At 25.8% G+C, this 273,795-nt stretch overlaps 14 protein-coding genes, 2 non-coding genes and 1 pseudogene across 25 annotated transcripts; 9 read left to right on the forward strand and 8 right to left on the reverse strand.

Moving 5' to 3' along the window:
* Nucleotides 1–1,422: 1,422 nt before the first annotated feature.
* On the forward strand, nt 1,423–7,365 carry LOC112594920 (legumain-like; the record flags this gene model as incomplete). The annotated part of the gene is given in 10 exon segments (XM_025339941.1): nt 1,423–1,520; nt 2,404–2,485; nt 3,441–3,526; nt 3,931–4,069; nt 4,610–4,679; nt 5,380–5,510; nt 6,057–6,257; nt 6,351–6,467; nt 6,779–6,964; nt 7,217–7,365. Coding segments are annotated over 10 exon segments (1,245 nt in total), but the record flags the coding sequence as incomplete, so codon positions are not given.
* A 12,563-nt stretch (nt 7,366–19,928) lies between these two features.
* LOC112594917 (mesoderm induction early response protein 1-like) lies at nt 19,929–27,772 on the forward strand. The gene is made up of 12 exons (XM_025339939.1): nt 19,929–20,335; nt 21,348–21,381; nt 21,457–21,623; nt 21,695–21,823; nt 21,890–21,923; nt 22,280–22,368; nt 23,014–23,089; nt 23,971–24,032; nt 24,104–24,316; nt 25,428–25,601; nt 26,732–26,841; nt 27,197–27,772. Exons 1-12 carry the CDS (start codon nt 20,321–20,323, stop codon nt 27,414–27,416), a joined length of 1,323 nt encoding a protein of 440 aa, XP_025195724.1. The 5' UTR covers nt 19,929–20,320; the 3' UTR covers nt 27,417–27,772.
* A 1,146-nt stretch (nt 27,773–28,918) lies between these two features.
* On the reverse strand, nt 28,919–38,661 carry LOC112594922 (uncharacterized protein C1orf194 homolog). Its single transcript, XM_025339943.1, has 5 exons — nt 38,576–38,661; nt 34,425–34,624; nt 32,018–32,228; nt 31,866–31,942; nt 28,919–28,971 (listed from the first exon to the last, which is right to left on the reverse strand). Exons 1-3 carry the CDS (start codon nt 38,597–38,599, stop codon nt 32,036–32,038), a joined length of 417 nt encoding a protein of 138 aa, XP_025195728.1. The 5' UTR covers nt 38,600–38,661; the 3' UTR covers nt 28,919–28,971; nt 31,866–31,942; nt 32,018–32,035.
* Nucleotides 38,662–49,679: 11,018 nt separating this feature from the next.
* On the forward strand, nt 49,680–56,807 carry LOC112594911 (glucose-6-phosphate 1-dehydrogenase). 3 transcript variants are annotated; one of them, XM_025339926.1, is made up of 11 exons: nt 49,680–50,093; nt 50,370–50,655; nt 54,440–54,558; nt 54,629–54,775; nt 54,866–55,083; nt 55,153–55,311; nt 55,387–55,606; nt 55,671–55,890; nt 56,149–56,354; nt 56,421–56,581; nt 56,654–56,750. In XM_025339926.1, exons 2-11 carry the CDS (start codon nt 50,604–50,606, stop codon nt 56,748–56,750), a joined length of 1,599 nt encoding a protein of 532 aa, XP_025195711.1. In that variant the 5' UTR covers nt 49,680–50,093; nt 50,370–50,603. The 3 variants fall into 3 exon arrangements, with proteins under 3 accessions (XP_025195711.1, XP_025195712.1, XP_025195713.1); XM_025339927.1 differs by lacking the exon at nt 49,680–50,093 and having other exon boundaries at nt 50,604–50,655; nt 56,654–56,807; XM_025339928.1 differs by lacking the exons at nt 49,680–50,093; nt 50,370–50,655 and adding an exon at nt 51,819–51,903 and having other exon boundaries at nt 56,654–56,807.
* A 698-nt stretch (nt 56,808–57,505) lies between these two features.
* On the reverse strand, nt 57,506–77,084 carry LOC112594912. The gene is made up of 6 exons (XM_025339929.1): nt 76,788–77,084; nt 64,832–64,956; nt 63,284–63,508; nt 61,896–62,031; nt 61,496–61,628; nt 57,506–57,716 (listed from the first exon to the last, which is right to left on the reverse strand). Exons 1-6 carry the CDS (start codon nt 77,082–77,084, stop codon nt 57,631–57,633), a joined length of 1,002 nt encoding a protein of 333 aa, XP_025195714.1. The 3' UTR covers nt 57,506–57,630.
* A 7,374-nt stretch (nt 77,085–84,458) lies between these two features.
* LOC112594919 lies at nt 84,459–87,954 on the forward strand (annotated as a pseudogene).
* A 9,283-nt stretch (nt 87,955–97,237) lies between these two features.
* Nucleotides 97,238–100,555, forward strand: LOC112594910. Its single transcript, XM_025339924.1, has 2 exons — nt 97,238–97,902; nt 100,110–100,555. The coding sequence occupies exons 1-2, from the start codon at nt 97,449–97,451 to the stop codon at nt 100,394–100,396; spliced, it is 741 nt and encodes a 246-aa protein (XP_025195709.1). The 5' UTR covers nt 97,238–97,448; the 3' UTR covers nt 100,397–100,555.
* Nucleotides 100,556–102,014: 1,459 nt separating this feature from the next.
* Nucleotides 102,015–106,917, forward strand: LOC112594908 (RISC-loading complex subunit tarbp2-like). 3 transcript variants are annotated; one of them, XM_025339920.1, is made up of 3 exons: nt 102,015–102,223; nt 103,783–103,924; nt 104,894–106,917. In XM_025339920.1, the coding sequence occupies exon 3, from the start codon at nt 105,042–105,044 to the stop codon at nt 106,875–106,877; it is 1,836 nt and encodes a 611-aa protein (XP_025195705.1). In that variant the 5' UTR covers nt 102,015–102,223; nt 103,783–103,924; nt 104,894–105,041; the 3' UTR covers nt 106,878–106,917. The 3 variants fall into 3 exon arrangements, with proteins under 3 accessions (XP_025195705.1, XP_025195706.1, XP_025195707.1); XM_025339921.1 differs by having other exon boundaries at nt 103,783–103,820; XM_025339922.1 differs by lacking the exons at nt 102,015–102,223; nt 103,783–103,924 and adding an exon at nt 104,369–104,715.
* A 4,334-nt stretch (nt 106,918–111,251) lies between these two features.
* Nucleotides 111,252–118,766, forward strand: LOC112594909. The gene is made up of 2 exons (XM_025339923.1): nt 111,252–111,804; nt 118,017–118,766. The coding sequence occupies exons 1-2, from the start codon at nt 111,336–111,338 to the stop codon at nt 118,310–118,312; spliced, it is 765 nt and encodes a 254-aa protein (XP_025195708.1). The 5' UTR covers nt 111,252–111,335; the 3' UTR covers nt 118,313–118,766.
* A 5,022-nt stretch (nt 118,767–123,788) lies between these two features.
* On the reverse strand, nt 123,789–182,109 carry LOC112594913. The gene is made up of 8 exons (XM_025339930.1): nt 181,554–182,109; nt 132,744–132,845; nt 132,103–132,206; nt 131,882–132,039; nt 129,434–129,664; nt 128,676–128,823; nt 126,613–126,757; nt 123,789–124,833 (listed from the first exon to the last, which is right to left on the reverse strand). Exons 1-8 carry the CDS (start codon nt 181,687–181,689, stop codon nt 124,577–124,579), a joined length of 1,281 nt encoding a protein of 426 aa, XP_025195715.1. The 5' UTR covers nt 181,690–182,109; the 3' UTR covers nt 123,789–124,576.
* Trnah-gug lies at nt 134,295–134,366 on the reverse strand. Its single transcript has one exon. It is a non-coding gene; the product is annotated as a tRNA-His (tRNA).
* On the reverse strand, nt 137,818–137,889 carry Trnah-gug. Its single transcript has one exon. It is a non-coding gene; the product is annotated as a tRNA-His (tRNA).
* A 4,785-nt stretch (nt 182,110–186,894) lies between the features above and the next one.
* On the reverse strand, nt 186,895–189,794 carry LOC112594923 (neuropeptide SIFamide). 2 transcript variants are annotated; one of them, XM_025339944.1, is made up of 3 exons: nt 189,704–189,794; nt 187,664–187,823; nt 186,895–187,132 (listed from the first exon to the last, which is right to left on the reverse strand). In XM_025339944.1, exons 2-3 carry the CDS (start codon nt 187,794–187,796, stop codon nt 187,038–187,040), a joined length of 228 nt encoding a protein of 75 aa, XP_025195729.1. In that variant the 5' UTR covers nt 187,797–187,823; nt 189,704–189,794; the 3' UTR covers nt 186,895–187,037. The 2 variants fall into 2 exon arrangements, with proteins under 2 accessions (XP_025195729.1, XP_025195730.1); XM_025339945.1 differs by having other exon boundaries at nt 187,664–187,837; nt 189,704–189,761.
* Nucleotides 189,795–198,642: 8,848 nt separating this feature from the next.
* Nucleotides 198,643–207,375, reverse strand: LOC112594914 (transmembrane channel-like protein 7). Of its 5 annotated transcripts, none has more exons than XM_025339931.1 (6): nt 206,832–207,375; nt 204,380–204,485; nt 204,142–204,311; nt 201,893–202,030; nt 201,729–201,829; nt 199,109–201,016 (listed from the first exon to the last, which is right to left on the reverse strand). In XM_025339931.1, the coding sequence occupies exons 3-6, from the start codon at nt 204,308–204,310 to the stop codon at nt 199,109–199,111; spliced, it is 2,316 nt and encodes a 771-aa protein (XP_025195716.1). In that variant the 5' UTR covers nt 204,311; nt 204,380–204,485; nt 206,832–207,375. The 5 variants fall into 5 exon arrangements, with proteins under 5 accessions (XP_025195721.1, XP_025195716.1, XP_025195718.1 ...); XM_025339933.1 differs by having other exon boundaries at nt 206,827–207,375; XM_025339934.1 differs by having other exon boundaries at nt 206,814–207,375.
* Nucleotides 207,376–212,233: 4,858 nt separating this feature from the next.
* Nucleotides 212,234–215,734, forward strand: LOC112594915 (tetratricopeptide repeat protein 19 homolog, mitochondrial). Its single transcript, XM_025339937.1, has 3 exons — nt 212,234–212,800; nt 214,269–214,531; nt 215,171–215,734. The coding sequence occupies exons 1-3, from the start codon at nt 212,519–212,521 to the stop codon at nt 215,673–215,675; spliced, it is 1,050 nt and encodes a 349-aa protein (XP_025195722.1). The 5' UTR covers nt 212,234–212,518; the 3' UTR covers nt 215,676–215,734.
* A 3,233-nt stretch (nt 215,735–218,967) lies between these two features.
* Nucleotides 218,968–222,543, reverse strand: LOC112594916. The gene is made up of 4 exons (XM_025339938.1): nt 222,245–222,543; nt 220,242–220,418; nt 220,125–220,161; nt 218,968–219,240 (listed from the first exon to the last, which is right to left on the reverse strand). The coding sequence occupies exons 1-4, from the start codon at nt 222,541–222,543 to the stop codon at nt 218,968–218,970; spliced, it is 786 nt and encodes a 261-aa protein (XP_025195723.1).
* A 7,673-nt stretch (nt 222,544–230,216) lies between these two features.
* LOC112594918 (glycine receptor subunit alpha-2) lies at nt 230,217–256,212 on the forward strand. Its single transcript, XM_025339940.1, has 12 exons — nt 230,217–230,302; nt 232,661–233,033; nt 245,430–245,518; nt 245,845–246,007; nt 246,070–246,152; nt 246,220–246,363; nt 246,443–246,525; nt 246,590–246,724; nt 247,660–247,760; nt 250,666–250,826; nt 252,685–252,793; nt 255,463–256,212. Exons 3-12 carry the CDS (start codon nt 245,445–245,447, stop codon nt 255,673–255,675), a joined length of 1,266 nt encoding a protein of 421 aa, XP_025195725.1. The 5' UTR covers nt 230,217–230,302; nt 232,661–233,033; nt 245,430–245,444; the 3' UTR covers nt 255,676–256,212.
* Nucleotides 256,213–273,795: the final 17,583 nt, after the last annotated feature.

The following is a 273,795-nucleotide window of genomic DNA, read 5'->3' on the forward strand; positions in this document are numbered from 1 at the left end:
AAAAAAAAAAATTAAGACACTTAATAATAAATTAAATTGCTGACTATCAGCGATCATATAAATTACATTACGTTTATATATTTATAATTTTAGCTATACATTACAGATTCACTAGGGTAATTTTTATTAAATTAGTTGACAGAATTCAGCTTCTTTGATGACATTCATTAGTTTACTGGACATATATTCAATATACGTAGATGCGAGTATTTCATACAATGCTTCCGTTAACTTTTTAATGCACATTTTATTCTCACTGTTGTAGTAACTGTTGTTAACTGAGAAATACGTGCCAGTAATAATGGGTATATGGGTATTCCACAAATTAGATATCAGTGACTTTTTCCTTAATAATAAATTTTATCATAATCTAATGGTGGAGGTGACAAATATTTGACAAATTGGTTTTTTTTTTCATGTAAGTCAAAAACTAAAAATCAAAAATACTTGATATTTTCACTAAACGTTTTTATTAAACAAATTATAATTCTCAGTATATTTTAAATATTTTTTAACTATTTAGAGACATTCGAAATTTAAAATTCTAAAAACTTTTTTTTTTTTTTTGATAAATGTCGATAAAAATATTTTTGCTTAGTTAAAAGGCTTGAAAATTTAATACAAGGTTTGTTTATATTTTTCATATACCTATTTAAAATTATTGAAAATATCTAGTCATAATATTTCTTTAAAAGCGTTTAAACTTGATACATATTAAAAAAAATGAAAATTTTTCATAACTATAATTAATTTAAAAAAAATTTAAACTTTTTGAAAACTATACCAGTTATAGAAAATGATAATATAAATATTTAATACAAATATTTAGTGATAACAGTTTTTAGTTTTTGAATTACATAAAAAAACAACGTCGATTTTGTTGAAAGTTAAATTTGTGTAAAAATACCCGTTTTACTTTAATTTTTTCCCGATAATTTTGGAAAAATACAAGAAATTTTTACTTTTCTATAGTTTATAATTGACTTGATTAAAAATACAAAATCACCTTCAAAGTTGAAACTCAGAGCATTTTATCGACTACTTATCATGTACACAGGCACAGAAAAAAAATACACATTGTAAAATCAATATATCCATTGCTCCGTTTGAAGTGTAAACATAACATGAAATATGCGTACTTATAGTGATGTTGGCTGATATGCCGCCTTTGCTCAGAATCATTTATCGTGTATAATGACAAATTATTAAATTAAAATTAAACTCATCTATCACTTTGACCCTCTCAACATTTATAATGTACAGCAAAGCGGTAATCACTCATCTACATTTATTTCATTGAGAATGGACTATTAGCTTAATTTAATTCTAATTTTAATTATTATTGAATTGTACATGTAGTTTTGTCTTTAAAGAAATTAGTGCATTTAAGTTAATTACTATTAAATAAATATCATTCTATAGGCGGACATATGCCATGCATACCAATTAATTAAAAATAACGGAATACCAAAAGAAAACATCATAACAATGATGGTAGATGACATTGCATATAATCCAAGGTAAAAATTAATTAATTTTGTAGACTTTATAGTTAATTCTAAATAGTTTAACGTAAAAATAATAAAACATCAATGGTCTAGTGCGTTTTACATTTGCATTGATTAAAATTCGTTAAAATTAAATTTATGCATAATTTTTTCATACGATCTACAATAGTTAATATTGTAATTACTAATTTGTAAGCGATAAACAATATGACTTAAATAGGTGCAATATTTGTTTTTAACATGAAAATAATATTGAAATAACAATATAAATATGCAAACGCAAATATTAATATTTAAAAATATCATAAAAACCAGATATTATAAACGTACCTGTATTTTTGAATGTAAATTTTATACTAATAGGCAATAATAAATATCATCATAATATATCATAACAACCTTAAGTAATTACTTGAAAAAACCAAAAATTTAATTCACATCTTGATATAGAATAATATAGAATAATAATTAATCTTCAAAAATTTCATTCATAAATAAAATTTAAAATAATTTAGTTTGATATTTTAACTCAAAGTTAAATAATAATTTAAATAGGTATCTAATAAAAATAACTGAATTATGGTTCCTTAAAACTTTTACGTATGCTACAAACATTTTGTTTAATTTTAAGTTATTATTTATAATTTATACCTTGAACCTATACACCTACCGATTTATGGTATAAAAATATTAAATACTTCATATTTTTATATTATTTAACATATTAGTTATTTATTTCCTTTTATAACAATTAATATTTTTAACTTAAAATTTTTTATATTTTATGTATATCGTATTTATAAAAAAAAGTTGTCCGTATGATTATATTATATCGTAAATATTATTTAAAGTTGTACCTAATTATTAATCTGTTTATGATACGTCTTTATGAAAGGAATCCTACACCTGGAAAAATCATTAACAAGCCAAATGGTACTGATGTTTACCAAGGAGTTGTAATCGACTACAAAGGAAAAGTAAGAAACTTTTGAATTTACTCATAAACACATTGTGATAATACTGATAATCGTACACATAAAATTTATTTCAATACTCCAATACATATACTTTACGATTCTATGGTTAAAACATTATTTTGTTCTATTCTTTTTAAAATTGTCTATAAATATAAAATGTACAATTGATGAAAATATGGAATAAAAACAGTTTTTGCAATTATATGTCTTTTCCAGGAAAATTGTTCAATATTATTGATTAAGTACATAAATAGTATTATGTATTAGATATACTAAATTATGGTTTTAAATTTTTACTACACTGTTGATATCCTGTTAGCTTTATTTTTCTTAATGATTCGTAAGTCATCAGTAGAGCAAGGAAATCATGCACTAAAATATCATAAAATATGCATTTAAAAATATGCACTAGTGCATCAAAAAAATTAAAATATGCAGTTAAATATGCCTTTAAAAAAATTAATACACTAAAATGTATAGCTCTAAAAATTATATTTTTTCCTTAAATATTTAATTTTTATAACTTAATATTATCTCTTTATAAGTTTTAACTAAATAAAATTTGATTTCACTTATTGTAATCTAATCTACAGATTCGCAACTATGATAAGATTAGTCTCTTTAATCTTTATGAGGATATAGAAACAGTTAAATATAATAATTTGTGTACTTAATCATGAAAAACATTCACTTAAGTATATGATTTTCGAAAAATCTTCAAAATATGCACTACAAAACTAAAAATATGTCCTTTTAAACCCAAAAATGTCAAAATATGCAAAAAATATGCATTAAAAACTTTGAGATACTTGAAAACAATTCAAGTAGTAACTACAAAATATACCTATAATATTTACTAGGGTAAATAAATAAATTGAAAATTCACAATATTTTCTTATATTTTATTTGAACTACTATTGATACTATTAATGTGATGTTTCTTTCATTTTACTAGGACGTAAACAAATCAAATTTTTTAAAAATTATCACTGGTAACAAAAAAGACATGCGATCCATTGGAACTGGTAAAGTCGTAGATGGGTATGTTAAAAATCACAATCAGATAGAATCGACATTTTTGTCGTTTTAAGAGTATAAATCTTTCAAAATTTTTTGTACCTATTACGTTTGGAATTAAATTTAGGAAAAGTGAAATTTTAGTAATTATCAAATTATAATACTTATGACAAAATATAACAGATCTTTTTCAAGTAAAACTATACTAAAAATACATGTAATTAAAAATATTTAATTTATTGCAAAAATCTTCAAGGGAAAATAAAAATAATAAAATGGTTTCAGCTTTTTCTATTTTATACGATTTAATAACAAATTTTAAGGTCAAGTTTCTTGTGTTGTTGCTAAGTATAATAATTAAGTACTCAAATATTTATAAACACATATTTTATACTAATCATATTTTTTAATTAATTGCTTGTGTAAAGAGGACCACGCGATAAGATTTTCATTAACTTTGTCGATCGCGGTGCGACTGGAATCTTAAGTTTCCCAGATGATTATTTATATGCCGATGAACTAAACGATGCATTTAATTCTATGAATGGAAATAGAACATATGAAAAGGTGAAACTTTGTTGTTGAGAGGACGCTGCAGATTTATAAAATATTTGTTAAAAATATTTCATATGACAAAATTCCTCTTAGTCGATTGTTTTAGTTAAAAATAATTAAATATTAATTTTAAAAATTTAAAAACTTTGATCAAGTAATATAATTTTAATTTTTTTTAGATCACTAATACAAAATCAATTATTGATGTATTAAAACTTGTTATTTTTTTATTGTTTAAAAAAAACTAAAAAATTTATTTTGCAAACGTGATATCAAAATATTAAAGTATTTTGAACAAACATTTTTTTTGTTTATGGAGAAAATATAATTTTTATCAATTACTTCTTAATTTTTCAGTTAATAGTACTTTTCACAAATATCATAAGTATATTAACTAATAATAACTGAAAAATTAAGTTTATTAAAATTGTCTATGTTAAATGCTTTAAAAAAACAAATGTAGCGTCCTCTTACTACAATATTTATAATATTAATCGTTAAGTTCAATATTAAAAAAAAAATATTTTCTAATTGTAAAATATCCGTGAATAGATGTTATTATATATTGAAGCAAATAAAGCTGGATCTATGTTTGATGGAATACTTAGTGAAAATAAAAAAAGTAAGTTTTAAACTAGAAGATATTCACAAGAGATAAATATTACTCAAATCTTTTTTGTATCTCCAAAATTTACCTTATTAAGCTTATATCATTTTATTATAAAAACGATTATTTTTACGTAAATATAAAATGAAAAATAATGATAATTCGTCGTATTGTAAAAGATTTTGAATTGAAAAAAAATCTCTCTCAACCTTTTTTATGCAAATATATTTTTTAAAGCATTATCTTAGTAAAATAGTTTGAACTAAAAATAGGGAAAATACAAAATTTAAATAGTAAATATAATATTCAATATTTAGACCGTGGGATTTTTTGTTATCGATGTATCATAATAACCAAGTTAATCAATATATACCAGATAATTAATGTAATACAAATTATGTATATAATATATTTATACACACACACACACATATATATATATATATATATATTTAATATTCATTAAATTTATATATCTACTACAATATTTCGAACTAATATCACTATTGTATCAAAATTGTCTATACAAGTAATACATTTATGCAATATATTTACTAACTTAATTCAAAATCACATTCAACTACAATATATAATTATGTAACTAGGTATAATTATATCTGTTATAAGCCGAGATTAAGATATTACAATAAGTACAATATCAAAATAAAAATTATAATACATTTAACTTATTTAAATATTTATATTTTAAAACTAGTCTTGGCAATGACCGCAGCGGGGCCTAGAGAAAATTCATACCGTTGTTACTGCAACAAATCCGAATCTGGTCCGTATGAGACATGTCTCGGAGATTTATTCAGTGTCACATGGATGGAAGACTTAGATGTGGTACGCATCCTCATCATAGATATATAATATATTTAAACTTAAATAAACTGCGCCACTAATCCAAGCAATGCACTTAATATACTCATTAAATTTGAGTGATACATGTATATTAAATTACATAGTAAGTTAGGTGTATATATGTAATTGTTTTATAACTATAAATGTATCACCTACTTGGATAGAGAGAATACTCAAATAATGTTAAGTGGCTATTTTGCATTCTGTAAATTGGACATCAATTACCAATAATTTGTCACAAATAGGAAGTATTTTTGAAAATTGTCAACGATTTTTTATACGATTGTAATTATTATAAACGCCACCAGCACTAACTGCTTAGAAAGCTGTATAATTTATGACACTTGTTAATCAAAATCATTTTTTATTGTGTTTTAGTTTTGTGAATAACATTATGAATACATTAAATTATTGATTTTTTTTGTGGTTTTTGAACAAATTTTATTTATTTAAAATTGTCATATGTAATATAGCATTTTCAATACAAAAATTTAATATATTTATTTAAATATTTCCATTTATACTTAGCCAACGTCCAGACAGTCAGCAAAAACACGGTCTATTTTCAACGACTATAGGGAAGTTAGAACCAATGTAACTAAAAGTAATGTCATGATATACGGAGATTTTAATAACGGAAGAGAGAAACTCTCCTCGTTTATCGGTTATCAAGTAAATTATGGCAACGTCTCATTGGGTGTGCAACAATCGAACGAAACCAATATAAAAGTAAAATACCATATTATTATTTGAATTAAAATCATTTTTATGTTATATCAAAAAAACTACAACACACACAATTCTTGATCTGTTATATTATAGACCACAGTATCCAGTCGAGAAATGTACGAAAGCAACATACAATATAAATTAGCGCACGATAAGTTGTCGCTTCCAGAAACACTCAAATTGTCGGCAGAATTGCATCAAAATAACAAGGTAATTTTAATAATGAATATTATAAATCTTCAACATATTAAGATTGTTTACAAATAATAATATAGGTATTCTGTGGGTCAATAAGCATTTGCTCACTATAAAATTATGAATGTTGTGAAATTTTGCAGAAATAAAATGGAAAAGTCACTTGGATATTGTAGAACTGATGAATTTTCACAATTAATTGTGACTTCTCGCAGAGACTTTCTACAAAATTTCAAAGTGTTCTTATTCTTGGCTATACCGCAAAGCGTTTATCAACTAGAAGGTGATTAATGTGTTTTTATACAAGTTTTCAAATTGTGTTTCAGATGAGAAACGTCATAGACTCTGTACTCAAAAACATTTACTCGGAGATAGTGAAGGAGAGGCCGAACATTAAGAGCGAAATCGGAGACTACGACAAACCCAATTATATAAAACTGAATTTATCCATGTTTCCATGCTACAGAAGCATTTTGAATCAAATCACCAAGACCTGCTTTTTTTTGCCTCGGGTGAGTGTGAATACACCATACAATTTTCTCTTATTAGTGAATTTACGTTGTGAAGTTTTGTACTGTTGAGACTAAAACGTGAAAAACTTAGGTATTTGACGTGAATATTTAAACATGTAATTTGAACAAGTTTTGATTAGTCAAATCTAACGTAACACGAATTTTACATTATTCTATTTGCACATACAATTGAAAATTAATAGTGTAACCATCAAATAATAAATAATATTTTTGTTTGATTATTGATCACAGAATCCCTACGTATTGGATAAGTTAACGATTTTCGCCAACATGTGTGTCGTCGACAATCAAATCAATCAGATGGTCGATAATATTATCAATAAATCGTGTTCAAACATACCGAAAAATATTATAAACGTACAATAAAATGTAGCATTATTATATTAAGAATTGTTTTATTATGTAGTGCATAATTTTAATGTTAATGTTTTAATAATTAATAGTATTCAATAAATATTAAAATATAATAACTAGTATCTATCCTTACGTTCTTGTTTCTATTTGAATCGAAATTGTAAGCATTTCCAAAACAATATTAAATCATTAATTATATAATATATAATATTAAATCATTAATTATATAATATATAATATTCTACAGTTATTATATATCTACTAGTATACCATATTTTATCATAGATTCATAGATAATAAGTTTTCTAACTATTAGTGTACCGTGTACGAGTATAATAACTAAATATTTATATTCTATATATTTAACATTATTTAATAACGAGAAATTGCTTGACACATAATAACTTTGTTTTGTACCTATTATAGCCTATATGGTTATATGTTATTGTTAAACATTGTTACTATAAATTAGTAGATAATTACCATGATCATAGATAATTAAAGATTTGAAAGTTTTTCAATTTAAAACTATTTGAAAGTAAATGTACTGATATATTATTTAAATTATTATTTTTAAAAATTGCATAGTTTACTTTATAGTTTTATATGCACTATAATTTTATTCATTGACTATCTTTCAAAAATAATGGTAATTTATTACAAATTAAAATGTACACTAAGTGATTTTTTTATCAAACAACTCTTATTATTTCAAAACCTATTAACGTTTTTGAAAATATTTTTTTAACATAATTTTTAATCAAAATAAAACAACTTTTCTTTGAAAAAAAATTATATTTATTAATATTTTTTTAAATCAATATAATTTCTTAGTTTTTACTCTTTTGAATGAGAACATACATTTTTAATTTAATATCACGAAATTGAATATTTTTTGAAGTATTTTGATTCATAAAAATCGAAGTTCTGACAAATAATTTATGAGTTATAATTTATAATTTATAACTTTAAAAGTATTTAAATATTCGGAAAACGGAGATTAGATAAACATTTTGTGGGATATCGCTGTATTATTCCACTCCACTCCCCTATCACTTTTATGATTTAAATTAAAATATAAATTATTATTATTTTGAATTTTAAATAAAATCTATAAATTCATTTGAAAAATCATTAAATTTGTAACCTTGTTGATAAATTAATAGTTGTACTAGCAGTAAAATATTTTGTTAATTTGAACACTCAATGATCGATGATCAGTTTTACATTTCACAAGTTTATTAAAAACTTAGTAGTTTATATATATATATATATATATATATATTATATATATATATATATATAATTTTATTAATATTATTTTTGGAGTTACAAGTCAAATAATTGTAAATCGCGTGTATTTTGCAGTTTTTTGGTTAAATCACTATAACTTGGTCAGTTTTGTACTTTAAAAGTTAGTTTAACTACCAAAATTCGTTAAAAAATTAGGCAAAAAATAATTGGTGGTTACTATTTAAAAAAAAAAAGTTGTACTGCCCTTGCGCATGTCTAATTAAGTTAAAAATATTCAAAGGCCATAAAAATGTGTATTTTTATGAGATAACAACCGACCAAAACACAGCAGTCAAATCTCAGAACTCTACGCAAATTTATTGAGCGTTCTCAGTTAGCATTTACACGCTGTATATTATATAAATGTGCTGTGACTATCAAGACTTCTCTCGACAGCACATACAAAATGCACGCAAATTAAAATAACACAAAACAACAATAGGTATAATAATAATAACTTATCAATCCCTGGTGATGGTCGATGCAAACGGCGGCGGTAACTCGTCGGCAGCTAAAACTGCTGTATTGGCCGTTACTGTTATTATCAGTCCGGCAATCGAAATAGATACGCAAGGACGGAAAGGACGGACGTCAGACAATGGCACGTATGATCGCCGAATATAGATACAGAACTCGATTATGATACATAGATATTAAATATATCTCTGGATCAACGTTGGCGGCTCGACACTTAACATAAATATATAATATAATGTATACATATCGTGGACTTAATAATAAATATAATATATGGACTGTAATGATAATCCAATGCCCGCGACATAATTTCGCACTTCACTCTTCAAAATATATTATGGAGTAGAACGGAAGTGAAGAAAAGAAACATGCATGGACCACATCGTAAGCTCCGATCGCACTGAGTTCAGGGGGATGTCAACCCAAATACGACGTCAGTGACCATGAAACGACGTGAACACTTCAAAATATAAATATAATAGAAGTTGTAATTATACCGATACACGTCGCACGGGTCAATGCGATTTCCGCAGGTTCGCACTAAAAACGGAGACGACGCAAAACGGACACGACCCCGACACTCACAATCTGACCGTGACGAACTGAATAGTGAATATAAATTATATAACGAGTGAATGCAGTGTCAACAAAAGCCGTGATTATAGAAGAAGGGGTCGCCGAAAATTTCATTATACCCTGCGATTACGCGGACCGGTTCGGACCGTGAAAAGACAGTGGCGTGAACAACGTTTTTAAAAATTTTTCAATATAACATATTAATAAAAAACTAAAAAACGCCTTTACTATGCATGTATAAATATAGCTAATGAATAGATCATAACATAATATAAAATTATAATATCAATGGGCTATAGTTCGGGAAAAAAATTACTTAAAAAATCAAATAATAATGTACAAAAATATTTTGTTGAATAAGCATATTTTATCTTAACTTAATAAAATAGTTAAAAATGCATGCTATTTTTAAATGTATAAGCAATCTTCTAACGATTAATTAAGTACATCTGAAATTTATAGAACCGAATAAACATTACTAAACACCTATAGGTAGTGAGTTATCGCAATATTATATTAGTACATAACAACATATCATCCAATTTATAATATGTGCAAGGCCTGATTTAATAAAATTAGATTCAAGTGCACAGTTTTTTTTTTGGGGGGGGGGGCCCAAGGCCAAAAAAAATGTTCTAAAAAAAAATCTAGGGGACGCATCAACGGCGTTGAAAGTGTATCTATAAATACTGGGCTCAAAAAAATCTATAAATAGTTATTAGGTATCAAATATTTCCAATGTTCAAACAATTTTCTAATATTATTATCTTAATATCTTAATAATTTGTGATGATAACTGATTAGCACTGGGATGTGGAATGACAAAAATAAGTAATAACCAAAATTCAACTGACAATTTAATGATAAAAATATACTAAACTCTGAACACTGACAGTTGGTATTACATTTACAAAATAAATTTTTGTGGAATTAATTTAAAAAAGACAATTTTCTACAATTTACAGAGCCCGCGAGCGCCCAGAAATTAGGAGCCAAGTGCAAGTGCTCTATCTGCACTTACATAAATCAAGGCCTGAATATGTGTAATATATTCCAACAAACTGATAAAATAGTACCTATAACATTTCAATGTAAGCCACAGAATGCTTCTAATAAATTAAAATAACTTGAGGAAAATGAAACGTATTAATTATTATGGAACAAAAATTGTAGTTTATGCGAACTATTTAAAATAAAATAATTATGCACAAAAACATATTTATGAGATTTCTACAATAATTGCGAAGTTCACTGTAATGTAGAAGAAAACAGCAGTTTCATAGCAGTTATGAGTTAATTTTTAGATTATGATTACCTCACCTCTGACGAAATCGTATGGACTTTGTTCGCGATTCAACATGGCTTAAATTCTATCGACATCATTATCGAAGATAATCGGCGATTGCCAATAAAGTCCGTGCCGTTATCTGGTGTCCGGCAAGCCGTCTACCGTGTTCGTCGTTAATGTAATATATAATATATATATTATATATATATAATGTAGTCTCCTTTGCTCCGTGCGCCCGGTAAGTTTGTGCTCTGTGTCGTTGTTTTATGTCGCAAACGGTCATTTTCACGAGACCCGTGTGCAAATCGCATTGTTGCGAACTTGCCCTGACCATATCGCGTTAACGTGTAAGATGTTTTCGGGTCTTTTTCCACCGTTTCGTCCAGTAAGTTAATGCGTCGCGCCTTTCTGCTCGCCGGTACCGTTATACCACGGCCCATGTTATGAGTGTCGATTATACACCACGTGTATTATTAGATTTTGATGCGACCGATTTTCCCAGAAATTTTCCCGTTTACGTATTGTTATACATGCAGTGGCAGATTTAGCGTTTTGGCGCCCCTAAGCTTAATCACTCTGCCCCCCCCCCCCCCCCCCACCCTAACATTGAATCAACAATATATTTTGGTCTAAACCTTTCTCTTCAAATTGTTTTCATTTTTTTATAAAGAAAAAAAATATAACATTAAATCTTTAAAATAAACACCTTCTAAAAATAAAATATATCATGTCTATTATTTCACATAAGTTACCAGTACAAATAAACAATGCTTGTACAGTCAAATAACGGTAATATGAAATAGGTAAAAATTGAACCGTCGTCACTCGTCAAATGCCAATATTCAAATGAATTTAAATTCTAAATATGAGAAATACAAGGTTTATTTTATTGGTCTTAGACATAATAATAATATTATCAATAGTCATTAAAACACGCGGTAGTATAACTAAATGCAGGTAACAGGCTGTAGAATGAGTTGCGGGTAGTGGTATAATGACAATTGCTACTGAGATCAGTATTAACATTTTTCGAAAATGTACAATGTACATACTACATATTAACATATTAATAAGAATTGTTATAATAATTGTAATATTCTTACAATAGACACGAATCGTAAAATGTATATTAATACATATATTATAATAACTTTTTTAAATTATTTTTATTTGTGTTTTTATTAAAAATATAAAAAAAAATATATTGAAATAAATGTACCTAATAAGTTAATAATAACCCTTAATTTTGAAAAAAAAGCCGTCCTCCAAAATAAGCCGCCCTAGAGCCTAGGCTATAGCCTTTTAGCCTAACCCTTAATCACGTATAAACTGTAATAAGTGTAGGTACTATTTAGTACGTTTGCGTTATACCCGTCTGCATTCCGGTGACAAACAGTTTGTATTTCTGACTTCTGTGCATTTTTGGACCGGTAACCCGTCTTTGTATGTAACTCCTGTACAAGTTGTCATGAAGCCGTGAGATAACGTCCGCCTGCTGCGGTACCATCGTGGAGGCAGATATCTGCATAATCAGGTGATATGCTATCACATAGCGTATGTAAGTAGGTACCATTATCATTTGTATATTTATTATTATTGTTGCATATTCAGCATTTATATTACATTTAATATTTATATATAATCAGCAGTATCATATTACGATCGGTGGGGACTGTCCATCGATTATTATTATGTAAAATTACAATGTACGATTATTACGATTTATGCTGTCAACAATAAAGGTTTATAAAACATGTTTATGTTGTTATTTATAATAATAATACTTAACAATTATTATTATTATTTGTATTACTGTCGATTCGGCTTGGAGTTATATTATGTTTTACATTATTATTTATTAATTTATTATTATATTGTGAACATAAACGATATTATTGAAAGTTTGCGTATTATTATTATTGTTATATTATTATTATTTATACATTGTAATTGTGGAGACGTCTATTCTTTGTTAATATTTGATTATTTATTATAACTTTAACATGTATATTATACTTCTTTGAAGTTATTATTCCGAGAAATCGGCGTAGTATTAGTCTACGCATACTATTTTATTATTACCTAGCCTGTAAGTGCGACTAGTGCGAGCCACTGGGGATAACTATTCAATAAGAGCCCTTTTGACGAACAAACTTAACGAATTAGTAGATATAGTCAGTATCAAGAATTGTTTGAAAGCTTATAGTTATCAACAAAAATAAAAAATATATAAATACAGTAGAAAACGTTTATAATGACACCGGTTGTAATGACATACTGGGTGTAATGACCTTAGATTGCAAGTCCCGGCAAAACTCCTATATTGTATGTACTAATTTGTATCGATTATAATGACATCTGTATAATGACTATACGGATGTTATGACGGTTATTTTTTATTTTATTGGAAAAAGGTTTTATCTATAATGACTTTATTAATTTAATCGAAGATCTTATAACAGAGTGTATGTAAAAACCGCGAAAAAAAATCACGAAAATAAAAATCGCGAAATATTTTAACAGCGAAAACACTAATAGCAAAAAGTAAGAAAACCTATATATACGTAGAATTAACTTTGAAAAACTAGAAAAAAAATAGAGAATGATTTTTATACGAATAAAATTCAAACTAAGATTACGGATTTTTTTAATACACAGTAAATTTCATTTTAAAATACATAATAATTAAATGTTAAAATATTATATTATTATTTTTTTTCTATATGAATTAAATTTACGATTTATATACATAAATATAATATAATAACACATTAAAAATGTTATTGTAATAAAATATTTTTTCCATTGCATGTATATAAAAGAGTTTTTAATTTAATTTTTGTAATTTTGGTTATAATGACAATCGGTTATTATGACCAATTTTGACTAGTCCCTTGAATGTCATTATAAACGGTTTCTACTATAAAACTAAATGTAAAAAGGTAACTAAAATACATACTTATTGTATAAATATGAAATTATAATAGGTATATTATACATAATAAGTATATAACCTTTGTTGTGGAAGTTTTAACTATAAAATAATAAAAACAAAACCGCAATCAGTAGATATACCTAAGATAATTTACGGGTCATCTCATTAAAACAGTTTGACTTCTATTACGAAAAATAATGATCACAACAATTACCAACTTATAAAGACGAGTAGAATAATTATATATTTATTTATGTTCATATCATAAAAGTATTGGCCTAAACATAGAAACTGCATAAATGCATTTAATCCTCCGAGGCTACGAAGTCAAAAATAGCGTGAACATGACTAGAAATTTAAACGACAAAATTTAATGAAATTTTACGTTTATTTAAATTCGTTTTTTTATTTTTCAGTCGAAACATATAATATACACACAAACTGCAATTTATAATTCAGGTAATACTTAAATTCCATAAAAGAACTTGTATGTCGAGAACACTGCTGAACTATAAAATATATACATCATGTATTCATTGTATTCATGTCATTATTATAATCTACGATATACACGAGTGTCCAGTACAAACAACCGTCGTTTGCACTCGTCCGAAAAACCTAAGTATAGTATAGTACGTATTTGCGTTGGTGTATAAAATAAGTACACAAATAACAAAATGTATAATAATGTGTACTTAATAATATGGGGATGGATTCTCAGAAACTCGCGCGGAACAAAAATCAATACACTCGGAATAATTTCACAGTGAGCGGAACGTAAAGTTCTAAAACGTATAATATTGTTACATTTTTGCAATGTAAACGCTATATGAGGAGTTTTTCTTTATTTTTCGTTCCAACGACTGGAGTAAAATATTATCAATTAGTATATTTTATTAATCGATTTTACGAATGAACGCGTCAGACCATAATATAATTATGACTTATGGCTATTTAAATTAAAATATATTAGGAAAAATTCTTCACTGATGTAAGCAACGCATGAGTCGTTATATTATGCATACATTTGAAATTATTACTCACTACTTGGTAAAATTAATTATTTTGATGTTTCATCACGTTTCGATTTTAAAGTTGTGAATTGCAATGTGCATTGGGCGTTACTTTTGTTTTCGAATTTACCTCCCAATCAACACAATTTAGTATTAGAATCAAATAGGTATACATTTAATACTCATTTGTCAATATTTAACTAAGTACTTCCAGTAAAATAATAAAGTATATTATTTAGCTACTATAGAAACCTATACATTTATGATAAATCGCGAATTTTTACTAAACAATTCCAAAGTTATGTCTTTTGAGCTCAATAATAATAATAATAATTAATAAAAAGTATGTAAAGTTGGTAATATATAATGTATAAAAGCTACAAATTAAATTAAAAATATGAAATAACTTCAATACATTTTGTAATAGATCACGTATCAAAATTATTAATGAATTTCGGTCAATTGTCGCCCGACTAATTGTCACCTGTTTGTTTTTAGCAATAACGAGCAAAATTGTCACCTGCATGCGGACATTTACCACCCAAAATTAATTTATATATATTTTATTAGAAGTTATTCACAGCCACTGTAAAAATTTAAAAGTGTTTGTAAAGATAAAAAATTAAATTATGCGTATAAAGTAAGTAAATAAATAAATATTTTACTATTGTATCATATTATTTGAATAATGGGTGATGAGGTTCTTAGTAAAAATTTGATAATTAGAGGTATTGTTTCTTATTGGTTCTTGGTTTAAAGATTCATCTAGAGAAGAAGTTAGAAAAATACCTATAAATTAAGTAAAACAAAGTTTTATTTTGTACAAAATTTCGTGTATTAAATAAAATTTAATTTTATATTTAACTATTTAAATACATACCAAGTATTAATGTTGACTTTACTGTGTATTACAAATATATATATATATATATATTTATTTTAATTTAAAAAGAGTTGGAAGAACACCGTATTCGCGTATTTTATCTCCCACGTCTTTTACGTGTATTTTGTATGTACTTGATTAAATTCTCGAGTACACAATATCGAAAACCCTCCGAAGATCGAAAGGAAAAAAAATATTTGTATCGAGTAGGTGATTAATGATTATATTCTCCAGCGCTTATAAGAATGAAATAATCCCTCAGGCCTAAAGATTAATTATTCAAGTTTTTAAATATCTTTAGCAACTTTACTCATAATTTTTCTTATTCTTTCAGTTTTATATTAAAACATTATTTATAGGTATGTATTGTACATTAAATTAAATATTTTCTATAAAATTAACTTTATTTTTGAGTACAAAAATTTTAAATTAATTATCATGGTTTAAACGTAATTTCCAGTACAAAAACGGGTCTTTATTGATACGTAAAACTATGGTAATCTAATGGATATATTTATAGCATAAATAGGTATATAATATTATGTAGGTACTCGTTTTATAGGTACCTACGCCTGCACTCATACGCAACAGATTAATACAAATGTCAACAGTTGGCTTTATGCTACAGGGCTGTTTAAAAAAATACGTATTTAAACTTTTAAGAGAAAACTTAAGATTTTAAATCATAAAAGAATAACAATAATTGTCATTATGCTTTATTAAATTTTGTTAAAATTTATTTAATTAAAATTTTTATAAAAAAATTTGTGACTTTTACCCAAATTAGATATTTTTAATTTCTGCGTGAAAAAATTATGTGAACAATTTTATAAAACTATCATGCTATTTAACTTACTTTGAAATTTTTTTTAATAATGTTGAAAATTTCAAATGCTAATAAATAACAAACATAGTCAAAATATTTTGAAAATTATATCATGTCCAGAAAATGTTAATATAAGTATTTTAAGAAATTTCTTAGTTGTAGGTACTTTAAAATTGAATATTACTACATGAAGTACATCAACACTTTTTCGTTTCTTCACATACACCCTGATAAGTAAGGCTGGAATTTATATGAAATATAAATCCAAAAATAATTACATATATATGTGTAATTAAAATGGTCAAAATATGTAGTATAAAATAAAAAATATGCAATAAGTAAAATTTAAAAATATGCTATAACGTGTTAAATTAAAATACAATTCTAAATAATTTTTGAATAATACGCAATTTATTATTTTTAATTTCTAATCAATTTAATTTAAAAAATATAATATGTGGTTAAAAATAAAACATATAAAATAAAAAAAGTTCAAAAATATTGTATTGAATAAAAATATAATTTATTTTTAATCAATTTAAAGTGAAAAAATGAAAAACCATATATTGTTTTAAATTTCCCAATTATAAAGTACAGTGATTTGGTCTTAACACTGACTCATACCTACTAAAAGAGGATTCCAAATCACAGATATTTTCACAACCACGCGAACGCAAGTACTGACACTGTGGTAAATTCGTAAATATATTTTGTCAAATAATTGTTGAACAAAAGTTTAATCAAAAAACTAACAAAGATCATTAAGGTATGGTTATCTAACCATAAAGTATATAAAAAGTTATAGTAAATTAATGCAAATATACAACAATTTTTGCCAATAAGACACATAGGCACTAAAATAAAAATGTATCATACAATGAAATTAACAAATTGAATATTATGCATTAAGTATTTTAATTGATTATTGCAATATTATAATATTATGTTTATCACTTACTTTTATTATTCGGAGTATGTAGGTGCTTACTTACTTGAGTATTTATCTAACAAAATATCTGATTATTAAATATAACATAAATATGTTATTTTACCATCAAGTATAATTTATTTTTGATTCATAATACGAACATTGAAAAATATAATGGAAAGTGGGTATTTTAATTTTTTTAAGGAGCTTATAGGCAATACTCATACATAATATTGTCGTAATGTTAGTAAGACGTGTATATTAAATTTATTACGCGATCTTTACTACGAAGGAGGGAGGGGAAAGGTTCCTTGAAATTTGAATCATTATTGCGAATAATTGCGACAGTCATTATTCAATTGTTGCGTGTATAATTTTTAAAATATCAATACTAATTACTAGGTACCTATGCTAGCTTGCATTTGAACATACACACTTCACTGTATTTCGTTTAAATATATTGGTACAATAGTATCTAATAAATATTAACCGTGTTTTTACTTTTTATTCAAACATACTATTTTATATAAAAAAAGACTTGACATTTTTATAAAATATCTATCTTTAATAGTACTTTCTAAACTTAATATTATTTTTTAAATATTATCGTTGGTTTTACATTATTCGATGTACTTATAAATTATAATGTATATTGTATATTATATTATATTCGTTATACATATTATATGTACCTATATGATAACATTTTTGTCTGTGAATAAAATGGCTTTAATTTAAAGTTTCTCAAAAGTTTTTTCATGATGATAATCTATAAATATTAAAAAAGCATGTATACAATTTCGTTTAACAGTCATTCAAAGTACACATTTTTACAAAATTGAATACTTAAATGAATAATTACATACGGCTTTAGTTATTTTCTGTAGATAGTAAAAAATACCTTTATTATCTGTAAATTTGAAACTTCATTATACTATTATGTATATTATTACATACTATAGCACAGACCTTTATTAGGTATTTTTTAAATTTATGCCATATTGCATGAACCAACTTAAAATCATTAAACATTTGGCTCAACAACAATAATAATAACAAAAATAATAATGGTCTATAAAACGTGATTTAGTGGCCTGTGATTGGTCTATTACATTTTATTAGTCATTAAATTATAATATATTTTTCATACAACTCGAAATTAATAGTTAATATTATTATTTTATAACTCGAATAAATAAAGACGGTGGAAAAAAGGTTAAAAGAACTTTGGTCTTTGATACCAAAATAGTAAATGGCGAAATAAATATTTCCAGTTTTTTGATTTAGTATAAAACTTAGGGTGGTAACTATTTTTTAATAACTGCTTGTTTTAGCTTATCGAAAATTTGAAATTTATTTTATATTTATGCATAACATTTTTTTTTACAATGGAGTATTGAAATCCCTTATTAATATTTAATTAATATTTAAAGTGCCTAGGTATAGAAGTTTTTATTGTTTATATAACTTACTGGTAAGACTTTCCAAAATAACTTCTAATAATAATATTTATTATTTTATAAAAAAAAAAATTCAATTCAATTTTTTATACGTAATACAAAATAAACTATTATTGTTACTTATAGAAATTGATAAGATAAATATTTCTTTTCCTTATGGAATATACACAATCTGTAAGTACATGATTTTTTTTTTATAATAAGCGTACAAACAAATATTGTAGTATAGTAATAATAGCTGATAAAAAAAAGTCACTATCAACAGTAACAATAATTTTTGTTTGATATAATTTAAATGTAAAAGTAAATTAAGAGTTATTCATTATTCTATATTTATTTTTTAATTGAAATAAAGCTTGATTTTTTTAAAGTTCATTAAAAAAAACTGTTATTAAATACTTGATTTTGAATTTATACGCTATTAAATAAATCATAAGTTGGGTAACTAAATATAACCTATATATTTAATAATTAATTATTAATGATTGTGTAAGTGTGTCACCAATACTAAAATCTATTCAACAAATTAAAAATATTTGCTCAATAACTTTAATTGAAAACCCGTTTTTTTAATTAGCAAGTATCAGAAATTTTGTTTCAGCAGTACATTTTTTCTCGGAAATTTTTATTCCACAATTCATCTTATTTTAACTCTACGAGTTGATTTTCTGAAAAATAGGCATTCGGATCTTGAATAAATTAAAAAGATAAAATCTATACAACCGTAGACATATATATATAATATTTCCATGTATACAACAGTTCACGGTCGTTAGTAGACATTTTAGGAACCACTGGTGGCGACAAATCGGTAGTGCCACTCCCACCCAGCCGGCCAAACGGCGGTGGCTGCGATGGTCGTACATGGCGCGGTAGAGGGAAAAGCGTAATCGACGACTACGACTACACTACAACAACAAAAACATCAACAAGGATAATGACGGCCGAATGACGTTATCACCCACTCATCGCCGCCGCCGCGTTATCATCGTAGCGTTTTGACCCGCCATTCGACGACGACGACGAACAGTCAAACTAACTACTCCGCAGTACGATATTCTCTCGTCCGGACGACAGCGCGCCAACCGCCACTCGCCAGTCGGCGTCCAACGTTACTCATAATATTGGTATCCTGTATTCCTGTATCCCGTGCACGAGCGCCAAGCACCCGCCACCGCCGCCGCAATGATGTCCTGCGACTACGGTTATTAGTTAGCTGCCGTCTGTTTGTTTGCCTACGCCCTACATCGGAGACGACGCCGCTGACGCAATTGTGTACCGACGGCCTGAACCGCGATCACCATGGCCGACGACGAGGTAAACGATAATTTAATATTATTATAACGAATAAATACGACAGCCGTGTGGCGATAATGGGATGACGATGATGATCGATATAGGTGGGAGAGCCGCGTTCGGCAGTTGTTTAGCCGCGTTACTCTGTTACCCAGCCGTGCGTTCACGAATTCCAGGGCGGATCGAATGGCACACCCGCCACTCGCTCCATTTATCACCACTCCTGTAGGTTAGAGTGTGTACTGTGGTTTGAGGATTACGGCTGCGACGACGCAGTTACGTAAAGCAGAAGAATTCATGAATATGATGTGTCTGTGCGCGTCGATTCTAATACCTATTAGTAGTATTCATATTTTATAACCAATGGTATTACACTCTACCTACCTCGCCCCTTTCTCACACCAACAATAGTATGAGTTAGGATTTTTAGTATGTCTCTCTGTAGTTGACTGGAATAAGAGTGAATAAAACCTCAATGTCAGATCGGTATCACTACTGGTGCCCTTTAGGCGTGCCAAGTAAAGATTTTTTTCAATTGATCCATTGTTGCCATATCACATCTGTTATTGATAAATTTTCTGCTTAATCATATAGTAATATTGGTGTTTATTTTCTGTCCGCTCCAATAATAGTTTCAATCTTTATGTCCAATATAGTTTTTGGTGTTTACCATAAATCTATATAGTTAAATATAGGTATTATATATCATTATAACTGTTTCATTGATATCATATTCATATGTTTTTATATTGTTAATGAGTTAATACGAAAAAAATAGTAGGTACATGTTTTTTTTAACTTAAATAACATTTAAAATAAGATCATTTAATCTATTAAAAAGTTCTGCATTATAAATATCATTGTCGAAAAACATTTATAACTTCTTGTTAAAGTGATTCATAAACTTCAGTTTAAATATTTGTAATGAATTCAACATGTATAAAACTCTTTAAACCTTTAATTATTTTAGTATTGTAGATTTTACACAATAACTTAATTTATATATCATATTAATAAATATTCCATTTTATAGGTTGTCGCTAAATCTGAAGAATCTCAATCAATAAGTAAATAATTGCATTATAAATAATTAAAATGATTTTAAATACCTACTATACATGTTCAAACCTATATTTTTGTAGATGATAATGATAAAATAGAAGATACTGAGCCACCACCTGTTGATGATTTGAGTAAAGACAAAGATTATGAACAAGTAGATGAAGCTGATGATGAAACAACAATGGAAGAAGAAGAAGCACTTCCAGAATTGGAGGATCCTTTAAGAGAAATAAGATTTTTAGAAGAAGTAATTTCCTTTTATTATTGTTATAGTTTATAATTATTAGAAAATTGTTATTATTATTAATAAATTTGTAGGAAAGTAACATGCCTATTCATGAACTTATGGTTATGTATGGATATTCAAAAAATACTTCCCCGGAAACCAGTACAAAAAAGAAAAAGAAGAAGAGTTCATCAAAGAAAAGTAAAGATAAAAAAAGAAAGGTAAATTTTTTATTTCCAATTAACTTGATGATTGTAATTTAATATAATATTATTATTTTATGTTAGAAGAAGCTTTCAACTTCATCTGATGGTGTTGCAGGTAAGATCAAAATATTGTTTTATAATGTAGTTTAATTATCATACTTATCAATTTATCTTGTGCAAATTTCCAATATTATTGATTTTGTCATATTATATTTTGGTTTTAAGTACTAGAATGGACCACAATCTTATAAGTGGTCAGTGTGTTTTATTTTCCTTTTATATTGTGCACAATAAATATTAAATCATGGAACCATATGCATTGAAAACATTAAAAATATACAAAGTTACAAAAAAAAAAAAATTTATGTTCAATTTTTGAGTCTTATAATAATAACACGTCATAAAATTTTTCACAAAAAAAATTTAAATAATTGCAAAATATCATTTACTAATAATCAATTTTATTTTTAGAGAAAAAATCTAAATCAAGTGATCGACAAAGATATGTAGAAGAAAATGCTGGTGATTCATCAAATAAAATGTCAGAAGAAAGATCTAAAGTAAATTTTTTACTGTTGAACTTAGTATGAATATCAAACTCATATTTTGCTAATTTTATCTAGTAGATAAAGGCTATTTTTTAATTATTTTAGCTTATAAACTAAATAATATTTTATGAAGTTCTATTTTTACTTTATAACTTCTTACATTAAGAGAAATATAAGTATGCAAAAACCAAAATGGTTATTTTTTACCATTTTTTGATTAATTTTAGAGCTTAAAAAGTAAATCTACTGTAATATGATGGAATTAATATTCTCTCGGGGTATAGTTATTTGCATCATAATGATTTCGAAAAAATTAATAATTTAAAGTTATTTTTTTATGAAATTAAATTATGATTTTTAATGAATATTAATCTAAATCTTTTCTGGTATCATGAAATGTAATTTTGATATAATTATTTTTGCATTAGGTAATTAAAATTATGGCATACTTTTATAGAGAAATAAAATAATATGAATGATAGTCTTTAGATACTTTATGTTTGCAGAAAATATGTTCTTTAAGCCATTTTGTAATACAATCAGATGATCATCCATGTTTAATAAAAATAGCTAATATTATTATATAATCTTAAGTATAAATTGTTCTTGATTTTTAAAATCAAAAAATTGTTACCCAATTGTAATTTTTGTTTTAGAAAAAATGGAAGTGTTAAGGACAATGAAGATTGTAATGATGCATCTCAGTTATTAAATTTATATATGGCAGAACTTGGTGAGTTAAATTATGATTTGTTCATAGATAATTAGTTTACATAGTACTTTGGAAGTATATATTTAAGTGTATACAATTTGTTATCTTATTAATCTACAATTATACTTATTAATTTATTGATAAAAAATTGTATAAAAGATTAAATATTAAAAATACATTATGCAGATGTACTGGGTGATGAAATTTATCAAACAACACTCATTATTTCAAAATCTATTAATATTAAAAAAAATATATTAGTTACTTAATTTACAGTTGAAACAAAATTAAATCAAAAAAATAAATATATTTTTAACCTTGTATGTTTTAAAGCTTTTACTTTTTTTGAATAACATACATTCGTATTTCTTTTTTAGTTATTTTTAGATACTTATACATAAAAATCAAAATTCAGACAATTAGTTTATTAGTTATAAGTATTTAAAGTTTTGGTAAGTAAAATTGTAAACTAAAATTTTGTAAGTGTTTTCATACCTCACCGCTCTACTCACTTGAACATAGAATAATTTTAACTTATAAATTACTTGTCCAAATTTTTATTTGTATGTATTAAAATATTCAGAAATATATTCTGCTTTATAATATGAATTATAATATGTATGTTGTCATTCATAAAAGTAAAAATATAAATGTTGTTTTATTTCAACTAGAATTTATGCATAAAAAAAATATTTCTAAAAAATTAATAAATAATAAATTTTATTTGATTAAATAATCATCCTGTAGTTAATATGATTAAATATAGTTCTTAAATTGCTAATAAATGCTTAAATTTGTAGTCTGTTATAATAAATATGAATTAATTTTTCAATTTTATTAACTAATAACTATTTTACTCCCATAAAAGATGATCATTTTTATAATTAAGTTAATTTTTTCAGATCAAGTGCAAAGTGAAGATGAAGATGAAGACTATAGACCTTATTGGGAACTTCATTGGAAGGTAAAATAAAATTAATATTACTTAATTAAGGAGCTTTTGTATATTAAAATAGTTATCTGTTATGTTACCAGAGTGTAAACGTTGGGTTAAATTTTCAAGCTATAGTAACAGATGGATTATCGACATATGGTGACGTATTACCTTATGAAAATAATGATGAACTGCTATGGGATCCAAATGTATTGGGTGAAGATTTAATTGAAGACTATTTGACCAAAATTCAGCAAATTACTAAGGCATTAAAGCCAAAATCTAAAGTTGTTGGTATTCGTGATAATGAAAAGGTAAACTATTTTTAGTTATAAATGCCCAAAAACATGTAAATTATAAAAACAAATATGAATGACTTAAACAACTGATATCATTATATGTTATGCATTTATTTGAATTTACTAAAAAGTTTAACATAATAATCTCATAACTGCAAGTATGAAATCAAGTCACTAAATTTATATTATTAAATTTTTTTGATAAGATATTACATTATTTTACACTGTTTGTTATAGTTGCACATTCATTGTAATTCAAAAATATCACTCAAAAGGCGCGCAGTTTAAGTTAACGAACTTAAATACTATATTTTATTTAATATTATGTATTAAAAGTACTTAAATTTCCTGTAATTTAAAATAATTTTTATTTTAATATTTTGAAAATCATCAAATTTACACGTTTCTTAACTTTATTTTGTAATTAATGGATTTAATTTCATTGATAGTTTAAATATCCATGAAAATATTTACTTATTAACTTAACATTTTTTACTCATGCTTAGGCATTTATAATGTAAAATATCTTTACTGCACCAAATATAATATATCTTAGCAAATTTACTTATTTTCCAAACTAGTCTAGTATAAATTGTAAATTACTTAATACAATTTTTTTTTTAAACTATATCAAATAAAAAATAATAATTTATTGAAAGAAAATATTTTTGACCAAGTTGATATCATTAAGATAATAGTGCTGTTAAAATTTATAAATTATATTTTAATTATTGTGATCATTTAGAATTCTAATTAAAAATATAAATAACCAGTTAATAATATATATTAAAAACAATTTTACAATACATATTAATTGTTTATTAATTATATTTTATTTGAAAAAAAATATTTTAATCTATATACATTTACTTTATTTTAAGATCGTGCTTTTAACTATCATTTCAATGTCAAAACTCAAAATATCCAGTTTTTTTTTTAGTATCAATCAAATGAGCAGGATGCAATATTTTTGTATATTTTTGTTTCAATGTTTTATTTTTATTCATAAGTATTATTCATACGAATTTGCATACATTTCAAGTTTTTAGTTTATATAAACCTATACTCATTAATAAGTTATAAAATTTGTGTTTTTTAAATAAATTAAATAATTTTTTATTTGCAGGCACTTTACTTGTTAGTTCAATGTGGTCATGATGTGGCTGAAGCTCTTAGAAGAATGTCATTAAATGTAATACCAATGGAGAAATCATTAAGTGTCTGGTCAGAAGATGAAACATTGAAGTTCGAGATGGGATTACTGATCAGCGGAAAAAATTTTCATGCCATACAAAAAGAGGTAAAATTTTTTTATTTTAATAAATAATTTAGGTATTTATGGAATGATTTATTGTTATAAGATAATTCATCGTGCATGTCTATTCTTTTTTTTTTTAATTTACTTATGGCCATTATTCTTGATATCTCTTGCACTATTAGAAAAGTGTCCTATGAAGATACAAATTTCAGTTGTTCTGTTAAAAACCTTTTATTTCTATTTTGCATTTAGTGAATAATTTTTCTAAAATTGTTTTATGTATTAAAATCAAAATTTGTGACCTAAAAATTTTCAAGTTATTTAATTTTCTATACTAAGAATAATAGGTTCTTGATAATACATTTTTAAGATATGGAAGATATTCTAATTAGGAAACTTAAGTGATTTTATTAATCTAACAATATTGATAATTTATGAAAATAAATGAAAGTATAGCAAATACTAGTTTCAATATTACATCTATTTTATTTTTTGTACAATTATTGTTGAAGCCATTATACCTTGTATAAGTAATGTATAACTGAAAAACTATTTATTAGAATTTTAAATTTGATACATCAATATTTTCTACATCAAAAGATTCACTAAATATTTGAAAAAAAAATGAGTTTTTATCTGCACAAAATACTCCTTAAGTAGTACAATAAATCTCAAAAATTAGAAAATGTAGCTTTAAGCATATTAACGAACTCTAAAAAATCAAAATTTTAATAAATTCATTTTTAAAGAAAGATTTTATGTGTAATCACACTTAGTGAATTACCGCATATATATAATATATTTACGAAGTTTTATTAATTTTTCCTACATTTTATTATTCATTGAATTCAAATTTTACATACTACATACAATTTATTTTTATAGTATTAATCTGGATTATAAATATTTAACTTACTATATAATATTATGTATTAAATGATTGAAAATTATTAAACCACGAGTAAATGCTTAGTTGGACATTTTTTAAATGTAATAGCTCTATAGTATATTTAAACTAAAATCCATAAATAGGTTATACAGATTTCACATTTTGAATAATAAGTATGGATTATCTATAAAGATTTTAAAATATTGAATAGTAATGTAAAATTATATAATATATACATTATACATGTACATTATTAAAAATTAATTATTAATTTTATTTGAAGGTTAAAACTAGATCAGTAGCAGAGTTGGTTCATTTTTACTATTTTTGGAAAAAGAGTGATAGACATGATCAATTCGAAAGAAAACAAGTTTCAATGCGTCCAGAAATTAAGTAAGATAATTAATATTATTATCACTAATTATTAAATTGTATTTAGTTATTAAAAGTAAATAATAAATTTAAAATTAAAATTAATTTTAAAAAAAATAAATAGTTTTTACCTTACTTTAAATAATTATCATTTGTGTATATAACAATATAGGTTATTCATTATGAATCAATCATGTAAAGCTTTTCATAATATTTTAATCAAACAATAAGTTTATGAATTTTAGAAAAATGTTGAATATTTTTCATGTATGAAATTGAATTAAATCAACAAAGGAAATCTTTAACTTTACCTACACTTCAATAATTTTATCATACAATTGATTTATTATTATTATTATTATTATTTAAATTACAGGCAATGGCAACATTGGGATTCCGAAGAAGATCAAGATAGTGATTTTGATACAAGTATGTTTACAGATAATAGCCACGATGATAGTGAAGATAGTTTGAACGCTGCTGAAAATAAAGCACAAATGAAATGTTTAATATATGCTGATCGCAAAAGACAAGTACGAAAAAAAGCTACAAATAATGCTTGTAGTAACACTAATACTAGTACTAACACTAACTAACATTCAGTGCACCCTCAGGTACACTTATAAGCCATTAAATATTATATTATAGCGATTATTTTGCTTCCCTTTTCCAGATTGAGAATTAATAAATCATCAAAAATTGTGTTATATCGTCAAATTTAATACAATGTAATAGTTCTCCATGGTAACATAATGCCTGACACTCGGAAACCGTTTGAGATATCCACAGATAATGCATAATTACCTGTTCAGTTACATTTGGAAATAGATACTTCAATAATAGTTATCCTCAAATATCAAACTAACTTAAGTTTTCACCACAATATTTTAATTTCAGCAATGATGACACAGGTTTGCATAAAATATAAAGTTGATCTTTGAGCATTATATAATTAACATATATATATATAATATCTTAAATATAAAATTAACATTTAAAGTATAAGTTAGAAATAAAGAAAAAGATAATTTAGGATAAGAAGTTAAAATAGTTAAGTGGTATTTAAAAATGTATTTTAACCCATATGCTGACCTAAATTAAAAAAAATTTAAAAAAACTATACATTCATATATATTTATAAAATTTCGGACAAAAAAAAAAAAAAGACTGAATTTAAATAGCTTATTTCTAAAATTTTATTTAAATATAAAAAATATTCCAAACAGCTATACATAAAAAAAATTAAAATTTCTTGCTTCATTCTTTTGTCTAAACTATTATATTACATAATTTATAAGTTAATTATTTTTTGAGTTCCTTAAAAGTCTATTACAAGAGTAAATAAATTTAAATATACATATGTTCTCAACCTTTTTTCACTAACTTTAATCTAGATATATAGCAGCACATTTAACTACTAGATTTTTGAAAAAAAAATCGAAGTATAAATTTTTATATTTACATTTTATTATAAATTAAATATAAATTTTTATAAATACATGTATTTCATTAATTACAAATGATGATTAAATCAAAAATAAACTGATCAAAACATTTTTAGTAACATACATTATAGCACTACATAATATACCGGTTGAGAACCAACTTACTTAATCTATACACATTAAGTAAATTAAGAATGTTTTATAATTTAAAGGATCTGATCTTTAATTTAAATATATTATTTATTTCTATACCTATAAAGTCCTTACTAGAAAAGTATGAACGTATGTCATTGAGATTTTAAAATAGTTTTACATAAATATTTTTGCTATGTAATAATAAATTAAATTTAACAAATATTTAATTTTCCTATTTGATTTAATTCTTATTAATATTATTGGCTTCGACATTCCTTATTTTAAACATAATTAATACTATGTACTTACTAATTAGTATATAGTTATATGTGTTTATTTTTATGTGCAAAATATTACTAAAAATGTAATATTTGTAAGTACATAGTATTTCTATTAAGTAACCATTTTAACCAATTAAAATAAATATTTAACAATCATAAAGTTAATTGTTTAAGAGCCATAGTATATAAATTAAAATTTTCCTATCTTAAATTTATATGCTTAACTCTAAATGTGATCTGAATAAAAATGTTTTGAAAATATTGTGTTTTAACATCTTTTTGTTTAACCTCTGTAAATTAAACATTCTTAAATTTAAAAAAAAAAAATGTTCAAAATATCTATGAAATTTATAATAACTTAACTATGTTTTGAGTGTAAATTTTAGTCATTAAAAAAATATATATATCCTTAAAAAATGTTATATAAAAATTATAATGCTATTATATATATATATAATATATTTGTTTATGCCATAAACCAAAATAAATTTTAAATACTTTTAAAATAGTAGGCATAAAATTAAAAATTTACAATATCTACTCAAATGATTTGTAATTTAGAAATTTCCAAGTAGGAGCTTTGAGTCTAAGTAATTTAATAAGTTTATATATATTTTTCTTTTTTGAAAATGCCATTACAACATTCAAATAATAAATGTGCCGATTAAATAGTTTAAAAAGTGGGTCTAAATGATATAGATATAAAAATCACAAGTTTTTAAGAACTATTATAAAATAAAGATCTTACATTTTATTTCTTTTTATGATGTAAGTACCTACACTTAATATATTCTTAAGTATGAGTTTTGTTCTCAATTCTTAAAAGAAATTTAAAAATGAATTAATCTAAAAAAATATTTACTGTGCAAAAAAAGAAATAAATATTTTCAGCATTATAGTGTTTAAAATTTTAAGATTTACTTGCATTTAATTGTTTTAATGGCAATGTAATTATATTGCTATTAAAATTAAATTATTGGTGTTATGTTACAAACTACTTATTCTGTGTGTTAGTTACATAATTTTTACAACTAACTTTTGTGTATAAATATCTATTATGAATATTATATAGTTACAGTTGTAATAATTGAGATAACTATTTACAGATATAAGTGAAAAATAAAATTTAGTTTAAAGTTTCTAGAAATTATTCTAAGTACGGTTTATATATGTTGCCTTTATTAATATATTTTAGTCATAAATTGTATTAAAACAGACTTTATAAGTATTTTTTTGTTTTTACCATTTTAAATATATGATATAATATATTTATATGTCTCACAAATTAAGAATAAATTAATGACACTTTTTTATTTCATGTTTCATTTTATAGTCATTACCTGGTAAATAATATTTAATACTCATTGGTCACATAATTAAATATTTGTATTGACAGAAATGAAAAGTTTTAAACTAAATAATATTAAATAGTATTTTAAATATCATAAATGTGATAACATTTTAGTTTAGCAAACAAAAATTTGATTACTAATTATTTTGAATATACTCAGTTTTCAAAAATATTTTAAACTATACAATTTCTTAATTGATTATTGTTAATGTTTTATGTAACTGTGTAAGATTTAAAAATTTACAAATAAACCAAGTTTTTCAAGAATATATAGATAAAAAATTAATATGCCTCTTAATATTTTTTACTCTTTTTGTTTTGACTGCAGTTAAATATATAAAATCTTAAAAGCAAAGTTAAATAATTTATCTTAATTTGTGACGACAATTTTATTATTTTCCTGTATGGCGTATAAATGTCAAAATCATTTGTATCTATTTTAGATATATACTATACATGTAAATAATAAATTATATTTGTAAGTTTTAATTATTTTAGGTGATTATAATAAGTGTTATACTCATTTAAGTTTTAAAATTCTGTTTATTGTGTATCATTTTATTCACTGACAATCTTGGTTGAGTAATAAATCAGGCCAATTATATAGTTTAGTATTTAAAACATCAATAGTAAAACTACATAATATTATGAATATTATGTTTTATGCGATTGCTAAATTGACGAGTTGTACCAACCAATATCATGTATGGATGTAATATGTACAAATGGATTTCAATTAAGCTAACTAACTGATGTAATTATAATAGATTTATAATGTATTTATAATCAAAAGTGTTGTTGTTTAACTTAAATTTTATGCATATGTTTCATGAATTAATTTTGTTCCCATCATAACATTTTTTAAATTAATTTAATGTAAAAACTACCTATCTAGTTATGTAAAATAAACATTAAATGCTTAGTACCTGCTATATGTTCCTTTTTTCTACTCATCAGTAATTGTTAATGTTTCACTGTACATACATTGATTAAATTGTTGAATTTTTATTATTGTTTTATGTTATACTTAATAAAATAAGAATTGTAAAATACTGAAAATTCAACCATATCATGTATGTACAAGTCTTTGCTGTACTTAGGATGGATAATCTTCAGTATAATAATCAAATACAATTTAAAATAGACTCATAAAAATATCAATCTTTTTTTTTTGTTTAATAACTTACACTTTTCTTTTTTCATACTAAGAAAAAGTAAAATATCAATCATCCCAGATATTTATAAATTACCTATCTCATCAGTTAATTATTATTTTTTTTAATGTTACATCTGATAAAATGTTTAAAAACAGTTTAGTTGAGTCAAATTATTTATTGAATATTTTATCTTCCTAAACTTGTCTTGCCGTCCTTATAACTAGATGGTTGATATTTTACAATGTCTAAGTTTATTTTTATCGCAGAGTAATATTGTATTTATTAAACTCTGCCTTTTAAGCTACTAAATTAATTATTCAATATCTATTTTATATATTTACATACATCATATTTAATGTTTATTTTTGTCTATTTTATTTAGAAATTACATTTATAAATATTTATAATATTATGATTATATTTTAACGCCATAGATAAAACCAATGAAGAATTGAATTATATTATTTTTAAATAATATTAATAATTTATCTATTAAATTGTTTTCAGTAACAAATTGTATATCGTTTTTTTTTTTAAAAAAAAAACTGATTTTATGTATTGGAGTATACTTTAATATATATTTGTACACTCCTAATTTAATATATTACTATTTACTTTAAACTATGTCGTTTGTAATTGATATTAAATTTCAAGTATAGAATTATATTATAATTACCAATAGTGTTATTTATTTTTTAATATGATTGATGTAAAATCTTTGAGTAAGTTGAAAAATTCCTTTCTATTGCTTATCTGAAAATGTCAATATTGATTGATTATTACTTATTAGATACTATGTGGTACCATTATTATAAATATTATACTAACCTAAAACCTTATTATATTTTAATAGTTGTAAAAAGTACCATCTTCTTTTCTTGAATATCCATGGTTAGTTTGTGAAATATGACTGCCAACTAGTCCTAGTTTAATACTATTGATGTCTTTTCGTTCACCAATAAGTCCACCCATTTTCAATGGATGATTTCTAAAAAGTTTTTCCACTTTATGCTCTGATCGAATACTATTCAACTGTTTCCTTTTACAAAAATTTTTTCTTTATTAGTTGTATAATATTATCAAGCATATTTATGAACTTTCAACTTTATTAAAACCATAGACTTACAGAATTTTAAATATTCAATTAGATTTTGACAAATAACTTAAAATCAGTTAGTTTTATAAAGTTCACTATAAAAACAAGAAGAAAATGTTTTGAAATAATAATAATAATAATACATGTTGGTTAGGTTAAGAACTTATTGAAAACTATTTGATGTGTTTTTTATTACTTTTTATTATTATTTAATAACAAATTGTATTCATATTTATTTATTTCATAGTTGTAATATACCAAAAAAGTAAGTACTTATGTATACTATGTTCATAATATATAAAAATAGATACTAAACTACTTATCTAACTTAAAGATTTTTCAAAGAAACATATTTTTATGAGTATTAACTAGTTACATGGATATTATTCGGCTATGAAAAATATTAACTGATACCAGTACATTAACTTATCAAAGAAATACACAGTTTTTTTTGATGAGAGCTTATAATATAATTTTTCTATATACTAATACGTACAAATATAATATTATATGCTTAAAATTCTGATAAAGGTTTAATTATCTTATAAGATACCTAATTGTAGATTAACACATAAAAAACTAAACCTAACATATTAAACAAGGTCTTTCTGTGTTATTGCAGTTCAGTATCTTAATATAAATAAACTTTCATACAATTCTTAAACATATAAGTACATATAATATATTTTTATTTATAATTATATTATTTACTCTTGTAAAAACTATGTACAGTAAAACCTGTCTTGTGCGAACCCTTGATAAGATGGATTCCTGTTCTGTGCGGAAATTTTTTATGGTCCTGGCAGATTTCTATAGTTTAACATAGGATTAAACCCTTGATAAAACGGAACCTGTTTTACGTGAAACGAAAAGCTATATTTTGGTCTCATAAATCATATATACCTTTAGGCTTTAACAAACGGAAAAACACATCATAAAATTAACAAAAATATTTTTGATGCCTACATTTATTTTGCTACTGAACAATTATTAAGGTCAGCGATTAATACGTATCGATAGATAACTAAATTTTATCTTGATTTTATAAATTAGCGCTTATTATTTACTAAAAATTAAAATTTATTGTAGCTTATGATATTTATTAATTTTTAATATTAACCGGAAAATGTTACAACTTTAATCGTGCAGTATATCGTAACTCTATACTACGGAATTTTCCGTTTTATTCAGTTATAAGGAAACATGCCTAAAACGGAAATTTTCATTGGTCCTGTGCAATTCCGCACAAGACAGGTTTTACTGTACCTTTGTGTCTAATGAATATAAATTGAATTTATATATTTCTAAATTTTTTATATATTTATTTTGAGCATACCTATATTGTCTATATCTTTCCTGGAAACAATAAATGATTTTAGTTGAAAGTTTAATATTAATATTTAAACTGTGTGGAATGATTTTGTAAATTATCATATACCTGCCACAGCATAACAATATATACCTATTAAATAATAGCTGCTTATTTGTTCACCCAGGCCTGAGTATTTGAGTCAATTTACTGAATGAGTCAATTAAATAAAAGGTTTAAGAATAAAAAGATATATACTTAAATATGACATATGTATTGTAATAAAAATATCAAATTTTGCTAGTTTTATTATTTTTATAAGTATATTTTAAACACATCTTGTCATACTTAAAAAAAAACCAATATGGAAATAGATAACAATATAAATAGAAAATGTATTATTTTTTTTCAAAAATAAAGTAATGACTTCAAATCATAATATATATATATATATCCATTAATTTCGATAATTTTTGATGCAAAGAATTGAGAGAACAATATCAATTATCAAAATCGGGAAAATGGACTAAAATATTCCCTTAAAAATTAGTACACTTAACCCCATTACCTAATGACTAATGAGTTTAACTATGATTAAAACTGGTAATTACTACATATATTATATAATTATTAAAACTAGGAATTTAGATACAATTTTCTATAACATAATAAAACTTTCATGTATCAAAAAGTAAAAATGTTTATTAGTTTTTTCTTAAAAATTTTTCAAACTTTAGTATACCTAGTGCTAAAATGCGCTCAGTGGATTATTATTATACATTTACATTTAATATTATATAATATATAATTATATTCGATAATTTTCTCACTTCAAACACATTATAAAAGTTTCTTTTTGCATGCACACTTCGTTTTTCTTAGGGAACGTTAGCCCCGAGTGACTGTAAACAGACAACAAGGCTGTGTCCAAGCTGTCGTTGACCACGTCCACTTGGGGTATCCACTGCACACATCGGTGTTCACTGGCTACAGTGTGTTTCTTGTGCAATTCTGTCCGGGTCCTTTTTATCTAAAATTATATATTTATAATTAATAATAAATACATATGTAGAAATACATTGACACGTTTAACACTTACAATTTATTAGTAGAAATTGAATTATTTATTCACATACTCGATTAATGTAATTTTTTTCTGTTTCATAAAATATGTTTATGCGTGCTCAATGTGCCACTCTAATACGTGTTATGGCTTTATCTATTATGGGTAAGTCAAAGGTACCTAATTATAATTCTATAGGTTTTGAAATGTATAACAGATTAAAGAAGAAATATTCCAAAAATAGCTGTTATAAATATAGTGATAATCTGAAAATCAATGATAATAACTTTATAGAACTTATAGGTGCATGAGCATCAATTTTAATCGACAATCAAGTGTACATTGGAATTGTAAAAAAAATAAAAATAAGCAATAAATCAGTAGGTTAATAGTTTAGGAAATTAATAACTATTGAATCGCACCTTTTTTCTCACGTTGTAACTTACAATAATTACATAAAAATATTAAAAGATCTATTATGGCGCAATTTTTCAAAGCTTGAATTTATAAAGGTATACATAGGTAAGTGAATGTTTTAAACGAATTTCAATCACATGAATTTCTCATAGCCTTTTTTTTGCCAAATTTATATAGCATCTACGTAAAACTAATTAAAACCTCTCTTTTTCGGCATTTCATTTACATACCAATTCAATAATACAAATGAAGTATTTTTTTTCATGTTCCACTACTACCATGGTAGAAATACTCAAATTTTGGTCCAAAAGTAAAATATGCAGCGACATTTACTGTTAACACTCTTGACCAAAATTTGTTTGAAAAAATAAAAACTTAATACTAACTTAAAGAAAAGATTTATCAAACAGACGAATAATTTATTACTTTATGTAATTAGTTAGAAATTAATTCTTCATTTAACCACGGACCTGTGACCACTGACCAAAATAGAATCGACAACCAATAAAACGTATAGACCTAACCAGTAACCTAGTTCTCTCTTTATAATACGTATGGTGTATTCAACAATATGAAAACTCTACGACAATAGTGCTAGTTAAAATATCAAATAAATACTTTAATATATGTAGAAAAATATCTAGTTTGAAAGAAAATGGAAATTAGCATTTTTTTAAAGAAAAATATGGATTCATCTAAAAAGCGCTGCTCAAAATCGTTCAATAATGTGGGTAAGATAATATAATTATAATTTGATCGTACATTTATTTTAAGTTTAAATTGAATAAACCATTGTTTTTCACTACTTTTATTTATTTAATATTTGTACTCGGATCTTGACACGCGTATTTCTAGTACCTACATAAGACCAGTATAATAAAAACCATAAATGCATAGTGAAACACATAAAATATCAAATTAATCTAAATATGTCCGACTTACTATGTTTATCAATAACGAAACGATAAATTTTAAAATGTTTTTATTTAATATGTAATGTTAAACGATTCTTAGCGGTAATACCTAAATAATAAACAGATAGGTATTTACACATTTATATATGCTTTTATGAACGAAAAGATGAATATTGTTTACAATAATATTGATAATTGATGAATACCTATTAATAATTTTCACCAAAGGTTTATTTTATTATTTCCATTATACGAAAAAATATCCAACATTTTTAAACTATTTTTTTGGTTATTTATAGATATGAAAAATTTTTAATTTTTATAATTTTTTTTTTTTATAAATATTTATACAAAATTAATCATTATTTAGAAATACTTGAAAATGTATTACTAGGTACCAAAAAATGTATTATTATATCTGTATAAAAGTATTAAAAAATCATAGGAACACATTTATTTTATATGCCTTTGAGGTTAGAATTTTGACGTAATTCGTCAGAATCGCAAAAAAATTTCAAACTATTTATCGTTAAAAATGTATAAAAAACCTTTGTTCTTATATCTAAGTTTTTAAAATTTATTACAAAATTCTTCTAAGTATTTCAAAATAGAACTATAAAATCTAAAAAATCTTTATAGATGATTATTTTTCATAAACATTTTAAGTTCCAATTTGGATAACATTACTTAGTTGAACGATAAAAACGATATGTTAGGTAATTATTTTATTATAATTTAAAATAATTCGTGGGAATTTATATTTTTATAAATTATATTTTACTAAATAATATTTTTGATTTATTTTATAATAGGTAATATCAATTTTTATTTTTAACGGTATTTATAGAAAGATGTTTTTAAATTTTGAGTTATAATCCTCATTTGATATAATATGGTATAAATATCTATATACTATTTATTAAATCCTAATAATACAATAAATACAATATTTTCAGAAAATATATATTAACCAACTATAGTACCTACTAAAAGTAAAATAATTGATTTTTATAGCTATATCAAAAAAACATTATCTCTTTATATTTTTCCGTATAAAGTATTAAAATGGTATACTCGTATATTGAATTCATATTAAACATAACAATAATGAGAACCCACTTGGCACCTATAATATATAGCAGAATGGTAGATACTCACTATTTTAAAATTATTATAATTATTTTATATTTTACGCTTATAATAATGTACGAAAAATTAAAAATACTTACATTTTTTAGTATTTTTAGTTAAACTGTAACTTACTGTATTCTTAATTATTTTATTTTATTATTTTTTTTTTTTTTTTTTGATGAATATTTTCTATTAAAAATATCCAAAAATGTCACAGTGTACTGTTTGTTTTCTCTTTCTGGCTCACGCGTAACAGACAAAACGCATTTATGCAGAATCATTTTTTTGATGTTTTTAATTCATTTTAGAATAAAATCATACATAACAAAAATTATAGAAAATAATATTTTTATGAGTATGCATAACGATTTCTTTAAATATTATCTTAAAATAATTTTAAACATCAATTAAATTTATAATTTTTTTTTTTTTTTTAAGTTGAATCGTATAAGTCAAATATTAATAAAATATAAGACCGATATGTTCAACTATCAAAAATATTATCCTCTATAATTTTTGTAATATATGTATTTACTCTATGATTATTTAAAACATAAGAAAAAAAATGATTTTGCGTAAATGCATTTTGTCTATATTATGTTATGCGTGAACCAGAGAAAGAAAACAAACGTGCACTGACATCCTCTGAAAGGGATTGTGTAGTGTAAAATGTTTTAAGGAGTAACATTTAGGCAATTCATATGACACGTACATTTGGACTGTGTTATTGGTGAGTTGTAAATGAAAATTAGTGTGTGTACCCATTATCGCTTTTGGTAGAATATAATTTTACATGCGCACCCCCATGTCAATACGTTGTAGAAAAATAAGTATATTTCTATTTGCATATCTATAAAAACTACTGAAACTAGAAATAAATTAAACATACTTCCCGAAGTTCGATTGTAATCTCGAAAAATGGTTGAATTCATAAATTTCTAGAATAGCTTTTTAAGAATTACTTTTTTCTATTTAAAATCTGATGTTCCGAACATAAATGCCAATGCAATTATTTCACAGATTTTTTAAGATAATATATTAATTTTAAGGTTCATTAAAATTTAAAATCGACTTCTAAAATAGCCTGGATATATTTTCGAAAAATTTATACACAGGTACATTATAAATTAAAATCAAGCATTGCAAAGTACGAGTACCTATGAGACGTATGTGTAATTTACCTGCACTGCTTATCCGTCAAAATGGTATGAAAAATACGTACGATCCCCTTAAAGAATAAACTAAACTTTCACATACTTAATATTGGTCTAAAGAAAATTATTATTTTGAGTAAACACAATTTGTTTTTACTCGATCATAAGACGTTTACTTTTGTCATTTAACAATGTGAAAAAAAGCGTGAAAAAGCGTATTCCCATGAAATTTTTAATAATGCGACACTGCAGATAAATCACAGTAATAAAAGTAATATTATTTACAAGCGGGTTGCACGTACCGGTTGCAGCTGCTCCTCATCCATCGCTCAAGCGGAAAATCTACGTAATTATACATAATAAACTGTGCGATGCTTATTTTCATTATTATTATTATTATTGGAGACCTGCGCACGTGCGTATAATCGCGATGACAATACCTAATAATATATATACATACATTTTTACATTACCGACCTATATTATACAAACAGCAATGACGACAGCGATATAATATTATTATAATGTCGCGAGCAGTGGCTTTTGTGTTTCGGCAAAGGAATGATTGAACGTTTTTGGTGGCAGCTTGTTGCCAAGGTGACACTATTTATTTTATTATACCTATTACAAATTGTGCCATGTATTTTAGCTATTTGGTCGTTTTTGTTCATAATATGTCCTTATATACATTAATTTATATTTTATACATATAGAAGTACATTATTGGTACGTACAGAGTGATTCAACAAGCATACCAATCTACACATTTTCACTTAAATATACTCGTAATATTCATGAAAATAACATTTTTTTTTGAATTTTATGAGACCATAAATCAAACAGGTATTTTTTCCTATTCAAAGAATCTATAAGATTTTTCTTCATCAGTACGACTATTTGCTATGTTAAAACAAACTTATTTTATCCAAACGAAATCAGTCTTTTTAATTATAAATTATAAAACATAATTTTATTTAAACAAAGTTATATAAATCGAAATTCAAACGAGTGGTTTTTGAGTTATCGAATTTTAAAAATAATAGTCCCTTGGTTATAATATTATATGTTTGAATATATAGAGTGGCCTGGGTGGGCTATGATGATTTAAAAATTCTAGTAATTTTAACTAACATAATAGCATTTTATGTTTATAAATATTTTAAATTATCTGAGTATAGAAAGTTACTAAACTAACTATTAAATCGTATTTATGTTTTAAATGAAAAACCATTAATAACATATCCTTATTAAGTTAAATAATTCAGAAACTACTAGTTCAAGTTTTGATTTAGATGCATCAACATTTACAATAAAAGAGAGCTGTTCACATTTAAAAAATGAAGTTTATATCGCTACAAGACTTCCCTTAAATAGTATATAAAACATTTTAGGATTCTGAACACATAAATTATGAACGCATAAGTATGAATACAGTTAGCATGTACTAGCTACATTAAAAACTTAATAAAATTTTAATATGAATAAATGCATTACTAAAGGATAAAAAAAGGAATGAGCATCTTTAGTGAATAACCCTGTACAACACAAACATGTTGAAATGATTCATATTTATGCACACATAAAAATATAGATACATGTATTGTGACGATAGTTTAGCGGCGCGTGATTTGTGTAATATCTATATATATATTATTTAGTAGTGCAGTATTAAAAGGTATACAGCGCGGGGTATTAAATAAAATCCTGCCTTGAAAAGAATTTAAGTTAAAGTATTATGATTCTTTGTACAGAAACTTAGTTTATTGTATTCGAATATAATTAAAAAAAAAAAAAAAAATACAAATGAAGTATTCTGTATATCATGTTTATTTTTCATATTTTATATTCCTGTAAAAAAAAAAAAAAAAAATGTTTGACACGAATAACAATTATAAAATTTATGACGAAAAAATGTTGTATCGTGAAAATAATTTATCAGTAAAAAATGTTATTATTATTATACTCAATATCTAATTAAATTTAAAAAAATCGGACATTAACTCATTTCAATGCTGTAAAAATATTTGTAGATTAAAATTTAAATATAATTAGGTTTTTTCATAATACTTCGTATTGTACAGCTAAATTAATATATGATTCTTATATGAATCATAGCATAATATAAGCAATGATGGCTATCTTTATATAAAGAAATCCGTGGTCTTTCACTCTCAATCTTGTTAGACCATTTTTGTCTTTTTCATAATTTTTTTTTAGTTTTTCTATGTCAATTGTTGACTTTGGTAGTTTAGTATATACTATGTTATTACAGTATTAACATTCAAAATTATATTATTATAATTATAGTCACACGTGACATGCAGGCTCCTTAATTTCTGTTAAAAATATTTTTGTTGTGATTCAACCATCGGATTTTTATACAATTGAATAGCTTATTGTTAAAGTTTATATATTATCTAAATACAAATTTTTAACGGTAAAAATTAATTTTATACGTGTTGACGTGTTGTATACTTGAAATATGGGTACTTAAAATAAATTCCACAAAGAAGAATAAGCACATTTTGCTATCAAAGAACAATATCATTGATTAAAGCCACGATAATACATTATTATTTCTCTTTAGATACAGTGTTTTAAAGTTCACCGTTACAATTTACTCGACATAATTGTAAACAATTAAGATATAAATATATTTATATAAAAGAGTGCCGCACCTACAAATTTGTTACCTCATTAAGGGGAGAAGAATTGCTTCCCCCTTGACCCCTTTTTTTAAAGGAATTCCAAACACTATTTCTATGAAGTTTAATAAAGGCAACAAAACGATGTATTGCTAATGATCATTATAGTACTATGTGTGGTAATTTGGTTTCTTATTCTCGCACACTTATGCACATATTTAAAATTTTATAAATCGCTTATAAATCTATAATAATAATTGTTTTATTTATATCATTATAAATTAATGAATTGCATTTTATTTCACTGTTAAATTAAAGAATTTTCATTCCATCATACGTATTAATGATATTATTTTTATGTTAAAAATGGATTAAAACAATTTGTTTACTTTGGATAATACGAAGAAGCGTAATTCACTATTGAATATATTTAAATGTATTAATATTTTTACATTTTTAAATCAAATTTTTGATAAAATTGTATATTTATTATATTTGTTTAAAAAATGTTTGTAGTGCTAAAAAAGGCAATACTCGAGTAGTTCAAACCTTTTTTTTAAATCCATAACATCAAACTAAATTAATTAATACATTGGAATAAAATTTGATCTTATTAACATGAAAATGAAAAATAGATAACTTCAAATTGATTTTACCAGAGGCCTTCGAGTTTAAAATAATATGGAGTAGCGATGAAAGTGTATAAAGTACAGAATATTATTATAAGTGCACATATTATTTTTTAAATAAATATCTACATACATACATACATACAATGCTTCTGGTAGGTCCAGTATTCACAGCCTTGCAGAAGTTCTATCATGGACTGTATATTCTTATTATTAGGGGTTGGCTATAGACAGTTATTTATACAGACAGGATGTCGATTGTATTATAAAATTATTAGTTTTTCTGTTTTCAAATAGATACTTTGCTTCTGTGCTATGCTGCTGTGTGTTAATGATAAATTATTAAAGATATTGTGGAAATTCTCTGCCTATATTCTAAACCTTGGTCAATTTTATGTATTGGGGGTTCTAGATTTTTATATATTTTTTTATTAGTTTAATAAATAGCAGTTAAAGTATACTGTATACATATTATTCTGTTTTAAAATAGAAAACTTGAGATTCAAAATTGTATTTATATATTTATACATTATTCATGTAGTCATGTTTTAATTCGTTTTTCTTTAATTATTTCCTAAAAAATAAATGTAATTTAAAAATTAAAATTGCTAAATATTATATAATATCTTAAATGTGTTTTCCACACATGAGATCTACACTTTTTCTCACCGATACAAATCTTTACATATTGACTCATGATTTTAATTTTATTAAATGATCACATTAAAAATGATATTAATGATTTATAAATATTTTATATATATATTTTTTTTTTATTTATAAATGATTTTATTAATGATATGGAACAACAAACGCAAAATAACGAAATAAAACAAAAAATAAATAAATAATCATAAGGTAAATAAATATAAAACAAAAATGTAAATAATCCAGACGTTTAGTCAAAAAAATTTATTATATATTTGATGAGCTATAAGTCCCTACGACCTAAGCCTAGTTATAACGAATTAAAAACTGTTTTTGAAATTATTGTACATACTATAACAAGTATAACATATAATAACATAAAAATAAATAAATTTAATTAGCTGATAGTGTTTTTGGTCTAAAACTAGTAATTTCAAAAACCTTTAAATTTCTTAAATGGTACAATAGAATTGGAAAGTATCCATAAATTATTATTAAAACATTAAATATTATAAATGTATAAAATCATATAGAATTTAATGAAAATATCACTGTTGTAAATTAACGAAATATTCTTAAAATTCTCGAAAAATTTGTAAATTATTTTTTGTTTAAAATGTATAAAATATAATATATACTTTATACTTTATGATTGAAGTTCAAAAGTATAATACTGCAAGATTTTTCATAAGTTTTCCTCACTGAAATTGAAAAAAAAAAATAATTAGTCTCATTAATCTCTTAAAAGTATTTTACAATTAATTTTTGATGAATTGGATATTTATTTTTTTTAAAGTGATTACTGTTGTAATTCTAAAAATATTAATCGTTTAGACACTTGAAACTTATTATAGTTTTCTATACGCAATGATAGTTTAAAAATACATAAACTAATTGTATTTAGATTTTATTTAGAGTTGTGTTTTTATTGAATAATCGAAATTTACAAAAGTTTTTGAGGTAACTGAAAAAAACACGTTAAATATTAATAAACAAACGATTATTTTCAAACAAATCTACACTGTTTTCAGGTTTAGAAATCAATTATTAAAATTATTTTTTTAAATCAATAATATTGATGTCACATAATACGTAAAAATTTTTTAAAAACACATGCTCTTCGTGATCATTCGATTTCAACATAACCAAAAATTATTTTTTTATATAATATTATGTAGTTAATTATAGTTACCTAATTATTATTAATCTGTACAGCAGATTAATATGATATGATTTCGATTAAATATTTTAATCATAATTTATTTTTCCTAACTATTTATTTAACAAAATAATAATTATTAGACCATGGCCTACCTTCGGAACAGATATCCACCGATTACCTATACATAAGCACAATAATAATTGTCCTTGACGCCGCTTGATTTTTGAGGGTTTTATAATGGTTACACGGGTGACTTATATTTTATAACCGCACTTTTTCAAATGAAACAATAATAATTCATATAACAATATACCTATTCTAATAATAAATATTACATTATGAAAGTTAATTTTTCTACAGTGCAAGTATCTAATCTATTACAATACCCTTTCACTTTTTCTTAATAAAATACGTTTACACGTTGTTACAACGAAACGGAAGGTCGACAAATATAATTGGCCATGACTAACGAGGTCCTGCAGGTTTCAACTTCCTACAGTTCAGTCTTAATAAGTAATGAATAATGACCGTCACGCAAGTAATGCATGAGTATGTAGGTTTAATTTAGGTGCTAGATAAATGTTAATGATGATGAACTTATACAGGCATTTTAGTCGAACTATAGATATAAAATATATAATATAGTGTAAGTAGTAAAATAATTTGAAGAATAAAAAAAAGAAAAACATATAGGTTTAATTTTGTAACACACAACATTATAATATTTTGTGTGTTATTGACTGGATATTTCACTAAACATGCTCACCTCCACTTTTTCCTATAGTAATGAATTTATTTAAATTCTGAGTTCTGAAAATGTTTATATAAACATAAGAACCAGTTTCAGATTCTGTATATCATTCGAAGAAGTACATAATATATATACAATTAAGTAATTAATTTACAATTTAAAAAGAACTTAGCAACCATTTTATTATGGAATTTAATTTTTATATTAGTACGAATTTATTTTCAACAGAATCGTTATGAGTTTATTTATTTAGTCACTGCAGTATTAAAATACGAATTTGATACTTAATATCAACAATCGTAACTAATATACCTACTAGTAATAGTGGTAACCAACAGATAGGCGGACATGACGATATAAGATGTTCTAAATTCATTTATTTTATAGATGTCTAAATTTTATTAAAATCATTGATTTACATTAAAAAAAAAAAAATCAAATAATTATTAATATTAGAAATTAGCTTTACTATTTCATTATTAAATTAAAAATAAAATTTCTGGTTTTCAAAAAAAAAAAATTTAAAAAGGTTATAATTTTTTAATTATTTTTATACTCTACGTATACGTTTTTGATTTTTTTTCAAAAATAACCGTTCATTTTGTCTTTTTTTTTACTGAGGGTTGTTTAAGTATCTACGGGTATTCACAATAAATGAAGTATTTTGTTTTACACTGTTTGGAAAAAATTAATTAATTCTAAGGTTTGTTCTTTTATTCCATTTATTCCAAAATATCAAATTATTAATGTTATTTAAAAATGTAGTAAGATGACTGCTATCGGATAGTCTCTACTACACAATTTAAAACTCGACTGTTGGCTAGCCAATAATATAATTAAATGATCCTCTCAACGTTTCTGTGATCTATTAACCTAAGCAAATTCGCCGAGTGCTAAATAAATGACGAGTCAGTAATCTGTAAACCGTTACAGAACAATAAAAACGTCTCGTTTACTTTATTTATGCTATATTTATTTTACTGCTAACTTGTAATAATGCATTAAATTTGTTGCAATAATAATAGGTACATGTATTGTTATATTACACAGCAGCCTTCACATGGTTCAGCCACTTTTGTTATTGATTATATAAAGACTAAACATTTTAATCTCACGCATTTCAGCTAATCGGTCCCCCATATGATTCTGACAATGTTAATGTAGTATAGTATTTAATAAAGAATAATAAATATACATTTATACTAAAATGCTCAATAGAGAATGAAATACATTTTGTAGAATAGTATAATTTTAATATAATAAATAATAAATGATACCTATTATATATCTACATCATTATCAATTATTATATAGAATTACTTAGATAAATTGATTTTATTAGCTAAGTTACAAGTACACACAAATAACGTGAACATTTTACCTGCATCTCCTCTCTATCACTGCATGTTTGTGTGTGTAGTTTAAACGTATTTTATTTTAAATGTTTTAATTTCATAATTAGGTAACGGATTTAAGAATCTATAAATTTATACCATTATGTATATACATATGTATTAGTATATTACACTAGCGATGACCTTGCATAGTGTCAATGACAGTGACCTTAAAACGATTCTATTATATACCTATACTCAAAGTTTGTGTTTAATTAGTGGAAACTCATTAACATAAAATAAATTTATTAAAAAGGTGGCTAATCGAAAATTATTTATATAAGTAATGATAATCGATTGTTTTGTAGATACCTAGTAGAAATAAAATTTTTTTAATAAATGGTGTTTGACATATGTTTTCAAATACCGTTTGCCAGAATTGATTGAAATATTAAACTATTATAAATGTAGAGTTTTTTTTATATAATTAGATAATGTTTTTAAGTAATCATTTTTCAATCTAACTCAAATTATTTGATTAGATTGGGTTACAATAATAATACATTTATATGTTAATTAAAATGCACTTCTGAAACAATTAATGGATATTATCTACCTATGTAAAGTACTCGTATATTATTTAGTTGATAAATTAAATAAAATTTAAAAATATCTTTTTTGATAAATTTATTATTTGAATTATTATTCATGTGAATAATAGCCATGCTGAAACTAGTTTTTATTAAAAAATAAAGTCACCAATTCAAGGTAAAATATACTTTATTTGCTTGGCACTAATTTCTCTCTACATACTTATATTACAAATTAGGCCTTGGATAACTTTTTGTAAAAATATTCAATAACTATATAGCTAGAGTAGAAATACGAGTACTAGAAAATACAATTTTTTCAATAATTATACTCGGAATATTGCTATAAGGATTATAACTATGATTTACTTGTTTTTATTATGTTTTATGTTAATATTGTTATTTGCATAAAATATGTTTGTTTTTAACAAAATCAGTAGTAATTTTATATTTTAAATTTAAATTTACCTCATGAGTGTATTTTTTGTTTTATGAAAAAAAATGTAGATTCATCTATTATTATACCTAAATAATTTTATAACAAAAAATTACATTAATATTAGTATTATATATAGTAATATAAATACCAGTTATAAATAACTAATAATATGTATAAATAATATATACGTACTTCATTGGATAACTATTATTTTTAATTTATATAATTATTAATTTTAATGATCTCCTGAAAAGATGAAAATAAGCTATATATGCATCATTATTAAAACAAAATAAATACGCTATTATATATTTTTATAATACCTACTATATAATTAAATTGTGAAAGAACTGTTAGTACTCTTTAGTCTATACACACGTGTTTTATTATATGCTCGTGTTGCATGCATTTTTAACTTTTTAAGCCCCGGAAAGAGTCTTAACTACGAAGGTAAATTATATTATACAGTATAATATACTATTATGCATTCCCTTGAAATTTGTTATGGCGGCTATGGAAAGATTATCATGTTACAATTTTATTTACATTCATACTTTTATAACCATTCATATCTTTACACTTTGTTCCTCCTTTGTTGGATTTTATTCTATATAGTCACGACTATCATATAAATTTACCTTCTAATAGTTGTATTATAACCTCCAGGGAACTAGTAGAAAGCAGGGGATTCTTATAATCTACTCAAGTTCCATTTATTTTCTAGATTATTTTAACTAAATATTATTATAACTGAATTTTATAAATTTTTTAAAACGTCTGATATTTTAATATTTATGTATACTTCTGAAGGAGCATAATTATTATACAAAATATAATTAACTATATTCTATGTATAGAATATAGTTAATATTAATATATTATTTATATTTCTTTTTATATTTCTTTTTACATTATTGGGATACAAGAGACGACAAGAAATTTTTATCGAGTCCAGATAATTATAAATGTAATAAATAATAATAATAAAATAAACAAGGTCTAGAAAATAAAAACTGTCATCGTTATCAAGTATTTCTATTATAAGTAGGACATAGGTACGAATAGAACGCGTATAATCATATATTATGTTATCGTATAACAAATAATATAATATTCATAAATTACTTATATATATATATATACTAGCTGTATATATGTTTAATATATAACCACATTACACTATAGGTACCAGAGTACGAATCTGTACGGCCGGCGGCCGTGTCGTGCACTAGAGGAAAATGTTTTTAAAATTGATTAAGAAAAATAGTGAATTTATAAAAGCGAATGCGAATTTAGTCCTTGACCAAATATATAACAATATTATATTATCATTATAATATACTATTTGAAATACATATTCATAGATGAAAATCGTGGGGGTACCAAAGCAACTTATTGCAAACTGAATTGTATGTTACCACAACTCCTTGAATGCTATAATATACATATATACCTATCATAATATAATAATGTTTTGACTCTTGAATGATTTATTTTCGATTTTCGAATAGTTTAATATAAGGTCTGCAAATATTTATATTTATGTTGTTATTATTATGCTGAGAAGTGAGAATAATTATTTTAGAACGAAAACACTAACTATTTCAAAAAGTATGGTTAATCTTGTAGGTAAATATCAACTTTTTCATACTTTTTTCTTTTGTAAAATGTAATACCTACATTTTATTACGTAATTCCTTTAATTAATATTTTCCTTATTTTTTCATTCTAATATTGTTTGCTAGTTAATCCATCCACAAACTTTGGAATTTTAATTTACGAATTATATTTTAGATTCTGACAAAGGTGAAGAGATTAAAATTAAAAATGTCTGGGATAATTTTTTAAAAGATAACGATTTCTCATTAAAAACAATTTTCTTATTTTGCTGTAATTAAAAAAAAAAAATATGATCGTATTTATTATATAATATTATGTTACTTCCCTATTATTCAATAATTTATAAATTCGCCTAAACGATCGGTTAATTTCTCGCCCAAATGATACAGCTTTACTCAGGTAAATTTTGGGTTATTCGCCCAAATGAATGACACCCTTGAACACGCCCTCGAATCTACGGTAATTCGGTATTGACCTTAAAGTTAATAACAACAATGATATAAGTATTGCCATATTTTTATAACAACTATATCATTATAATAGTATAATAAGTACAGTGTTTTTGTCAAAAACTAATTGAACTTATACCTACCGCATTACTAATGTAAAATAAATTGCTAAAGTAGCGATATATATGTAGGTATTATTAAATAGTAATAAATAGGCTGACAGATCGCCATCGCTCAAATTCGTTTTTGACCTACCTATGCGTTCAAATTTAACACATTCATTACAGTAATTTCCTCAATTACGGAATACACTCCACGTCAACTTTACTACAGAGCGGTTTCCTACTTTTCACCTTTTTTAATTTTATAACTGACACTCTGAAGCGGAATGTTTTCTAAAAATCTACAAAACAATAAATTAGGTATTTACCCATAACATTTAAATAGTAAAAAGTTTAAAGTTTTGACGAGCCTGTGCTCAGTAAATTTCGTAGTTTGTACTTAGGTAATAATACTATGTGTTCACCGTTTTACAGGCCTATAAAAAATGTAGGTTATAGTCCCGTATACACCTAGTAGGTATCTATATTACGTGTACAGTAAGACAGTAAGACGATACGGTTTAAAATATAAATAGTTATAATGTTTAGACTCTAGGGGATTAGGAACGACGTTTCGATCTTTTTTTCTTTTTGATATTTTGATCATTAAATTTCGTTCACTACAATAGACGCGATACAACGCACTCAGCGTCCCCGTCTCTCTCTCTCTCTCTTCATCTCGAAATAAGCTTTCCGACTTTTCGAGCTGGCCAAATAGCAGATTCATAGGGACGATAGTCATTCGTAAATCAAAAAAAAAAAGATGTCAAAAATCTTTTGCCCAGCGGACAGATGGCGTAGCGCAAAATGAACATGCACGTGCGGCTTTTGGCGCCGAAAGCCGTTATCACTGCGGTTCGCCCGCAGAGTAAATAACATTATCGTGCTGAGATAACAGCGCCGTCGGGTCGTTTCGGCTCGAAAAGAGGTTATGTCCGTCTGCCGACGACCGTGCACCTCGTTTGTCCGTACGGTTTGCAGCCGATAACCGACATACATCCATCTCGGTCAGTACGTGATTGTTATTACTATTATTTTTTACAGTTTCTCATCAATAATGGCAATGCCGATAACGCGCGAGCTCTCGACGTTAGCCTTTTCTCCGCCGCCGCCGCCAAAAGATAACACAGAGGACACGACGCCGACGTCATAAGTCCTAATCGCTGCCGAGACGTTATTTATCAATATACATCTCGCTGACCAGCGGATGCGAAGGAAAGCTACGCAACAACACGACTTGACGTTAAAGTACTGTTTACACGCGACGTCGACGACATTTTAACGTCGTAAACCACTGCAACCACCATCGAGTCTCGTGACCGGCGGCGGCGACGACGACAACGGTTGAACTTGACCGGTGGCCGCCGACGGTAAAAGTGAACGTTTTTCGGCGAACGACTACGACTGTGGTGGTGACGACGACGACGAAGGTGGTGGTGGCGGTAAAAGTAGGTCAGAGGATATTAGTACGAGTTCCGCGCGAGCCGGTGGTGGGCATTAATCACTCGTAGTCCGCCCGCGGTCGATGGTATACGTTGATCGCGCGCACACGCCGTCGTCGTACGTTTTCGTCCGTTCGCATTTTCCCATTTCGTTCACCGCTCTCCCGCCACTTGTCCGCCGGCCGGCCCGCGCTACCACGACCGAAATAAAATAATAATATTATAATATCGCGTGCGTGTCTTTTTCTTCCCCGTACGTTATATAACGTTTTGGTTAATGTTATAGTCGCACGGTTTTACGTCTTCGCCGCATTCGATTGTTGTCGTGCCTGCCTGCCTGCCAATAATTGTCGTCGCGGTCGTTTCTCCGCAGACCGGCTCAGCTCAGACGCGCACACGCTCGCGGCAAGAACGGTCGCCGACAACCACCTGTTGTTGTACAGTACTCAGTCGTGCGCCGAGTCGCATATACGTCGCTCCTGCCACAGCGGTTTGACGTCGTTCCAGCGGTCTTCGGCCGATGTTTTCTAAGAAAAGTGGACACTACGATCTCGTCGAACAGTCCAAAATGAGTGAGTGTACAACGCGGTATTGTCCGTCGGCCGGCTTACGCGTCTCGGCGTGAACAACTCGGTTGCAGTTTTAATTTTCTTCCCTCCCTCGTCCCTTACGTCCTGATCTCCGCCCTAAAATCATTTCCCGACTTGCTTGATTACCTACCCTTACCTAACCTGTTCAATAATAAATCATTCATAACAACTATAAATTCTTCCTACGAGCGCTGTACAATTTTTTGTATGATATATTATGATTTGATGCTTTGGTAATATTGCACTGTTGTTGGAGCTTTTGTTAAAATTCTAGTATTGATTTCATATTATGCCTAATGAGATTTATTTAAATTTACAATTCAGTTATTTAACAATTTATGTTTAAATTATCAATCGAAATAATTGTGTTAAAGTTCTTTTACAAGTTTCAAAATCCCAAATTTTCCCTCTAATATTTTTAATAGTGATTAAAGGTACTTAATTATACTACTTAATTGTTGGTTGTGGAATAACGCCTTAAGGCATTATTTATTTTTTTGATTTCAATTAGTTTTAATTTGACCAGCACCGGGATATGGGTAACAAAATTGAGCCAAAGCGAATGTATAATTATTGTATATTTTTATTGACTTTTTATTTATTTATTTTTTTTTAACTAATTGAATGGAATATTATGTTTTATTTATTTATTATAAAATCGAAGGAGTAATGCTATTTTTAGTAGAAAAGCACAAATAAATTATATGAAAAAAAAAAATTGATATAAAGTACATATTTTTTAGTGCATACCTATTTAAATTAAATAAAAAGTAAATATCATAAAATAATAATTTTAACTTTAATTGTTTTCTTATTAAATAATTGTTATTATTTTTAAATTTCCAATTATAATCTAGTAGTTTAATTGGTTTAAATGTTATCTCAAGAGTTTAAATCATGAAAATTTATTATGTCACTGTAAAAGTAATATATTAAGTACTTATATAAATCAACAAGCTCTAAACGTTTAGTTTGACATAGTATGATAATCATGACATTTACGACAGCAAATTACTATAAATGTTATCTATTCGTTGTATGAAATTATTCTTTTTCTTTTAAATATTTCAGTCATTTATTATGTTAAAAAAAATTATAAATATCTACCTAGTTTAATTTTTGTTCATATTTGTCAATTTATAATTTTGTCATCAGGTACCTAGTGATAAGAAATAAATAGATTGTTTGAATTACATTTAATTGGAAAATTAAGTGTCTCAACTCATAAAGGTAATGTTATTGATTCATTTTAATAACAATTTTATGATCAATTTCTAAGTATCAGTATGTAATTGAAAGCTTTTAATTGATAATATTATTATTTCAATTCATACCTATTAACTTTTCAAATTAATGTATTATAAAAAATATTTTATACGTTTTATTTATTAATACAAAAAAAATAATAAATTATAAAACACTATATTGTTGATGGAAGGTAAATGTACTTTTACCTACAAAAAAATTAATTATTTCTTTTCATCATTGAATAATATAAAATATTGCATTAGCTATATTAAATTTATAAAGAATATTTATCAATGTAGGTAATATTTTTTAAAATTATTTACCAAATTGTTTCAATCTTACTAAAAATTATTTGTTAAAAATTTTATTTCATTTGTTGATTGTCGTTGAATTGTTTTTTGAATACACAAAGTATTTTTACATTTTTATCAATTTTATTTTTATAATTTGTTTATAAGTACTAAACTATATAAAAATGTACCTAAAAGCACTGAATAAAATTTATTTTAACTTATAAATGCAAGTAGTCAACATAATACAAAATCAGACAACCTTCAAAATGCATGATTGCATGAGTATATTATTTTGTTTTGGATGCACCGTCTTCATTTAAAATTATAAAAACGTATAGTTATAGTTTTATAATACTTATTTTTATTTCAATTTTTTCAATTATCTATAGAAATAATATACATACATCTATATATATATATTTAATTGTTTGCATGTATATAATTTTATTGATTGGTGGTTTTCATTTTGTAATTATTATCATAGTGTTATTAGGTAGTTACATTGTAATAATATTCATTATTATAATCTATTTGAATGCTATACAGTATATCTACACACTCGTTAGAAATTTAAATGTTATTTTGTAGATATTGGAAAATAAAATAAGATTACATTTTTAATAACCTTTAGCTTATGGTATTACTCACTTTTTATTAATATACTGCTTATGCTACTACAAATTTTTTGAATCTTAAGAATCAATTATTTTATTAATACAATATTACATGATACATTTTATATTGTATTAATTATAGTTATTTAAAGAGTTCCTCAAAAGTTCTTGTATAGTTGTGTAGGATTCTATATTAGAATCACTTTATTCAAATATCACACATCAATAGTTGTCACTTACTCGTTTTTAAGGGGTTTTGTGTAGGCAATTTAAAGTACCTTATTTGTTATAAAATTTAAATTGTTTCAGTGCAAAAGTTCTCCTTTATATTTTTTGATGAAAATTTGGGTTTTACTTAGAACAGTATTTTTCTGAATTATTTTGCATGCTGAACTGTTTGTTTTTATCATTAATTTATAGATACGAGGTGTCTTTTAAAGGTTCATATTAAAACATTCAATTTTTTTGATAATGGTTGGTAATATAATAGATAGGTACATCAATATTTTCTTCTCTTTATTATCTGTTGTATTGTAATTTGGAGCTCATTAATCAATATGCGTTATCTTTATAATGTATATCTTTGGTTATTTAAATTTATTTTTCTCTGATTAAAGTTAAATATGGCTCTTGTTAGTACCTACTTAACTATTATTAACATTATGATACAAATTACATATACATAATATAATATTTACTTAAACTTTATAATTATAATAATAACTATTAGTACAGTTTAGTTATTTTTATCTAAAAAAGTAATGACAAGTAGAGATTTAAAAAATATTTGTGTTTCATTAATTTTGTATCTGTTATCATTCAATACTTATGTTGATTATATAAATATTAAATAAATAATCCCACATTTTTGTATAAAATTAATTTTTTTAGAAATTTGGAATATTTAATTTAGTTAAACCATATAGACACGAAAAAAATATTTGTTTTGTATTAGAGTTATAAATTTATATATAATGTATGTTACCTTGATTACATGCTGTTCTTCATTATTAATTTTTAAATGTTTGTTTTGTTGAAATTATTTACCATTTTGATATGAAAAATAAAATTTACTATTTTTTATTATATATCTAGTTTAGTAGAACATTTTTAACAACATACTACATATTATTATGTATTCTCTTTTAAATAAAAATCTTAATTTTAATCAACTAATATTGTTACTCAAACCAACACAATATTAATAACTGTTGAGAATTGTTAAATTGTTTGTAATCTATGTGTTGATGTGTTAAAAATATTAATAAATATGGATGAGTAATACATTTAAGGTTAGAAAAGTATTAAAATATACATTTGTATAAATATATTAAAAACTTATTAATAATTAAAATTGAAATAGTAATACTGCTACAAAATATTAATATTAACAAATTTGTAGCTTTTGCTCGTTGATTAATTACTATATTAATATATAATTAATTTTTTTGTGTGTTTATTACAGTAATAAACATTATAATAACAATTATATTTATTAAAATAACACATTTTTTTTTAACAGTTATCATTAATTTTAGAATTTGAAAGTAAATTATTTAGTTTGTGCCTTTTTTTTAATAAGTATAATTTTGAATTTTTTTCCCCCATCAGGCAATTTAGAAGAAGCTCTTCGTCTGATAAGGACATCCTTAAACTCTCCTCAAATGGATGTTGAAGGGGCCCATTATGATCAGAACATCACTCATCTGATTGTTGTGATGGGTGCTTCGGTAAATTATTTATCTAGATTTATATGGATTTTCTAACTATTATAATATCAATCTCAAATTAATTTTTAAGGGTGATTTAGCAAAAAAGAAGATTTACCCAACTCTTTGGATGTTGTTCCGCGATAAGTTGATTCCAGATGAGACATTCATCTATGGATACTCTAGATCAAAATTAACCATGGAACAATTGATAAGCAACGTTTCACCATATTTAAAAGTAGGATAAAATAACATTCCTTCTTATTGCTGTTTATAAAATAACTTATTTAAGATTTGATTGATTTATTTGAATTTTTTTGTTTTGTAGTGTAACGAAAATGAAAAAGAACGGCTCGCTGAGTTTTGGTCTTATAATTTCTACATTGCTGGGTCGTATGACAGTTCTGCAGACTACCGCTCTCTGAATGTGAAACTTTCCAAACATGAGATTGCTGGAATCTCTAATAGATTGTTTTATTTGGCTATACCTCCCTCATTATTTGAAGTGACTACCTCTCATATCCATGAAACATGCATGGATCACAAGTATGTGAATCGATCAATTTTTCTAGAACCCTACTATAATTGAACATAATTTATATGATTTAATTTCAGAGGATGGACTCGTGTTATCATTGAAAAGCCTTTTGGTCGCGATGCTGCTAGTTCATTGAAACTTAGTGACCATTTGGCCAAGTTGTTTAGTGAAGATCAAGTGTACCGTATTGATCATTATTTGGGAAAAGAGATGGTTCAAAATCTCATGACACTTAGGTAAAGCAAATGCCAAGAAAACATTTATAATATTTGTTCAATGTACGTGTATAGTTAATTTTATGAATTTCTCAGGTTTGGAAATAGAATATTAAACACTGGATGGAACAGAGACAACATTGCACAGGTACAAATCACTTTCAAAGAACCATTCGGTACTGAAGGTCGTGGTGGATATTTTGACAGTTTTGGTATAATCCGTGACGTTATGCAAAATCATTTACTCCAAATTCTCAGCTTGGTAGCTATGGAGAAGCCAGCTACCATACATCCTGACGATGTTCGAAATGAAAAAGTTAGATATCTTAAAATTATGGTAGTTATACATTATTTGTCTTATAATATGTATTATATATTAGGTCAAAGTTCTTAAATGTATTCCAAAAGTGCAAATGTCTGATGTGGTTTTGGGACAATATGTTGGTAATTCGGAAGCTGAAGAAGAACATAAGAAATTTGGGTACTCTGATGATAAGACTGTACCAAGTGGATCAAAAACAGCCACGTTTGCATCAGCTGTGTTAAAAATCAACAACGAACGTTGGGATGGTGTACCTTTTATACTGAAATGTGGAAAAGGTATATGTTTTTCAAATTAGTTTCTTAATTGCTTCTTATTTTATAGTTCTTGAATGTTTTGACTAGTTTGTATTATTGTTGAATTATTCTGTCGCCTATTTAATAGTTTTCAAGGAAACCTGATGTTATTCGGGCAACATTATATTTCATTGGTTCATCTTTGGAGAGTTGATTGAATGTGACATGTTCTATTGATCTGGATTGTTTACCACCTGATGTCTTCAATATATTTGTAATTTTTGTACTGTTTTTATATAGCGTTGAACGAACGCAAGGCTGAAATCCGAATTCAATATCATGATGTGCCTGGTGACATTTTTGGAGGAGTCCTGAAGAGAAACGAACTTGTCATTCGCGTCCAACCAGATGAAGCTGTGTACATTAAGATGATGACCAAACGTCCCGGTATCGGATTTGAAATGGAAGAAACTGAATTGGACTTAACCTATAATAATCGTTATAAGGCAAGTTAATTATTATTCTTCCAATAAATGTTTATTATGTTATTTAATGCTTATTTTATTTATTAGAATGTCAAGTTACCAGATGCTTATGAACGATTAATATTAGATGTGTTTTGTGGTTCTCAAATGCACTTTGTGCGTGCTGATGAGCTTTCTGAAGCTTGGCGAATATTTACTCCACTTCTCCATGAAATTGAATCGACTCAACCTGAACCAACACCTTACGAGTATGTTGAATATCTATTTCAACTATAATCTGTAGAGTTTAGTTTAATATGAGATTTTTATTTATTAAATAGGTATGGTACTCGTGGACCTACTAAAGCTGATGATCTTTCTCTTGCAAACAACTTCAAGTATTATGGATCTTACAAATGGGTGAAACCTCATTCTTAGTTCATTTTTAAATATTGTTTTACATTTGGAACAATATAATTTATATTATACATTTAATTGCCGAACATAATATGTACTTATATAATTGCCTATAAAAATAATTTATTTAAAGATCTGCCATTTAAATTATTTTAAAACATTCCAGTTACTCACTTGAAATAACCCTTTCTAAATTAGCATTTGAATTTCCTTTTTTTTTTTTTACCACTTTTCCATTTTTGTATTGGTTTTTTTTTGTGTTATCATTTGTTTTGTTTTTGTTTGTTCATCAAAAAATAACTTATAATTTAATTTTAATTCTACTTGATTATTTTAATCAATCATAGTTGAGTAAACTTTATCGTTTTTATGTTATAATTTTAAATTTTAGCAATAATATGATTTAAATTAACAAAAATGCTCATTTTAAATTACTGACCTCAGGAGTATTGTTCAACAATATATTATCTTGAAACTCTTATAACATCTAATCAGTATTATTTGTATTTACAAATACAAGTATAATTTATGGGCTTCTTAGGATTAATATTTCAATACAATTGTATTGTATATTTTTCAATCCTTTTTTCTAAAATATCCCTTATTGTTACAATCGAAATAATATTGTTTTTTAGGTTTATTGCAATCACAGGGTAAATATCCATTATTAAAGTAATACAGTTTTGATTAGATATAATAATGTAATTATAATAAATTGAATGTTTACAGTTGAATATTATCTATATTTAAAATTAAAATAATAAAATTGTCTTGATTTTCTTATTAATGGCTGGTGTATGTTAATAATTTAAAATAATAAAAAAAAAAGCCATTGGAATTATAGTGTAAATGATTTCTAATATTTAAGTACCTACAATTATCTTTGTGTATGTCTTGCATCTCAATCGTATTCGCCACCCACAGTTATGCTGATATCCTGACCGATGGTTTGCGTTTCATGGTACCAAATATTTGTATCCAATACAACTATAAGAATATTGAACAATCATAATAATATTGCATACAATATTTATAAATCAATTTTAAAACATTATCATGAATATGAATGTAAAAAGCTAATCTAGATCTAAAATATTTTAAATTTTTAGTTTTTATATCTAATGATGATAATAAATAATATTAGATAAAGGAATTGCGGCACATGTATTTTTTTATACATATTAGACCAATAAGCGCTGGTGAATTACACATACTTACTTTGCAACATTCAATTTTAATTTTTAACTTGTAAATTCTTTGTCAAGATATTTAGTCTATTTATGAAGTCGATTTAAATATTAAGATATTATTTTAAAAACTATGTGAAACAATTGCATTACATTTGTACTTCAATATAGCAAAATCAGATTTTAAATATATAAAATTATTCTTAAATAGCGCACCTACTTTGTTTAGAAACATGAATTTAACTATTTTATTTTTAACTGTTGGAATCTGAATACATATTTAATTTACTACCGCTTTTAATCGTTTTTATACTTGTGCAAACAAAAATGTATTTCGTTTTCCTCGACTTATTGCGTGTGCGTGTACGAAAGTCGTATTCTACAAAGAACGTTTAAGGATTACACACGCTAATGTTCTCATTTTCTACTCAGTAGACAGTACTCTTCCCCATTAACACACTTAAAAATAAATATACGCGTTACATGTATTGCCTAGGTATCACTTTTTTCCTTAAAATATGATGGAACTTCAGCCCCCTGACATGTTTAGACATGTTTTATTTGTCAAATCGATGATCCATTTAATTTACACAGTATGATACGGCGAAGTGTATTTATTCAAATGCTGTGCAGGAACATTAGCTAGGTACAATCGGAAAAACAAAACGAGCCATACGTGCAGTGCTAGCAATTAACCTATAGTCATGACTGCTAATAATTATTGACTTGCGATTAGCTTAATTATTTAGCTATTTCCATGTCAATTCTTATCAATCCTATCCAGTAGTGAGTAGGTACCCGTGTTTCGATGAAGGCTAGGTATATAGCTAATGCCATTAATTTATTTTCAACGACTGAATTCCGACAACATGACATGTAATGATCATAATATCTTACAAGTACTATTATACTATCACTGTGCTCCGTGTAGTAGTTTTCAGAATTTTCTTATTCATCAACTTGTGTACCTAATAATATTGTTTAGGTTAAACAATTTCGCTGTTCATCAACAACTATCAAACCAAACGGTAAAGTATATGAATATTTACGACTATAGGTACCTACTATAATCTATAGTAACGCATGTTAACCAGAAAGTTTATTATTTGGTGATTGAGTAATATAGTGTATTAGTGTGTTAGGTACTCTACAATAATTAGTATATCGTGTTATTTGCCATATTATTATGATGTTTTCGTTCAAAATCTCTCATAATTACGATAAATTATGTTGGTGTTTACCTATGCTACCGGAAGTTGGAAAGTGCATAGGTACAAATATAAAAGTGCGTTTGTATTTCTTAAATATCAACAATAGTTATTATCGGTCTTGGTTATAAATTTGAGAAAATTAATTTCCTCGGTCTAGTACCTTATACAGTTATACTTGATTCAATGTTCATTTCTGATTGTGCGGTGATCAGTCAATACGACAATAAATATTAGGCGTTTCGTATTAAGTATATTATATAAGCGTATGATAGTAAAAATATATTTTTTTATAATATAACATGGAGTCAACAGAAACATAATTTATTTAATAGTTAATGTTAAGGAAGTAGCAGCTACTTGTTAAAATCTTTAACATTCAAAGTATAAAACAATTGAAATATTTTGTTTTTTTAAAGTAATTACCTATTTTAGTGCTTTTTTAATTGGTTTTTAAGTAAATGAAAACATAAAAATGTTTAACTATTATGTATACCTATTACCTACTGCTACCTACGGTAGATATTTACTTTAAGTAAATGTCAACTAAATTGAGTTATGTATTTATGTATTATAAGTATAAAAATAATGTTCTATAATATTATAATTTATTCAAGTTTAGATATTTAGTATTTTAACTACCTACTCTGTATTTGTTGGTTGTCATAAAGAATGCTATAGGTATGTGAATTGAATATAGATACTAAAATACCATGAAATAAGCGTTGAAAATTATGCGAAATAAATACATAATCATTTTTATAGCTTAGGAAGTAAAATTTTTTAAATTTAATGTATATCTATCTACTTATTTAATATTTACAAACAAATGTAGTAATATATTTTATATTGTATCGTAACTATATATTATGAAAAAATAAATTTTTTTGTTCAAATACCATATAAGTTTTTGGTATAATACAATTAATTTGTTATTCCTATTTCAAACATAAATTTTAAAGTTAATAGCATGAAATTGAGCGATTAAATAAAATGTCTTAATTACACAATATAAAATTATATGTTTAGAAGTTTAGATTGTAAAACGATAACCCTTATCTTTAATCAAATTTATAAAACAAAAGTTTTGGATTCTGAATATCTGAATGCAAAGTCATTAAATCTATAGCCATGCTTATGAATACCTAATAATAATAATAATCATAATAAAAAATGTTACGAACAACAGAAAGTTGTTGAGTTTGACAATTCTCAAAAACATTATTATTCAATCAAGCCAAAGTTTACAAAATGATCGAACAAGAAACGTGGATGTTTTTATTTTTTTAATGAACTAATACGCCATAGATGAGCCCATAACCGAGACAAATACTAAAGTAAATAGCTGCCTATTTATGTATATTGAATAATATAAGCTGTCCTGAATTTCGTACTTACTGCTCAGAATCTCAGATACAATACGAGTAAGTTTATTTTTCTAGTTACCTACATATACTATAGGTATGATAACTGATGAGCATTGCGACCCGTTCGAATAAAACCGCATCTTGTAATGCTCTATAAAACTTCGAATTGTCCTGTTATAAACTCATATTCAAGTAGCCAAATATGTCTATCCGACTATCTACCTAAATATAGGCATCTATCGTATCGTTGAACCGCCTCACATAGTCGTACATGATTTCTAAGCCTCAACGGGGTTAGATTAGTAGTGTTGCAAAATCATTTATAATAATAGACAATAGTAAGTATATGATTGTGAGGTATAACCCAAGTGTTAATTAACAAGGTAAATCAATAAGGAAACTTCTTTTTAACTAGGTTAAGAAAATATTATTTTTCATATTAACTCTAAACTCGATTGAAGTTAAATACGTTGATATTTAACTACAATAATATTACCATACATACATTCATAGCTTAACAACTTTAATGATGTTATCTTAACTAACTCAAGTTAAATTTTACCATTGACTTCATACCATATAGCTAGTTGCAAAGTTATTTATTTTTATAAAGTCCTCACAACTTCATATTTTATATGAATTATTTAATAATAGCCATGAAAAATTCTATCATATACTAATACATTATAATATTATTTATAATATGCCCCACTAATGTATATTTATTCCCATCAAATTTTTATATAGTTTTAAAAGTTTGGTGTGAAACTGTTCGTATAAAATATGTGTATATATAATATATTACATTTCATATATTATATGAATCGATTTTTATTGGTAAGTGCTATAATGAGCTCACTTCACCCAAAATGTTCGTCCAAGCTATACCTACCCATTACCCATAATAATAAATCAGCCATCAGTTGTACTTTCTGCACACCGATAATTATAATGAATAAAAATATTAATTTTAGATAAAAAATACACGCGTAGTAAGCACTCACTTGTCGAACCAGGTTCCATGAACACTTCGAACATTCGTTTGCATTTGAAAAAACATTCGGCCGGCGTACGTAACGTCCATTTTTTATATCCGCTGATTTGCGTCTGCCACGACGGAAATGCTACTTTGTCGATCTGTGAGTTGAAAATCCATTCCATTTTCACCGCAATTGTGTTTTCCAATTTATGAAAAAAATAAAAATCGTTAATTTTTTTTTATTTTGTAAAGATTTTGAATGGAACAACAAATGTAATGGTTTTACAATGACGTGTTTTTTTTTTGTCGCAAAATACAAAAATCAAACTAGAAAAAAATTGAAATTTTTATGTAAAATAAATGATTAATTATTGTTCCACGTTCCACGAACGTACAATTTATAAGTATATTAAATTGTTACTTACGTGCATTGGTGCTCCGTGACCAGGTGTGCCCATAAAAATCCATAGGGTTTGCTTCCTGTCTGATAGTTTTGGTAAGAAATTCGGTAAAGTTATATGTTCCTTTAGACGATTTATCGATTTACGTTCACAATTGCTCCTGAAATCATATCGAAATGTATAAGTGATTTGGGGCTTTTGTTATAATATAATATTGATATATATATATATTATACAATGTATCTGAACTATCTATAACTACTACAATTATGCTATTTTAGTGAAGTATAAGTTATGAATTAAACATTTCAGTAAAATTTTAGAAGGGAGAGATCATATTTATTTAAAAATCTTAAATTAGATTAGATAAATAAATTTACATAACCAGACTTTTTATAAATTATTTCAACGTTTTCGTTCTTTTATCATAAACAAGTACCTATTACTTGCATTTATATATTATGTACAATAAACTTAGATAAAGCATAAACTATAGTTTAAACAAATCACTTATAGGTACGTATTATTTCCATGAAAATTGAAAACATTTTATTTTCATTTTTTAATTTAATAGTGAAGTATTAATATGTTTATATTTTATCAATATAGTATTATACTTATTATAGTCAATACATCAATTTAACTTTTAAAAAATGTTGCTCAATAAACTTATTGCTGCTAATATTTCGAATTTTAATGTTTTTACTTGCTTGCTACCACAGGCAACTTTATTACATTTAAAAATATAAAAACTATTTTTTTTTCAATTATGAATTTAATTATATTCAAATAATACGATATGTAAGAGATAGATTTAAAAGTTAAAAGTTATATAGAATGTATAAGATTGGAGTCAGTGTGTGATAGACACTCGTTTCGCCACACTAACCTAATCATAATAGGAAACTACACGTTATGTAACTTATTAAAATCTAATATGTAGAAGAAATGTATGAAAATAATTTAGGTACCTATTACTGTTAATCGTTATTCAAACTTAAATTCCTCTTACTTGACCATATGTAATTTTATTATTATTATATAGTTTTATAAGTATAATAAAAATAGTTAAATTTAAAACACTATTTTAATAAAGAATTGGATAAGAATCATTCCAAATAGGTAGTACTTACATATTATATTGATACCCCTTTTCTCAAAAAAAGGTAAAAATGTGGGAAATATAATATTTCATAAGTAGTAAAATATAATTATAAATCACAGCTGCAATTTTTTTTTTTTAGTACTTCAAGTCTTAAACACATTTAATGCAATTTCTAATCTTTAAAAGGATAAAAGTAAAATAATTTGCATAATCCTGCAAGTTTTTTTATATAAATATAGTTCAGTTATCTAATACTTATATTAGTATAGTAATTAGTAGTATACCTACTACCCGATACCCAACGTACCATCCGATATACCACGGGGTATATCCGGGCGTCATCTTGGCCCGTTCGTCGTCCATGTTCAGAGCTTCTTCAAGCGTTTTGAATTCGGTTTTGTACGGGAAAAATTGGCACGGCGTTAGAAGTTTGGAATCGGACAAATTTTTGAAAAATCGAAACCCAAAATTAGTCGACCGCTCGACATTGGAGTCTTCGACAACCACTACTGGTCGTCCAGTATACGCGTAGCTATGAAAAAAAAAAATATAATTTTTATAGTCTCATTGTTAAAAACACGATATTTCGACATAATATTTTAAATTCACAAAACAATTATCGATTTTGGGTCAATATTTGCTCATTTCTCAATTATTAAGGTTTAAGATTCGTATTATATTGATATGTTAAGTATCACCGCCATAATTGATAATCATTCATAAAAAATTTATAATAATAAACCAGTTTTAAATTAGCGATTATTTATCACTTATACTAATATAAATATCATGAAACGACTTTAATGTTTAAAATATACATTTTTTGTTGGTATCTATTAATGAAATAACGTTGAATATTGTTGAAATAAACAATTCTGATTGGTGACGGTGTGTATGCATCTATTATTTAATATATTTTATAATTTATTTTATATTACTATTAATTATTAACTTTTCTATTAGTTATATGGCAGGCTGAATATTTTGGTAAAAACATGGTGTAAATTACGTTATTATTATGTATAAATTATTTTATTATAATATCATTGTTATTAATTTATAAGTATATGCTCTATAATGCATGTAAGAATAAGCTCGTGGTATAATTGTATAATGAATAGCTAAAAATATCTCAATACTACAAAAATCTCACTGTATATAAATAAATTAATTCAATTAAATAAATAATTTCAAAAAGTTTCAAAGTAACTAAAATTGTTTGAAAAATCGTTATTTATCGTTTACATTTCAAATTTTATCAATGAAATTTTTAATTTTTAAATTTAAAATCATTATACAATTGTTTGTATGTATTTTGAAATTTTGAAATTGATATAAGAAAAACTTATTTAAGTATTTATATAAGTTAATAAGTTGTAAAAAACCTTATATTATTAATAGTTGTATTACATTTTTAAACTTTTTTACCGAGAAAAATTATCTAATAACATTTAGATAGATTTTTTATTATATGTATAAATGTCAAATATAGCTTGTAAAAAGAATAAATATATAAAACGTATGTAAATATTTACAAACTTCAGTGTACCCTAACATAATGAAAATTATAATTTAAAAATAATTTAAATATTATACATTTCTATCTAAGAATAATATTTTTTAATTTCAAAAAAATAAAAAGTTATAAGAAAAATAATATTCTATAAATAGATCAAAAAAAAGGAAAAAATATTTTTTAAATAATATGATATTTAAAAAGCCTAATTGACACATCTATTAAACAATATTTTAATAGTTGACTGTAGATGAATTTAGTAATTAACTTGAATTTAAAATAAATTTAAAATACAATTTTTAAAACACAAAACATTAAATATTGAATAATTTAACTTACTGCTTTTCAAAATTTTCCGCTGATAGATTGAATACCTTCTCAATAGCGTCTAATTCTTGGCAGTAGGAACAATCAATTGGCGGTCGTAGTACATCTTCAAAGAAGTCCGGTAACGTCAATGCACACTAGATAGTTAAAATATAGGAACATAATAATATACCATTTTTTGATTATTACACTATTTTTAGTAGATATTCACATAACTTTTAATATACAGATTAATACTTAATGATATTTTTTAATTTAATAATATTAAATTAAATTTTATATTTTTCATTATGGGGATACCAAAAGCACAATTATTGTTGTCAACATTTTTTTTTTTTTTTTTATTTAAATGTTATTACTTCTTATATAATCAGTGTTTAAATAAATAACAAAAATAAACTAATGTAGTTATAAAAATAAAATGATAAATCACTGAGACTGAGAGAAAAATTGTCCCGTTTTATGAACTTAGATATGACTCAAAATTAGTATAAATTAGGTCATTTAACTATATGGTTTATTTTTAGTGAACACATATAATTAATATTAGGTAGGTATACATATGAAAGTAGGATTTCTAGAAATTTCTAATTGATTAATATCAGAATTTTCAAATATGTATATATTTTTTGGTAGGTATTACTTATTTTAAACGGACAATATAAAAAATATATTTCATTCAGTATTTCATATATTATGAAATATTTTACAAGAATTTTTAGACGTAAATTAATTTAATTTATTTTACAAATTAAGTTTATGATACAAGATTATCCAAATTGCAAATAAAATATTTATTAGTCAAAAATATTATCTGATTTTAAATTATCTACTGTACATAATTTTAGAAAATAATTTAATTGTGCTTTTATATTTAATGCTTTAATTTTTCAATAATTTACAAACCATAATGATTTACTATTATAATTATAATTGTTATTGTCAGTTTTTGAATTGAATGCTTAATTATTGCAGTAAATGTAAATTTATTACTAAATCAATATAACCAGCACTCAACTATTATATATATATATATATTTTTTTAAATATTATAAAAAACATTGTGTATAGTAAAATATTTTAAAGTCCAATTTGGTTTTTGTAATGCGATACATTCTGGTTCTTCCTATAATTTATGTAGAACTAGAGACTAGAGAGTCAGAATAAATTTTAATACTTTCATATTATATCAATATGATGACACAAAACCGAATAAAATATTTCATATGATAATATTTATAAATTATATTATGATAACTAGTATTAAGAACTTTGAGTTATTTTCAGGTTGACATAACATATAATAATCTGATGTCCTTTCATGCGGTTTATGGCACTTTCTTCTGCTACAGTGATTTTAATGAAACCTACAAAACATAATTCACTGCTATAATACCAATAATAATACCAAACATCGCTAAAGTGGTTTTTATCATGTGTACTGCCTGACTGAACAAATAATAAATAAGATTATAGACGATTAATGGCTATAACGACAAAATACTACACATATACAAATTATACTACTTTTTTTTTTTTATCATAAAACGTTATTCAATGAAGTATATGTAATATGTTTATTGTTTACATATAGTATAGATGGGTTGTACACTTATACATATACTGATTTGAAAAAGTTTTTTGAAAAATTATACACTTTTAAAGTCTATCCCAATCGAATGAAGTTAGTTATAAAACATATAGTAATATCCGTTACAAATGTTAATTTAAGTCATAATATTAATTGTATAATATAGTTAAGAATTAAATTTTGAGTACTTTAATATAATATATGAAACATAGATTGAAATTGAATGCGATTATTAGTATTTAGAGGGGGAGAAGAGTTTATTAATTTAAATCTTCATACACAATAAAAAAATCGTGTCACTTCATTTGAAGAAATAAAAATATAATAACGATTTGATTATAGATAATGTTACAAAATTCATACATTTATTTTTGTTTAATATATATCTATAATAAACTAATTATTTTGTAATTACTAATTTGTTTTAAATTTAAATATCTCAGATCTTCTTAAGTTTTTTGTATTGGAATTAAGAAACTTAAACGTAAAACCTTATTTAATTGTTATGAGCATTTAAAATTAAAATTATAATAAAATAAAATAATTAAGTCTAAAATAAAAATCTTATCAAATTATAACAATAAGTTAATTTATCAATAAGATAATTAAAAAATATTAGTCAAAGTGACATGAAACTTTTCACCACGTTTTATATTTTATCATTTTCTACTCATAGTAGAATTTTAATGATATATTTAAACTAACTTTAATATACTATAGGTACATTTGATTTTCAAATTTATTTTTTTCGGTGAATTGTAATAATTATGAATATGTGGTGCCTTATTTTTCATAAGTTCACATATGCAAATATGTTATTTGATAAGCGTTTGAAGTTTAAATTGACCGTTTATTACTTAAAATGCGTTTTCAGTATGATAAATCATATAAATTATTGAACTAAATACTTTGTATATTACACAAGTGATTTCTTAAGTCTTAATTTCTTATGCCTCGTTTTTGAAATAATGGCTGCAAATGCCATTCACGCAAGTAGTTCATGGAAAATGTGGATTATAAAAGAACTGAATGACTTACAGTTTATTTTTTATTCGTTTTTTTTTATAAGTAAAATTTGAATAATTTTTTTAAGCGAGCCAAATCCTACTACAAGTCTTTGATTAAAGTTTTAAATAAAATAAACATAAATTAATTTTCAAATCTCAATTCAAATATTCCAAAGTTATTTTTGATCTCCACCCTCTAACGTGTGCTTAATATATCTTTTTCATGTATTGTGGCTTAATATTTTAAACCGATAAAAAAATAGAAAACTATATTTTTCACAAACGATTTTACGATCATGGAAAAATTTGATATACCTAAAAATTAAAAATGCTTATTTTAAAACTAAATTAGCACCCATATAGCAATTATTATAAAAAGGATTAGCTATACAAACATACACATAACCGTACGTAAAATTTCTGTGATAGGTATTTGTAGGGTTAAACACTTTTTGACCAATTAAAAATATAATCTTGCCTATTATTTACGGAGAACGCGCTATGGTCATTACACTAAAAATTAGGTTAGAAACGTGTGAAATGACCATTTACTGTGGTGGTCATATACAATTTAATTTGTTTAATTAAAATTACGAGTGTGGGCCAGCTGTAGAAGTTCAATTATTATCGTATTAATGGTAATACCGAGCTGTGAACTTTTGAAGATACGCATATTGTTTTGACGAAAGAAGGAATAAAATAACAGTATAATAATAATAATAATACAAGAAAATTCATGGACGGGTGGTCAGACTTAACATGCGCATTATAATGTCTATTTTTTTTTAATAATATCTTAGGTATGTAGTATGTACTTAAAATGGTCGAATAAACTTGACTAGAATTAGGTGTAAAAAAGAAAATGTTGAGTATGAACAAAGAATAAACCATCGATATATGTGCAGTAATAGATATTTTATTATCTAGATAATATATTTAAAAATTGCGTTCGTTGATCAATCAAAAAGCCACGTGTTTAAATAAAACCAATATTTCATTACGTTAATATATTTAGACGTATTTTGGGTCATAGTAAAAGAAAACGTATATAGAATATTATAGACGGCTTACACAATTTGACGTGTGAAAACTATCCCGTAAGACCTAACATTTGTTACGAATACATACAATTTTTAATTATCTCAGTTACATAATTTAGTATTCAAAAATAGGGTAATTCGTTTTTAACACTTTTTATTTCAAACATTATTCACTTATTTTAAAATATTTTTTTTTATTATTATTTAATGTCTCGTTAAAAAAAAAAAATCATATTTACAGTTTATCTTCGTTATCGGTTTTTAAATTATTTACTTATTTGAATGAAAAAATATATTTTTAATTTCATTTTGCAAAGCACATAATATTTTTTTAAATACATTTTTTTATGGTAAAATTTTATAGATTGGAACAAATACCACGCGTAATCACTCTGTATATATTTCACTTGTGTGATAAATATGCCATGAAATAAACATTACAATAAAATCCTCCTTCTATGATATGATCACGCATTTTAGTAATTGTCATTTTATTTTATTAATTTATTAATTTATGTACTCCACAAAATGTATTTTTTTTTCTAATTATTCTATATTCTTTGAAATTCAATAAAAATCAAAGAAATCATATAGATTCTTGAAAAAATAATTATCTTAAACAAGTAAATAAACTATTATTAATAATAATTGTTGACTGCGCCCGAGCACCAGACAATATTTATTTTAAATCTAAACTAACATGGTAACATGATTAAAGGTATTATTATATCGATTTTAATTACTAGTACTTATAATCAATGGTATTATGTAATAATTATGAATTTTATAAGTAACTCTGATTTTGACTATCCATGTAATATTTAAATGTCAAGTGTTTATAAATGTCATGGAACCTACTCAGTAGTCTTAACGACAATAATTATAAAAGGACAATTTAAAATAACACACATAATATGATTTGATTTAGGTGTTTATTTTGTAATTTTATTTATATAGGTACCGATTAATGATTATTAATGTACGTTTATTACAAATCATCATTCATGATAGTCGTATACATTTTTTTTTCATCTTTAATACTTTTTTTTTAATTCTCATTAATGATACTTAATTTTCAATTTTGGAAATTATGACTTCAATGTAAGTGTTTCTTGGAGTTGAGATTTATTGCTCTGTTAGATACGGATCCGTTTTTTAATGTTACTCTATGTAACTAAGAATCTAGAGATTGATGCAGTTGTTGATTATTTCATGGTTTATTATTTTATAGGGCACATTTAAACTAAATTACATACTCAGTTTATAAAAATATATTTTTGCATTGCAAGTTAAGACTTAAGGTTAACGTGATTTCGTTTTATTATCAGATACCTACTTAGGAGATTCCTATAGTATTTACCTACGTAGACTAAATGACTTGAATTTCTTTTTTTTTAATATTTCTTTTCATAGTATGTTTAAATTATGTATGTGGTATGAGAAAGGTGGCTTAGTAAATAATTATCACTGTATACAATTTCGAGAAAACTGTCGTCCCTAAACTGTGGTTATTCACCACTATTATAATCCTTGCTAATTATTTTATTCCTTTGGCATTATTAGTATCATATTATACATTAACCAAACACTATTATTTATAAATTATTTAGTCGTACTGGAATTAAAAAAAAATTGATATTATAAACACGACGAATATACAATATATATGTGTGTGTGTGTGTGTGTGTGTTTATATACGTATGTATGTAAATATTATACCTAATACATAATTAATAAATCTTTTCAAGTAACAATATTTAATGCCTAAAACAAAAGTATTGTTTTAAACTTATATGTTTATATGATAGGTAAAATTAAAATAATTTTTAGTTCTTAATATTTTATTTACATTATATACAAAATTGAAGATATCAGTCTATCAAAAATATTTTTAACGACATGTATAAACGTAGTAATTATTGGTAGTTACTAATTATCAGTCATCACTAACTAAATCAATAATCTGCAAAGTAATTATTCAGCTTATATATAATCATACGAAATTATGAAATTAATAAATTAATTTAACCATAACTATGACTTAAACATTTATAAATTTTACATCACTGTAGAAAGAGGTATTGCTAATATTCATAACAATCATAATCATTAAAATAATTTAACAGTAGGTCAGTAAACAGTTTATAAAATAATAAAACATCTTTTTTAATATTCTAATTAATAAAAAAAAAGAGTATTTATTTTTAATGTATTATGTAACATTGATAATAAATACTCTAGTACATTAATTATTAATCCTATTATTTCAGTTAATATATTATTATTAAATTTAATATTTATGACGTAAACAAACCGTTTTCATTTTCTATAAAAATATTGCAATTTTTTAATTTTTTTTTTAGATTATACTTGCTTGTTTACAGTATAAAAAACGTCTTAACATATAAATTTTATTTTATAAATAATTATTATTACGATTCGTTAGAGAGTAAAAAAACAGTTTATTCAGAGGAACGGTGTCTATAAACATAAAAGTTTCTACTCTAAGTATTTGGTATAACTGCCAAGTTCTTGTAGATACCTACAACCAACCAAATTCAACTCTAGGTTATGAAGTTGGTGACTTGGTGTATCAATTAATCCAAAGTCTAAGTAATTTAAAATCTTTCCACTTTCATATTTCATACGACTCTCAAGAATTTGTATTTTAAGAACGGGCCGTAAGTTATTTGGTTCCTAGACCATAGTGTATATTTCATACAGGTACTAGACAATTATTTAAAGAAAATAATAATTCTGTACATGCTCAATTCATAATTAATCCTGAGCTGTATTTGAACATAACACTATAGATTTGTACTCCTACTATTAATTGAACTAACAATTAAAAGCTAATTATCACTTTATCAGACATAATATCAGTCAGCATACCGCCAGGCCGCCTGACATAGGTAACTGACTTATTTAAAATAAAATATATAAAACTATCCTTCTTTCGACATAGAGAATAAATCTCTGTGGGTATTTCAAAATCCATTATTTCATATTTGAATAAATTGAACATATAAATACAATTTTTAATGAAAAGCCATTAAATCACTTTAAACTTAGTTGAATTATTTTTCAAACGTATTAATATTAAACTCAATTGAAATAAATGCAACGGGACCAATTTTGATTAAAACCAAGAGAATTTTATTTTAGTATTTAAGACTATCAAAAACAAAATTTATTTTTGACCTATCTATACGTATATCATTAATTATTTGAATTATTATAAATTGCATATTAAAAAATGTCGATAATTTTAAGTAATTAGTTTAGTAAACTTAACTTTCAAAACTTGTAAAGTATGCCAAATATTAAAAGATTAAAAATATTTTGTTATAAAACACATGATAATATATTAATATATATTTAGTTTAACTATGTTTTGAATGATTATTGATAAAACGGCAATAGGTACCTTTTAATACGATAGTCTTAATAACATAGGCTCAATACTATGCATTAATTAATATTTAGTGTTGGTGACCTAAATTTGCGCAAAACACTAATCTATAGATCTTAACATATTATTGTCTTTCTTCCTGTCTTATTTTTTCTCTTATATTCCTTAATATAACGGTATGTTATTTTATAGTTTTTATTCGAAAATATTTGTTATATAAATCCGTAACTTTGATATTTCAACAGAACTACAAACAAGGCCATGGTTCATGAGGAAAAAACTTAATAGAACGATATGACTTGTACGGAAGTCAGGATATTTCTATTAACACGAATAACACGACACTAGATTCCAACGCGTTGTACTTATGATTATGACAAACGGTGGGAAAATAACTGAAACTGGTTACAGACGTAGCAACTATAATGCCGGACAGTTGACATTATAATATTATATGCGTAGGTGCCATTATTTTCACCGGTTCACACAGTATCGTATCATTCGTACCGCACATAAAAATACAATAATCAATTGATTACGATGGCCCAAAGAAGCGTTTTTCCATCGTTTACTTCGGTTAAGGATTTCATTATTTTAGTACTCATCTATTTAGTTTTATAACTATTAAAAATAAATATAAACATTCATTAAAGGTAGGTGCAATCATAGGCGTCTGCAGAAATTTGTCGATATGGTGGGTCAGTGATACTTATTGATTTCAATATAATATTAGTGCTACATTGCTGTTAACTATTTAAGTATAATAGTATGCTTATATATTATATAGTATATTACACATTTTGTTTTCTAGAACTACGTTGGAGATGAATCATTTAATTGTTCGATACAGAATACATTTTAAATGTATGTTTCTAAATGAAGTCATATATCATTCATTATGGGAATTCCAATAGTCGTTACTCAGATAATTATTTTGATAAATTATTTACTCAATTTTCGATACTAGTTTATTTTATACAATTGCAAGTAGGTACCAATTACCCAGTAGTTATTGTAAAATAATCTATAGAGATGTAATAGTCTGCAGACAAATTCGGAAAAGTTTGAAATAAAAAAAATCCACACTCGCGAACACCATTGGCTATATAATTGTTTAAATAATTATAAAAATCATCCATAAATATAATATTATACTTAATTAAAATTATGAAAATTAATAATGTTTTCAGGGTCATTGTCAGTGTCAATTTTTAAAGCGAAAAACACTCATTTTAATCAGTGAAACTCTTCTAAAAGTGTAGTTGGCTTGTAAATAGATAAAAATCTGATAAAAATCTCGAAAACATCTAGTTATTGTAGTGAATAATCGGAATACCAGAAAACAGAATATGATAAATAAAAAAAAAAAATGTGAATTTCTATACATATATATATCAGTAATTTTTAAAATATTGCTTCGATATTTTTATTATGCATACAATTTTAATGCATATAGTAAATAATTTAAAAATTGCTCTCGGAAATATTTATTTGCTAATCTCACAGCATTGAAATTAAGAACACTTCCAAAGATAAAACATTTTTGTTTTTAAATTAATTTCCTACATATAATATTAGACAGTATTTGTATAATAATTGCGCTATTCCCGAGAATCACTTTATTAAATTGAATGTTTATATTTAAACCTATTTACCTATATGGTTATATTTATTTTAGAAATTATAACATTTTATAGTAAAATTATACAAACAAAAATTAATTTCTTATAAAATTGATTTGAAAGACGCAAAATATTAATACCTAATAAAAGCATATAGAAAAGCCACTGGAATTCAATAATTATAACGATATCGAACTGAGGGGCATTTAAACATAATTGTCAAATCAAATTATTTGAATTACTCGACTATCAGGAAACAAACAATCATAAATAAATATAGAATAGGACAATAGCATATTATTTTGATAAACAATCAAAAAAAAATTTATAATTATTTACTATCTAAAATATTCAATAGTACATAGTCTTCTCAAAAACCCAACAAAATAAAGAAGCTTTTAACAAACATAACACTGGGGGCATATTAAACTTGTATTAACTATATCTTATAATATAAGCCTTGATTAAACAATCTTAATTTAAACCAATAACAAAATATTAATTTAATATTATCGTTTAATAATCTTTGTCATCGAAACCTATACATATGTTGAAAAATATATTTCAGTATAATAATATCAAAATATGCTGTTGTATTTTTTATCGAATGACCAAAATCTTGCAGGAACTTATCATTATCATACATATTAAATATTTTATTCAGTATTGAGTGATCTGTTAAATATAATACATTCATTGTTTTTAAAATTTATTTTTTTAAAGCTATTTTATTGTATACTTGTTATTTAAGTCATTATAAAAAAAATTTCAATTTTTATCGAATTTTGTACAATATAATTTAGTTAATTATATAATGAGCTTGAATTATATTCTCGTTGATCAATATGTTAATTCTATTTACAGAAATCGATGGAGAGAAAATATTTAGAACAAAATGAAATAATATACTGGTGTAAAATTGTAATGCATGCTGTAGCTATAATAGGCATCAGGAATCGGCAAAAGCGTTATAGACAACAGATCTGTTTGATATTTTTATGGGTAGTGGAAATAGTTCTTATAATAAATTTCTCTCAAAATAGGATAAAAAAATAAAAATGTAAAAATAAAAATAAAAATAAAAGAGGAAACATTATTTATTCTGAGCTATCCTATAACACAGTTTTCATACACGGTTCGGCGATCTTCATACTTGCATGACCTATGAGTATTATAGTATAATATAATGTAGGATAGGTACTCGGTTAAATATAATTTCTACAACAAATGAAAAAAATGTGGTACACATCGTTAATGTATATAAATACACATATCTATTTATAATATATTTATATATACATATACTTTTAATAATGCATGATGAGATATAAAAAGTACTTATACGCGCACCCGTATATTATATTTTATATATACGCTTATAATATAGAACGTTAAAAATTACTACTTGTTTTTTTGCAGTACGAATATTTCTGCCTTACCCAATGTGGTTTGTTATAAGTTATTATAATTTCTGTTTAGCGAACTTTTTATAATTAAAAATGAAAAAGTTGTTTTGTGCATTGATTTGCTATTCATTTGTCATGGTGGTTACCGTTTTATAAAACAACAGTCCTATTCAAAGAAATAACTTAAGTTCACATGAAGGACTGCACATAAATTGCTTTTGTGCGCGCGTTTATGAAATATAGAAACTTGACTAAGTTATCTATTCAACAATGTATTTTTATATTTTTAAATCATTGAAATTTAAAACGTTATAAATTGATGTACAAATTGTATAAGAAATAATTTTTTTTAAACATAAGATTTTATAGGATTAAGCACATACATGTTTAATAATTATACAAGTTATCTAGACAAAAAATATTGAAATACTGTTTGATATCAAAATAATAGAACCACAATGGTTATAATATAATAATATTGTTATTATTTTTTTTATAGTCTAAAGACTATATTATTATAAAATTTTATCGTTATGTTTTAACGTAAGAAATAATTGGTACCCTGACAAAATATCGCAACAAAAATGTCGCGAAAGACGTGAAACCAATAAATTGTAAAGAAATAATACCACCGTAAATTATTATTGTATCTGTTAAATCTAATATCAATAATTCCAATATTAAGACAGTCAGTTGGGCTGATCGAGTAAAGAAAGTAATAGTAGATTATCATAATCGAGAGCTTGAAGATCATCTTCAAGGTATTTCATTTAATATATATAATACATATTTTATTATTTTTTTTTTTAATACTTTTATCAATTTTATTAAATTATACATATTTTTATCAATTTTACTATAATATATTTATATAACAATATTATATATACATTGAAATTTGAATTATATAAAATTATTTATATCTGTTATAAAATATCAATCAATAATTAATATTATTTATTTCTAACTAAATTATTGCTATATTTTATATCATACGATATTTCAGTTGCGATATTTTAGTGGTGATATTTTGTCAGTGATTTAAAATACCTAATTGAAGGTTTCTGTGTTCTAATTTAAAACATCAAGAACAATATAAAATTAAAAACAGACAAAACAAATATCTATCTTTGAAATAGCTTATTGTTTTAATGGTTAACTACAGTATAAATTATTTACTATAAGAGAACTTGATCATTTTTGAAAAAAATCCATGCATTTTCCTGTTTTAAGCAAAAGTCGATTAAAAATTCAATAGAATAATATGAAAAAATATCATTCTCATAAATCATTGAAATTTGGTATACCAAGAAAACTGCCAAAACTGTTCATATTATTATTCAAAATCTAATTCTATATGGCTAAATTTGTAATCAAATTTTACAATTTTAAATTATTACTGGGACTCTGGGAACCTTGAGTCTCTAATATCGATAATTATACAAATTGTAATTTATAAATGCTTACATAATATGCCACAATTTTGACTGTATAATTTACGTGTTACACATTTGATAGTATCACTTTTTTTGTCGTAAAAACAGTTAACGTATTAAGAATTAGGCATGGGTAGCAAAGCACCTATGTTGATTATACCCACTAAATTATGTAAATATTGTTTCGAACCAAACGATTAAAACCTAATAATCGCGCAACTAACGGAGAAATAATTAAACTATCGTAAAAAAACTTTGTACGTATAACTAACTAATAACTATGTAAGGAATGCAAATAATATCGGAATAAATATTTTTTTTAATATTTGTGTTTTTTATTTTTATCATAGAGGGAGTAGTTGTGTAATTTATTTCTATTTTTACAATTTTTTTAATCGACGGGGTACACCTATTTATTTATTATTATTACACCACACAGATCATTGACGCCTACCTGTTGATCGGCAGCCGACTGAAACATCGCTAATAGCCAGTGTTGGCAAACGATGGCCACGTGTTGCAAGTCGACAGCCGCCACGGCACAGGCGACCATCACCATGGACAGGACTGTCATCGCGGTACGCGATTGTCCACCGTGCGACGATGCAACCGCCGCCGACGCTACAATCCTCCGACGACAACCCGAAGTTGACTTCCTCCTATCCGCTGTGTCCGATATCCCGTCCGCTACCATTTCGACGTCACGTTTACCGGACTTTGAAGCGACTGCCGCCGTTGACGTTTCTTTCATCGCTCCCTTCCAAGTCGGCGGCTAAACGATGATTGCCGTAAGTCGTGGGCGCGATAGACGCATCCCTTACCGCTCGTTTACCACCCTTCCGACAGATTTTCCCGATAGTGGACGACAGTGGCCGACGGACGAGTGCGACTAAAATTCCGACTAACAACGCATACACACAACACCACATGTAGAGTCAGAAAGATACTAAAAAAAAAAAAATAAGTTATAAGAAAAATACATTCAGTTATCAAACGATATTTAACGTAATGTAATAAGAATAATATAAGAGAAAATAGTTAATTGTTCAATATATAAACATTAGGCACAGTGTACGAAAAAACTAAATTTAAAGTTGTTAATAGGTTATATACAATTCTTACATACATCGGCTATAAACAATTATTATTAAAATTATTTTAATATTGCACTAAAAGATAAAATATCTTTAAAATAGGCATCATAAATAAAACTAAAATTCGAATAAAAATTTTCTATTTATTAAATTTATATTTTAATAAAATAAAAAAAAATAATAAAATACAATATACAATGTATGTATTAATTCAAAAAAAAAAAAAAAAAAATGCATGTATTTTAACATTAATGATTTATAGTTAGAAAATTATATTTTTTATTCTATATAATTAAAAATATACTAACATGTATACGTAGTTACAATGTATATTAATAATTACTATCAAGCTAATTATTAGCTTGATATTAAGTTCTAATAGATTGTTTCTCAAAAAAGTATTCCATTAAAAATACTAAAAATATTTATAAAAATTTTAAAACCATTATTGTTTTTTAAAATATTTCTTAATTTTAAGGTTATTACTATTTACTTATAACTAGTTCAAACTGTCCAAATTTAAACTGTTTGTGTAGTTAAAGGATCATAAACAACACCCCCAAGTACAAGTAGAAACAAAGTCATACATATATAAACTGGATTTTGTCTAAATTAAAAATGTATGTAAATTCTAATTTTTCAATTTTCAATTTTAAAATATTTGTTTCAGATAGAGTTTGAAATTAAATTTTTTACCAACAACAAGAAAAAAGGCACAATTTACATTATATCAATTTAACCCAGTTAATAATCCAAGTTCAGTATAAACTATAAATAAAAAAAAAAGGTCGTTTGGGTGCATGGGTGCAGTTCATGTATGCATGTATGTGCTACACGTTGCAATCGACTGGCATCGTGCTGCACGCGCTATTAATTTTATTTATTGTATTTACGCTGTAGCACAAATCACAATGCATAACGCAAGAAAAGTTGCCACCAAACGTTAACGCCTAATACGAAAAAAAAATCATATTTTTCGTTAATTCTGAAACAAAAATTTTCCCGATATTTTAAAAATTTAAAAAACTATACTAAAATGTTTTTTATTCTTAATCCTTAGTCCTTACTACATATGTTGTTACTATTTCAATTAAAATACAATTGAATACATAACAAAAACGTAAAAAGTATAGACGCTTAAAATAGTTAGTTAATCAGTTAGTAAAAGTTTCGTATATGCACTAGCTATCGACTATATCGTACCATACTTGACAAACGACTGATCATGGTCTAGGCGTAAGACAAATAAGAAATATTAAAATTTTTTTGGAAATTTCAGATAGATTTTAATTTTATTTACTATAAGTATTGTCATAGTCCAGTTCACAGTAAGGGAAGTACGCGAAATTTTTAGATTTACATTATTAAAGTTTGTATGCGCAACATCATCGACATATTAACATGTTTTCGGCTTCATTTTATAGCTTTTTATTTTTATTAATATTAATAACATACGAGTTAATATGATTTCTAATATGAAAAATAAAACACATACAAAATGTATATATGTGTACTTTATTTAAAAAAAATCTATATATTTATTTATTTTAGTGTATATTCTATATTGTATAAACGTATCATGATTTTGAGCCCAAATAACATGTTTTAACCACTCATTAATAGCAACAAAAAAAAAAAAATCAACAACAAAGATAATGACATTTTTAGAAAAAGATAGCATATACTTTAGATCCCATCATATACTTTGATAATGACATTTCTTTTTAATAATTCTCTTTAAAACCTAAACAGCAGGATATAGAAGACACGCAGTTTTTATACTAATATTATAATGATATATCTATGGGTTATACGACATACGTTATGGGATATTGACTACTAAAATAATTATATACCTACCTTATATATAATAGTTGTTAATAATAGATATTTTTACTTACACGTAGTATAGGTACTTATTAGTTATTAGTTATTAGTCTATATGAGAACTATAAAATATAATTCATTTACATTTTTGACGACCAACAATGTAATATTTTGTGACATCTACATGACTATATAGTGTGAGAAATTTTGAGAGTGATAATATAATATAGTAAATATTTGAGCTAAACTATAATGTTCGTCTACCGTGTATTCTTTTAAAATTGGCTGTTGAATGATAAACTGACTCCATATAATCATATATTATTTTATAATAATGTATTGTCATTAATGTGGCTAGTTCTCTGTAGAATCATTCTACTTAGAACTAGCCATATTATTATATTTATATTCAAAACTACTTTCCTTATTTTATTTTATACTTTTACATTTAAACTTTCTCTCGTTATAATTATACCAACCCGAAATGTTTTATTTTTTATAATCATAACTCACATTTCACATGTCCCAAAACGGTTCAATCTAATATTGTAGAGTACAATACACATATATAATTAATACATCTGCTAAGTTATCTACTTGTATCAAACGTATGTAAACAAGATTAAAAAAAAAAGTGTTTGTATAATTATGGTTTACAAGAAACGGAATACGTTTTAAATGTTGGTATTTTATAATTATTAGTCTAATTATTATTTAAATTTAAATAATTACTGGTTAAGCCGTTATAAATCGGTGGATTTTCAAAATCAACGTTAAGAATTTGAAAATGTTATAGGTAGGTACTTTTTGATATGAAATATGTTATAAAATTGTTATAAAAAATTAAATTACAGAATAATTTACATATAAAATTATTAATTTTAATCTAGTTCGCGTATAATCTTTAATAGTTAAATGTTTATCATATTAAATGAATTAAATGATAAATTTCACAATAATATTCTGAAACAATGAATTTATTAATATGTGTAAAGTTTTATACAATTTGGATATCTTTATATAATGTAATGATTTACAACTACACTAAATAATTTTAAAAATAATATAAAAGTTAGGTAATCAAATTTAACAATATATTTATTACATTATTAACAAAATTAACGATAAAATATGTATAAATGAACATTTAAATAAGAAGACGTATCTATTATTATATAATATATAATATATAGTGCATATAATATACATATATATTACATATTTTGTGTGTTAAGTGACATTAAAATTTATAACCTAGTCATTTTGACAATAACATAGTCATGCTTGTTGAATAAAAATCAAAATATTAAAGACTTTTGTGATGTTTAACTTAGCTATATAAAACTGTTTAAGCTTGAAAATTTTATATATAAAATTACAAAAGAGTTATTCTTATAAAAATTGCAATAACAAAAGAACGATTTTTGAAATTCAATTTTGTATTTTGTCAATTTCATCAAATTAATTTGAAAGTAAAAATGAATAAATGTTTCAATTTTTATAACTACGCTTAAAAATTTAACACAAGGTTTCTCATTAGTTACGAGTTTACGAATTTATGAGTAAGGCTCGGAATTTCTAGGAGTTACATATATTTTTATATTCTCTCAATTTATAATAGACTAAACTAGAAATCCAAACTTTACGATGGTAAGTTTAAGAATCAAAAAATTAAAATGTATATTTTGAATATATCGTTAATTTTATGGAAGAAGTGCATATTGCATTGATTTTTTTACACACTTAAGCATATTTAATATTATCTAAAAAAATTGATTTTATTTTTAAACTTTGTATTTTAAATATTATTGAATATGAAACTCAATATTATTTTACGTAGGTATTTTTTTTTCATTGTCACAGTCGAATATTAATTTAACGATAACGGTGCTATATGTACATTTAATCTACCTCGCATGAATATGCCGAAATATTATCTTATATTCGATAAACTATCAACTTAACTTATCGTAAATATATTTACTGTTTATTCGTTAGTACATTTATTGTGCACAATAGACATTTTACAGTATTTTTTAAAATATTTCTCCAATTTAAAATATGTTAGAACACCAACCAGTTTTTCGTCATATTTATTAAATACAAACTATAAATTTATTTTTCCACTTTTTATGTGTATTCTTAACAAAATTAAATTGTTTTTATTCAGTATTCTGAAAATTTTTTTTTGCATATAAACAAGTTATCTGTGCATATTTTGCCTATTTTAGTTCCTATAACTTCTGATCCATATAATTATAAATATATACTAAACTCGTATTAATTATCTCATATTAAAATTAAAATTAAAAAAAAAAAATTTTTTAGTTATTTTGTTGTGATTCAAAAATATTACTCATGTCGATTTGAAAACGCGTAACGTAAAATATTTTATTTTATACAAACAATGGCATTTTAAAAATATTTAAATTTTTTTTAAGCTATTACCTATTTATATTTTATACAAGGAATTTATCAATATCGTTCTATAATAATTCATTGTTCACTCAAAAATTAATAATAATTTACAACATATAATATTATATGAATATAAATAAGTACTATTATGATATAATAACAGTAAGAATATCTCATGAAATAAATTTATAGTTATCACAATTATATAGGCTGATTAAAGATTGTTTTTACTGTGAATCTGGTATATTTGGTATATTCAATGGTTTAAAATTGAATTAAACATGATTTAACACATCCATTACACGACTGTGATTTTTTCAATTAAGTGACACTACATTAGACATATACTATTGTACAAATTACAACATAAGTAGTTACCTTTTTCCCCTTTTTAAAATTTTTATGTAGGCAGGTTACCTCTTTTAATTTTTTATATCAATAAATGTTATCTATATGCACATTGTTTAATGCACTCCCTAATTTAACTTAGTAATTATATTTATACATTATTATATTAGTATATTATCCCATAGTAAAACGCATTCATTAAAAAACTTATGATTCGATCTACACTTATACCTACCATTAAAAGTACATGCTTATACTAACTTACCACTATTGTAATTTTATCATCTTTTTGTACACATTCACTAACTTCGTTATTGGTCTTCTATCAATTCTTATAAACTTAACTTTAAGATACTTTCTGAACAATAATTTTATTTATGATACATTCCCGCACTGTAGTGGCACTAGTGTAGTGGATTAAAAACCGATTCTTACATTACTTGTGGTTGGATCTACAAAAATGTTTTAAGCCCACCTATAGGTATAAATCACATATAAATAACAAATATTTAATTTATTTATATCTTAATTTTTTATACCGTATGGATTGCAAGAGAATATATTTCAATATTTATGTATTCTAAATTCTGTAAGTGTAGTACGCTATTTTGGCATGCGTGAAGCCATTGATGGTGACTACTCAATATTAAAAATAAGTTTATTAGACTCTTTAAGAATATTACTATACTTAATTAATAGCGTACTTTAAATGTTGTGTACAAAACAAAAGAATTAAAGTTTCTTATTGTAATAGTATATTACGAGTTCACTAATTAAAGGAAAATCAATTTACAAGTACTTAAGCTTATTTAAATTCTTTCATAGTAGTTTGTTTGCAGACACTTATTTTTTTAAATATATCTATAATTTATAATAAATAATATCTTTTACAATCAAAAGTATAAAGAAACAATAATAACTAGAATTCAAACTATAGAAAAGTTATGTATTGTCCGATTTTCAATGTTATTCAAAATAAACAAAAAACATGAATTATGATTGACTCAATACGGCTCTCTTTCGACTAATTCTCATTTAATAACCATTAGTCCTAATATAAATGTTGTAATGACAAAATGAATTAGATGTAACTAGCTGTAAAATATGATAGAAAATAGGAACTTATCAAAAATTGGTGTTGTATAACTATTAATAAAAATATATAAGCTGTACTTACGCTATGCATGCGCATGATAAATAGACGTAATATACTGAAAGCCCTCTCCCAAAATAAAAAACCAAAAAAAGTCGGATTCAATATGTTTTCCACATAATTTTAAATCGTTAAGACAATATTTTTTTTAAAGAATTAAAATATTTTTTTGAATAAATGAATGAAAACACAATGTGTTTACAATATCATTTTAAATTTATTATTTCAAAACGGAATATATTTTGGAGTTTTTCTATGAATGTAAATTTTGGATTTTGGATGAGTAGTTTTTAAGAACTTAAAGTTTAACTGAACGGAATGGAGTGGCATTGGATATCCTCAGCAAAATGTTGGTCCCTCCACTGCGCTCATCTAAACTCTTAATACTTCAAAACAATAATTTATAATTAACCAAGTACTCGTCCAAAATTTGATTTTTAAATATTGTAATTCTCAGTGTATAATATTCTGCTCCGGGATAAGAGATTAAAATTAGTAAAAATCCAAAGAAATGATGACGACGAATAAATCTATATATAATACGTATATATTATGTATTTAAAAGAAATTTTTCTCATTTTAACGACCCTGGTTATTGTGATTGTTTTCGAAAAAAACGTTACTAGTTTTTGAAAAAGCTAGCAAACAGATAAAATGGATGGGTTCTCGATGAAAGTGAGTCGTTCCGAGACGCCATTATAATAACATTATACTTAGCTAGCACGCGCGCATACGTATTTCCGGTGCGTTTATAGTAAATGACGAATAGAATAATATGATATACGCATAATAATAACAATAATAATAAGAAAATATTATAATAATGCACGCATTGCGGACGCACGGGCGATACACGGTCTGATAACTCGAAACGCAATTAGAGGGCGCGCGCGGACGGCTCGCGCGGCGGTCGAAGGGAGCGGTCGTCAGCCGCTGGAAAACGGTTTCACCTGTTTACTATGTCAGTTGGTCAACTCGCGAGGTGGATCGTCCGACCGCGGAAGGGACGCACGGCGGCGGAGGCGCCCGACTGTCCCGCCCCGACGACCTCCCTTCCCGCTCCCCCTCCCCCCCCCACGATCGCCATCGCGGCCGCTGCACGACCAGCACCCGAAAACCGTCAATATTTCACGGCGGTGCTCGTCGGCCGTACAGGTATATACGCGCGGCGGACGATGGGAGGCAAGACCTACGCAAGCGCCGCGTACGCGATCCGCGTCGTCACGCCAGGCACGTGCCTATTTAAGGTCCCGGCCACCTGGCCGGAACCATCACATCCACACCGGCGACGGTCTAGTCCGTACACGGCGCACGAGCAACAGTATAGCTGCACAGGACCGCATCGAACCGCAATACACCACACGTAACACGCAATAACACCGTCAACATGTCTCCGTCCGTCGCGCTGCCGTCCGTTTGCGTAGCCCTGGCCGTTATCGGTCTCGCGGCTTCCGTGCCCGTCGAACAACAACATCACCGTCAACAGCAACCGCAACATCAGCGACAAGAGGACGGCGCGGCGGCGTCCGGCGGATTCGGCACGGTCTTGTGGTCGGTGCTGGACGACTGTTTCGGCGACGGCGATGCGACCGAACCGGCCACCGTGTGCCTCAAGTCCAAAGCCCTGACGCCCTGGACCGAGCCTCGGCAAGCCCGCGATCACCGTCGCGGACGGCGGCGACGCTCACGCCCGGGCCGGCAAGTCGCGCGAGCCGTCGCCCGCAGGCCGAACGACGCCGACCGCGCAGCCCTGGACGCTGCCCCGGACGCGGACGCCAAGAACGCCCTGCTGGACGACATGCTCGCCAGCCGCATGGACAGGCTCATGTCCACCAGGACCATCGTGCTGGACGGTGCTGGCCAAGAAGGTGAGCGAATTCGACGCGCGTATTACGTCATCGCCCATGCGATGTTGTTAAATCGTTATGATATGGCTTTGTGATCACTCCGAACTTGGATGTGCCCCGCTCGTGGTCGATAATAATTCTGTTTATAAGAAACGACGGGTGGGCCAATTAATGGTTAGACAATCGTTTTCGAAAATTCCACCAGACTCGTGTGTTTATGGAAAAAAATCCGTCCCAAAAAGCAATGCTGAGGCCTGAGACACAAGACGCAATCCCGTTTTTACGTGTTACCATTATATTTATGAAAAGTTAATTAAAAGTTAATTTTCGAAAATATTTGTGATAATTTAATTTGATAGGTCATTGCAAAACAACAATGATTTCGAAAATTACGAGTATATTATTTTTTTGAATACATAGATTTTTTTGTTTCATACCTCGAAGCAGAATATTTTTTGGAATGTTTCAATTTCTAATACATAAATATCAAATTATTATATAATACAACACCCAACAAGTTTTTAATACATCATAAGTATTTAAAATTTTAATTAGAGTAGTACATGGCTACCCCACAAAATGTTGGTTCACTACTATGTCCATATTTTCAATAATATACAGCCATTCAAAAAAATAAAAACCGTTACAAATAAAAACGATAAAACATTTTAAAAATATGATAATTTTTAAATGTTGCTCTTTTGCATTGACTATGTAAATATAATATCATCATAAAAATTAAAATTTTTCGAAATAATGAGTGTGAAGACATACATAGATCATCTTGTATTATATATAACATAACATCTGCGAAAAATCGTTTGTCGAAGCTAATCAGAGGCGAACTAGAAGCCTTTATACTAATATGTTATATAAATATATACTTACCGAATTCGAGTTCAAAACGGGCAGTATTTATATATTATTTACGTATATTGTGAATTGTGAAAATTCGCTGCAGCTCACACGGACGTAAGTACGTTTTTCAACGAACATCGTTTGGCACGTCCGTGTTAGTAGATACTATCGCACCGAACCTGCTATGTGTATAATTTTATTATTACATATTGTATCAATAAAGATTTATACTGAACATACGTGATATGCACCATGGACTCTGCAATTTTTTTTTTAATTCGAATTGATCGCTTGTTAAATTTGAGTGACGAGCATAGTATTAATATTTACGTATTAATATAATATTATTACTCGTTTTCGACGAATCCTAAAATTTTTATTTAATATTAAAGTACAAAATATCCTGATAGCGATCCGTTATAAAACAGTCGTATCGAAATGTAATATAATATTATGTACGTCGTTTTCTCACTCCGAGACGTAATATTATCGCCAAAGCTATACATTAATATAGTCGATATTTTATGTTTAAAATCCATCCCATCCTTAAATTGGGCACGATCAATGCTGTTGATCGTTTTAAGGTAGTAGTATTGTATTGGTTTTAATAATTTTATGACATTAGTTCATAATAATTATTTATTTCCTATACGATATTATTTTAAGTGCCGCACACTGTTCGTAAACTAAATGTATGAAAGCGATTTGTTCGTTTCTCGTAACAGTTCACAAATTAAATCACATCATCCCATTACGACTTATATAATATTATATAGGTACCTACATATTGATTATGTAACAATCCGGGTTGTGCTAGAATATTAAGTTTAAGAGCTGTGACCCAAGATTTTTAGGGGTGGTGGACAGTGTATGAAAATAACTACGAATATAAATAGTAGTATATAATACGGTTAGATTAATCATAAATTGTCTATTTGATTCTAGTTTACTGAGTTATTTTTAGAAGTAATATTAGGATGGTGGGTCTGGTACGAACAAAATATTGTTGATTTCATCGAGGTAAAAAGTTCACCACGCTGCCGAATCGTTACACGGTGTACGAGTATACCAATAATTTATGTCCGGTGCTTGTAAAACAAACAAAAAAATTCGATCTTGAAAAATAAAAATTGATCAGATTCCGTTGAAATTTATTTTTTAAAGTAGGTAGTCATTAATGGTGTCTTTAGACATTCTTAAAAGTGGTAGGTTTATAGGATGACTCGATTTTTTCCCTTAACCACTTGCTCAAAGATAGTCAAAATTAAAGATTTTTCAGAACATTTGAGTCATAAAAATATGCAAATTTTTTATATTTCAATTCCTATTATCATATTATTACGATGAACAGATTAGATGAATTACACTTTTCGCGATGCATGTAATATAAGAAACAACATGAAATACAAATCCGGGGGTCGGTATAGCGATGATAGCACCCTACAGACGGTCATTTTATCTTTCCTAATCAATTGATTTGTCGTGTCCATAACAGGTCGCAAGAAAAAGGACAAGGCCATGCAACAGGCAATGATGATGGCCGGTATGATGGCTGCGGCAGTCATGGGTCCAATGGCTTTCAAAATGTTGGCGCTGATTGCCGGAAAAGCGCTATTGCTGAGCAAACTCGCACTTGTGCTGTCTGGCATCATAGCACTCAAGAAGCTACTGCAGCCGCAACAGGGTGGACATGAAACCGAATCGGTGTCCCACCATTATGGCCGAAGCTTACAGCAACTTGAAGCTCATGATATAGCGTACTCGAACCAAAAGCCGCAGTAAACGATATCTCGTCATGACACGCGCACTATCGTGATTTGCGACACGTTATATTTTTATATTATGTGTGTAATAATGTGCTACTATTAATTTATTATTTATTCTTTATTTTATAAACCAAGCAACGTTGTTTATACGAGTTGAAACCGGCCATGGACAAAAATAATTGTATTCGTTCAAGTTTGGCACTCATCTTTTGAAAAATATTTTAATTATTATTTTAATATTATTACTAATGTACCATAGAAATATGGATCTGATAAATGAAAAAAAAATCAAAATGTCTATGAATTTGAATTTGAAATGTTTAATTATTTTGTCTTTAATTTGACATATCTAATCATTTATTTTCGCCTTTAAACGGTTAAAAAAAAAATATATCCTCTAGTGATTTGGTCATTTTACAATATTTTATTGCTAATAACATTAATATGTACAATTATTATTTGTTGTTATTATTATTTCTTGAAGACGAGTTTCACTATCACACGTCTAGTAACGTATTAATAATAGTTGGCTTTCGCCAAACCTAATCTTATAATATTATAAATTATAATACATAATAATGGCAAGTGCCGTAGTCTATAATAGGATGATCATGTTATTTATACATAAAAAACAACTTTGGCTCAACTCTAAAAAAATTGTCAATGTTTTTAGTAGTTTTTATATTTTTAATAATAATTTGAAAATTAATTTAATATGATTGCCTATTAAATACAGTAAATGTCACTATTGTTATGATGGGAGTTCATAATATTACGCTGTATGATACACCGATAAAACACACGTTTCTTTTTTATCACTAACAACTGTTCATTGTCACTTCATGCTTGTTAGACAAAAATATTTGGTCATAACTTGTAAGTTATAGCTATTTATAGATTTCAATAATAACTATGCAGGTCTTGCTTTTATACACACATCTATACAAGCAAAATAATAAAGTAACAACGATATTAAAATGGTACAAAAAACGTCCCGTTCGAAGTTGGTTGGGACAAAAACGGAACGCTTTATGATACTGATTAAAATAAAAATTCAGCTCATGATCCTTGCGTATAAATATTTACTCGCATTTTGTCGGGCACGAATCGTCTCAATCAATGGCGGTCATGGTCAAAGCGCATTCTGTGATGTATATTAAAATTTGACAGTTGGCTAAACATCAAGTTATATATATTCACAATAATATGAGAACACTTAAAGAAACAATTTATATTATAGCCTGTGTATATTGATTGTAACAATTAGTATTTACAATTAATGACACCTAGTTATATGTTAAGTGTAACCTACTACACAAACTTAGAAAAATATTCGGGGTATAAAAATTCACAAATTAATCATATTTTTTATACTTTCTGAATAATAAAATAAAATATATAAGGTAAAATATTACTTAGTTAAAATGTTGCTATTACTATCAGTATGTAATAGGAGTCATATTAAAAAAAAATATATATAAATATTTTCTTAAATTATTTGTATATTTAATTAAATTAATTGTGTTTATCATATTATTATATTTCATGCTCATAGCCTGACAAAAATATTTCAATATTGACAATATTGTATCGTTAATTTATTTTAATACCTATTTGTTTTATTATTTATGAATTTATTATGTTTAAAATTTTAAAATACCAATGAATTATTACATAATATCCAAAAATATTTTGTGATTACCTACCTAAACTGCTAAATTTCAAGCAAACAAATTTGATTAATTTTTTAACTGGATTGGGTAGTAGTTTTTTATGGAGACTATTTTCGTAATTCAATGTATCAGTATTACATAATATATAATATATATAATATTATATATTATATATTATATATAAAACTACAATTATTAGCAAAAGTGGTAGGCTTTTTTTTTTAATCATTTTAAGATACCTATATTATATAGTCATAATTACATCTAATGGTGTTTCGATTTTAATTTCGTTACGGAATCATCACGAAAAATTGTTGACGTTTATTTCGTAAAAACTTATAATTACGTAATATTGATTGGTATACTTACTTATAATATGTTTGTAACACGTTTCATATCAAGATTACAATAAACAATCGTTCAGGTTTGGTATGATCTTAAAATGTATAGGTACGTATAAATAACATTATAAGTATCAATATTATTATTTGTCGCAGCCAGTACGTTCATAAACCTTTTTATAAACAGATCATATAATTAAAATAACTATTATATACACATATGTATACTATACAGTATACAGTAATTTATATATATGTATTATATTATGTATATAGCTTATTATCTAGTGCTATATAAACTTGTCATATTACACGGATCGAAAATGAAAAATTAACTATTAAGTACCTAGGTACGTCCTACATATATTATTTTATTATTCTCTAATCTTTTGATACTTTTAGTCTATAAACAACTATAAATTATTTTATATCTTCTTATTCTACAAAGTGTAATGACAGTGATGATGATGGCGATGAACTATATATATAGATACTTACTTATATAGTTTATAGTGTTTATACTCAACAGGCTATAGGCAATGACATCAAATTTAATACACATAGTACATAACCATAAATTAATAAAATACACTTTAAACGATTTCAATTTGTAAACAACGTTTCGAACAATAGTATTTGTAGAATATTAGATGGATTTAAAGTTTTGATCATAAATTTACTGTAATGATAAAATTAATTCAAATACTACAATGAAATCATGCGTTTAGTTTTTAATATTAATATGTAAACTAAAAATATGTGTACAAACTATACATACATGTAAAAATATAATTTCCAGTTGAATTTTATTCCATCATTTGAATAATACAATCTAATAATATGTCTAAGCTGCAAAACGCGTGTCACACAAAATTAATGTTAATAAGATTTCATTTCACAAAAAATTAACCATCACGATGATATGCAAAACGGAATATTTAAGTTTAATGAAACGAATAACATTACTACGTTCAATTTGTAGATATAAAAACTGATACCATGGTAGATATGGGTCACGACTTCAGGCTTGCATTTTCAAATCGTACAAAAATCGTATGCCCTTTTCAGCACTAACCTACATTATAGTGTACCTAGGTACTAGTTAAAAAAAAAACTTTATTATTACCTACTGGTCCGGCTGAATGTCGTTTTCTTTTATAACAATAATTGTCTACTACGAATTTTAGACGTTTGCATAAATACTAGATAGTGTAGATAAATATTATTACCCTCATTAAATTCTGAGCTTATATTGTTGGTTCTTTTCGTAGATGATTATCATTGGAGGGAGAGAGGTTTAATCCTATCAAATTTTTTTCAGGTTTTCAAAATAATATTTTCAAGTTACTAAAATTTGTATAATACTGTAAACATAAAATTTTTTAATTTTAAGACAGAATCAATAATGATTATAACCGATTATCTAACCTGGATTAGATCGCTTGAAATTTTCTTATAGAAAAGTTATCATATATCGGTATTTGTTAACGCGTAATTTGTATTTTTAACTAATTTTAATTTAATTAAGTTTAACTTTGTTATAATCGTACTTGTTTCATTTTATTTTATCTAATTTATTTATTATTAATTTTATTTTACGTCCAACTTAAATTTAGAACTAAGTAGGGCTAATAAAACCAGGTATACTAACAGACTATTAAAATAAACTGAAGAGGCTAAGTCTACCAATTAAAACATTTTCACAGAAAAACGATCCTAAAATATTAATTGTTCTATGTTTTAAAATAAAATTATGGTAATAATAAAATAAATCATAGATACATTAAGAATTATTGATATTTATAATTACATAAATGTTTTACTTTATTAACAAGTTTGTTGGGTGTAAAGGTGTTTTGGTATATGCTATCAAATATTTAAACTCCCCACTAATATTTACAGTATCTCTATTCACGATTTCCTAGATTCCTAATGTTTGTGTTGGTGAATTTTATTAATGATTATTGGTTTAAGTATAAACTATAAATTAATTGAAATTTATTACACTACAGAATTTCTCAAAAAATTCTAAAAAGGAGACATGTTTATAATAGAATATAGAAAATGTTATGGAGAAATCTAAAAGTATTTATTGATCTTGAGAAATACAAAATAAATTGTTAAACATATAAAACCAGTACATACAATGAATATACTTTACATGTGTATTTTAATATAAAGATTATACTGTATTTATGAAAAGCCTGGTCTGCTATTAAATAATCCAGATGTTTTTTCGCTTTCAGTAACATAATACATTTAAGTAGTAAAATATTGAAACGCAGGTTCAATTCGGGAATTTCTACAACGTAATTATTACTATCTAACGTGTTTTTGAGAAAATATCATATTTTTAGCAACTTACTATACATTTCATTTAAACGGTTATGCGTATTCATACAGCGAATATTTTAAGTATTTAACCATGGAACTATATAATTGTACACGTTTATAAATAATTAAAAAAAAAAGAATTATTCGAATTATTTTTGGCAATGGTATAATCTACTAATTTTTTTTTTTTTTTGTTCGTTCTCAATTAGAGCATTAACAGCATTGGTCATTATCTTGTAATTATACATTGTAGATACATTATTTTAAATTTTATTCTGTTCTTATACCAAAAATTAAAAAAAAAGTATTACGAACTAAGTACGGTCAATGATTTTTATCATAAGTACATCTTGCTTCGCTCATCATTCAGTGGTAGCCGGTGTATTAAATACATACATTATTAAAAATTTGAAAGCAGTGATAATTTTTCTTTTGAATACCGATTTTGAGAAGAAAATATCTTTTCTTTTTTTTATTTATTTTAAACGAAATATACAACTATATAATTAAGCACAACAAGTAATAATGATGATGAGGAGGTTTACGTATACATAACACGAGAAAATATCTTTATAAAAAATAATTTTAATTTTAAAATCCTTAAGTTATGCAGTTGTTCTAAAAAATCTAACATCACAATTGAAGTATTTCAATAATTTTTATACGATTAAGTATATTAATCACAACCAATTTTGAATCAATTAAATAACTTAGAGAAAACAAATTTAAATGATCACCTTAATTTTTGAGAAAAAAAAAAAGAAAACACGCAAATTTTGAGATAAAATCCAATGCGTTCAAATGTGTATTATTGCAATTTGAAATGGTTAGAAATATATTTAAACTATAATCACTATAATTTTGTAGAACTTCGGAAACTAAAGTCGCAGTCTTTTAAATTTAGTTAAAAATAATAATTTAAATAAATAACCTATCTGGTCATACGAAATCACCATCTATAATAAAGTACTGCCAAACAATCAAACACCAGAACTATTCAAGTGTTCCAAATCATCAGCTGCCTCTGAATGATCGCTAAAGCCCCTATTGATATGTTACAAATATCACTTTGCATACTGACTTTCAAATACCTATCATATGGCAAACAATTAACACATACTACATACGCCTACAATCAAATATAGAACACCATTCAACTTCATTCCAATACTCTTCCGAACAATCCAGCCAGACGCCTGAAATGCGAATACCCTAGAAATCTTTTCGATGTTTACCAAAATTAACGTGTATTTCTTCCTAAATTACTACTTATGTTCAGGAGTTTCTATTATTATATTATTGGGTATTCTACTCAATACTTTTTTTCAGCGTTTCACATCGTATTACCACTTATTTGCTTATTGTACCTTGTATAAATTGTAAATTTCCAATAAAATAAACGATTTTTTTTTCAACAGTAATTACTGTGGATGTCTAAACGAATAAAAAAAAACTGAAACATAATATTTTATGTGTTGAATTTGTCCAAAACATTGATATTATATTTACCATAACACTGCAATCACCTGTAAGCATCATGCAATTCATGTCATTATATATGATACGAATAAATAAACTTTCGTATATTTTATTTGTATAATATTACGATATAAATCGTATTATTTAACTGATTTTGGTAAACAAAACAAGTATGTAAACACAAATTGATAGAGGAAAGTATATTTTAAAAGTCTAATTGTTAGTTCCATATATCATATATGATGGTTATATTAGACCGAATTTACCCTTACGGCCCTACTACAATAACAAATGCGATTAATGATTTTTATTTATTTTTTAGATTAATAAGTTATAAGTAATAACTAATAAGATAATACATTTTCGGTTACTATACGTATTATAATTATATACTATCGTGTTACGCTGTCGTAACTATATAATATAGTATATAGACATATAGTACGTACGTACCAATCGTACTATAATAAAATAATACAACTTTTGACATGACTACGTGTATTGATAGTTGTATAGATATACCATTAATTATAAATAATATGGTCACTCACAACGACTAATATGCTAAGTATAAATCATAGGCTGGTAAATAATTATAATCCAAAGATTCTGAAATTATCAACAAGATCACACATTGTTAATAAAATATTGATGTTATGTTATGTTACAGAAAAAAATACTTTCAGAAAAAACATTATGGTATTTTTAGGAACAGATTGTAGAACTGTGAAACTAATGTTAGCACTTTACTTTTTACTTTTAAGTTTACGTTCGAAATGGTCACCACGCACATACTGCTGCCAAAGACTTTTGAACTTAAAAAGTCGAGACCAATGTTTCCTTAATTCAACAAAAAAAATATATTAAAAATATAGTAAAAATAATAGTAATATATTAAAAATATAGTAAAAATAATAATAATGTAGTAAAAATATTACTATCACTAGTCATATAATATTTATGATTAACTATAATAATATTCATTACTTGTTCAAGATTAGAAAAATGTAACATAAAACATGTAAATAATAAATATTTATAGGAATGAATAATCCATTTTTTCATATTTTGCTCATTGTTTAGAAACGAGTGAAAGTTTAAGTTTGGATAATCATGGTTTTTTTTTTTTATCTTAATTAAAGTAAATTTACTTACAACTTGAAATTATGTTTATAAAAAGTAAAATCTGTAAAATTTAACAACTAATGCAAAATAGATATTATAGCCAAGAGATACCTCACATAAATCTATAATATTTGGACTATGATAAATGACAATAGTCGTGGTGCAAAGTTTGTCCGGTTATGACATATTATGGGTAGTTATGTGAAATTTCCATCTTATGAAATAGAAAAAAAAGGTGAGAAATAAATCATGTTATTTATACTCAATATTATTAAGAAAACCGTTAAGTGATATAATTATTTTTATATTACTAAAATCAAAATAATTCTAGCGTATCTGCATAAGAATAATAAAACCGAAATAAATACCATGTAATGTCCAAGATTAGTTTGTTATTTATAGCATATTAAAATGTATTAATTTTAAATTATAATCGCGGTCATAAGTTTTATTTCATGAAAAACATGAATTTCATTAAAATATGCGTTTATTATAGTTTCCAAAATAAATTATTTTGATACTTTTTAATTTAAGTCATATTAGAAATAAAAAAAATTTTTGTCTATGAGAGGTCACAAACATATCAGAGAAATTCTACTATTCTTCTGCTGCCTTATACTTTCCGGTTGATCACAAAAAAATATAATAAAAAATTTAAAAAAATCAATAAATTATTGTCGATAAATAATTTTTCACTCTATTGAAAATCTTGAAAATTCAATTCAAGGTTCCTTTTAAGTTGTTGTGAATGCATTTAAAAAAAAAATTGAGCAATACGAGCATTTACCTTTTCTTTTTATGAAAACTAAATTATGAAAATTTAATACAAGATTTCTCCAAAGTTTGTTTACTCTACTAAAACAAAAGTTTATTGAAAATTCAAATTAATTTTTATGAGCGTTTAGAGTACTTATACATATAAACATAAACATGACACATAAACGAACAATTTTTGTTGGGTTGAAATGCTTGAAAATTGTTTACAAGTTTCTTTGACAGTTTTAATAATAACAGTTTAAAAAGTATTATATGTAGGTACAATTTTTTTTTTTTTGTATAGGCATTTAAAATTCAAATTTTGACAAAATCTATCAACATCAAAAAAATTATAAATTATTTTGTAGTTAAAAATTTATGAAATGTTCAATTTAGCTAAGAAATGAAATTCTAACTTCTAATACAACGTTCTTTTAAGTATATACAATTTTTTTTTATAAACATTTAACTATAAACATATGATGATCTTAACGTTGACTATACAAACATTTCTTAACTAAAGTGCTCTACAACGAAACGTCCAATTTTGTTATGCTGCTATTCTATGTAATTTTAAGTGTATGGGAAACTGAATGTTTAAGAATAATATATTTATACTATTTAATTTATCTATGGTCCGGTAGTAAAATACGAATTCTTAAATATATCAATCAATATTTAAAATTCTGTTTGATTAAATTCAAAACATATTTATTATAACATGGTGGGAATCATTGAACGATTAATAAAAAAAAAAGAAATGTATATATTAAAGTCTAATATAGTAAATTAATACTGTAATGATGATTTATTGATAAAAACACAATTTTTTTATTCAAACAATTATTCCTCTATAATAGATTTGTGTTTATACGTTTTTAAATATTTTGGTTCCAATAAAAATAAGTTTGTAGGATCTTATTTTACTAAATTATCAAGAATTTCGACTCGATAAATATTTTTTTATAAATATTTACAGAAAAAACTAAAAAATCAAAAATGTCTCATGTTTATAAATAACTCAATAAGAATCAATTTTTTGAAGATTAAACTACGTATAAGAAATAATAATAATTTAAATATTTAGTGAAAGTTTTGAATTTCTGCGATTATTAACAAATTAAAACAGAATAAAGAAATCAATTTAGTCAAAAACTAGTTTGACGTAAAAATTCTCGGTTTTCTTTATTTATTTTTTGTTTTTACCAATTATTAAGAAAAATACTGGAATACTTTACTTTTGACCCTCAACCCTCCCCCTAAAGTACCAACTGGTTCCAAATAGCTACCAGAAAACACACATTAAGTTGAAAATAAAAATATATTCACTATTCTGCTCGGCATCTAAAATGCATATGAATATTAATACGATTTACTATATCTACCTCTACAGGAATATCGATTGACAAATGTTATATTTGTCAAATATAATAACAGTTATATATTTTTAAACGATACCTACATATCATAAAATATTATTATACTATATTTTTTATACATTTTAACTGTCAAAAGAAAAATAGGGAAACATTTAATGAATTCTTCGTTATAGTGTATGGCGAACCGTGCTGGAACAAAATACAATATTATGCAGTTGTTGATAATAACTCGACTATTATAACATCATATAAATCCTCGTCCGTTCACGTATATGTATGCCTATGTGAAAACCAGAAAACGTATCGGATGGTCACGGTTAAACGCGTGCAATATTCCCGCTGCGGAGCGAACAGGGACAGTATAGATATTAGATACACGTCTGCATCAGCCGCCGGTGAATCCGTTGAAACTCATCCATTATTTTCACGGTACTCTGACCAAACGATAGACAAGTGTGTATATAAGTTCTCGGTGTCCGATTAGAACCATCACATCTACACTGACGACTGTCGAGTCCGCACGTGACCAAATAATATTTTTACTATTTGTACGTTTTATTTGTATACCTATATATTATAAATACCACAACCGCGGTATTCGTAAAAAATCGTCGCGCACGGTCTTCGTCCAACGAAAGACAGTAAATTTGTTTTATTTTTATTATTATTATCATAATACTTACAGTGTTTTATTCGAGAAAAAAAAAACCAAAAACAATGTTTTCTCTTGTCACGATTTCGTTTACTTGCGTCTCGCTGGCCGCTTTCGTTTCCGCCGCTTCCGTGCCTGCGGCGCAACAACCACCGCAACAACAACGGCAAGAGGACGGATTCGGCGTGGTCCTGTGGTCGGTGCTGGACGACTGTTTCTTCGGCGACGACGATACGACCACACCGGCCACCGTGTGCCTCAAGTCCAAAGCCCTGACGGCCTTGGACCGAGCCCTCAGCAAGCCCGCCGTGACCCTAGCGGACGGCGTGACGCTCGCCGCCCGGGCCGGCAAGTCGCTGCAGGCCGTCGACCCGCAGGCCGAACGGGCCGACCGCGCCGCCTTGGACGCTGCCCCGGACGCGGACGCCAAGAACGCCCTGCTGGACGACATGCTCGCCAACCGCATGGACAGTCTCATGTCCACCAGGACCATCGTGCTGGACGGAGCCGGCCAAGAAGGTGAGCGAACGCGATTTAAGCTAAAAACGTCGAAACGTACATCGCGCGAAAAAAATATTTAAGTCGTTCGAGACGGGTTTCCCGCATTTTTGCAACGGTGTCGCGTTTAGAGTCGAATTTAATATTTTTACCTTGTTGATAACGCGTAAAACCAACGTTTAATTAGCCGTCAGTGATATAGGAACAGGTACATAATATACTAAACGTACGGAACACGACGACACGGTGATAGTGTGGAAACCCGTCTTAGAATCACCATTTCACTATCACCACGTTCTATTTAAACTTAAGGTATAGCTGTACAGGTGGTTAACACATGACGTTACCAGTTAGGTACCATAATAAATAAAATATGCCTAGTTGAAAATGGCGAATTGTATCGTGTTTTAATTATAAACAATATACCTGCGAGTTGAATTATTTGAGGGATAACGAGAAAATTCTGAACACCGGTCACACGGTGCTATAGTGAATAGTATATTTAAGCGAGTAGGGCTATAGGCTATAGCACACGGCGTTTTCCGTTGCATTTCGTACACCACGTTTCCCGCGATCGTCAAAATACATCGATTTCGATTAGAATGGCTGTGAATTACAGGGGTCCTAGGGGATGTTAAACGCCCCTCCGATTTGTTGAAAGTTCTAGAAACACACACATGTGTGTGTGTATATAAATCGACTAAGTCAAAATAGTCGTTCGTCCGACGGTTTAGCCAAATTGATAAAATACTTGAATTTCGATTTACCACATTTCATGCGGTTCCGTCTAGAAATCGAGTCACTTACATGCGTACAGGCGATAATATATCCGCATGGTACAGTCTTACACGGCGACAATGCATTATTATTATTATTATTATTATTATTATTTGGTACATATTATTGACATATTAGCGCGCACTATTAACATGGACGTGCGTTATTAAATAACTATTATCGTATGGCAAGTACGTGTTCAGATGGATAAAATATAGCCGTTCCATTCTAACCTAACCATTTATTAGTCTGTGCTGTCATACTCGCGGTTTTATTAACGCACGAGTACGTCAATACCGAGATCGACGGACCGCGACTCATCATCATACCTATATAAATACTGTGTGTAATATCAGATATGTCAATATGTGTGTACCTCCAGAGCGCGTATTTTTTCCAACGCTTGTATTCACATATTAATAAAATTAATCATTATCGAAGGGTTATGCGCGCAATTCAATCTTTTCAGACACACATTAAATAGTAAACTGCAGTGATAGGGGTTCATTGTGGCACAATAATCTCATGAGAAGAGGCAGTGATCTTTGGGAGGGAGGGAACGTGTCTTATAAAATACTAAACTTAATATTTTACAAATATAACAGTGAGATACAAAATGCTTGACAAATTAACTATTCTTTTTCAATATTGTTATTAGTTTATTGTTTTATCGAAGAACCGATATAAATACGTACTCAATGTCACAACTTAATTTTTTTTATATAGTTAACATTGAAGAAAAAATAAAAAATATTTCAATTTTGTTTTCAATTCTATTTTTCCAAAATAAAACTTCGTTTAAAAAATAACTACAATTTAAAGCACTAAATAATGTTTTGTTTTGTTAATTTTTAGCATTATTTCATTGAATAATAATCTTATGTTGCTTTAATCAATATATCATGTATTCAATTTTCATTACTTTTAAAAAATAATGTATCTATCTACATTTAATTTAAATTTACAGTATTTTATGTCCACTAGATGTTTATTATTTGTAAGGAAATGTTTAAAAAAAATAGATAAAACCCCACAATATTCGATAAGTATATTATTAAAGCATTAATTAAAAACTGCGAGGATAACAGGGTAAATTATATTTACTTTGCATCACCTATATACTTACTTACGGGCTACGTTTCACTGTAATATGCGGTCTTTTGACCGAGACCATGACCATGGCCATTGGCCGTGGATTTCGATAGACAGCTAGTGCGTTAGATAGCTAGATTTCAGTTTTCGTTAATCATTTATGACGCATAATTAAAAATGTACATAATATTATTATTATACGAAAGTCGTCTCTGTACGTTCTTTCTTTGTTCGTTTTAACTTGTGGAAAACAGGAATCTTAATGAGGTCCTACAATGCTTATAATATATCATCGTAATACATGTTTTCCTTACAACGCAATAATAACGGAGGGTTCGTTTTAATTTATCGTAATATAGGTCGCAAAAAGAAGGACAAAGCCATGCAACAAGCTATGATGATGGCCGGTATGACGGCTGCCGCTGTAATGGGACCGATGGCATTAAAAATCATCGCTTTAATCGCAGTCAAGGCGCTGTTGCTAAGCAAAATCGCATTGGTACTATCCGGTATTATGGTGCTCAAGAAACTTATGCAGCCACAACAGGGAGGTGGTCACGAAACTGAGTCGCCATCTCATCACGGCCGGAGCATGCAACTCGACGACGCTGCTCACCACATGGCGTATTCAAACCAAAAGCAATAACACTAGCCACCCTCACGTGGTTTAATTTATTATTTATTTATTTCATGTACTTATAACTGATGATACTAATATTATACTTTTTACTATTATTAATTATTCATCGTGTACTATTTTGTCTAAATGACTATTAAACTAAATGGTATTGTTTTTTTCGATTTATTTTTAAGCATTTATGAATTTTTTTCTTATTTCCTTCTTATACCGCAACAATAATAAATCATTTTTAAAGTCAATGGACAATATTCACTTATTATTTATGTTTATTTCCACCTTTTAACATTATGAAAGGTTATTAGTTGTAGGTAGGTATCACTTTTCAAGGGCTCTTTTCCATTATCAACAAATTGATAATTTATGTTGACTGGTAGGATAAATTTACTCCTTGTTACGTGATTTGTCGGATCAGTAGTGTTTCAACGAGGAATGATGCAAGTGATATATAACCCCTAAAATATTTTTTCTAAAAACATCAAAAATGTATGTTGAATAAAATACGATCGGAGACACTTACTGTTTTAAATGTAAATAAAATAAATCGTTTAATAATACTATCGGATCGTTATTTGCAGTCTCGTAGGCTCATGATAGTTAAAAACACACCACATCCGTACAATAGCATTAAATATAATTTCCATTTTTGTGGTCTCCATACATATACGCTCCATCGTAGATATTTTAAAAGATTTGGCGCTTTGGGTCATAATATTTTTTACTATTTCAGGAGCGGTCTTCTACAAAAATAAATCAACACTAAGTTTATAAAAACAAGCAATAATAATAACTTTACTAAATTTGCATTAAAATTAACCAACTATAATTAATTATACATTTGTTCAAGATTCAATATAATATGCTAACCGTTACATTGCGATATTTCAAGACCGAGCACAGCGACCTTTGTACGCGTTAAGCTCGTCGGCATATTATGTTAACAGCTGTGTGTAAAATAGGAAAGTAATATTCTCACGCGTGTGTGCGTTTTCGCTATTGGCCGTGTGTGTCGTTTTGTTTAATGCTCGTGAGCTAGGGCTCTGACCTTTAGGTTGTTACACTTTCGCGCGAGACTTTTTTCGCAACCGTCATATACTTTTATATGAGACGTCGCACGTGTATACGTTAGGTATTATGGCTATTTGCCGTACCAGCCGTTTTGTGAAGTTGATAATCGACGATCGTGAACACTTGTCCTAACGCGTCAAATCGTTGAACTGCCTGCGATTTCGTTGTGTTATCGTGTGGGACGTCACTGTCGATCTTGCACACTTTAATATTATTATTTCCTTTTATTACGAAAAATTACGAAATTAGTAAATACATACATTTTGAGATAAAGAAACTGGCACTCGGCACCCGGTCTTATCATTATTATCAGCCCCGCCCAATGACTGAGTGTAACTAGTCTCCAGTGGTTACACTGCACGAAACCCAGTCGGCGGAGCGGTAGACCATAAGATAACATTATGGGCAATCCGGACGATATCAGTGATACGTGATATCAGTGATAACAATCACGTAAAGTAATCATTACTTATTTGTATATTAGTTAACTTCTTATTCATTATTTTTATATTTGTGGCGCCTCTCTTTTGTTTATTATTATTATAATTTGTATTGTATTTTTTACGTTTCTTTATTATATATATATATATATATATATATATTTGTAGCATAACGGTGCGTAAATACTGATTGTACGTATCACAATATTGGTCACTCGATCTCTGTTTTGAAGTAAATTATACCTCTGTGTTATTTAATTTGCCATCCTAGGCCAACTGCCTCATGTAGAGGCTGCCTGATGGTAAAAGTGTACAATATTTATTGAAGGTAACACTTTGTACTTTTATCTATAATACCTATTCTAATACTAAGAGTGAATTGACCTGTTATCAAACTTAAAATTAATAATATTATTAGTGTTAATACAAACTTTATTCTTAATATCTTAATATAAAAGTGAGATATTTAAGCATTTTAAAATTCTAATTATTTACGTACTCATACCTTGTATATAAACTGAAACATTGTAAAAAATGGATAATATTCTTAAATTTATGTTTGATAACAAGTCGATTTACTCTAAGTGACTAATTGTATAACAACATCATAAGGTTGGTTTTGCTGAACTCAAATTTTCTATATTGAGCATGTGTCAGTGAGAGAAAATAAATAATGCACAGACATCTGAGACATCCTTTTTAAGAAATGTTCAACAAATAAATATAAACTTTTACATATATAATATGTATATAACTGTGGAATATATTTTAATTATTATATTAAGGAATTTGTTATTTACAATGTCAATAAAAAAATACTAAAATTCTTTGAAAAATATTTAAACAAAATCTTCTATGGAATAATTAATAATTGATTATGAAAACTAGTAATTTTACGCCGTGTAAGTTATTGCTTTATCGTAATAATTATTGTTTTAAACTGTTAATTTTTATTATTCTACAAATTTCGTTTAAATTATCTAGAACGTATTTTATAGAAATAATCGACTTTTTAACAACCATAACACACGAAGTCATTATGGCGAATACGCTTTCACACGTCTGTATCACGCAATAACATGAAATTAAAATACAGCATTAACATTTTAATGAAATACCGCCAGGAACCCCATTCCTAAATATGTCAATGGCTACATATCGCTGAAAGATTTACCTTAATTAGATGCTCTTTACATTTTTGCTTAAATAGAAGCAAAGTAGTACCAAAGAACAAACTTACGGTACAGTAGTATCGATATGCGGTGCAAATAATTTGGTGAAAGATTTAGTGATCGTTAAAATATGATCGAAATATCATGTGATCGAATCGTTTTATAGTTGAAAAACGATCGAATATTTTATTAATATGGTCGAAATGTTTTGTGGCTAAGTAGGGTTTTCGGTCGAAGAAGAGAGTTTACCACCGCCCAAAAAAATATTAGATAAACTAATCTGGAATCTATAATGACTATAACGGGCGGTGGTAAACTCTCCCGATTTTTAAACATCGGGAGAGTTTACAATCGCCCATTTTTTTAGATGTAGCCCGTATGTAGGATTATCGTAGTAGGTACTTTACTATGTTTATCGACAATTCAGTATCGGTTCTAGTCATTTGGTTCAGTATACGTATAGTGTTTTTTTTTTACGTTAGTTTAATAAAGTTTTTATATTTTATTATGAATATTGATATTTTTCCTAGCACTTATGAAGAAATATTATTAAATATAAATAATTTCATATATAAAGAGATATGGTACATAAAATTGATGGAAACATGTATTTTGTTAAATTTGTATTAATAAGTGTGGTGCAAAATTCAAACTTTTGAAACAAATAAAAAAAAAAAAAAACACGAACTAAATAAAAATTTAATGTTTTTTCCAGATCAACACTGTCATTCTCCCGAATCTATAGGCTTGAAAGTAAGAAAAATAAAATTAAAATAATTGCAAGTTCAAGTGAAGATCAACCATTACAGATTTATCAGAAATCTATTAACGAGTGTTCAACAATTGTAGCCTTGCAAGTGAATAAAAATGCAATTCTACAATTAGTAAAACGTCAAAAACGCTATATTGAAACCTACAAAAAACAAACATTTATTAATGAAATAAGTCTAGCCCTAACGATGTGCCAAATACTAAAAGATGAATTATTTTTAATTTAAAAAAATGAAAACTTACTATTATTACGACATATGAAAATTGTAAATATCATCAAGTACCTATATAATTCTACAATATACGCTTAAAAAAAGTGCAACAAAGACTTAGATCTTAGCTGATCTAGCTGGTTATGATTTATTAGAGTACTCGGAAGAATAGCTCAAAATTTTAAATTTTAATTACTCATATAATTTTATAAATATACTTATCTAATTATTTTAATATTTTACTACATTTTTATTTTACTTAATAATAAATTAGTTAATTTTTTTTTTAAAACAACATTTTTTATTTGTATGGTTTTTTAATTTTTTTATTATTATATTATTTTTGGCTCAAAATTTATGTTTATCTACTGCAATATATTTCAATTACATAACATTCCGATCACTAGACTTTCGCCCACTATATTTTCAACCAGACCAACCCAACCCACTATATGCACGAATATTATTAAATATTTGTAAACTATGGTTTGTAGTATACGATAATATCGACAACGAATGACTACACACTTATTCAGTAGTAATGTGTAAAATCCACATCACTAGTAATCACAATAATAATATTTTATATTATATTTCACATTTACCTGCAGCCGGTCGGACAGATCACGTTATCATAATAATCAAACGCAACCGTTATATTATAGGTAATATAATATATACTCTTGTTTCTACAGTAACATTACGTGCATAGGTTTTGTCCAAAAAACGATTGATTGTGTATTTCATTGCATACGTTTTTATCTACAATTTATTCTTAAACAATAATAATCTTAAAACGTACATTTATTATCGTCTATTTCATTTACCAATATTTTGTTTCAGTATCATCAATGGTTATGCGTAAAAATGCAGCTAAATCATATCTGCAAAGTTAATTGACTTTAATGAGAATATCGCCGAAGGCGGTAATTTGCGACACATAGACTTCGCTTTACTAAACGTTAACGATAAGTTTCTCTTTCGCCTACTTATGAATCCCACGCCTGTCGGAAAAAATTGCACCGTTTACGACAGTACAATATCGTATGACATGAGACCCGCTCGCAGCAACAGTTGTTCGAGAAATATAATCCAGGAACCACTGCAGCACACGGATGCGATAACCGAAACCAATAGATTGCAATCCATCAATAGATATTTACCAGCTGTTTCCCGGCTTCACGACATTATGGCTAAGTACGGTAAATCAGTGAACTACAATATGGTTTCTACGGCGGGTGTATTTCCGAACAAGATCTTTACGTTTAATGCCATATGTGGGGAAATCGTAACCTACGGATGCGGTTCGTCAAGTGATGAAGCAATAAACGACGCAGCAAACAATTTTTTGGACAAGCTGGCTTCTATCGCTGAACTAGATAACTATTTTCTGAACTCAACAAAGTCATCATGTCTAGAGAGTAATGTTACATTTATTCAATCCAACAATTACATCGGTAAACTACAAGAGTTATGTATAACTCTTGCTTGGAATTTGCCAAAATATGAATACTTTCTAGATATTGACAATGAACACAAGAAAAATTTTTATACCGTAGTATGTTCCGCTGGGCCCTTTAAATCCACAGGCGTAAGGAGATCCAAGCAAACCGCAAAAAATCATGCTGCTTATTTGACGATAAATCAAATTAATTCAAGTCAATATAAAACCAATAAGACTAACACGTCGAATGCTAGAAGCGAAAAAACGATGGATTCCGTATACAGATTTTCAAAAAGTGAAGACGAAAATGATGCAAAGAACATAACTATGGACCATATCTACCATGTTAACAGCATCAATATCAGTATGCCTATCAACTATATTGGCAAACTACAAGAGATGTGCGTCGCTCGTGGTTGGGAGCTGCCTAAATATGAATATCACCAAGAATATGACAATAAAAACAAAAATTGTTTGTTTTATGCGACGTGTTCTATTGGACCCTATAGATCCATTGGCGCTGGAATAACAAAGAAAATCGCAAAAAACCAAACCGCTCAAATTGTGTTTAATCAAATTAATATGGATCAAGATAAAACCAATGGAACTAGCACGTCGAATGCCAGTAGCGAGAAATCGATAGATTCCGTGCACGATTTGAGAATAAATAAAGTCATAAATGATACCGCGAATATGACTTTGGACCAAAACTACTATATCAACAGCAACGAAACCAAAATGCCTATCAACTACATTGGTAAATTACAAGAGATATGCGTAGCGTGTGGTAGGGAGCTACCTAAGTATGAATATCACCAAGAATATGACAATATAAACAAAAAGTATTTGTATTCTGTTATATGTTCCGTTGGGCCCTATAAATCTACTGGCTTAGCTGATGCCAAGCAAGTTGCAAAAAAACAAGCCGCTCAATTAGTGCTTAATCAAATTAATATGAATCAACAGAAAACCTCTACGCCTAGTAGAAATTTCACTCATGAAACAGCTGATAACTCTATGGGAGACATGATAACACCGACAAATATCGATTTGTGTAATATTTTCAAACTAACAAATCTATACTCTAACCAATTATTATCATCTAAAAATGAATGTGTACAAAAACTGAAGAAATGTAATTCATTGGATGAACTTAATATGAGTGCTTTTGATTTTTTGACAAAACTTGCAAATGAAGAAGTCTTTGGTACCACATACATCCAGTATCAAAAAGATAGTTATGAAGTTTATATGTCTTTGGAAATAACAACACTTACACCTACACCTGTTTTGGTGTGCTTAAGTACTGGAAAAACAGAGGAAGAAGCTCAAAATGCAGCTGCCAAATGTGCATTAAAATACATCAAACGTATCTTAATTTAATAAAATACATTGTATACTATTATTGCCGTTTATTTAATAATTTTTGTTGACTATTATATAATATATACTATAATAATATTTAGCTAATTTATTTTTATTGATAACTACCGAAATATAGTTTTTAAACATAATAATTAATAAGTAATTACTTTCGAAAAGGTTTCAAATTAATTTATAGTCAATATTTATGGACACCTTACTAAAATATACTCAATCCACAAAGAAATGTTATATTACTCTAATAATAAATGATAAGTTATAGGTATAAAAGTTTTTCGTTTGTCGTGAAATATCAACAAGTAAAACCAAGGTATCCAAAGTCTACTGAATAAACCAAATAAACTACTGTCTACAATACATTTTTATATATACCTATTATAGTAATATGTTTGTTTAATTTTCATACAAACATGATAGTATTTAAATTACTATCACTAAAATATAAATTTATAAGTTATAATTTAAGAAAATATTCATTCATCAAATGAAAATACCGGGTTTAGTTTGTTTAATATTAAACATTTATATCAACCACTTTAGATATTTGTTGAGTTCATAATAATTTAATACCTGCTTAGCAATTAAAATATACTTGTTTTATTTTCTTAAAAATGTAATCAATATTATTTCGACTTTCTAGTATAAACAAGTTAGTACAAAAAAAGTATATTGAATTGAAAAAAGTTACTAAGTTACCAATTAGTTATAATTTTTAAATATTTTACTAGACACTGCCAATTAAAAAGTATCATAGAGAAATATAAAAACAATTATTAAATAATTTCATACAAATAAAATTTATCTCAACCTCAATATAAGTTAAATAATTAATTAATTTAAAAACAACATATAATAATTATCATTTAGAGAGTATACCTGTAATCCGTGTATTAGGTTAGTTTCTTTTTTCTCACCTTGGTACAATACAGTGATATTATGTTATAATTAGCTATTATCTGTAATTTTATCCGAAAATCAATAAATTTTGAAAGAAGTTCATAGGCACCTATACTGGTGGGAAGACAGGGTGCTTACCCCCTTGAAATTTGAATAAATAATATTAACTAATAATTTAATTTATTAATAAATGTATTTTATTTTCTATTTTTTTTTTCTAAATTTATTAAAATATATTTTAATTAACTATAATATATAGACACAAATATTAATTATAAAAATAATAGCATATTTATAATTATATATTGAAATTACATTACACTTTTTTAAGCTAAAATTTGAGATTTTTTTTTATTCCCCCCTTCTTTTTTAAAATGTCACACAAATTTCAAAAATATATTTAACTTACAAAAGAAATTAATTCAATAAGTTTTTAAAATTATAACTGACAATCACTTAATGTATATAATCGTGATAATGGATTCATAAACTAAATCATGTTCAAAATAAAATATCAAGTCTTAAACCATATTGTTTACTATAAGACACCATAATAGCATAACTCAATACCTGGCCATAAAATGTTATTACTCACAATACTGTTAATTACATTGAAAAATATATAAAAAAAAAGTCATTTTAATAATATGTATTAAAAGTGTAAACTCCTAATAAAAATTTTATAATTATACTCAATTTTTAACATTTTCAAATTTAATTTACAAAATAATATAGTATAATATTATTGGATTTTGAACTTAAGTTTTATCTCATAAAGATATAAAATAATTGTTATTTATATCTACTAAATAAATATAAATATATTGAAAAATGAATTGCTGAGAATATTAATTGCTCAACCTATTTATTTTTTTTTTTTTTAATATAGGTAAAAAACGTAATTATAATACATTTTGTATTACATTTTTAAAACTTGGGTATCAATATTAAAATTATACGAATTTTTATCGACAAAATATTTACTTATATTCGCAATTTTTATGAAATTTGTTAAAATTATAACTTCAAATGCTTAAAATATTTTTTGCAAATTCATGTTAAACTTTTTTTTATTTCTATTAATAAAGTTTTTAAATATTTTGATCGATTAAAAAAATTTCTATTGACATTAAAAAAACTTAAACATTATGCATTTCAATCGTTTAAACAGTCAAAATATTTTGAAAATTAAACCATATACATACATAAAATTATAGTATAAATACTTGGTGAAAATTTTAAGTTTCTAGAAATAGTTTCTACTTCTAAGATATTTTATTTTGTTGTTATTCAAAAAATATTAATTATAGGTACTTAAAACATTTTACTATTAGATACTTGAACTATTAATTTTTATAGGCAAATAAATGTTAAAATATTTAAACTAATTTTAAGTTATTTATAGGCATTGGAAATTTTGAAATAGTAACAATGACAAATAATTTTAGTTTTTTTTAAATTAATGTTGCTAAAGGATTTAAAGCTCTTTTAAAAACTTGAAAATTTAATAAAAATCCTTCTAAAATTACCTTTAAAAATTTAAAAATATTAAAAATACGGCATGAATTTTGTATAAATGTTAGAAGTTAAAATGTTGTCAAAACCACGAAAATATGCAAATCATTTTACAACTAACAATGTATAGAATTTTTTAATTTTCACAGCTTAGGAAGGCTTGAATATTTAATATAAGAATTCTCAAAACGTTTTTTTACGGAACTCTAAAAATTAAATTTTATTTGAATGACTAAAAATTATATTACTTATTCTTAATTTAAACTATAATCGAAAGTCTCAAGATATACTTTTAAATTTGATCTTGTACAATCACTTAATCTTAATAAAACCTAATTTTATCTTAATTAATTATAATGAGCTCCAATCGTATCCGTTTTTTTAAATTCGATAATTTGTCGACTTATTACTTTCAAATTTAAAATAATTGGCTTTACCTTTGCCCCGGGCTCTTGTCGATGTTACTTGTTAAAGATACTTACGCCGTGAGATATATATGAAGAACTTAATCACGATGAGATCCACTTCTGTTTATTCTTTAAACACTTAAAAATGAAATAGACATATTGCTTGGGTGTTAATTATGAAAATTGTAAGAAAAACTCAATACATCATTATTGTTATTTTAAAGCACGCTTGCCCGGATTGTAAATAGATGAATTATCGTGTAAAGGGTGATACCGAATGCTGGTTATAGGAACTCATTTCTGAGCAAAATAATGTGATATTGGATATATGCATTTATTATTGTTAAAATACTTTAAACGAAATCGCCTAACGAAATTACAAGTAATTATGTATTTACATACGGGAAACGTTAAAACGTATAGTGATAAAAAAATAAAAAAAGTGATTGGTTTAAATTTTAAATTATAATTTAAAGCCTATTATATAAATATATTGATATGTTTTCGTATTATACGAAACTATAAACATAGTATCTGATTTAGGTATACTTATTAAATTTAACATAATAATATATCAAACTTTTTTTAATGAGAAATTGCGAGTGTACCTACATGCAGGTAAAATAGATCAGGTTGATTAGAACGTACTAAAATGTCAAGTCCTAAAATAGCTGAATCAATTGAATATACATTTATAGCGTTGTGCAACCTTGCACAGTGCAAGAAGACGGATAACACGCGCCCTACCGTATATTACTATTCTAGTGTTAGCGACGAGAGAGCATTCGAAATATGATCGTTTTTCGGTGCGGAACTGCAGGACAACATACATATAAAAACTAAACGCATAATGGGTGGCGAGCGGTCGATGAGGCTCGTTTTTGATCCTCCGGACGCGACTTACTCGCATCAAATATATCCCGAGACGCTGCAAGTGTATAGGTACGCCTGTCAGAAGTGCGTGTGGGTACTAGTATTTCTCTCGCGAAAACGTATCGGTCGGTCGCGCGTGAAATATATACCTACCAAAAATTTCAAAAATAAAACGCAACGCGTTATTGCCGCGTACAACAACAGTAGGCATAACGGAGCTTACCGGCGGCACGCGACATCCGCGGAAACAGATTTTATAGAAAGAAAAATGCAATTAAAAAAAAAAAAAAAAAAAAAAAAACATTAAAACGCGGACCGAGATAATGATATTAATAATGATTCGCCGGCAAAACGAGCGTATAACGCGTCAAACGGATCGCACTGGAACGGCGTGCGCACGTTTTTCGCGTACAATATTAACAATGATAATTATATAATAATATTAGAGAGTATGATAATATATTATCATGATGAAGTTAATAGCGAAACATGGTACCTATGCGGGCCGAGTGCGCTGGGAAAACGACCGTCGTCTCCGCCGCCGCCGCCGAATAAGTCTCGGCCGCCTCGGGTGAAACTATCGTCTGTCCGCCATTATTTTCACGGTGTCCTGGTCCCGACCGCGGCCGCCTCGTATATATAGCGCCCGGCGACCACGTCCGTACCATCACATCCGCACCGACGACGGCCGCAACGAGACAACCGCCGCCGTGCCACGCTTACGTCAACACTGCACCGACCGCCGCTCAAACACTAAAACATTGTCATGTCGTCCACTCGCTACGTGTTCGCTCTGCCGTTCGTTTGCGTCGCCTGGGCCGTTATAGCCACCGCTTCCGTGCCGCCGCCGCCACAACAGCAACGGCAAGAGGACGGCGGCGCTAGCTCGACGGGATACGGCGCGGTCCTGTGGTCGGTGCTGGACGACTGTTTCTTCGACGACGGCGACACGGCCGCACCGGCCACGGTGTGCCTCAAGTCCAAAGCGCTGACGGCACTGGACCGGGCCCTCGGCAAGACCGCCGTGACCCTCGCGGACGGCGTGACGCTCGCCGCCCGGGCCGGCAAGTCGCTGCAGACCGTCGACCCGCAGGCCGAACGGGCCGACCGCGCCGCCCTGGACGCGGCCCCGGACGCGGACGCCAAGAACGCCCTGCTGGACGACATGCTCGCCAGCCGCATGGACAGGCTCATGTCCACCAGGACCATCGTGCTGGACGGAGCCGGCCAAGAAGGTGAGCGTCATCGTTTGATATATATATATATATATATAGATTAACTCGGTAATGGTTACCACCTACATCGTATCGCTGCGATATTACTGCTGGTTGACCCAAACCGATTATTTAGCGATTCTCTTGGCCACAGCGATCGCGGCGCTTCCTCTTGTTTCGACAATTATACATTTTACGCGTCCTCCATGTCGATAGGGTATTTTGGCTGTACATTTTTCGGCAAACGGCTCTTTTAAGACTTGAGACGCGCCAAAAAGATGTGTTTAATAGTTTTTTTTTTTTTCTTAAAAATATGACTTTATTTTGGGATATTTCAATCTATACAGGTGTACATTAAGACGTAATAATTATGGTAAAAATTAAAAAAACTAAGAACTAATGGTAGGAAATCTCACATTAGAGACACCTATAGTATATATATATATAGACATTAACATTTACAATTTATACAATTTTTAAATCTCGGCACCAGTTCCACTTGAGTCGTCTGGTCGGATTTCCGGGTAGAGTTGGTATGGCAAAGTCCCCGATGAGCTGATTGTGGTTGGATTATTAATAGTTTTTATAATTACAATTTATAAAATGTGTAATTGAAAAGGTCGCACGGCTTCATAATTACACTGTAGCAGCACAATATGCAACTATTTGATTCTTATTGTAGTAGACTATACTGTTCTCGGCACTTAAAGCTCTTAGCTCGTTATACAAAAACTGTTGTTTATAAAATATTAAGCTTTGGATTCAATAATGCGATATAAAACCAAAAATATTATTTTTTTTATTTATCGTGTGTATTTATACAGTCTTTTTATTTCACATAAATCGCCATGCGATACGCTCGGGTATAGTTGGATTAAAACCGAAAAAAATGCATCCCGTTCGAAGTTTATCGGGACAATGGGACGTGATTCGAAAAAGATGAGACTTTATTGTTTTAAACGGAACATATGCTCATCCTATAGCGAAGTAGGTATACAAAATTACCCTTTATACCGCAATTTAATAATAGCATGATCTTACGTGCCGCAGTGTTAATGTATAAATATTGAAAATTTCACAAACCATTAAAAATCTGAACGATAAAGGTACCCATTCGCACACCTTTTTACAAAACCGTACTAAATATTATAAATTGTTAAAGTTTCACGCCATTTTTTAAATTGTCCCAAAATAAATTTCAAAATAACGAGTGAAATAATTGACAAATTAAAATTATTCATAAATCACTTTAAAATATTAAAATTAAAAAAAAAATCTAAAGTTAAAACTTGTACGTTTGTATAACAAAGAGAACTGCTTAGTATTCAACGTCTCAAAAATGGAAAATATTCGGTAATTTTCATTTTTTCAAGACTCGAAAAAGGATTAACCATCTTAAACGCTTATCATAACGTATTCTATTCTTAAAAATTGTGAATATATTTGGATTGCACTAAGTCATAAGCTAATAACTCATTATTAAGTCATAATACATTAAGTTCTAAATTTTGATAAATAACTTTTAATGAATATGAACAAATATTTGTTATACTACTTGATTATAACTTTCTAGTCTTACTGCCTTAGTATTGCCTACATGTATTAATTAAAACAAAAATACGTGAATCGTGAAAAGTATAATATAATTGTTTAAAATAAAAATGATAACACATGCATGATACTTACTTTATTGTTAAATAATTGAAATTGGTAAAATAAAAAAATTAAAATTGCCCGAGTAAATTATTATTACCGAGAATATTCTTGTGAACAAATTCTCCTTTAGAATCACTAGTCCAATCATAGAAAAATAACCTCTCAACAATAATCTCAGTCGTTGTATTGTGTATGTGATTTCAAACCATGATAACGATTGTTGGTTATTTACCTTTTCGCTCTGTATCGCACGCTCGTAGTATAGAACGTCACCTAAGGACGCGGAGCGTTTGCTGGGTCACGGTATATGAAGTTGTTCAGATAGTAATCAGTGACTAAAGAAAGTTTCTAAACAATTTTGATTTGGTTGAATTTTAAAAACACTTCCACAAATAATTATTTTTGGATTAAATTAAAAATAAAAAGTTTTAAGTATGCATAAACACATGGTTTCATTATTATACGTTATTTGTAAGTAGGTAAATTGCTAATCACTTTGAATTAAACATTATTTTAGATAACTGTAAACACTTAATAAGATAAATTTTATTTAGATGCTTCTAATATATTATTCAATATACTATGTTGAGTCAAATTTAAATTCGTAATCTAAATCTGACGTCATTCCATCAATTTGAGTGTAAAACTATTTAAAAATTTACAGAAACATACCTTTTAACTGAGTAGTATTGAGTTTAAACTTGAAGTATAATTGAAAGTTTTGATTTTAGAATTACAGGTGAATAAGCGATATGTAACCAGCTGTTTTATAATATGAAAACTTAGATCTCCCACAGAGATATTAATCGCTAAAATATTTAAGCATACAATTATCGTGTTTTGAACAATTTAAAAAACATGTATGACAGACACGACGTGTTGTTCTGTCTTACAGAGTTACAAACGAACAACATAACAAATGTGTGCACCAAAGTAACTTGAACGAAATGTAACACATTCAGGTCATGTCAAATTTTTTTTTTGAGATTTGCACTGGAAATTTTCCAATTGAATACTTAATTCTTAAAGTTTACTATATCTGTTTTACCTGGGAACGCGGATTAGATTTTCCATGTATTTCGATTAAAAACACTATTATTTAATATCGGTGCCACATTCCTACCGATTGTGCTCCATGAAATATTAGTGTAGTCCTTTTAATAATTTTCCTTCTCAATTTTACAGGCTTATGACTGACAATAAATTTCAAATGTTGGCAAGTTAAAAATTATTTCACATAAAAACAATACACTATTTAAAAATATTAATGCATGATATAATAAATATTCGTCATAATTTTTTTCAATAAATATATATTTCCTAAAATGTATTAAATAACTTGATAAAATTGATAGTTTACAAATAAGAAACCTAATAAGACCCCGTTTTTGTGCTACAAAATTATAATTCGTAGTTTTTATTTGTAAACAATATCAATTTTGTTAGTTATTTTGTACATGTCTTAATATATGAAACAATTTTTAACCTAGCAAACAATTTAATATTTCTGTCAGTCTTGAACTTGTAAAATTGTAAAGAAAAATTGTTAATAATACAACATCAATATTTCATAAAACCCGATCATGTTGCATTTTTTAGGTAAACAAGTAAAACGAATGTAACCGTATAACATTCTTTAACACACGACGCATAGCATAATACATTACTATGGATTCCATAAATAATATAAAATATAACATGGTAGGTATATATAATACATATTATTATGGACTTTCTCAAATAATTTTCTGGTAAAGTTTATAATAATATGTTGTGATTGAACATAAGTTATAACTGCAGCTCTATACTTATTACTTACATAACGTTGCCATGACGTGGTCTTGATTGTGTGAATTTCGACGAAAAATCTGATGTACTACTTCTCGATTTTCCAAAAATTTCTCCAAATTTCCCTGTATATAATATTTTTATTAAATTATAACCACTTAAAAATGTTCAATTGCTATTACTCAAAAGTCATTTCTAAGTACTTGCATGTGCTGTTGCCTGTTCGAATGGCTATAGTTTTTACTAACTTTGTTGAAATTGATTTCTGAAAATAGAAACATAATAAAAGTGTTTAATAAATACTAACAATTTGTGTATAATTTAAAAGAAAAAATATAATTTTGTAGGTAGTAAAGAATAATAATATAATTTTAAACATTTAAATTATAAATATCTTAATTCCAATAAAGCATAGTGTTACTTAGTAAAATTTAAATAGTGGATTATATAGGTATTTTCCATTAATTAGATTTTATTTTACGGTATTTATGTGGCAATAGGCAGCTGAACGCGTATTGAAAATTGTTATTTATTATAAATATTATAAACTGATTCTTTTCGCAAAAGATAATATACGAGAAAAATCTTATTCACAAATAATTTTAGGAAAATATACGCCTCAATACGGTAAAAATTAATTATTATCATCTTTGAATCAGAATATTTCTTATGTATGTGGTCTACGAATCCACGATGATTAATCTCTTCATGGACTACGACGATCTCACATTATTTTTGATACAAAATACGGGTATAGCGTATTCTTAAGTCTTAAAGGGCTTTACTTTTACACACTAGACGAATAGTTCACGCGCGGACGCGATTTTAAATTGCCGCTAACGTTCGTTTAAAATTAAACAGCTTGTATTAAATTAGACTATACACACTATGTAAAGCAAGCGAATAATATCCGGCATCGTCCGCGATCGATCGCACATGCTTAATTTTGGGCGAACATTTGCGGCGATTTAAAATCGCATCCGCTCGCGAACTATTTTCTCAGCGTGTAAGGGCCTTCTTCATGCTCACACTCGTAAATCTTAGAAAAACGATTTTAAATACAGACAAAAGCACGGGCTACAATACCAAGAGTCTTAACAGCTATTAATAGTGAATAATAATAATAATATTTGGTTCGCCGTTTTGACTATTTTATTATTATTTATCATTAATTAGCCAGAAAATTAAACGCATCATAAATGCCATTACGACGAAAATAATATTATAATTAACTTAATTTTTTGATTTCACTCGCTATTACTGGGAATCTAATACCTACACCGATAATATATTCATTATTCATTGAATTATCGTTATTAATATAATTAGAACCTTATGGATAAAGAACGCCACTCTCGTGTAAAATACCTCCGTTTTTTGATATGCTTGCAAATTTTTGTTCACCATTTTCAATTTTGTATATAATTACATTAAACATTAAAGTGAATGGGACCTATTATTAAACTTAAGCGAGATAGTACGACCTAATTATCTCGGTAAAACAGTAATAACACTAATAACTAATAAGTAATAACAATTTATAAAATGTATTAAAATTAAAATGTAGGAGTATATAATTGGAGCTGCTGAGAGAAATTTGATATTATGTTTTATGTTTTTATGATTTCATTAAATGTTAGTTTTTTTTTTACTTTTAACTTTCAAGTAATGTAAAAAACATAATATTTAATAATATGTTTATTTATATTTTTTATATTATCTAGTAGAAAGATTTATCTGTAAAATGTATTTGAAAAACTTTAAAAAAATATAAAATAAATCTTTAAAGGTGTCGGACCGATGCATTTTTATTACAAAAACTTAGCTCATAAAAATACTAATACTTCATGAAATAGCCAGGTTTCGATAACTTTTATGCAAGTCGAGCGGGACTCAGATTTTAAACTCTATTCAAAGAAGTTCTAGTAAACATTTTCAGACTAAACCTACTTATATCATACATTTTCAAGTACTTTTGAATTATAATTTTCTTGAGTTAATTTAAAAATCAAAATTTCGTGAGACATACATACAATTTTTTTTTTCAAAAAATTATTAAAATAAAAAAAAAAAAATGATAAAAATCCTACAATTTTACTAGGCACGACCGTTTGCTTGTAAAATCATTGTTGAAACGGTTTGATTTTATTTTTCTATGCGGCTTAATGTATGACCACCGCTTTACATGCGAAATATAAAAAACTCAATCACAAAGAACTTTAACATAAAATACAAAATATTTTTCAAATGCCTACTGCAGCTCATTTCTAACATTAACATAATTAAATTTAATTGTCTTAGCAAATTATATGATGACACTTCTTACCCTTAAGACTATATAATATACCTTTCATATATTTTTAAATCAAAATAGGAATTTTTTATTCTTCATTTTTAACAATTTAGAATTTTAAAGTCATATTTTTCATTATTGAGAGTAGGTGTTTCAGGGTATTTATTTCATTTATTTGGTTTTTTTTTTTTACTGTAATCGAGATAACGGATGACGACGACAAATTAAACGAGAATAATAATCTTCTACACCGAAAGTTCATTAGAAGACACGAAATTGTATTCGTATTAGACACGAAATTTATTAAGAAAATATTATAAGTAATAAATGAATATTTTACATTATACTGAATATTTTTATGTTTAAAAATCATTATTTGGGCCTACTTTTTTAGTCCATTTACCATTGCCAGCCTTACGTTGTACCATCGATATCAATATATCGTCAGTAATATTATAATTCGACATGACCTAATGATTCGTGTGTTTCCCGGCAGGTCGCAAGAAGAAGGACAAGGCCATGAAACAGGCCATGATGATGGCCGGCATGATGATGGCCGGCGTCATGGGCCCTATGGCGCTGAAGATCATCGCCCTGATGGCCGGCAAGGCGCTGTTGCTGAGTAAAATCGCCCTGCTCCTGTCCGGTATTATGGTGCTCAAAAAACTTATGATGCAGCAGCAGATGAGCGGCGGACACGAGCACGTCGTCGAGGCGGCGCCGTCCGGTCACGGCCATTACCGCCGCAGCATCGACGCGCACCTCGCCGCGTATTCGGGCCAAATCCAATAACCGATAATTTTGTAGCACAAAGCACGTCGACAACATCGAAATTTGGGCTACGCCTGTGAGAGGGGGGGTACTAGATACTTCCAAAAAAAACATTATGACAATATATCAATAATAATCATTATTGTATGCGTGGTCGCCACGACTAATTAATTTATTATTTATTTATTTATTTATTTATTTATTTATTTATTTATATATATATTTATGGACAAATCAAGCCTTCCATGTATTCATCGTTTCGAATATCGTCGTATGCAAAATATTAAGTTTAACTCTTAAACCATCAATGTAACAATAAATTGACTATGCAATATGTACTTATTATTATTAAATATTAATATTATTATACGTAATATTATATCGTACCCGTGAGAACGATAAGTGTTCGTAATTTCTTTTAATATCTTTAGAAAACTGTTGATTACTTTTAATATTTTTTAAATGTAATTTATACTTACGTGATTATTAAATTAAAAAAGTACCTATAGGTACATTAATCTTAATTTCAATGTGTATAGTGATTTCTTATTGTTGTTAAACTAATTACCTAACCTCGTTTATTATTTTACACAAAAAATAAGTAAGTTGTATTAAATAACTTACATATATTGGTACCTATAATTTTGTAAGAAAGGTTTAAAGTCTTTATAGAATACGTTTATTTTACTGTGTTCAATAAAATATGATTTCATTCAAATGATAATGAAGCTTCAATTTTTATCAATGATGCAGTTATTCATAACCTGATTTTTGAAACTTTTTAATATATAAAGATTAATTTCTGTTATTAAAATTTTGAACGAGTAGTTTATGAATAACTTAATTTATGTACAAAGGATAATCGGTTCATAATAAGTTTGATAGATATGCGGCCATGTGGGCATATAATATAGTAATTTGAAAACTATATTAATTATATAAATCTAACAATATATTTTATAATTTATAATTCATAAAATGCTCCAAGTGTTAATAATAATATATACTATTGTATATTAAATTTCTGTTGCATATAAAATATTTTTAAAATTATTATCCTAAATAAAACATTTTAATAACTGTAAAATTGCTAATCCCAATTTTAAACTTAGGATATCAAAAAAAAAAAAAAAATTATTCACTAAAAATGTATAGTAAAAAAAATGGAATTTAAAAAAACAATATTTTATGTCACTAAAGAACACTATTTAAGTGATACAAAAAGTCTCAAGAATTAATAAAATGTGGTCTTGAAATATACTTAAAAATTTTAAAAATTATAATTTGAATAACTTAATAACAAAATAAAAAATAGGGGGTGAACAAGCTTAGTGAATTACACTGCAAACGGTATAATTGAATTTTAGCTAAAAACAAAAACAAAAAAAACGATATAATATTTTGAGAAAAAAAATACATTTTTAAACATATCTATATTAGGTACCTATATAATTGGAAATTAGATATTAAACATATTATATTACTTCAAACTTCAAATAGCTTACTGTTTCTGATCGCACATATTATGTTCTTTTCATAACGAAAAGAAAAAACTTGGATGAAAAATAAATTGACAAAATCAGAAAAGTTGTATTCTCGCTGATCGGTAATTACTAGTGATCGTTATTTCACGTGTACACGTTTTCACCGTATTCATATGAAAAAAATAAAGGTTCGGGCTATCTTGTTGTATGCGCTCTACCGTTTGATTGCACTCTACCGTTTTTACCATTCTAATTGTAAGTAATATAAGTAATTATTATTTTTATTACACCATATATATATATATATATATACATACACAGATGATAGGTACAAGCATTAATTTTATATACAAATAAGTATGTCCAAAAACTATTGTTCTTTCTAAATATATATACGTAGGTAATTAATATTATACATATGAAATATTAAATAGTATCTTACCTTATACTTTGAGTGGTTTGACACCCTTCAACAATTTCCTTTCTTTTCCGCGTTATTTTTTTATGTAATACTTCATTTTACTACTACATTTATCGCACAATATAGTTTCTACATTTACCAAAAGATTTTTAGAAATTAAAAAATTAGTAGCTGATTCTTCGTTTCGAATTGTGGTACAAAATTCTTTTGCAAGCATATTGAAAAGTTAAAATAAAAACCGTGTAAACCCAAGAACTGTCGGCCAATGACTAAATACACGATCAAAAATTATATCATGCAGTAAAAGAGAGTGATAATCTTTATTAGCATTAAGTCACGATAGTAAAAATAAATTGGGTAGTAGATCGCATACGACAAGCGTGCCGTAATTGCAGGTAGATCGCGATCTACGGTAGAACGCATACGACAAGATAGCCAAGGTTCGATTTATAAGACCCGTTGCTTAAAATTTTCAGTAAATTTATAATATTATTTACGTAAATCCGTGAATTACTATATCACATGTATCCGTGAATTTATGTATTCGCGTATGGTTATTGGCTTCTGATAATTTAATAATCAATAATGCCATTGAATAATAGTCGTAATAATAATATGAAAATATAATATATATTTTAAAATAATTTATTCGAGTATAATATAACGTACTCATTGTTTTTCATTTTATGTAGAGATATTAGGTCGGTGAACAGAAAACACCGCGAAACCAAACTTCAAAACGAAAAAAAAAATCAGTATTTAATTGATCAGTATAAAAGGAGAAAAATATTCCAATATACATTATTTGTAAAATCAATAGCGTATAACTATAAGAAATAAAATATAAAGTAATGCTTGACTGTGATGTTTCTACATCGTAATATAGACTTTTGTATTAACATCATACGATATTCAAATTCCGGCTATTAGTTTGGTCGCACAAACATCTACGAATGACGTAGGCCAACTTGGTGGTACCACCGTGTGTGAAAACCCCGAATTTAATTATTAATATCTTGTGGTGGCGCTGTTCTGGTGGCTTCGCATGAAAGAGGCCTTATAAGGTCAACCGATAATGATAAATTCCTAGAATGCAATCTTCATTATCTGATTATCTATTACCTACTTGACCAATCGGTAATAATTAATGGTAAAATAAGATTTTCAATTTATTTTAATCAACAATTTTTTTCCTATTCGCTATATTTAAAGTTTTTGGAATTATAAACAACACACTCTATAATATCATATTGTGTAGTTAATAACTAATAAGTAAAATATTCACGTTGTATGTAATACAACAGACGCTGAATACACGTTTTTATATAATAAAACATTATTACTTATGTAGTAGCTAGTAGAACAGTTAGTTGTTGATTTACACTTCGCGTATTAACACTATTATACATATTATCATATTATATATGTCTGATTTATTATTATATACTTTAAGCTTCTGTAAATCTGTGTACTTGAAAAAAAAACCCGAATAATCAAACTAGAATTTATTGTTATATAAATATTAAATATATTAACATTATAGACCGTATCGTGAACAATGCCATACGCTAGCTTTTTAAGGTGTTTCGGTATAGGCAATTTTAATGACATATTGGGACTTTGTTCTTTGAAAAATAGCTATTATCTGTGCTAGTGAAGCATAATATTCAAATATGATTACACAATAGTAAATAATAAATATAAGTATTCACATGAATTATATAAAACGAGACATCATCCAGTGATGGAACTCAACATGATTATAATTTTAAAGACTTATTTGAGTAAGTTTCTTTCTGCACCATTGACGTTTCAAACAGCATATTGGATTTTCGAGATGATATTTGGAAAATTATAGATTTTTAATGTGTTGATAACTTTGACTGGAATCACTGGAACCTGGAGTAACGTTTGGTAATTAATTATCGAACTGTTTTTATAATTAAACGGAGATGACTTACGGGCTAGATTTCATCTCGTTTTTTAAGATAAAATATGTGGTGATAAGTAGTAACTAGCCAATACTATGAAAATTATTAATGACTAATTATAAGTTATCTTTATCGATTTTATCACTTATTACAGACTATTCAATATTTGATACGCCATAATATATCACAATAAGTATTATGTTAATAACTATACTTTCACACTTTTAGTCGTTTCAGTGTAGAATTCATAACTGAACTATAAAATAAAAATGTATAACATTAAATTTAAACATAAAATTCAAAGTAATCATACTTAAACATTAATATTATATGAATTATGAATTTTTATACATGATTTTGTTGGCATATAAATCATAATAATATGTAGTATTCGGTAGACAAAAGTAATTTGATGCTCATATTTAACTATTTGTTTATAAAATATTAATATATATATATTTTCAAATCTTAAAGTGTTACTATGTAAAAAAGGGCAAACATTAAATAAATTGTTACAAGTTATTAGTAATTTAGAAGTACTAAATTTTTAATGAAACCGTGTTTTTATATTTGATTAGTTAATCTAATTCTAATATTATACAGATTAGAAAATTAATCGTGTTTATTATATTGTTTACATTACAAAAAGAATGATTTTATCATTTGAAAAAATCATGACCGCCTTACAACTATTATTATATTACACATTAACGTTAGACATAAACGTATATATTTCTATAAATCATAATGCATAGTTATTTTGTTTTAATATTAATAATAAAACTAAAATTATCACAGTTATTAAAAAATGAAAATACACTTAGTTCAGATAGCAATAAATAAAATATCATAGAAAAAAATTCACACTTTCGGGGAATAATCATTTATCCAAGTAATATATATGTTAAATATTATATTATGCACCTTATTATGAAGGCCTACTCTAGTTTAATAATAAATCATTATAGTTTCATTACTAATTAAGATAAATTATAAACAATGCGAGACGTTATTCATAGTATTAAAACAAAAGTTTAATGAATAATGATGGTTAATGAATGTGTTAACAAAAATTTTCATCTACAAGTTTATAAGAACACAATTTATTTTATGAGCAAATCATATAATAAATAATTATAAAGCAAAATAAACATTATTTAAATGATTAAAAACTAAATACCAAAACAACGACCGTTTGTGCCGATTATTTATTAAGTCTATTCTAAATAATATTTTAAGCTCATGATGATTATATTCATAATCAAGGCTATTGGCTAGGATAAAATAGCATTTTGCACTTTTTTTTAGTTATGATCTGAAAGGCATGGCATTCAAAGTGTATAATCAGGTTTATAAATCAGAGTTTATAAAATTGTAAATTTTATTTCATATTTTTTTGACTTTTTTAATTTTAAAGGCATTTTTTATGTTTTCATTAAAGCTCAGTTAATTTTTTTGTTTTATTTTATATTTACATACATAAAAACTTTTTTTTATTTTATTTGGTGGATTCAGGATTTATTTTTTAAATTTTACGGCCTAATTAAAATATATTCTTAATTTATATTTATATTTGAAAAACTTAAATTAATTAATTAATTTTTGTATACAATAGAACATAAATATAGTGTAGTAAATATATAATTTTTTTATTTTGGGAGAGTGAGTTTTTTATTTAAAAAAATATTAGATGTTGTTTTATTAGGTTATCGTTATTTTTTTTATTTTTATTAAAAAGCCTTTTTCATCATCAACATAACCGTTCAAATATAACTAATTAGAAGAGTAAAGTTTAATAATATAATAAGTTGTATAATTATTATGTAACTATATAATATATAATGGTTTTTCAAAACACCATGTTATGAATTTATTTCGAAAACGTATTATTTTACGATTGTTTGATGATATCGGAAGCATTCTGAGAAATTTTCAATGATAATGGGCTGAGGTGCAATAATTTATAGTTAGTAAGTCTGCGGTTGAAGTATGTTGTGTTTAAACGGAAGATTGATGACGGACATGCTACGTCATATTTCTATTAGGATATATACAATTTAAAATATTTTATGAATATTTAAAGAAAGAACATAATCTAGTTTTCTCGGAGTAGAGGAGATTCTTAAAAATTCCACAAATTCTCACCCACACAAGCTTACTGGGCGGGGCGGGAAATAAATAAATAATAAAAAAAAAAAAAAATGTAAGTACACAAAAATGTTGTTGTCCTTTGAATAGGCTTCAAACGGTTATTGTTTTGAGCGCGGTAATAGAGGCGATGTTGTATATAATATTATGTTTAGTATAAATATCATATGACTTATAATAATAATAATAATAATTATAGATAAAATAAAATATATAATATAAATCACGAAAAAAAGAAAAGAAAAGTTAATAAGGTTAGAGCGGTTAGTTGTGTGTGACGGCGGGCGGACGGGCTGGTTCTTCAGACGTCCATCATCGCGCCGCGCGCGATGGCCACCAACAGCAAGGCCACCGTGGCCACGGCGTAGTGCGACATCAGAGTGCGGCCGGCGTTGGTCTCCAGCAGCGTGTACTTGAGCTCCTCGCGGATTTCCTCGGTGTCCACGCCCATGTGGTTGGTGCCGTCGGCGTTCCGGGCGCCGCCCTTGGGCCTCACGTCCAGCGAGTTGGAGTTGGTCTGGTTCCGTTCGTCCGCGGTCGTGTCGATTTCCAATTTCACTGCGAAAAGGACGGACGACGTATTATTTGATCGTGAAATCGTAAACACAATTATTATTAGCATGTAACGTATTTCGGCTGTAGACGATAACATAATGCACTGAACCGTAAACGGCACGGACCATATTATATTATTATAAACTAATATAAAATATTTAAAATATTTTCGAAATATTTGACATGGTTTTATTGGACTTAATTTTACAAACAATTTATTTGGCTGGTGACGTTCTCTATTCTACTACCACGGTGCTTTCTGTGTGGACCGTGTAGTCATCAGAATTTTATTTTTGTTCACTCTATTTACTTATATGGTTTGGCCATGACGATTTCTCAAGTCACAAATACCATACATTATTAAATCTCGTGGTGAACTTGTTAAGTATTTTCAACTTGTTGATATAAATGATATAATAATATAATAAAACACATTATTACCGAATACTTGACATATTACACGGAATACGATGATAGTAAATAACACCTTTATGCGACCAATTCGACTTTAAAAATTCAACGCTTATTATAAAACCAAAAGAGAATAACATATTGGAGAAAATAAGATTTTCATTTTTAAATATATTTTTTATTATACGTCATTCAAAGTTACAAAAGTCTCTTTTTTTTAATATAATATTTTATTGTGTACATATTTTGAAAAACAAACATGTAATTAACTCTATAATATATTTTAAATTAATTTTAAAAATTGTGTTTATTACAAAAACAGGTTCAGGTTAGATCTATAAAATCTTGATGAATTTATATAGTGAATAATATAAATGTACTATTACAATATTTTAACGATTAAAAATATAAGTAATATAATTAAACACAATGTTTTTTTACAAAAATTGAATCAACCGATTGTAAATTGTAATATTAATAGTAAAATAAATTATTTTAATAAAAATATGAAAAATATATATATATCATCAAATATACTTAATAATTTAAGCTAACTGACAGAATCAGTTTAGTTTTTGCTCAGAATTGTTTTACAATGATTTATCGACGAATTCAAATTTAACACATACATTGAACAGTGATGAGGAATACTAGACACTTACTATACATCAAAGCGATTTTCTACTTTTCCTCCTTTTTTTTATCTTATAATTATGTGCTATAAAATGTTTTGTTTATTAACAATCCTTTTTTATTATTATTTGCTGTAATCGTACCTAATTGGAGTGACGTTTTTAGTTGTTAAAGACATCAGTAAACGCGTTAATTTTAAGGGGCGATGTATAGGCAATTTTATCGTTCAATGCTTACATGTCTTGTATTAAAAGTATAGTCTACTCAGTGAAAAAACTAAATTAAAATATTAAAAATTTAAATATGAACTGATACTTATAACGGTTCTGATATTACACAGTAGGTAGTCATAAATGTTGTTAATATTTAATTTTTATCATTTAAATTTAAAATATTGAAAGCAAGATTTTTTTTCATTTTCTGATTATTATATTTATAACCATCGAAGAAATTAATTATTTATCTTATTTATTTCAATTATTCCAGCAGAATTAGAAAATTATAATATTTTAATTTTCTTAATATCATCTGATATTAAGTATAAATTGATAATCAAATAAATTCATGGTACACCAAGGATGCGAATAAATGTTAAATACCTATTAATTGTTATTATTTAATGTTTCTTTTTATTATCAAAACGTTTTAAATTTTATACATGATACTTAATAATAAAATATTTACTCGACTTTTCTGCTATGGATTACGGGCTAATGAACATAAATATGTTATTTTTACCTTTTTCTCGGGCCATTTCACTCTTGTAATCGACTTTAATGAAAGTGGTCATAGATACTTCAAACACCTTATTTGGGTCTGGTGGAATACCACTAATTTCTCGCTTCTTTCTTCCGAAGCCCACTTTACCGTTGCTGCAATCCACCTAAAACCAATGTTTTATATAAAATAAATGCTGGGCAAAATAGGTCATAAAAGCATATTCTTATAAATAATAAAAATAATTTTATATTTTTTACGAATAAAATAATATTGTATTAATTATAATATTATTAAGACTTATGAGTTATATGAGTTTATAATTTAAATATAATATATATATATATATATGATCGATTTGACCGACGAGTAACAGACGAAGACTGAATATAAGTTTTTACAAAATTGTCATAACTTAAAATAAATTAAAAATACAATTTACGTTTTCCTAAACAAATGGGCTAAGCAATTTAATATTAAAAATATAAAGTCTTTAGATTAAATAAAATATAAAACCATGCGTATTTCTCAACCATTTTAAACGGTTTTTGAATCAATTTATGTTAATTTTTCCTTTAGTCTTTTAATTAAATATTTTGTAGTATCAAAAATAAATTAGAAAAACTCGTTTTACTTCTTTACAGACGCAATTGAGTATAACGAATCATTCGTCTACTGAATTGTCCGAGACAAAAAAAAATATTCCAGTATTTTAAAGATAGTTTGTAAGTTTAAGATTTATTTTGATGGTAGAAAACAGAATCAGTAAGTATAAAATAATACAAGTATCTTTAGATTTGTCAAAATGTATTAAAACAGTGTATTATTATTTTACATTTTATTTGATTGTAAAATAATGAGATAAAATAATAGAAGAACATGTTCTAATTTAGAGTAGACTCCTAATATATTTTTAAATACTAACGAGATAAAATATTATGCGAATTGATAAATTACATTTGTTGTAACTTTATTTGTGTACCTTACTAAAGTCTAATGACATAAGTACATGCGTTTTACTGTTTATTCGCACTTCGTAGATCGTGATTTGTTTTTAATGAGATATCTGTTTAACAAACTGTAATGTCATTAGTGTTCTAATGAAATATTTACAAGTAATGTAAATTACAATTTTTATTTATTTTGAATATAACATTTTATTCAATTAATGTCTGTGTAGTTAGTACTTAAATATTATCATTAAATGTATTTACCTACGACGCAGTACGCATTTATTAATGTAATACCATTGAGTATATACTCAATGGTAATACGGAAGCTCGAGTGGGTAGCGCCAGTCAGATAAATTCGGAAATATTACAAAACTAAGAAAACATTTATATTTTTTACTTACTGTTTTTATCATTAATTCATCGAGTAGAAATAGAATTCATCTCTTTAATATTTAGCTCTAAATGTAAATAATTAGTAAAATATATAGTTGTAAATATTTCTTGATTTTTTCAGGAATGTAATTCTCATATCTATAAATATTTTTATTCATATTTTGACTAAATAAGAAAGAAAATTAAATTAAATTTAAAATTGTATCTCATAAAAAATATCTTTTGGTTTTTTTTAATTTATTTATTTAACATTAGTTTTAATACTATTATTATTTATTAGTAAATTATCGTTAGAAATTGAAACCTACCGATTTTTAACCAAATGTTCGTTAAAATTTATGAGTATACTATAATGTACAGTAAAAAAACCGTTTATATTTTTACATTTTTTAAATGTCTGTTGGCTCATAAAACTGTGTTAAACGATTAAATTAAATTTTGTTTAATAATACAAGTATGGACGACAAAAACACAATTATCTTTTTAAAATGATATTTATTTAACGTCTGAACAACATACTGGTGTATGATGTATAGGAGTTAAATGTGGTGTGCACTTCATTATTTTTATATAAACATATAGACACAATATTAAAGTCATCGTCGTTTGTCTGTTGTGTTCATTAAAACAAGATGCGTCATATAATGTAATTATTTAATTTATATATGTATAAATGTTGTATATTATAATAGTATGTATACACAATATACATTAATAAAGTGTAATGAAGGTACTAACCCCTCTGCACTTGTCTAAACAGACGTTAACGGTTCCTTTGAACTGCACGTATGTTGACTCGGGGAACTTGAACGCCCTGAATTTAGCGGTCAAGAAATCGCCGTCCACCGTATTAAAATTTTCAAACAAATATGGATCCACTGAACAGCTATGAGTAAAAAAAAATGTATTTATATATTAGTATATAATTTAAAAATATGCAGATCGATCGAAGACGCTGTATTCAACTCTTACAATATCATATATTATAAATATTACGAGTACACAAAATAACATATTTTTATTTTTTATAAATATTTGGTATAATTATTACATTTACTGGACTTGATATATTTTGTAACTTGTATCGGTGGTATATTTTAATATCACATCTTTAAAATTTCAAATTTTTAAGTACCAACAAATAATTTAAATTTGATATTTTTACTTTAGTATAGTGAAACAAATAATTAGAACGCACAAAATAGAAATTTATTGTTTAAATGAATTATTATGTCTTGTAAATCAGGGTTGATAAAATATGAAATAAATAATTTAGCTTAGGATCTATTCGAAAATGAAAAATAAAAAAACGATTTTCTATCTAAACGATTACTTTAAATTGTTTAACTTGTATTTATTTTTCAAAACTACAATTATAATCACAATTTTCCGTAAGTGTGTTTCCATACTAAAAATTTAGAGGTTTAACTGATTTTAAAATTTGCCATTATTTGTAGTTTCATACTGACGTATTTTCCAAATTGATGTCTACTTACCCATTGAATATGATAGTTTCTTCTTGCGCTTTGGTGTCCGTCACTTGCATGTAACTTACCAACAATCCATAAATTGGGGCACTATCTTTGTCCAGATATATTTCCATTTGCAACGGAGTACCCGGGTTAACGTTGAGTTCACCGTTCACGATACTACCGCCCTGGCGTACGCCCACCTTAAGCATGGGAATCGGCGCGTTTTCCGTCAACGAAGTAGTTATCTCCAAGTCCCTGTAATGCAGTTGGCCATAAAATATATTATATACGATACCCGGTAAATTAATCGTAATGAATAATGAATATCGATTGCCGGTTATTATTAAAACCGATATACATCGAAATAGCACTGTATTTTATGTTTAATTTTTCCCGGCGAAATTGCAGGTTATACAACCAGTATAATATACATTATACACACAAATATTTATATGTATTATTTAAGTCTATAATATAATAATGGCTATGCGCCTATGTATCTATACATTATATACTCTTAGAAAATTATAGTAATAATTGTTCGAATTTCCGTAACAGCAAACATAAAACAATTTAAGAACCATATTTTCAATAAAATATCTAATTTTTATATGAATTAAATTTGACAACTTATCAAAAGACTTAAAAATATATTTTAATTTGCTTTCGAACTTTAATGATAATAACATTGATTCATGTAATTAAAAATTTTGAATTCATAATAATATTATAGTAATTATTATTACAATAAAATACTAAAATATGGGATTATATAATAGCGTATAATATTAGATTATTGGTATAAATAATCTGTTTTATTCAAATAACTTCAGATTTTAATGAAATATTCAGATTTTCAGTAATAAGTTCCAAATCATATTTTAGAAGGTTATTATCATACTTATATTTTATAAAGTTTTCAATTTTTTTATGGTATAGTTACATCTATTTTAAAATAAAAAATTGTAAATTAAATTGACAATTTATTAATTACTTCTCTCTCACCGTCATCCCATAGAAATATTAATGGATAATTACTGTGGTTATATTATAATTTAAACTTTTATAATTTATTTTGTTTAATAATACATAATATTAATACACTCGATGAAATCGAAAACGAGTTGCTGTAGACAACTGTGCTACCATTTAATATTGCAAGAGGAGAATAAAGATCAAACAGGTATGGTCGGAATTGCAGCTTATATAGGTATAGTAATAGTTATTATACCTATTGGCAATTAGAGTATTACCTACATAATTTACTTTGATTTTTACCGCATATCAAATACGATACATACAATAATAAAATAAATAAATATATATTATTTTTATATTATTAACGATCCACAATGTCCAGTGGTGGGCATATATGTATGGGGAGTATAGATACTTCCAAATAACCATATAAAAATCTTTGGTTATATATCAAACATTCACGATATTTTTTAAAACACCGTGGGTCAATAAAGTAGGTATCTATTCTTGTATACTCCTAAAAATGATACTGCTACTTTTATAGCTAATCTTTTTTTTTATTTTCATGTGATTAAATATTATCTTTAGTCATTAGTCAATCATTACAAATTTATTAGTAGGTATAAGGATAGTTTTCATAACTTTTTAAAATAACTTACTCGCCTAGCTCCCTAGTCTATAGGTAACCACATTATACGCTTCGAGAATAATATAATAACATGCTCGATTGACTATACTCTATAGTCTATACAATATATTAACGTAATAATAGATATGAACAAATAAATTACACACGTCAGCGGGCACGTGCGATCGTATATAGTAAATCATCGAAGTCTATCGTTTAAATTGTATTGCTTTGTAATTCATTAGTTATTAATTTTATTGTCGATTTAGAAACTTTATTTAGTTGTATCTCAGACAACTGAATATTTTGAAAATATTTTTGAAACTGGCTACATCTATACTGAAAACAGATAACAATAAGTTATAAGCAATATATTAGTATACCAACAGCTACTCTTATTATATTATATTCATTAAATTTCAGGTCGGGTGAGATCAAGTCTCGGGTAACGTAATCGTAAACTAACTGTACCGAAAAAAGGGAAAAATAAACAATATTGTGATATAAAATTTGAAGACTATTACTATAGATCTTTATCTAGTTAATTTTTAATAAAATAATTCTTTGTAAAGTAACAATCATATTGATAATAAATATTAGTAAAAGTAAATCAAGATAGGTAAAAAATGGTCAATACCGAAGAGTGAAGATTGTCTATGTTTTGCATCAAAGCCGCGAACTATAACGATTGTATCTACATTTATTATTAATTATTATACGTTCCATCTAATAATTAATATTTTAAAAATTAATCAAAGTATTAATATACATAAGTATAATCTATGGTATTTTTTAATTTGTCAATAATTTAAAGATTTCAATTGAATCCTGAACTTGTACGCATGCACACACAACAATAAACTTACTCTGGCTCTTGAAATCCGGCTGGTAGCACGTTTCTCTTGGCCACTGTGTGATTTTTATTTCCGGAAAACCAACACTTTACATTTATGAAAGATTTGTATTCATAGTTGTTGCTACCGTCTTTCTCTATGACTATCTGATGATAGTACGTAACTGTACCCTGAAAAGTCAAGTTTTCCGTGTAGAATATTTAAAAAATTTAAGAAATGTTCCTATCTCTTACAGTTCCTTGATTGGTCACTTTCGTTAGTCCGCATTTGAACACATCTCGTAGAGACAATTTAAACTGAATGAGGTTTTTTTCGAAAACTGGTTGGCAAGCAAGCTCTGATTATGATAAAAAAATAATTGGAAAATAAAGTTTAAAAAATTGTATAAAAAGTATTTATTATATACACTGTATTTTAATGGCTTGTCACAAAAGGTAGACCAAATTTTCATTTTTTTTTTTTTTTTGCTTATTCTTAAAGAACGTTAATTTTGTATTAAAAAATACTATCGTAATATGAATCTATAATAATGAGTTGCTGTATAATGTACAGTGTGCAATGTGCATTAACCGCGCATGTTCCATCAACATATTTATATACATGAGCGATCTATACTGTCCACAAAAAAAAAAAAAAAAAAATGCAACTCATCAACAAGATTTAAATAATATATATTAAAATGTATAATTAATAATACATTTATCATCTTTTTGAAGATTAAATAAAAATGATAATAATTATTGTTATTATTATTATTATAATTATAACTTTTTTTTTATTAGCTTTATTAAATATTGTACATTGTATTAAGACTAAAGTACCTAACATTAATTCAACTTTTATTATTTTTAATAGGTTAAAAATATTATATTACCTGGATAAAATTTCATTTGGTTCAAATAAATGCTTTTAATATCATCAGTTTTCTTAACATCGACGGTCATGTATTCATCGTCACAATTCACTTTATATTGAACTGAAACAAAAAAATTAATTATTTTTAATAAAATGTTTTCATTAGTTTTGAAAAATAAAAAAAAAAATTCATCAAAGTATACTATAAAACATATTTAAATATTATAGAAAATAATTTAATACATTTTCATACATATTATTAAATATCGATTATAAATGTATCATTTAACTTAACATTGCAAATTATAACTATATTAATATAATTACTAAACTGCAAATGTATTTTAAAATACCTGTTTAAAATTACAAAATTCATAATGTATAATAGTTTTATTGTTAATAAGTTAATGGTAATTTTTTATAGTAAAAATAGACTATATACATTTAATAACATACCAAATTTGAATAAGTAAACATGTAGTAAATTTCAATATTATAATGAAGTGACCTACTGTTTTACTTGATAGTGTAAGCATTATCAGTTAACAGTGTTTCTAATGAGTTTTTGCAATTTTTAAATTTTAAATATTACAATTTAAAATTTTTTATAACTCATTTAGATAAAACAGATACTTAATAAATAAAAATGTTTTTACGTTAAAATTTTTATAGTAGGCCAAATTAGAATTATATTAAATTTTAAATATTACCAAAATTAATTTGCTAAACACAAATTTGCCAAGTTGGACGAATTAATGTTTGTAAGATGGAAACAATATGCAGTTGTGACGTACTTCTATAATATTTAGATGAGTAATTTAAAAATTGTGTATTATTCAACTATTTCAACTACGTATATATTCAGGAGTCAATTTGATTATACTCAAATTGTTATTTTATTTTTTTGAGTCAATATTATAATAATAATATAAATTTAAATTTAAAATATATTAAATGATAAAATTTAAAAATGTGTGTGTAACAACAAATGTTTTATTTCAATATAGAAGTCTTATTGAGTTCTATTATAAATTATAATATTTTAATCTATAATAACAAATTAACTTGATTCATAAAATTATTATTTATTTATAATATAAATTGAGATAATTAAATTCATCACGCACGATTTGGACGATATTTATACTTGTAGTTTTATTTTTATTATGATAATAAGTTTTTTTTTAGTAATTATTTATATACATATATTTTTTTTCCGAGCAAGTCTTAGGTAATCGTTGAAAAATAGCAATCAAAACGTTTTACATCTTATCTACGTGCTAATTGAATACAGTACCTATATAAAAAAAAAAAAATCAATTAAAGCTGTTATCGACTGTAGAAATAATTTAATATACACAATTATAAGAATGTACGAGTATTATAATAGTTTTGTGGCAGTTAACTATTTTATACGTGTACGTGAAAAACGAGCAGCGTGACTGTCGGAAAAACCGTAATGCTGCAACAATGGTATTTTGGTAGTAACGAAGCCGATGTGGCGGTGTATAATACGAGTTCAATAATAATTTCCATTTATTTTTCCGGGATTTTCTGCAAAAAGATTCTGTGCCGTGACCAGGATTCGAACCTGGGTTATTGCGGCCACAACGCAAGGTCCTAACCACTAGACGATCACGGCCGGGTGGAAATATGTCCCGTAATCGGGATATTTAAGGAGCGCGCTGTCGGCGGCATGGTGATCATTACAGTAAAATAATTTTAACGGAACGCACAAATGTACAATCATACTAGGCATATAACAACTAATAAATATTATAAGTAAATAGATATTGTTATACAGGAAGTAATGTAAATTATTAATTGTTTTAATCGACATAGAAAATATCATCATACGTTAAAAGGACATTAAAATAATCGTGATCTTCATAAATAACAGTTATAAGAAGAAATGAAAAGATAAATAGATAAACGAATAGAAAAGTTGAAGTAACAAGGCAAAGCTTTTTGAAAAAAAAAAAAAAGAAAAATTTAACTGGAATTAAACACTACCTAATTACCAATATAAAAAATTTAATAATATTGTGTCAATTTTGATTTTTATTATTATTCATTACTCATATAGGTACCTTATTACCTCTCATAAGTAGATATTACAGTTATTACTTATTAAATTATTACTTCTTACTAAGTGGAATTAATCTGCTCTTACCTATAATATCAGTAAAAATAAATAAAAACTGATAATTAATGAAGGACGATAAATTAATTATAATATCTATTTATTGGTTAGTACCAGGTATTTAAGTATCTATATTCAATAATAAATTGTTTAAATATATTTTTTTTGTGCTTGAACGTGCATTTTGTGAATAGTTATAAAATATTATAATATACTACCTACCCTAGTATAATTTATCTTATATTTATTTAATCATTAATCATAATGTATACGTACGTACTATTAATATTTACTATAAATAAAATATAGGTACGCTTACCACGAATTAGTATTTTGTCGTTTTAAGATAAATGATAAATCAATATAACACAGACAAATATTATTGTTAATAATATAAATTATGAACTATAATCTTTTTCAACTTTTAAGCTTTCGAGGAAAATTAAATTTTAATAAATTTTTATCTGAATAGGTATTTTTTTAGTAATTTGTGCTAACTTACATTCAATTTAAGACTAAATAATATAATATATCATACTCATATAACATAATATTGTATAACTGTAAGCCTATCTGTGTATACAATATTATCGTGAATTATGATTGACGGACATACACATATTATCATTAAGGGATATAGTTACAATTTGATTGATAAACTTGAAAAAGTCGATTTGAGTAAGCTTATAAGTTTTAAAAACTCACAAAAATAGATATACCTTGCAAATTTAAAATTTCTTTGATCACTTTATTGGTAACTGCAGGCTACGCCTACCTATATGGAAATAACATAGTTGATTTTATATTGTTATGCATATTATAGTATATTTAGTATATAAATATTTATTACGCTGATTTTACGAAGAAGTTAGTATAGCTTCTTATTGCTGTTTGATCACAATACAATATATTACTATATGTATATAATATATGGTAATAGTATACAGAAATAAAAAAATTATAATTCATAATAGTCGTAAGAAACCGGTATTTATCATTTATATTTATATTAAACAAGCATATATATTGTATAAGTTAAACAAATTATGCATATTTTTATAGGGTTAGGCCTAAGAATTTCAATAGATTTTGTACATTTTCAAAATTTAAATATTGCGTAGATATTATGCTTATGTACCTAGGTACAACTTAGTGATTAAAAGATTAGAATCCAATCTTCAACGATTTATCTTTGGGAATACAATCACGTATCATATTTGTCAAATAATGAGAGAATCCGTCAAATGCAATTCAATGACCGTTTTAAATAGGCCTTAACGTTGTCAAATTTATAATTATAAATTGTTCAAAATAATAAGATCAAATGAAATGATTTTTTGTTCAAAAATATCTTACAGTTTTAAAAGTGAATATAAATCATTTTTATTTTACTCAATAATTAATCTCATAAGTCATAATACATCAAAAATAAAATAATAATTTAAAAAATAAAACTCGTCATAAAATTTTAAAATAAATATAAATGAAAATGATATTATCATAAACCTGTCATTTAATAATATCATATAGGTACCTACAATATACATACATTAACGCATTTTTATCATTATTTTTTAATAGATTTATTTTTTTTTTTTTATATAAATTATTACAAACGAGTAGTAATAAATGAGGTCTATGAACTCTCAGCGCTTTTTATGCAAGCATGCACTTAAAAATGACAAAATGTGCAATTTAATATACACAGGGCGATATGCAAATTAATGCCTTGAAAACTATGTACATTATAAATGGTACAATTTAGTATACATCTTTTTAAGTGAAAAATATATATGATCTTAAATATAGGTTTACGTATATTAAAATATGATAGTCTTACCTAATAACGGCTGTTGGTAAGAACAATGCAAATTATGTACTCACTTTAACGTATATATGAATATGATAATAGTGTATTACCTATGTTATTGATCCTTGTAATGCATAAAAATATAACATGATAATAATTATAATATTTATAACAATTTATTTATATTTTATAAAAAACGCTATCTCAATTCATTGTTAAGTGAATATCATTTTTTTTTTTATATATACATAACAATTATAGCATTCCTATTTACGACACAAAGTAGGATACCGGTTACTAATTAAAAATTAACAAGGCGTATTATCTCTATTATAGGAACTCTGAACTTTTTTACAAACTCTCTTAACATATTTTAGATTCTGTAAGTGGAGCATGGAATGTTAAGGTTTTGTAATGGGTTTTTTAAGCCGCTATTTTTCAGACGGGTAGTCAGGTTTTTTTACTACCTAGTAAATCTAGCTAATCTGGATAAGATTTAAAAGCTACTGAAAATAATTGAGAAATAAATTATGGAACTAACAAAAGCAATTTCTTTAATAGTATTTTTCTAGAGACTTCAATTCTCACTGATTGTTATTATTGATATATAAATATGTATGAACTCAAAAATCAGGTATAAAGTAATATTTTACTGAGCAAAATATAAAAATTGAACTTATTTTTTAACCATGTTCAGTTTTTTCTGAAAATTTTAGTGAATTTTAATTACAATCATATGTTTAGCTCTATTATTATCACGATGGTATTGTATAGATAGGTATATGTCATATGGTATATAGTCTTTCTATAATGTACAGTATTGAAATTGTAATGAGGAAATCAAAAATAAATAATTGTAGTGTGACAAAAAAAACACACATACTTACGTATATGTGTCTACTTTTTTTAGAATTTAGAGTAATAAATAGCGATTTATAGTCAATAAAAAAATGTATTGTACGTCAGCACAATTCCACAACCATGTCTTCGGCGAAGAATGGAATACGTGAACCAATATACGTTTCCCACTGCTCAGTTACGATGATAATGTTTTATTGTTATTGTTGTTCCCACCATGAGATCTTGTGGTCCATGGTTTTTCCTTGTCGGTTTTTCGCGATTTTCTGCAAAAAGATTTTGTGCCGTGACCAGGATTCGAACCTGGGTTATTGCGGCCACAACGCAAGGTCCTAACCACTAGACGATCACGGCTCGATGGAAAACCTAAGGAAAAACTGAATAGATAATGTATGTTGTCGACTATACAATTTCCATATACATAATATACAGTACCTACGGTCGATGTCGCTGGTCAGAAGATTTCCACTAGATGCGCGCTTAGTGTCGTTGTACCGATTTCCCGTGACCTTCATAGTATTACGATATGTATAATATATAGTTAGTAGGTGTCTATACTAATATAGTATTATATTAAAGTATATTTTTATTGATGAATTAATTAGTTCCTTAAATTCTTATAAATTTCATTATTTTCCCTTAGTAATTGCAACCCATGATTCGTTTGACCGATACGGAATCTAATTCTGCAGTAGATTGAGGATACCCGATTTCAAAGAGCATTTGTATACATTTTTTTAGTATTTAAAAAATATGATTGCCCAACTAGTTTAGTAGCAGAAATCTCTGGTTAGTAATCCAGATTTTAATTATTTTATGATTAGTTGTATGTGCTCATATGATTAAATAATACCTACAAGTGTACAACTCGACATGTTAAAAATAAATAATTAAAACAGACTTGTTTTGTAAGAGTATTTCAATACGATATGTACATACACCTATATATTCCTATATAAGTACCTACTAACTACCTATTAAAAGGATATTCATGATAACATGGCATTTGATTCTTGTCTTATAATAACGAAGCATGCTTGTTGATGTTATTTTAATTGTGTTTATTTCGCTTGGAACTCGTTCTAACACGAATGATTTGTTTAAGATTGCTATCGAAGCTAAGAAAAAGATATTTGGTTCATTCCTGGGTGATGTACCAATGTGTTCGATTATCCGTAGCGTTAGTCACACACGAGAATGTCTAATTTTTAATTAAACGCAAATGGATGCCAATTGATTAAAATATTCTAGCTCATGCAGTAACATTGCTATTTCTGTAAGTGACTTTAAATTTATTTATTTATTAAATATCTATAAATAATTGTATTGGAATCATCACTTGATAGTGTTTTAATTTTGATCCAATTGATGGTCTCACTCCATTATATTAAAATTATTATTGTAATTATTGTATTAAATAGATGTTTACATATCTACCATTATTTTCTTAAACTCTTTACATTATAATATGTTTTATGATCAAAAATATTATTTATTTATTTTAAATTTTATACTTAGATTTCTAATTCAACTGTAACCTATACACGCCAGATTTCATCCATATACTTGCAAATTAATTAAATATTTTCTTATACTACACAATTTTTTAATATTCAAAAAATTTTGGTATATAATATTAGAATTTTAAAGCTTGAAAAACCAATTAATTTTTTTTTACAAATGTCTTACACATATACAGTTATTTTAAGTAAAAATTATGTATCTATATTCTATCATATAAAATTAAAGACAATTTATTCATTCTAAATACTTTAGATTTAATTTAGTAATAGTCATAGATAAGCGTAATGTACAGCTATTTTTTCTTCTGTATCGAATAGTTAATTAGGTTTTATAAAATGCTCTTATACGAAATCATGAATAACAATATCAAATTAAACAATAATAATAATAAAGTAGTTATGGACAGGATATAGTGAATAATGTTAATGGGTACTCTTCTCGTTTCGCTCAACTAGAATCAAGCCAGTAGATTTACCTATTATGTTATATTAATGATAAATAATTGAATTGAAAAAAAAAACAATTCTTACTGGTTTACCTGAAAATTGTAAATATTTTGTTAAAAAAATAGTTGTGTTTTTCTATATTTTTTTTTTTTTTGTAATTTACTTAAGTTATTTTTAAATTTCTTTCTATGTACAATTTTCAATCATATGAAAATTACAAAGTAAATATATGAAAGTTATACGAATAATAATATGATTAACTATATGTATTGTCTAGTACCAGATGCAGATTTTCCAAAAAAAAAAAAAAAATGTGAAAACAAAATATACAGCTAGTTTACATAATTTATTGGTAAATATAATATGTGTCGGTTTTAATATTGTTAAATACAAAAAAAAATTAAAAATATTGGTTTAGAATAAATATTTTTAATAGGAACTAAATTATTAAATACTTGAGTATTCCACGATATAATGTTTTATGGCACATTTTTAAATATAGTTAAATAGGTATCAAAATTAATTACCTATAATAAATAACAGCAATAATTATTCATGTTATAGTATAATACATCCGTATATAATATTTTTACATATTATTAATTATCGATCGTACCTACGTATTTATAAATAGACAATTTTTAAGACCCTAAATAAAAAATACCTACAATTCCATAATATTTATGAAAGTATCAATACGGGGTTAAGTATCGAATTTACTATAATATTTTTTTTTTTTTCAATAAAAGAAAAAGTACCAAATACGTGATCCTCTAAATTTCCATGACCAATTTACTCACCGTCATCCATTTACCTACAACAGCGTATTATAATAATTTATAATATTGAATAATACAGTTGAACGACCCAAAATCGTCAACGACGGGTTTTATGAATGAATAACAAGTCTGGATGACTAAAACCGTGGATAATTTTGGGTAAGAAGAACAGTATATTAATAAATAATAACACTTATACATAGAACGAACTACTTATGTATAATAAGCCGTTTTTGGGGATCTATGTGATCCGTTTTACTATTATTATACAACTATTTAGACAATATCAACACAATATTATAATATGTAAATAAAGAAAAAACTTATGATTGAGGGATTGTGAATATCCGGATATCCGGAGTCAATATAACAATTGATATTAAAATATAATGTCTTTTTCTATATTATAAAAATAAAAAAAAAAAATAATGATAATAATAATGCATTATTTTATCATGGTCATTGTTTTTATAAACGTGTTGTGATTTTAAAACATCGATGAGCCTGTAGAGTAAAACGTATAATAGTTATTAGTTACCTTTTACTTATTAATTTATAAGGTACATTCCTACATACTTAACGGGTAGAGAATAAATTCAAAAAACCTTTTAAACCTTAAGACAGAGTCTTAATCATAGTGCCAAGAACTTGAATTGGAAGTTTCGTGAAATTATTTCAAATATAAAGCAATGATACATATTTTTCATGATATTTATGAAAAATATGATTTTATAAAAGATTAAGTGTATGTGTTTAATGGATTAAATAATAATTTTTTGTGTGTAATATGTATAATATGTTTGGTTATATCTAGCTAAAAAAAAAACCAAATTTTTAAAATATAAAATATAATATACTAAATACTACTATAAGATGTCTCTAGATTTTTTCGAATATACCCTAAGGTACCACGAATTAAAAAAGGTGGGGAACATCTGCCTATAGTTTCAAATTTTTATTATTGGTGAAAGCATTTTCGATACAAGTTGTTAAGTACAATTTATATTTAATACCATTTTTTGCTGTTTGTAAGTTAAATTGATATGATTAAATAAAGGAGAAATGAAAGACAGAAGTTTTAAATAAAAATTGATAAGTATACGATTATTTTGCACCATCATAATATCAAATGCACATTATATATTATTATTGTTTATTTTATACATATTATATATACGATAAATATTGAATAATTTTAGATAAATATGACTTCTTTCTATATTCATTGAATAATTATAGTAATAATAATAACAGTGACCATACGCCAATGCGTAAAGTTCAGATTCTTTATGAGAAACTACAAGCAAAACTAGGTAGACAACCTATGTATTATTTTGATTATACATGGAATCTCTCTACCTAGTATTAAATATTAACTGGATTTTAAGATATGCTGAAATACGAGTTGAAAATGAAAATTGTTTTTCTATAGTTATAGGTTAGTCGCTAGCATTAATAACATGTATATGTATCGAAAATATTACTAAATTGTAATTATTTTAAACGTATAACCTATTGCTTTAGAGCGTTATTTAGTAAGTAAGTAGAGTGTGTAACTTATAATGTTGATAACAAACGAAGTACAAATGTTTGACACTAGTTTCATTCCAAAATTTCAAAGTGAGGGACCGGGAAAATAAACTTTAATTTGGCTTCCATTAATGCTCCAGTCCGTCGTAATTATTAACTTTTTTACTTATACACTTGTTAGTTATTATCTATGTAGAGGTATTAGACTTTATTCGTTCAAAAATATTTTTTGGTATAAAAGAGATATATCATAGATAAAAGTTGAAGATACTATTATTCAAATAAAAAAATATAAATAATATTAATTAAACTCTTGTCAAATTGTGTTTTTCACATTTAATAATACCTAGTCACATATAAATTCACTAGTAAATTGTCTATATTGAATTTCTTAAAACTGATGTTATCAAATCCTTTAACAGCTTTAAAGCAATTGTTTTTATAATATTCGATCTAAATTGCAAATCTTAAGAAAAGACCATTATAATCATTATATTAAAATGAACATTCTCAAAACTATAATTTGTTCACGCATTTATTCAAACTAATTAATGTAAGCAAGAGTGCGAAAAACTTTACGGTTAAGTAAATACAAGCACGCCAATAATTTGTTAAAGATCATTAATATGTGCGTAATCTTGTAGATACTTACATTTAAAATTCCACCATTATAGCGGTTCTAAACATTATAAGTTAAAGAAACTTTAATACCTAAACTAGTATTATTTTGAACTCTGTACTATTTATACCATACCATTTACTTGATAAAATGTTAGATGTTTAAAGTGAAGGTACACCTCCACTGACTATTTAATTACATTTGAATAAAAAAAATAGGAAGGTTTGAGTTTTGATGGTAAACATTTTATTATGTTTATTTATATTTTAATAATAATTCAATAATACTAGAAAAATTATTGTTTTTTTCCATAACAATTCAAAATAGATAAACTGTAAAATACACTTAATTATAAATTGTAATAATTACGAATTTAAAATTCAGTAAGTAATAATATTGCAAAATCATACTTCACAATAAATTATAAATTAGGAAAATATTGTTACCTGTAGGTACAATAATATTATGTATACACTTTAAGATAAATAAATACATAAATATCATTTATGATTTATTAACTAGACACGAAACAATTAATACATTCATTTTTAAATAGCTTTGTTCTAAGTACTTGTCCTTAAAAAATATTTATTTTGATGGCGTTTTTTATAATTAACCATTATTGTAGTATTATTTTATTTTAGTGTTACATTACCATTGATGTTATTATATTGTTACACATTTGTGCACTCTCTTTATCTCGTGCGTGTGTACAAGTGTGTGATTCCGGACGAGTATTTTAAATTAATATAAGCAATAAAAATACATATTAATTAGTACTATTTAGGCGTATTCTAATTTACTAAATAATGTAAATATAAAAGCATATAATATTATCGTATATATATATATATATATATATGCTGATTGCTGGTAACGACAACCATCTTGAATTAAAAATTGATATTAATAATTACTAATTACGTTTCTGATAAAATAATAGAATAAAGTAAGTTATTATCAGTTGAAAGAAAATATGAAGGAAGTTATTAAACAATTGCAATTAAAAAAACAAAATGTATTAACATTTACCAACATTATAGTGTGATTTTACAAACTAAAAAATAATAATTTAGTGCATTGTTCAACCAATTACAAAATAATATTATTCTACGATCTCTAAAATTGAAAGCTAATGACATACCTATATAATATATATAGACTTATTTTAAATAATATTTATTTAATTTAATGCTATATTGTCTTGTACGACGCATATTAATAATGTTAATATATGATATGTATTTTAAAAACTAAAAATATATCTTTAAGCTCATAACTAATTTTTATTATCGAATACGTCTACGTTTAATAATTTTTTTTTTATATTGATTTAAGTAATAATAGAAACAGAAAATTCAAATTCTCATGCTGTAGTTACTTTAAATACCAGCATATTAAACAACGTCTCATACATAATATTATTGTGATGACATTATGAACTTAACGGTCATTTGATTTTCGGTTATACGAATGAATACTGATTTCCAAGTAAACAATAGTCAATAGGTACATTAAGAGTGAAGTAAATAAGCTTATATTTACGTACATACGTATTGTGAAATCTCATTAACCATTTCTTCGACCATGTTATAATTTACTGTGTGCCACTTTTGTAAATGCTATATTTTTTCAGTTTTAATTTTCCTACTTGTAATACATGGATGCTTTGTGTTTAATTGAAATAATTTTATAATCATATTATGTTCTATATTCCATTTATAAAAACTTTGTTTCATTATACATATATTACGTTTTTGTATCTATTCTTATTTTTTATTTTAACTTACATATTTAATAAATGATTTGATACTCAATTTATTTATTTATTTATTTATTTATTGTGAATAGAATATTATCCTTTGTTACTTATTACAATATTGAATATTGATTATAGTTAAATCTAAATATATTAAATACCAACAATTATTCAATGGCTGATAAGACTTGTATTCGCTTCAAGTATATATATAAGCTTATATCATAAAAATATACGAACCTGACAAATTCTTTTGAACATCGATCATTTTTACCATAAATAAAAATAATTAATAACTATTTGCATTTTAAACGTGAAAACGTCTATTATAATAATGGTCAACAAAATGGGTGTATATTTTGGTAATATTACCGAAATCTAGGTAATTAATAATTGTAATGATTATTGTTCAAATGTTTCGATATTATTATTTTTATAATCACTTAAAATTATATCATGATTTATAATTTTAAAAGTATGTGTACACTGTAAACAATAAACGTTTGAATTCTGTAGGTCATAACACTCTATGTGAAATTGAAACTTCTTTATGCGGTGCTTTGTTGGTAACATTAAAAAAAAAATTCGCATTACAATGCGCTGCGTGAGAAACATCATTGTGCGAATAATGTATGGCAAAGAGGGTTTTAAAAATGTCGGACACATCATGATTTATAGGGATTAATAATACACAACGATTATTATCATTATTTTTTTCATCTTATAACGTGTACAATTTTTATTCGTTTTTAATTCTACACATATAGGACCCTTTATACCTAATTATAATTCTACTAGACTGACGACACATGATTTGCAAAAATATTTTATCGTGATGCGTATTTCCATGAAGGGTTTTCTTCTTATTTTTTTTCATACTTATTGTATTGTATACTTTTTACTTTTCTCGTTTTCGGCGTAAGTACTAGCAAAAGAAAAAAAAATACGGAGAGGGAAGGCTGTCATTTCAGACAGTGTTCGCCCCCGAGCGTATGCATATATGTGTGTGTGTGTGCATATGATGTGTAGGTCGACGTGTCGTCATCATTTACATACTCACAGAGAACATACAGTCGAAAAACCCGACTCAAATAAAAGAATCGTTTTAAAAGAATGAAAAAAAAAAGAGTAAAATAAATAATGGTCTGACGGCGACGAACGAAGACGTAATACAATATAATATTATGTATACATATATAATAATTCCATTTATGTTGGTTCACGTCGGCGGGACATACAGTGGACGCAATTGTGTGACTCACTTTACACGCCTTCACTCCGTATAAGGTCGAGACTTTGGAACCCTTCTATTAGGTACGCGTCAAATAATAAGTGAACACACACACACATACACATATTTATACGCGTAATAGGTATTCAGTCGTGTGTGTGTGTGTGTGTTGTATTAAATAAATAGGTACATTAGCTGCAACAGGGTGAAATGAACAAGTGTGAGTGCTTATAAGCATTTCCATTTTGTCTTCATATAATATATATATATATGTATAGTGTATAATAAATAATATGTAACAATTGTAAGAGTACCTCGCACACACGGTATTTTTATTTTTTATTTTTGACAATACGAAACGTGCGTAACTTACGCACGCACGCACGCTTTATATTACCAGCCGTTGAGCCTATAATATAATAATAATATGTGTTTATATATTTAGTTTTATCGTTCCAAATTTTTTTTTTCTTTTATTGTGTATATATATATATATATAGAATTGCAGGTAAATATGCAAATATACAATATAATTTCAAAACTAAAAAACAATTATAGCCTATTACTAATAAGCAAATCGATCAAAAACTCAGACTATTTTTTTAATTTCATAATATTCGGGTGCTTGGGCTACGATATAAGCCACAAAATTAGGGGTGACCGTGATTATACCCACGTTAAAAGTTATTTTAACGCATTTAGTGAGCGTTTTGTAATATATAGATTGGTTATTAAAGAGTTTTGCGGAGAATTTATTATGTCTTACAAATTTTTTTTCAGTTATTGCTCGCGATGTGTAATTTACAAGATGATTCAACTAGTATACTCACATCCATTTTCCTTTAATAATGAGTTTATTCAAATTCTCATTTTAGCATTTTCAAATATACTTAATAAGGACTATATTTTCAAATACTAAAATTGTGTTCATACTATTTAAACGGCAATACCAATTTCTTTTTTAAAATGAGAATCACCCTTTTCTCAGTATATTTATAGACCGGCGACATAAAACCATTGATGCATATGATGCAAATCAAAAATTAAATGATTCGTTTTTGAGTTATTTAAACTTGTGTATTAAAGATTATAACTATGATAATGATCATATGAGGGATATGATGACTTAGAAATTGTATTAATTAATACTAATTCGTCAACATATTTTTATAATTTGTGAAAATTGTTTTAATAATAATTAATACTATACCTATCTAATAATATATTACATCTGTTTATATTTTTACAAAACCATTTTTAAAAACTATTATTTTTAGTTTATACATCTTAATAACTCATAAAATATTTGTTTGAAATTTGATTTAGATTGGTGGTACATCAAAAATTTAAAGATATATGTATATATGTAATATGTATATTGTATATATTGAACAATTCATAGTAGGTATAGAATATTTAAAAAAAAGAAATACTACAAGACACTTCCAAAACAGTATAAAATTGTAAGTAATTGACAATAATATAGTCTTTTGGTATACTTAAAAATTTCATAAACTAAATTTTGAATTAATTAATTATCAAAGAAAAAGAATGTAGATTAAAATACTAAATGAATTATTCTATATATAAAATATGTATAGATATACAGTGTATCGTCGGATATAGTATTTGTGCTTCATTCTCAAAAACAAATCGTTTGCTACGCATTAATGTTAAACGTCAAATACCAGCATATAATAATATAGTATATGATATACAGTTGCGTGCCTAATATACCAACATGTATTATTGTATTTAACTGAAAATAATACAAAGAAATATAACCTGTACCTATACTGTAATTATATTATTTTACCATTTGTATTTAATAGTTAAGGTAGTTATGATACATAATATAGTAAGAAGTATTATTATTACCATTAATAACGAATCGTATAACTCTATGTGTGCAACGTACTCACAGGTGTACACTGTACATACTCCAGTAAATAAAACAAAATAGTAGTAACATCATTTATACAACCAAAGTCTCCTTAACACGATATCAAATATTGTATGTATAACAACAGGTATCTTTACTTATAGATTGAAAAAAATTCTACCGGTGTCGGGTATAAAAGCTAGGACTGGTTTCCACTTGGCTCTGTAGTACGCATAATACAGCGTAAGTAAAATTGCGCGCGCGTGTAGATCGTTTTTCAAATATTTCACATAACATGTTTCATAAATATAATATTATTGTTATTATGACATAAAATCATAGTCTCAACGCACGCATATATGAATCCTACATATTATTTTGAACGTATTTCCTTTTTTACGACATAAATTTTACGTGAGATCGCGTATAGAGACTTACAATAAATAATAAATAGTAGCTGCAGTGCATACATTATACTTAATAATATTATAATAATTTATATAGGTACTATATAAGCGAGATTTTTTCTATCATTTTTGGAGTTGTACCAAATAAAAATGCTTCAAATGTAGGAAATGGTTCTCTAAATTGCTAAGTGGATATAATTTAAAGAAAACGTTGATGTACCTAATTCAAAATTTGAACGAGTAATTTTTCAATTAATAAAATGTTTAATACTAAAAATAATAATCCTACAAAATGGTTTTATAAAAATGTAAAATAGGTTGATGTAATATTAGATCTAGTATTTAATATACTTAGACCGTTTTTTTCATAAATTTTAAATATTGACATATTAATATAAATTACTAATATTTTTAAATCATCATAGCCCTGATTATTTAAACCCATAATCATGAACCAATATTATTAGTACATATACAAAGTTAATTAGCTCAAAAACTAGTCGTTCGAATTTTGATTTTGATACTCAACATTTTAAGAAAAATAATTTTCTAAAAAAGAAGTTATCATTTGAAAAAAACAGAAGTTTGTATTTCCACTTCAAGTAGTATAAAGAAATTAAAAAAAATTAAATATATAATCTTTCAGAATATTATTTCAAAATTTTTGAAAATTATATATTGAATACATAATTGTAATTTTTATTATTGAAGAAAAAAAGGGAGTGAGCATGTTCAGATGTTTAAATAAGTACCTATTATATTACATATTTATAATTTGGTCTACATTTTCAATATCGTGTTTTAAGTCATCACAAATTATAACAATAGATTAAAATAATATTTTCATTGCGACATATAGTATTAGTAACAATAGCGTACCTGCAGGGGCGGACTGGCCAAGGAGGCAAAGAGGTAATCACCTCTCATGCCCTTGATAGTGTCAATTAATAAAAATTATACATATTTAAGTATAAAATGTAATATTAAAATATATAGTAAGACCCCATTTATTTTCAAATGAATGAAAATTAATTATGCACTATTAACTAAAATTATTAATTAATTAAAATGTGTGATAGTAATAGGTCCAGTTGATTAACTTCCTGGACCCCTCGATACCCAGTCCTCCCCTGTGTACCTGAATGTTATACATGCATTCGGCTTTACTCATATAAGGGTAATGACGTTTTGGTTCTATGACATTTACAATAACTTAATTTTCCTTGTAGTTGATATAGCCGGAAAACCAGGATAATAATATTAATTTCACTGAATTGGCTCACAAGAATTTTTTCCCATAAATAGACAGTTTGTTATATAAGAATAACGAAGGTTACTCTTGACTAATTTTTTATCGCTATTGAAAAAATAAGAATAATTAATACATATAAAGAAGTATGACTTAAAATGAAATTTCTTGATAAATAAATAAATGTATCTAATATGTAGTTAGATGAGTAATTCATTGGTTTTTTTTTAATGATATAATATAAAAAAAATACCTTATGAGACGACATAATAACAACTATATACAAGTCAACACAATAAAGAATTTAGATACGTTAAAATAATTTTCCTACCTATGTTTCATCGTCGGTAATCAGTTTTATTATTTAAAAATAAATAAAAAAATGATTTAATATTATACATCAATCAAACAAATATAAATTGTAAGATCCATTGTTTAAAACAATTGGTTAATTTAGAAATTATTGACGGATATAATACATTATACCAAATTATTACGGTTTTTTCTATTTTCGTCAAGGCAAATCGAGCAATATTAATGTATTTTTGATTGTTTTACGCTTTATTGATGACAACCGGGAAATAAATATATGGTTTATAGCTTATTAAAAAATATGAATAAAATGTTTGCAAAAATAATTTTAATAGTACAATAATAATGGCAAGTACTATTATATAGACAGAAGTAATTAGATGGAAATTTAAATTTAATTATTTCACATATTAATGTCTTATTTTTTTCTATTCAAGACTGAAACAAATCGTGGAAAAATATTTATGATACGGCATAAAAAATAGCATTGAATAATGCACATCTTCTCTAAAAACGTTACTATTATTGTTTGAGACATTGGAACTGATATTCTCTTTTTTCGCTTTTTTTTTTAGTTTTCACCAACAACGTTTACAAACCCGTTCGGCCTGGGAATATTGAAAAAGAAATAAAACAAAAAACTAGAAATAGGGTGTGAAGCGAACGCTAGTTGAAAACAACGTACCACCAGACAGCAGACTAACTGCATAAGGAGAAAGTTTTTTCTGTTTTCGATTACTAGCTATTGTTTTTGCATTGTGCTACGCTTGAATTTATTATAATCTACTTTGTTGAGTTAATTATCGTCTAAACTAACGCACTCGTCTTCAGAAGTATTTTTATGTATCAAAAAACGAATTTCGAAGGAGTAGTCAATTTACAACTTTATATAATTATTAAAAATTTAGATAGTCAGAGTAATGGGCCAAAATTTTTTAGGTTACCCTTCTATTTAATTACTTAACGTATGAACATTTTGAATATCTACCTACTTTTAAGCTTTAACTATTCGTTAAAAATTCAATTTAATCAAAGCATGAAAGTTAAAATGTATTTTGTTATTCTCAAAAGGATTTTATGGGTAAACACTGAACAGTCACAGTTTTTTTTATTTTTGAAATACGTTATATTCAAATTTTAAATAAATGGCACAAAAATTATATATGGATTATTACAGTAACCAGAATATTTATTTTAATCAGGAAGAGATAAGTGTTAATAAATAGTACCTACTTCAGTATTGTTGTTAATTTTATTCTTTACTAAATATTTAAAAAATAAAATTAAGTAACTATTATTTAGCAAGTATTTAATGCGGAGTGGTGTAATTATTTTTATTTCATAAATATTGAGACAAATAACAGTAGTAAATTGAATTTCTTGTGATACTATTTTTTCTTAAATGTCTAATTTTTTAGATAGGTAAGTACTTATTTGTATATCGGTCTTCATTAACTAGACCCAGTTACAGAAGGCAATTACCTTATTTTCAATAGTTTTATTAGTCAAAATTAAAATTTTAAAAAAATACTATCGTTTAAAGCCGGATCCGAAAAAATTAATAAGGTTCTAATTCTCTAGTCCGAAGTATAAAAACAGAGGCGGCGATTGACACAATGCACAAGGCGTGCCGGCGAAGTCGCGTCATCCGTTCCAAAACCTCAACCTGTAACGATATTATTATTATTATTATTATTATTACCCACAAAACGTCATTAATATACATATTACGTAGGTACACCGCATCACGAACGTGCGGCGAATTGAAGTTAAGCCGCAAAAATATACTGACTTTTGATTACAGTGATCAAGTGCGTTTAACAACTGGCACGTAGGTATATATTATTAGGTATGTTATAATGGGCTGGTGATTTGTCTACCGCCAACGAATAAACACGTTAGGTTAATTTCATCGTGTAGTATGGTCCCCTTAATAACTATTTGTTTCTATTTGAAATGTGATTTTGAAAGAATATTATCTATTATCATTTTTGATTGGGGAACTGAACATAACTGCACAATAAATTATCAAAGATCGTGATATTTTTTTATTTTTTTATTTTGCTCATTTGAAAACGCGTAAAACACAAATCTCTCGTAAAAATTGTTTTATTTTCACGTTTATCGACCAACGGAATTCGGAGATTTCTAATTTCATAACGGTAATTTTGTAAATATTTTTAAAATTCGGCTATAACTACCTACTTATTATTTCTTTGGAAGCATATTATTATGATAAGTTATCCGCGGATATGGACAAAAATAAACTGCACCACGATGATTTACATCATTTTAACACAACATTGTTATCTTACTATTCCTTAATCTTTTTTTCCTGATTTAAAATAAATGTTCTAATATAATTTTAAAAAAAGAAATCAAAAAACTATATAATAACATATAGATGTATGTAGGATACGCACAACGGAGGTATAAGATTTTATCTTATCGAAATAACATTCGAGTTGATAGATGTAGTGTAATGGCCCTTCGATCATTATCATAATTTAAATAAAACCGGTAAAGACTTTATTCTTATCATATACAGGATAATGGTGGAGTTTTTTTTTTATATTAAACTACTTAAAAATGTTCGCTTGAATGTTCGCTAGGTCTAAATATAGGTGACGCGTCGGTTTTTTTCCTACGAATTGTTCCGTTATATTATGTAAACGAGGCGTGCACAATTGGATTATTAATTTGTCAACATTTTTGATCCGTCATCAACACAAATATATTATACGCTGAGTGTAGTACCTATATTGGACAAAACGACACGGACCGTTTTATACCAGAATCACAGTTTCTGATTAAGAATAGCGATACGGATATTGACATCATGATGGTGGCAAATTTTAAAATATGAGAAAACATTAATCATAGTATTACTTGTATTTATACATTGACTGCACAAATAAACAACACTACCTACTGCAGTATCATATTGTTTATTTGTCTGTTTACGACTATTCACAATGATAATGATAATCCTGAAGAGGTTACTGCACCCACTGGTTGTATTGGGTTTGGTTAATTATTTTTATATTGAGGAGGATTCCGGTGTTGTGTACTTCGACAAATACTTATTGGTAGGTATTAGTGGTTTATTGAATACTGCGAGTAAAGGTGATCTTTGAGTACCTATTCAATAAGTTAAGGTATTAATATATTATGTAAATTATATTATTCTGAAAGCTTGGGTACTAATGTCCGAGTGTTTGAAGGTATTATTATAATCATGTTATACATACTTTAACTAAGAATATTTTATTAAAATTAAATAATATATGTCTATTAAAATTAAAATTTATTGTTTATCATAGTTTTTTTTTATAAATATATAAATACTATTGTATGGATATTGCATTTTTTGTACACAGTACTTTAAAATATTTAGTTATGGATACAACCACTTTGAGTTACGAGTTTATTAATTTTTTATTATTATTATTATTATTAACATAAGAACAAATATTCTCATATGAGCTTTGGTAGGTATTGTTTACAATAAACATATGGCATAATATTAAACTATGGTTATGTTCAATACATACATATTTAAAAAATAAATAAAAGTGTTTACAAAATTGAATATTGTGTTTAAAATCAATGAAATTAATAGCTCATTGTTTAAAAATGTTAAAAAGTCTTTTATGCCAAAATACGCAACATTTTTTTTGACATCATTTTAAGGTTTTGCATTATAAATACTTTAAATAGCAATGAGCATTTTATTACTTATTTTAATAGTAAATAATTTTCAATATTTTATATGACGAAGATTTAACTATCATTACATTAAACAAATTTTGAATTTCATATGAATACTTCGCTTACAAATTTTAACATTCTAACACCAACAAATAATAGGAATTTATTTTTCTTTAAACTTTCTTTTTACTAGAAATCAACATTATTTCTTTGCAAAATATTAATTACATATAAATTAATTTTTGTAGGAGCTCACCTCATTCCTCATAAGAATAAGATGATAATAAAAATGGTATTTAAATTTGAAAATAGTTATAAATTTTATATATAAATATAGTATATACAGAATACGGCATAAGTCGGCTCCCCAATTAACACAACAAATTAAATATGTATATTGTTTATAGATTTATTAGATATTATAGATTTTATTTATATTATTAAATAATTACAAAAAATCACTGGTTATGCTCGAACTGATGACCATCTTTTTCGATGCAACTGCGGAAACGAGAGCACACAGAACGGCATGTGCCGACTTATACCGCACTCTGTATATTTTCAATTTGAAAATTGGCTCTGTACCATGGGAGCTTAGCATCACTGGTTTAGGATTAAATATATACGAGTACATTTTCTTCCATATTGGAGCCCAAGTCAATTTCATTAGAGTAGTAATCGTAGGTGATAAAACGTATACGTATATCGTATAATTATAAGTATACCTACGTTCAAGTTTATTATTTATTTTACACAAAATAGGTGTTAAGATTTAAACATAAAGTGACTATTAAGTATCAACTAGGTAGTTACCTATTTATAATTGTTTCACAACAATGTGATATTTATTTGTGTGAAAATAATACATTGTGACTTAACCACTTAAAAACGTATATGTGGTAGACACTTTTACAAAAACACTGATTTAAAGCGCTGTGAAATATAAATTGTGTTTGTTATAATCTTATGTTTATATAACTATAATTATAGTTTTTTTTCAAGTCATGGAGGGAGAACAGTAAAATGTCGTCTTGATTTTATAATTTATAATAAGATACCGTGGGTAAAAGTTGAAATATATAGTAAATATAATTCTAGGCATTACCTAGCTGTAAGTATTTTTTATTTTTTTTTGCATAACAAAATTTGTATTTAAATAAAACTCTAGTTTTATTTTATCAAAAAAATATTTTTCAATAAATAACTACTAACCCGTAAATAATAAAAATAAATTAACCTAAACGGCGTAACCGCAATAATGGAAGACGACCTTATTACTTCACTTCAGAGATTGTTTGTTAATTAATCTCATATACCTGTGTAGACAACTTATACTAATTGCAACAAAATCATCGACATCGTCTTCCACTTAATACAGAACTGTTTTAAATAAGTATAATACATATACCTTATAAATATCTCAAAACCAACCAGCTAAACATCTAACACGATCTGACGCCCTAATTTCTAACCTATAACCAACTAAACTAATCCTAAAATTTGATTACTTCCGCACCAAAAATAAACTTATGTTAAGAGAACAGCTTAACATTCCAAAATATATATTTAGCAGCTCCAATTTTGTAATCCATTACAGTGATTACTCAATGACGAGGTATACTATTCGACACTTACTATACAATAGAGTGTTACCTACTTGCTTATAAGCTATATATTTATAATCATAATTCATTTAAAAATTAAAATATCATAATAACTAACTGTAAAACACAGTTATAATGTCCTTAAATTTTCGTACATTTTGGTATGTTATTCATTAGTAAAACAGTGATAACAGATCGGCTTTTCTTATGTTTGATTTAGATTTTAAATATAATATTATTATTTATAATATATTCTTATAAATGTATATCATGATATTACAAAAACCGCTTAGTCCTAGTGATGATTCGGCGCCAAAGCACACATTTACAAAACATAAAATAAATTTTAACATTTTATATGATACCATAAAGCGATGCAACTGTGTTTTAAAATTAAATGCAACTTATTACAGTGAAAAAGTTCCTGCATGGAGTCAAGTAAGGCTAATTTATCATCCAACTCGCCAAAATAACACATCGACATTGGATATCTCTAACCTACCCAATACGTGTTTTTTCCGTTGCACTTTGCTTCCAGTATATATTAATAATATACAAACAACATTATTCAGTCACCGGTTTTTGGCATAGCGTGCTCTCGTAGTTCACACACCCGTCTTTAGTGCTGTAATAAATTATTATAAGAATCCGGTATGCCCACCTACGACCAAAAATCGCATGTTGGAGTCAAATGTAAAAATATGCATGTAGTTGAGCACGATATTAAAAAAATAATATTGTACTATTATAGAAATAATAATAATAATATAAAACCTATAAAAAGACAAACGGTTATATGAGCTGCACGGTCCAATGGACATTGGTCCTTTGACAAAATAAGAACTATAAAATTACTGTACTCTAGGAGACTGACATCGCGTTATACTATATAAAAAATATGTGTATTGAGAGAGAAAAAGAGTGAGTGAGAGAGTATAATATTATTATTGTGTACAAAATAGTCCACAACACGTCTGTTTCTATAAGACGAAGCGAAACTAAACGTTTTGGTACAATATATTATATTTATCGACTGAAGAAAAACAGTAAAAAACGGAATGGCTTAAAATTCGATGATAGATTTACACTATGCGTCACTTTAGAATACAATAATTACATTAAAATACTCTTAAATTATTCTACAAAATATATCCATCAATTATTTAATTATATTGTTGCCTAAATAAAGTTTAAAAACTATATATAATAACGTCATATAATCCATGTCGTTGAAATACCTCCCGGTGTGTATACAAGTGAAGATATTTATGTCAATTATATTTGAGAGAGAGGGCATTAATTAATGGATACATAACTAATAAGATAAATAATTCAAATAATTATTTATTAAATAGATTCAAAGCGGAGAGTTTTTTAAAAGTCTTTCATTAAATTTTGGAGTAGAACATCTACTTAAAACTTTAATATTGAGAGTGATTTCTGCAAACAAATGTTGTTGATATAATGCTAAAGTTTTCCAGTAAACAACTAAATAGGTAATCAAAAAAGACATATTATATCAATAATATAATAAATACAATGTTTTCGAAAAATTAAATCAACCTACTCACTAATAGCAAAATAAATTACTTTAATTGCTATATGAAAAAATAAAATATGTTTGGTATTATCATAAAATATATTTAGTGATAATACTTATAAGCAGACAGAACGTATTTGTTTAAAATCGTTTTTCGTATATAATTATGTATCATTATCTTCAAATTTAATAGATCATGCAGTGACCCACTCGACACTTACTATACGAGTACCTACAACAGAGTGGTATCCGCTTGCCCACCTTTTTTGTGTTATATTGTATAGATTAGCGAGTTTACATCGCATCATATTTGGTCTGCGGCACTTTTTTATTAGTTAACAACTTACACCGTGATTTTTTGGAAGTGATAAAATTGAAACAATTCCACTTAATAATGTAGAGGGTTTAAACCTGTTATTAAATATCGGTATGAGCATGCATTGTGTCTCGGTTCACAGTGGAAATTAATGAGTGATGACTATTATTATACCAACCACTTTTGATGAGAACTACAGTTCAACATAAAAATATTCGTACCACCCCAAAGGCCAGAAGCATAATGAAATGCGAAATTTTGATAAAATGTCTAAGTCGAAACCTAAACCTAAACAGATGACAATCACATTATCATTAAATAAAAAAAAATATCTTTCGTGTTTTATATCATATGAATATTTTACCTACACTAAACAAGCATGTTTACCACAAATGATACCTATATTATTAACAATATTTGTTTGTTTATTGTTTATAGTGCAAGGCATATTTCTTTAAACATTTATTAAATAAAGCAGTTAAAAGTTTACTGTATATGATTAAAAAGTCAGTCTATAATGGTAAAAATACACTATATTAAATAGTTGCTCTAGCTTAGGGTGTATTGTATATATTATATTTATATTTTATTTAGTATATACCTATTATACTTGTTTTAAGTCTAAATTCGTGTTTATTTTATGTTTTGATCAACTGTTTGAAAATTAATCATAAATTATGATTCATAATATATGAAAGTAAGTATGTAGGTACACTCAGTAACGTCGTTTACTCTACGTAAAAGTATTGTGAATGCAGTACCTAATTTAGGTATATGGTACTGTGAAAACAAATAATAATCTGTAGGATATAAGTATACAAGTTATAGATATTTGAACATAAATACATGAAATTTGTCCCGCAATTTAGTTTAAAAAATTCATTGTTAACTAGTTTGTACCTCCTAACTCAAATGTTTTTATCCAATACTATTTAAAACTGACATCAACGCCATTATACCTACTTATACTGTTATTATATTGTATGGTATTTTTAAGAGTTATTACAAATTATTAATTGGTGTTTTGAGTATAATATTATAACAGAAATTTTATTTAACTTCAGTGTATGTATAAAGTAGATAAAAATACATATACATTTATTTGTTAACGGTTCTTATTATCAATTCATGCGTAATAAAACGTGACATGCATGTATAGGCAGTGTCATGATGAATGACGTTTGCTTAGTGCATAGTCCTAAAAATTTATTTTAAATTTAAAAATTAAAATTTGTGTAAATAAAATATGTATATTTAATATTATCAGAGTATTATTTTTATATTAAATTTTTGATTACTTATGTCTTATAACAACAATTTTAAATTAGCATAAAGTTTTAAATTATAAATTATGTTATAGGAGTACAGTGGGTGGGAGTGTGGGACATTTCTTAGATACTTTATTTAAGGTTTGAAATATACTTACCATACCATTATGTATAGGTAGGTACCTACGTTAAAAAACTATATATTTTATTAAGATATAACCATATATTATGTACATAATTTCCAAATTTTGTCAAAAAAATTAAATTTTACCGAAACTTCAGGAATTAAAATATCATAAGTAATAAACTGCATTTAAAATATAAGACTGTTAAGGTGATATTTTGAAGCATATTTTCTTCGAAAAGTGTTTTAATCGTGTAACTCATTGTTCCTTTAATCCTATAATCTATCAAATAGTTTTTCAAATATGATTTTTTTTTTTCAAAAATTGTTTAAAACTGAAAATTTTAATTATTTTTGTAAATATTAGTTTATAGTAATAAAATTGACAGACGCGGCTATGAATTCAACTCACATTATAAAAAATATCTTTTTAAACAGTAACCAATTCGGTACCAATTGAATAAAAGCTCTGGAACTAATTTGGTATACCAGCTCGTATAATAATATAATATACTGGTACTTGCCTACCTACGTACATGTAACCTATAGTTATAAAATGATATATTATGTAGGTACTCTATACAGCTGTGTAGGCGCGCGTGCACCTATGTATAATGCGGAGGACGAAACCAGCAATTTTAATATTATAATAAATATGGCGAATAACTGTTATGATAAAATACAGTCGTGTGTGGTTTGCATAATATAATATAACCTATGACAAAATATAATAACAATAATAAAAGCCCACGGATATCTTATAAGTTTTAACATAATATTATTGACGCTCGTATAGATACGGATATTTTTATCGATTGACCTTCAAGTGGTTCTTTAGAATTTAGATGGATATACGGTAATGTGTCAGTCCATATTATTAGACTTTTTAATACAGTTGATCTCCATCTTTTTAAATACGTAATAAGTATAAATTATATGAAGAAAAGCCAACCGATGACAAAGAATATATCTCTATAACTAATAACTATCGACTATATATTATATGTAATCAATAATGTAGTTGTGGGCAAAGAAAAGAAAATACTTAATAACCTTGAATTTTTTTCGGGAAAAGGTATTATTTGCCTCCCCCCCTCCCACCAAAAAAAAAAATATGCCAATATTAAAAATTTTGAAATTTTCTAAAATTTTTAAGGGGTTGATCTCCTATATCATATGAAAAAAGGAAACGCTTTAGAGTTGATTTTTGAGCAAAACAATTTTAATATTTACGAATAACATGTGCACCAGCGATACAAGTTTAAAAAATTGAAGTTATAAAAAGCTCTATCCCGAATGGTTGGAAATAATTAACTTTGTCCAGTACGAACTTTTGGTTATGAACCAATGATGATAAATATAGATAGGTGAAGAATATTTTGTAGTTTATCGATTGGTTTGGCAATCACCACCGCCCACCGAATGCGTGATGAAGTAAGAACGATTTGCGTATACTGTGATATGTATAATATCAAAACTGTAAACCTATAATAAAATAATATATTATTATATGAATTTATGTACGTTCTCATATTATATTATGATAGATCTAGGTAGCATATAGGTACATTATACCTGTAGCATAAGTACTAAGTACCAACGTCGACTTTAGGTACCTACTACACGTAACCCATCATGCTTGTATAAAATAATAACCACGCGTAGGTGGTAACCGCGTAGGTAGCACACTTTTACGTTACATTATCATTATTATTGTACAGACCGGTAAATAACACGCGCACGAGTTACACGCGCGTAGGTACCTATATATCTATATGTTATAATAGATGCTGCTTGAAACGACGACGTGTATAAGTCCACCTATATACATTATATTATACTATGAGAACTCGCGGTTTTCCATAACACGATATTATAACTGTTAAATGCGGTAGGTTATTTGAATTTTTTTTTTTTTGTGATAAAAAATTGAGAAAAAATGTACCAGTCATATTGTTTATTATAATATTATATACATATATATGTATACAACGTGCATTGTAATATGCATTATATACATATATATATATATAACGCCTGTAAATAATAATATTATACTGTTTATGTATATATATAACTTCACGTCTTCGTGTATGCTCAATATATAATAATAAGTGTATGATATATTATAAGTGTTTATTATATATTATAAGCATTTAGTTATACGACGTCTATACGTATAATATATTGTGAGTAACTACCGTGTAACTTACGATACGACACGGCTACCGATAATATATTATGTACAATTTACATGATGTACATCATATATTTATAAACAAGTACCTACGCGCGTCTAAGTGTGATGTATATTATATATTATGTTGAATTCGGATTCAATAATAAAAGTCATGATGATTTCAAATAAACTCACCCTTCACCCTCCATTTTTTCTTTGGTAATAATATTATTCAAATTACGATCTTTGGAATTTATAAATATATTTAAAAAGTCAATATTTTAAAATACCTGCTTAGATTTTTACACCATTTAAGGAGTTTTCCGTGACATAATAGAATCATTTAAGCCCCAATACTAATGGGTAGCCAGTAGTCACTAACCATTTACATAAACCCGATGTTTTAATTTTGTCTCTAATTTCTTTCTTAGACACGTGTTTACAATAAAATGTTGCCTTTGTATTCTATTCCATAATATCTAATAATGCTTGTAATACTTAAATGGAAAATAAACTACGATCAGACATTTTTTTTTTAAACTGATTAAGAAATCTACAAAATATCATTACATAATAATATAGTATGAATAACTTGTGAAAAAGACCATTTTTAAAGACGACCGGCGTTTAACACAACTAATCGATTCAATTCTTACAGATGCATAATGAATTATATAATAATAAATGTATACGTTATATGTATGTAACACTGAAGCGCTCTATCTGTAACCATTTAAATTTATAATAATTATATATTAAATATATCATTACAGTTTTAGAAATATGAACATTTTTCTAAATTAAATATAATTGAATTCTATCCGTGAACGTATATCTAGACATCATAATATATTATTATATATTATAACGAGTCTCGTCGATATTATTATTATTTTTATTATATATGTCCATTGACCCGGCCAAACCAACGCTCGTTGCCAATACGCAACTTGGAGGAAAAATAATGAAACGTTAATATTATATATATTTACATTATATAAATATTATAAGCATAAACGCGACCTGTTGTCGCCAGTGGACGAGAACGAGTAGAAAATAATAATAGCAAAACATTTAAAGCTGCCGATTATTGTATATTATAGAACGTACAGTTATTGTTGCATGCAACCTATACTCGTATAAATTATATACGTATAATAGTATAATATAGGAAATATCTATATATTATAATTTGCGGATGTCAGATCTATCATATTCTTGTATGTAAATTATTATACACTTATACAAATATAATAAAGACAATGTACTAATATTGCATAATAATTTATATTTAAGTAGGAATTCAACATATATTATAAAGGGATAAAGGGTGTTGGTAAGGTATAGACACTGCCTAGGGCTAATTTTTAGTCTCGAATTATAAGTTTCTCAGAATGTGAATAAATAATGGAATTTTTTTCCCTAGGTACTAAAATTTAATCATGAAGATGTCAGCGCATACTATTTTTTTCTTGTTCTGCGTTATGTAATAGGTATGGAAATGTAGTAAAGCTTCGTTCAGTAGAATTCATCTTGTCTTGTTGCTATTATAAGTATTAATATAAAAAATGAATTAACCTATTATCAGACTTAAAGTTAAGTACAATAATGTCATATCTGTACTGTAAAAAAAATATGTAACCATAACATAAAAACATAAATAAATAAATAAATAATATCCAGAACTTAAGGTTTAATAATAGTCAAATCGTTCTAATATTAAAGCTAACAACACAAGCTTGATTTTATTGAATGCAAAATTTCTGCATATGATGCATGTGTAACGACGAAAAAGAGAACTTAAAACATCCGAAATCATCTTAACAACTTATTTCGTAATATTAATTCATGTATTGTTATAAAATAAAAAACTGTTTGTGGATATTGACGATAATGTTGTATTATGTTCTAAACAACATACGATTTTCGATGAATATTTTTTACAGCATAATTTTTTTTTTATAAGACATCTACACCGACGTCCGACAAAAAACTATGCAAACATCGCGCCGTAGATATACTCGACTCATCGTAACTATATAGATACCCAATATCCACCTATATGCATTCCAATTTCCAAAGACAAATTTGATATTATAATATCATCAGTCTCCCGCAGTCACGTCCACTAGAATAATTATTTCATTTCATTTACGATTTGACAGCATCACATAATAACATGCATATAATATACCCATATACCTGTGTGTGTGTGTATGTGTGTGTGAATGTGTGTATTATAAAATATGTTATACACATCCTATTAATTGTTATGCAGCTAAGGTCGTCAGCGAATACTGATCTTTCGTATACAATACATAATAAAACATCTAAATACCAAGAAAGGTATATATACGTGGCGTACGCGTATTATGAACTTCCAATTCCTTGGCGTATTTTATACAAATATATAATATAGTAACCAACCGACAGTGTGTAATATTAATATACGTTACATAATAAAAAACAATAGTAATATTATATACATATATATATAGTTTTCACGGATGAAATAATTTTTCTCCGTCGTCGAGTACATCATGTCCCCCGTCGGTAGCCCACCCAAGCGCGATTCCTGTATGCAATGCATGCGCGTTTACAACTGTAGAGTATAGAGCAAAAATAATAATAATAATAATAATACGCTTCTATTATAATATTATATTTATAATAATACAACATCCAATGGGAAAATTATGAGTAAATAGTGGACAGAATCATATATTAATATATAGTGTGGCATTAACATTATAAATATAAAGTGATCGTTGCAGATGTTATCACCCCCCCAGATATTTTATTAAAGAGGTAATAGTATCTTTTTGACAAAAAATTTATATTTTAACATAGAAAAATAAAAAATAACGCATTTTCTTTTACTTACAACAATATTTTTTCCTTAATCTATGGTAATAATATCGTTCAATACAATTTTTGTATTGAGTACGAACTTATTTTTTCTTACTATAGATTATTATTTATTAATGCTTTAATTATCAACCTGCTTCCCACGTATTTAAACCAGAAATTACGATTATAAATTATATCTAATACCATATACGATTATTGTATAATATGATCAAAGGATAATATTATTATACTGTTCAGCAGTTACATGGATAATCATTGTCTACCTAATGATAACATAATATCATTGAGTCAATAATCGCATACATAGACATATAATATTACATAACAGAATTAAGAATAGATACAATTTACCAGTATAAATACATATTCTCTCTCTGATACAATTTCACTTTTAGGCTGTGTTAAAAACTTTGAGTTTATTTTTTGTCTCCATATTCTCAAAGAAGTTATAGGATTTACTTTATGTATCATGTTTATATGTTTAGTTGTCAAAAAATAATTATAAAACTATTAAAAATATGATTTGATTGAATATTTAAAAAGTTATAGATATTACGATTCAAGATTTATTCTAACGAATAATGGATATTAATATATTATCAAAAATATGTATAATCAAAATAAATAATATCCTCTGAGAGGAATATTCAAAGTTCCAAACAGACACAGCGCGTGGCGATGACAATAAACAAGCAATTTATAAAAATATTCAACATTATTTTAAAATTAACTTTTACCTTTACTTAAGATTTACGATGTTCAAAATCGATTTTCTGAAAATAAAAAGAGGAGAATATGTGCTATTGCTGTTTTTTTTCCATTAAAATATTATTTGAATTACGTATACAAGTATACATGTTTTGAATTCTCATATCGTGTTAAGATTATATTATATTATAATAATATATCATTATACTTTATACATTTTAAATATATACTTTCCAAATGTAAGACATGTTATGATGATTGATATTATAAATCGAGGCTTAAAATTAAATTAATTATATTATACAGCATCGGGGCCATCGCTATTTTATCATCTGGTATCCATTACTATATAGATAATATTACACCTATCCATCTTGATAACTGTGCCTACTAATCAAACCCGAATAAAATACGTAAAAGTAAGTTTCTGAGAATATATAACATTTCATATTATGACCTTTAATTAATACGAACGAGTTTTAAGACAATAAAACAATTACATTGTGCATCAATTTATGATTTATTACACCATAGGTTTTTTTATAATTTATAACATAGATAGCATGATTTATTATCTCTGTTAAATTTTCGTTTAAGTAGTGACGAATGCGTAATGTGAATATTGCTTGACCAATGATTTTGATTTTTAAATTTGTGATCTAATCAAATATATAATTTGTTTTTATATGATATATTATTTTCTAACGCCCTCACACCCCCCCCCCCCCCCCCCCCCCCCAACAATAGTAATTTTAATATTGTTTTTGAATTACGTTTACGTACCTAGGTATTATTAATAACACGTCCCATAAACATATTCCAACATATCAATCTGAGTAATATATTATATTATACCTATCTACTATTAATATTTTAACACCGGTTGAAATTTTCTTTACGAGCCGCGTACAAGACAAACGACAAGTTAAAACCCGCCCCTTTCATTAACCACCATCGTTTACATGAATGAAAAAAATATTATCATAAACTAACAGCCAAAGTATCTAACGTGTCTACGATAATAATGAATTAAACATAAAACACACACTTATATATTATAATAGAGAGTGAGGATCAAGCTTAAAAGGACATAACTTAGGAAATTTAAAAAAATAAATAAATATTGTAAGCAAGTATTTTATATTCAGTTATATTGTAAACTACAATTAAAATAATCTTTGACAAAGTGATAACTAATGACAATAGCATAATATAGTACTATTAAAAAAGGCTTGTTAAAACTATATTTTTACTCCAAAAGAATATATTTACAGAAATTTAAAATAAATCAATTAAGTAATTACTGTCTGTTGTATACGAAAACGATAGAAACTAAAAAAATTTCAATGAAACTAGAAATTTTTAAATAAAATAAAAATACGTAGGAAATGTCTAATCAAACATTTTAAATCTCAGAAAAGCATTCATACATATGCATTATATTATATTAAACAATATAAAACTTTGACAAAAGATATTTTATTTTACCTTTCTACATCAATCGCAAATTCAATAAAATATATATCAATAAAAAAAACTATAATCTATTATTATATTCCCGACGTGCATGCCACACGCGTGAACCTATATAATAAGTTCTACATATTTTTCCAAGTTATAAATGCTTAACAGTTAAGTCAACACAATATAAATTATAATTAATTGATACCTTAAAAAAAAGTTATTGTATAGGTTTAAGACTACTCAATAAAAATACTCATCAGTGTTAATTAATTATACATTTATATGCGCCGATTAAGCAATAAAATACTGTAAGTATACCTATAATATAATAATTATTATATGTGATAAGCTTTATCTTTAAGTCATAACAAAAATCTTCGAATTAAAATTGACAAAGAAATATATTCTGACATAGTAATCACTCGGTTGATAAGGTTTATCTCACTTAAATATACTATGAATTTTGTTTTCTCATTTTTAAATTTCAAAAGAATAGGTATTATATAAAGCTACTATAACTTTACTGTACCAGCCACCAGGTATTATTATTATTGTGCAATACAATTAATGAATCATACTGTTAAATGTTAAATAGTGATATTAATCACAATAAAAAAAGAAATTAAGATAGCTGAAGTATGTAATATAATATTCAATATTAATTGGTAATATTACACATGTAAAGTGTTTAAATCTTTTCGCAAACATAATGAAAGTGGATATATAAATATACAAATATAATTCTATATTTTTGATTTACTCTTGACAAAAACTAACAGCTTTATGATAAATTCAATTTTTTATTAAAAGTCTTGAATAATAAGTGTAATATTATTAATGTATCACTGAAAATAAAAAATAAATAATAACAATATAATATTATTGAACGCATAATATACGAATAACACTAAGTCAATAATTTTATCTATGACTATCCGGAAAAATAACATATAAAACCTTTAATTGCAATAATTAAAAGATTGCAGGATGTTAATAATTTTCAATTGAAAATAATATAGTCTTCATATGCTTATTATGTACACAAATTATACTATGTTAAGATACGAGACGTTTCAAGATTTAAATACACGAAGAAATTTGAATAAGGTAACCTTCGAATTATGTCTTTAAATTTCAAGGCCAATTGGTAAATTGCCATCAACCACCTACTCTATATATAATGTATAATAACAATATCAATAAGTGAATGTACTTTACACTATACTTAGAAGTATAAATCATGATAGTATAAATAAAAAAATGGATAAAATAAATGCTATCGAACATTAATTGTAATACTCTTAATTCAAAATCGATTATTGTGTACACTATCATTTATACGTGCATATGTTTTAATGAATATTTATGTAATAAAAAATAAATAAATATATATATAATTATTTAACATTTTAAAAGGTCATTATTAGTCAAACAATTAAACTTTGATTTTCCTTTAGAATAAGTACCATATTTGGAAATGGTGAAATAGGATGTCTCCTATTTAAAGGTAGAGTTTTTTTGTTAAATTGTAAATGTAGGTACTTCACTGTTGCCCAAGACAAATATAATTTATTGCACAAAATACAATATATAGAAATAATAATATTTATTGAAGTAATATTTACATATGGCATTCGTGGATTCATATTTTGAACAAACAGTGTTAATTATTTACCCACGCAAAATTAAAAATATTATCAAATATAATACATTATAATACGTATAATATAACCTAACCTCTACGCTAATAACAATACCACGTATATCTGTCAATTTTACAAATAATTTGTGATTATTCGTTAAAATATAATCTTTTTAAGCATCTTTGATTTTATACAATATTCAAATCGTAACTTCATTCATAGTAAAAATGTGTTTACTAAAGTTTGTAAAATTTCTAGTCGTCATTACATCAATATACATTTTAAATATGACGCGTAGTGTATGATATTTTAAAAGTAAATATTTCTGAATTGGAACAAATTTGTCGATTAAGCTTTCCAAGTAGGGATATTTTGTATACTTGAAATGTGTACACAGTGAATATAACAATGAGTAATTTAAATATGTACATGATTTATTCATTCTGATGATAATATTGTCTCCAAAGGCTAAATACAATTATTGTAACAAACCACAATCTATGATGTCGAAATTCAAAAAAAAAATATTGCATGCATTCGTTTCCCTTTTGTTTCTTAATAAATATTGTAATCGTGAACTATAAGATATAAATCTTAGAAACTGTGAATGTTTGATTTGTTACAATGAAAAATACTAAGTTCAGTCCTAACAATAATATATTATGTATATATATATATATATATATTGATTATTATTATAGTCATAATTTACCATTTATCAACAATCTTGTTATGTAATGAATAATGACTAATGAGTATAAGATATATAAGTACAATTTAAAATCAAAAACCGTATAAATAGTTTATGTTTATTACTGAAAGAAATTTATCTACATTTTGTGATTAATTGACAAATTCTGAAAATTCTATTTTTTCAATAAAAAAAAACTGAACTAGACCTTGAATATTTTTATACCTACTCATAGAGATAAACTAATAATAGCTATATAACATAATAAGAATAATAACACACAACTGTCACCTTAATATAATAATATCATATAATATTATTATTCCTAAGTAAACGTACCTATATACCCTTTTCTTGCGTTTTCGATCCGGTCAAGTCTATCGTAATTTTCAAGGCCTTCATAATAAATATACTTAACTCGTAGTGTATATCTATAGAGAGTGAAAAACTGATGAACAAAATAATTGTGAAGAGACCAAACATTGGACTCACGTTTCGCTTCGCTTATCTCGGCGCAGGATACATGTGTGACCTGTGTTATTTATTACTATATTTTAATACATTTGAACTATTATATTTGAAAAAATAAAGATTCTAAATGTATTTTCAGGTTTATTTATCAGACTTCATAGCAAGTTTTTTTATTAGCCCACTCATAAAGTGATAAGCAGATTTAATAATTAAATATTTTGAACACGTTTTATTGTATATTTCCGTTGAAAAAATTAAACTGTTTAAAGATAGTCATAAATCATACAAAGATTCAAATTTATGCTTTATTTACCTATTAATAAGCATCACGTCACCACAATTAAAAAAAAAAAAACTAAAGCTAAAAACAAGTGTTAGACTTACAATTTTCGAATCAGGTACATAATTAATAATTACTTATATTAAGTTTTCCAACTTAAAAATAAATTCCATCAACTAAAAATAATTTAAGAATATTTTAAAATTTAATTTAATTTTTGAACTAAGACAAAATAACCAGGATCAATTTTGTTCAAAATAGATACAATCGAAAAAAAATCATAAAACACCCAATATCCAGACAAAATATAGACCTATTTTTTTTACTATTATTTTTTCTGAGCACTTTTTTAAAAAAAAAACTTAAAGCAGACATATTAATAAACATCAATAATTATGATATTCGTTAAGTCAATAAATTGTTAATGTACACACATATATGACTCAAAATCCAAAAAAAGGACATTCCGCACCGTGTGGTTTTCGATTAAATAAAAGTCGAAAATATACATATAGTATTTAAATAGATAATATCGCTATATGTGTTCTATATAAAATAAATTAGATAGGCGTATAGTAATAATAACCACAATAATTGGTTAATTCGATAGAAAAATCGATAGTAGATTCCGTCCCGTGTCATTTTCATGATGCGTAGTAAGTTTATAATTATGTCGCTTACAATTTATTACCCTACAATAGTGTAAGTATCTGTGATCTGTCAACATATATAATATGTATACCCATGTCCCATATATCTGCTAGCTAATACGATTATATTATATACATTTAGAAGTGGTCACGAGAAAACGACGAATCCTTTCACTTACGGCCAGCGGAGTGAGAGCTGAACGCGAAGAAACAAGGTCAAATTAGGTTCTATAGTGCAGCTGGTATATGTACTAATTGTACTACATAATACATTATTATATTAATTTTATTACGAATAATTTTTGATAATTATAACAGTGTTTGTTGTTGTTATTAATTATTCAATCGAATAATGAATATGCAGCTGTGGATCGCGAGACAATGTGGAGCTGGGATGCGATATTATATATATCGTGCATAGCCCTTAACTCCATAACCTTCAAACCTTTATACACAACATAATATAAGTACCTATCAGTAGTGTATTTATGAGTTTTTGTTCAGTGTGAAGATAAGAAAATTTCTCTCTTTTTCGATATAATATACTTTTAAAACGAGCCAAAAGTTGTCTACTCTAGAACTTTCATCTATTGAACAAACAAACGAAATAGTACAGACAAATATATTTAAAAAAAAACTATGCAATTCTACTAAAAAAAAAAAAATACTCAATAATAAATACAAATTCGAATAATCAATAAACAAGAATCTAATAATATAATTAGGTACCTACATTTCTCATCATTGAAAAAATTATCAAAACGTGAAAAATAATAAATAAAATAAAATAAACCCATGTATAACCGCTAACCGACGCCACCAGAACTATACAACAGCGGGAACCATAACATCTATACGTATTAAGATATAATAAACAGATACAGAGTTTTTTTTAAGATTTGGATGCTGTCAATGCTATAGCTACAGAAACTGGCATACATTTTAAAAATGTGTAACTTTTATAACCACATTCAAATTTTCTAAAAAATATTTATAACTAAGCTTAAATCTTTACGTATTTTAAAAATTTAAGATTTATTTATATCATGTAATCCTAACATACTGTTTTAATATATTATTCTTATTTTTTCCACCCTTACAAAGTCATCTATTTGACGGTGAACTATAAATATAAATGTATTTAAATTGATAACTTATATAGTATATACATATGTTTAATAGTTTCAAAATACTTGTTTAAAAATCTTGATGTATAAAATAAAATATATGTTAAATATTGAAGGAATAGTTTTTTTTTGTACTAAAACTATATATATTTTTTTTTAATTTTAATAAAAGATAAGCGAAACTGTAAGTGTGTATAGGGGTACACAGCGAAATTTTTAGTCTACGTCCACTACTCACGTCATACTATTATGAGTGCAAAAGAAGTTGAGTTTCGGACACAAACCAGTCGACGAGAAACTTGTTGTATTATATGACCATAGGATTTCAATGGATTATTTCATAATTATTTATTATTAACGGTAATAATTTTTTTTTTCATGAAACTATAAATTATGCTAAGGTACATAATGCGTGTACCTATACAATTTACTGTCTCAAGATAAGCAATAATATATGTGAGCCGAGAATATATTTTGTTACACATATAGAAAAACATATCACATACATTGCAATTTCTTACCTTCATCAAAATTATAGTTTTGAATAACATTATTTTTTAAACCTCCCATAAAATTGGTTTTATGTAGGTACATTTTACTTTTGTATATACCTACCTACACTGTATTAAAAATTGTTTTATACACTTTTTTAAATTGAAAATACTTCTACTCATTCCTTATTTAATTTTATTTAATATGTTTCTATAAACATATAATACCACTCATTTATCCATTTAAATATATTAATATTTAATGGAATTTTAATGTGGGAAGATTAAAGATACTGTAGCCTTTCTTCCCACGTGTTCCGCAATCTGCAGGTGAAATTATATCAGAGATAACACTTATTTTGTTAAACATAAGTTTTCATCTATGAACGTGCACTCCCAATGCCATTTAATATATTAATATATTATATTGCTCACATACATATTAAAAAGGTACGAATTATTAAATGATCTATCGATTTAACCAAATTATTCTTACATCTTCTTAATATTAAAATAGCTAGATAAATATATCAAGATACTCGACCACCGCCTGTTGTTGTTTCTATTTAATTTTGTTTAAATTTCCATTCTAATATCCAGGTATACGCAATTGTTCAGGAAAGCATACACAAAGGACAGCACGTTATATAGTGTTAACAACCATCATTGTTTTGTAGGTACTCTGTACAAGGATAACATCATTGATGTCTGTGGATATATATTCAACAGTAATAATAATAATAATAGCAGCGGGCGGCGTTCGATATTGTATTAGGTATATTGTATACACGTATAAATAATAGTACATCATACATTGTAATAGAATATTATACAATATCTTAAAATTCCAAACACGTCAGGTTGATTTTATTCAGTGCAGGGGTACCCACAAATCCCACGTTTAATCATCAAGATGCGCTTTTCTATAATGTACCAAGTACCTATCGACCGAATTGTATACAATTATGTAAAACGTTCAATCGGAGCTAATGACAATTGGATAATGTTTCACGAGACGTTTAACATTGTATATAATAATATACTATAATATATTATTATTATTATTATTATTATTATTATTATTATTATCTTATTCGTATATTATTTTAACGGGTCAACCTTCGAAAGTGTTCTCGCAGTTTACAGCACTTGGGTAGGTAATATAATATGTCCACCTGTGCCTATATATAACGCAAAAGAATCATATTATTATTATTATTATTATTATTAGACTTAATTTATATGTACAATTATATGACGTCCAATTAAAATCTATGTGTATAATATGAACAAGTCAGAACAACATTTTTTGGGTTTTCTTTTATCATATCACACACCGATGGAATCACACAACTATCACATTTTCTTGAAATACATATTTTAATATATTTTCCAACAATTATTTTAATTTATATTACATAGATACCTATAGAAAAATAAATTTTCTTTGTTTGACTTAACCTAGGTATACTGGACAATATTCAATAAAAATTACATGAATGAATTCCATGAGACTCGAAGAGTGTTTATATAGCTTATTTGCTCAAACTCTAAAGGCCCCGACATAAATTTAGTTTTGCTCCATAAAATCGATTATTTTTTTGTATATTTTTGATTTATTTATATCATATAAAAAAATATGCTTGAGTGTACGCATAACAGATTTTATATTTTACAATGATTATTACCATTTAGTTAAATGATTATCATTGCGGTTACAGAATATAGTATTACATTTATAACTAGTAAAATATAACATATAATCATTTTTAGAAATATATTTAAATAAATCTTAATATAAATCTTAAAATAAAATACTTATGAACACAATCACAATGATTACTTTTATGATTTTTTGCTTTCTTAATACTGGACATTATACCAATCTTAGCGTTATTAGATTTATAGCAACTTTTAAGCATTAATTAAATTTGTTTTCAGTGTTAACATCAAAAATATGTTATTAGAAATATAAAGTTATAAGATTATTCATTGTTGATGTGTTTATAATATATATTTCAATTTAAGTAAAACAATAAACGATAATTTAATTAAATTTAAAATAATTTTTACCAAGTGAAGTCGAGTCGTACAAGTATATATAGTATACCTACTTATATAATAAGTAACCTACTTATATTATAAATGTATTTAAGAACAATTTAAAATACGTTTAGATACCTACTCGTCTATGATATGTTTTCACTTTTCGAAACTAGAATTTGTCTAGGTTAGGTTTTTCTTATGGCACATAAATATTCTAACAATATGACGATTACATATAATATAAATAAAGTCGTTGAGTACCCATAAAATTTAGCATAAAAATACAGTTGATTTTTTTAAAATATTTTGTATTTTTTAACATGCAAAATCAGGAAATAAATATTTTAAATGATTTTTAAACTGTACTTTTTACTGAACTACGCACAATAAACACGCTATTATTGTTACTCGGTCCCGTCATAAATAAAATGTGAACGCGTTCCTATAATATAATAATGTTTACTATATATATATACCACAAAATATGTAGCGTTGTGCATCCGACTATAATGACGGTAATAAAACCATAAATACGCGAATGTATCTAGCTAGACTTTTTTTTTTACAAAGAGATGGGATGAGCCTTACATAAAAAAATAAAATAATAATATATCATAATATTATATACGATATAGACAGAGTAATCAGAAACACGCTGAACATACGCACAGGACAGGTGGCGTCGAATTGAATTTTTGTTCAGACCCAACACCCAACACCCTATGAAGCGAATACCCATTACTTTTATTTATATACCTATTACAGATATTATATGGAATTTATAATGCGTTAAGTCGTCATTTTAATGTTTTCAGTTCACGTCGGTTAATGTACAATATTAAATAAAATATTAAAGAGAATACTCATTTTAACAAAAATTATATTCTATTGACTTTTTGGTAAATTTAAACAGTAATTAATAATACAATAGTATTATAAATTACTTTTATTTTATTCGTAGTCCTTAGTTTATTAGTTTATCTTTCTATCGAATTATAGGCTTCTAAATCTTTATCTATGAATTATTAATTCCTTTGTTTAAATATCCACTTTTTAAAATTTGCGATTCACAAAACATGTCGAATACTTAACATATATTATCAATATTTATCATATTTGTTCTCCCTCAATATTTGTATATGGATTCGTACATTATTTAGAATGTATTATGTTCACGATCGCCAGAATTTCGACATGTTATTATAACTATAATTATATTCTAGTAACAAAACTCCGTTTCGTATTTAATTATTTTTGAAAAAAAAATCCATTCGAATGTCAGAATATTACCCGCACGTAAATTATTCAAAATTGCGGAAGTCGACGATGTAGATACGGGTAGCATACGAAAAGGTGCGTAATACGCAGTCAATGTTCGTTGTTTTTTTAATTTCATTTTCGAAAACCGTATGGATTGTAATGCTATCGCGATAATTATCGACATGCTTATTTTAAAATATACTACTTCATACGTACCTATACCGATCATCTACTAACAAATTCGTTCCGTACGGAAAATTTCTCTATCCATTTATAACACAAATGTAATTTATAACGTTAGATTCGTAAATGTAGGTTTTAATCTCGAATTCAGTTGTTTTAAAAAACAAGAAAATCGGAAAAAAAGTCTAATTTTCATCATTATTACTTAATAAGTACCTACCATAAATTATAATTAATTATCTTATTGAAGTGATCATACAAAGACAAACAACTAATTACAATAACTGCAACTGTGTCGCTTTCATTGGTTCGTGTCAGTGTATAGTGTATCACACGAAAAAAATGTGTAGATAAATTTTAAAATAATATACAAACGATTTTCATGTATTTTCTAACCTTAGATTTTTTTGAATCATAATATTTACATTAAATTATCGTACTATATTACTATAATAATAATACAATAATATGAAATAAATATTAGGTATTTTATAGTTCAATTCGCATAAAAATAAATACCATTAAAATAAATTATGATTTTATGAATACTATGAATCATAGTTTATTAAACGACATCAACTGTTTTAAACGAATGGACGTGATTATAAACAATATCATATAATTTAAGGATTTATAATAAATCATAGCACTTACACTCACGAGATCAAATTATTATAAATAGAGGCTAATAAGGAATTTAATTATTGTGCTGTTCTACACATCACATCATTGCACGCACAGGTGTCATGTACACGTCGACTAGGTTGCCGCGATAACTCTCTTCGCAATTGGACACCCCTGCTTAGAGACGTGATTATAAGTATATTTAATGTCACGCAAAACAATTTATAAAAATACTATATGTATTATGTATAAAAAAAATATACAATAATTATGTTATAAAAGATTGAGAATTACAATTTTGTACCTAAGATCGTAAAATAAATACTATAAACACAGGTATTGAAAATCTGATGTTATTTTCTACAAACATAACAAACAAATAAATAAAAATACAAACAAATATTATCCTCTTTCGATTTTGTTATAAATGTTTATGTCTATAAGATCGCAAATCACATATGGTAATTAATAACCAATTAAAACGTCTTTATAATTTTTTTATGTAATAACCAATAAAATAAATTATCATTGCATGCTACATGCAAGTATAATAGCATCACTTTAACTATTAATATAGGCACATTTAAGTATAAATTGTTTTAATTTTTCTTAAATTTTCTTAAAAACTGCTTGTATTATACATATTATATTAAACGCCTACGAAATTTAAGTAAAACACGCTGCTAATTTCAAGAATTTGATAATGCTAATTGTATAATCCTAAATACACCCCACAAATACTACAAATTATTAAAGACGAATTTGTATGATAAACGAAAAACAATGTGTAATTACATCATTTGAGATTAGTAAAGTCATCACACCGCACAAAGTATCATAATAATGTGTGCAACGATAGTCTAATAACATTATATATATATGTAATATATATCTTGTTATCTTGTACACGTGATTCGAATACTTCGCGCCGGGGGCGGATGTGTTCCTTGGCCCCACTGAATAGACCCAATGCCATTATAAAGTAATAATATTATTAGGCACTCATATATTATATTATAGTTATATGATATATTATATTATTTACGTTTTTCTGTGGACATTGTTTCCAACACAATCACGTAGTTGGTCGATGTACATGATATTATATTATAATAGTGTATAGCGAGAGGCGGTTTCGATATACATATAAGTATTAAATACCTATATCGAGAAAAGACAACCGTTAAAGTTCTTCTACTTGGGCCCTGTACACTCGTATCATGTGCGATGTGAGACGATTACCTATAGTGATACAAACAGAACTTGGAATAGTGCTGAACCCTCATCAAAAAGTTTGTTTCAGGGAAAATATTATCATAGAATAATTAAATAATATTTTAACACTTTAAAACTAACTCGTTATAAAAAAAACCCTGTCTGTAACAACCAGAGGTTTCCAATCAGAGGTAGGTACATGAATTTAAAAAAAAAAATAATTAGAAATATTATTAGTATATTAAACATTACTTATAATATTTTTTCAATTAGTAAACGTGAAATTTTTTGAAATTTGTTAGTGGAATTACATACTAGATCTGCAATTTTTAAAGATTGTATAAACCACTACGTTCGATTAGCACATCATAAAAATCGATTTACCACTATCGCATTTACAATTTAAATTTATAATTACTTTTTCTACTACATACAGAAATATAAATACAATTTATAATTTTTCTCTCGAAATTTTAAGCCAAGATTAAAGTTAATTAATGTGGTTCAATTTTAATTCTAAAAAATTATTTAAATTTAACAAAACATCAATTTAAATTTAATTCTAAAGATAAAATGCATAACACTTTTCAATTTAATTTTGTTTATACATTTAAGTCTGTAATAATATATTAAAAATTTTAGAAAAAACTTACTCCTACCTATTATATAAGAATACCATTAAACTAAAAATTATATTAAAAGAAGACGCATTTCGTACGATATACATTGTCCCTGTTATAGTTTTGGTAAAATAAAATTGGTTTCAAGAATTGAAATTTGGTTATTATTTTATACTATTTCTCAATCAAGGTAAAATTATGAAACATAGATAAATAATATATTCATATAATTTAACTTTGAAGTTAATAATTATAATTTGTTTAATGCATTTATTATTTTTAAATGCAGTTACCAAAACAAGAGCTCACTTCACATATATTTAATGTGCTATTCTCAGTATATTTCTCACTTAAAAAGCTCACGTACAACAAAACTATAAATTTACGTTTAGCAGAACCAATTTAATGTTGTCGGCTTTAACGTGGTAAACAATGAATTGATCTGCATCAAACTCAAAATTAAGACAATTATTTGTGTCTATACATTAGCTTTTTACGATATTTTAATTTTATTGTTATTTATTAGTATTGTTTAATCGCGATATTTAACATAATATATTCATGATTCATATAAAAATGTAAGTGTCGTAAAAAAGTCAACGTAAGTACAAACACAGACTGCGATGTTCTTAACTTCGAATTTGATAGCATAAGTCGATGCGTTGTATAATATTAATAAAATTATAACAACAAATTATTAACTGTTCGTTATTTTATTGAATGCAAATTTGCTTTATAGGTATATCCACACTGGTAACAGAGACAAAAAACAATAACCCTGCGCGATGTTTTCTTGCATAATTATAACTCCACGTCATAAGTTAAATATTATTGTTTATCGTTCACACCGCTAAGCTTTTAGTCAATGACAAAAGTAAACCCATAAACCCTACTACATGTTTTAATTTGCACCAACGTTATATAGATATTAATAGCAGCTACCATAATAATAATTATAATTTATAATGTTACGTTGTATTGAAATAATATTTTATTACAAAGGAAATTGCATAGCTGGTCAGAGAGACATCGGGCCAGCGCGAAGGCAGTCATTGTTTACGATGCGCATCGTTGCTGAGTAGAGGGTGTTAATTTCATGCGCGATTCAAACCATGCGCGTTTTTGCAGGCACACTACGTATATAATATTATACAGGTGTATTATTATTTATTATTGTACAACCGATCAGACTTTCAATTGGAAACACACGCACACAACGTGTATAGGTCATTACCTCCGGTTTGACGGTAAGCGTGTCGTCCGTTCCGATATCAATACTGTATAATACTATAATCGTATACCACCAGCCGTCGAGTGTCATCGTAATTTTTCCACGGGGAAAATTTGTCGTTATGTGAAAAATACGTCTACATCATACAGGTCAATGGTTCTGAAACTGTTTAACCAGTCATACGTATGTATTACGGATCAGTCACGTACGTGCCTCTTAAAACTAATAAAAATAAACCTAATCAAAGTTTTGATAAATTTTTAACAACAATAATTTACATTTAACTGTATTTAGTTAAAATATAAAATAATATTAGATCCATCGAAAATATCTTTGACATATGTATTTTAACCGTTTAAATGGGAAGAATAAAAGACGATTTTAAAGTGTTTAACGCGTTTATTTGTGGACCATTTGGAAATTAAATACATTTTACACAGCATTAACTATTCCATGCACCTTAATTATTATTCTCAATCCTTCAACTTTATGTAACTTCAGATACGTGAAGAAAATGTACAATTATAATATTGCTGTATGAATACGAACAACAACTGCACCGTTTTCAATGTTTTTTTTTTTTTTTTTAGTCGACGTCATTATATAATTAAAATTATATTTGCATCGTAATTGGTTAAAGTCATTAGTGAAACCACTCTATTATCATGATAGTAAAATCTAATATAACTATTTCTCGGTTTCGGATGACGGATTCTATTGCCCAACATGTTCATGCCACAGAATAAGAACCGAACTGTAACACATTTCTTTGCGCGACTACAGTAGTAATTCTCCTTAACAATTATTATTGTATTATATAGAAATATCACTAAAAGTAAATTACTGTATTACTCTGTCACCGTTTTCTGCGTAAATCGTGTGGTTACACGTTACCAGATATTTTACCCATAACATTCAACTATACTAGCCACTAGGTGGTTATTAAATGTGGTTATTAAAATAATTATTAGCGAAATCGATTTTCGCAAGCAATATATTATTTCATTTGATGAGTGAATAACAAGAATATTCTGCAGAACACGGACCACGAGGTCAAAGTACCTTAAATATAGAAAAACATATTGTATTAAAAATTTTAATAAAATTATTTTATAGCTACCTATATAATAATATAACTTTGTACAAGTATCAAAGTCGAACACTTACCAATTAATACATTTTATATATATGTATATATAATGTAGATCGACTATATAGAATTATTATTGTTACCTATATTGAAAAAAAACATTATTTACTATTTTTGAATTTTTTTATTTTTACTTGACCGACACGCGACTTTAGTACCGGTACAGAATTATTATTGTTGCAGCTTAATTATTTTTTTGATTTAGTTGTTCAAAAATTATTTAACTAAATTTATAATACACTGTTTTTCAATATACCTATATAATCTAGTCTTTTATATAAACTTACTGTAGTATTACAGCTTTTAATAGAGTATAAATTATTTTGATGGAAACAAATATCGATGGAAAAGGGAAAGGTATACTTTTGGTGGAAACGAATATTGGTAAAAAAAAGATACACTTTTTGTAGAAGCGGATACCGCCCACGATGACGTTGACATACTTTTTTTTGTTTCATAAAATCTTATCAACGCGTTCATGTTATATAATAAAAATAACCGTGTCTAAAATAAAGTTACACGGATCGGATTCGTATAATAGCCCTGATTATTTATAGCAACTTTTGTGTTCAATCGCCATTAAGATGCGCGACAAGATTTATTTATTTTTATGTATAGCTTTTCATTATTTACATCTACGATGCTCATTAAAATAATGCTGTCGTAAAACCCACCTATGATATTTTATTGTTTACATGTTTAAACGGTGTGGAAGTCGATCATTATTGTATGGCACACCACGATAGTTTGCTGTCATACAGCTAGCATATACGATAACGTGTATTATACGTACATTTTACAACACATTTTTCGATTCGTATGAATCGTTTAGTATAGAAAAACGCTATCAAATACAGTTCGTTTTGTACGGAGAATAACGCTGTCATTATCGTGGGTTATGAATCATGCATATATTTTTATTGACATATTTTCCTAAATATCACTTGATGAAGTAGCAAGGATATTGCTTGAGTGGAAACAGCTGACAATTTGTTATATAAAAGAAATTTAACCCTATAATAAGCAGTAAAATATAGATTTTTTTTAATTTGCATAATTTGAATTAGTTATTTACGAATACAAAATTTATGAAACTTTTATCTTGCATTTTTTTTTTACATAATTTAAATTTTTTTACCTACTAAGGTTGTTTTTGAAATTTTTTTATGATTTCCGTCAATTAAAACTGCTTAAACACATTTATATATATTTTAATTTTTAGTAAAACTTGATTTTTATACCTTTCAAACTTTAATTATTAAATTAATTTTACAGGATTTATAGTTTATATTAAATTCGTAACCTTATTCGTAAGTTTGGAATACTGATGACGTGCGTGTATAAGTGTGTTACATTTTAGACTTATTCAGCAACTTTCATACAAATTATGTCCTACATAAACCGTTCAAAGAACAATCAAAGCTTTTTTTTTTTTACTTTCCTTAAATTTAACGGAGAGTTACAGTCCCCTGCAATGAATGAAATACCTAAAATGTCTACATAATACGATTTTAAAATATTATAACTGGACCGTAAGCCCGTAAAAGCCTATTAAAATAAGTGTACGGATTTAGTCTATTGAAATAAAATATTTGTAAGTATAATATGGTAATACATTCATAATATGCTTTCTAATACCTGCAATATTCTTATAATTCTACGGTATTATAATATTAAAATAATAAAAAATGTTTAGTGATCTTAAGTCACCTCTAATCCGCTTTCTCGAGCTCCTCATCCATAAAAGGCTACAAAGTATTAAGCGTATCACGAGTCATAACTCATAACCCATTTTGGGCAACGGAAAAAATCGTTAGAATAAAGTCTGCAGATGATATAATAATAATAATAATAACAATAGTAATAATAATAACAATAATAATAATAGTAGTGGTGTATACAGTCAACGGGCGAACGGATGCCGATCAGACGGCATGTGAACGGTGACATTAACGATGGTAAAAAATGAAATTGTTCATAATAATATATCATAAAGGTATAATATATATAATATTACCACATATATTTCCATTGAAAATCCACTTGATTGCGTGTGTAAGAAACAATATACTTAAATATTAAATATTGTTTAACAATATTATTTATTTTATTTATCAGTCATCACATCGAATTATTATAAAAAAATGAAATTTTTTATCAATAAATTCAAATTCAAACTTATATTTTTTTACATATCGAGTTATATTCTTATTTATATTCCATTACGAATTTTAGCATGTATATAAAACATATACACTTGTATCGCACTGTTTTACTTTTCTTAATTTTCACGGCGATTAATGACCGTTATAACAAAATGATTTTGAATTGTTAATTTAAATTTCTACAATTATTCATCTCCATAAAATCATACCTACTCCATAGGATTGAAGAAATCCAATTAAAATCTATACATTACTATCGCCATAGTATTGTGGATTAAAAATTAATCGATTTCATACTTTCTGGTAAAAATATGATATCGGTTTTTAAAAATGTTTAATACATTGTACATAATATACGTATATTATCATGTCATATACGCTTAGTACACCCACGAACGTGCACGTGAGATACGTCGTGTTCAAAAAAATAAAATAATACATCTTTTAATATTTTAAGGTCGATATAAATTTCAATTTCGAGATATGTCATAGTTACAATAATTTTTTAGGTTGGCTCTCCCCCCCCCCCCCCCCCGTGACACTTCCGCGGGATGACGTAATTACACGGACGATACAATAATATCGTCACAAACAACCCATAAATGGTACAGGCAATGCAGCGATCACTGCTAACGCAGAAATACTCACGTTTAGGATCGGCGGACGACTCGACGGACCGAACGGCGTTCGGAAGCTGCAGCGCGGCCGCGGCCAACAGCAGCAGTGCGGTGGTCGGCGACCGGACCGACGGCGGTCGGCCGAGTGACACCACGGCGGGACGCATCTGGGACGACGGCGGCGGGTTTTCAGCTGCGGCGATCAACCCTCGGGACGGCGGTGTGTTGTATCGGCGATGGCTTGGGCTATACTCGTATTGTTATATGCTGCACGCGCGCGCTCGGGAGTGGTCACGACGGGACGAGCTTCTGCTGTGGGTGCGCCGGGATGGCGTGCAGCGATCGCATAGTCGTCACCGTCGGGCGTGTGAATACGATGGTACTATGTTCGTTTTGTATGTTGTAATAGCAAAGCGGACGAGACAGAGAGATCGAGGGGAGGGAAAGACAGCCCGTCGCCGGCACAACCGATACGCGTATTTGTTTATTTATTTTATGATAATATATATGTCGTTACCGTCTGGCCAAGCAGGAGGGACACACAGCGAACGCACCCGAAACCGGAACAACGTGTACTGGCGCGCGCGCGCTCTCGACCGTATGCCGAGGACGACGTCGGCGGCGGCGGCGGCGGCGATTCCGTTCACTCCCACCCTGTGGTGTTTTTCGCTCGCTCTATCTCGCTCAAATCTCCATCACTCCATCACCTACAGTTCCCTCGCTCGTTGGGCCGGTTTCCCACCACACCGCCGGAACACACGCGCGTTGCGTCCGTAAAATAATAATAATATTATGATTTCGTTTTTTTAATAAAAATACATTTTTTCTTTGTAAAAATGTAAAGATCTATACGTCAAGACGACTGAACACACACATTATTATTCTAAAAACGATACAACGAGTAAAATAATTATGATAAGTTCATCTGACTTTAAAGAATGTGTTGTTTGGTAAAAAGAATGACCATTTGGATTCTGAGCGGAACGATGTGTGATTTTTTTATTATGTATATAATGTATATTGCCTATGTGCATGGTATACAAATACATATGTTTTTTTAAACTTGTTATAAAGCTATGATCTTTAACTCCAAGAGAAATTTATAGTAGCAAAATTGTACCAAGTTGGTAAAGTACAGGTAAAAAACCCTCAGTTTTCTTAAAAAAAATAATAGAAAAACTTGAAAATGTGGAAAAATGATAATAATTAGGTACCAGTACTTAACAAAATTCATTTTGTTTTTTATTTATTTTAATTTAAAAATTAATAACCGTAATAAGTAACCCGTAGACATTTGAAATGCTAACGAAATATACTATAATTGTTTAGTTATTTTACTTACGCGTGATACATTAAACATTTTTGTGAGGAAAAAACTTGAAAATTTAACGTTCCTCACAAGTATTGTTCTTACAGCGATTAAAAAATATCTAAAATAGCATGCGCACAATTCTTTTATACGTGTTTAAAGTCAATTTGTTTTGTAATTAAAAATGAATAAAATTTTCAATTTTAATACCTAAAGCTTAAATATTTAATACAAGGTTTCTCATAAAACTCTAAAAAACAAAAAAGTATGGTTTTTTTATATTTATTTCAAGTTCAAATTTTTTAGAAATCAGATGCGTATTTAAACGAAAAATAACAATTTTAGCTTTAATGTATTGTAATTTAAAAAGTATTATTAGTTTGGATTTGAGATTATTTATATACAAAAAACTATGAAATTATTGTACTGCCAAATTTTCTTATTTAAATATTTTAAATAATTAGGCCCTGGCAGCTGGGCGACATTAGTAAAGGAAGAACGATTTTATGATATCAGCTGAGTAATGTATAAAAGGACAATATAAGATATATTGTAGACTGTAGTTAACATCATAGGATTGTATCATAGGATGCAAAAGCAAAAGTATGGGATAACGATATCGAGCTTAAATTATTAATTTTATTAATCCCATTAAACACGTGATAATACCAATCCATCAATCGTCTTTAAGTTTTCATTGACACGTCATATTATTATTAAAGATTCAAATACTATATAGCAGTAAAAGCTAGTTTACAAATAGGTAACGTTAATTTTGTCTTTTTAATTCAATTACTTTATAGTTTTTTGACATGTACATTATTCTAAATATGTATTCAAAGCCTCCGTTAGTAAATTAATAACTAATATGAGCTTGAGATATTTTACGATTTTTAGGATCAGAAATTCATATATTTTTTTAGTTAGTACCTATAACTGTAGTTTTGAACAGCAAAAAGTCGATGCTCCTTTGGGAAATACGTCAAATACGCGCATGCCACCTAATTTTGAATAATATAAAATGTTTACAACAAAAATCTATCAAATTCTTTTAAATCTACTAAATAAAAATAAACAAATGGGATAAAAATATATATGCTTTGAATGATTTTGTACAAATAAAACATGACGAAATAACAAGAACGCCTTGTAGGGTCATACGGAAAACGATGAATCAAAATCGCCTTATACAGAACACCGGCCTTTCTAAGATAGTAGTCTAATGTGACTATGATTTATCTAACACCTATCTGAGTCTCCGATAACTAATATAATATTCAACATCCCGTATATTGTATCATTTATACTTTTATGGTTTCACCACTAACCATTGGACCAAGGTATATGCCAACATAGTATACTGTGTATTAAAATATATAATAATATAACTATATGAATTATATGTCAAAAACCAATATCATGCAATGGATAATAATATAATATATTAATATATTATTTTATATTGGTCAGTATTATGTTTTACATATTATGCCATTAAGCTTAAAATTATTTTCATCAAAATAATATAATATGATCATTATGATCATTATGAAAATTTCATAATTATACCTATACATAGATAATTGGATAGATTAATAGTTAGACTTAAGTAATACACATTAATATATTATCATAATTTTTATAAAATTTATGATATACGTGTGCATCTCACAAGTACAAGAAAAAAATGTTAAAAAATGTGTGCATATTATTACATAAAATATTTTATTATATATATATTACTATTATTACAAAATATGTAGCAATTTCCAATACGGCCATGCAGGTAAAGGTTAATTTTTTATTATTATAGCTCGATATTATAACTCAGTGTACTTATATTTAAAGTTAAGTTTATCCAAAAGATTTTTATTATTAAATTAATATAAAATATTTCAATGTTTTTCAACAGTTTTTTTTTTTTTTACTGACTTACCTCATTATCACAAAATCAAATGTTTATTCACTTATGCTGTTGAATAATTTTATGTTCACAACTCACAACAAGTATCATTAAAAAAATGAGAAGAAATATATCAATTAAAATACAAATTAATATACTTTAAAGTATTAGTACATGATAAATGATGATACAAGTAAAACATTTTATACTAATAAGTTATAAAATTATTAATGACACCAGATATTTTGGTATTTACTTTAAACTTATAATAAAATGTTTTTATAAATTTTTCATTTTATATTATACATTTATACCTATAAAATATTTTTTTTGTATTATTATGATGAATTTATTTTCTTTAGTTACAACCACGGTAGATTATATATTTATAATCTACCGTGGTTAGTGGTTACAACTTACAACTTTACAACGGCCAAGTATGACTATCGGTCATATATTGTGGAGTTATCTAGCTATAAACAAAATTAATAACGAGAAATTAATCTAATCGGCAATCTTCAATCGTTTCTAGGAAAATATTGCCTCTGTTCAACGACCATATCATATTACTAAATATAGGCTGTATGAAATAAAAACGTCGATGAAGAAAATATTTATAAAATTATTAATTAATTCATTAATGTACCAAAAAGTATAAAATAGAACAGATATGCCCTAAAAGCAAAAATACCTTAAAATATACATTTATATGCAAAATTAAATTACAAAAATAGCTTAATCTTAGCATAAAACATATTTATTTATTATTTTGCTATTTTTATGATTGTGCAAAACAAATATACAAATGCTAAAAATCCTCTATCCTAGTCATAATGAAAGGTTTTTCGTTAAAAATTTTGGTACTTGAACTGATTGAAAAATATTCATGTATTCATATTACAAGGAAACGTTAAAATCTGATGATAGTTTGAAAATTATCATATTGTTGGAGATTCAATGCCGACCGTATTTAAAGGAGTTCGGTGTAGACAATTACTTAAACGCGAGCGTATTAAGTGATCAACAGGGCTCGGATTTATATGTAAATACATAAATCTTCACTGTGAAAAGATTTTGTCAATTAATTCGTGACAAGATTTTTCATAAAATAAAGTGTAATCGATTTTACACATTTAATCATAAATACATGATTTTATATATTTCAGAATTATTCTATTTTTTTCTCACATATTTAGACAATTTTGACAATTTAACATGTGCAATGCCTTTTTTATGTATATGTACAGCGTGTTTCCTTCAGAATACAGAATAATTGAAAAATCCTCATTAGTAAATTAATAGTTTACACCTTGATAATATAATATCGTCGAATCGGTATTGTATTAATATTAATAATATTATATATTTTAAGTTTTTTAGTACATATTATTTTGGTTGTATAAATACATATTTTGATCAAATAAATACATACAAATCCAAGCCCTGTAGTGATAATTTTTTATAATGTGTACAACTGTAATATAGATAAGTGCAATTAGTACTTGTCAGCATGTCAGTGTCACCAAACTGTGTTTTACAACTTACAAGTTATATTTATTATCAAGAAGTGTGTACTTTGTGTCTATAATATCTACTAACAAAACTAATAATTGGAAAAGAAAATTGCTAATATTTAAATTTATTATGAAGTTTATTTGTTATCAATAATATTACTTTTTTTAATTCGGTTAAATCACTATTTAAAAGTTCTTAAATGTTTTATAAAATCAAATATAGGTTAAAATAAAAATTGAAATTAGTGGCATAATCTCAAGTTAATTTCAAATAAACTTAATATAACAAATTTAAATTTAATAAATGAAATGAATTTTTAAATTTGTATAGTTAGACAAAAGTGAAAATATAGTTTAGTTTTCGTCTAAAAAACCGATTGATATTACCTGTATAGATTATCATTGAATTATCAATAAGGCATTTTTAAAAATAATATTTTTATCAAACGATCACGCGTACGGTTTACTTCCGACCTCTTATTATGTATCTTAAGTCTTAATCCGAACTAGAAATTTCACTGAATTATTTAAGTCTGGAGAGTGTTGGATTGAGGGTTATCAAAAAAATTTGGTTCTGTCTTTCACAGACGGCACTGAATGACAGTTATTTTGAAAAGGATGAAAAATAAAAATAATCTAAGACATCTTTTGTGATTTATATCAGACAAGCATTTTATTAGAAAAAAAAATTCCAAAAACACGGTTCATTCTACTACATATTTTTGACTACTGAATTTAAAACGTCGCAGGTTGACGTTTCATTTTCTACTGGGCTGAGGTGCGAGCATTTCATTTCTTCTCTACGTTTGTGGGGAACCAGTTTTGGCACGCATCCGATGCAATCTCGCACATGGTGTAAATAGTTTTTCCAGGATTTTCGTATTCTACGCAAAAATACAATACATAATCAAAAAAATACATAATACAATAACTTACTAATGCTAATTTTTTACATTTATAATATTATTATTTTTATTTTTTATTCACTGGCCAGTGACCATCATAATATCGAGAATTGCAATTATTAAGGGGTAGCTATAGGCAATTATTTCTACAAATATATGTTTCATTTTATATTTAAGTTACATCCAAAATATTTACAGTTAGTGATTTTTTTCCAAATAATCTGTTGTTATAAAAAACTTTAGTACAATCATTTTGTTGGAATTTTTATGAACAACTTTTATGGTATGAAAATTTAATGAAAATGCACTGTTGTCGTATTTTCAATAGTAGATATAGGTGCACGGCGAAGAGAGATAAAAATGAGCAGTTTGTAAATCCTTATGGTCGTGTATAATAAATAAAATTGTACTCGTAACGATCCACCTTTGGAATATTTAACGATTGTTTTTTGTTCAAAACTGAATGAAGGGAAGGACAAAGTGATGTTAAACGAATGCTGTGTGACGTACCCGGATAAGAAATTGTTCGCTTTCCGAAGATGCTACCGTTGAAAGGCGGTTTTCTGAATCCGTTTGTTGAGTCCGTGGCGAACATCAACACTACCATCAGCAGGAACACAGCTACGGTGCACTTGAAGTTCATGTTGAATTTAGGCGGCGTTTCTTTGGACTGAAAATGTCACGCTTTAATGATTTCAAGATGATAATTAATATACCTATCATTATAAATTACGTACTCGTATATCATTATTATTTACAAACAACCCATTATTTAGACGATTTTAACGAAAAATTTAAATGTTTTATTTAAACAATAATTATTTAAAGGATTTTACAGGAAAACTTCTTATATTATTGCTGTTGTTGTTTGTTATATTATTACGAAAGTATGTAGACAATAAACATTACAATACATTTAATTCAGATTGGCTATTAGTTATTACTTATTGATAATTTATTTTGGGAAACATTGTGTACCATACGTTTTTATCGTATAAAACTATAAAATATTTAATAATTATTTTACAATTTAGAATGAGAAAAAAGCCGTTGAAACAGCATGAACTTATTTTGACACCCAATTGTTACGTGTACTCTATCTATCAATTTTTGTTGTTAAATATGATTTACTTATCGGTTTTTGTTGGTTTGTTTATTTAAACAACTAAACAATGTGCACATTTCATTTTTTTAATTACAATGTGTATCTACTCATTGTTAAAGAAATATTTAAAAGTACCTAAGACAGAAAAAAAATCAGGTAATAACTTCGCGTACCTATTACACTAACAAAGAGTTAACAACTAATCATTGTATTATGATAGGCTTATTTATCTTAATTTTACCGTTAACAAAAAATAATTATAGTATAATATTATAGATGAATTTTTAAATGTAAGTTTTAATCAAACTCCATGACTAGCGGGTAGCCAATGGTCACGCTTGCTAAGTAGACTATACGTAACAATGATACCTTTATTTTTATTATGCATTATTTTTATAAACAGACAAATGATTATCTCAAAAATGTTATTCAATTTAAAAACACTTGATAAGTAGAAAACTTTTGAATGAATATGTACTAGTTACTTTCGTCGTATTTTGATTTATATATTTTTTAACACGATTTATATATAATATATATATATTATATACAGTAATGAGCAATTTTAATTTAACATTTATTTGGCTACAGTTAACAATTTCAAATTAATTTTTATATGGGTTCATTATTATTAATATCATCATTATATGCTAAAAATGTTTAGTAATTATCCAAATTATGTTAGAACGCTTCGTACCTATGAGTACATTCAGTACTTAAAAATTAAAATATTTTGAATAATAATTATTATATAATATATAATATATATTATAAATAATAATTATTAAATGAAATTATTATAAAAGTAAAATTAAAGTGATTAATTTTAAAATTAAATTTGCTAGTAGATACCTAATTCTATTAATTTAATAACAATGTTATTAATATGAATTCATATTTTAGGTTTGATGAAATGCTGTTTAATAAATTACTAAATTGAACTAAACTAACAATGTATATTTTATTAAGTTTTTTTAAAAATGTGAAGAATTTATACAAGTTTTTGAACCAAAAAAAAAAAATTCTTATTTAGCTTTGTAAAATTTACTAATTTACGTTTTAACACTTTAAAAGTCTAAAATGGGTGTAGAGTTTGATAGTCATCAACTATTTATAATCCCAGATAAAATAAAATATTTCTTTAAACTGCGAATCTCTGCATATTTTTGTAATATGGTATCGATAATCAATGTAAATAGTTTAAAATTGAACTTGGTTTAAATTTTTATAAAATTACTCTATAGCAAAAGTTTTATTTCTTATTATTATTCTAACATCAAGCATGAGATAATAAGCTATACAAACATAATGTTTTACAAAAAAACTACGTAGTACAACTATTATATTATAAACGTTTTTTTAAAAATTAAAACATAAATTTATCATAACATTTCTTAAGCTTTTGTTTGTTCAGAAATATTTAAAGAAATAAACTAAATACTCACTATTTTGTTTCGAGAAGCGGAGATACTGTCTCGTCGATAGCTTGAGTGACTTGTTGGCGTGTTGCGATGATCGGGCTCCTTTTATAGTACCTTTTTACGATTACTTTAAATCTACAGAGCAATAGACGATATCACGCATGTTCTAAATGATGTTATATTTAATTATTACTACCGTGCAACAATTCCCTAAACATTTACTGGACTTTATTACCAGCGCATTTCCCAGATGACATTATTTTTTCACCATTTCTGATATATTGACATCGTCTTGTAGAAACAAATCAAAACTATAACACAATTATTATACGTGAGATAGGCGTAATCATTTTTTTCCATCGTAAATTCAACTTAAATTCGATTATTTACGCGTATTCTTGATCAAAATTAATAATACCATTCACTTTAGCTTAACGTTTACTTTACCTTCATTAAAACTCATGCCATACGTATTATGACTTACATTTATGACAGTCTAGTGTAATAATTATTATAAGATATAATAAAAACTATATTCTATATTTCTACGTTAAATTCGACTATGGCACAAAATATAATATGTATTTTGATTAGTGATATAATATTGTAAGGATAAAGTAATATGTTCTTCAGTGTAGTGTAAAGTAAATTATAATTTGTTATTAAAAATGTATTAGTTTTTAATGTATAGAAGTCTGAGCAAGAGCTGATAATGTCAGTACACATTTCTTATTTTCTTAGTATTAAATTTTTCGTGCTTTTAAAACTAACCCTAAGCTATATTTTTCACACATGAAACAGTTATTTGTATGGCTTTTTAGTAGACATAGGTATACGTATATTGCATTTTATACTAGAAAATAAAACTAACAAATCATAAATGTGTCAAAATATTGCGATCCCGTAATAACTTAATGTGTATTATATAAATAATTATGCTTGTTTGTAGATTTTCATTATTTAAAATTACATCAATCTCGAGTTTTTATAACACAATAATAATAATAAATAATAACATCAAACAAATAATATTCAATGGCTTATTTAGCTTCCTTGCATTTTATAGTTTTCTATTTCCTGATATATTGACTAGGTATGTAAATATTTTATAAAAAATTTAATTTTAATTAAGGGATATTGATAAGTTTGATACTCGAAGTGTAATCGTGAATATCTAGGCAAGTCTGTGGATTGGATTTCGTTTTTATTGAATTGGAATTTTTGCCCCCCCCCCTCAAGATCAGATAATTTAACACCAATTTATTTTAATCTTAGCTTTCTTAAGAGTCATCTAACTCAACGTAAACTCTTAAACATTTTGACATGATTCAACAAAAATATTTAATCGGTGATATAACAGTAACATTACTAAAAGTTAACATATTATATTACCATGACAGTTTTAAATATTAATTTAAGAATTTCTGAATAGTTTACCTATGTTACTGACAAGTAGATGAATAGTAAATTTAGTTACATCTCAAAGATGTCTACGAAAAAAGGTTAGTTCTAAGTTTTAACGCCTAATCCGAATATATTTGTATTATTTATACCTATATAAACACATACTAGTGTTTAATACATTATTTTTCTTTTACTTTTGTCTAATTCTGTTAATAAATTAAGGTTTCCGGTACAGTCAATGTATAATGTATAGTGTATAGTGCACCCACTGGAAAGTCAATTTATCATAATTTTTAATATTATGATATTCGATTTAATTATTATGCAATTAATTAAAATCTTGGAGTATTCGCTTCATATTAGTCTCAATATAAAGGTATCTAAGGATACAAAAAATTTGGATTCGTTTTTTACTTCTAATAAAAATTATTCAAATATATTTGAAATAAAAATTGGCTGTACTGTGAATTGCTGGTGAAATTTCTTCTACAAACTTAAACAATTTAAACAGACATGAAAATGCTTTAAACTATTCAAAAATTTCTGAACAAATAATCAACAATATGAGTAAACTATATAGTAATAGTACTTTTGAAAATGTAAACATTTTTTTTTTTTAATAATTAGTAGATAGAGTAGATAACGAAATGTAAGACACCATTGACACTTCCAATACTAGGTACCTTCGAGAATTCAAGTATTGTTGAAAAAATAATTGATGATAACATATTATGTATTTCTGTGTGTAATGATGTTTTTGATTCAAATTATAAGAATAAATAAAATAACAAAATAATTTTCGATAAAGATCCTGCATTTTGGACGTATAATGAAATAACTTGTGATCACTCTTTGTCGTATACGGTTTTCAGAATAAAAACTTTGATTTCTCCAAATTCAAAAGTCAATATTTTAATCAAACAAGATACTTAAACAAGAATCGTATTGACAAGTAATGAAAACTATTAGGCCTGAAATCTATTATGTTTTAAATTTGTTTGTTTTTAGGACTTTATAAATTTTTTGAAAAAAAAATGTGCATATAAAAATTTATCATGAAAAGTTCAAACTAAATATTGTTGATTCCTTAGTATATTGTGAGATAAGGGTAGCAGCACCAGTATAATTTAACCTATGGGCGGCAAAAAGCTAAATACGCTACTGTATATATATAAATATATTAAAACTTAACGTGACCTACCAAAATATAATCACAAATTAATGACTCACAGTTTGGGAACTTATACACTATAAACATATTATTACTCATGGTAGTACTATATTGAATAGAAATAATTGTATAGCAATAATAAAACAATAGGTACAATATTGATGGTATTTGTCATTAGGTAGTTATTTTATGAATATAATTAATTGGACTAAAGATTAATTACCAAAACGCATATGATACTATAAAATTATTACAAATACTAACTATCTATCTACCTGTAATAGAAAAATTGCACTCAATATTTATTAATACAAGTAGTTCACAATAAATTATATACACATATGGTACTTATTTGTTTTTTGTTTTTGTAACTATACATATGTATATTTTATTGAAAAATTACTAAGCCTCAGGTTAGGCTACTTTTTGACAAGTGATCAAACTATAGGTACCTAGAGTCATTATTATTAATTATTTAATAATACCAAATAATCTCTGGAATTAGACAAAAAATATTTTATAAAAACCTCATAACTCTAGTAATGAACCTACTAATTTTGGTAGACAATATTGTTATCTATTTAAACAGAACAACTTACTACTTAGTTGAGAACGTGCATGCGTCTTGCCAACTACTAATAATCCATACACAAGGAAATACATTTTTAATTTAGTTGAGTATTATTTAGTTTATCTGTATCATGTTTTATGTAATAACCCTGTATACAATTTTATATTTTCTTTTACTTTTTTTAATTTTTTATTGTACTGGTACATATAACCAAAATATTTATTTAAACATTTTACTTCTTTGAAGGAATATGAAAATAGTACTAGTACCAATTGATTTTATTATTATTTTATCACTTTTTTTTTTTTTTTTTTTGTCAACATTTATGATGCTAATATTAAATTTAAAGGTTATTTGGTAGATAATATAATTTGTTATAGGTACTTATTTCAATTATTGAACCATAATATTTTGTATTTACATTTTGAGTGTAAGAATATTATACTTCCACATATTTTCTATAGACACTTAAGAATTTCATAACTTAATAAAAAAAAATAATATTTTGAATATTTTAGCAATTTGCCGGCCATCTTATATATTATTGTAACTAAACAATATTATGTCTCATATAGACGAAAATTAACTAAAACTTCAAACTATTTATAATAATTAGTATAATATTAGCTATTAAATATCTCTTCATAGATAAGAATATCGGTAAAATACGATTGAAAACGCTTAAATTTTTTTTATTTTTTCCAACGTTGCCAAATTTAATTAATCGATAATATAAGCACAATAATCTGTTGATATTTATTAGACTTTTATCGGATTAGCCGGATATTAATATAGTAACTAAGATACCAGATACGATAGAATGATATTATAATAGTCGTTAGTCAATTTTACAGCTCTCATCCAGCAATATATATAGCTATTAAAGCTTTAATTGAAACTCAAGCAGAAACAATATTAAAAATAGCTACGATAATAGAATAAAAAAAAAAAAATGCCAAAAAAACAAAAGGATAAAATATTTAATATTCATAATGGTATGTGGGGAATAAAAATTCTAATAATTTATTAAAATATTCAAAGTATATTGGCTTACGCTATCCCGCTATAACTGATATATAGATAATTAAGTTGTCATTACAAAATATTATATTTATTTCATTTTTATACATATATACTTCATAATTTTTTAAGTTCTGCATATTTTACATTTTTTTTTATACATATATACACTACTCAGGTATTAGATATTTTTATAAGTTCTACATATTTTAAATTTTTTATTCATATTATATATTACCTACATATTATTAGGCGCTTATTTGTATACGATTATAATTATTAATTTATGACTTTTTTCAAGAATATTTATTTTATGTATACTGAATTTTCAAAAGCCAAATAAATGATATGGTAACATTGCACGTAAATTCGTTCTCAATCTTATTGTTTTTTGGGTCAACGGTAAGTTCTTTGTTAATTTGAAGTGTTCTCAGTCGTTCGGCCAAAAAGGAGTTTTCCAATCGTTCGATAGCCACTTTTAATTCAAAAGAATTGTTTTTGAATTATAGAACATATTTTCTAGTATATGATTAAAATTAAAGATCTACATTTTTCTTATTATAATGTATTTAATAGTTTATACTTTTATACTACCTACTAATGTAAATTGTGTAAAATAACAAGCTATACTATTTTTTCGTTTTATTTTTTTTTTACATAATTATTTTAATATTAAATTTATTAAAAATCATTACTAAAAGCTAAAAAAAGCAAATAAAATAGTTATCATATGCCTTTTCCTAAATCCGGAGTTCTGATTATTAATTGATAATAGTTCTAATAAAAATATTAGAAATAAAATATTATATTTTAATCTTGTTTGTGTCCCATATTTCTTAAATAATATTCATCGATACTTAAAATATTTTACTGTGCTTTACTATTTAACTTCAATAGTTAAATTTTAGAATATGAAAAAAATATTTCGACTAAGTAATTTACATAGTAAATCGTCACTTTTACTGAAAAAAGTAAAATGTAAGTTTTTATTTTGAAAACAATTAATACTTCATAAATAATTTAATAAATTCAAAAGGTGGGAAAGTCGTTACACATAGTTGGTGTCGAGTATAGCTTTTCATTAAAAAGGTCACTGTACATAAAAAATGTGTTAAATTATATTTTAATAGTAAATCATTGGTTACTCAAAACGACTCTGAGTACTAAAACAAATTGTCAGTCTATACTTCTAAGGATAGTTAACAATAAATTTTATTACAATTATAATTTTAACATTGTGATCAGTATCAATTATTTTAGGAACATTTTAAAATATTATTTTTTGCTGATAGATAACATGTATTATGTACAGCATTCTCAGTGACGAGCATTTGATGAAAGTCCCCTAACCGCTGTAAAAGGCGACGAGATACACACAAATTTAAAATTAAAATAAATATATATAATATATATTTAGATATAAAGGTAAGTACACATCATACAGCATTGTGAATTTCACAATGTAAAACAAAAAATATTCATCGATCCGCTTAAAATCGAATAAAATGTAAACATGAATAATAATTGTTACAAATTATTTAAGTAGGTTTTGTAATATTATTAATACGGTTTTGATTCAAAATGTTTGAATTTCTAGGTTTTAGCTGATATTTCTAGACTTATATACTCTATGTAAAATAAGAACGCGCCGAACGGTGGAGGAAAACCGATTGAAACTCGCGTAAGTTTATTCTATATTCCCATTACAGATAGTTTCAGCTGCCGTCGGGCTTGCACTTCGTATGCGTATGGTGAACTGAATGATGCGGTGGATAATAGGTACATAGTAGTATAAAACGTGTATGTACTTGATACGTTGTCAATAATATTAAATATTCTGTACCGCACGGCGGCATCGATAGAAGACGACCCATTTATTACATTTCCGTCTTCCGCCACTGATGCGATGTGCAACGCGGTAAGTTTTCATCTGACAAATAGTATTGACTGCGTCGTTGGGCATTCTTTACAATATTCAATAACGAAATAAAAAGTGTACAACTCAAGAAATACCAAATAAATAAGTTAACGGTTAGAAACTTAAAAAACCGTATGTAGGTGGTATATAAGGTTATAATAATTTAAAGAGTAAAATTATTAATTAATTCTCTGTTGGATTAAAATCATTAGTCCGAATAAGAAAATCTTATCTCGGACTAGTAGCTATCAAAACATTATTAAAAATAAGAAAATATTATTTTGGCATCAGTAGAGGTGGAGAGGCATCAGAATTCCAATGAGATCCTCTGGAGAAGATCTCATTGGCGCAACTCAATTTAATCACGTAAATGATCATGTAGTTGCTTCATCATATGATTTGTAATGGTTAAGTTGTAACCACTACTGATGCAACGAGGTAAACGGTTGCCAGATTATTTAAGCTATAATATTCCGGAGACCAACGTTAGTCTTGCGTTTTTGTCACAGTTACTTTGCCTTAAAGAAGTGGATGGCAGACGGTGGCCAGTCTTCTAGGCCGATCGAAAAGTCGTGAAAAAACGTATCGGCGTATGGTGTAGCGAATGGTTGCGATTAAAGTTCCGTACGTAGGTCGACGCTTCGCTTTCGATGGGCCATCGATACATTGTCGTTTAGTCAACGCTATCTAACGGCGTCGATGAGTACCTTTCTGAAATCGTTTGGCGCGGCAGATCAACGCGACCGTCGTGGCGCGCTACTGTGCTCGCGTTCGTACGTGAATAATATTGTACTATCATTATTAATTATTATTGTGTATTCGAAAGCGTACGAGTTACCGAGTGTACTCACTACTCGTCTTTCAAACGAAAAACAGGTCGACTTGACGACTCCGTGATGATAGAATTACGCTTTAATTCGTGATGAATACACATTTCTATACATATTTAATATTATATTATTATTATTATTGTTATCATTATACTATGCTTGAGTAGTAGTATTCATAAAATGTTAATGGTTGATATTTGGGGAGCTTGGGGAGTCGTTTTGTATGCTCGGACACGGACAATTTTTAGTACCTATCTATTGTATGTAATTCGATTCTATAATGAAATATGTTTTGGTTTGAACAATTCGCTAAGAACGCAAACTATTACTTAAGTAATGTCACTGGCTTGTAAAAGAATAACATTGTAATTTTTGAGTATTCGGTAGAACAAATTATAATATGTAGTTACCTTGATTGCACTTTAATATATTTGTTTTAAAATACCTATACGAATGTAAGGTCCAATCATCAAGTTGAACGTTTACAAAAAGTCATTACTTACATAATACAATATATAAACACTACCTATACAATTATTTCAAAAAGTTACACATTAATTATTGTCATAACACCAAAGTGTTTATTGAATGTACACTTAATTGTAATGTTTGCCATGTAGGTACTGTAAATATTTATAATTTAAATTACTTAAAGATGTGAATGTTGGATTCAACTATTAAGTAGAATTTGAAAAATATTAACTTATATTTGATATTTAAATATTACATTTTGAATATTTAAATTAAAAACAATACATAATTTTTCAGTGTTAGTTGATTGGAAAAAGTTGATATGTGTGAAACATTAAAAAATAATAACATTTCATTATATAATTGTGTATAATGATTTGTTCTGGTTTTACAACTTATGCATGAAGTAAAATTAAAAAAATTGCCAGTATCTCATTATGTGTATGGTAATTAATTTTGCTTTATATCTATTGTCCTAACTTTATGACTATATAAATTTGAATAAAATGTTAGGTAAATGTGAAAATTGTTTTTATGTTGCATGAACTTATTTTATGATATGTTTCCATGCGTTAAATTTTGTAAAAAAGGTTACTATAAAATTATAATTTTAACCATATATCAGCTCACCAAACTTATGAAGCATTCTAGTAATGCATTCCCTATACATAAATAACTTATTATTCTCCTTGCTCTAAAAAAAATTATAAAATCCTGGCTATGCCATTTTCAACACAAGTAACTCCTAAAGTCAATTGTCATAAAATTACATTTTACATCATATAAGAAAACTTATAATAATATAAAAGGTATACATTTTTTTTTTAATATTTAAATATAAAACATAACATAGATAGGTGATATTAAAAAAAAAGAGTTAAATATCTCAATAAAATACTATTTATTATTATATATATTCATGAATATTAAATAATCATTTATCATACATGACTATATTTTTATATAATATGAAGTGATCAGAAAATAATTTTCCAAAAATATGGGTACTGCAGTAAAATCTTAAATGATTATCATCAATTTGTAGCGTGGAATTCTGATCACACAAATATAATTTGGTATGTATATATTATATATGTGTGTGTTTGTGTGAGTGTGTTTTTTTGATTATTACATACATTTGAAATATTATTCATAAAAATTATAGTAAAAAAAAATTTGTATGACAAAAATATTAATAATAAACACAAAACAAAATGTATAAGGAAGACAGTCCAAAAAATATCACCCAAAATTGTATAATATGTAAAATTAGATTAAGACTTAAAAGTAAACATTATAATATTATTTAATATATAATATCTTAACATGAATATAATTAAAAATACAATTATTAAATATTATAATTTATGCTGTAATATAAATATACATTTTATTTACATGAATTTTTGAGTTTAAATTGTGTAACTCTCACAGAGATCACGTTAATGGTTTATTTTATTTGAACTGAATAGTTTACACTATTAATATTATTAATACGATTTTTAGTTTTTACATATTTATAATATTTAATACATTTACGTATTTAAATATTTGTTAATTATTTTGATATATCTCTTTTATATGGTATTATTAATATAATATTGTTTACAAGACAGAATATTGAATGGGTACATAATAAACTCATATCATGTAGGTAATTACAGTACATACATAATTAAATATGTTTCAAATTAAATTTTTCAAATGTTAATTATTTATGCAATAATATTGAAAAATCATATTTTAACGAAAGTAATAAAATAATAAACAAACTAAATATCAAACCTAAGCAATAACGTACTGAAGTTTAAACAAATATTTTACTTCACTATTCGGTAAAAACAAAGTGGGTACCCAAGTACTAATGTCGGATAGGTATACATATATTTCGGTAACTGTTAAATAAACCGTTTCTAAACTTAAGCAGTTCAAATGTACAAGAAAAAAATAGAAATACCACTGACCAATTATTACAGTAATAACATACAAGCACCCTAAAATCACCAAATTTTCTGAAACGATTATTGATTATATTTTGTGCAAATCAAGAAAGTAATACATCGATTTCACCGTTATTTTCAGTGGCTTTGCGACGTCGGTCTTGTTGTTTAATAAATGCACTCAACCGGTTCAACAAAAACTGTTTGTCGTGTCCTTCAAGTACAAGCTGCTTGCGTAGAACCACTATCATTTTTTTATTGGATTTCATAACAGTGTGATAATAGTAAACAATGCACGAGAGTATGAAAATTAACGGGACTACAAAGTTTACACTGAATAGTATTTCGTAATATGTAATCGTCCACGAAGGTATAGTGTGTATGAAATCTATTAAAACCCTCCAAACAGACGGTAGTCCTTTGAACGGACCGCATGATCTAGATGGCGTTATTTTTGATACGGCCGCCAACCACGTAGTCACACATAGAATGTAAGACATGAGTAACATGGACATGATCATTGTATGTGTTCGCGACGGACTGTATACCTTTTGAGCTAAGCTATAGTTAACAATACAAGAAAATCGTTTTATATAAAACATTATCACCATTGATACCAGTCCAAGAACTGGTATCAGGGCAACATAGAAACTACCTAACCATACGATTATTTGAATATAGATAACATCCAATACGTGTTTCGCTAAATTAAGTTCTTGCTTGCACATCACTTGGAAAAAATTATTTTTAAAATGTCTAACAAGTATGCTCCGGGGACAACTAATCAAAATGGTAATTCCGATCTTACATGCGACGTCAACAATAAGAAGCTTATACATTATTTTACCCACATAGGTTTCCCAGCAGAGCGGGGAACTGCATAATGCACTTGCACACTGAGATTTTTCCCGCACGCAGTTAATCAGCCTATAAATTGAATTCAACAATACGAATAACAGCGATAATCTCACACATATTATTCTCAATATACATAATCGGGTTTCTCGATACATAGAACGATTTTCAAACGTTAAAAAAACATCAAAGATAATTGGCAATACTATGTTGTAAAATGTTATCGCTACCGGGGTCGCAAATTCTAACAAAAACGCCCACATGAATGTTTGGTCTCGCTGTAACAACTTTATAGAGTAATAAAAAATCATATGAACTGAGAAACAAGCAGATGCGATTAACATAATGACTAAAAATGTAATGAGCAACCTAATTGTTATAATGTTAATTTGTTTACTGCGATTCCTGTTCTCGACCTTCGGTCTATCAGCGATTAAAAACGAACGCAGCTCATTGAATATTGCTTTTTGCTTTAGTATGGCCGATATTTTATTGTTAATACAAAAGTCCCATCCAATGAAAATGCTGTTGGAGTACAAATAATATTGTACTTGAGTTTCTACCATTCTTTGTTTAAATCCTTTAATTGATTTTCTAACAATGATCAAAAAAAATAAAATAAAATAACTAATGGTTGAAACGATATATGCTAACGGTACATGATAAGTGAATAGTTTTCCAATACTGAACTGCTGATTGGGATAGTAACTATAATACATAGGCGTCGTTTCAACCCAGCCAGTACCTTGAATAATATCCATAACGTAATGCATGTTTACTCGAGGTCTAACTATCCTAGTAGTATTCTCATAAATAGCACTACAACATTCAATTGAGGCACTCTCATTACTCGAACCACATTCATTCCAGAGGTCTGGTGCGATTCCTTCTTTTAATTCTACCCAATAAACTGAAGGAAATATCAATACAATAAAAACCACAACCATTGTAAAAGCATTTAAAAAAATTAACAATTTTATAAAAAGAAAGAATTCCACTACACCTGCACCACAGTGACCTTCGATTTTTTTCAAACTTGAACTCCACAAATTAAATTTATTATAAAACTCTAACCACTTGGTTTTCAAACAATTACAAATTTTTCGCTTTTGCCATTTGAGCTGTTGGAAACCTTGAAGTCTAAAAGCATCTGCACTCTGTAAACAAAATATAAATATTTAAATAGGTACATAGGTACTTTCAATATTTACAACTATTTAAGTTAAACTAAAAACTATAGATACTTAGGTAATTAAGCAACTATCTAAGTAGTTAACTACATAATATTAAACAATTAAAATAAAATAAAGGGCATCTGGCTTCATTTTTTGTTAGGGCCTCACCCTATGAATAGAATAAAAATAGGTAAAAGACTAATACGACTATGTACAATATAAATAAATTATTAATAATGTACAATTTACTACTGACTTTTATTTTTCTAGTCATCCTATCGCCCAACCCAACCAAGTTACAGGACATGATTCAAAAAAATTACCTTTACGGTACCACTGATTGATATTTTATTTTAAATGCAACAATAATTATTTAATACCAATTTATTAGTCAATAATGATTAAAGTCGAAAAATTAATAAGTTATAATGAATACAATATTATAATAAGTATCACAATAACATTTCATTATAAAATAAAAATACTGCTATTTGAACAATAAAATGTTTATTTTGATACTACCTAAATTTGATCGATATAGGTAATATAAATATATTATTTTAATGAATTAATATTTTTAAAATATAATATCATACAATCTAAATAAATTACCTATTATTTCTTACCTACCCAATGTTAACTGCATTTATTTCTAATTATTACTTTTTTGACACATGTTAAATATTACACTTACTTTTAGTTTTGCTTTTAATTCTTTCTTGTGTGCCATGCTTATTGGCATAGTTTTAATTTTCATAATTTCTTCCCATACTAGTTCCTCATTAGATAAATTCTCTAAAATCATTCAAAGTTATAAATTATTAATTGTTATTTAAAATTATTCTAGCATTATATTACCTGATAGATCTGGCATTAGCGATATCTGTATTTCATTATTACAACCTATAGTATTTTGACATAGTGTTCCATATTCTACTGGTTTTAATGTAGCTGTCGCTTGATAGCAAACAGTTCCATTATTAATTTTTTTCCTAGCTGAAAATCAAAAATACAACTTAATAATTTTGTATATCACAATATAATTAACATGTAAAAATTGTAAAATAATAATTACGCGTGACGTTTACTATTCAGTGTATATGTTACGGCCTACGGGCAATGGGAATATCGACAACGTGAAATTGTAAACGACAATTTTTTTTTTTTAACCAACCAATATTATTTTTTATTTTTATTATAAATTATAATTGTATTATTACCTATTTATAATAATTTCTAAATATTTCAATTTATTTATATAAATATAATATATAATAATATGTATAAATATTTTTTTTTTTTTTTTAAACAATGATTATTAATTTTATTAAATCTTATAACATAACGAATATTTTAAAACAATAATAATAATTTTTATATAATATTGATGGAATAACAAAAACTGCAACAACTGTACAACAGGAACCAATTTACGATTTGTAAAGAAAAATTTTTATGGATCTAAGACGTACCGGCTACTTTAATTTCATTGCGAGAAGCAGCCCGTTCCTTTTCTAATTTAGGAGGACAGAGATATAATCGATGTACTTATACACAGGATTACAAAACAAATAAATGTAAGAATAGAAAAGTAGGCAGACTATGTAATTCTAAGTGGTATGCTTCTAAAACTTGTGCAAATAAATATAGATAATAATAAAATTATAATTTATGATAAAAATAAAATAATAATACTTATTAATTTTTTTTTTTTTTGTTATTCTATCAAAATATTCGTAGTATAATTTATTGTATAATAAAATTAATAATTATCGTTTAAAAAAAAAATCAAAAATTATTATAAATAGGTAATAATAAAATTATAATTTATAATGAAAATAAAAAATAATATTATTAGTAAATTAAAAAAAAATTCGTGGTTCACAATTTCACATGCCTGGACAGGATGACATTGATTGGGTACTGTAGGTATACATTACCTGATATTTCAAGTTACTTTGAAATTTTAAATATACAAAACTAAATAAAAATAATTTATAAAATGTGTGTAAAAAGTTTTAATTGACAGACATTTTTAAAAATATCGAAAAAATTAATAAAAATGAAATAATGATCTAAAAAGGCCAAATAAAATACTTAAAAAATCAATGGACAAAAATGCATTTTTATCATACGTTTTTCTACTAATTAATCCTAGTAATAATAATATACTTATTCATAGTACCTACCTAAATAAATGTTAAAAAAAAAAATACAATAATAATTATTATTTTATTTAAAACGTGAGTTTTTTTAAGTAAATTAATAAAATAAGTGAGAACCGATGAGTACATTAGAAAAAATAATGATTAATGGTAATTGTGTGTTTGTATAGCAACTCTGTAGTCGTATGAACAGTACCAAGGATGTTATTTTAAAATTATATTACGGTTATATGTATAATGTATTGTTTACGTCTTATGTTAAACGAGAAACATAACAAATTTGTGTTCAGCAAAAGCAATACCTATAGTATTCAAGTATTGTTAATCTTCATTTAAAGGTGAATTTACCATAAAATTTAAAGGTAAAAATATTATCCAATAATTGATTTTTAAAACGAGTTAAAAGTATTTTAAAATTGTATAATATTTAACATTTATAACTTATTTTAAAATTAAAATGCCAATGAAAAAAAAAAAAATGCCTATGAATTACTCTAGATCGTACTTTTACTTTTAAGTTTGATAATATACGTATGACAATTCGTTATTTTGAAACTAACAACACAGGAACACTTTTCCAGACGCAAATTTTCAATGTTTTACGCTTGTAAGACGGAGATAACAGTATAAAACATTAACACATTCGAATATATTTGTAGCTATAGTGTTAAATTAATATAAACTGAATATTGTATGATGTAGGTACTAATATATCATATCTCACAGACTCACCATGAATCATGAAATATTTACAACACACCAATAATAATATTTTATGTCATAGTGAGATTTAATATATTTTAACATTTACATTAACAATATCTAATATTATTATATTATGTAATAATTATAATATGTTGGTTTATATAATATTATTATAAATTCCATATTTCTATACACAAATAAAATTAATTATGAAATTATGAAGGTATATTGCGTTACCTGTTCTTGTTTTATTACTAGGTAATAAAGTTGAGAGCTTATTTGGATTTTTTTGGAATGCCTCTAAATCTGCTTCCATGCCTGGATAGCTTTCTTGGTAGAATTCCGAGCCGGCTTCTTCCCAAACATCTATACATTGTGATCTCTTCTTTCTATCGCTTTCAGACATTCTACAATTATATAGAAATAACTAATTAAACGTATTGATTTTTAGATATTTAATATTTCCATGCCTTACATTAATTGATTCCAATCTTATTTAATTATATATGTAGATAATTTAATTAATTATTATTCTTGCCATTTTTAATATTTCAAACTCTGTTTTACTTTGATCATTATTTCTGTAAAATAAATAATTTGTTATGATTAATTTAATACACAAATAACAATCAATAAGAACAAAACCTATTAAAAAAAAAAACAAACAACTTTGCAGAAAGTATATTAATTTATCAATACCGATCATTCAACATTACGCGATGTCAGAGCTAATAAATACAAATTAAATTTTAAAGGTAATAATTTTTTTAATTAAAATAGGTAGGTAGGTACAAAAAGTATTTAAAGTGTTTATTTTATTTTATTTTTTAATACTAGTAACTAAAGTAGTAGTACCAGTAAATAGCTCAAAAAGAGTTAAAAATTATACAATTTATAGAAAATCTTTAAATACAAATTTGGTAAAAATTTCAAATATCTTGATAGTTATTTGTTTTTAATAACAATAAATCAAGAAAATTGAATTTTTCAAAAATCGAATCTTAATAAAAATTCCTGTTATTCTTTTATTTTTCCCAATTATTAAAAAAAGTTAATCTATTATTAGTTCTTACTGTTCTTAGTATTAAGGTAAATGCTTTCAAACTACTTAGATCGATTTAATTTTTTTATTGAAAACATTATATTTATCATATTATTAATATGATAATATTTATTTATATAATATATAATTGTTCATTATTTTAAGTCAATATACGAGTATACTACCTTACCGTTAGTATATGTGATATAGTTTGTGGTTATAAATAGAGAATAGATTAATATTAATCTTGATTTTTTAAACACGTTTTGTAAATATAATATTAATAACATAATGTAAAAGTTTCAAATACCTAAAAATAATTTTTTTAATTACAACAAAATGTATAAAATTGTTATTCTACACTCGAAATTTAATTTTTGATTTCGTTCAAATTTAAACTTCATATGTTTGTATAAAAAAAATGCACTAATAACTATACATATATTTATACATTTTTTAGATTTTGAACTTCAAGTGCTTTTAAAAATAAAAATCATACCAATATATTTTTGATATTTTTAAATACCTAGCTTTAATAACAACTTACGAAGAACCTTTTATTAAATGACTAAGCTAAAACTTTTTATCAGCAATTAATAAATAGATAACTATTGATTTTTTTTTTTTTTAAATAAAAAATTTTACACATTATCTATAATTAGCTCAAAAAGTATTAATCTATTTTGAAATTATATCATTTTTCATTTACATAAAATGCTTTCATAATCATTTGGTGAAAACTGTCAGGTATTTATGTTGATTTGTTTTTAAATTATAAGCCAAGAAAATCGATTTAGTCAAAAACTGGTTTTACGTTAAATTTCTGCTTTTCCTTAATTTCATTTTGTTTTTCTCTAATTACTGAAAATATTACTGAGTGTATTTTAATTTTTATCGCCAAATTTACTTACTAGATTCATGTTCTAGTAAGAAAGTAAAAGAGTAAAACAAAAGATATTAAGAGTTTGGCATTTTTATTCCTCCAAAAGGCGATGATAGATCCCCTACAAAAAAACACATTTAATACATTTATTACTCCACTCAAAATTTAAAATTAAAAATAGGAATGTTAGATATTTTCGAATAAAAACATTGAATATTGTTCTGATCTTTTCAATCTTGTTTTCATTGGAAAAAATATTGCTTATTAGGTATTGTATTTTAATTTACAAGGATCACTTTATTTTTATCTAGGAAAAAAAAATATTTTATTTTATGGCGCTTTTTATGTTGATTTGAGTTATCAATGATATCAACATCTAAACATCAGATAAATATTTTATCAACAATTCTATTTATATGTAATTAATTTATTATTACTAAACTATATACAATATTCACTACGCTATCTATATAGTTAAAACTTAAATTATAATTTAATATATTCGTATAAACACAATACGGATAAAACCATTATTGATAATAATATTATATGTTTCAAAATTATAGCCCTACCGCCCCTACCAATAATTTAATGTTAGTTAAGAAAAAGGTTTTATTGACATAGATATTTCTCACAAATTACAATGTTTTATGATTTATGAAAAAATGGTTTAATGTGAACAAAAAATATTTAAGCCTGTACGTATGTGGACGCATTGCACATAGAAATTTTCTATTTTAACGCCGTGATGAGATAAAATACAACGAGACGTTTTGAAAAAAAACAATGATAGATGGAACGCATACAACAGGCTCGCGGTATCAAAATTATTATCACTTATAGATCGTAATATATTTTATTATAATTTGTATGAAATACCTTAAAAACATCTACCACACCTACCTATTAAGTGTATATTTGCAGTTATCGTCTATGTCGGTTTTACAATAGCATTATCACATTATTGTAATTATTATTATTTACTATTGCCATGTACGTTACTTGATTCCGAGCGAACGGAGACGACTGTCTTCTGGACACTACCGGCTGGGCGTCGGACTGCGCGGGCGGCGGCAGTGGCGACGCGACGACTGCAGCAGCGGTTGTCAGTCGGACGGCTGGGCGACGAGCACAGCCGCGAACCGCCGCCGAGGCGGCAACACCGGCGGCAGCCGAAGTGCCGTGTCGCCGCCATGGCGTTGTCACGCCGACCACGGTATTATTAAAATATTGTGTGACAAAAATATCACGAAATGAACCGGAGACTAGTGATACTTTTTATCGTTTTGAAAAATAAAACACGAAACGCAGTTCAGAGAGAGGTCGGGAGGGGCGTAGCGCTACAACTCGCCGTAGCGTTATTCTATTAAAAAAAAATAATAATAAATAACGTGAACGACCGCGGTGTAACGAAAGTGATATTATTCAGCTAAGACCAAGACGACGTTTGTTTCGTGCGGATCGCGGCGACGGCGACGATGTGCGCGTTGCCTACCTATTTCGGGACGATCGCGTATTTTTTAACGATAATAACGTATGGTTCGTCTGCGGTAGGTCGGGCGGGCGGGCGGGCGGTGGCTCAACGACGACGCGGACGATTGTGGCGCAACTTTACTGTGGGTGCGGTTGTGCGAATGTGCGCGCCCTATATGGGTTTCGCGGGTCGGCCGTCGACGATCGATAACCACCCTCTCAGCCGTACAACCCTGTTTTCCCGTATATACACACGCGTAGGTAATCATTTCACTACCGTCATCGCCGTCGTCCCTTTGGCCACGTCATCGTCTCCGCCCGCCCGCCACTCGCCCACCGCAGACACGGTGTGCAGTCTAGAAACTTTGAAAACGTTAATAATATGCTCGCGCCACATTGGTTTGATCACTACCTCCTATGTATAAACAGTGGTGGTTACACAGTATACTTCTCTGATGTGTATTGTGTGTTGTGCTTACCGAATATTATTTTAATTACTGACTAATCGATCGTTCGCTCTGTGCCATAACACCACGTAGATACCTACATAAATACATAATTTATGATATTTCTAAAGTACCTACTTGTTGTTATATGACTGCACTCTTGAAGTTTTAAATGTTAATATGTCTATTTGTATATTAAATATGCTATTATTTTAAAGATTAAACATATAGTTAAATTATATATTGGATTTGCAAGACAAAACATTATTTGTAACTTGTACAGTTAGAACTATATTATTCAAGTTAGTTAACTTTTGGTCGTATCAACTAAATAACCTGCACCAATATGGCTATAAATATATTAGCACAAGTTTCAACAGCGTATCTAAAACTTGAGTCTCGATCAAAGGGTAGAAGCAGAGTGATTAAATTAACTACTATTCTATATTGATATGGGAGGTTCTCTACTACGCCCCACATTAAACGTCTTATTGAATTTCTATTTTATAATTATATTATTTATTTTTTTATTATTTAATTCGATGCTTATTTGAAAATTGTACATTACAGCTGCAGTTATAAATGTATAAAAAAATCCAAATCACCACATCCAAGCGAAGAGAGATCCACCCATTACTCCCTCAAATAATTGTGTCACCCTTAAAGTATAGAATAAAATTCTCGTCGAGTTAATAAGTAAGCAGAATTATAATAAAAGATAATTGTGCAATTACTTTGCTCAAAGTCTATCGCAGGATCAACATGCCTATATTATTAATGCTAGCTACAATAGCTTATAATTAATTCACATTATATGCTTGACAACAATTACATTTTTATTGATTGTTTTTTACACGTGAAAGCACGCAGGATATATTTAGCTAAGAAGAGACAAAGACTACCTTACTTTTATTTTTAGTATTATAACCTATTAGTGTATATATTATTTATCATCCTATAAATGTATAAATTTAAATGGAGAAACGATATACTATTATTGAAATTTATAAATAGAAATTACATCGCTCTTAAATTATATACTAGGTACGCGTTTATTAGAGTTTTATAAATTAACCGTTCTTCTAAATTTATTCATTGAGGTAAAAATTATTATAAAGATAAATTATAGGAAAACGGAAAATTTACGCAAATCTAATATTATTATTAATAACATTGTTTTATAAGCATGGTTACTTTGAAACTTCTACTTATATTATTTTACACGGAATGAAATTTTAAAAGTATGTAGGTACATTCATTTTAAGATAATTTACTTATTTAAACGATGAACTTATTCACTCTAACACACTGTTTTACGGTAAGATGGTATAAAATATTGATTCAAAAATATATAACAATAATACTCGTATAATAATATGGTATATATATATATGTGTGTATTTTGTTGAGCTGTATCAAAAAAATATATGAAATATATTAAGTAATATAATTTAACTGACCGTTTCTGTTCAGAATCGTTTTTTCGTGGTATATATCATTGAAATTTGAATTCAAGTTTGATACACCCATAATAATGAACCACTTGATACCTAATGTACAACAGAGTGGTCTTCATTTTTCTACCTTTATATATTTTTAATTATTTATTATTATAATATTATATTATCATATATTATTAATATATTATTATTGCTATTAATTTATAAGTAAAAATATTGCGTAGGTAACTATTATATATCGGCTACTATCATGCAACGATAATTAGTTTACATTTTATGACAATTCAATTGTGTAATTGTGAATGTAAAAAAAATAAAATGGAAAAAGTTTTAAATTTCTACAGTTAATATTTTTTAAATTACAAGTTAAAAATATAATAACAATAAGAAGTAACTAAAATCAATAAAAAAAAAACCATTGTTTTACGATGGAATAAACAATTTTGTACTATCTTATGTGGTGCCTCATATAGATACGTTGTATTCTATTAAATATTCAAAACTTTTTACTCACAAACAAAATTCTGATCTGAATATTTCAAGTTTGTGTAAGTTTTGAATGACAAAAAAAAAAAAAATTAAATTTTGTCAAAAACTAATGTTACATAAATATTATTGTATTTCCAAATTTTTAATTAATTTTTCCTGAATATTTTGAAAATTACTATGTTTATTTTCATTAAAATAATAATAATAATAATAATATAAAAATATCATTCCGTTTGCTTGGAATCTAAAACTTTAAAATGAAAATGTAGGTACCTCATAAACTCAATAAATAAAATATCACGAATGTATTCCTCGTTTATCTAATTACACTATTATTTTTTACGTATTATAATTATTATTATTTTAATGGTTTCAAAATTGTTTAAAGAGTATTCGATTAATAGATAATCAACTTGTTCGTTTTTTAAAAATTTCAATGTGGACAATAATTTAAATAAATTTAAAAATGTATTACTAATTTATAGTAAATTATTAGTGGTCCTCAGTCTACACTTTTAATTTAGAAATCTTATGGTCTTATTCCTTAATAGTTTTTCTATACGCACAAAAAGTATATTTTTGTGGTAAAGAACCAGAAAGCAAACTTTTATCATAAATTAAAAGAATATTAAATTAAAAAGACATTAAAATAATCAATTTTAAAATAATAACGACTTAATTCATTTAAGTTTATATAAAAAAAAAAATGTTATTGTATAGCCAAAGTTCTCTTTTGTGGTTAAAATATGGCTGGGTGGTTTTCTTGCCACGTAAAATGGTTTAAATTAATATGTTATGGACGATGTAAGTGATGAAGCGTTCACTTATGTCTTTGTGTCAGTAAATATTGATTATTTGTATGTTGTGACATGAAATTTGAGAAATCAAAATATAATTTTGACACAATTTTGAATAAAAAATAAAAAATTAATAAGCCATTTTCACAATATTTTAGATAAGACGTCAATATTAATGAAAATTGATAATTATTAATTAATAATATTTGTACAGAATATAAGTATGATTATTCTAAGAACGCGTAATTTAGTCATGTTTTAAATTAAATTATGAAATAAATATGCTAATTTGATTGATCCAATCACTTTAAGTAATGTAAATAATTACAAATACTTAGTTAAGTATAATATTAAAATTAAAATAAATAAAGTGACAATGTAATATTAGATTATAATTTTTTTTTTTTTTTTCATTATTAGGTGACTATAAAATATAGTTGTTTGCTTTTCATAATTTTTAATTTTATTAATTTTTAATCAATTTTTTTTTTTTTAATAGTTTATTTTATAAATGTACAAATTTGTTTTTAAGAGTATCAAAATATTCAGAATGCCTCGTAAAAAACTGAAATAACCAAATTTCGTTATTTTTTTTTTTTTTTATTTGTAAAATTGAGACTTTATATAGGTCAAATTAGATTCCGATTTTAAAATCAATATTTTCAAAATTTATAATAAAGTTTATACATCACGTCATATTGTTTGAATATTTTTCTGGTTTTATTTTAAGTTAATTAAAAAAGTCCAATAATAGTATAGTATATAAAAATTTATATTGTAATAATTAAACCTAAATAAAAATTTTCCCATTTCATATAACTAAAAAAGATGATCGACGTCCATAAAAGGTTTAGATAATGGCCTGTTGTTTTGTAAATACAAAACTTCCTGTGGGTAGAAATTTTTAATCATTGCGAAATAGTTTGATTTTATTTTTCGGTATGGTTTATTTTATGGTCGTAGCACCACATAACTAAAAAATTACATTAAATTTTGCTTTTTAATTAATATTCAGCTCCAAGAGCCATAAAACAATAGATCCACCAGCTCTCAAGGCATAGGTACTCGACAAATAACAATCAATTTGATATTAATAATAAATAATAATATTACCGAATACCGATGTTAAACAAATATACATATAATGTACCTATATCAACTTTTAGATATTCGAAAAACCGGAAAAACGTATTTATTTGATACATTAAAATATAATTGAATAATACACTCTGTGCTTCAATCCTTTTGGCTTTTGGACATCACCTCCGTACCTACACCGCTGCAAATTTCAAACATACATTAGGTAGAAACTGTTTAGCTCTGAATTTTGTAATATTGTATCAAATTAACATATTATCGAATTTAAATGTAAAGTTGTAAAGTAAATTTTAACTTATAAATAACTATGTAAAATATTAGTTTAAAAATTGAAAAAAAAATTAAAATCAAGAAAATAAACACTCGAGATAACCTTTAAGCCTAGGTAATTTTTTAATTTATTAAAATATTGTAATAACTTGTACTCACTTTAAGCTAATTATTATTTATTCTTGTTGAAGTTGGATTAACTGAATATTTTGTTAATCTACATTCTACATTATATTCCTTAATATATATGTAATATATCATAATATAATACTATTATTACTATTATTGGAGGTAGATTTTGCAATAACAAAATAATTTTTACCGCCAGCTGATAAAACAGACTGACCACTGATAAGAATGCGTAACGCTTGCGCAAATCTAATAGGTAGTTCATACTATAAGTCGTTGGTTTCAAGTTCACCGTCTACATACACTACACATTGACATATCGACATATCTATATACATTGTGTATTTGTGTGTGTTCTGATTACATCGCTTGTTGCAATTTATAGTGCAATATTTTACGGAACAGTAAGTTTTGTATTCAATAACAAATCAACTATTAAAAATAAGTATAACGAAATACAAATCGGTAGCTTAATATCAAGTTTTTGACTAGAAAACTTTTTTTAAATAAAAATCGTTTCTTTCATTATGTCTCTTTTATTTAATGTAAGACTAGTTAAATGCATAAAAAGAATTTTGCCTGTTGTTAAACATATTCTGATCAATTATAACAATCGACCTATAATGTTTTCTAATTCAAAACAAAGTATACTAAACTCTGTTCAAAACATATCCCTTTTAAAAAACCCAAATGCAACAAAATCAATAATCTTTGGATTTTCATTACTTGGTTTATTTGGACTTGACGATAAGAATGAATCGGAGCGTAAACTAATCTATACCATTAAAAGAGGTCTATTGTATTTACAAGTAAGTAAACATTTAACTAATTTAAAATATAGCACTATTCATTACATTTTCTTTTACCTCATCTTGATGATCCTGGTTACAAATTGTAAGTTTATTTTCATAGAAATAAACCAAACAGATAATATTATAGTGTATGGTATTTGCTTTTATAGCTAAGTCATGAGACAAAATATTTTTCATTAAATCATTAAATTATATTACAAGTAATGTGGTTTTATATATAAATTGGTACCTAATAAACAATTATATAATATGAGCATTTACAAAAATTAATAGTGTAACTATGATACCTTATTCTACACTTATCGAATTTATTATAAATGATATGGTATAGGTACATTTATTTTGTTTATTTTTATCTATATTACTTTCTTTTTACTTGAGATAATAGACTTAATGGCAAATACTGAAAATTTCAACATTAAAATTGCTTATTATTGGTTCATACCAATGTTATTATTTATTTTGACAAGCATCCATGAATATAGGTAACATATACAGTCATACCTAATACTTTATAATTTTCTACATATTGATTTAATTATAATTGTAAATGGACATATATATGTTTCTGGATATGCTTTAGCAACTCTTGTATCTTATTTTTGACTGAGGCAAAGAATAAGGATTACTTCTTATACCTTAAAGGTTATATTAATATATTGAAAATTTTACCAACAATATAAACATAGGCGGAACCAGCTTTCATGTTCAGGGGGTACAAATATTTCAGAAGATCTTCCTCTCTCCAGAAATAAATACTATATATTATATTCCTTTCAATAAATTTGATTTAATAATACAAGTTGTAGTATATAATTATTTAAAAAAAACTACAAATAACCAAGTTAACTATATCATATAATACACACAATAACTTTAATTAAATAATAATCTTTCAATTTCTTATTTATATCTACCTATTGTACTTATATTAATATTATTCACAATATCATATGACTTTTATTCTCAACTTTAGTTTTAAAACCTTTAATCACTGCATCGGTATCAACTTTTATTGCTAATTCTCATTCTATACTGAGAAGCATCAATGTGTTTAATCTATCTTGTATCATTATCATTTAAAGTTTCGATTTTATAATAAACAAATTGGAAACCGACCTTTCCCACATACAACTAATCACTGGTATTATCATAAACATTTGAATAACTCAAAAAAAGTTACTTAAATACGACCTATGGTTAGATATTTTTAACCATATTAATATATTATCCTACCATGAAGTGATTTAACTTTTATAGTATCATTTATAAAAATCAATTTTTTGGTAGTTCAATGGAAACCATATTTAAATTGCAACTTATAATTTTTTGCTTAACTCAAATTAAAGCAGTCTTTTGGGATGATTAAGGCATGCTACTGCATACCCTGCACACCTTGTGGCTCCTTATTCATAACTAATAAATTATAAATATTAATATACTAATATTGTTTTTTATATTTTAGGATAATAATTACAATGCTTTTGAACATACATTACACGATGCTCTTAAAATAGCCACTGATTTAAATCATTTTAATGGTATTACATATGTATATGATATCTTAGCAAATGGAGCACTTACCAATAAAGATTATGATAAAGCAAAAGTATTATTTATTAAAGTTGTTCAACGATTATATCAACAAGGAGGTGTCGATGAAGATCTTAATATTGTACATGTAAATTTGAAGATTGCTAAAATCTTAGAAATTCAAAAAGATTACAAGTGATTATTATATTATTTATTCATTCTGTTATTAAATATTATAAAAAATAGTAAAAGTATCAATTTATTAATAATATGCTTGATTGAATTTAAAATATCTTATAATATTATTTAAATAAATTATAAGTATAAATGCTAAATTGCATAAAATATAAATTTATTTAATGGGTCAATTGTGTTTAAATTAATGTATGAATAAACGATGTTCAATAATTGTTTATACAACTTGACAGTATAATCCTAATGATATAAATAAGTACTATAGAATAACTAAATATTAGTTGTTTAATCAAACGAAAATCAAAATTATTTAAATTAACAAATATTTATTAATAAATATTAAAAAGCTGTATACTTATTTTGTAACTAAAGATTCTTCCATTTTCATCACAATTTTCAATTTACATGTATTAAGTGATGTTAACTTATACATAATACTGTGTTTTTATCTTGATTTTAAATATGAATATTGGTATATTATAAATTATACAACATTCTCTTAAGTTATGAAAAAAATACAGTAAAACTTAAAAAATTAACAAAATTATAAGATTGAATATAGTATTTTTATTGTTTCTAAATCATAAATTAATTAATTATTATTTTGATTTTAGTAATATGAATTTAAACTTGTTTCAGTTCTTCCAGACTTGGTTTCGAGTTCTGTTTAAACATTTTGAAGAAAAAGTATGAAATTGATCCAGAAAATGAAGATGTCTTAGGTTTATATTCTTTAACATTAGATGCATATGCTCGTCATTTAATGAATCAAGGAAATAATACGCATGCATGCACTTATTTTAAAAAGGCATTTGACATTAGTGTGAAGTTAAATGGTGAATTGAATGAAATTAATGTTATTTTGCTGAATGATTTAGGAACTATGTATTATGTTCGTGGAATGTTAGAAGAAGCATTATACTTCTTTGGAAAAGCGGAAAAAATTGGGAAACATTTTCCTGACATGGAAACATTTTCAACAATATATGTAAACCTTGGTAATATTTTCTTAAAACAAGGATTGTTAAAAGAAGCAGAAAAACATTGTGTAGAAGGAATGAAAAATGCTAAAAGACATCATTATGAAATAGGAAAAACAGAAGCAGCCAATTGCTTAGCTGACATAAAAAAAGCTATGGAGTGATTTATATCAATTGAGTTTATTTTTTGTTTCTTAAGCCAAATGTTTATTTTCATTTTACTTTTTCAAATTACTAATAATTATTTGTTTCGTTAATCTTCATGATTTTTTATATTATGTATGTAGTGTAGACTAATTATATACCAGAAAAAAAATTGGATGGCTATAAATCATTAGTTATCAAAATTAAAAAATATTTATATTTTACAAAAAAACAACATTTTGAATACAGTTCAATTATAAAAAAAAGCTTTTTAATGTATGCTTATACTAATGAGTTTACTCATTTTGTATAATATAAAATTAATAGTTGTAAGTGACAATTTTTACTGGCTGATTTTTTGAATTTTTAGTTATGGCTCTCTTGTTTATTAATAATCGAAATGTTGTTAGTTATCTTAAGTAGCAATTAAACTTATACTATCTTATTTTATTTAATATTTATTATAATTTATACAATTCTAGTCAAAATAATTACATATTTATTTATTTTTTTTTTTGTTAAATATTGTTGACAAAATGTTTTTTTATTATTTATATTTATTTTACAGTTTATAACTTGTACAATAACATTTTTTATACAAACTAGTGTAATAAAAATTTGTTAATAACCAATAGAATAGATTACAAATTTAATTGATTCATTAACTCATTGATATTCAATAGTAATATTAAATGCTACTACTATTAAATATTTATAATTTTTTATAGAATAAAATATATTAAATACATTAAATTGTTATATTTATAATCAAAAATAAATTAATTTCATTCATATAATACTTTATCATTATTAATATGATAAAAACTATTACTACTATAATTTAAGTTTCAAAATATTAGCTAATAATTATATAATATTTTTATTTATTTATTATTATTATTATTCTACCATTGTTTTTTATTTGTTTTACTTATTAAGTATTTATATGTTAGTTATTAACAATAATTTCAATGTGCAAAATAGTCAACAAAATTATGATGTATATATAAGTGTTTTTTAATTTTTAATATTTAATTATTTCTTATTATTTAAAACTAAATTATTGTAGATTGTGTATATTAGTTAAATTACAACTAATTTAAATATATATATATATATATATTTTATTTTAAGTAATTTACCGAGTTGTTGATTATAATTTCTCTTTATGTTAATAATAGTTTAGATGTTTATGAAATTGTATGTTTTCTTCTTATTGTTTTAATTTACTGCTAACCTAGAAACAAATCTTGTTTTTATATTGTTTTTTGAACTTTAGGTAATTCTAATTAAGAATTTAATATTCAACACCTATGATTGTTTATCATCAGTGTAATTTTTTCAAATGATTTAAACATAACTGTTTTAATTTTTATTATTCCTTAAGTATTTAATGGTTTATAAAAGTGTATAGAGTTTGATAAATAATTAAATAATTTTCTGTGTGTGTATATTTAGGATTTTTTGGTAAAAATGTGTATTTAGAAATTTTTAGTTATATATATTCTAGTGATTTTAATTGCATAAATATCTGAGTTTGATTAATAATTTATTAAAAAAACCTCAATTTTAGATCACCAATTGGAGATTACAGAATTTGTTTATTCTATTGAAGTGCAATAATGTTAATGTACATATACATGAATTATTATTATTATATATATATATATATATATGCATTTTTATTATTTTAAAACACCTTTTGTAGTCATAGAAATAAGTTTATGATATAGACTAACTTATCAAAAATATGTTGTTCTTATTTATAAAAGATGTAAAACACAAAATAATAGTAATAATCTTTTTGATAAAAATACATTTTTATGAACTAAATGTGATTTCAGTACAACAAATCATAATTATATAATTTAGAGCTAGGTACCTATACAAATAAATATTCTGTAAAATCATATAATCAATAAATAAAATTATCTTATTTTATTTTATTTATTGTATACATTTTAATGCCTTATAATTATACAAAACATACTAACATGATTATAATTTTATTTTAAAATAATACAATACGGGGACTTAATTATTATAAGCTGTATTTAGGTCTAATTTTTAGTTCTAAAATTAATACAAATTTTATTTTGGAACAATTATAATATTTCAATTTTTTTCATATAAATATTATTTTAATGAAATTGATAAGCTATTATAAATATTTTTAAACAAAAGTAATACTACAAGTTATTGTATTAAAAAAAAACTTAGAAGACAAAGATAATACAGAATTTACGAAAAATTAAATGATGGTATATGCTATTACCTACCTTGCTTTAATATCCATGCTGGTTTAAAAGAAAGAATAAATAATAAAATCAAATTAAAAATGTGAAAACCCCAAAATTAGAAATTAGAATTAAATAACAATAAGAATCTAATATAGCACCATTAGCATCACCATAAATCAATATCAAATTGTTATTAAACAAAACATTAAAAGAGTATTTTGATTTTATGACTATGGTTCAATTTTTTCTTTAACTAGTTTATGACTATTCAATTTAAAAACAACAAAATTTGATGATGCACAAAATGTAAATTTGAGAACAATTAATTTTGTAACAGATAAAATGAAAGAATGATAACTATAAACGCAAAAATTGTTATATAAATAAACAATAATGTTATTGCTATGAAAAATAAAGATTTTAATTATAATTTTTGAATTGTAATTTCAAAAAAAGAAAAAGATAAAATTAAAAACTAAAAATTACACAGAAAATTCCTAAACTTCTTGGTAAAAGTATAGAAAATATTAAAAATTTAAAAAAACGAATTCTAAGCGATAAAAAATAATATAAAATCACCAATCTGAAAAAAGAAAAAATTATGAATGCAATGAAGAAATCTTGTTTAGAAGATGAAAATCGGCCAAATAGAAAAAAACAGATGAATTGAAAATAAAATAATATAAAATTTTGAATAAAACTCAATACTTATATTAGTAATAATTAATGATACTAGTTAGTGGTTACTTTAAATCATACATTTTATGTTTATATTTATATCCGTAAAACGAAAAATAAAATTAAAAAATTTAAATATTATTAATTTAAGTTGTAAAAAAGATATTGAAAAAGTCACAAATAATACATTTTATATGTTTATAGTTAGGAACTTGGTTCATAATGTTATAAGTTCTTAAATTCTAAAATACAGTGTAAATTAATAAAATTATAAAAACTTTATTTTTAGAGAATCTCAATCTGATTTTTTATTTGTAACAATTTTCCTTAAGAAATTCAAAATGACATTAAATATCTATTTTAATTAAACACAATATCTTTTTTTTGGTACAGATTAAAATATTTTTTTTATCGATTCGGATAATAGGTACTTGGTTCTTAGACGTCTCGTGGTGGCTGTGCGCCGACGTCGTGATTCCAAGGAATGCAGGACCGCCGGCTGCTTTCTTTTTATTTTTATCTTCATATAGTCATGGTGCCAGATCGCTGGAATGTCTACCCAATTTTCTTTGCAGTCTACCCAGTTGTCGTCGTTGTCTATTGTAGAGCGGCAAAAACTCAGTATGAAATTCATCGTGCACAACCAGCTTAGAATCCAAAATAATAGCTGTCGGGGGTTTATATTAGACATATTTTCATAATAATAAATGTATTTGTGAGAAAAGAATAAATTATAACAGCATACTTTTTACACATATTTATAAAAAAATTATCATTGTAAATATGCGTTCAATAAAAGTATAGAACATTGGTATTATGTTATATATTTTATGCAAATTAATATTATGATCACTCATAATGATACAAAAAATGTGTCTCCTGACAAGGCTGTAGCCTTGAAATATTATTATTATTAAATACCCCATCAAACACATATATTTTTTAATTTCAATAAAATATTATAATTAAATCAAAATTTAAAAATTGTTTTCAAATACCAACTAATTTAAAGAAATTTACAGTCATTATATATAGTGACTTTACGTTAATAGGTACAAGGCGATACAAAGAGTATAATTTCCCTAAGACTAAATTTCTAGGGACGTCAAATGTATAGATTTATTTATATTTACACGTTACCTAACCTACTTAAAAATATATTTTGAACATTAGGTACCTACATGACAAAAGAGTTAAATAAATGCACTGTTAAAAACCTTAGATATCTGATAGATATGTCCATCTTGGTGGTCGTCAAGGCATTTAGTATGCAGATCATTTAAGATTAAAAATTATAATACTTGCCATTTTAGAATTTTTATCTACCTACCGAAGTACCGATTATAATTAAAGGTAAGCTATTAAAATTTTAAGCATGAAATAAAATCAATGATTATTAAAAAATTAAAAATTAATAACTAGACATGTGCTTATCTACAGTGTAAATATACAATATTTGTAGTACCTAAGCACTTATTTTTTAGTGATGCTTTTGAACCGGCCCCTCCGTACATTTAACTGATTTAAATAATATTAATACTCTTCACTTACTATAGAGACTTCGTAATACGGTTGTACAGATTTTTGGCTAAAAACAAAATAATATCAAATCACTGTGTTTTTGAGATTGCAGCTAGTGTGGAGATTAGTTCAAATATTTATACTCACAAATTATTGCGAAAATAGTCATTCACTGATAGTTTTGATATGTTATAATATACATTTAGATAGCAGTTAGTAAACTGTAAACTGGTAACCATCGATCGTACCAAACAACAAACATCGTACCAAATCAAAAATATACGGATGTCCACTAAACGCTGCGACTGCATTCCAAACACAGCACTAGGTATTTAGAAAATAATAATAATAATATTTTCTATATTAAATTATAGTTCAAAGTTCTACAAAGCTCATCAAAACTACGAAAATCTGTTAATTATTTCGCAGTTAAATATTAAATATATTAAAAATTCATAAAACTTTTAATTATTTTAACATCGTATGTTTAAACAGACACAATTTTGACAGCATTGAATATTAAATACTGATTTTTCTTTATTTTGTCATTATTAGAAAAATTTTAATCGTAACTGTTGAAATATTTCATTATAACTTAAAAACTATTTTACATACACATAATGACATTTTTAAAAGACTAATTTTAAACTATTTATAGCCGTTTGAAATATTTGGTTTTCCTTAATGTTGATAAAAAAATTAGGTTCGATCAAAAGTTTGAAAATTTGATACAAGATTCCGTGTGGGTACCTATATTATGATGTTCTTATAATAATTTAAAAATAAAAAATTCAATATGCATAAGCGTTTGAAGTGAAAATTTTGACAAAATTAGTTTTTAAGCTATTTATAGATATTTAAAATGATCAATGATATTTGAAAAACTCAAATTTAACATACATTCTAATCACAAAATTATTTACATATTTTTGTGACAGAACGAAAATAAAACGTACATCATATTGTAAAATTAATACAATCATCGTTCCGCTCAGTTTAAAACCGGCGAGGTCGCTTTGCTGTATTATAGAACATACTGATATTGGCTTTGAGTGTAATTTGTTGTTGAGTATATTTCTATACTGTAATGATTTTATTAAATTTTATTGCGTATGAATATATGGTACATGAAATACGATTCTACTATTCTTGTAGTATCAGCCATTATTTCCTAGGATATTTTTTATATTAGTAACTGTAATATAGTTGACTGTACTTTTTTTTTCAAAAAAATTAGTGTATGTACTTACATATATTATATATTTACATTATTGATAATTATATATCATATATTTATATATTATTGAATATTTTTGTCTACTTATATTACAGCCAATACGACGTACTGATCGATTCGTAGAGGAACTTGAATCTTTTCGAGACAAAGTATATTATTGTTTACTAAGAAACACATGGCATTTTCAAAATATTTTTACATTGATTTTAATTTTATAAACGTTTACAATGAATCTATTAACGACGATCTACAGTACGTTGATATAGACACTTGATAGTTACTATACAGCAGAGCAATTTCCTCGTATTTTTTTTCGGAACTTTTATTCATATTATTCTATGTGCACACCAGTCCATGTTTCTTATAAAAATTAAAAATTAAATGTTGTCAAAACGATTAAACCTAGACTATGATGCTGCCCGTGCAGATCCTAAAATCAAGTATTTAATTTTTCGCGACACCTAAGAATATTTTTTTCATGTATATGCATATATTTTAAGGTACCTATGCCATGTGTTTGTGAGACTTCCGTGTAGTTACGACCTCCAAGTTGAAAAGCGCTGGATTAAGACATACAATTTTCAACGTGAATAAGTACATAAAAAAAGCTGTTCAGCAACGGAGACGCCCTCTCTCCCAAGTATGCGCCATTGTACAGCAGGAACATTGGATTCCCATTTCCCGGACTCAAGTTTGTAAATAATCCAGCTATTATTTTTATTTATTTTTTTATAAAAAAATTTTATTTAGCTTATTAGCTCATCTCAAAGTAAAACATGTAAATGCCCGGTACAATCTAAGACCCTACATCAGTAGTACTCTTGAAATACAAAAAAAAAAAATGGATTTATTCGACGCGTTCGCGATGCGATGGCGAATCCATCGCACGCTCGCGCTGGCACTATATACCTACGCTCTAATACACATGGCCGAGCCGATCAACAGTAATGGGTTATTCATGAAGGTGTTGACACAATTCTCGGTCCGGTACTCGAAAAGCTCGTTTAGCAGTCGCGTCCAGTTGTCTTTACCTGACCATCCGCGTACGGTCAGTGTTGCGTTGTTCAGGAAAGCGCGGTATTGGGACTGGGCATACATAATCATGCCACCACAGGCCAAGCTCACGGCAATCGTCATGGCATACCCGGCCATGCGAGTCCTTTGCATCCTGGTCGGCAACAAGTGTGTGTCCGTCAGTCGGATATCGTCCATTTTTTCAATCTCGTTTTTATTCGCCGATCAAATGATATTGTAGTGGGTTAGTGATTACCGATTACACATGATTGGTGCGGTTACGATATAGAAAAAAAAAACGTGTTGGTAATCAAATGTGGAATACCGAGATCCAATATTTAAAATTATTTTATTTTATAAATTATATTTATCAAGCGCTTTTTTTATTTCTATAACTTTTTACATAATTTGCATATTTTTAATATGTCTATAGTGACTATGGTTACGTACAAAAAGCTTCAAGCGTTGTTTTTTTTCAAAATTTTAAAATGAGCGATTTTTGAGATATTCTGAATTCTGTTCTCAAGTTCACCGTTGTTTCATTGATATTATTATATTTTTTGTTACATTGTAGGTGTATTAACTAGATCAAATTTACTAGATACCAGAAACCGAACACTGTATGTCTGTATATATAGGCCGTTAACTACAAGATAATAATTATTTTTAATTTGAATTAGACTTACACAAGCATACCGTTTTTTACTGTTAATTAAGTGGGACCAACTTATCTTTCGTTCATACAAGGCTACAACTCATTAAGTAGTAACTGCAAACTGCAATTAATTTCATATAATATGTCATAAATTTCATGATGTGTTATAATTATAAATAATATAAATTATACTTATCAGTTTATTACACAAGTAAACACGTCTCACACAAAAAATTAATACAAAAAAAATTATAAAAATCAAGACATGACGCTGAGATTATGTGTTGGTAACCCGCTCTTGTAGCGGAACTTCGCATTTTTTATTCACATCCAATTTATACATTTTGTTGTAGGTAATTTTTAACATTAATGTTTTATTGAGACTTGGATATTCTAAGTATTCGAAATACGAATTTGGTCTATAACAATCGCCTAAGTACCCAACCTAACAAATTTCTGTGACTTAAATTTAAAAAATGCTGAAACACAAAGGTATAATAAGTATCTGCAATTTTTTTTATAAGTATTAGAAAAACAAATACTCACTAAATTTGATTTACATATTTTCACTGTCAGTATGTCTGATATTTCATTTTGAAAAATTCAGTACTGTTCGATCATAAATGTTTATTAATTATGATCGTATTATTATTGTAGTGCCCTAATTCCTAAAGTAATAATAATATTATATTTGTACTAATTACTAGTTAAAACTATTAGAAACTCAATAAAGAACGATTCGTGGCTGATTCAGAATTTCAGTGTAAATATATAAAATTATATATATATTTTACTGTTTAATCAAGTGGACGGTATTATTATTTACTAATGTACATCTATTAATGTATACAGTTTACATAACATTATTATTATAAATAATAATAATAATAATATATTATATAATATTAAAATCATTACGAAATTCATTATTTCATTTCGAATGTTTATGGAAAAAGTCGTGAATCGTGATGCGACACTATGTATCGGTAGCGCGCTCTTGAGAACAAATTATCACCTTTTTATTTGCATACAAAATGTTTATTTTTTTGGAATATCTATGTTTATAATTAATATCATGACACGGGTTTTGTACTCTTGTTACTTGTAAGTATTCAAAACACGGATTCGATAAAAAAAAAAAAATCACCTACTCATCACTTATAAACTAAGACTAAGCCTAATAATTTTTTCTTAATTAAATTGAAAAAAATCTAAATTTTGTTTTTTTCTAAATTGATCATTTTCAACATCTATACAAATTCAAAATAATATATTCGAAATATTTAAATAATTTAAGTGATTTATCGGTGATAAGAATCTTAAAAGTGAATATCTGTTGCTTGATAAGTTAACTTTTATATTATACACTATATTTAAGAGTTAATAATTTATGAAGATTTATATAGATTTAATATATCTGTATACATCGTATTTTTATTTTATCGAAGAAACAAAATAGTGTTATGGACAGATTTAAGATAAGATTATTGAACTTGAACTTGACAAGCTTTAAAGTAAAGGGACAAGCAAATACATTTTAAGGTAATAAAAATCGAAACTATACAATTAAAATAGATATTATAAATATGAATACAATTTATTAAAGTAGATACCTATATATTTTGTAATCACAATATTTTTAAAGTTATTAATTATTTATTATTTTTAAATTTATGGATTTACATCTTAGTATAGTAGTAGGTATCCTATAATAACCCTGATCATTAATTATTATTGATACTTTTTAATTTTAGCTAGTAAAATGTATACAAAAAGAATTAAATTTATAATATAGGTACTAATATGTATTTAAAAGTTATAGGATTATTTTTGTTAGAGTAAAAAACTTAGTAACAATTGTAAAAATTTAATACCATAATATTTTAAAACATACAAAAATAAATAAATAAATTACAAAATATATTATAATTATAATTATTTTTATAATTAATGAATATTTATTAATTCTGTTTTTTCTCTCTTTATTTTTATTTACTGTGTAATTTTTCCGTTTTTCATTATTCACTATTGTCTAGCATCTACTGCAATTTCAATAATATTATCATCAACATAATTTACTTATCCACTTAGTTAAATTTGTGGTACTTAAACGTGAACTAGTTCATTTTTAAAAAGCCTTTTCATTATAGCAATTTAAATTTTAAATGCTCTTGAAATTTCTAATTTGCTCAGTTTTTTTTTTTTTTTGTTAATTTTAATGAAAATTGTTCAACATCTTTATTATAACTTTTTTATTTTAAGCTTAACTTAATATTGTCGTATACACTGTATACTGTCTACAAAAAATTTTTTTTAATCATTTTTATGTTTTCAAACTTTCTTAATCCTAATCAGAAACATTGTTCACTTTAATTTTTATTTTTGAAATTTTTTTAGAACATTATGGATGTGAGTTTTATAATATAATTATATCATGCATAAAAAAACAAAAAAGTACAATAATAGGTAGGTACTATACAGTATATTAGTGTTTCTTGACTAATATGTTGCCAGATAAGTCCAAATGTGTCGCAAAGTATCTATATTAAATATATGACACAATTTAGAAATATTTGTGTGATGATTTAAAATAAATTATCTGTTATTGACATTTATCATTATTTTTGTCATATTTTTTCTTTGTTACCTATTTTTAAGTTTAAATTATAAATTGAAATTAAATATTATTCATTATCCTTATTTTTTTATTATGTGTCATAAAGTATAAAATATTTTAATAGCGTGTCACTTTAATACAAAAGTTGAGAAACATTGAAATAGTGGAATGTATTATACTATGTAGGTATTACTGTATTAGTTATCTTGAAGATTTAAACGAAGGAACCCACACTTCTATATTTTAATGAGTAATCAAAAAATATCATATTGGCAATAAATAATAATAAAATAGATAATTATTATCTTTAATAGAATTTGAATGTTTTTAATTATTTAGTTAACCAATAATAATTTTGAATTAATTTACCTATTTAAAGTAGACATGTATAAACATATAATATAGAAACTCCACGTTTTAAAAATAGTTTCTATAAATAGTATAAATTAAACTAAATTTTTAAGATTAAATGCTGTAACTTAAAGCAAAATGTTTATTAGGTATCAATTATTTTATAGAATCTGTGCATTTTGATTTTTGACACATGTTTGTGAACTATTTCTACACTGTACTAAATTGAAATGACTGCATTGATTAGAAAGATTATTTTAAGTTTTAAATATAAATTATAAAGCTTTGTTAATATTTTTTAATTTTTATTATATATTATAAAGTTAACTTTTTGATAAAAATTATAATTAAAATATAAATAATATATTAATGAGTACCTACATAATAATTGTTGACTAATAAATTGTATAAATATATTATATGAATGAAGTGTTCATCATATTAAGTCAGTAAAATATAATTTAAATCAATAATATGTGTATTATAATTTTTCATTTTTTTTTTTATAGAAACTAAAATTTGAATTCTTTGATAGAACTAGTAGTAGGTAATACAAAATAATTTGGTATAATCAAGAATACTTCAATAATTGTAATATTTTAAATCCTAATTTGAAATTTTTACCAAAGTTTATTTTGCTCTTTACTGCAAAATTGTATTAAGTTAGAATTCTTTTTCACTTGTATCTACAAATGATTAAAAACAACCTTTATTTCAAATGTTACTCATGGGTCATGGATCTCAATTAGTTTAGTTACCTATGGTATTGATTATTTTCTTATTGGAATAAAATATTTAATATTAACTAATGGAAATAATATGCTGATTAACAAACAACATTTTAGTTGACTGTAGATAAGTTATTGATTTAAAAGTTTTTATAATTATTATAAATTATTTTTTTTTTTAAATAACAATTTGTTTATTTTTTACCAGGATCTGACCCTGGCTTTCTTAATTTATTTAAAGTAAAAACCAAAGCTTATTAGTAATTAAGCTTAATTCGATCCTATCTGTGTTTTATACTAAAGTGTATTAATCATATGCCAATTGTATCAACTATCCTAGTCATCAGATAAAACTCCTGAAAACATATTTTAATTCGTCATTAAGTTTACTTGTAAACGATATTTCCAATTCGTTGTAATTCAGCTCTTAAAAACCTTCAAAATTAAATATCTAAATAAAAATTTTGAATATTATTATTTATTAATATTAAAACGTTAATTATATTGATTATTGAAGTGTATAAAATGAATTAAACAATTTTTAAAAGTTGTTTTCTAGTTAATTTCACGACGAATTTAATTATGTTTTCGAAAATTATATTGGTTAAATAGATTAGTTAATACGCCTGATAAATGATTGATGCTTTTTATTAAAAATAAAAAGCAAAATGAGTAATATTCGTGTAACGCGTTTTTGACATTTACGTATATTGTATATACATTCGAGCGGAAGCGTCCGTTTATTTATTTAATATACAATTTACGTCATACCTACTACAATATAGTATACTACTACATTAATGATCACATACTACGTACACACATAGAATATTGCCTATATTGAACTCCTTAAAAGTTAATGAAAACGACAGTCACGGATGGTCAGTCTAGTTCACGTTCAACATTGTAGAAATGTAAAATCGTTGGAAACACTGGAAACGTAGTAGAAACATTTGGAAAGTTTGTAGGTTAGGTTCTAATTATTTTGGCTTGTTATTTGAAAAAATATTCGGGAGAACTCTGAATTTATGTAGCAGGAATGTATGTTGTGAGTGATAGTCGACGACAATTGTCGCTGCCGCCGCCGCCGCCGCCGTCGACGATATAAAAAACGAACGATTAGCTTGTACGCCCCTGGTACTCTGGACTCAATTTTGTCGGAGTCCTCGATTTACGCAATCGACCGTCAATAATAGTTACTTATTATTAGAACGTCCTAGATTGCAGCGGCTCCCTAACTTTTTTTTTGCGTACAATTATGATTAAAAATTAAACGATCCAAATTTTACATACGATATAGTTAAATACATTTATTTTAAAAAATAAGGCAGTAAAATAGTACAATATAATAATAATTATTATTTATTTATTAATAGACATTTATTAGTTTTTTAAAATAAGATATGAATAAAAAACAATTTTTTCAATGAAAACCATTGTAGGTTTGATATTGGCGGTGAAATATCTAGTAAATAGTTGTAATTATTTCATAAATAATATTTTAATAAGTAATAACTATTAACTACTTCAAACACAATATTTATTTTTATTTTCCGTTCTACCTCCATGTGGCCTTCCGCGTACCAGTATCACAGTTTGAAAACCGCTGTTCTAGAGATTTCTTCACCACTAAATAGACGTTACTCACCCATCTCTTTAAGAAGTTTGAATAATTTTTCAGGCAATTTAATAATAATCTGAGAAAAGTTAGTTGTAAATGTATTTTACCTATGTTATGAAATTTAATATTTTAATGACTACAAAAGTTTTTGTTGTATTGTTGTCTTATTAATTCATCACGATAGAACGGTTTCGCACAGGAGAAAAAACCGATGTAATACTCAGCTAGTAGTCCAATTCTTGAAATCGTGAAATTAATTCTTGCATTTAATAAAACATAGATTTCAAAGAGAGGCTACTGATAGGCCTGTAAATGGTTAAAAAAAACTGATCGTAATTATTAAGAGTTAAAACCTCGAAACTGATTTAAAAATTGTATTAACAATATTATCAGGGCACAATAACATGATAATAATTGTTGTTTCATCATCGCATACAGTGTCTATAATTTATCATTAATATTTAATCCAATAAGTATTATGTATGTAAAGGTAAGAATAATTGAGAATTAATTATCAAGATAATGCAGACTGATGTATCATTTCGTTTTTTTATTTCTGTTTAGCTTATTCAGTTTGAGAACTTAAAAATGAATAAATAAAAAGTATTTACAAATGCATTTATTACTATTAGAGAAATTATTATACATGATATAAATGTTTTAAAACTAGTGATTTTTATTACATCCTACTATCTATAAATACGAAATTTCCTTTGAAAGTCGTTATAACTGAATATCCGATTTCCACTGTATAATAATTATAAAAACGTTTCAATTTAATAACATAATGGTTAACTAGTTATCAATTATTTTGTTCGTAAATTGGTAAGAAATAAGACTATATTACTATCATTAGTCCACAATTTATCAAACTTGACTATTTTATTTTAAATTTAAATTATTATACGGTTATAAATATATTTTTGTAATAAAAAAAATAAAAAATCATGAAACTTTGAAATAATTAAAATAAAAAAGACAATAAATGTATAGAGTTCGGTCATGGATATATATACAATGGAACCTCTATAACTCGAATCGGTTGGGGGCGAAAAAAAAATTCGAGTTATCGAAAATTCGACTTACAGAGGTTACACATATGATATGTTATAAAGTAGGGGCTAAGACATTCTTTCGAGTTATTGAAAATTCGACTTATAGAAGTTCGAGTTATCGAGGTTCCACTGTATAATAATAGTAATGCTTCAATTTTTGTATTAGTTTATTTAAATTTATTAGATTATTTTGAAACAAATTAATTATTTATTTGCATTTTGACATTATCTCACGGATAATTATATGAACTATTGAATTTGTTAACAAGAATAATATAAATTAATCATTTGTAATCAATAAATCACATAATATAATGCAATAGTTCCGTTTATATTTGTCGTATTACTCATATTTATATTATTTACATATTTGCATTAAGAGTTAGAAGCTTAGAACGGTATACAAGTACATAATTTACATACATACTAAGATTTATGTTATTACGTAAAAGCTGCCGCGCATTTCTAAAGTAAAATTATTAAAAACCAAATGCACACACTATGTGTCTGCATCTAAAGTGTTGTCAGTGTTGTTTATAATAATTAATAATTATACCTACTGAATGGTAATGAAGAGCTCTGATCACACGAGAGCATACGAGAAACGTGAATGGAGGTGTTTTTATGTGCGACTAAGCAAAATATATAATATGCTGTTGTAATGCATTCGCTTGTTCATTCAAAAAACGTATCGATCGTCAATCAATTGCCGTCTATACGCGTTGCCGATAAAAACATATTAGCATAGCGCTAGATGGCGTAGTAATCTTTGCGGACACTTAGATCGTCATCGACATAATATTATAACACACGATTCGCCCAATGCTCCAGGCAAACATAACGCGTTTTAGCATCGAGTTACAACGTATACAGTAACTGTAAGACAGACAGAGTGATTTTAAAATTTATGGTATACATTTTCAAGCATTGGTAAGTAGTACCAATACTATTTTAATTATCAATGTAATTAAGTTATAATATAATTACTAAAGAGGTGTGTAAGAAACAAATATGTGTGTGAAGCTATTGTAATAATTTTTTATTTTATTTTTTTCACATTTACATTTCACAAATTAAAAAAAAAAAAAGATATGTTATTAATAATTTTATATATACAATTTATAATGTATATTATATAATATATATGTGTGTGTATGTGAGTATATTTCATACGATTTGTATAAAATTGACAATTGTATGAATTATGTTTACCTAATACAAATTAAATGTCTAAAAATATTTATTATTAATTTAAATAGTTAATAAATTTGGCTATGTATTAAAAATAAAATGGTTATTAAAATTTATAAGTTTATAATTTATAGTTCTAGGTCAATTTATACTTATCCAATCAGAGGATTTTTTTTATTTTTAACTTGGGTATTAGATTTAATGGTAAATGTAAGCTATTTATTTAATTTTGTTTTAATAAAAAAATATTTGGTCTCACTGAGAAAAATGCATATTTTTGTTGATAAATCTTTTATAACTGTAAATGCATATCAAGTAAATATATTCAGTAGGTATATTATTGATTAATTTAAGTTCAGAGTTTCTGATTCTATTTTATTTCTATATAAGTAGAGATGGGCATAATAGGTAGTTGAAACAAGATATGTTTATGATGTTGGTAATTTTTAGGCGATATTTGTTTACGTTATTATTACGAACATTACTATTCCTCAGTAAACCAATCAAAATAATGTTTGATTCTACATAAGGTACTGCTGAGTGTGTGAAATACGTTCCTAAATCTAATATTTAAAATTTAATTTGTAATTATACATATTTTTAAGCTATTAGAAAAATACCTAAATTTACTTTTTATTCTAACTTTAATAGTGTAGATAAATTGTACCTGGTAAATGGTAATATGTATACTTATATAATGTATTAAATTTATTATACTAATATACGATTTATACTTATCATATCTTTCATTTAAATTATAGATTAATGCTTCAAAGCCTTCGAATTATATACCTATTCCTTAACTAGGTATATATATATATGTTTGTGTGTATGTGTGTATTTTTACAACCTTTATTATTCCACCATTGATGATATAAATATTAGAAGTCAATTACTCAATTTAAATACATAACTTTTTATTTTGAATTATTATCATGTAATAGTGATATGGATCTAGGTGCGAGATGAAATATTTGAAAACAGTAGAATGTATGACATATTATGATCCAAATTACGAAATCTTTAGTTTTCAGTTTTTGATAAACACATTTCATCGAAGAAAATTTATAATTTCAATTAATGATATGATTCCATAATTTAAAAGTGAATAAATCATAGTCGATTATTGCGTTTATTGTTAGGTATTTATATTTTAATGTTTTTTAAAAAAATAAATATTTAAAACGTGTCATGTATGGTTTTGTATGCCAGTTGTTTCGTATTTTACGAGAATTTCTCGTTTTTTAACTATCATCAAAATGTTTTGTTTTTCAAAAAATGTCTTCTTTGTATTGTTTTTTTTTTATTTTGAGATAATAATACATAATATCATTAATGATTACTACTTGTTTATGGATAGTACTTTTAATAATAGGCTTATTAATCGACGTTTAAGAAGAACATAAACACGGTTATGAAGTATAAATAATAATAATAATTTTATATGTTATTAATTTATATATTTTATTAGAACTTTTTTTTATAACTTTAAGCTTATTTTATTTTAAAATACCAGATTTTAAACTAATTGACCTCTCATAAAAAAAGATCATCCTATACCTATAGTCATTTAACTCAAAATGTTCATAATTTTTTTTTTAGTTTTAAAATTAACATAGACTAGTTATTTCATTTTTTGCGGTTTAATTAATTTTTGAAGTTCAAAACTTGCAACTCTAGACTATGGTGAACAATTTCAAAATTACTTATGCAGGAGAAAATTATAAAGTAGATAATATCTACTTTATAATTTTCTAAAATTATTTTATTATTTTATTATTTTTTTTAATGATTTTATAATTTTTTTTTCAATGTAAATTGTTTTTAGAAATAACGTGTATTTGTCGAAATTTTAGTAGGTGTTTAGCTTTGTCACAATGATAGTAAATGTAAAACTATAAAAACTATAATTAACGCAAAAATAATAAATATATATTTTATTCCAACCGTTAGAAGTCGTCACAGACTTAATAATATAATAAAATATGTACATAAATAAAACATGTCAATAGTAGGAATAAGGCCACCAGCTAAAATTAATTTATTCAACAATAAGGTTGTATAATATAACATACAAAATACTATATTATATTTCAGAACTGACGTAAGAATTATTTGATTACCAATTCTTAATGTCGTTATTTATTCTTCATTCGGCGTCGCCGACGATTGAATAATAAATGGGTCACAATGACGTATGATGCAGCATAATATCAGAGGGCGAAGAAACGCAGGAACGTAGGCACACGCCACAGAGGAGAGCCAGTCAATCAATCTTTAACGCTCTCGCATAACACTTATTGGTTAGGATGCGAGTAACAGCTACGCACGCAGCAAAATAACATTATCATGTTAATATAATACCTACGTTTTTCCGGAGCGAATCAAATGTATTTTTGACGCGTTGAGCTGCAGTGGACTTGTCTCGCTGATTTAGACATTTCAATCGTTCGCATCTAAATAAATACATGTAAGTACCTAATTTTTCCTGTAGGCAGTAACGTATATGTATGGAAATTATTTTTAGTAATAGCCAATTACATTTTTGAAGGGGTGGGAGTTATAATCACGACATATACATACATTATGACATGTTATGTTTTAATTAAAACCGAAATTTTACCACGGGCCACTGAATTCCATTATAAACGCTTATGCCCGTTAGGTTCAGTTCGATAAATTAACAATAAAAATAAAATTTTGATTTAAAGTGTACAAATGTATTATTGTATTTAATTTTCTAAACGTATATCACGAGTTTATTCATAATGCATATTATACAAAACAGAATTTTTAGAAAAAATATTTTACCGCACGCAAATTTTACGTACTTGTAGTAGTTATTATTTGAGAACAATATTTATTGTCTTCAAATTATTACTTTGTCAGTACAACTTTGTATTTGGTAGCTGTTATTATTATCTAAATTAGTACAATTGTGGAGAGATGTTTAAGACATATATATATATATAATATAGTATTATAATATGTTTTTATTAACAAAGAATACCTGAATCAGGTTCCGTACTTACTCTGCAAATATATTGTAAATTAAAATCTTTAAAAAAAAACCTATACATTTTTCAATTGCAAATAGTATAGTAACTATATCATAATATTAAAATTGAAATATTATTACTATAATATAATTTAATTTATCTATTCACTCTGAAATCCTACCACAAGTACTGACAATCAGTTTCCAACATATTATAGTTACATAATCATTTTTATATTTACATAGTAAATTATATTTAGTAATTAAAATCATCATATTTTGTATAAACCACATTTATATTAGAAAAGGTATAAAATAATAACTATTTACTATAGGAGTTAATTATTTCTCATGACTCATGAGTTATAGCAACTTTGGTGCTAGAAATAGTTTATTTTCCACAATTTTATTATGATACGTATAATTACCTAAGTGCCTATAAAGCTTAGATGAGTAATAAAATATATTCACTGCTTTAATTGCTTATATTTTTAAAACATAAAAAAATTAATTCTTTTGCAGCAGTTTATACAAGCAAAATTTTTATAGTTTAACTAAATCTGATAATGAAAAAAAGATTGAGATTAAAATTAAATTTATTATTGAAAGTCAATAACCGGACCTCCGATATTTATTTTATATCAAAATAAAATATCTATTATTACAAGTTAGGACGTAGACACATGAAGCCATTGAACACCTACATAATTAATTGATATTATAAATTACAGACATTTTAATAATGATAGTAAAATGCGTCTTGACCGATAGAATATAACATGGTTGGCGTACTGCGGTTGTTTTAATTTACATATTTTAAAAGGTGTCAGTAACTGCATGTCATAAACGTATCTATCGATAAAACTCTCGTTTCGTAAACTTTTTTATGACTTCAGAATAAAGTAGATAATAATAAAAAATAAAAAGAGTACAGTTGACAATTTGTATTTGATGATATTACTTGGATTTGTAAGGTAATTTATTCTTCACAAATTAACGTGATAAGACTTTTATTTATTTTATTTTTTTATTGTTAGCTATTATCTAATTCTCAAAAATATATCATACATAATATGATTGATTTAAAATGCACTTATTATCACATATTATTTTAGTAGTTTTATTCTTAAACAATCAAACGTTTTATTAAGTATATAATAATGGAAGCGATTTAAAATAACTTGAAAGGCTTAAAGTGTTTCCCCATTTTGAGTACCCAATGCATCTAGCGATACGATAGATAAAGCACGTATATTAAATATATCTTCATGAAAATCATGTAAAACACATGTTTTATGAATTAATACGTGCCTGATTTAACTTACGATTAAATTTTAGACCATTTGTATCAAATTATCTATTATTTTAGATTATGAATGAGAGGAAATAATATTATATGTAGCTTTATTCGTTGAAGAGTTTTTCTTTCAAAAAAAATATTTACAGAGGTATAAATATTTACTTTATGTGAAATTGTTCACGTAACTTAGTAAGTTAACATTTTTAAATTACAAAACTAGTTGTATCATAGGTTAGAAAAATAACTACATTTAGTGTTATAATTTAATATGATAATTATTCACGATGGTTCGTTATTATATTTGTTCCAAGTACGTATTTATGTTGCTAAAACAATTTTTTCGCTTAACAATGTTCTTATTAATACAACGTTATAACTGTAAATATTTGCATTATATTATTAATATTTTAAATTTTTATTCACGAACATTTGTATTTATATTTTTTGATCAATTAATATATCTTTTTAAGAAATTTAAAATATTGTATAAAGAATTCTATTTGGTTTCGGATTTTTATACATTTATAATATACTAAACACAATAGTATCAATAATCAACACATTTGACACTGAGGTACATTTAAGACTTACTCAAATAATATCCGTTTCATTTATTATAACTTTTTAAATTTATATATTACAATTATTTTATTCAATAGCTTAATGCGTGTTTTTCTTAGTATTAGGTAAATTAAAATTATATTTTGCTTGAACAAAATTACATTAGTTCAATTTATGTGAAATTGACACATAAATAAATGTCTATTGTAATATCTTCTAACTAAAATCACTAAAATTAATTATAAAAACGTTGTCTATAATTGTACAGGAATATTATCTACCAATTAATTAAGTCAACTAGTTAATTAATCTTATTTCTTTGTAATGTACATCGATATTTCGCATAATGCATCCGTATTTTTATGTGATATTTATAGAACCGATTTTATTTTTATCTGTATCATATATAATGATAATTTGAACAACTGTATAGCTTAAATTGTAAGCAGACTACATTAAGTTAGATTTTACATTAATGAAATCGCTACTATACATGTGTATGTGCGTGTATTTTCAAGTATCAATGCACGTAATCTCTTTGACACACAGATATTTAAGACTCTTTTACGTCATCACTTTAGTATGAGATGCAATTAAAAAAAAAAATAATAATAATAAAATAAAAGATTCTGACGTGAACGAACGATAAAAAGTGTAATGGTCGGAGGTGGAGGAGAGATTTTTGCGAAGGTAGCAACTTTTGTCCATAAGCACACTTGAAGCTGACTTGTGCTCTTGAAAAGTTACCAATAGTTTGCTAGCTTAGTAGTCGTCGAGCCATATTACGCATTATTAATTTAATGTGAGGCTTGATATTTTTTTTTCTCATGACCGATTTCTATAAAATTCTTATAAATAAATATAAGTGATTTTGTTTGTAAAAAAATTATATTTTTAGTTTCTTCGAAAATATTGAAGTTATCCTACCTCTGTGAAATTATTAACTTTGTGTTTAAGGTTTGATTTGAAGAACCAATTTAATTTTTAAAAAAATTCACATTTTTATATTCAATAAATTGAATAAAACTTAATATGAAATAGTATAGTGTTTCCCATTTTTTTCATTCATCCCCTTATAGATTTATAAAAAAAAATCACAATCTCAACAATAAAAAAAGAAGTGTGTTACTTTTTGTATACTGGGCAAGTTTATAAATAATGTCTTTATTATAAATAGCTGTACGTATTATTACATTATTAAACAACTATATTTAAAATTAGCCATATGACTAATTATTTATACATAAACATAATATACAGTATAATATAATATGTATATTGTATATATATTTTTAAGTTAATATTTATTTTCTCTATGATATATAATATTATGCACTTTATGTATTATGTCATTACGTTCTTATTTATAACAATAATCGGTTTAGATAATACTATTTTGGCTATCAAAATAATTTTATCTTATAAACACACAATCGTATCCAAGTAATAAATAAAAGTAGATTGTGTTAATTTCGATAATACTGATTTCGACATTCTATAGAAATAAGTATGTTGTAGATACTAGTACAGTTTTATTAATTATTGATTACTTACCTACATAATTATTTTTTTCTAAAATTATGAAAATCCATATTTTATTGAATGAATATAAAATAGTTTATATTACTTGTGCTGAATTGTACGAATAATTATAAAACATTTAATAAAATAATAGTATGCTAATATAAACATATATAATGATACCTTAAATACGATTTAACGGCCTATGATTGATTTATTAAACTAATTGATTTTGCATGCAATCTCTGGCATAATAAAATTAAATATTTTTATAATTATGAAAGTGAACTAAGTACTATACATATATTAAAAATATAATATATTATGTACATACTCGTTCATACCACAGCTATAAGTAGATAGTAGATACTGTAGATGTAAAAAACATATTTTTTTGCCAACATTATACTATTAATCTTTTTACTGCACTAATATAATACATTATGTTTATTATGCAGTATGTTTTTACGTTGATCATTGTGAAATCCTTAAAGTAAATTATTGGTACAGATTTTTTTTACTATTTAGTGTACGAATTACTTCCAAGTGTATTCATTAAAAAAATATTTCGTTAAAGATTGATTTATTTAAACAACTTATGTTCAACAATCAGATACATAATTTACACTTATTTTATTTGTATTTATTATTTTATGTATAGGTATACAAGTAGCATTTATAAGTTCACAGCAATTTTTGGAAGGAAGATTTTAAAAGTTTAAGAAGAATAATTATTCCCTGAAAGCCATTTTTTACTGTGCAGCACTATTACAATGATTCTCAAAAACTATAATGTATGTTTACAGTACTTTTTCACAACCACACATTCAAAAATTGATTCTCACACAACCTTTTTTTAAATTATTTTGAAAAATATTGTTTTAATTAATAAAAGAACATAAATTGATTAATTTAAAAAAATATCTATTGATTTTTACATATTAATATGTGTTTCACGTTTAATATTATAAATTAATTTAAAATTATTTACACAAGTTTTTTTACTTCTCTAGTAGAAGGTAAATATTTTTTTTAATACGATTCATGTATTAATAAATAATAAGCAAATTACACCTATAAGAGATATTAATGCTTCAAATTCTAATAAAATTGAACATCTACTAATGAAGCTGTATTTAACTGAATCATTATATTTTGAAGTATCAGTAACTAAAATTGAAAAATTTAATAGAAAAGTAGAAGGGCTTATATCGGGTTCCGAATAATTTATTTGGTGATGTGATGTATCTATGTAGTATGTATTATAGTTTTTTAAAATCACTGTTATTTTGTGTTACATAAGTTAAAAATAAATCTTAGGGGGATAATTCTTCTTAAATTTAAAATCTCCCTACCAAAAAGTGCTGTGAACATACAAATACATACTAGGTACTCCTCATACTATTACTATAAATTTGTATTTGAAATGACTATAATTATTATGCACTTGTATATTTTTTTTCAGTAAAACATATTATGTTGTGTTTTTTTTCTTAATTTTTTCACGGCTTATTACGACATTATTATAAATCGTTCTTATATCTATCCTATCATTCAATTGACAGCATACTATTTACTCCATTCTTCTGATTCACAGGTAACACACCATCACCAATAAATATTTGTGGGTCAAAAATAAATTATGAAGTAGGTTAGTGTTATATAATAATATGATTTTGATAGTTCTTAGATTCGTAATTTATATGGTTTTCATTCTCTATCAGTCTCAATAAATTCAAAAGGAATACAGTTTATAAATAAAGTAATTAAATGAGTTTTGTGTTTTAAAAATAACCACTTTAAAGAATAGTGATTACTCGTCTTAAAGTGATTTTAGTGTAGAATACATGTTAAAATGTTTAAAGTAAACAGTATTTTCGAAAAAATAATTATAATAATACATAACAAAAAATTATGAAAATATGGTTTTTCGTGATTTAAATTGTAAAATAAATACTAAAAATATTCAAAAAAGTAATTTTTTTCAAAATATTATCCTCTTTCAACGTTAAAATGAGTTTTTTATTTTTCAAAATACCATTAGAAGCAGTAATAGTTTATCCATATTAACACGTTTTAATTAATTTTTGGTATAGTTTAATAATTACGCAATCATCAACGATGAAAATATGACAAGATGACTACGAATAGATATTTAAATATACTTTAATGTATTCTAAAATATTTGTTTAAATAAATTTAAGAAGTTAAAAAAAAAAATGTTGAAAAAAAATTATTTTTTAATTGTTATAATTTCTAAGTTTTTTTATTCTTTTGAATAATAATAAATATTATTACTTTCATATTCTGAAGCAAAATATTATTTAGAGTATTTCAATAAAAAAAAAAAAAATTAAATTTCAGAAAAATAGCTTATTAATTATTGTTACCTATAGGTTATAAGTATTCAAATTTGGGTCGAGCGAATTTGAACAATGCTCTACTCATGTTGACTTTGAATATAATTATAACTTGTAAAGTATAAACTATTCCTATAATTTTTAAATTTTAAAATACTTTAAAAATATTATGTTTGGGAATAATTAATTAAAAATGCATTATTATTAAAATAAATATTAAATTATTATAGTAAAAATATATTCAAAAATCAAAACTATCAATATTTTTAAAATAATAGATGTTTCACATTAAATGGTTCACACAGTAGAAAATAGTAAATAGTATGTACTATTTATTACTTATATTTTGGTTTTTAAAAATATTTTTTACGTAATTTCTAGTTGAAATAAAACTATTTTTTTTTTTTTTTTTTTTTAAATATAATATAAATTTTTATATTATTTTATTTTATTTTTTTAAGTTTTTACTGTTTTGAATGACAACATACATTTTTAATTTCATATTCTGAAACAAAATATTTTTTTAGTATTTCGATATATAGAAATTAAAATTTGTAGTCATTTATAAGTTTAAAGTGTGTGTATAGGTAAGGGTAGTAGACTAAAATGTTGTGGGTATCTCTGCACCATTCCTCTCTGCTTACCTAAACTTTAAATACCTAACTTGTAAACTACTTGTATATACAGTTTTTGAAAATTTGCTAGAAACTCAAAAGTATTGATACGGAATTTGACAGTTTTTATAATTACTACAATTTCAAGTCCACAGGTTTTAATGCTATAAAATAAAAAAATAATGTAATATCACTTTTTAAAAATTTATTGACAAGTAAAAACACGAATTCTATGATTTTTCGGGTAATCTCGATAAATTGCATTATTTATGACTGTATTAGTTTAAACTTAGAATTACGTAGCACACTTCACTAACTAAATTATTCATAATGAAAAAGAGGGCTTCTCATTTAAAAAGTATAACTTTATATCGTTACAGAACAGTTTTTAAGTAGTGCAAAATATATCAAGTATTTTGAAACACGATGGTTATTAAGTATATTTAAATATTTCAAAAATTTAAATTTGAATAAATTAATTATTAAGGGATATAAGGGGGAATTTATGGTTGTTAAATCGTCCTATACATTATTGTTATTACTTATTAACTTTTTAGTCAATACTAACTTGCTGTAGAACTATGTGAATGGGTTCGTGCTTTAGTTATATAAATAGCTAATTGTTTGAAATTAATCTAAATATTTTGAAAATGTAATTGTATATACTATATAGTAAAAATTAATAATAATAATAAATATGTAAAAATTCTAAGTCCCCACAAATATTTTTGAATGACTACAAAATTATAAACAAAAATCATTATTTATCATAGTACAAATTAGGAAATTCAAAATATTATAGAATAAATATAGTTTTCATATTATTTATTTTAATATTTTTTGGTATTTTTTCATCCATAAGTATCAAATGTCAACCGTTCTATTTATGAATATGATAACTGATAATGTATTTATCTAATCTATAGCAATTATTCTATATGGAGTTTTACTGAATTTTACTCAAAGAAAAATTACCTAATTGGTCAGTTCCTGTTACATCGCAATCAGGTTTATTTTGAGTATATTCTGTTTATTTATCATGCGTACCTAACCTAAGTTTGGTATTTTATTTTTACATTTCGTTTGTTTAATTAAAATAAAGAAGTGTTAAAAATGATGAGAGTTAAACTCACGTTTTTCTATCACTTGCGTTACTATTAAATTTTTGTTAATAGTTCTTCATAGGAATTATTGCGTTAAAAAGACATTTTATATTGCCGTATTGGTTATTTTTCATAGTTTTTAGGGTATTTAAATTTGGGTCTTAGTTATCACCTAATTAAATCATAAACAGTAATATATACCGTTTTGAAGTTAGGAGCATTAACACAATTCATATATAGTATCACATAAAATGGCAGCATTTTCGAAGTAATAAATGTCTAAAACATTTAAAAGATGTTAGTAAATGTAAGTCAGAATTTGATAATTTTCAATTAATGCATTTATATTTGTCAACGTTATAGACAAAACTGCTGACATCATTTCACATTTGAATTTGTAAAATAGAATCGAAGTGTTTGGCATATGGTATATAATATAATTTGCATAAAAATTAATTATCATCAAATTAACAAAGTCTTATTGTATACAAAAACGTTAACAGCAAAACTATACATAAAAATATTATAATCGACTAATTAAATAATATGGTTGCCTTAGTGATAAATTCATTACAAATTCATAACATTTTGATTTAATATTCGTGATTAATAATGAATACTGGGTAAATGAAGTTACTTTTGTTAAAAAGATACTGCACTCGCATGCGATGTCTCAATTTTACACACCCATAACATAACAAATTGTTCGATTTAAATAATCCATTTAGCTCTGCTATGTTTTTTATTATAGTAAATTTACCTATTATTAAATTTAAAAATAAGAATAAAACCCCAAGTAAACTTCACAGTTCATAGGGTTTTTTTTATATTTTTATTTTCAAGTGATAGTTACAAGCCATTTAAAAATCTGAATATTTTGTACATTTTAAGATAAAGATTAAGATATTACCTAATTTTTATTGCATTTATTTGCATTTCATATAGCGTCTTGAAGGGTGATAAGGAGGACTGATAACTGATAAGGTGACACTTGCAATATTAAAATAAATAAATAATTTTTTTACGGTGTGATATAAAAAAGAGAATTTATGGTAAGTGTATTATTTTTCGCTGGCCCCCCCTGAGAAAAATTTCTGCGGGCGACCTTGGATATACTGGCATACTGCATACGAATGTAGCGTCCTCTTAAATTTAACTAATTTCTAACAACAAACACTGCAATATGAATTATTAGATATATAATAAAATATTAGATATTAAACATAAATCGAACACAAAGTGTAAAAAGTAAAAGAAAAATTACTATACTTAAAATAATATTTAAATGTTGTAATAATCATTTTAACCATACCTACGAAAAAAAATAAACATTACCTTAAGTCTCAAGTATAAAACGTTCCGAAAAAATTACTCTATAAAAACGACAATACAGTATAATATGATATTAAAAATCGGCCCAGCCACATGCATTATTCTCATTACTCAGTTTTTCGTAATTTTATCGAAAACTGCTGAGAGAGCTTACAATATTCAGACTAACTCGAAGTACCATCACTTTTCAATTTTTAATCGATAGACTGGATTATACGTAACATCGTAATTAAGTGTTTTTAAAAACAGAATGCAAACCACACGTTATTGAAAATCTTTGATTCAACATGGACTTGTATGGTTTTACCCCACAATTATATTATTTTTGTTTTTCATAAAAAAAATGTATTTTATTAAATTATTAATAATTTAAATTTAACAAAACTTTATTTTTGACATTAAAAAAGTTGTAGAATGTATTAATTTATTACTTTTATTTAATTTTTATGTTAAAATGTGTCATTATTTGCATCACTCGATTGTTGTTACTTGATCATAATTGAAAAATATATTTATGTATCTATAATATATTTTAACATAATACAGTAAGTCCTCGTTTAACATCGCTTCATTTAGCGTTATTTCGCTATTATGTAGAAGCTTAAGTCCTTGAGGTTCGTTTAACATTGCGATAGTTTTAGTATAACGTCGTTTGTAATACCTACATGTCTTCATCAAATTTTTGTTGTATGTATTTATATATATTTTGTATAAGTCATTACAATAAGTTGTTTAATTTCATCGGCCTTTTTCAGATACTATTATCGTTTTGATTGACATATCTACTATACGTAGGTACTATTTTTATTTATTTTAGGTAATATGAACTCCGTAATCGTTTTTCATTTTATTCGTCAGTTGTTCAACGATACTTTTGTTATCGACTAGACAATTTTCTTATACATACATAAATTATTATTACTAATTATTTTTCTGTTACATATATTTGTTAATTTATAATTAAAATGACAACAAAACGCCTAGGCTCACCTTCATGATCATTAATATTTAAAAAAAAAAAAATAGGTTAACTATAACTCTTTTTACAAAAATTGAAATTTTAAAACGTTTTGAATCCAGTAAGCGAGTGGTGGACATTATTGTCTAACACCAAATCATGTAAGATTTTCGCATGTTGAGCAAGATGTTTTAAGTAGGTAGCTTGATGTGTTACCAAGAATTGTATTGTGATAAGAAAAATATAGCTAAAAAATCAACTTTAAACTCATTTTTAAAGAATAAATTGTAAATCTGATTATAAGTTTTCGTTAATTTTTAGTATTATATGTAGATAATTCAATATAATTCAATATAAATAATTGCAATAAATAATATGTACATTGTTATTTGTAGGTAAGAATTCGTTATAACAAAATGTATGTAAAAAGTGTTTCGATAAACTTTTTTTTTTCGGTTAACGTTGTGTTTTCGAAGAATCTAACTTCGACATTAAACGAGAACTTACTATGTAAATATACAATGTGTGCTCATGGTTAAAAAGACCTAAGATCGGATTCGCAGGATGAAGCCAAAATTTGATATTTTAAGTACAGTTTTGAGACACTTTTAATATTAAAAAAACCTAAAATAACAAATATTTGAAATATAACTATCGCTTAAATTTCAATAGAAAAAAATTAATACTATATATCTAAATTGAAAAATCGGGCATGTCAGTTTTAAAAATTTTGAATGAAAAATAATAATAATATAAAATGTAGTAGATAATAAAATTACTTTTGGATCATTAAAATTTATATTATAAATATGTTTTTAAATTAATAATAAGTACCAGTTATTAAATGTAAATTTGTGGTTGCGTATACCTATGCAATACACAAATATTATTACATTCGTACGTTTTAATATAGAATTATCGAATTTGCTTATTTTTAGAACTAAAAATTGATACAATATTAGATTAATATTATTTTAAAAATATAAACATTTAAGGTTTACTAGAGCAGCCACATTTTAAAATCTTGGGTCTTTTTAACCATAAGCGCACATTGTATATTTACAAATGATAAATGTTTGATTAAGATACGTTCAATTTAATCGTTGATTTGTAATTGTTGGCTTATATAATTTATTATATCTATTTGAATATTTAATGTGGACTAAAAAATATGCATCAGACTAATCAACAAAATATATGAAATCTCTAAGAGGTACTTGCATATTTGTGAAACAAAGATTGACTCTTAACTGATATTTATTTATTAACTATTATATTTAGGTAACTAGTATTAAGTAGAAGAAAAAAATGTTTAGTTATGTATATTTATTATAAATTAAGACTTTTAACCAATTTATTAACTGAAATAACTAGATTATTATTAATTGTGAATTATAATATTGTTATAGTTTATGAGGTAACCGACATTAGGTACTAGTTGGACGTAATTCTTATTACGATCAATTTAAAATTAATTTATACTTTAAAAATCAAAATTTAATTATTAAATTGTTCCGAATCTAGAACTCAAAACTATCGCACGTAATAAATAATAAAACTGAAAAATTAATATTCTTAAATTTTAGGAATATTTTAATTTATAAATACTATGAGGTATTTTATGCTAAATTTCCAAGCTATTTTTACTTAAAGACAGACATTTTATCATATGTATCATGTATATTCGGTGAATATGAAATTATATACGATTAACATTAATTATTATTTATTATACTTATAACTAATTAGTAATAAGTTATTACTATATTATCATCCTATAAATTTTGCTATTGATTATTTTCTTATAACATAAATTACTTGTTTTATGAATTTTGTATATATTTATTTTGATTTATATTTATGACCAAAGATAGTGTGAATGTGAAAAAATTCGATAGTTCAATTTATTAAGTACCTGTTTAAAATACATACAACAATATAATTTATAATTTATGAATAATATTTAAAATATCCAATTGTTATTATTTTTACACATTACTAATACTCATATTTTCTTTCATTTTGTATATTCTAAAATATTTTAATTTTCTGCTAGGTAGGTATAAAGTAGTAACATTCAAATTCAAATATTTTTTAATAATTGGTATTTATTTCTTAGGTTTACAATTTAGTTATGAAGAATTGGAATACAAAAAAAATATCCAGTGCTATTATAACTAAGCTTATAATTTTCTGTTATGTTATCAAGTAAGTATAATTAATAATGTAATATTATTGTCTTATAATAGAGTACTCAGATTTAAAAAATGAAAGTATAGGATTAATTTTGACAATCTTATATGTATCCACATTTATCCAAGAAAAATAAATTTTAGAATAATTTATTTATCTTACTCTAGAATATAGTTAAATTATTATAAATACTAATACATAATTCAGTTACTCTCAAACTTAATTTATTCTATAAAAAAATTTCATCTTCAAAGTATCTATATTTATAAATCAGCACCACAATCCTAAATTTTAAATTACTTAATCCGTTTTTAGTTTAAATTTTGTTTTATTTTAAATAGTTCTCAATTTAGTTATTCGAAATGCTTGGAATTCAGAGATATTTTGCCAGAGGATGCAAAGCAATATGATAAAATGAGACCACCCAAAATAGATGGCACGGCAACAAAAGTTCACTTTCATGTTACGGTGATGGGCTTAGATTCAATCGATGAAAATGCAATGGTAACTATTATATTTAAATTAAAAATTATTTTTTTACATTAAAATTTTTTTTTTTTCATAAGACATACGCTGCTGATATTTTTTTTGCTCAAACATGGAAAGATCATAGGCTTCGTTTACCAGAAAATATGACTTCCGAATATAGGTTAGTGTCTATAAAAATATTTATAAAATTGAATATATTAATTTATGTTTAATAAATATTTTTTCAGATTATTAGAGGTTGATTGGTTGAAAAATATTTGGAGACCGGATTCGTTTTTTAAAAATGCCAAAGCTGTTACATTTCAAACGATGACAATTCCAAATCATTACATGTGGCTTTATAAAGATAAAACTATTCTCTACATGGTCAAGTATGATTTTATCAACATCAATAGTTATTTTTATTATACAGCTAATTCAATATTCATAAAAGTGATTTTTCGTTTTTAGATTAACGTTAACATTATCGTGTGCAATGAACTTCATGATATATCCACATGATACACAAGAATGCAAACTTCAAATGGAAAGCTGTAAGATAAAATTGTCATTTAATAGTAAAGCTACAATAAAATTGAGATATCTAATTCATTTCAGTGTCTCATACCACTGATGACATGATATTTCAATGGGACCCAGAGGTACCGTTAGTTGTCGATGAAAACATTGAATTGCCTCAATTACAGTTAGTTAAGAATCAAACTGCTGACTGCACTCAGGTTTATTCTACTGGTATATATTTTCCTTTAGTTAAACTAGTCATAGTTATTCACAGATATAATACGAGTATATTATCTAAATTAAATATAATATAGTATTACAGCCAGCGATGTATACACACAGGGGATTTTGGATATTTACCTACCTCTCATAGTTATTTTGCACTATAAAAACGTAAAATTTTTGTATAAATGTATTAATATAAATCTTTCCCGCCATTAAGTATTACTGTATACTTCACAAACTACAATGGACAATGGTCCTAAGATGTTTTTACACGTTGTAAGAAGTAAGTCAGAAAAGAAAGGCTATATATTTGGCATTAATGATTTAGGTACAATATAATTTTTTGAGTGCCCGTATAAGATATTTCTGATATAGAAAATAATATATTAGTAGGTATATTAACTCATTACATTTTAAACTATTTTTGTTTGACTAAAAAATAAGCTTTAAATATTTTTCCAATAATAGACCCATATAGTCTAAACCATACACCTATAATATATAGATTAAATCCCTAATATTTTAAATAAGTTGATGATATTTATAACATATCTTTTTTTAGCTGATTATTTATTATTTTCTAGTACGTAATTTAATGATAATTTTGTTAATTATATTGTAGCATATTATCATAAATACCAATATTGAAATTTATTTTTAACTTTGCTTGGTATATTCTATTATGTACAGTTTATAGGTACTATAAACTAATATTTTAATGTTTAAAAGTTAAATTTTTTTTTTTCCAATAATATACAATTTTATACTTATAATTAAAAATATACAAGAAACATGTTTGTAACTCCCCTTTAAGTATAAAGCTTGTTTTTTTTTAGGGGGAGGGGGATATAATATATAATAAAAAGCAATGAATTAGTTAAAACTTACAAATTATAACGAAAAATATGTCATTAAATTGATGCACTTACTTGATTTTTCAGGAAATTTTACGTGTCTTGAAGTTATTTTTGTTCTTAAACGAAGACTTGGGTATTATCTGTTTCACACTTATATTCCTACCTGCCTGATTGTCATTATGTCGGTAAGTAATTGGCAATAATCATGTAACTAATAATAGCTATTTATATAGGTACTTAAATAGTTTATAAGTACCCAATATCTTATAACACCTGTAGTAACCTTATTCATAATGAAAATTCTCTGCATTTTATTCTAAACAAAATGTTTTACAAAAACTACAGTTTATAGATTTCTGATAGAACTTGTATTGATGTTTTATTCTTAGCTATTTAATTTTTGTAAATTTGATTGCAAATTTGAAATTATTATATTAACTGTTGAATGTAGCATAATATTTATGCTATTATTATTATTATTTTTATACATTTTTTTTTTTTTTTTTTTAGTTGTCATACTATAATTAATAGCTTATATATATTTTAGATTCTGAACGGAGTGATGAATGTATTGATTTTACAATGATGTGTGTTTTTTTTTGTGTCTGTGTACAGCATAAGTAGTCGAAATAATGCTTTAATTTCAAACTTCGGGGGTGGTTTCCGATGGCAAAGTGAATATCTTTGGTGCATTATAGAGATAAAAAGTAAACATTTTCCAACAGTTTTCAAAAAAATTGAGAAAAACAAAAAAAAAATTACGGAAAAACGGGAATTTTTACGCAAAACCAGTTTTTGACCAAATCGATTTTTTTATATGGTTGTAATTCAAAAACTAATCACTGTACTTGAAATTTTCACCAAATGTTTATGTTAGTGTTATCTATATACAGTTTAATTTTCAAAAAACTTTGACTTTTTTGAGTTATTTATAGACCACTGAAATTATCGATTTTTATGAGAATTTTTTTTTGAAGTGTCGATAAAAAAATGTTGGATGGCCAAAAAATTTTGAAAATTTATTACAAGGTTCCTTATGAGTTGTTCTTATTGTAGCTAAAAAAAATTGAAAATCGTTAGTCACAATTTTTTTTTATAAACGTTTATAGTTCAAATATTTACGAAATCTATCGAAAACGCGAAACTTTGTAAGTAATTTTGAAGTTGAAAAATCATAAAATTGTTTGTATTTATAACTAAGGATTAAAAATACTACACTATGTTTTCCCTAAGTTTTCCTTCAAATAGCTATAATAAAAACTCGAAGCATCATTATAGGAAAAATTTTAAGTACGTTTGAATTTTAAATTTTTACGAAATAGCGTAACAATAACGATTTATCCTCAAACGATTTTAAATATTTGTTAATATTCAAAAAGTATAAGTCGTAGGTACTTGAAAATTTTACCAGTTATTTAAATTGGCATTTTTTTTTACATGATTTATTTTTCAAAATATTTTGACTTTTTTTGAGCTATTTATAGACAATTGAAATTTTCAATTTTTTTTTTTTTTTTGAAGTGTCGATAAAATTTTTTTGGCCCAATCAAAATACTTGAAAATTTAATAAAAAGTTCTTCATAAATTATTCTTATAGTGATCAAAAAATTTTAAGAATACATAGGCACAATTTTTTTTTATTAGCATTGAAATTCAAATATTGACAAAAATTCGTCAAAACCATGAATATTTGCAAACTATTTTATAGGTATAATTCATAAAAATTTTTGTATAAGTAGCTAAGAGTTGAAAATTTAATACAAAATTTTCCATAAATTTAGCTTACAATAATTATAAAAGAATTAAATGTTGGTGTATTCAAGCGATTAAAACATAAACCACGGAAATTTAAAAATTTAAAGTTTTCACATTGATTGTACCACAAATTATAATATATATAATAATCCTATTGTAAAATAATAAAATGTATATACCTATATACCTATAGATGATTATTGTGGTTACGAACTAGATATATTATATTGTTCTGTGATATTATGGTATTTCTTTTTGTGTTATAAGATATCTACAATCATTCTTTTGGCATACCAGGTATATCTATGATAATATATTAAGGTATTATGAATTATGATAACTAAATGCAATGTTTTTGGAAAAATTGATTAACCATGACTTTTGCAAATGCGTCCTAATTGAAAAATAAAATATTTGTTTTAAAATAGAATATATGACAATATTTAAATATAATATATCCTAGACTGACAAATCATCTCCGTTCAGAATCGTTTTTCGTATACAATGATACCTATCATTGCATTCAAATTTAATCTACCCTAGTCCGAGGTTCACCCCACCCCCTAATGTAAAACAGAGCGGTACCCACTTGCCAGCTTTTTTAAATTGTTATTTCTTATTGACGTTTATTTTAATAAATAAATACATTATTGTAACGATAAGTGATAACCTCAAACAGTTGTCCCTTACTGGGACTAGTGCGTAGTATGTTTTAAAGAGTAATATTTAAGTAATTTATACGATGTTTACGTTTGGGCTGTATTTGTGTAAGTAGTAAATGGATATTAGTGTGTAATACATTATTGGTTTTAGTGAATGCAACTTTTGCACATGTACGAACAATTCGATAAGTAGCGAGAAATGCAATATTATACAAAAACTACTAAAATCAAAAGTAAAAACACTGAAATTTGATTGTAGTTTTGAAAAAAAAAAATGGTTTGAATTCATAAGTTTTTAGATTAGGCTATTTAGGAATAACTTTTTCTATTTAAAATCTTTTATGTCCAAATTGAATACAAATGCAATGTAATTGTTTAACGATAGTTCTATAATAATATCTTAATTTTAAAGTTCTTTAAATTTTGAAATCAACTTCTTTAATAGCCTAGATATTTGTTGAAGAACTCATACGTATATTAAAAATTTTAATTGGATATTGTGAAGAATGTGTAATTTACTATCGTTCATTGGTCTAATAGTCTAAAACTTATGAAAAATACGTGTTCTGAAATCTGTGATTCCCTTAATTAGGTACCTTGTATTTTTAGCTAGTGAAAAATATTGTTATTGTTTAAAACTATATAAAACAACAGCCAAATTAAAAATTTTTAGTGGGTATCGTTTTGGATTAAACCTGAAGCAGCTCCAGCTCGTGTAACGTTGGGTGTTACGTCTCTATTAACATTGTCGACACAACACGCTAAATCTCAAGCTGCGCTGCCTCCAGTTTCATATCTAAAAGCAGTCGATACATTTATGTCCGCGTGTACAGTGTAAGTATAATATATATGACTTTTGAATAAACGAATTTAACAATAATTATTTTTGTAGTGGGAAATAATTTGTAAAATGCCCATTTGAAATTTAGTTTATTGAGTATATAGCTTTTAATTAAAACGAGTGTGCAAATTCTAGACAATATGCACTCTTAAAATGTAAAATACCAATACACTATATTATACTAGGTATATACGTATTTAATTGTAATTGCATATATTTTTATGTTTATATTTAACAGTTGATTATCTTTGTTAAATAACTAAACTAATGAAATTAAATCAATAGTTGTTAATATGAATGAACATTTAAGTATACGTAATAATTATTCATATTAATTTACTACTATATTGTTATAGTTTTATTAAATAATTTAGTATCAAGTCTAAAACTCTGGTGTTATTATTTTTCAACGTGAAAATTAATTTATATTATATTTCAATATTTTTAATTGAATTGATGCAAGAATTAGTATTTGAAAACAAATTTTTGCTTTAGTATAATATAGTATATTTGCATACATTAATGCACTGTATATACAAACGCATATAAATAAACTATTTATATTTTAAATAAAAATATATTAATTAGGTCGTTCTTTAAAAATCATAAGATATTGATAAAATTAGTACGTTTTATTTAATTTAAAATGTATTTAAATAGATCATCATCTAAAATAATAGATGTAAAAACATCATACTTGTATGTATAGACGTACATAATATGGTATATAGGTGAAAAATAACTTTAAGTATCAAAGTGTGCATCAAAGTTTAGGTATAATTTTTAATAATAAAGGAGGTATGCAGTGGTGAGTTCAAGGGGGTCTGAGGAGTCTGCTCCCTTTTGGCAGTTATATTACATTTTTAAAATCTAACATTAAATCCTAAATTGTGTTTACAAAATTAATATGGACAATTTTACACCCCTCCCCCCTCAAAAAAAATAAAATATTCTAGATTTCTCACTGGAGGTATATATATATATATATATGATACCTACAGTAATATCGGTAATATTTTTGTTAGGTATTGTTCAACTATCATGTCTATCACTTTTACTTTATATACAGGTGTTATCTCTAAACGCAATGGGAAGATCCAAGTTATTTTATCGGATGTAAATTAAATAATTTTTTGAACCATTTGTAGATACCTACTATTAAGTGGTTATAAATTATTATACATTAATTGGGAAAAAATTGAAATTATAGAAAAACAAATTTTGTATAGTTGCAATTTTTAGTTAATCTTCTTATGACTATAGCCTGTAGGGGGCAGGAAAGGGTTAGTGCCATTAACCAGGTGTGAAGTATTACGTATGAAAAAATAAAATAAACTATAACCAAAGGTAGAGTAATATTTTCAAGAAATCCTATAAAGCAATTTTTTTCCATTGTAAACATTTCCTGTGGCATCTTATTTGATTGTGTATGTTAAGATATAGCCAATCTAAAGAAAACAAATTGTCAATATTTCCTGAGAATGTATTTATTATTTCTTGTAATTATTTTGATTTATTTAGTCTTAACATATACGACATTTAAAATATTTTTTGTACAGTTGTATCAAGTAGGCAGTTGTACCAATCAATTATAACTTTTATTTTTATTTTATTTTCTATTCTGATGTTTACTAATAACGTTTTAAAAAATGTGTATTTCAATTCCTACAGTATATGTTATTTATTATAATTTTAAAGTTATTAAATACAGATATTCAATTCTTATATATTTGTATTACTTCGTATAAATTATGTACTTGATGATATATAAAAAAAATAAATTACAAATATAACATTACTGTTAGATTAGTGCATTAAACTAAAAAAAATTATAACCAATGTATGTTTTAGATTCGTATTTATGGCACTCATGGAATATTGTTTGGTGAACATAGTGCTCGGTGATTCCGATATGCCACCAAAACCATTAAATAAAAAGTCATTTAATTTCAGCTTCAGGGTAAGTATTATTTTTGATTTTAATAAAGTTAAACAAGGAAAAAATATTTTATTATTTAAAAATATTTAAATTCAAGACCACTAACCTAATCGTTTTAGAATTCATTGTATTTTAAATGAGTAGATGACTAAAATTAAAATAAGTTATCAGCTTATAAATTAATAAATAATAACTAACTTTAAAAATATAAACGTAAATACTCAAAATTAAACGACAATTACGATGAAAGGTCGCTTAGTAGTAGGTATCAAACTATCATCCTGTAACCATAGAATATTATTTAAAGAAAACTCAAATTAGTAACTGTTATAGATATATTTAATTAAGAAAATGCTCAGAATGTGTTCACATAAATATGGAAATTGATATTCCAAACAAGTTTTTCCTTAGTATTGATTATAGGTTATTTTTTATGAATAATGCTATATAATATAGGTACATTATATCTTACCACAATTATTTATATTTCCCTTTTTTAACTTTTAGCGACACTATATACAGCTTGTCCACATTTCCGCATGCTTCAAATGTATCCATATTTTATATATGTATTCATGTATTATTATTCTTGTATCCGTGATTTTCTTACGTAAAGTAAAATAAAGAAAAAGAAAATAAACTGTCTGTCTACAAAATTATACAAGTATGGATTATATCTCATTTATATTCAAATAATATAGAAACAAATTGGCATTTATGATATGAATTTAATATTAAATAATATTTTTTTCGCTGAAGCGTATGCAAATAATGACGTGGCTATCGAATTATTGTAAGCATATTTTAATATGATATAAAATCGATGAGTAGCTGATTGCTTATATAAAATGAAAAATAAAATATAATTAATGAATTAATGATTTTTAAGACTATCGAAACCTCACTCAAAGTGTAAATATAGCGATTATTTTAACAATATACAATGATTTTCACGACATTTTTGTAAACAATTTTTGAATAAAAATTTATAGCGGTTTATGGTAATTTATAAAAAAAAATTTATTTTCTTTAACCATAATCATTGCAATTTTTTACAATATTATTTTTTTTATAGTTAAAAATAACTTAAAAATAAGTTTATATGTTTATAAGCTAACTAAAATTATATACAGTACTAGGAAATAAGAATGACTGAGGATAAACTACAATCAAAAAATACTTTAACGCTCTACATTTTTGAACCACTTTACATTTGTTTGGAAACGATTTAAAATATGATATCTTATTTTACCATGTGGACACATTTTTGTATAACGTATATTATAAGATTATTTTTATAGCTTAATCAATTTAATTACAATAGAATATTCAATTATTATTTATAATTAACAGATTGTTTGTTAACATTTTAAAGTCAAATACTAAATAATTTTACCGATTGTTTATTTTCGTGCTTCTTTTTCTTATTTTTTGAAGCACTATGAAATAATTTGCTTTTTTAACTTACATCTGTAAGGTAAAATAGATAAAATAAAATATAAATACAAAAATAATAAAATATATTTGATGATCATTTTAAAAAGACGCACGCACTTATGACTTTATTGGTTAAATGGTTATTTACTAGTAACTTATAATGTTTAATGATATAATATATATATGATATATTATGATATAATATTTCGTATACATACTGTTTTTGTTATTTTATTCAATTTGATTTAGGTTTAGTTAGGTTATAGTTATATTTTAAGAGAGGAAATATATGTAGTTGTTTTTTCTCTATCGTTACCACCGAGTTTTTTAACATTTGTGTATGGTATATTATATATATGCAGTAAAACTTTTTTTAAAGTTATATTAATTAATTAGTTAAGTTATTGACCTTTAGCTTTAAAAGGACATTAAATTCTTGAATTTTTATTTAAAAAAAAATTTTTAGTCAACAGTAAGTACTCGTTATATAAGTGAAGCACTTTAGTTGCTTCCCCCAAAAAATGTATACATGAATCGTGTAATATAGTGTGTTAAAAAGTACAATTTTTCCTTTTTAGGGGTTTTCTATAGTATATTTACTAAGAAATTCTGAGTTCGGATATTATGTTATATTATAAATTACGATAAATATGAATGATTTTTTTTTCTCAAATAATTTATATCCATATTAAAACGAAAAACTACCAAAATTTTCCAATTAAATAACAAAATTAGAATTTTCAAAAAGCTTATATCATACAATTACACATTTTTGATCAGATTCAACGTATATTTTCTTTTTTGTTACATAATAATAATTATATATTTAACAAAAATATATCGCTTATTATTTATTTGATGATTAGTTAAAACTTTTGATTCAAATACACAAATTGCGTCTTAGAACTTTTAGAACGCAATTTTAGTTCACTTTTTTTGTGAAATGCAACTCAAGTGTTCCCTCTGTGTGTAGATACTTATTAAGTGGTTTTAGAACGAGGTTAGTGCTTAGTGGCAAATGACAATAGAATAATACAGATTTAAAAGTAAACAGTACTTAAAAAAAATGAGATGATGTAATGTTCCTTCAGCTCTTCTTTCAAAGGTACCAATACAATAAATAGGTAATGATAATATCTATTATAATATTATAATTAGTTTTTATACAGCTAGTTGTAAAGAGATAATAAAAATCGATCATTTTTTTTTTTTTAATTTTAAATAATTTCATGAAAACATCTTTTGGTTTGCAGAGCAACTTTAAGTTAAACGACGGCCACCCGATCCCGCCGCCTCCGCGTCCGCCGCCACAGGCCACCGCGGCCGCCTTGGCCGCCACAACGGCCCTCGCACAGAGAAACCGCACCCGGGCCATAAACATTGATCGATTTTCAAGGGTGTTCTTTCCGTTGCTGTTCGCGGTACTCAACATGACGTACTGGGTCATTTTTGCACGATTTTTATAATATCATTGCGCGCAATGTGGGGTATGTCACCCCTTCGCCCTACATACCTATTACACTAACAATACCCATCGTTAAATTTATAATATGACTTATATCTACTTTCCTTAATATAACCACGACAGTATTTAGATACCAATATACGTACATACTAGAGATATGCGCCTATAAAGCAGTTTAGGTATACTTATACTAAACCAAAACGATTATTACTGTACAGGGTTATTCAAAAATAATAATTATCCGATGCTTTTTACCTGACTTTCTTGGTTACTCGATCTTGAGCAGTGTGACCAATTTTTTAGGAGATGTGTTAAAGATACTGTATACGCACCAATATTATCATCAACCATAGAGAAGATAAAAAATTAGCCAAGTCAGTTGCACCCTATATGCATGGAATGAATTTGAGTTCCGATCATAGATGTTGTTCGTGTGACAAAAAGAAGCCAAACCAAATAGGATATTTATAGGTATATTGTTGAATACATTTGAAGTATTGTTATTTTATTAAATTTATTTACTCTGAATCCAAAAACTGAAAATATATAATAATTTTAAATCGGATAAATTATTTTGAATAACTTTGTATAATAATTTAATGTATTTTACATGTATACTGCAGCTATAAAACCTGAAATACCTGTAAACAAATCTTCGTTAAGAACTATTGATGTGTGCCGTGATATTTTAAATTGAAACTATAATGTTTGAAATCGAAATAATTTTAATTTGACAGCTATTCGAACATTATTCTCAGTGAATTTCGTAGATGTACCAATTATATTATCATATCGAACTGCAAACTGTATCTTAATATGACGTTGTACGCGTTGTTTTTAAATGATAAAGCAATTCATTACCTATATTTGTAAAATTTAATATAATTTTAAAAAAAAATTAAATTATTTGTTATTTTATTTTAATTTACCTATTTGTTTGTCCATATAAAATAAAGAAATAATTTTTTAAGTTTTTTTTAAGTTTTGTTTTATTGTTTTGAATTCACGCGAACAACCACATTTAATATACTATAACTAATATGTATCTTAAAGGTAAAATTAGTGATAATCCAGTGCCTGCAAATATCGAATTTTAAGTGAAATACTGTAATAGTTTTAAAACTGATCAATATGTAGATAAAATGTCTATTATTTGTTTATACGCGTGATACGTTGTTCTTACTATATAAATTTAGTTTTGATGTGCTTCAATGACCCTTATAAAGTTAGTAGTACAGCCATAATAGAATACAAAAACATATGAAGTGTATACAATACATTTATTGGTAACTTGTAAGAGAACAGCTTTTATAACTTATGCATTGCTATAATTATACTCTAATAATACAGCTTTATATTAACAAAATGTCATTCGATAAGTTACCAACAAACTTGTTGAATACATTTCGTGTATGAGCTGTTATGATGTGCTGCTAACTTAATGTAGTCTCCAATGTTATATCTCATACGAATAAAATATATTATTCACGAATAATCATATCATTAAAGCAGATCACTCGTACTCAAATTGCACATAGGTACCCACAGCTTTCCGGCTCTTACCAATCGCAGTTATATGTAGTATGTACGTAGATATATCTAAAAAAACAAATCACAGGAATGTTTAAGAGTGCTTAAGGATTCAGGACTTGAAGTCGATTTTAAATAATATTTAAAATCTATAAAACATTTTAAAAGTTTTCAACGAAACAAAAGAAATGTCAAAATCAGTTTCTTTTAATGCGATTCAAAATTAATATTAAAATTAAATAAAAATTAAAAGCAATAATTTATTTCAAAAATCGATTTAAAATTTAAAAAAAAATATTTAGTCATATTTAAAATTTAACAAAGCTAAAAGCTAAAATATTTTTCATCGGTAGATAAGCAGATTTCAAATATCAAAATTAAAATTGTAAAAAATTTTAAATAAAAATAAAGAATACATATGTTTAAAATCTTATTAAAAACAGAAAAAATTTAAATCAATATTTTACAATATTTTAAAAATTATAAAATTAATATATTATTTTTAATTGGGATCAGAAATAGCTAACTTTCAAAGTTAAAATTTAAAGTTAAATTTCATTTCGTTATCAAACCCTGAATCCATATTAGTTACCTTTCATTATGTAAAAATATACAATATTTAATAATTAAATATTATTATTATAATAATTTATTTTTTTGAACCTACCTCAGTTTATACTGGAGTATAAAAATATATAAATGTACAGAGGTAGATCTTTTTAACTGTATTTTCTTATTATTTTGAAAAATGGAAGATACGTGAAGTTATAATATTTTATATTTCCCTAATTTATTTCCAATTTTAAATAATTTATTTGTCAGTTAATTGAATTCTTGATTATTAAACCGTAATTTTAAACTTAAATATTTTAAATTTCATAGTCTTATTTTTTTATAAATATTAATGTACAAAATATTAACTTCCTAAATAGATTAGATATTTGTTAAAGAATTCATACGTGTATAGAATATTTAAATCGAACATTGCGAAGTATATTTAATATTACTATAACATTATATATTACTATTATAACATAACTGTAATGTAGTAGTGAAGTAGCAACAGTGAAGTGTTGGATATCTTTCAATCGATGAAATAACTACGTCGTTTCGATATAACGAATAATCGTCACCCGACGACAATGATTACAGACTTTTTTTAAAACTTTTTGCCTGAGGTTCCGAGTAGTAGATATCTTAAAATATTAAATTATTTGTGCCTAAGTAAGTCTAGTATCCCAAAATTTTCCATTGAATTGGTTCATATTATAATAGCTGCTAAACTTAGCATATAAGATTAATAATAACGATAACTACAGTGGCGTACTCTTAATATTAAGCTGTATATTATTTTATTTCAGTGTTTTGAATTTTTAAAACACTATTCCCTGTTTTGAAATATCTACTATTAAATTTAGTTTGTAACAAAATTAAACTTCTATGGATTATTAATCCTAACTCCGAATGTTTAACAATATTGTATTGTGCGCAATTGATTTATGTAGGTACACATGTCAGTATACAATTTTTTGATTTAGTGGTAAGCCAAAAAGAATATCTAACAACTAACAATTTTAGTATCTACTTACATGACATGTATAACAATATACATGAATACAACAATATATGTTATTGATCGAAACAGAACACATTTTTTTGAATAATAAAGTAAATTTAGAAGTATAATGTAATATATAGTACTAAGTTTACATTATATTATATAAATTAGCTATAAATTATAATATTACTGAAAATTGGAACACGAAAAATTTAAAATTGTAAAATTTTCGTTTAATAATAATATTATTATAATAAATTGTACTTCGTTCGAGTGTTATATGTATTTAATAACTTTGAATATGCAAATTTGTAAAATTCTAGTAATGTAAAATTTTCTCAGTTTGACACAGTTATATTTTAAATTAATTTATGATAATTATGGCAATATAGGAATATACGTTTCTATGATTAATAAATTATTTTATGTAACTAAAATATAAAGAAAGTTATAATGAATTTATTTTCTCACGAGAATATTCATTATCCAACCTTATATTTTATTGTATTTCAATAATAATAATAATAATAATAATAATAATGAGTATACAAATAAACAATACTTTGTTTACATTTTATTATACAACAGTTATAAGTGTTATAACTGTAAAACGCGGATTTGTATGCATTTGTATAATTTATTCAGGTTATTCATATGATATGCTAAGCGAGTACAGAATTTGTTTCATTACATAACAATTTAAACAATAAAACTTTTTTAGTGCTTATTTTGATATGTACCTACCCATTTTTTTTTTTTTTTTTTTTAAGGGCTTATTTTACGATTTTAGTTACAAATTTTATTTTTTAATGCATATTTCGGAGTTTTTTTGTTGTTAAGACATTTTTGAAATAATGATTATTGTAATATAAGAAAAAAAAATTATATTTTAATTATTTAAATTAATATCAAAATATATTACAAGTATACCTACAAGGTATAAACGGTTTTTCAAAATATGACCTTAGATTAATAATTGATAAAACAGTGTTTACCATAATAAGAAAACATCTATTTCAATATCAGATCATTGATATTATTTCAGTTGCGTTAAAATATTTACATTGTGTGTTCGTGCGTGCTTTCGTATCTGCCGTAATACACAATTATGTGTTACTTGAGTTTTCAAAATGCCAAAAGATAAATCGTCTTCATCGAATCACCTTCGTAATTATGTGCGTGAATTCGAAAAGAATATTTTTTTAATCGATGGTTAAATGATGCTGTGCAAGTTATGTGAAGTAAGAGTTGGCCACGATAAATGGTATTCAATTACACAATATATATATATATATATATACTAAAAATCAAATTTTTCGAAATTTTTTTACTAATACTGTAGTATAGTTTTTTAGATATTTATCCCATTTATCCATTTTGTACAGATTTATGCAAGAAATTAGTTTCGGAAAATACTTACTCCGTTAAAAATACTTCACGATATACATTTTAAATCATTTTTGAAAAATGTAATTACAAAAAAATACCAGACAAATCATTGATTTATATATATATAGTGATAACTACATAAATCAACTATAATACAACTTTTTTTTTGAATTACATGCTTTGATAAATCTTTTTCTTAAAATTTCTTTTGATTTCAAATTATTTGTTTTTATGAACTTACTATATGCTGTTTGTGGACCATTGATCTTCCAACTTTAAAAAAAATGTATATTAGATATATTTTATTATTACTTATAGTATAGTTAGTAATAAATACAGAATAATGAAATAGTTACTTTAAACAAATGAGGATAGAGATGAAAAATCCCATGTATGTTGCCTATGGAAATGTTTCAATTAGGAAGGTATAACTGTGTTCTTCTTCAAATATTGCCAATATATTATTTACAGTAACTGATACAGAAGTCAGCAATAATAGAAACAAAAACATTTTTTAAATAATTTATTTGTTTTTTGTAAGAATCCATAGTGAACAATAAATAAAAGGTTGAAATTATAATAATTTATTTTATAGAATATTTTTTTGGATTTCAATTCTTTAAGAAATATTTAAATATTGTAGTGTGATCTTTTTTGTTTATCGAGCGAGAACTTATCCAACAAATTCAAATTGTATATTTTCTTTCATTTATATAAAACTGTAAATAATAAAATAAATAAATGCTAGATTCCTATTTTTTATATCATTATTTGGTTAGTGCTCTATTTTGGATTCAGTTTATAAAATCAATAAAAAATAAAAATAAATTTTTTTTCTAAAATATACTCATACTTATTACTTATTATAGAAATTAATGTAGTACCATGAAAAAAATCTAAACTTTAATTGTTCATTGTGATTTGTGAATATGTCATTTTCTATTTGTTTACATTAAAGACAATTTTTCTAGAAAAAAAAAATGCTTTGATGTTCAATAAAAATATATTTTTTTAAACTATTTTTAGTAATAAGACATTTTCAATTATTTTTGATTATTTTAGTTTGTTTTTTTTTATAATATATTTTTGTTTGAACAAAATTAAATTTAAAAAAATTTATACCTAGTTAAAAAATCATACCTAAAATTTGAAAATGTAGGTAGTGCAAGATTTATCATCAGTTTTATGATTTATTACCGACATTAAAATAAAAAGTTGAACGTAATTCCTACAAATATTTTTTATGAGCTTTTAAAGTTTGAATTTCGATAAAATTGGATATTCATGTGTAAAATAACGTTTTTCTTATTTTTAATGATTTTAAAAACAAATAACTGTAGATGCTAGTAATTTCATCAAATTTTTATACAAAAAATTCTCGTTTAACGTCATATAATTTAGTGTTGTTTCACTTTACGTCGTAGAAATTGAAGTCCTTGTGTTTCATTTAATACTACAACGGTTATAGTATAACATCGTTTGTATTTATATATATTTTGTATAAGTCGTTATAACAAGTTATTTAATTTCGTAGACTTTTTTCAGATAATACTGTTATTGACTATCGTTTTGATTGACATATTTACCATACATAGATACTATTCATATTTTAGGTAATATATATTTCGCAATCGTTTTTTATTTTTCAGTTTTTTTTTTTTTTTTAATGACGGAACTTTTGCTATTGACTTGACAGTTTTTGTGTACATACATAATATTACTATTACGTATTATTTTACTGTTACATATTTATTAATTTCTAATTACTATAGCAACAAAAATGCTCAGGCTCGTCTTCTATGGTCGAAAATATTTTTAAAAAATCGGAAAACTATAACTCTTTCTACATAATTTGAAACTATAAAACGTTTTAAATCCAATGAGTGAACGGTAGACATTGTTAATCATTATTGTTTTATACCAAATCATGGAAGATTTTTGTAGGTTGAGCGAAATGTTTTACCGAAAATTGTACCGTAATTAGAAAAATGCAGCTAAAAAGTTAATACTAAACTCATTTTTTAAGAAATATATCGTAAATACGTATGTAAATCTGATTATAAGTTTTTATAATAAATTATACGTAAAAAGTATTTCGATTAACATTTTTTCGGTTAAAGTCGTATTTTTTAGTAACCTATAACCTCAACGTTAAACAAGGATTTACTGTACTAACATTTTTCTATACTAACTATAATTTTAATGCTTTGAATTACAAATATTCAGCGAAAGGAATCAGAATTTATTAGAAGGATGCCAAAATACCGAAAAGGTAGTTTACGTTCAGAATAGTTTTTATTTGCAATAATTTATTGCTTTATTCAAATTTAACACATATTATATTACATTGATTAAATCAATGACAAAGTACATTCGATACCATCACATACAGAAGAGCAACTTATTTCGATTATACAAAACATAATCGCAAAGAATTTCGAAAATACAAAAAAAATGTAATTTTTATAAATAAATCATACAATTAAGTATGTAAAACTCAATATGTAATACTACCATCGATATAAGCAAACTAGCAATCGAAAATAATTTATTAGAAATTACAAAGATGTATATTTTGTATAATAAAATAATAAAATTACATTATAATCTAATACTGACAGTGTATTTAGGACGTGTGGTAGGTTGTATACGTCGTATACTATGTGGTATGAACATGTTCACTACTCAACGTTGAACAAGTAACACTGACTAGTGATTAGCTCGATGTAATGGCAAGTCGGCAATGCGGGGAATCGCAAGTTCTTACACAAGAGTAGCAGGTAAAATATTACATACGTTAATTCCTATACATGTGATGTGTAAATTCCTACATTAATTTAAAAATGAGATGTGTAAGATCCTACACAACGAAAAAAGATACGTATGTAAAAAAAAAATATACTATATTTTATATGATATTATAACTTATAAATAGAGACCGGATTTATATGCAAATATAATTATTAATTAATGTATTGGAATAAGGTTTTTGAAATTGTTGAGAATTGTCCCCGAATTAATTGTATTTTGCATATTTTATATATTTTAACGGTTTTACCTATTAAATGAATATTTAATGTATATTAATAGTTTTATTGTGCATAATTATTATTTTTTATAGCACATATATTTGTTTTTCGTCGTATTTTTACGTTCACAGTCTCATATTATCAATAAAATTACAACTAGTCGTTATTGCCAAAGTAAGATAACATAATATACTCATATACAACAAAAATCAATTTTTGTTTTAATTTTTTATTAATGTGGGCTAATATTTTATGAATTAAAGATAAAGAATGTTAAATGGCGAAAATGACGAAATACTTTTTTAAACTTTTAAAACATTTTTATACTTTTTTTTAATACTTAATCGATACTTATTTTTTTACATGATTTTAAATAATTTTTGATTCAATTTTTAGTGCATATTACAACATTTTTAGAAGCATATCTTGAGAGTTTTTTGTGCATATTAATCCTATTTCCACTTATAAGCTATCAAACTGATGATACGAAAATAATATTATAATAGGTCTAGAAGAATATAATAGGGAATAGTTACAATAGGTAGTATAATCGCACTCGTTTCAATCGCTATGCGTACTTTACAGATTATAACGATAACTTATCGATAAAGCATAACATAAAAATTCGATTTTTCGATACACAAATTATTTACGCGACTTTTCATTACCAATAAAAACGATACAGAAAACAGTACAGAATCATATACATTATCACTTTAGATAATAACAGTTATATTAGTATTCTTCAAAACATTCGTGTGTCTATACATACCTGTTATGAAGTATGATAAATGAAAATCACATATATTTTATGTTAGGTGAAAAATAAAAAGACCTACAGTTTTAAATAACGCTATATTTGTCGTATGCAGTCTACCACACACCTGTCGTCTGTCATACATCTATATTTATATATTATATAGTTATTCCCAATGATTAATTTTTATCTTAACAATGTAATTTCTATAATAATAATATAATACTAAAATATAACCACGATTTAACGTATGAGATATTCAGTTATAGTTTAGTTCAGTTCAGTTCGTGCTGTAATACGTTATATATTTTCTTGTAGTTAAAACACTTAGGAAAGAGGACTTATTGCAATTGGCATTCCTCTTTAAGTTTACTGTGGCTCGTCGACCAAATTCTACATACGAAAAGAACGAAAAAAGGATTGAACCGTGATACGATGCACTAAGAAAATTTGTCAAAAAACTCAATTCATCCGTTAAAGTAACATGTTTTTCACGTATAATAATGATAATAGTGTAATAGTGGTTTATTGTCGTCACAAATTTTACAATCAGTTTATTATTGGTTTCTTGAAATACCAGAAAATACCATAGTAAAATTAATAGGAGTTCGTAATTTGCACCAAAATTAATGTCCATTAGTTGTAGGTACTATTGAATATTCACACAATCGAATAGTAATTTAACTCAATAGACCCGATTGACAATAATAATTTTTGGAAATTTCTTACTACCCGCCACCTTATCTGGTAATCAAATTGAAGTTTGACGTCATAATCGCGTTACATCGCGTTTATACTACTAACTTTTTTATAATAATAAGACGTTTTATTTGAAGTACAAAAATACATACTTAATTATATTTTTGTCTAAAATAATTAATAGTTTTAATATTATATAATATGTTTGTCATAAATTATTATTATTATTTATAAGGTATAGATTTTAAGTCAATAGGTACTGACCGTAGAACGATGTAAATACTTAATAGAAGAGTGAAAAACCACTCAGTATCTATAAATAGAATATTCAATGTCTTTAGGTTTTCACATGACAAATTAGATAATTAAATTTATCATGTCTTTTCATATCTAAATATATAATACTCAATTATGTGGTAGACCACATATGACCTATAAAAACGGGCGGTAGAACATAAACAACAAGGATATCAAATTGTAAATAATTTATTGAATGAATTAATCATATATTTCTTAAGTGAATACTATTATATATACAGTAAGTCCTCGTTTAACGTCAAGGTTAGGTTCCTAGAAAACACAACGTTAACCAAAAAAAATTTTAATCAAAACATTTTTTACAAGCGGTGGTTGTTAGGGCAAATGAAATTATTTCTACCTACTCGAGATAAAAACCTAGGTACGGATAATATCGTTGATTATTATTACCTATTAATCAAGATTATGATTCAAACGTGTTGTACAAGTTATAAACCTAAATAATAAGTATAAACACTGCAGTTGAGATATATTAATTATATAATATTTATAATTTTGAGAGCGTAAAGGAATTTTTTTATTTGATAATTAAAGTGAAATATAATTTTATTCGGGCAGAAATAAAACACTACATATACGTGTATGTGTGTGTGTGAGTGTGTGTTAATTAAATATTGGAAATAAATAAACAAATAATAATTTGAAAAATAAAAGTGAAATAGTACATAGGATACCTACCTACAGATTACAGTTGTCAGTTTTGTGAATCACTGGAGACTATGGCAGTAAAGTTAATATATTTAAATTATAACTATTATATCATTAATATTATTTTTTTAGCAATAGGTATGTAAAAAAATAAAATGGAGTAATAAGAGTAATACAATTAAAAGTGATTTGAGAACTACAATGAAATATTACCAGGTACTACCTTATTTTTTGATAAAAATAATGTAAATTTTTATTTATTTAGAACTATACAGTTTAAAGCTCAATTAAAGAAGCAGAATAATAAATAAAGATGTCTTCTTTCCTCAAGAAATTCTCTGCTATTTATTTCACTTATTACCATAGACCTTATATAGCTTATTACATAGGTATTCTTATTACACCTAAGAATACTGACAAAGCTGAACATTACATTTATTGGGTATAATTTCGGTAAGTATTAATATTTTGTAGAAATAACAATTTTTGTTTTTGTTTTGATTAAAAACACAACTAAAGATTATCATTTTAAAATACACAATTAAACATTTATATACTTCTAATAAAACAGCTATTCCTCAATTTTAAATTTATACAGAATAGCTTGAAAACGATCCAGTAGTTTTTAAGTCTATAGAGGACAAAAGAAAAAATATGCATTTATATACATATATAAATATATGCAATTTTTTTTTAATTTAACTGTAAATAAATAACACTAACAATAATCTTATGCACATACCTATGCACTATAATTTTAAGTTCAAACTTATTATCTGCATAAAATAAAATTTTTTATGTACAATTATAACATACAATTTGAATTTTTGATATAACAGATATAATATGAACTTTAATCAATTTGCTATCTACTGAAATAGAGCTTTTCATCTAAAAATGTTTACTGGGATTATGAACACTTATTTAATATAAGCTTTGAAATATATTCTAAGGTTGTGATTTGTGAGAGACATAAAATTATGTATATACTTATAAAAGAATAACAATAATAAGAGTTATAACCTCGTAATAAAGTCCTAATAGTGGATGCGGATAATAAAAACTGGTATCAAAATATTAAAAATTACCTCTCATAAATGGACATAATATGTGTACAAATCGAAAATGTTGAAGTATTAAAAATATTGTATATTTTATATATTTTATCTTAGCTTAATGATTTTCCTATTCCAAAAATTAACCAGCTTTTGTTCCTACAAAATTTAAGAAGTATATAATTGTAAATAGGGTAAAATTATGAGAAAATCTTTTAGTTTATTTAAATTTTGTTTGTTTAGATACTTATGAAATAATTCTCATAATGGCACCTATTACTAAAATATTTAACTAATATGTATACTAAAGTATAGTAGTATTTACCAGTGGTCTTCACTCACAACCTCCTTTTTTTACCATACATTTTATATGACCTATGTTAGCTTTGTCGGTCATAAAAAAAAAAAAAACAAAAAAAAAACTATACAATTTATATTTATATGCTATTGTAGAAATACAATTATAACTGAATACATATAAATTTACACATGAATAAAAAATTAATGTGATATTTCAATATTTAACTTAGACTGTTTTCACAGAATAACTCCCATTTCAGTTCAATTTTATGAAATGTGATTAATTTTTAAGTTATTTTAATTTATTTGTCAAGTTTACCAAGTAAAATGTATATACCTATTATAATTTTGTAATATTATTTATCTTTCTTTTAAACAACAGACATATCATGACCCATGAATAAGTTGAAAATCCACAGCTGACATATACTATACACATTACACACTTACACACATGCCGTATCGTAAAATATTGCTTGGAATCTACTACAGTATCGTTGATCATTGAGTTTTTGGTTTGAAACATATTAATGGTACGATTATCTGCTGTTGTGGTTGTTCTGGTGTCGGCATCATTATTGTTGCAATCATTTGCTATCTACTGACACTGTTAGAGCAGGAAAAAATTTAAGTTATTTTACTTGAAATAATATATCAAAATTTATTAATGCATTAGGTATAAAATATTTGAATCTTTCGTACTATATACCGGTATGCTATACTACCTGGTATACTTACTGTTTCTATGATGTCGATCTCCATTTCTTTCATGCAATTCTCGAACCACTTTTTCGTGCTTAGCACAAATAAGTTCTTATTCCGTTAATAAATGTTTGATTGCAATCTTGTGATCTTTAATTGTATTCTCATATTTTTCGCGCAAACCACGTACTTCATCCTGGTGCTCTTTACTCATTTTGTTTTTGACTTGGCGCATATTTTCTATCGCAGCTTCATATCGTTGGCTCTGCTCAAAATTAAAATTTCTAAAACCATTTATTATTTAGGTCTTTTATCATCGTATCGTGCTCTTTGCAAAGTTTTTCGTTGTTAGGAATAGATCCTTCATCTCAATGATCTCGATTTCCAAGTGCTCTGGATGCTCGTCGTTCTTGACAGAATCTCGATTTGGAATACATTCTTCAATTCACGACATTTCAGTAACCACGTTTTGAGACACGGCCTGCGTTAAGTTCTCGAGGTTCGCATAAGATGCATTTGTCTTCGTACTATGTTTATTGTTTGGCCTGCAATTCCTTTAGCTAGATATCACGTTCAGCATTCAACACTTTGTCACTATCAGTTTGTAAAGAATTCGCCAAAGAGTCATTCTCAACACTTAACCGTTTTTTCGTTATTTTAACATTAGACTTTTTAGACTTTCTATCATAGATATGACAACTCTGCCACGATGGTTGTTCATTGAGTACAACTAATGTCTTAGACGATTTAGATAGTGATTAGTAATTTTATTGATAGCGAGTGTAACGATTCGCTGCTGCAATGGCTTATCACGTTGACGTTGACTTGATTGATTTTTATTGACTTTAGCTTGCTTCTCTTTTAACTGTTGTTCTTTTTCTTTTTTCTCCTGTTATTTCTTACGATAAATACGTTGACGTTCACGTTTAGATAAAACAGTGATAAAGTTATCTTCTTCCATTTGATGCTCTATTTTCTGGTTTAATTCAGCCTTAATATTGTGAACAATCGTGTAAGATTTGGGCATAATACTCTCACATATCTGCGATAAACAAAAAAAAATATAAATACTCTTTTAAAATAAATGTTTTTAAAATGTTAAAAGTCAATATTTTTATTTATCTTCAAAATATATAAAATTATCTAATGTTTCTTTTGTTATTGTTGTGAAAAATAAAAGTTCACTCGTAATCACCATTCATGCCACACTAATACTTTTAAAATATAAAAATTATCAATAGTTTATTATACAGAATAAAGATATAAAAATAAAATAATAAGCTCACAGAGACAGGTTAACCCAGAATAATTTTAACTATTATACCGAATTGAAAAGCTATGCTAAATAATCAAACTCAATAATATTTTTAAAAAAATCAAAATTTTATTTATTTTATAAATTTAATTTATGCTCGACGAAACCAATATACACAACATTTGCACATTTTAAAATAAGTATACCTAATATATTTAATTTAAAATAGTTTGTGTGATTAAACTTGTGTAATTATTTAAATTTTTTTTTAATATATAAATAAATAGTTTTTGCTTAAATTTGTTTTTCATATGTAATGATTTACTATTGAATTTAAATTATCTACTCAATAAATTGAGGTTTAATCAACATACTACAGATTAAATTCAACGAGTATTTTTTTTTTTAATTTCGGTAAAAACTTTCTAGGAATCATGTGTAACATTTTTCAATAATAGGTATTACAATGTAGCTAAAAAAATGTAAATGCACTAAAATAAATTACTTGAATTTTATTTTGTATCTTAATAATTTATAAATATTGAATAGTTATTAAAATAGATATTTAAATTTTCGTTACTTTATTTTTTTAAACATATTCAATTTAGCTAAATAATTTTTTTATTTTTCAAGTTTTTAAATTACTACCAATTAATTATTATTTTAGGATGCTAATTCTTTAAATGTTTTTACAAAAACTCAATTTCTACAAACAAAATATCAAAAATATTTAGCTTCATTATTTATATTTATATTTTGTTTAACCTGTTATAATTATATTTTCATTTAGATTTTTGCCAGTCTTATTCAAATAAACAAATAAATGTATTAACATAAGTGTTCATGAGTTGTAAAAAAAAGTTTAACCAATTAATACTATTCCTTTTAATAAAAAAAAAAAAAAAAAAATGCATTAACGAGTTATTTTAATGTATTTATTAACACCTATAACACCCGTATAATAATTTCCATTTTTACAAAAACTAATAAAAATAAATAACTGAAAATGATTTAAATAATTAAATATTAATTTAATTTATAAGTACAATATATATATATATGTTTAGCCGAAATTAAGATACGATTATACCAACAGTTTACATAATAAATTTGGGAATAATGATGGTATACCTAATGTCTATTAAGTACGTATTAATAATATCGTTGAATTATAAAAATAAATAAATAATGTAATTCCATCATAACATTAATTTTTTAATTAAAAATAAATGGGAATAGTAATCTCGTTACTAATTTTTTTTAATCATAGTTTTAAAAACATAACATAAATATGACTCAATGTATTTCCAAGCAACAGAAAAACATTAATTTATGTTTTTTTGTATTAAAATAGAAAAAATTTACAATCTGAATAAAAATAATACAATAAGTAGTTGTGTTGACATTTATTTATTATAACTAGGCTAGGCGGTTTGTAGAAAGGGGGCGTCCATTGACACTACTTTCAAAATGTATAGTTAAATATTTTATATACATTTCATTTAAATTTCAAATCACGGAGATTTTAAATTTTTACGATTATTATTATACACGATGAAAGATAACCAGACGCATTCTAAATTATGATAAAACTGGAATGAATACTTGCCCTAAAACAGGCAAAGTATTATGCCTAAAGCAAATGCCAAACTTTTATGAGATTGCAAATGGTCCAGAAAAAGAATGTACAACTGTTTTATGTTCCTTTTTAGCTGATGGTACATCATTTCCCTCAATGGTTGTTTATCCTTATAAACGTATACCTGCTGCAATTGTTAATAATTTATCTAATAGTTGGGTGTTTAATCGATCAGATAGTGGTTGGATGATTTCTTCCACTTCTTTTGAATATATTGTTACGTGCCAATATCAGATCCAGGTCCAGGGTGTTATTTAAATGAAAATTACAACTCTTAAGAACAATAATGTGTTTATTGTGTATAAATAAAGTTCATGTAACTGATACAAAAAGTGGCTGAGTTTCGTGAAGGTGCTCAGGTCTCTGTGGCTCTGGTACATCTGCCCTTGCTGATCTTTTGACTCCCTTATATACGAAGAAGCCTCTTGTTATTGTAGTCCATAACCTTTCATTTCGTATTTATTCTTGGAATTGTTTTCACACTTGTTTTATCAATAACAATAATTTCCAGGATGTAATCTGTTCCTAATTTTCAATTCGTGGAAATGCAATAATGTATTTATTTTCGACCTCGGAAAACGTAATGTACTATTGAGATGTTTATTATGATGTTTTTAAAACAAGATTCATAAAAGTATGAATCTACTATCTCGTAAATATTATAGCCATATAATATATTATATTATTACATTAGGCCACATATATATAGCCATATTACTATTGCTAATACTTATAGCAATATTACATATTATATTATATATACTTATATTTAATAACATATCTCGTAGCCCATAACAATATTGCAAATTCTTTATATCCTAGTTTGGTCGAAGCCTAGATTTATCTGAATTTTGTGCTGATAAAAGCACATAAATTTATTTTATTTTCAAAATTTGATAGTTATGTTCATTTACTAGAAATAAATGTTCAATTACTAGAAATTATGTTCACACATTGGGATATTGACAAAAACAACTTAAATAATTAATGCTGTGTTGAATTTAATCATTTTCAAATATTTAAAAATAATATAATATAGATATTAATACAAATAGTTAAAAAAAAAAAAAAATTATATTAATGTGTTAGATATTTTTGAAGTGACATTTTTGAGAAAATTTTACAACCTTAAGTGTTCATAACTGGTGTCGTCACCCTACCATTGCAGTGAGCAGTATCAATACCTGCAGTCCATTGTTTCAATGACAGCAGCAATAATCATATTGAAAGCGCTCATTATTAAAAGTCCCTCCAGTGTAATGGTAACTATTTTACCAATATATATTATACGTCAGTGATAGTTAACTGCGCCCAAAATACAGATAAACCCAAAAACACACATGTGAACTGCGCCCGAGTTTTTATAAAGTATAAAAAGGTGACATATAAACTACGCCCGGGTAAGATTTCAAAAATCAATAGCTATTTATTTGAAAAATTATTTTTACTGTATACTTAATTCATTACAACCATATAATATGAATAAATAAAATTAAAATTAAATTAAGAATTAAAAAAATATAAATTATTTTAAAAGGTAAAATAATTACAAATACTATAAATAATAACATTGTTTAAATGTTTAATAAGTCAAAAATTTTGTATATTTTACAAACGAGACACAGCTTAAGTTGTTGGGCGCAATTTACATACACATTTTTAACATGGATAAAAGTTTGGGCATAGTTCACATTATACCTTTTTAACATGGATAAAATTTCAGGCGTAGTTTACAAAAAAAGTAATTTGGACGCAGTTTATGTACCTACCGAATTTATACGATGCAATAAAAATAATAACAATGTGATTTAAACTTAGCTGTACAATATTGTTATTATATTCTACCTAGCCAATGCGAAGTAATACAAGCTCATAATTCTGTGTAATCGGTCCACTCTCGACATTCCTCGTGGATGGTCCATCCAGAACAGACATTTTTGAACAGGTTGCACAAAGCGAAGCGTGGCGAGATTATAGAGACAAATAGCCAAATGATGCTGACCCTTCACCACCGTTGTTGCTTTATTGCTATCACCACTATAGGTGTTCAAAATGCACGGTTCAAGTGTTAGCAGTATTAGTATCTGCCGCCACATACACAATGAAGACAAAAATTATAGTAATATTTATAAATGTAGAGATAATAATATTATATAGACAACCTCGGACGTAGACTTAATTTGTTAATAATACCTACTTATGTCAAGAGAGAGAGAAGTGCAAAGCAAAATAATAATAATGTAAAATGTGTAATAGAAATAGTTGATAAATGTAATTAAGATGTAAACATTTTTGTTCAAATGATCATTATATAATTTTTTTAATGTATAATTACAGTTATTTATCATATAATACCAAAATTATAAATAAAATTTTTGAAAAATTTGAATGGAGTACAGTAATTATATAGTTGATTTCAATTGTCAGTTTTATTTTATATATTATAAAAAATTATAATTTATAATACAATAATAATATATTGGGCTTACTGTAATGATGACAATGGCGATGGCGATGACAAACTTATTATGATGACCTGTCTGCTATGTGATTATCTTACAACCTGTTGCTGCTCAAAACCTGATGCAATAAATTTTGAATCCTGATGTATCCACGGCAAGGTGCTGTGTAGTGTACTAGTGTGTAGTACGTTATACAAGTCGACGCGTAAGCTGTGGAATTACGATTAAAAACGCGTTTCGAGACATTGGCTGCCACTTAGTTGAACGGTGTTCAAGGGCACTCATATGGGGAGGCAAGAGAGGGACATGTCTCCTTCTTGAAAAATATCGAAAATGTTGAAAAATTATTTACACAAGATCTTCAATAGTTAAGATAGACTTGATGGATTATGTTGATAGGCGTACATATGGAAAAAGTGATGATAAAACGAATGAATACTTAGAACAAGTAAAAATATATTTGGTGTTAAAAAAAAAATTTACAAGTTTATAAATTTCATTTAAACTAAATAACATCTAAATTAATAAGACAGGAAAAGTGTCACAATATATATATTAGTACTTCGTTTAGTTACGTATTGCTTATAATTTAAAAATAAAATTGTTATTTAGTTTAAATAATTGCTTAATATTATATTTCAAGTATTGTGGATCATTATTAAGAATTTTACTGTACGTTGAGTAAAAGTGTATATTATTTTATCATTAAATATTAATTGTATTATTATTACTTTGATCGATGAATGTTAAGTCTCAAGTATAAATCTATAATAATAACCA

The sequence above is a fragment of the Melanaphis sacchari genome, unplaced genomic scaffold, assembly GCF_002803265.2.
Source record: "Melanaphis sacchari strain LSU unplaced genomic scaffold, SCAv2.0 Contig247_pilon_pilon, whole genome shotgun sequence".
Taxonomy (NCBI): domain Eukaryota; kingdom Metazoa; phylum Arthropoda; class Insecta; order Hemiptera; family Aphididae; genus Melanaphis; species Melanaphis sacchari.

Coding starts and splice junctions, on each gene's coding strand:
- LOC112594917 (XM_025339939.1), top strand. Junction 23,090..23,970: donor TTTATATATGGCAGAACTTG/GTGAGTTAAATT, acceptor TAATTTTTTCAG/ATCAAGTGCAAAGTGAAGAT. Junction 24,033..24,103: donor ATTGGGAACTTCATTGGAAG/GTAAAATAAAAT, acceptor TTATGTTACCAG/AGTGTAAACGTTGGGTTAAA.
- LOC112594913 (XM_025339930.1), bottom strand. CDS start 181,689: ATGCGTCCCGCCGTGGTGTCACTCGGCCGACCGCCGTCGGTCCGGTCG. Junction 128,824..129,433: donor GAAACTATCATATTCAATGG/GTAAGTAGACAT, acceptor TTTTACTCATAG/CTGTTCAGTGGATCCATATT. Junction 124,834..126,612: donor TGAAATGGCCCGAGAAAAAG/GTAAAAATAACA, acceptor TCCTTTTCGCAG/TGAAATTGGAAATCGACACG.
- LOC112594914 (XM_025339936.1), bottom strand. CDS start 204,310: ATGTCTGAAAGCGATAGAAAGAAGAGATCACAATGTATAGATGTTTGG. Junction 202,031..204,141: donor TAGTAATAAAACAAGAACAG/GTAACGCAATAT, acceptor TTTGATTTTCAG/CTAGGAAAAAAATTAATAAT. Junction 201,830..201,892: donor GCTAATGCCAGATCTATCAG/GTAATATAATGC, acceptor GAATGATTTTAG/AGAATTTATCTAATGAGGAA.
- LOC112594909 (XM_025339923.1), top strand. CDS start 111,336: ATGTCGTCCACTCGCTACGTGTTCGCTCTGCCGTTCGTTTGCGTCGCC. Junction 111,805..118,016: donor GGACGGAGCCGGCCAAGAAG/GTGAGCGTCATC, acceptor GTTTCCCGGCAG/GTCGCAAGAAGAAGGACAAG.
- LOC112594915 (XM_025339937.1), top strand. CDS start 212,519: ATGTCTCTTTTATTTAATGTAAGACTAGTTAAATGCATAAAAAGAATT. Junction 212,801..214,268: donor GAGGTCTATTGTATTTACAA/GTAAGTAAACAT, acceptor TTTATATTTTAG/GATAATAATTACAATGCTTT. Junction 214,532..215,170: donor GAAATTCAAAAAGATTACAA/GTGATTATTATA, acceptor AACTTGTTTCAG/TTCTTCCAGACTTGGTTTCG.
- LOC112594916 (XM_025339938.1), bottom strand. CDS start 222,543: ATGGACGATATCCGACTGACGGACACACACTTGTTGCCGACCAGGATG. Junction 220,419..222,244: donor TCGGCCATGTGTATTAGAGC/GTAGGTATATAG, acceptor CTAAATACCTAG/TGCTGTGTTTGGAATGCAGT. Junction 220,162..220,241: donor GACTATTTTCGCAATAATTT/GTGAGTATAAAT, acceptor TTTTGTTTTTAG/CCAAAAATCTGTACAACCGT.
- LOC112594922 (XM_025339943.1), bottom strand. CDS start 38,599: ATGGATGAGGAGCAGCTGCAACCG. Junction 34,625..38,575: donor ATGAGGAGCAGCTGCAACCG/GTACGTGCAACC, acceptor ATATAATTTTAG/ATAAAAAGGACCCGGACAGA. Junction 32,229..34,424: donor ACTTTTATAATGTGTTTGAA/GTGAGAAAATTA, acceptor TTTTTGTAAAAG/GAAACAGTTGAATAGTATTC.
- LOC112594923 (XM_025339944.1), bottom strand. CDS start 187,796: ATGAACTTCAAGTGCACCGTAGCTGTGTTCCTGCTGATGGTAGTGTTG. Junction 187,133..187,663: donor GCGAACAATTTCTTATCCGG/GTACGTCACACA, acceptor ATTTTTGCGTAG/AATACGAAAATCCTGGAAAA.
- LOC112594908 (XM_025339920.1), top strand. CDS start 105,042: ATGAATCCCACGCCTGTCGGAAAAAATTGCACCGTTTACGACAGTACA.
- LOC112594918 (XM_025339940.1), top strand. CDS start 245,445: ATGAAGAATTGGAATACAAAAAAAATATCCAGTGCTATTATAACTAAG. Junction 245,519..245,844: donor ATTTTCTGTTATGTTATCAA/GTAAGTATAATT, acceptor TATTTTAAATAG/TTCTCAATTTAGTTATTCGA. Junction 247,761..250,665: donor GCCTGATTGTCATTATGTCG/GTAAGTAATTGG, acceptor AAAAATTTTTAG/TGGGTATCGTTTTGGATTAA.
- LOC112594910 (XM_025339924.1), top strand. CDS start 97,449: ATGTTTTCTCTTGTCACGATTTCGTTTACTTGCGTCTCGCTGGCCGCT. Junction 97,903..100,109: donor GGACGGAGCCGGCCAAGAAG/GTGAGCGAACGC, acceptor ATCGTAATATAG/GTCGCAAAAAGAAGGACAAA.
- LOC112594911 (XM_025339926.1), top strand. CDS start 50,604: ATGTTTTCTAAGAAAAGTGGACACTACGATCTCGTCGAACAGTCCAAA. Junction 55,891..56,148: donor TATACTGAAATGTGGAAAAG/GTATATGTTTTT, acceptor GTTTTTATATAG/CGTTGAACGAACGCAAGGCT. Junction 56,582..56,653: donor CCTGAACCAACACCTTACGA/GTATGTTGAATA, acceptor TTTATTAAATAG/GTATGGTACTCGTGGACCTA.
- LOC112594912 (XM_025339929.1), bottom strand. CDS start 77,084: ATGAAAGAAACGTCAACGGCGGCAGTCGCTTCAAAGTCCGGTAAACGT. Junction 61,629..61,895: donor GTCACGGAGCACCAATGCAC/GTAAGTAACAAT, acceptor TTCAACTCACAG/ATCGACAAAGTAGCATTTCC. Junction 57,717..61,495: donor CATGGAACCTGGTTCGACAA/GTGAGTGCTTAC, acceptor ATATTCTTATAG/TTGTATTGGATACAAATATT.